Genomic DNA, 288,358 nt, shown 5'->3' with positions numbered 1-288,358 from the left:
AGGATACTGGAGGGGGTTGCCTTTTCCTCTTCCAGGGGATCTTCCTGATCTGGGGATTGAATCTGAGTCTCCTTCATTGGCAGGCAAATTTTTTACCACTGCGTCACCTTGTGAAAAACCCAAACAAACTTTCTGGCCAACCCTTTAAAACCTGCTGTGACATCTTAAATTGCTAGTGGGAGTCTGGCCCACTTGTGAGTTGAAGGGGCATCAATGCAGAGCAGGCAACATGGATCCATAACCTCATGGAAGGACTTCCCTGGTGGTCCAGTGGTTAAGACTTAGCCTTTTGACGCAGGGGGTGTGGGTCCCATCCCTGGGTGGGGAGCTGAGATCCCACATACCTCAGGGCCAAAAAACCAAAACAGGAGACAGAAGCAATAGTGTAACAAATTTCATAAAGAGTTTAGAAGCTCTCCACCTGAAAAACATCTGAAAACAAAACAAACAAGCGAAAACCTCACGCAGAGTCTGGAAGCCTTCAGCAGATCCCAGAGAGGCAAGCTAGGTGAGGTATAGGTATCTCACAGAACCAGACTCAAACCATAAATCCTCGAGTAGCTGCAGAGGTTTCCACAAAGTGGTGTTCCATGCAGCCGGCAGCGGATATGATGCAAAGAGCCATCAGACGTTCGGAGACCCCTCCCCTGCAGGACATAAACAAAGTGAGGTGGGAAACAAAACAGAAAGCCTGCTTGATAATCCTTAGCCACACACTGCGTCGTGAAGGGCATCTTAGTTCAAGTGCGGGAAGGGTTGCCAAAAATGCTGAAGGCAGGCTGGCTGAGCCAAATTAGAGCAGAGTAGAAAATTTGTCATACCTTTGTAATTCACACGGCAGCCAATGCAGCCCAACCACAAGCTGGCCAGATGTTGGCCATCTGAGTATTTATGGCTGTGGTCTGTTTTTCCTTTAAAGCCCCCTTTCCTCTCTGTGTTCCCAGACACTTGGCATTTCTCTTGAAGTGCAACCCAAGTTGAATAAAGAAGAATTAGCCCTCCCTTTTCTCCATTTTCAGGACAACAACTCTTTAAGAGAAATGGTTTGAAAGCTACAATGTCCTTGATTGAATGTACATCACAGCAAGGTAATTCAGTCAAGTGATTGCTAGTCTTGGAGTCAAACAGGCCTGGAGCAGAACCTTGGATCTGTCACTTCTGGGCAGTGTGAGCTCAGGCTCGAGATTTAATCTGTCTATGCCGTAGTTTCTTCCACACTTAAAACGGAGGTAATACTAGTAATGCTAGTAATGCCTATCGCATAGGGTTAAACTGCACATTGCAAACACTGGCCATCACACTCGGTGCACTGTCAGCGCTCAATCAATATTCGCTGTTGTTGTTGTTCGGTCGCTAAGTCATGACTGACTCTTTCCCACCCCATGGACTGAAGCACACACACCAGGCTACCCTGTCCTCACCATCTCCTGGAGTTTGCTTAAATTCATGTCCATCGAGTCGGTGATGCCATCCAGCCATCTCATTCTCTGTCGTCCCCTTCTCCTCCTGCCCCCAATCCCTCCCAGCATCAGAGTCTTTTCCAGGGAGTCAGCTCTTCACATGATGTGGCCAAAGTATTGGAGTTTCAGCTTTAGCATCAGTCTTTCCAATGAACACCCAGGACTGTTCTTTAGAATGGACTGGTTGGATCTCCTTGCAGTCCAAGGGACTCTCAAGAGTCTTCTCCAGCACCACAGTTCAAAAGCATCAATTCTTTGGCGATCAGCCTTCTTTATGGTCCAACTCTCACATCTGCACATGACTACCGGAAAAATCACAGCTTTGACTACATGGACCTTCATCAGAAAAGTGATGTCTCTGTCTTTTAATATGCTGTCTAGCTTTGTCACAGCTTTCCCTCCAAGGAGCAAGTGTCTTTTAATTTCATGTCTGCTGTCACTGTCCACAGTGATTTTGGAGCCCAAGAAAAGAAAATCTGTCACTGTTTCCATTTTTCCTCTTCTGTTTGCCATGAAGGGACTGGATGCCATGAACAGCATGGCCCAGGAATAATCTATTCTGTTCTCTGTGAAGACAATGATGACTTGGAAAATGGACGAAGGAAGACCCTGTACTCTTCCTGTTGGTGAGAGAGCTGAAGTGAAGACCGAAAGCTGGGCTGACACTGAGAGTCGTGGGTTAGAATCAGTTTATGGGTCATTTTATAATTTTGAATTTATTCTCATGTGTTAAAAAGTGACGAATGTAAATCAGAAAAGGCAGGTGCTGTTTAGAGCAAGCTTTCACCACAGAAAGTAAAGCTCCCCTTAAGCCTGATGCACCAGTGTAATCAGTTTAGAGAGAGTTCAGGAGGAAGCTGGACATGTTTTCAGGGCAGGAAGGGGGTCTCCCACTTTGGTGATGTTGAATGTTGACACGTCTCCATGGGTAGCCCAAGGTCTGATGGTGCAAAGAATGATCCTACCCAGGGACACACGCAGCAAGTAGCAGCCGTGATTGTTTCAGGGAGCAGGAAAACAGTGCATGTATAATGTGCTGTGCTGAGAAACATTTGCAGCTAATCACAAAAAATATAACATTCTTCCATACATTTTAAAATCTGTGGGCAGGGAAAAACCAAGTGGTTCCCAAATCTCCCTAATCATCAGCATTACATAAGGGATCTTCTAGAAAATTCTGACTTCCTGACGCTGTCCCTGAAGGTTGGGCTCAAGAGAAGCTCAGCACGACCAAGTTAGGGTCCACCCCTGGGCTGCCTCGTGCTGTCTGCTTCATAGCTTCCCTGTCTTTATTTGAACTTCTTCAGGGGGTCTTCTAAAAATATAGCTATGCTTATTTATTTAGCTGTGCCGAGTCTTAGTTGTGCACACGGGATCTTCAATCTTTTTGCAGCAGGCGGGATCTGTAGTTGCAGCATGCAAACTCAGTTGCTGCGTGTGGGATTTAGTTCCCTGATCAGGGATTGAACCCAAACTCCCTGCACAGGGAGCATGGAATCTGAGCCACTGGACCACCAGGAAGGTCTCTTTCATGGAGTCTTAAACCAAGCTTAGCTCAGATGGTGAAGAATCTGCCTGCAATGCAGGAGACCCCAGTTTGATTCCTGGGTCGGGAAGATTTGCTGGAGAAGGGATAGGTTACCCACTCCAGTCTTCTTGGGCTTCTCTTGTGGCTCAGCTGGTAAAGAATCTGCCTGCAATGCAGGAGACCTGGGTTTGACCCCTGGGTTGGGAAGATCCCCTGGAGAAGGGAAAGGCTACCCACTCCAGCATTCTGGTCTGGAGAATTCCATGGGCTGTATAGTCCATGGGGGGTCACAAAGAGTCAGATACGACTTTCACTTTTAAGCCAAGCTATCTGTGAGTCCATATTTGCACATGTCATTAGAACAAGTGATGATTGAGGTCTCGGAGTCAGAACGTGATTTTGAGGACCATGAGAGACCTGTTTTTCTCCTCAGTTGGTGTGAAATAAAGTTCCTCGGGTTCACTCAATAAATATTTGTCAAGCACTTCCTCTGTGTCAGACACTGTTCTATGCGCTCATGATACACAGAGAATACAATAGAAAAACATCCTTGTTCTCCCAGTGCTGACATTTTGGGGACAGGAAGACAGGATAAAAATAAATACATAGAATGTATGAACGTTTGTTGTTTAGTCACTTAGTCGTGCTCTTTGTGACCCCATGGACTGCAGCACACCAGGCTTCCTTGTCCTTCGCTATCTCTCAGAGTTCACTCAAACTCATGTCCATTGAGTCACTGATGCCATCCAACCATCTCATCCTCTGTCGTCCCCTTCTCCTCCTGCCCTCAATCCTTCCCAGCATCAGGGTCTTTTCCAATGAAAAAAATATATGAAAAAGGTTCAGGGAGATGGTGAGTCCAGAATGTGTGTGAGTGTGCGATATGGATTTTGAATAGGGTGGAGGTTGCCTCCCTGAGATTATGAACATTTGAGTGAAGACAGAGGAGGTGGGGCACGAGCAGAGCCAACACTTGGTGGAAGGTCATCCTGGGCAGAGGATGCATCCAGTGGGAAGGTCTAGAGATCAGCCTACTGGTTTCCATGGCTGTGATAACAAAGGGCCACAGTCTTGCTGGTTTAAGACAACAGATACATGTTCTAATTATTCTGGAGGCCTGGCATCAAACATCAGTATCGATGGGCTGAAATCCAAGAGTGGGCAGGGCTGTGCTTCCTCCAGAGGCTGCAGGGAAGAAGCTTTCTTGCTTCTTCCAGCTTCGGGGTCGGGGGGCGGGGTGGCGGTTGGCCTTCTCTGCTTCAGCTGCGTCACTCTCATCCTAAGTCCAGCATCTTCAAATCTCCCCCTGCTCCTTCTTCAATTGCCTTCTTTTTGTGTGTGTCGATGCAATCTCCCACTTAAAAGACTCCATGTGATGGCACGTCATTGCCTTTGAGGCTCACCTGGCTTTCCCAGCGTCATCTTTTCATCTCCAAATCCTTAATCACATGGGTCATGACTTTGCCATATAAGATCACATCCGTAGGTTCCAAAGACCCAAATTTCTCTGAGGCGATTTTTCACTCTGTCAGAACGTGGATGTGCTCATTGTATTTGGGGGACAGTAAGAAGGTTGGTGTAGACAGCACAGAATCAGCAAAAGGAGAGGGTGAAGGAAGGGGACCCAAGAGGCAGTAGGTCTTATGAGGGCTGTAGGCCATTGTAAGGACCTGCCCTTTCGCTGCAAGTGAGGCAGAGAGACATTAGACGTTTTGAGCCAAGCAGTGACATGAAATGACTTATGTTACAGGAGGATCATTTTGGCTGCTGGATTGAGAGTGGTCTGTAATTGGGGCAAAGACAGAAGCAGGAAGGTCAGTTGCAAGTTTTTAAAGAAATAATCCAGGCAGAAGATGATAGTGGCTGGGATCAGGCTGATGAGAAAAGTTGGAATTGGAGTATATTTTGAAGGTAGACCCTGGAGGATTTGCTGATGGATCACATGTGGGGTCTGAGTGAAAGAGGGGAGTCTAAGATGATTTCCAGATTTTTGGCTGGAGAAACTTCAAGGACGGAATTGCCATTAACTGAGGTGGGAAGTGCTGTGGGAGGACTGGTTTGGAGGTGACCAGGAGCTGGTTCCGGACGTGTTAAATTTGAAAGGCCTCTTATAGTTCTGAGAGGAAGTCTAAGGGAGAAATGCAGGCTACAGATATCAAACTGGGGTCATAGTTATTTCCTTTCTTTGGGCATCCTGGTTGCCAAGTCCACAGAATTTTCATCGAGTTCGTATTGACTCACTGGAAAAGACTCTGATGCTGGGGAAGGTTGGGGGCGGGAGGAGAAGGGGACGACAGAGAATGAGATGGCTGGATGGCATCACCGACTCTGTGGACATGAGTTTGAGTGAACTCTGGGAGTTGGTGATGGACAGGGAGGCCTGGCGTCCTGTGATTCATGGGGTCGCGGAGAGTCGGACACGACTGAGCGAGTGAACTGAACTGAACTGAACACAGTAGCAGAGACGGTCCTTGTGACACCACTGGACAAGAATATTATTTATACCCAGGAAATGTGCTCATGTAGCCATCAGAATGATTCATGATCATGTGTTTTCTCCAGACTGGAAGAAAGGTGTTTGTCATCATGCAAAGAAAAATCAAGCACTCTAGACAGTGCACCTGGTCTATACGGTTAAACTACTGATAAAATACATTTCTGGTCAAGCCGAAGAAAGATGAATTTGGCGCTTATGAGCATGTACATGGTGCTGACAGGTAGGAGACCAATGAGTTTCCCAAGCCAGTGAGTGAAAAACTGTGATGCAAAAACTGAGCCCTGGGGCATCCTGGGAGGTTGAAAGGTTGCGGAGGAACTGGCACGTAAGACTGAGAAGGAGCCCTGGGTGTGATGGGAAGGAAGAGTGGTGTTCAGACAGACAAGCAAGCAGAAGCTCTCAAGGAGGAAGTGCTGACTGCGCCCAAAGCTTCTCAGACGTGAAGGGAGATGGAGTGACTGGAGTAGAGGAGGACAGCCTGCGGAGATGGGGACGCCCAGTCAACATTTGAGAATTTGCTACAGACAGGAGAGGAGACACAGTGGGGTCACTGGAGAGAGAAGTGGGATTCTTTGAAGTTTTTCTTTTCCAAAGACCTTTACTGATGATGAGAATGACCTAATACAGAAGGACACATGTATGACATGGGAGAGGAGAGAGAAGGAATGGAGTCCAGGGTGGAAGCAGACAGCATGGCTCAGGAGGGGTAAGGAAATTCTCACTGCTTCCGCTGTTACTTCTCTGAAACAGCAAGTCACCAGCTGAGAGTGAGCATACGGAGCTGGTGTTGGAGGTCTGAGGAGAGAAGGTATGAGACGATTATCTGGGAGAGCAAAGCGAATGCATTAGGGGTGTGTGAGTGACGCCAGCAGCATATGGACCTTCATGAGCTTCATGGTCTTCAGAGACGTAAAAGTCAGAGTCCTTGCGTGGTTGGTCTCCCGTCACTTCATCAACAGAGCCATAGGTGTGGGGTTCACAGGGATGTGGATATTACCTTCCATCACTAGAACCATGATTTGGACAAGCCATCATCTAACTGAAGAAACCAGCATGGCGTTGAGGGTGAATGCAAAGCAGATGACGCTGATGATTGACCGCTGGGTGAAGGCTAGATGGGAGGGGAGCGTGGACACACGAGGGTGAAGTTACACTGGAGAGGTGGGCTCGATGGCGTGTAGCTGGTGCTGTGGAAGGCTGCAAGATCGGAGTTGTAGAGGGAGACAGTAGGCTGATTGCAAAAAGTGGCCCTGATTTTCTATTCCTCCTTAGATCCAGGCTTCCCCTCCCACCAAGAGGAGTATTCCAGCCTCTTCTTTTTTTTGGCCGGGCGAGGGGGTGGGGTGGTCAGCTTTATTGTAGAATAACTGACCAATAAAATTGTAAGATATTTAAAGTCTACTTGTGGGGATTTGATATACACACACACTGTAAAAGACTCCTATCATCTAGTTAATGAACACATCCATCACCTCACATGTTTATCTTTTGAGGTGTGTAATACTTAAATTCTCAGCAAATTTCGATGATGTAATATCATGTTATTAAATATAGTCACCATGTTTTACATCAGATCTTCATTTCTGGTAGCTCATCTGGTAAAGAATCCCCTTGCAAAGCAGGAGACCCCAGTTCAATTCCTAGGTTGGGAAGATCCACTGGAGAAGGGATAAGCTACCCACTCTAGTATTCTTGGGCTTCCCTGGTGGCCCAGCTGGTAAAGAATCCACCTGCAATGCAGGAGACCTGGGTTTGATTCCCCAGGTTGGGAAGATCCCCTGGAGAAAGGAAAGGCTACCCACTCCAGTATTTTGGCCTGGAGAATTCCATGTATATTCTATGGGGTCACAAAGAGTGGATGTAACTTTCACTTTCACTCAGACCTTACTCACTTATAGTGGAAAGTTTATACCTTTTAACCAACCTCTCCCTATTGTCCCCCCAACCCCTCCAAGCCCCTGGAAGCCACTTTCCTACTCTGTCTCTGTGAGTTTGACTTTTAGATTTTACATACAAGTGGTACTTTAGTGCTTGTCCTTCTCTGACTTATTTCACTCAGCATCGTATCTTCAAGGTCCCTCCATGTTGCTGCAGATGACAGGAGTTCCTTCTTTCTCATGGCTGAACAATATTCCACGTATACACAGTCCTCGTCTTCTTCATCTGTTCATCTGCGGATGGGCGTTTAGCTGGTTTCCACATCGAGGCTGTGGTGAACAATGCTGCAGTGAGCATAGGAGTGCAAGTATCTTGTACACATCCAGCTTCATCCCTTCAGATATGAGCCCAGAATTGGGATTGTTGGATCATATGACAGTTCAGCATTGCATCATTGGTCACAACGGAGGTGGCGTGGAGCATGAGATGGTGGAAGGAGAAAAGTTCAAGAAGCTGATCTTCTGTGTGGATTTAAATCTCCAACAATGAAGGCATGAGTTGTATGAGAATGTAGCAATGAGCCAGGAGCTAAATCAAGAAATGAGAGTGATCATACAGTCAGGGAGCCTGACACAAGGAAAGAAGGGGATTGGGGAGTCTGGTGACGTGAGATTCAAAGCTGGGAAATTCTTTATGGGAGAAAAGGAGTAAGTTCTGGGAGGAATCATGAGAAACAGGGAGGAAACCAACTCTTGGCCCAGTGGTAGAAGGACTGTGGGAGAAAACCCAGCACCTCTTGAGAAGGCTGCAGGCTAAGCTGTGTCCTCAGGAGGGAACAAGAAAATGAAGGAAACATTTGGAGAAGAGGGGACCACATAGGGATTTTTCCCATGGTGGGCTGTTAGAGCCAGAGGCACAGTGAGAGAATTTTAGGAGCTGGAAGTGGGTGGGAGGTCATCACACATCACACTGAGGATCCGCAGAACCTGGGGAGGACGGTAGTTTCGGAGATGAGAGGCGGCCTGAAACTTTGGTGACAACTGGCCTGAAACTTTGGTGACAACTGACCTCAACCAGGTAACGAGGGAGGCCATACGTCCCCATGCTCCGCGGGTGGTCCTGGCTGGTGCCTATCATCCCAAAGTCCTTTCCAGTTTAGATCTGACCTGGATAAGTTATCTGATTAGGATAATTCATGTGAGTCTTTTAATAGATTAAGGGCATTATAACATCAGCCCCCCTGAGGCAGATGATGATGTGAGTGCTGGTGGGAAAAAAAAGTGAATTACAGATCCTTTAGATGGAGCCAAGGATAACTGGAGTGGTCTCACGCCAAGTAGAAGGGAGTTCCCTCTTAATCCAAACCAGGGGAGGAGTCAAGGGTTAAAAGTGAAGTTGAACGTGACTACATTTATGACTATTTATGTTTGTATATAGAGAAGGAAATGGCAATCCACTCCAGCATTCTTGCCTAGAGAATCCTGTGGACAGAAGAGTCTGGTGAACTGCTGTCCATAGGGTCGCACAGAGTCAGACACGACTCAGGCAACTTAGCATGCATTGGAAAAGGAAATGGCAACCCACTCCAGTGTTCTTGCCTGGAGAATCCCAGGGACAGAGGAGCCTGGTGGGCTGCCGTCTATGGGGTCGCACAGAGTCGGACACGACTGAAGCGGCTTAGCAGCAGCGGCAGCAGCTGACACTGCCTGCCTGTTTTCCCTAACTGAGAGCTGGCTGACTCACAGTAAGCTGTGCATATTTAATACCTGCAGTTTGACCCACTTTGTCACAGTGCTGTGGACTGAGTCGTGTCCCTTTCTAAACCATATATTGACATCTTTTTTTCCTCTTCCATTATAGTTTATCACAGGATATTGAATATAGTCCCCTTGCTTGTACAGTGGGGCTTTGTTTATCCATCCTAAATATAATAGTTTACATCTGCTAATCCCAAACTCTCTCTCCTTCCCCAAATGCCCTCTCCCTTGGCAACTACAAGTCTAAGTCTGCGCATCTGTTTTTTGTTTTGTGAAAAGTGAAAGTAACACTGAAAGTCGCTCAGTTGTGTCTGACTCTCTGCGACTCTGTTAAGAGAGCGAAGAAATAAGGTACAGACTGTGATAAAACCCTCAGTGTTAAACCTCTATTTGTCCAGATAGAGTAGATGGTTCTAGGGCTTGCCCGTGTCTCAATGGGACCCACAAATGCATGAGGCCTTATCCACCCATTAGAGGTTTTGTGCTTCTAATTGAAAGTGCGCACTGAATGTCAGGATGAGCAGAGGGAATGAGAATAAACAGTGTTTCTGAAGGGTCAAAAAATTAGCAAAACTCAATGAATATTTTAAAAGCATGCATGTTTCTCTCCTGAGATCAGAAAGTATAGGGTACAAATAGATACATGTAAATATTTTAAATAAAATAATAATTAATATGTTGATACAGTTCCATTAAAACATAAGGGGGTTATATACAACAGAATATTACAAGTTATTTAGGAAAAGGGACCAATTATTATAAATTAGTGGCTGTTCTTTCTAATGTAGCCATGAAACGCTCACAGGCAGCAGGACTGGGAGTCCACGCTCCTTTTCTGATCATAAGGACAGTTTCTCCTTAGCCATCTGTGTCCTCCTACCTGATTCTTTTATAATCAGCGGTATTTGTTTACAGATGGCTGGGTGGGATTTGGGTGGAATTTGTGGTCACAGAGGAATCTCTTTATACCTCTGTCTTGTTTAATAAGTCTCATATTATGACTTTGTTGTCTTTAATAATGGGCTCTGGGTAGATAATTAAAAAACTCACATACATGCTATCGAAATACCAATGGTGTTTTTCACAGAACTAGAAGAAATAACCCTAAGATTGTATGGAATCACAAAAGATCTCGAAAAGCGAAAGAAATAGTAATGAAGAACAAAGCTGGAGGTTTCATGCTCCCTGATTTCAAGCGATGCTACAAAGCTACAGCAATCTAAGTAGTATGGTCCTGGTACATAGATAGAGCATAGATCAACAGACCAGAATAGAGCCCAAAAATGAATCCGTATCTATACAATCAATTGATCTACAACAAAAGAGCCAAGAATATACAGTAGGGGAGAAGATAGTCTCTTTGATAAGTGGTGCTGGGAAAACTGGATAGCTTACATGGAAAAGAGCAAAAAGAAACTGAACTTCTTTCTCATACCATATACAAAGATGAATTCAAAATGGATTAAAGACTTAACTGTAAAACCTATAACCATAAAACATCTGTAAGAAAACATAGGCAGTGGTTTCTTTGACATTGATCTTAGCAATAGTTTTTTTATCTGTTCCTCAGACAAGGACAACAGAAGGAAAATTAAACAGATGTACCTAACCAAATTAAAAAACTTTTGTGCAGTGAATAAAACTATCAACAAAATGAAAAGGCAACCTATTGAATGGAGAAGATATTTGCAGATCACGTAGCTAACAAGTTAATGTCCAAAGTGCATAAAGAGCTCAACATTTAAAAAGGCAAAGGATCTGAAGAGACATTTTCCCAAAGAAGACATACAGATGGCCAACAGGCATATGAAAAGGTGCTCAACATCACTAATCATCAGGAAAACGCAAATCAAACCCGCAGTGAGATATCACCTCACACCTGTCAGGATGGCTATTATCAGAGAGGCAAGAAAAAACAAGAGTCGGTGAGAATGTGGAGAGGCGGGAACCCGCATGCACTGTCAGTGGGATGGTAAGTTGGAACAACCACTATGGAAAAAAGGGTTGACATTTCCTCGAAAAAAAATTAAAAATAGAATGATCGTACAGTCTAGCAGTTCCAATTATGGATAGTTCCCAAAGAAAATGAAGGCATGAATTCAGAAATATTGTCCTCACTATGTTCATAGCAGCATTATTTACACTAGCCGAGATACGGAAGCAAACTAAGGGTCCATCAACAGATGAATAGATAAAGAAATAAAGAAGATATATATATATATAAAACCTAATCTCTGCATTGAATTCGAATGTCTCTTATCAGCTTTTTAAAAATGGACATAGGGATCGGCGTGCGCCTGCGCACGGGAGGCCGGAGGAGTCTTACCCTAATGTAAGATGGTGGCCCGTCTGGCTGTGGAACCCACCGAAAGCTGAGAGTCTCTCTCTCAGCCCTAAAGGTCGGACTCGCTGAAGCAATCAGACCTGGTTCTGAAGAGTTTTTTTTCCCCGACACTCATTCAGTGGTCTCTTGTGAGGACGCGGCAGCGCGTGGAGTCGGCTAAGGGAAAAGCGAGGCAGGGCAGGCGGGTCTTTGAAGTTCTACAGTTTAGTTCTCAGTGCTGAACTTCCTTCTCCCTTAAATTATTATAAACTTTTGCTGCTGTTTAATAAAAGTGAAGATGTCTCGCAGTCCTGACGCAAAGGAAGACCCTGTGGAATGTCCTCTTTGCATGGAGCCCTTGGAGATAGATGATATCAACTTTTTCCCTTGCACCTGTGGCTACCAGATTTGCCGCTTTTGTTGGCATCGAATTCGCACTGATGAAAATGGGCTTTGTCCTGCATGTAGAAAGCCATATCCAGAAGACCCAGCAGTTTATAAACCACTCTCCCAGGAAGAACTCCAGAGGATAAAGAATGAGAAAAAAACAGAAACAAAATGAGCGAAAACAGAAAATATCAGAAAATCGCAAACATTTGGCTAGTGTACGTGTTGTACAAAAAAACCTCGTCTTTGTTGTAGGTCTGTCTCAGCGCCTAGCAGACCCAGAGGTTTTTAAAACGACCAGAATATTTTGGGAAGTTTGGTAAAATACATAAAGTTGTCATCAATAATAGCACATCATATGCAGGCTCACAGGGTCCAGGTGCCAGTGCTTATGTAACCTATATCCGGTCGGAAGATGCTCTCAGAGCCATACAGTGTGTTAACAATGTGGTGGTTGATGGCAGAACACTTAAGGCGTCTCTAGGTACAACAAAATACTGCAGTTACTTCTTAAAGAATATGCAGTGTCCAAAGCCTGACTGCATGTACCTACATGAATTGGGGGACGAGGCGGCCAGCTTCACAAAAGAGGAAATGCAGGCGGGTAAACACCAAGAATATGAACAGAAGCTCCTTCAGGAATTATATAAATTAAACCCCAGTTTCCTTCAACTGTCTACGGGTTCAGTTGATAAGAATAAGAACAAAGTGACACCACTGCAGAGCCCTATTGACAAACCTTCTGATTCTCTCAGCATAGGGAATGGTGATAATTCTCAGCAGATATCTAATAGTGATACACCTTCACCACCTCCTGGTTTATCCAAATCTAATCCAGTCATCCCCATCAGTTCATCCAATCACAGTGCACGGTCTCCTTTTGAAGGAGCAGTAACTGAGTCACAGTCGTTATTCTCAGATAATTTTCGCCATCCCAACCCTATCCCAAGTGGGCTTCCTCCTTTCCTCAGCTCCCCACAGACTTCCAGTGACTGGCCTACAGCACCAGAGCCACAGAGCCTCTTCACATCAGAAACAATCCCGGTATCATCCTCTACAGACTGGCAAGCAGCGTTTGGCTTTGGCTCTTCTAAACAACCAGAGGATTACTTGGGTTTTGATCCCTTTGATGTCACTCGAAAAGCCTTAGCAGACTTGATTGAAAAGGAACTGTCAGTCCAAGACCAGCCTTCCCTTTCGCCCACATCTCTTCAGAACTCCTCGTCACACACTACAACCGCCAAAGGTCCAGGCTCTGGATTCCTGCATCCTGCTGCACCTACAAATGCCAACTCTCTGAATAGTACCTTTTCCGTCTTGCCACAGAGGTTCCCTCAATTTCAGCAGCACCGAGCGGTTTATAATTTGTTCAGTTTTCCAGGCCAGGCAGCCCGCTATCCTTGGATGGCCTTTCCACGCAATAGCATCATGCACTTGAACCACACAGCAAACCCCACCTCAAATAGTAATTTATTGGACTTGAATCTCCCGCCACAGCACAACACAGGTCTGGGAGGGATCCCTATAGCAGGGGAAGAAGAGGTGAAGGTTTCGACCATACCACTGTCAGCCTCTTCCCATTCATTACAACAAGGACAGTGGCCTACAAGTCTCCACACTACTGTGGCCTGACAACAGAACTGAGAGGAGAGGATTAGACTCTGGGGTGCTTGCATGGGCAACCTGATTTTTGCATGATTCCTTTCTGATTTTGCATTTAATGTATACACCCAAAAGAGCCAACATAAACGTTCCTCATGCCTACAACTAGTGTGTTACCTCATATAGCTGCTAAAGTATTTCTTCATTAGGCCTTTAACACAATTTATTAGCATAATAATTTTGGCATTGTTTCTCATGAGTGATACTATTTTTTAACTCACACAAATAAACTTGTAGTACTAATTAAGATCCCAGATGAGATTAGCTAGAATTGTTACTTTGGCTCTGTTATTGAAAATATTCAAAGATAATGGTAGTTCCTTGTTTTCTGACTTGTTAAAAAATGGTAATATCCTAATATATTCATGAGAAATTTGGAAATTTAAAAAAAAATGGACATAATTCATGTATGGGCTTATGTGATGTTCAAAGTCAGTTAACTCTGTGACGTGGAGTGTGCATGCTCAGTCGTATCTGACCCTTTGCGACCCCCATGGACTGTAGCTCACCAGGCTCTTCTGCCCGTGGAATTTTCCAGGCAAGAAATGCTGGAGTGGGTTGCCATTTCCTCCTCCAGGGGATCTTCCTGACCCAGGGATCAAACCTGCATCCCCTTCATTGCAGGCAGATTGTTTACTGCTGAGCCACCAGGGAAGCCGAAAAAGAAAACAATGCATAATAAACAAATTGGTGTTTAGAGATAGAAATGATTGGGCACACGCACACTGCAGTGTTGTAACTCCCCAGGAAGACGTAGGAAGAAGCAGGATCCTAGCACTCGTGCGTAGCATCACCGCAAGTGGTAGACCTGTGTCCTGACGAGCTGGGTGTCCTGGTCACATTTGTCTACCAGAAACAGCAGGTGTGCCCACAGGTGGTGCATGATGTACCAAAGCGGAAATCACGTCTTTATAAAGTTGGAAATAAGACTATAACACAATTTTTCTTCAGTATATATTACGATAAAAACATATCCAGAAAATTCAGTTTATATGAAAGCTCTGAAAAGAAAATAAAAAAGCTTACACAAAATATATACGATATCAAGACCAGTAACATTTCACTGGAAAGTGGGGTCTTTGCTGGATCCACCATTTCTTTGGAAGGAAAAATTCCTCCCTCCCATCCACCAGAATTCTTTTGCATTTGCCTGTGGGCTATGCAAGACCTTGAGAAAGGAGTTAAGTTCAAGGTGATTATAAAATCAAAAGGTTAAAGATTTTTTATTTTATTTTTTTAACGAACACAGGGTGATTTTTGAGTATGTGGATCATTTAAATGTTAAGTTTGTTTCTTTGAAATGGATCATACTCTGTGGTTCCACTGAAAGGCATAATACAGTTTTGTGTTTTTTTGGAAATAAGCTTTAATGGAAATATATAATTTTCCTTCGAAAACCAACTTCCTATTTATGGTTTTGTATTTTAATTGCTATAGGTTAATGTCTGAAGTTTTTCTTAACATAAAATAGAGGGAAAAGGTAACATTAACCCCAGAGCACAGCTAAGATAGGTTTTTCTTTTTTCATTCTTTTGCGCCACAAATAAAGGAGAATGATTTACTACCCAAGGGGGGGAAATCTGAAAATAAAAGTAAACGAAGCACTTTAGTGCTTTTTCTTTAAGCATTACTTTTTAGCACTTCCGTGGATGTGGCTCTTGCTTTCCCAGTTAGACTGGCCGCCTCTCGTCTCCCTGGGTGTCACGGAGCTTCCTTTGGAGGAACACGTCTCCCAGGGCGGCTTGTGGGTAGCCCTGGCCCGCAGTCGCTGCTTTGTAGGTGCTTAATTGGCTCAGCGAGAATAGCTCATGGTGAACTCTCCCAGAGCCAAGACTCCTGGTACAGTAGCCTCAGTGACACCTTCTAACGCTTATGGCATTTTTCTCCTCCTATTTCAAAAGTGCTCAGGGATTTGCAGGATTGTGCGTGGAACTCACCTCCGACTATGCTCATAAACTTTTTTATAGGATAGTATAAAACATTTAGGGCTTCTCAGGTAAGGCTAGTGATAAAGACCCCACTTGTAACTGCAGGAGATGTAAGATAGAGACCTGGGTTCCATCTCTGGGTCGGGAAGATCCCCTGAAGGAGGACATGGCAGCCCACTCCAGCATTCTTGCCTGGAGAAGCTCATGGACAGAGGAGCCCGGCGGGCTACAGTCCATGGGGTTGCAAAGAGTCAGACATGACTGAAGTGACTTAGTATGCAGGCAGGCATAGGACATTTAAAGCTCTGCTCTTCTCCTTACATAATTTATTTTTAAGTTTATTTCCTTTCCTGCAATATAGCCATCTACTATATATGTTTTCTTCTGAAATATATCCATCTAATATATATAAACTACGATCAGTGGAGAAATAACTCCAGAAAGAATGAAGGGATGGAGCCAAAGCAAAACCAATACCCAGTTGTGGATGTGACTGGTGATAGAAGCAAGGTACGATGCTGTGAAGAGCAGTATTGCATAGGAACCTGGAATGTTAGGTCCATGAATCAAGGCAAATTGGAAGTGGTCAAACAGGAGATGGCAAACTGTGAAGAAAGCTGATCGCCGAAGATTTGATGCTTTTGAACTGTGGTGATAGAGAAGACTCTTGAGAGTCCCTTGGACTGCAAGGAGATCCAGCCAGTCCATTCTAAAGGAGATCGATCCTGGGTGTTCATTGGAAGGACTAATAATACTAAAGCTGAAACTGCAATACTTTGGCCACCTCATGCAATGAGTTGACTCACTGGAAAAGACTCTGATTCTGGGAAGGATTTGGGGCGGGAGGAGAAGGGGACGACAGAGAATGAGGTGGCTGGATGGCATCACCGACTCTGTGGACATGAGTTTGAGTGAACTCTGGGAGTTGGTGATGGACAGGGAGACCTGGCGTGCTGTGATTCATGGGGTCGCGGAGAGTCGTACACGACTGAGCGACTGAACTGAACTGAACTGAACTGATGTATATATATTTGTGTGTACCCATCCCTAATTATGCAAATTCTGTTATTATTTAGAATGAGATATTTTTTGAGCATTTCAAGGCACTTAAAACATTTGACCTACAGTTAAGCAAGTGTTAAAAGAAACACAAAAGATCTTCCCTCCTCGTTCCAGGAAGCAGCACCTGCTGCCTTTCTAAACGCCAAGCATCTGAGTATCGCTACTGACAAAAGCTTATCACTTGCCAGCTTCCCATTATTTATTACTGGCTCGTTTAGAGTCGGTCTCCCCAGTGTGCTCGTGGGCTCCAAGAATGAGACTTCATTTCTCCTTCTTTTTTGTCTGCACCAGGCGGCATGTGGGACCTCAGTTTCCCAACCAGGGCTGAACTTGCGCCTCTCGCAGTGAAAGCACAGTCTCAACTGCCGGACTACCAGGGAAACCCCCGTCTCTCTTTTTATTACTGTATCCGAGGAACCCAGAATGGTTCCTGGCCCATCTGTGGAATGACTAAATAAAAGAGTAAATTTTTTAGATGTCCTTTATGTAGTACCTTACTTTTTCTCACGTTATAAATATGTAAAGTAATATTTTCCTCACAAGATATTATACAGATAAGATGATGAAAGATAGGCATACTCTTAATCTTATTCTTGGAAAATATTGGTTCCCTTTCTTCTCCTCTAAGGAGTGATTCTCCAGGTTGGTGATATCAACCCTGTGGACAACATTTTGGAAATTTGGGAGCAGAGGGGGAATTTTTGGTTATCACAGGGAGACATGAACAGCATCCATTGGGCATTTCCAGGGAAGCCAGACGTCCTGCCTGGGAGAACCTCTTACCCTAAAAATGACCCCACATCATGCATGACTTTTAATTGTCCCGCTGGATATACAGATAGGTAATAGTTCTGTTTCTAGTTACCAAAGCTAGACTCCAATCCTATTTTACAAATAGAAACAAAGTTTTTATACCTAATACAGTATTTTCACAAGTGCAACAATTACTAAAGTCAAGGGAAGACTGAACTTTTAAAATATAATGATTTTCATAGAGAGCTCAGTAGTTACCATCATGGTATTTTTGCTGGCAAATGGCTGAAAACAATTCTAAACAATAAGATCTAAAATGCAAAATCTAAAATCCCCCTTCTTCTACACCTACCGTTAGCCCCACACCTAAAGGAACTTCTTTTGAACAATTTCTGCTTTTTAGGTCTTTTATAATTATAATTGCCATTTAACACAAAGTAAACTTTACTAAACTGAAATCTGATATTTCTTGGTACATCAACTTTCAGACAGGATTTATGATTTAATACTACATTCTTTTCCTCTTCCCCATCTTCTATTTTGCTATCAATAGTTATTACTTTTACATTAACAAAATTTGTAATAGTTATTCTGTATTGTACATCTTCCACATTTGTTTTTCTGTGGGCTTCCTCTTAATATCATTTGAAGTATATTTACATTGCAACCTAAATATTATACACTGGAGAAATAACTGATGTGAGTGGACACGTAAAGAAAAAGAATACAGTTTTATATTGTCAACCCTCTACTATTTCAGGCGGATAGAAATGTTATTTTTATCACCTTCTCTTGCTGCTCTCTTTCCTATACCTCACTCATGGTGAGTGGGTGTTCTGTTTTCCTAGAGTCTCTACATGCACTTTTTCATATGGGTGCATGGAATACGGTTTTCTTTTAGTTTGCCTTACAAATCACCAACTATCTTCATATCTTTTTCTACTTCTTCTCTTAGGGTTGATAGTTCCTAATAATATCATCTCAAAATGGGGAGAGGAAATTACTTCGTAGTGTTCTACCACTCACGCTGCTAAAGAGAAGTCTGGTATCCATCTCTCTGTAAGATACCAGATCTCCCACTCTGGAAGCTCTCTTGATCTGCATCTTTTTTATTAGACATTTTCTTCATTCGCCAAGATTATATGTGACTGCTGTTGTCATTGTTGTTCAGTCCCCAGTCGTGTCCGGCTCTTTGTGACCCCATGGACGGTAGCCCTCCAGGTGCCTCTGTCCATGGGATTCTCCAGGCAAGAGTACTGGAGAGGGTTGTCATTTCCTCCTCCAGATGATCTTCCTGGCTTCGGGATCAAGCCCACGTCTCTTACATCTCCTGCATTGGTAGTCGGGTTCTTTACCACTAGTGTCACCTGGGCAGGTCATAAGGCTTCATTCAATCCAGTCACTCAGTCATGTCTGACTCTTTGTGACTCCATGGACTGCAGCACGCCAGGCTTCCCTGTCCATAGCCAACTCCCAGAGTTTACTCAAACTTAAGACCATTGAGTCGGTGATGCCATCCAACCATCTCATCTTTTGTCGTCCCCTTCTCCTCCCACCCTCAATCTTTCCCAGCAACAGGGTCTTTTCAAATCAGTCAGTTCTTTGCATCAGGTGCTGAAGTATTGGAGTTTCAGCTTCAGCATCAGTCTTTCCAATGAATATTCAGGACTGATTTCCTTTAGGATGGACTGGTTGGATCTCCTTATAGCCCAAGGGATTCTCAAGAGTCTTCTCCAACACCACAGTTCAAAAGCATCAATTTTTCGGTGCTCAGCTTTCTTTATAGTCCAATTCTCACATCCATATGTGACTACTGGAAAAACCATAGCTTTGACTAAATGGATCTTTGTTGGTAAAGTAATGTCTCTACTCTTTACTATGCTGTCTAGGTTGGTCATAGCTTTTCTTCCAAGGAGCAAGTGTCTTTTAATTTCATGGCTGCAGTCACTATCTGCAGTGATTTTGGAGCCCCCAAAATAAAGTCTGTCACTGTTTCCCCATCTATTTGTATGAAGTGATAGGACCAGATGCCATGATCTTGAGTTTTAAGCCAACTTTTTCACTCTCCTCTTTCACTTTCATCAAGAGGCTCTTTATTTCTTCTTTGCTTTCTGCCATAAGGGTGGTGTCATCTGCATATCTGAGGTTATTGATATTTATCCTGGCAATCTTGATTCCAGATTGTGCGTCATCCAGCCCAGTGTTTTTCATGACGTACTCTGGATATAAGTTAAATAAGCAGGGTGACAATTTACAGCCTTGATGTACTCCTTTTCCTATTTGGAAACAGTCTGTTGTTCCATGTCCGATTCTAACTGTTGATTCCTGACCTGCATACAGATTTCTCAAGAGGTGGTCTGGTATTCCTATCTCTTTAAGAATTTTCCAGAGTTTGTTGTGGTCCATGCAGTCAAAAGCTTTGGCATAGTCAATAAAGCAGAAGGAGATATTTTTCTGGAACTCTCTTGCTTTTTTGATGATCCACCAGATGTTGGTAATTTGATCTCTGGTTCCTCTGCCTTTTCTAAATCCAGCTTGAGTATTTAGAAGTTCATGGTTCACATACTGTTGAATTGAACTCCCCAGGTCGGTAAGTGCCCAGTATGCTACTGGAGATCAGTGGAGAAATAACTCCAGAAAGAATGAAGAGATAGAGCCAGAGCAAAAGCAACACCCAGTTGTGGATGTGACTGGTGATGGAAGTAAAGTCCGATGCTGTGAAGAGCAATACTGCATAGGAACCTGGAATGTTAGGTCCATGAATCAAGGCAAATTGGAGGTAGTCAAACAGGAGATGGCAAGAGTGAACACCAACATTTTAGGAATCAGCAAACTAAAATGGACTGGAATGGGTGACTTTAACTCAGATGACCATTATGTCTCCTACTGTGGGCAAGAATCCCTTAGAAGGAATGGAGCAGCCATCATAATCAACAAAAGAGTCTGAAATGCAGTACTTGGATGCAATCTCAAAAATGACAGAATGATCTCTGTTCATTCCCAAGGCAAACCATTCAATATCACGGTAATCCAAGTCTATGCCTTGACCAGTAATGCTGAAGAAGCTGAAGTTGAACAGTTCTGTGAAGACCTACAAGACCTTCTAGGACTAACACCCCAAAAAATGTCCTTTTCATTAAAGGGGACTGGAATGCAAAAGTAGGAAGTCACAAGCAAATTTGGCCTTGGAGTACAGAATGAAGCAGGAAAAAGGCTAATAGAGTTTTGCCAAGAGACCACATTGGTCATAGCAAACATCCTCTTCCAACAACACGAGGGAAGACTCTACACATGGACATCACCAGATGGTCAACACTGAAATCAGATTGATTATATTCTATGCAGCCAAAGATGGAGAGGCTTCATTAAGGAGATGTGAATTGAGAGTTACACTTCAGCAGTTACATCTGTACATGTTTATAGGTATACGTTTGGCCGATTACGCATTGAGCAAAGATGTGACTGGACAAGAGAATGATCCAGACACAAGGACGGGTGTGAGCGTCCCAGGTGTGAGAAGCGATGCCCAAACCTGACCTGACTCACTGGACTTGACCTCATCAACATCTGGAGGTTGATGGATCAGTTGATGGAGCCCTTGATCTGAGTCCTTGTTCTTGAACACAAATGATACTACAGGGAAGTTTTCAGGATATAATTTTATTTCAAAATCTGGTGAGCTTCAAGACAGACTTAAAGGAAAAAGGAAAAAATGATGAGGAAAGAGAAACAGGCCCTCTTAGCTGGCTCTGTTCTAACAAACACACATTAACTTGAAATGTGGACTATGCTGATCCAGATGTTCTCAGAATGTGAGAGGTGGGAAGGAGAATTGTGATGGGTTTGGGGTTGACAATCTGCAGGAAACGCTGTGCTGAAGGCAAAGGCAGCCCCTGATAGGAGGAGCCTGGGAGCTCAGTGAGGCGGGAAGAAAAAGGTATACAGAACCCATCCCCAATCACAGTTTTGACTAGAACCTTCCCTAATGTGTTCAACAATGTAAACCGTGGTTCCTTTTTATTTTCTCAGCATGTTATTATTCCCCTACATCAGTGCCTATTTTAAAGTCTTTGCTAAAAACTCTGCTAAAGTTATAAAATAATAAAGTTCAAAGCAAAACAAAGAGTGAACCGTTTTACTGTATTTACATGTACAGTCACACGTGGTGTTTATAATTCCACGTGGACTTGTGAGAGGCTTAGCCTTCGCTGTATACAGGAGTCCATGATTTCTCTAGTGTTACTTCTCTCTGCTGCTAACATAAAAAGGATCCAACCATATTTGTAAAACAAACAAATAAATGTTACTCTTATAGAAATAAAGGGAACACAATGTAATGACAAAAAATACAACTTCTACAAAGAAAACTGAAAAGGACCCAAACACACATGAGGTGTTATTTATACTCTACAGAATGTAGCATACATTTCTTAATGGCTTTTATTCAAAATCTCGTGAGACCCTTTCTTTCATCCACATGCTTTCTTCCCGCCTTCTTTTTCTTCCTTCCTTCCAAGAGGAAAGACCTGATAGTTTTCATCAATGTGATCTGATTTATCTTTTCTTAGAAGACTAAAGAAGAAACCTTAAAACAGCCTTAAAATTACTCACAGGACTCAAGGCGCATTGAACAGAATTGTTCGGAGAACATTATTCATCCCTAAGTCTTGATAATGTGATGCTTTGTGTGTGTGTGATTTGTGTGCAAGTTGTGTTAATTATACATCATGTTTAGAAAAATACTCTTTTTGTTGAACAGTGTAAATGTCAGTCTCATTAGCTATCATTATTACCTGTCAGACAGAAGATGCTTTCCATGAATGATAATTTCCCTCTAGAGTGCTGAGAAGATGTACACATGTAAAAATTGTTTTGTATGTTTTCTTATTTTCAGTGTCAGTAACTTTGCCACAATCTTTCAAAGTGTTTTCAAACCAAACTCTGAATTTGAAAAAGAAATAAAGTGGTCTGATTATAAGCTACTTGGAGCAGGAAATGGCAACCCACTCCAGTATTTTTGCCTGGAGAATCCCATGGACAGAGGAGCCTGATGGGCTACAGTCCCTGGGGTTGCGAAGAGTCAGACATGACTGAGCAACTAGCTTGAACTAGTTCAGATTGATTCATGGCCTTATAAGGGAGAGTCTTATTATGGAAGGTCCTCCTCTCTTGGGCAACTTCATACCAATAATGGTAACAAAATAGAGTCAGCCTTCCTTATCCTCAGATTTCTCATCTGAAGATTCAACCAATGGAAATTTTAACATTTTATTCCGTGGTTGGTTGAATCCATGGATGTGAAACTTGTAGATACTGAAGGCCAAGTATATTCATTGTTCTAAGCCACTTAAAAAAGTAACTAATCAATTTCATTAATTTTTATTGACTTACAGTTGCTTTACAATCTTGTATAAATTTCTGCCGTACAGCAGATGAATCAGCAAGCTGTCTGTATACAGAATTTTGTGGATTTCCTTCCCATTTAGGCCCCCACCGAGCACGGAGGGGCGATCCCTTCTGCGCTGTGCTGTAGCACAGGTTCTCAGTAGTTGTCTGTTTTATACAGAGGGATGTATACTTGTCAGTTCCAATCTCCCAATTCATCCCAGCCCCCAGACCTTTGGTGCCTTTAAGTTTGTTCTCTACATCTGTGACTCTATTTCTGCTTTGCAAATAAGGGACTTGGATGTCCGTAAACTATGGTGTCTGTTTGAGCTCCTAGAACAAATACCCTGCAGACATCAAGGGAGGTGTGTAGTCTGAAAGGTGAAGGCAGAGGGGAGTACAATCTCCAGTTTAATCCTGATTATCTCAAAGCTCTGATTTTAGCTTGACTGATCTTTCTTTGGACCACTTCCAACTGGGCAGTCCCTATTTGGTCTAAATGTCAATGGGCTCTTGATAAGATATACTTATTAAAAGGGCTTCCCTAGTGGATCAGACAGTAAAGAATCTGCCTGAAATACGAGAGACTGGGTTTGATCCCTGGGTTGGGAAGAAACGAACAGCCCAAAATGATGGTATATAAGCTCCTCCAGTGTTCCGGTATCACCCCTGAAGCAGAGTTGTGAAGGACTTTCTGCTTTTCAAATAATTTACACATCCATTGTCTGTTTCTTTTGACCCCTAAAATACTATGCTTTGTAAGGATCAGCGAGTCCTAGATATTATCTACTTAAAGTCCACATTTATGGTTCCACTGAGACCAAAGAAGAATATAATTTGCCCAAGCTTATTATTCCAGTTATTAGCAGAGAAAGTGTGTTTTGAATGTTGCATATTTGATACAGGGCAGTTTAGAAATGTTTGCTGAGTCATACTACTAGTCTTTTTGAAAACTTGGATAAACCCCAAAGGTACAGAAAAGGTGGTGTCATAAATGAGATTTCATAAGTTAATGGTAAAGCCGGGACTGAAAGCTTCATCGTAGTTCATTTTCTTTTCCTCCTCTATCTCTGAACATGCTATATAATTAAAAATCTAGATTCAGAAGAATATTTTCAAGGATTGAACTTCTATCAGCTGTTGAATGGGAGCTGGGGACAGAACAGCAACAGAACATGGAACACTAGTTCTCCCTGAGGAATACGGAACACCCAGGAAAGAAGGAACGTTATTTAGGAACTGTTCTGTAAGAGCTCTGACTACCTTGCTGCTGCTGCTCAGTCGCTTCAGTCGTGTCTGACTCTTGTGACCCCATAGACGGCAGCCCACCAGGCTCCCCCATCCCCAGGATTCTCCAGGCAAGAACACTGGAGTGGGTCGCTATTTCCTTCTCCAACGCATGAAAGTGAAAAGGGAAAGTGAAGTCGCTCAGTCGTGTCCGACTCTTTGTGACCCCATGGACTGAAGCCTACCAGGTTCCTCCGTCCATGGGATTTTCCAGGCAAGAGTACTGGAGTGGGGTGCCATTGCCTTGTTAGGACACCATAATCTGACTGTAATGCTGGGTGGAATCGGCTAAGTTCAGGTGTATCTACTTAAAAAGTGAAACAGTTTCTAGGACTTTATCAATATGACAAAGAATTTTCATTAAAAATGACTGAAACCACATATAAGATAGGTGATAAAATGTTCACTAATTATTTAAGTGGTATGCTACAAATTTTAAACAATATGCAGGCAGAAGACAATGGGATTCTAGGGAAATTTTTCAGTCTTTTTAAGTGAATCTGGCAAAGCAATTAGCTTGATATATTGAATTGGCCAAAAAGTTTATTTGGGTTTTCCATTAACATCTTATGGAAAAACCTGAATGAACTTGTTGGCCAACCAACAGTTGTGAGAATTGTTCTTTCTCTGATTAATTGGAGACTTTTCTGCATTTATGATTTCATTCTGCGTTCTTCCCTGCCTCATGTTGATCTGTACCACATTGGTCATTTCTCCGGAGGAGGGCTGACAAAGTGTTTATTGCTGGCTGTTCTCAGCCCGTGTTAGCAATTTTTCAGGCCAGACTTCAATCACAAAATGGTAAGCAGTGGTGGCAGATGAGGGTGGTTGAGATTTAGCTGGCTGAATGATTTTCCTTCTCCCTCTCGAGGTCAGCACCTTCAGCTCCTGCTGCCCCAGCACTGTAGCTTGACTAGGCCTGTCACTCTTTCACTGGGATCCCCCGCCCCAATCCTGCCCTGAGACTGGACTTGTGGGTTGGATCTGGGGAAGCAAATATCTCTCCCCACTGGCCAGTGGTTCAGGGAGGAGCATGTGAGCCGGGTTGGAAGAAGGAGAGCTCTTCTGGGTCTTTCACTAAAATACAGGGAGGACTGTCCTGCTTGCCGTTGGGGATCATGTAACGAGAAGATGTGACCTTGAACCTACATGTACCTACCTTCCCAACTCCAGGGCGGCCACAGATTCTTAAGGTGATTTTGTATAAATTTGAATGAAATACACTTTCTCTTGGGCTTCCCCAGTGACTCAGCCTGCAATGCAGGAGTTGCAGGAGACACAGCTTCTATCCCTGGGACAGGAAAACCCCCTGGAGGAGGGGATGGCAACCCACTCCAGTATTCTTGCCCGGAGAATCCCATGGACAGAGGTGCCTAGTGGGCTACATCCAAGGGTCACAAAGACCCCTTGAGTCCTTCAGACAGGACTGAAGTGGCTTAGCACGCACACACACTTTCTCTTAGAAAAGCTTTTTATGGTGGGTACGTTATTTCTCAATAATAGGAACTAGAACAGATGTACTAATCTGTTCAAGTAAATGAAATGAAATTATTGAACATAAAATAAAAATTTAGAATATTTAATCACAACAAATAGGAAACCAAAGTTACTATAATATGAAAATCTTAGAACCTTTATACATTTTGCTCTTTTGGAAATAAAATTCTTATGCTGTTTGCTCCAATATCTGTTTTTTCTTGAGATGTTGTAGGCATTGAGATAGTTTTTAATATTTCTTAACCTTAAAAAGCAATATTCTCCAGTGGTATCTGAAGTGGGAAAACAATTTAAGGTGTCCTTTATTCAATGGCAAGGCTGTACTGAGCCATTAATTGATTTTAAGGGAAAATGTTTAAGTAGTTACAATGGTTCAAACGATTATTTTCTTCAGTATGACATATCGTTCTTATGATGGTGATATTTCTATATCCAACGTAGAAAAAAATTGATTTTGAGACTTAATTTTGAAATATAGACCCACTTGATCAAGGAGTTCACAGTCAGAAATGGTCTTTCTACTCTCTTCCTCTCATATTCAGATTGGATAAGTTGGTATCAGTGTCAAGAGGCTGCAATTTGTTTATCATCAATTTTTTATAAGCACCATTGTTTGATTTTTCTTCACAAACGTATTAATCCCTTGATGCCTTCAAGAAAATCAGATGCATTGAATTTGATGCTTGCATGATGCCTGGTTAATTCTGAGCAATAAACTTCGAAAGGAAATTCTTGAAAGTGCAACTTTGATTGGTTTTCTAGAGCAGATACCTTCGTTGATAACATCGTAGTTTCTAAGAGTAGAGAGTCCCACCTCCAGCTGTGTTCTTGGTGTCATGGTAGTGTCAGCTGGGTTATCTCGTAGCTTTGTCAATAAACATGTCAAGTTGTGTTTACCCTTTAATGTTTCACTGAAGCTGAAAAATAGTTGGATAGCTCTTGGATAATGTAAAATGTGGTGGTGTCAACAAAGAAGTTACCTGAGGGTTTCATTTCCAGACTTGCATGATGTACACTCACAAGTAACAAAGAGTGCCTAAATGTCCTTTCCTGAGGACCTGCGTTTACACTCCATTATGTTGTCTATGCATAGGGGTGACACTAGTGTGCACGCTTGGCTTTTCAAAATAATTTTATCTAGGTGAAATTTTCAAAAATATTCTTCTGAAAATGTGTATAATTATTTTGGATCCATATATATATATGGGACTAAATATTTTATTTTAAACATCTGCAAAAATCTAACAATGACTTTTTAAAAGTCTACATGGCTTCCATGAACATTGAATCTGTAAGAATTGAGAAATAATTCAAATCACTTTGTGTCACACAAAATAATTGTGATCATTGCAACTACTGTAATTTTAATCATCTGGTTTTTTACTTCCCAGGAGGTATATTACTCAATGTTGATATTTGTATTCCGTGTACATATTCTACTACATTATTGTCAGTCACTGCTATTCTTGTTTAGTCGCTCAGTCATGTCTGACTCTTTGCAACCCCATGGACTGTAGCACACCAGGCTCCTTTGTCCATGGGATTCTCCAGGCAAGAATACTGGAGTGGGTTGCCATTTCCTTTTCCAGGGGATCTTCCTGACCCAGGGATCCAACCTGTGTCTCTTGTACTGGCAGGAGGATTTTCTTTTTTTACCACCAAGCCACCTGGGAAGCCCTCAGTCGTTGCTTTGGTTTCTGCCAGATATAGACCATTCTCATTATTAACCTTATATAGTCTCCTGGGTGGCTCTCTGAACACCATGATTGTCTTCCCCAAAATGGAATTGTGTGTATTATGAGTTGGACAGTGTGAAGTTCCCCTCATTAACTGCATGAAGCACAAATAATCACCTATTATTTAGATCAGACACCATTTCAGAACCCTCCACCATCACACCCATTCTTGTTCTTCAAATTATTTTTTTGTAGTCCCAAAGAATTTTTTTAAACATAAATGTAATACAGAATCTTTTGAGATAAAGTAATTAGGTGCAGATGGTGACTGCAGCCATGAAATTAAAAGACGCTTACTCCTTGGAAGAAAAGTTATGACCAACCTAGACGGCATATTAAAAAACAGAGACATTACTTTGCCAACAAAGGTCTGTTTAGTCAAGGCTATGGTTTTTCCAGGAATCATGTGTGTATGTGAGAGTTGGACTATAAAGAAAGCTGAGCGCTGAAGAATTGATGCTTTGGAACTATGGTGCTGGAGAAGACTCTTGAGAGTCCCTTGGACTGCAAGGAGATCCAGCCAGTCGTTCCTAAAGGAGATCAGTCCTGGGTGTTCATTGGAAGGACTGATGCTAAAACTGAAACTCCAATCCTTTGGCCATCTGATGCAAAGAACTGACTCATTTGAAAAGACCCTGTTGCTGGGAAAGATTGAGGGCAGGAGGAGAAGGGAACAACAGAGGATGAGATGGTTGGATGGCATCACCAACTTGATGTATATAAGTTTGAGTAAACACCGGGAGTTGGTGATGGACAGGGAAGCCTGGCGTGCAGCAGTCCATGGAGTTGCAAAGAGTCTGACATGATTAAGCGACTGAACTGAACTGAACTGAAAGTAATTAGAAGATAGGGTTATTTATATAACCACTTCGATATTTTTTGTGTGTAGTAGCTCTCCCAAATATTCTACTTGTAGCATCATTTTATAAAGGCTCAGTTTCTCATTTGAAGATGATAGTTTTAGTATTGTATAATAGCCAAATTGTACGGCCTGTGTGTGGCTGGCAGAACATGCATTCTGTTTAGTGAGGTTTTGCTTCCAGTGCTGGTTCTGCTTTAAATCGTTGGTCCAGCCGACACGGGCACAGTATGGACACTCCAGTCTTCTTCCTGTGGGCAGCGCGTGTCTGTGCTGCATTTTGCCCCAAGCAGTGATTGCGGAGACTTTTCCTTTTACTGTAGATTTGCACCTAGTATTTTTGTCATACGTATTCAATATTCCAAATATTTCAAAATTTTACTTCTCTGATGGCTTTTCGTGTTCTGTTTTCTGATCTTAAATTAAAAAAACATAGTTTTTCTGGTACCTGGAGAAAAATAAGGTAATGGTTATTATTTTATTTAAAAATTTGTAATATTTTAAGATAATTACATGTAAGCAGTTAAATTTTGTATGAGTGGCTTTCCTGTAATAACAAATAGCAACTTCTATAATTATTAGATTATTATGTAATATGATCAATTTATATCCAAATGATACTTTGTGAGTTATTGGTGACTATTATTATTATATGGTTTGGAGTATAATGACAGATTGAAAAGGATATGTAAACTGAGAATTCATAAATGCTATTCTAACATTGTAAACAACAAATGGATGATAAAACTGCAATTTGAAAAATTCAATTCACCCAGTGTATTCATACTTCAACAAGAGATTTTTTTTTTTTAAATTGAGATGTTTGCCAACCAATAGATCAGCCTAAAAATCAAAGAGGTGCACTTTGTTTAGAAGCACAGGGAATTTTAGATGTTGTTAGATCAACTAGTTTTTTGATTATTAATTCCAGTTTTATAAGTCAAAGTAAAATGGCATGCATTTACCCATCTTGGAACAAGATACTTCACTGCCATCTGCCAAAGAATTGTCATCATAAATATAGAAACTGTCCACTGTCCACCTTAGAGTCAACAAAACTATAATCATAGAAATAAGGAGTTTGTGACGTAACTAGTGTCACATTAGATAAGTGCCCTTGTGCAGTGTGAAACCTGAACAATCATACATTACAGCCTTGTCCCAACCCCTTGGAGAAATAAGTCTGTTAGCACCTGAGCTTTTCCAGCATTCATGACAGGTGAGCTACATTTGACATCTTCACTGTGGCATGATTTTGCAGGACTAAGAAAAGAATTCTTGGCAGTGTTCAGCTCTGGAAGTTGTGTCTATGCAGTTCTGCTTTGGAAACAATGTCCATAAGCTGGCAAGCTTTTCTGTAATCGCTGTAACCTGAAAACATTTGAATTTTCAAACTTTGTTTTGAGGGGACTCTTTTCCTTCCCTTTTTCTATCTGTGAACAAATTAGAGGTGGTTTGGAGTAGAGGAAAAGTCAGTTCTTTGCTTGGGTGTGTCCTAGGGTCCAGGGTTCAAGCACTGGCCCTTCTGCACCTATTAGGTGCCATTCATTTGTCTTTCCCTTCATTTCAGGTCTGGGTGTGAGCGGGCAGAACCTTCAAGGAGACCCCTCCTAGCGAGGGTCCTACTTTGGAGAAAGCAAATCTGGTCTGCGGAGAGCTGCCAGGTCAGTTTCCTATGAATGGAACAATTTGTTGAATAAAATCTGTTCATATATTTTGCTCAGATGAGATATTAGTGTAAAAAATACACATGCATATAGAACGAGATGGTTGGATGGCACCTCCGAGTCAATGGACATGAGTTTGAACAAACTCTGGGAGACAGTGACGGACAGGGAAGCCTGCTGCTAACGCAGTCCATGGGGTCACAGAGTCAGACGTGACTGAGTCACTGAACAGCAGCAGTATATGTTAACACACATATAATATACGTAGAAATGATAGGCATACACTTCAAGCAATGAGGTGCTCTTTACCGCACCAACGTGCAGCCCTCCAGGCTAGGTAAAGAGAGATGAGCTGCCGAGCGATGGGTCTCGCTCTCTTCTGCAATGGAAACCGTCTGGGATCCACACTGAAGGCAGGGGGCCTTTCTCCAGAGAGGTGTGGGCAGCCGGTCTGCTGCTGTGCTCAAGAAGCTGCATGTTTTTAGAACTACAGAGAGGGCACTGATATTCATCCTGGAAACCGGATTGCTTTTCTCCAAGGTTCTTCCAGCTCACTTTTGTTCTGTATCACAGACCAGTCTGCCTCTAAAAGCAATCATTCAGTTTCCAAATGTTTACCGTGTACATATTGTCAGCAGAATTACAGGAAATACAAATATAGATAAGATCCAGTTTTGAAGGAGATTAGAGGGATAAAGAATCCACGTGCAATGCAGGAGACCTGGATTCTACCCCTGGGTCGGGAAGATGCTCTGGAGGAGGGCATGACAACCCACTCCAGAATTCTTGCCTGGAGAATCCCCATGGACAGAGGAGCCTGGTGGGCTACAGTCCACAGGGTTGAAAAGAGTCAGACACGACTGAGCGACTAAGCACCCAGAATCTAGGAGGAGAGATAAAAACCTGAAAACGGCAAGACTACAGGCAAAAGCGTCACCCAGCCTGTTCAGTTCCCTCCCAAGAAATCCGAGGTGCTTCTCCAAGCCCTGGATGTTTTTATTCTCCATACAGTGTCATTGGCAGTGCTCCCGAGCTGACATTCAGAGATGAAGGAGCAAGCGAGTTATCATGTACAGGGAAAGGGAACTGAACGCAAGGGTTCTTTGTCGTTAGGAACAGGTAGGAATAATTTCTACCTTGAATTAATGTAAATAGAGCTCTGTTTTAGGATTTAAGATTTCATTGAAGCTTACTATGGACCCTTTCCATTATTGTTGTAACCTGAAAAAAACCTGTGGGTCTACTGTCCACATTTATTTTAAAATATAAAGGTGCTGTTTTTCTGAATTGATCTATAATTTATAAGGAACATCATTATAATTACAAAGACGGTATTGTTATTCTGCATTCATCGCGTGAGACTAGTCGCTTAATGCTTATGATAATGCCTTCCCTATTTCTCCACCACTGATTTATCACTTGTCTGACCCAACTTCCCCACACACCATTGTTCCGCATTCTCTACACCCCTCACTTCACAGAGGAATGTTAATAATAGGATGTGTTATTCAGCTTTTCATTTACATGCTCTGCGATGCCACGCTGTATAATTAATCACCATCACAAATGTTCTCTTGTCTATGCTTTATCCATATATACTCTTTCTGGGTCACTGAACTAATAAAGCCATGTATTCTAAGCATCTTTGCAAATCGCAGCCTATGGCTATGAGGTCGTTAGTAAAAGGCATAAGGTAAGCTTTGATTTGCAAGGTCTTTTCCGTCAGTTAAATACAGGGACTCTTCCAATGATGCATGTGCTAATACTAATAGAATCCACAGTGACCACCTGTGTTACGTTTAATAGCTGCTAGTGTTTTCACAGCTTTTAAATATTTATAAAATTGTTTTAAAATAAAGTTGGAGGAAAGATGAGACTCACCTTGTGCTCTTTTCCTCCAAATAAGGAAACAAGTTGCTTATTACTTCTTAGTAGAAAATTTTATCTGGCTGAAGGTCAAGTAACCCACCAGGTGTTAAGAAAGCCACACTTAAGAGGATTTCTCTGGTGGTCCAGTGGTTAAGACTCTGCACTTCCAATGCAGGAGATACAGGTTTGATCCCTGGCTGGGAAACTAAGATCCTACATATTGCAAGGGTGGCCAAAATTTCTTAAAAAAAGAAAGAGAGAGAGAGCCACGCTTGAAAGATTTCAGGTGAGCTCTCTTCCTTCCAGTTGCATTTCTCTGGATCTGTGGAACAGATGGATTTCTCAGGAGGTGAGTTACAAAGTAAATGCATTTCCTTACATTTCTTTGGGAGAGTTGAATCTAGGGAGCACCCCCAGAGACTTGGGCCCCTCGAATCCTTTTTCCTCCATTAATGGCACTGACTATAATCTGGGCAAGAGTTTGTTATCTTCCAGCCAAGAGGGAAGAGCTACAGGTATGATTGCCAGGATACAACCCAGGTCCAAGAATGTTTATGCTCGAGCAAGGATGTCGTCAGAAATCAGCGTCAGAGCCATCAGATCAGAGTTGGCAGCAAGGGTCAGAGTTTCAGGCTAGACAGAGGCAACGGAAAGTCGCCGTTGGAAACATAGCTTGTCTGCGTGAGGCTTTCTGATCTGTTCACCCACTCACTCTTTCATTCAGCAAACATCTACCATCACCTGTTCTGTGCACGGTCCCTCTCTGTACGGAACTTAAGTGGAGGGGTGTGGGAGGCGGGCGACATCCAGCAAGGTGCCCTTTGACTTCATTAGAAGCAGGATGGGGGCTCTCTGGTAGTCTGGTGCCCTAGAGAAGAGCCTAAGGGCTGAGGGAACGCGGGCTCCAAGAAGCAGAGAAGGAGATGCACTTAAAGGATGAACAGGAATTATTAGAATAGGAAAACGCACAGAGACACGAAACCTGGGTCTGGCTTCGGAGCTGGAGCCGGGACCGTTACTCCGGGAGGCCAGGGAGCAGGGAGGGGGAATGCCAGGTTAGCACACTGCAGGGTGGGGCCCCGAGACTGGGCAATGAGGCAGAACCCAAACTCTAGACTTGCCTTTTCCTGGGGCTGCCCTGGTGGCCAAGTGGTAAAGGATCCACCTGCAGTGCAGGAGACCTGGGTTCAATCCCAGGGTGGGGAAGATCCCCTGGAGAAGGGAATGGCAACCCACTCCAGTACTCTTTCCTGGGAAATCCCATGGACAGAGGAGCCTGGTGGGCTACAGTCCACGGTGTCGCAAAGAGCTGGACACTAAACACAGCTACGCTGTCTCGAACACATCAACCTTTGTGAGCCTCAGTTTCTTAAACTGTCACAGGTAAATGATGCAAAGAAAAAAATTTGATAGGAGCAATAATACTGCAGCAGGGTTGAGAGAACTAGTTTTAGAGTTTTGCTATTATGGAATTTATGACTTCATCCACATAACTGCCTGCCAGTAATTCGGAGATCCTTTCAGTTATGTTTTTGGTTTGTTATGACTTATGCCCCATAGTTAAAATTGTGATATCAACTTTCTGTGTAATCAGGATTCGCATTAATACTGTCCATATGCATTCCATAACCCTTTTGTAATGAATTCAGGTTTCCCACCCCAGAAGATATTTTCCTCTGGCAATTTATGGAATAAGTAAATTTGAAAGCGAAAAGAATATGTCTCAGAAGAAATGGATTGACTTTGTCACTAGGGGGAGACCTAGCAAGGTTTTGAAACTTGCCCCAACTTTCAGAATTCTTTGCTTTCCTTGGTGATCTTGAGGAGAAGCGATGAGGTGGGAAAAGGCTTTGACAAAACTTGACAGTCCCTACAGGAGGATCGGGGGTTTTCTTTCTCTCTTTCCTTTTCTTCTTTTTTCCCCCTGTAATGTCCCTTAACTGTTATGGCAACCCACTCCAGGATCCTTGCCTGAAAAATATCCCATGGACAGAGGAGCCTGGTGGGCTACAGTCCATGGGGTCGCAAAGAGTTAGACACGACTGGGCACACGCAAGCCCAGAGCAACTGTTTTCTGCATGGTAGACAGTAAACCTTAGGGGATACAGATGCTCAGACGGTCTAGAAACAGCAGGTTAAGCCAAGACTTGTGGTGGGGGAAGGTGGGGCAAAGGGGAATTGCGTCCTTTCACAGGAGCCTCTGGGAAGGGAGGGATGTTTAGTAAGCAGCAAGATTTCTCACTGGTATTTTCAGTGACCATAGCTAGTCTGTGTTTATGCAACCTTGTACACTTTTTCTATTATATATATTTTCTGTTAACTACATTTCTTGCTTCATCTTGAGCCATAAGCACTTCCGAAGAAGAGGGGTGGGGAGAGCTGGACCCTTTTGCAGAAGGAAGAAGCCAAGGAGTGCTGGGAGGAGAAAGGCGTCTCACAGGTAACCTACACGGACTAATTACCTGAGGAGCCAGCTCACAAGAGGGTGATAGTTTTTTAAAGAAAAGAGAGCAGGCTTAGAACTGAGTGGCACAACTGTTTACCTTTTGAGTTCTCTTCAGTCTGTCAGTGTGTCTAATGTATAGAGGCTACTTGGAATAAAGCAGCAGACTTTTATTTAAGAAAATTCAGAGTATAAATGTGAAATATAATTAGTTATGCTGCTGCTGTTGCTCCAGTCGTATCCGACTCTGTGTGACCCCATAGACGGCAGCTCACCAGGCTCCCCCGTGCCTGGGATTCTCCAGGCAAGAGTACTGGAGTGGGGTGCCATTGCCTTCTCCGAATTAATTATGAGGCTGCTTTAAAAAATAATTTTGAATACATAGTCACTATTAGATGCTTCTAATTGTACAGTTTATAAATACCAGGTTATAGACCTCTTACCCAAGTGATAATTTATATTCAGCAACTTGGCATTTGCCTTACTGAGCACCTTTTCTGAAGCCCACGAGTCCCACTAGCAATAAAGTTCAGGAGATTCAAATTATTTTATGTATGGTTGAGTTAGGGGTCACTAGGAAACCAATGAAAATATTTTAAAAGATTATTTTTTCTGATTATAAGAACAAGTGTATGGTAAAGAAATTTAAAATCATCTGTCATTTTTTTTTCAGGAAGTGATAACCACTAGTGGCGTGTTGGGTTATTTCTTTTTATCTCTTAATCCATAACTTTTTTTTTTTTACAAAGTTGAGTCTTGTATGTACAATTTTGTTTTCTGATCATTTCTTTTCCCCAGAGAACAAGGTTTGTGGTTTCTACACTCATCACTGTCTACAAATAGAGCATATTTATAGTTCTTTTAAATACTAAATCATTACAGATTGTTTTTTAAACTACATAGTAGTTCAGCCTTTTCCCTTATCATTAAAAATGATCGCAACTATCCCTGAAATAGTGACAAGATATTTCATGACATGGATATATCACAATTTATTTACCAATTTCCTTATTGTTAGATATTTAGTTATTTCCAATAAATAATCCTGTAATAAAGGCTCATGAAATATTAGCAACATTTGACTGCACTTAATAAGGATGATTTACATTGAAAGCACAAAGCTGTTTTTAACTATAGTGAGATTAAATGGTTATATTTTAAAATAAAAGCTATAAGCCACTAACAGTAGAACCTACTAGAAGCTGAAGGGTTTCTGTGACATATGACAATTTCTTAGGATATCTTAAAAACCCTTTTCATCTCAAGAGTTGAATATGGGTACCACGTCAGTGATGATAAGTGCCTTCATATTAAAAGTATGTAATGTAGAATAGGGGCATCCCTGGTGCATAATCACCCCTCACACGTAAGAAGTGATTGCACTGTGGCAAGCACACTGCTGAGTGTGCTCACTCATGTGAATTCTTCATCATTGAAATAATCCCATGACGATCCACGTCTTTTCAAATGACCCAATTGTGTTCCTTTTAACGGCCGACTAATAGTCCATTGTGTATATGTAACTCATCTTTATCTGCTCATCTGTTGATGGGTATGTAGGTGCTTCCGTGGCCTGGCTACTGTAAGGAGTGCTGCAGTGAAAGTTGGGGTGCCTGTACCTTTTTGAATTATGATTTTCTCAGGGTATATGTTCAGTAGTGGAATTCCTGCGTCAGATGGTATAATCTAGAAAAATGTTGCAGATTCCAGGGCAGGAATTGAGGGGAGACGCGGAGAAGGGCCGTGTGAACGTGAGGTGGGGGGTTTGCGAGTGGACTGGGAGATGGGAATTGCCGTATGTATACTACCATGTGTAAAACAGCCAGGGGCAGGCTGCTGCAGAGAAAGGAGCTCAGCTCGGTGCTCTGTGACGACCCCAAGGGGTGCGAGGCTCAGAAGGGAGGGGATAGATATATTTATGGATGATTCACTTTGTCATATAGCAGAAACTAACACAGTATTGGAAAGCAACCGTACTCCAATAAAAATACGTTAATTTTTAAAATAACCCTATAAGGTATAGAATATTTTATTATTATTTAATAAATAATGCCTCGGGTATGGCTTCTGTAAGGATTAAATGAGTTAATACACTTATGAACCAGTATGCATAAGTAAATGTTATTTAACTATATATGCAAGCAGCTCACAGGAAGAGCTCTAGATGAATCTACACTAAGCTGCCAATGATGTTCATTGCCTGGGTCAGAGAAAGGTGACTGATCCTGGAGGTAAAAGTCAAAGCCCACTTTGGGCTTATCATTAATCTTTAGTTTTTTCCTGAAAGAATGGAATCATATTCTATTGATTTAATTGAAATTAATTTTAAAATATAGCCGTTTATATGACAAGAGAATTATTTCTATTCTTGAGCTTTACAATCATATTTGAAGGCTTTGGAGTTTACTCATTAGTCCTCATTAGTTGTAGGAAAAGGATAATTGTAGAAAAATTTAACCCCCCAATTTTAGGTCTCTGACAGGTAAAGTCAGTAAAACAAATGAAGAAAACACCTCCAAATGAGTGTGCTGTTCTACGTCAAGAGCAAAAAAGGATTGTCTACAGCAGTCTTTTACATTCAGGTTTTATAGCAGTTTGTGTCAGATGTCATTGACCCTGTAGTATAAGAGAATTTTAGTTTTAGGGACTTGCTTATGCCTTCCACAGATACTACATATTGAGTTCTTACTCTGTCCCAGGGACTGTTTCAGTGAATCAAATAGCAAAGTCCTGCTTTCATGAAAGCTGTGGAGAGGAGTAATCAGTCAATCAGTCAAAGTACTCATGTCAGCTTGTGATCTGTTCTGAAGAAAGAAACAGGTAAAGAGAATGATGCTGAGGCTGAAACTCCAATACTTTGCCCACCTGATGCGAAGAGCTGACTCATTTGAAAAGACCCTGGTGCTGGGAAAGGTTGAGGGCTGGAGGAGAAGGAAACGACAGAGGTTGAGATGGTTGGATGGCATTACCGACTCAATGTACGTGGGTTTGGGTGGACTCCGGGAGTTGGTGATGGACAGGGAGGCCTGGTGTGCTGCGGTCCATGGGGTCGCAGAGAGTCGGACACGACTGAGCGCCTGAACTGAACCGAAAGAGAATGAATGATGAGCCGGGTTGAGGTGGGAGGGGTGACATCCAGCGGTCGGAAGATGGGGAGGCAGCTGAGCCGTGGCCTGAATGAGCTGAATGCTGGAGTCCAGGAGCGGCTGGATGAGGAGGGGTCCAGACAGAGGGGACCAGGAGTGCAAGGTCTCCGGGTGGGAACCTGCAGGACACGACGTGGTGTAGGAGAGCGGGAAGCGGTGTGTGGGGCTGAGCACAGTGTGCAGAAGAGCAGAGAGGAATCCAGAGGCAGTGGCGTGGACTGCAGGTGGGGCAGTGACTTCAGAGGCAGCCCTTCAGTAACTCCCTGCGATGAGCAGGCTGGGGCCTCTGGCTGCCTGTGCAGAGATGGGGCTTGGGGATGTAAGATATTTGTTAGGGATCAACATCCCCAATGAACGCAGGAAGAAGGCTGGGGGTGGGGCTTATAAATCTCAAGGAGCTGATGCCTTGCCCTGTTCAGTCACCTGATCTGTGTTCACCCGGGGAAGGGGTGGTCATGGAGAGGCTGCTGCCTACAGCCAGACCCGAAGATGTGGGGGTTGGTCTCCAGGGCGACCACATGAGGGCATTTATTCATGTGTTCTGCATGCGCGGGTGCATGAGTGCTCAGTCGCTTCAGTCATGTGTGACTCTGCAATCCCATGGACTGCAGCCTACAAGGCTCCTTTGTCCATGGGGTTGCCCAAGCAAGAATACTGGAGTGGGTTGCCATGCCCTTCTCCAGGGGATCTTCCCAATCCAGGAATGGAACCCAGGTCTCTGGTATTGCAAGCAGATTCCCTGTCTGAACCACCAGGGAAGCCCCAGTGTGCTATAGGAATGGGTTGAGATTTTTAAGATCATAAGTAATGAAAGTTTCCTTGATAAAGGTGAGTGGCCAAACCCGACTGGTATAGAAACTTCTTAAAATAAGAATGGGTTGATATTTCCTTGCCATGGTAAAAATCTTTACCTATCTCAAGCTAAAATCCAGAGTCACAATTTTCAATGAAGTATTAGAAGAAATCTCTTTTAAAGCCAGGATGCCTGTTACCTCCAGAATTATTTGGCAGTTCTCTGGAAATTCAATCCAATGCAGTGAGAACAGAGAAAGAATAAAAATGTGAAAATGAAGGAAAAAAGAGGCAATAGGATCATTGCTTGCATGTGATGTGATTTTTTAACCTAGAAAACCCAAGGAAAGGGAAAAATCATTTTTAAAAGTTGAGAAAATTCAGTAAGGAAGTTATTCATCAATTAATATATAAAATTGAGTAGCTTTCCTGTATATGAGGAGTTAGCAGTTTTTTCTCTGTAAAGAGCCAAGCTAGTGAGTATTTTACGGAGAAGGCAATGGCAAGCCACTCCAGTACTCTTGCCTGGAAAATCCCATGGATGGATGAGCCTGGTAGGCTGCAGTCCATGGGGTCGCTAGGGGTCGGACACGACTGAGCGACTTCACTTTCACTTTTCACTTTCACACATTGGAGAAGGAAATGGCAACCCACTCCAGTGTTCTTGCCTGGAGAATCCCAGGGATGGGGGAGCCCGGTGGGCTTCCGTCTATGGGGTCACACAGAGTCGGATATGACTGAAGTGACTTAGCAGCAGCAGTGAGTATTTTAAGTTTGCTGCCATACAGTTTGTGTTGCAACTAGTCACCTCTGCATTCACAGTGCAAAAACAGTCATGCACGTGTGACTGCTAGGCTGCTTCAGTGGTGTCCAACTTTTTGTGACCCTCATGGAGGGATTCTCCAGGCAAGAATCCTGGAGTGGTAACCATGCCCTTCTCCAGGGGATAATCCCGACCCAGTGATTGAGCCTGTGTCTCCTGTATTGCAGGAGGATTCTTTAGTGTCTAAGTCAACAGGGAAGCCTGTGTTCTAGTGAAACTTAATTTAAAAAACAGGCAGAAGTCCAGATTTACACTGGGCTGGTCATTTGCTGACCTGAGCGACTTCACTTTCACTTTTCACTTTCACACATTGGAGAAGGAAATGGCAACCCACTCCAGTGTTCTTGCCTGGAGAATCCCAGGGACGGGGGAGCCTGGTGGGCTTCCGTCTGTGGGGTTGCACAGAGTCGGACACGACTGAGGTGACTCAGCAGCAGCAGCAGCTCTAGACATGAGAGCTTCCCAGGTGGCTCGGGGATAAAGAATCCTCCTGCATTGAAGGAGATGCAGGAGATATGGGTTCCAACCCTGCGTTGGGACGAGCCTCTGGAGGAGGAAATGACAACCTGTTTCAGGATTCTTGCCTGAAAAATCTCATGGACAGAGGAGCCTGGTGGTCTACAGACCAGGGATTTGCAAAGAGTTGTGTACAACTGAGCAACTGAGCACACACGTCTAGAACTGGACAGCACTTGTTTGTTATGTTTTTAAATTTCTGAAAAGTGAAAAATCATATCTCCTAGAATTTTAGTTGCTAATATTTGATATTAAGAGAGAAGTTGGACATTTTTCCCTTCTGCTCACTGACCACAGTTATTTTTTCCTAAATGGCTTTTTTATACCCCATTTCAAATACATTTGATTTCTCTCTTTCTTATGGTTTATGTGAGCTCTGAATTAAAGAATTTATCTCTGGGTCTGTTATTTTCCTTGCAAAACAGGTTATGGTTTCCCAGCATGTATAAAGAAATTATGTTTTTTTCCTTTATGAGCTTGAGGTTTTGTGTACCTCTTAGAAATGCCAACTCTTTATATCACGCAGGTCTCGGCAAAAAATATTATCTCCTATGAGGCTTTTCCTAGTTGTCAACCTAAAATAGGTAGTATTTCCCTCATTGTATCAATAAGGAGACTAAAAGAAAGTAACTGGCCCAAGATCACAAAGCAAATAGGTAGCTGCACCTTGAGCCAGAATTTCAGCTCAACATCGTCTAACTCCCAAGCCTGTATTACTGTGTTATCTCATCCCATCCTTGCCACACCCACCTACAAGGGGTAGGAATGCATTTTAGGGTTGGAAGAGCCATTTAACTCATCTGACTTTCTATGCAGAGTCATTTAAGATAGATCATGAAGGATACACAGATTCCTAGCTGTAAACGTTTCATGCTTATGTAATGTTCACTGACCAACAGTTACTTCTCGGAGAAATTCTCAGAATTATTTTCTTACGACATATAGAATCTCCTTTACAATTCTGACGTTCTTTAACACATTGCCAACTTTGGCACCCATCACAGATGTTACACGTTGTTATGTGTAATGATTATTATTATTTGCCTTAGGAAGGCTATGATTCCTAGCTGGATTTAATAATTAACCCCCCTAAGCATAGTATTTATTATTCTGAACCTTATGTAGCAGCAGAACCATGATTTTCAGTCATTAAGAGTTTCCATGAAACTCTTTTGGAATGAATTTTCAGATTTGGGGAAAACAAAAGGCTGATTAATGGCATGTTCCTGCTAAATGTCACGAAAACAAAACATATGCTCTCTGCCAGTAAATCAAAATTACTGGTAGTCCTAGAAGAATGCATAATCAGAAGAGCAGGTGATATGTTAACTAATTTTTTATATTTGAGGCATATAAGATGAATTATTCATCTTCATTGACCATAGAAATCAGATTATGTGGGTTTAAAGGTTGAGGCTTAAGAGTTCTACCAAGCAGGTCTAATTTGTAACTGAACAGTTCATTGTTGATATGGACAAGCAGCTAATAATACCCTATTAGCTCTTATTTTGAATAAAAGGATAGGAGAATGAGGGTTTGATAAGTTAGGATAAGGACAAGTATATTTATTGCTATTAGTCATCACATGGCATTTCTAAATGATTTCCCTTCAGATTATTGTGTGTGTTATTTGCTCAGTCACGTCTGACTCTTTGTGACCCCATGGACTGTAGCCAGCTAGGCTCCTCTGTGGAATTTTCCAGGCCAGAATACTGGAGTGGGCTACCATGCCCTTCTCCAGGGGATCTTCCCAACCCGGGGATCTACCCATGTCTGTTATGTCTCCTGCATTGGCAGGTGGGTTCTTTACTACTAGCGCCACCTGGGAGGCTTCCCTGATAGCTCAGTTGGTAAAGAATCTGCCTGCAATGCAGGACCCCCTGGTTCAATTCCTGGGTCGGGCAGATCCTCTGGAGAAGGAATAGGCTACCCACTCCAGTATTCTTGGGCTTCCCTGATGGCTCAGCTGGTAAAGAATCTGCCTTTAGTGTAGGAGAACTGGGTTCGATCCCTGGGTTGGGAAGATCCCCTGGAGACGGGAAAGGCTACACACTCCAGTATTCTGACCTGGAGAATTTGCAGAGTCAGACATGACTGAGTGACTTTCACTTCACTTCACTTCCACCTGGGAAGCCCCCACCTGTGCCTTGATTTTACCTAAATTGACCTATATCCTGCCTTCAGAAAAAAATCGTTCGGTCATGAAGTTGTGTCCAACTCTTTGCAACCCTATGGACTGCAGCACTCCAGGCCTCCCTGTAACAACAGAAAAAAACTACTCAAGAATTTTCTTCTACTGATTTATTTAAAAATTAATAAAACAAAGAAAATAAAGTGGAGACACATGTAGAATATATTTTAATTGTGTATTAAATCTGCTGAGCAACTCTAATTGGACTCAGACTGTTTCTGTCCTGATTATTTTGGACAAAAGCTTTTGGGGCCTATATTTAGATCACAAGCTATTCAAGGAAGGAATGGATTGTGGTGTTTTTGTATTTTCTTCTGTTTTCTGACTGCAAAATTGACAGTGACCCTTCATGGCATGAAATGTTTAACTATAACCCCATGGCAACTTGATAGGGACCAATGGAGGCTGAAGATTGGTTGTAATTAAGTGCAACCTTAGAGATTGAGCCAGGGCTGCTGAAATGAGTTCAGGATCTGATAAAACAAAAGTTTCAATTCCCCCCCAATGTTTGGTTGAGGTTCAGATCCTCTTCCAGCCCAGGTTATTTGTACTGAATTCCCTCAACCTGTTCAGCCCTAAACATGCCAGGAAAGCTAAGCATAGTTCAAATAAAGATATGATTTAATGATTTCAAGACCACTCACCAACTTTTTGTTGTATTCGTCCTTTTTTTAAAAAAATTATTTATTGATTGATTGATTTGGCAATGCTGTGTCTCCGTTGTTATTTGGGATCCTCTCTAGGTACGGTCCGTGGGTTTCTCATTGCAGGGCTTCTCTTGTGGCGGAGCATGGCTTCAGTAGTTGAAGCACATGGGCCCAGTAGTTGCTGCTCCCAGACTACAGCACAGGCTCAGGAGTTGTGGCTCACGGGCTTAGCTCTCCCTCGGCATGGGGGATCTTCCCAGATCAGGGTTTGAACCCCTGTCTCTGCACTGGCAGGCTGATACCACTGAGCCACCAGGGAAGTGCTTTGTTGTATTCTTTCTTTTTTTAAAGTTCTGTAAAGGGCTTTAAAAGATGGACTTAAAAAAAAAAAATAAACAGGTACTAGGTATAACTTCTGTTCCAATCAGTTTGGTTCAGTCACTCAGTCGTGTCTGACTCTTTGTGACCCCATGGACCGCAGCAAGCCAGGCTTCCCTGTCCATCACCAATTCCCGAAGTTTACTCAAACTCATGTCCATCGAGTTGGTGACGCCATCCAACCATCTCATCCTCTGTCATCCCCTTCTTTTCCCACCTTCCATCTTTCCCAGCATCAGGGTCTTTCCCAATGAGTCAGTTCTTTGCATCAGATGGCCAAAGTATTGGAGCTTCAGCTTCAGCATCAGTCCTTCCAATGAATATTCAGGACTGATTTCCTTTAGGATTGACTGGTTGAATCTCCTTGCTGTCCAAGGGGCTCTTAAGAGTCTTCTCCAACACCACAGTTCAAAAGCATCAATTCTTCAGCCCTCAGCTTTCTTTATAGTCCAACTCTCACATCCACACATGACCACGGGAAAACCACAGCTTCAACTAGATGACCTTTGTCGGCATAATGTCTCTGCTTTTTAATATGCCGTCTAGGTTGGTCATAGCTTTTCTTCCAAGGAGCAAGTGTCTTTTAATTTCATGGCTGCAGTCACCACCTGCAGTGGTTTTGGAGCCCAGGAAAATAAAGTCTTTCACTGTTTCCATTGTTTCCCCACCAATTTTCCATGAAGTGATAGACAAAGTGATGGATTTCTTTTTTAAATGTTGTATTTTGAGCCAGATTTTTCACTCTCCTCTTTCGCGTTCATCAAGAGGCTCTTTAGTTCCTACTCATTTTCTGTCATTAGGGTAGTGTCAGCTGCATATCTGAGGTCATTGGTATTTCTCTGGGCAATCTTGATTCCAGCTTGTGCTTCATCCAGCCCAGCATTTTGCATGATGTACTCTGCATAAGTTTAATAAGTAAGGTGTTCCAATGGTCCCCACAAAACTTAAGAAACAAAAGGATTCTGAAAATGCCCATTTGGAAATCACATTAACTACTAATTGTAGCTCTTGTCATTATAACCAAGGATATGGTGTCACTGTACAATTTCTGTTTTCTATCCTCTGTCCTTTCTGGTTGAAGACACTCTCTGGCATCTTTTCTAAGGTAACCACCTGGATGTCTTAGGATGACACAGGCAAATGACAATCCTCTCTTTTCTCTCTGAGATGTGGGGGACCATCCAAAGAGTGGTCCCCAAATTACAAAGGGAGCTGGGGTCTCCTGTATCCTCGGGTGGGTAAGGGGAAAGCTTGGTCCTGATTCTTCATCTTCAAAGGAGGTACTGAGAATCAGAACTGCAGAAAAGCCTTGAGTTTCCTGACCACATTGAAGTAATCCTGAACGCATCATCTGCTGGTTGCCCTAGGACTTTAGAGTCTAGGAACAATGGCACTAGTCCATGAGAGATGAACTAAGAAATTTTACAGTATAAAAACTATAAACTAAACTAGCAGCACAAATGTGGAGCCTGTTTAAGACTTTTCCACTTGAATCCAGGGATCCACACTGGCAGGCACTGGTGGAGACCAGTGACTCAGTCACTGTTTGTTTAAATAAAAACTTAAATAAAAAATTATGAATGTATTCTTTGGGTAATTATATTTAGCACATGCCTAAATCTTGAGACTTAGGTCATAAGCCACTAGTTCAACCATCTGTCTGACCCTGTTCCACATTATGGTCTTAAAGCTGCCTGCCAGACCTGTTAGTAAAGATAATAAAATTAAAAAAATCTGAGCTGGAGGGGCCTTACAGTTTGATGCTAAAACTGAACATTGCTTGACTCATCAAGATATTATAAATATCTGTGAATTCAGTGTGAGATCTCAGCGGAGCTTAGAAATATGTACAAAGAAAAGTTTTAACAGCCTCCTAAGCTCTGAAAAATTATTCATGTTGGTGAAATTCTGCTTTGGGCAAATGATCTGTCTTCTCCTTTCTGATTCACTGAAAATTTTAGCACTTTGGCTCAAAGCAGTCACACAGCACTGCTTAACCACATTTCCAAACTGTTTTAACTTTTGCTATAACTTTCAGTCTAGCTTTAAGCTCAGTGATGCCAGGAAGTAGGGGGCAGTCCAAAGCAATGAAAATGGCAAGGAAATAGGAACTGAAAGAAAGATAATAAAACATCAGTAATGCATTTAGGCTAAGTCAAGCATACAAACACCACCTCTGGAAAGATCAGAAAAAAATATGTTCAGTGCTTCAAAACCTTGAACTCTACTCATCAGCAATCAAATCTGTAAAACTGTCTGAAGTCCCAGATGCTGCTGCTGAGGGCATGGCGTTGTCTAAGAGGGGTGTTGAATCAAGTTGAGTCTGGGCCTTCTGCCTTGCACTTTCCATGGCACTGGGCACGCCGAGGAGGTGGATGGGCTTGTTACGTGCAGACAGAGCAACACTGACCTTTTAATCAGAGAGACAGCTCCCCTGATGGGAAGAATCCTAGAGAACATCTGAAATCGACCCCGGTCCCCACTGCAGTTAACCAGCTCCCACTCCATGAGGGGTAGCTTTTCTATTAAAATTACACTTTTGTCCATTTCTCCCATAGTTGAAGAGTTTTTGCTTTAGGCATTTTGGTGCAATGCCATTTGTCAGCCGTCTATGGCGTTGATATGTGAGTGGAAAATTTTATCTTTTTGATGATAACCACCTCCACAGTGTAAAGATTACAAAAAGGGAGGCAGGGAAGTTAAATAGCCCAGCATCAGAGAGAGATGGAGAAACAGATGCAAAATTAGATATGACCTTGCTTTCCTCACTGTGGCCTGGAACTTTTTGCTTCTTGAGCCACATGACTTTGGGTCCTATATGGTCTCTACATGGAAATATCTGCTCTGTGTGTCATTCATTGCAAAGTGTCTTACTCTGTAAATAATGGGAGTTGAAAAGGGAGAATTTCTAAGTGGTCTTGGGTTCTGGCACACACACACAAAAATGGAATTACATTTTTTTCAGAAGAGAGAAGGCAAGCCTAACCTTGGTTTCCAAAGAATGGCATAAATGCTGGGTGAATGGAAAAACAAAATGCAATTGTGGAAGAGGCAACGCAGAGCATGGAGGTCGAGGACCTGAGTTCCTGTCTGGCTCTGTTATTTCTCATGAGGCCAGCTGGCGTGGCCTGGGTGGACTGAGTCTGATCAGTGACATTGGAGAACCTCTCAGTGGGCACCCCCTGACCAATGATGATGTGTCTCATTGTCAGCCACAGTCCGTGGCTGGCGCTAAGGTGTAGAGGGTCAAATACAATATGTTCTGGCTAAGTTACCTTAGAAAACCAGGGTCTCGGGCATTCGGAGTGGGCCTCAAGCAGGAATAGGCAGAGTTCTTTGTTTACTTTTTCATTTTAAAGATTTATTTGAAGTGAAATGAACACACATCACATACCCTTTACAGCTCAGATATATTCACCACCTTGTGGAGCCATCACCACCATCCCCAGAAATTTTCATCTTGTAAAACCAAAATGCCACAACCGTGAACTTCTCCCTTCTCACCCCCACCCACTGCCTCTGGCACTGACGTCCACTTTGGTCTGTGAGTTGTCGCCTCCAGGGCCCCCACTGGAGTGAAATCCTGCAGTGTTTGCCAATGGGTCATTTGGAAGAGCTGGATTTCAGTCTGAAGCTCTAGACAGAGTTCTTTAAAACAATATGGTCCTTGTTTCTGACCATGAGGTTCCAGGAGACTCTTTTTAAAAAATATTTTTATTGAAATATGGCTGATTTACAATTTTGCAGTGTTGTGTTAGTTCCAGGATTATATAGCAAAGATTTTTCAGAATTTTAGATTCTTTTCCATTATAGGTTACTACAAGTTTCTGAGCTTATTTCCCAAAAAGCTAGTCCTTCTGGACTGCTGTTCTAACCCCAACTGATGAGCATTCTCCAGACATTTTGCTGCGTGCTTCCACGTATGCATACAATGTACACATAAATGTAAAAGATGTGTGTATAGAAATAGCCAAGAGACTTGGATATCAGGACTCTGATAAAAGAATAGGGTTAATTACAAGTGAAATGTAAAATTCTTATCTGAAGGTCAGTTTTCAGCTCACCTTGCCCCTCCCCACCAGTTCCGAATAACTTGAGAGCCAGTGCAAAACGTCAGTGCGAAACCCTGCTACTGCTCCCTGCAGCCGATGATGAGACATGGTCTTGTTTGGAGCACACACACGAGTTAGCTCTTGGTGTGATCCTAGACTCGGGAAGGCAGCTGGGGTAAAGTCTTGGCAGGATCTGGTCTGGACTGATTAGCCTCCTGGTGGCAGGGCCTGAGAGATGGAGCAGCCGATTAAAGAGGCTCATTCTATGGAGGGCTGCCCCTGGGGGCTCAGACGGTAAAGAATCCACCTGCAAGGCACGAGACCCAGGTTCGATCTCTGGTTCAGGAAGACCTCCTGGAAGAGGAAATGGCAACCCACTCCAGTCTTCTTGCCTGGGAAACCCCTTGGACAGAGGAGCCTGGTGGACTATACTCCGTGGGGTCGCAAGGGGTCACACACAACTTAGCAATGGAGCCCGCCCACATTCCATTGATCCAGCCCTCATCCAGGAACCCCGTATTCACACCACGCCACTTAGATGTTCTGTCTCCTCGATAAACGTCTTTAAGTGGGAAAAAATGTACTCAACACCTATTGGCAGTCCAATCAAGATTTACTGTTTTAAAATATGAAATACATTTTCCGGTTCATATCCTTCTCGCTTGAGTTCTGCTGGCATCAGCCAGTTCTCCCAGAAGATGATTGATCCTGAAGAAATCATCGCTGAGATCTAAGATGGAGTGGAGGATCCCGTCTTGACTGGCAGACACGTGTCAAGCAGCCCTTGTTCTCGCCCAAATGTCATTTCTGCGGGATTATACAGTCTGCTCCATTTTCCAGTGCAATACAGCACAGTTCGGGGAAGATACTGTGGTAGGGGCCAGGGATTCCAGGTGACCCCGGGAGCAGGTGAGAGAGAGCCTACCTGTGTGTCATGAGAGAAAGGTTTGGAGGGAGTTTGAGAAGGGCCTCGCCTGGCTGGGCAGCCGTGTAGTTCCTCCAGCATCAGGGATTAATCATCAAGAACCCTTCTCCAGGGACTCAGCTGCAGTGGCGTCGTAAGAAAGGGAACTGTGATTTCCTGGCTCAGGCGTGAGCTGTGTGAACCTTTCATTCATGGAAGGAGAAAGTAGACAACGAAAGCATAAGGTGTAACTTCCCCTGGGACCTCAAGACTGGCATCCCAGACCAGTCTGCTGAGCTGGTGTCACCAGAACCAGCCCACGGTGGCTAGGAAAAATTTAATCTCTTTTGATTCGTTCCAAGATGGAAATCTTATGTATATACTTTAAAAGCACCTATAAAATGGTGTCCTTATTTTGGCCTCATAATTAAGTCATAATAGAAGGCTGCACTGCTTTACAAGGCAATATTCTAGTTCCTAAGTGGGTAATAGACACAGATGCTTGCCAAAAATTGTAATTTATTCTGACAAGGACCCGCCACCCCTGCTCCCACCCTGTTCTTGATGAGAGAAACAGGTCTGAACTTGCTCGGAAAGAGTTAAAATGAAACCCACGTGGGATTAAAAAAACAGTGCAGCAGAGGCTGTTGAGGAGAGCAGAGTTAAACTGGAGTTGCCATTGGAACAGGCGTTTTGATCATTTCGAAGAGGAATTCTGGGTTAGAAAACAAAGGTTGTCTGACTGTTGGCACTTGGTGTGTGACCAGTCCATTCCTGGCCTCTGGCAAACCACAGGAGCCATGTGAAGGTACCCCATCTCACAGAAAGAAAAGTGAAATGTGTTTTCATTTTTCCCCCATAAAAATAATTTTTCAAGTACAGTTTGGTTTCCAGACAGTTTTAAGAGCTAAAAGGCTCATGAGGTGGGGGTTGGGGAAAGTTAGGAATGGTTGTAACATTTAAATGTGCAAAAAATTACCTTAATTTGGGAGACTTGCAGGAATTGTATATTTGATATCAGTTTATTTCCAGATCAATGGCTTAATTCTTAAAATATTCACATTCTGCAGAGCCCGGATACAACTAAATTATAAAATGAGATGTTTGAAAAGCATTTGTTTCCAGAAAATATGGTCCCAAAGGCCCATATTTTAGTAAACTTAACTTTAGAAGACCTGCTCCAGGCAATTAAACCTATGAAACTTAACAAAACCCAGGAATAAGGCTGCCTTCAGCTATACACCTAGAAAAAAAAAAGATTTCCCTAAAAACTTGCTTTATCTTATTCTGTTCTTGAAAATTATTCTTTAAATGTTCTTCTGCATTAAAGACATGCAAAGTAAAATGATTCTAAAATGAGCTCAAATGTATCGAAAGGAAAATGAATCCATCATTATTTGCACCCTTTCTCCTGGAAGAAGAGACGAGGCAAAAAACAGAAAAGATACTGGGATGAATTCATTCCAAGGCCTTCAGAAATTGTGTGCGTTTCCCTGACAGGTTTTCATTACCAACAAGCACAATTCTAAGTCATCTATACTTTTTTCTCATTTGGAAAAAGAATCCATACGTGAACTGTTGCCAAAAACAAAATATTTGCACCTCTGAAAGTGGCTCTCAGAAAAGGTTACTAAATCTAAGAACCCAAGGAGAGGTAGAAAGAATCTAAAAATGTCATTGACTTATTTATGTCTTCCAAGTGTATGACTGAGAGAATAATTGGCAGCTCTGCACATACCCAGGCATCTCCCTAGAGTTCTCGGTTATCTACTGCTGTGTAACAAACACCCACCCCCACCCCCCCACACACACATAGCGACTTAGAGCAGTGACAGTGCTTTCTCACAGCTCTGTGGGTTAGCTGGCCTCACCTGGGCTCCTTCGCTTGGTTCCATCTGTTTTCCGTTCTCAGCTGGCACAGTTGGGACCTTTCTTGCAAGTCATTCCCTGTCCTGGAATTCTCCATGCTGTGGTGGCCTAGGGGAGCACCCCAAGAGACTCAGGATGGACATGATGAGGCCTTTGAAGACCTGGGCTCCGGAATTTGGCAGCACCGCATGGATCACATTCTATTGGTCTTAGCAAGTCACAAGTAGAGCCCAGATTCAAGAGTGTAGGGAAGTAGACTCACCTCTGGGTAAGAGAGCCACTCCCCAGGTGGCACTCCTGGTAAAGAATCCATCTACCAATGTAGGAGGTTTGATCCCTGGGTCAGGAAGATCCCCTGGAGGAGGAAATAGCAACCCCCTCAAGTCTTCTTGCCTGGAGAATTCCCTGGACAGAGGAGCCTGGAGGGCTACAGTCCATGGGGTGGCAGAGAGTCGTACACGACTGAGCTAAGCACACTGGATAAGAGAAGCGACAGAGATGTGCGAGGGTCTGATACGCTGGCCCGGAGGAGTCTGTGTTCACTGATTTCAGGGGCTAACAAATCACCACAGACTGGGAGCTTGTGGTCAACAGAAACGTGCTTCTCACAGTTGTGGAGGCTGAGAAGCCCGAAATCAAGACGCTGGCAGATTCAGTGTCTGGTGAGGGCCTGTTTCCTGGCTGTTCATCTTTTGTCTGTAGCCTCACGTGGAGGAAGAGACAGAGGACCTTCCTTAGACTTCTTTGATAAAGGCTCTGCCCTCGTGGCCTAATCATTGTCCAAAGACTCCATCCCCTACCACTCTCTCCCAAAGGCCGTTTTCCTACCATCTCACTGGACATCCAGTTTTCAGCATGTGGAGTTTGGAAGGACATGGACGTGCGTTGTATGGGCACCATCTGCCGCGTGTGGCTTGTCAGGTTTAGTGTCGGGTCAGGCATGATAAGTGAGCCTCTTTTGTGACGAAATAGATGCTAATGGACTTGGAAACAAATTCATTGGTATTTTTCCCACCAGTGCCCACTGATTCTTTGTCACCACTGAGATTTGAAGTGTATTGGCCCAGAAAGTGACTGGCAACTGTACAGCTAACTGGCTAAATAAATAGGCAAGGCATTCAATGAAGAAAAGACATATGGATAAAGTTCAAGTCCTCTCCTGGTAAATGCATTTATCGGAAAAAAAGCCCATGGTTTTCTTGAAGAGGCAGTGTGGTTAATTGGACGCTTCTACACTCAGTCAGACTCTAATCCCCTTTCACGTTTTCCTGTCAAAGTGCAGTGCGTGTGTATGCGACTCAATCACTCAGTTGTGTCCGGCTCTGTAGCCCACCAGGCTCCTCTGTCCATGGGACTCTCCAGGCAAGAATGCTGAAGTGGGCTGCCATTTCTTTCTCTGGGGATCTTCCTGATTTAGGGATTGAACTTTTGTCTCCTGTGACTCCTGCATTGGCAGGTGGATTAAAAAAATTTTTTTTTTTTTACCACTGAGCCACCTGGGAAGCCCTCAAAGCAGAGTAACAAATGTTAATCTTTGGTACATAGCAGCAGCTGTTCCCTGTTTGTGTGTGTGTGTGTTTGTGTGTAAAATGAAGAGCTGAGTTGTAGTATTTCCTGATGCCTGAAGGCTGCGGGAATCCAGATTTCTCAGCACGCTCCTATTTGCAGAATACCTGGGTTGAGAAATTCTGAATGACTGAATGTGGCCCTGGTCATGTCACCTGCCCTGTCTCTGAAACAATAAAGCCAACACCCTTCCCTGCTTCCTCACAGGCTGTTAGGAGGATGAAATTACACTACAGCGAATTTGCATGACAATATCCTAGACCTTCCGGAGTCCAAAGCTGGAAATGGCACCAGTGGGCCAGCATTATTTTTCTCAAATGCATGCAGTTGTTCATGGAATGATGATCGCAACTCTCCCCCTCTTATACCAATATATTTACTATTTTGTCACATGTAGCCCCAAAGCGACACACATCTGAAAGCAATGTCTGGTACAGTAGATGAATGTTCAACGATTGCAACCAATATTCTCTTGTTGGACAGCATACAGCCAGTCCCTGAAAGAAAGAGCCACATAGGTTTGAATGAAAAAACACAGAGCTGAACATTATGGAGACATTGTGCCAATAGAGTCGAGTCCCAATAATAATTTCTATGAGCGAAATGGTTATGTGCCATGGTAAATGAAATCTGGTTTACATTTTATTTCACCCATATGACTTCTCTTTTCTGCTATTACTTTAATAAATGTAAGAGGATGACCAGAAAAGTACATGTGTTTGCCGGTGAATGTGCCCTCCGAGAGAAGTTCACGTGAGCCTGCAGAGCAGTCCCAGAACCTTCCAGCCCTGAGCGGCTCTGGGATCCTTGGTTCACAGCCTGGCTCGATTCAGCGTGCATCAACCCAGCTTGGAAATGCAGCCCTTCATGAACATACCTGAAAACAAAACAAAACCTGCTTGAACGAACCATTTAAAAAGTTTAGAAATTTCACACAAAAAAGAATGCAGTCTTTCCTTAGCTTGCTGTCTTCTTTGCACTTTTTCTCCCCTCATTTTCCTCCTCCCTTTACAAGAAACAAAGGAATGCTCCTGTCCTTGTATGAAGTAGAGCAGTTCCACCCACGTGGAAGACGCGCCAGGTCTCCAGATCCCAAGGGAATTTTAAAAAGCAATTTTCCCAGCAAAGATTTCTCCCTAAAATAACCCCTGTGCTAGTTGATAAGTGAATAAAAATACCGCCACACTGTAGCATAATTTTATCCCAAGTTTCCACTGCCTGAGCTCATGTCTATGTTCTGTTTTATTCACTGACAGTCCTAATGACATTAATAGTAGAGAAAATTAAATTGGGGATGACGCTCTTTTAAAATGTAAGGCTGTCATCCAGCAACTTGTCTGCATGTCCAAACTCTCCCGTTGTCCTGCAGAAACGGTCCCATTCCCCCCCTCCCCCACAGCTCTTCTCTCTCAATCCCTGAATGCGGGCATCCTTCCTAAATCACAGATAAGACCGAGGTCGGGGTGCATCAGTGCCTGAATTGGGTGCTCCTCCATTGAAAAACTTCCGTGCATTGAGTTCCACCTACCCGCTGGTCTTAGAAGAAGAAGCTTCCCTCCTCCAACTCACAGCTGATTCCTCCAGCTGCTCTCTTAATTCCACCGGGTCCTTTGTTCATCTGGATTATAGCGTCCATTTCCCTTCTGACAGTCAGCCTCTCTGTTTCAACTGTTTCTTTCTCCTAAAACTCTCATTCAACTCCACGCACTATAGTTCTCTCTCTCTTTTAAACAAATTTTTTTTAACTGAAGTATAGCTGATGTACAATGTTGTGTTAATTTCTTCTATACAGCAAAATGATTGAGTTATATGTTTATGTGCATGCATACTAAGTCGCTTCAGTCCTGTCCAACTCTTTGCAACCCTATGGACTGTAGCCCACTAGGCTCCTCTGTCTGTGGGATTCTCTAGGTAAGAATACTGGAGTGGGTTGCCATTCCCTTCTCCGAGGGATCTTCCCCACCCAGGGATCAACCCCGGGTTTCTTGCATTGCAGGCAGATTCTTTACCATCTGAGCCACCAGGGAAGCCCATATTCTACTCTTCAACCAAAACCAGTTTCTCCCCAGTACGTGACTTTCCCAGCAGCCTTCTTCAATGGCAGCCTTTGATTCTGTTACGTTAGAAATATTCCCTTATGCGTTCCCTTAGTGACTAACTTGCTTTTGAAGGCTGACACCAGACCCTGGCTTTCTCACCTTCTTGAAACTTTCCTGCTCCTGTAAGACTCAGACCATCAGGTTAACCCCTGCCCTCACCCCAGTTCCTCTCTGGCCCCAGGAACCCTTTGCTCCCCACTCTTCACCACCTCCCCCGCCATCCAGCGATGACTCTGCCCTTGGGCTCACCAACCTGTCTCCACCCGGTCTGGTCTCCATCCTGAGTGAGGTCAGCAACCATCTGAATGGGTCAGCTCACATCCTTGGTCTTCTCATCTCTAATCACCTGCTCTTCTGCTGCAGGTCAACTGGCCAGAGGCGTGGTCTAGTCCAGACTTCTCAAAGGGTGGTCTGGGGACTGGCTGCACCAGGATGGTCTAGGAGGCTTGATGAAAATAGATTCCAAGACCAACTGCCTAGTTCTGCGGAATAATATTTTTGGAGAAAAGGTCCTGGGATCATGCATTTTAACAGTCTTCCCACGTGATTCTTAGGCAAAGTGACTTTGAGGTCCGTTGCGTGAAACTTGGTTCTCATCAGAAACCACCCCACAATTTAAGGTAATGACTCAGAGATCACATTCTTTCACTAGAATCTCCTGTCTGACCAGATAATTTTCTCAGTTGTTCTCTCTGCAACTGCTCTTTGTTGAATGAGGCTTCTCCTTTTGCTTTCTTTCTCTTTACGTGCTGCCTTCAGATTTCTCTTTTCTCTCTCTTTAGCTTAGATTTTTGTTAGTAATAATGATAGCAAGGACTTCCATGGTTCCCCAGTGGTTAAGCCTTGCAGTGCAGGGGACGCAGTTTTGATCCTTGGTCAGGAAATTAAGATTCCATGTGCCATGGAGCAACTAAGCACTCGAGCCACCACAGGGAAAGACCGTGTGCTTCAAAGACCTGATGCAGCCAAACAAATAAGTAAATATTCAATTTGGCTTTTGTGTCCCTGGCCTAAGGAGACAGATCCTAGACTTGAACGTCTGTTTCCTTCACCCAGTTAAGGAAGTTTTTAGTGGGCTCCAAAATCACTGCAGACGCTGATTGCAGCCATGAAATTAAAAGACGCTCCTTGGAAGGAAAGTTATGACCAACCTTGATAGTATATTAAAAAGCAGAGACATTACTTTGCCAACCAAGGTCCGTCTAGTCAAGGCAATGGTTTTTCCCGTGGTCATGTATGGATGTGAGAGTTGGACTGTGAAGAAAGCTGATCGCCGAAGAATCGATGCTTTTGAACTGTGGTGTTGGAGAAGACTCTTGAGAGTCCCTTATACTGCAAGGAGATCCAACCAGTCCATTCTAAAGGAGATCAATCCTGGATGTTCATTGGAGGGACTGATGCTAAAGCTGAAACTGCAATACTTTGGCCACCTCATGCGACGAGTGGACTCACTGGAAAAGACTCTGATGCTGGGAAAGGTTGGGGGCGGGAGGAGAAGGGGACGACGGAGAATGAGATGGCTGGATGGCATCACCGACTCTGTGGACATGAGTTTGAGTGTACTCCGGGAGTTGGTGATGGACAGGGAGGCCTGGCGTGCTATGATTCATGGGGTCGCGGAGAGTCGGACACAACTGAGCGACTGAACTGAACTGGTATTGTATTCCTGTTGATTTCTCTCTTCATGTCTGTTAATATTCACTTTATCTCTATAGATGCTCCTATGTTGGGTGCAAAATTAAACAAACAAGACTACTCTAAACTAAAATCTGTTGCATAGAGAAGAAAATCATCAACAAAACTGAAAGCCTGCCTACTGAGTAAGAGAAGATATTTGCAAACAATATATTTGATAAGGGCTTAATATTGAAAATATACAAGAACTCACACTACTCAGTATAAGAAAGCAGTCTGATTAAGAAATGGTCAGAGGATGTGTTTTCAAGTTATACAGAAGTCCAGCAGACACAAGAAAAGATGGTCAACATCCCTAACCATCAGGGAAATGCAAATCAAAAGCACAATATCACCTCACACCTGTCAGAATGGCTATTATCAGAAAGACAGCAAAAAATGTTGGTGAGGATGTGGAGCAAAGAGAACCCTCATCCGTATTGGTGGGAATGTAAATTGTGTGCAGCCAGTACGGAAAATTGTATGGAGACTCCTCAGAAAATTAAAAATAGAGCTACCATATGGTCCAGCAATTCCACTTGTGGGTATTTATGTCAGAGAAAACAAAAGCACTAATTTGAGTAGATACAGGCAGCCCATTGCTCATAGCAGCATGGTTTACAACCGCTAAAATATGGAAGCAACTTAAGTGTCCATCAACAGATGAGTGGATGAAGAAAGGGCTATGTACAAACTGAAAGCCAAAAAAAAAAAAAAAAAATCTAAAGAGGCGTTCAAGCAACTGTCAAAATTTCCTAAGGGTCTGCCATATACTAGGCATGGTTCCAGCCACCAGGGGCAGAGATAAACATCACAGACAAGATTTCTGTGACCTATAAACTGGACTAAGGTTTCGTTTTAGAGGATTCATCCCATTTCAAACTTAGGTACATAAACTTACATATTTAAATAATACAAACAGCAAGGGCACCCATGACGAGAAGATGCTGCTACTAAATATCAGTTTTATTACAGTTGAACCCCTTTCAATGAAATGTGAGATTCTCAATGATATTCATACTGAGCAGCTCACTGCAATGATCCATGCAGATCTTTGAGAATTTCCTTGGGTTATTTTTATTTGCTCAGAATTATGCTGGCTAGCTTCTTGACACAAATCTGTCTTACAGAAAAAAATAAATGTTTAGATAGAAAACATAGAAGGCTGATTTTTTAAACTGAAGCTTTCTTTCTAAATGATTTATATGGCTAAACAAATGTGTAGCCTCGTAAACTCTTGGGAGTTGAGGAATTGAGCATGAATATTAGTGCTTTCACTATAAACTAGCTGCAAAAAAAGGGAAACACGATTCTAAAAAAATATGTTAGATATAAGATAAGAAGACCTGTTCCTTTCAATTCAGGATAACCACATGAGTGTGCTTTAGCCATCTTTCCCTCAACCATAGGGTTTTCTCCTTAGAAGATTTGCTACTCTGTATCATTTTTTTCTAATTTGACTTCCTAGTCTACTCTTTTTTCAGTTCTTAGAACATATTCCCCAACAAAATAAATAATTAAACTATAGATGAACTGTCAAAAGGGAACATTATTTTAATGCAACATTAACATTTTGGCAATTAACATGGAAGTTAATGCATTTAGCAGATGTAACAACATTAGACTTGTAAATTTTAATTAAAGCTAATGGCTCATGATAGCTGTAGGGAGCAGGCCTCCTCTCTAGATACTGAAAACATGTCTAATGTGATTAGAAATACTAATTGTAGAAAAAAGGATAGTACCGGCAGTGACTATTCTTCATTTCTAAGCATCTGCTTGAAAGTCCTTTCAAATGAGGAAACTGGCAAGCAAAGAGAAGTTAATGCAAGAGGTGATAATATTTAAGGCAGTGAGTCACAACACACAGGCCGTTTTTGTGTATTTCCCTTTCTCTGTGAACCCACCTGAGGTTATCCACGCCCCCTCCCCCACCGCAAAAAACAATGAAGATATGTACTTATTTTAAACTAGGGACAAATATGTCATCTTCAATTCAGAGAGCTGAAGTTTCTAGTGGAAGTTTGTCATCCAAAACTATATTCAGGTGGCTCAGTCAAGACAAACCTTTTTAATTTACTGGACTGTAAGTGTGTCTTGCTAAAACAGTACTTGACAAAAGCAGGAACTCCATAAATATTAGGTGAATGAACAGAAACATTTAATTCTCTGAAATTTAAATAAATTTACAATTACTGTCTATGTTTAATACAGGTTATTAATTATATTATATACATTAAGATATTATATATACAATGATTACAGCTTTCTTGTTTGGTCCCCAAAAGCTGTCTTAAAATCTAGTGTCTTACAGTGGGTGGTAAAGGATAGGAAGTATCCGATAGAAAGGTAAGCGTTTCCATAACTAAATATTCTTTTGAGAATGAACTGAACTCTTCAAATAATAAACTGGGCCCTGTACACAAGCAGCTCTGAATGAAACACTTTTACACGTCTTCACTGAGGGTGAAACACTCAACTCAAAATACGGAGGACTCAACAGGATGAGCTGTAAATACCAAAGCTGGATGCTGGAGTTGCACCAAGCCATCCCCGTCTCTGAGACATCAGAGCTCACTCTGTGTGTGTGTGTGTGTGTGTGTGTGTGTGTGTGTGTACATGTACACTCAGTCATGTCCGACTCTTCGCGACCCCATGGACTGTAGCTCACCAGGCTCCTCTGTCCATGGAATTCTCCACGAAAGAATACTGGAGTGGGTTGCCATTTCCTGCTCCAGGGGATCTTCCTGACCCAGGGATCAAACCCATGTCTCTGGCGTCTCCTGCATTGCAGGCAGATTCTTTAGGGCTGAGCCACCTGGGAAGCCCTCAGGGCTCACTCTTCACTGTCAAATTCCTCGTGGTCCTAAGTGTTGAACTGCCCAGCGTGAAAACGTCTTCCATTCCTTAGTCGTGACGGTGGTGTGGTCCGGATTGCAGAAATTACAGATTAAACAGAGACCGTTTCAACTTCTTTTCACACTCCATTTTTGGCTTGGTTTCCAACCTAGCTGTAGACAGGCTAATTTGCAGAGCTATTGAGAAGTGGTAGCCCCGAGGTTTATTGTATATTATAAAACTAATGGAATGTTGGGAATGAAACCTTGCTTTCCAATCGGTTTCTCCAGGAGTCTTTAAACTACTTTTTAAAAATGACGAGAACTTGGAGCACCACAGAATCTGCTGGCAAGTGACCAGAGAACGTCTCACATTTCCACACATAAAACATGGATTATGTAATATATTCGTTATGGATTTTAAGCCACTTTCAATAATAACAGTGACCCCCTAGGTCAGGTATTTTCTGGGTAATTACTAACTAGCTGGGTTAGCCATCCAAATCTCATAAAATATTGTTAGGATGATTTTATGTTTTTATAATCCAGAAAGGTCAACCAGTGAAATTAGGTCGTTCCCTGTTTTTTTCCTAATGGTGAATATGAGCTTACACCTCACTTTAATCTCACTTATTTTATAAACCATGGACTCTTACCATCATTAGTGGCAGAAAAATATGAAAATTTAAATATTTGAAAACACAGAGAAGGTAAACGACAAATTTACCAGTGGGAAGGAATTTTAATTTAAAACATGATCCATTGACCAATTCAGTACAGACATTGTGATTTTTCCAAGCCACCAATGTTTAAGTCTCCCCGAACTTCCGAAGCTTCAGAGTGCTAATAACATATCAGCCTGGGAAATAATTTTACACCAGAGTTGCCAGATATAAGGAATATAAACACGGATGCCCTACTAAATTTGAATTTCCAATAAATAAAGAACAATTTCCTTTTTAATCTAAGTATTGCATAAGACATGGGCTTCCCTGTTAGCTCAGACGGGAAAGAATCTGCCTGCAATGTGGGAGACCCAGATTCGATCCCTGGGTCGAGAAGATCCCCTAGAGAGGGGAATGGCAATCCATTCCAGTATTCTTGCCTAGAGAATTCCGTGGATAGAGGAGCCTGAAGGGCTACAGTCCATGGGGTCACACAGAGTCGGACATGACTGAGTGACTATCACCGACATAAGACATACTAAAATATTATGTGTTGTTTATCTGAAATTTACATCTAAGAGGACGTCCTGGGTTTCTTCTGGCCACATGCCTCCTCATCCAGATTCCTGTGTCTCATCACTGGCCTCTTGGCACTGGCTCATCCCCCAGGGGCCGGAGTCTGGGGGGGTGCTTGCGGCTGGGGCATGAGGTGCTCCGGATGGTGATCTTATCATCTTTTCTCCTCCCAGACCAGCCAGACCACTGTTCGCACTTTCCTGGCTCTGCCCCATGTCTGCTTGGGCCTTTTTTTTTTTGCACGGACTTTGATGTCCTCTCTTCCCAGAGATTCAGGGAGCAAGTAAGAATAAACCCCTGTGCTCAGGACACCAAATCTGTCTCTAATGACACCCCTTTCAGCCTTGCCAACCACAGGGCAAAAGATGCTTCAGAATTCCTGAGCCCCGAGACCACTCTACCTCCAATTCATTTCCCTCTCCTTTATCTCCAGGCTCCCGCCTCCAGTTATGGGCTAACCAGCGCGCCTCCCCACCCCCACAACACACATATTTTTGTGAGGCAATAAATCACTCCCTCATCAAGCTTCATCTCCCTGATGGCTTGATCGCCTTCCTTTTGAGCTGGAAAATCTGGCTTGGCTGGGTTTTCTGACACAGACTCAGACCTATTGTACTTTTCAAATTGAAAACCTGACTACTCCCTGCGTGGGAAAACCATCTTAAGTATTGGAAGCTGCGATATATGCTCGCGTTTACCGATCCTGGACTTCATTACTGACTCCCTCAGCCTTGTGTTAAGTCAGGTTCTTCTGTCAGCAACTGAAGACTTCTGTTTAGTCAGTGGTGGGTTTTACTTCCAATTCCAGGGTTTTTGTCTATGTAATCTGCCGTGTTCAACATGTTGCTGCATTAAAAGCTCTGCTTATTTTCAACAACAAAAAAAAGAAAACCTGACTACTGAATTTTTGTTTGCTTTCCCCTGTCATCTACTTTGTGGCCCAGGTTGCCTATGGTTGAATTGGAGGGAAACAAAAAGGAACAAAAAATGACTATTGTACGATTTCACTTTAGTGTGCAGCTACTCTAAGCGTGTGACTTTTGGCTCAAGGTTTTTTCTCAAACCCTTCCATATCTTCAGATTGAATGCATGGGCTTCTCTATCAACCTACCAGCCGTCCAGTTATCTGAGTGACCTTGCAAAAGTGCTTAGCTTTCAGTGTTCCTCCTTATTTGTAAAATGGAACATGTTGGGGAAGAGTTATTTAATATTCTGTCAAGTAACTCACATGTGTTATGTAATATGCAGTATTTCATTACACACAATATCAAATACAACAATGCCTAGCCTACAAAGAATGAGATACAGTGCAAGGCAGGCCTTTGAAATACAGAAAATGCTCACAGGCTCCCTAATCCTTTATAATACAGCGTGTGAGTCTGTGTGGTGATGAGATGACATTACGTTGTGAGCAGTCACAGATTCTTGACATTACAAGGATTCTGATTGTGTATTTGGTCAAATTTCCTCCTTTCAAAACAATGCAGCTGTATTTTTAAAAACTGTTAAATTGGGGTCTAATTGCTTTGCAGTGTTGTGTTGCTTTCTGTTGTATAGCAACGTGAGTCAGCTGTAAGCGTGGACGTGTCTCCCTCTTGAGCCTTCCTTCCACCTCCACGCCGTCCATCCCCAGGTCACTGCAGAGTGCCGGGCTGAGCGCCCTGTGCTGGAGCAGCTTCCCACCCGCTCTGCTTTCCACACGGCCGTGCACATATGTTCATCCTGCTCTCCCAGGTGCTCCTCCCACTCTTTTGTTGCTGTGCAGTCGCTAAGCTGTGTTGGGCTCTCTGCGACACCATGGACGGCAGCATGCCAAGCTTCCCTGTCCTTCATTGTCTCCTGGAGCTTGCTCAAACTCACGTCCATTGAGTCAGTAAAGCCATCCAACCATCTCATCCTCTGCCTCCTCCTTCTCTCTTGCCCTCAATCTTTCCCAGCATCAGGGTCTTTTCCAGTGAGTCAGCTCTTCGCATCAGGCGGCCAAAGCATTGGAACTTCAGCTTCAGCATCAGTCCTTCCAATGAAAATTCAGGGTTGATTTTCCTCTCTTTCCCCCCTCCCTTAATCAGTATGGTCAGATATATATTGTGCACTATGTATAAAATAGATAACTAATGAGAACCCACTGTATACCACAGGGAACTCTACTCAATGCTCTGTGGTGACCTAGATGGGAAGGACATCCAAAAAAGAGGGGACATATGTATATGGATGGCTGATTCACTTTACCACTCAGCAGAAACTAACACAACATTGTAAGGCAACTATACGCCCATAAAATTAATTTTTAAAAAAGAGAGATACATTCAGGAAGTTTCAGAAATACTGCCCCTTCCTTTAAAAATGTGTACTTTTAATTTTCATTAAGCTCATCAATTGCCGATGGAATCTGTCAACTTTTAGATCAGTAAATCTAAATAAAAATATTAATGTTTCTAAGATTGAATATATGTTTGCAGAAAGTACACATCTATTTCCCTCTTAGCTTATAAAAATCTTATCTCACAATTTAAAGCCAGGGCAGGAACAAATGATTCTATGATTAAAATGTGTGTCAATGATTAATAACGATGGAAAATTCACATATAATTTTATAAATAATCAAAGAACTATTAGTTAAAACAGTGAAATGACCCTTTAGTTTTTCCCTTCCAAACTGGCAAGTATTAGAACAATTATAGTCAACATTGTAGGTGGGAAATATTGAAGTGAATCGAACACAAAATCCTTGCTCCAAAATTTGAGCATAAATCATTGGCATTATCCCAATCCTCCATTTCTTTTTCCTCAGCAGTGATATCCACCCTCCTGGCTTCATTTACCATTTTACACCCTGTTTCAAAACTAGTTATCACCTACATATTCAGACCCATAAAATCAACTGCCTATTTGATGTCCACTTGAATGACTCACTGCAAATTCAGTACCACAGTGGGGTCAGCCCATGTACTTGTTGTTGCTATTGTTGTTGTTTAGTCCCCAAGGTGTGTCCGACTGTTTGTGACCCCATGGACTGTAGCCCGCCAGGGTCCCCTGTCCATGGAATTTCCCAGGGAAGAATGCTGGCGTGGGTTGCCATTTCCTTCTCCAGGCAACGTATGTATATTGTTCTACAATTTTTTTTTCTTTACTTAACCTTTCATTGTGGGTGTTTTATTTTTCATGATGCTACATTTAGATCATTAAAAGTAAGTATATCTCGGGATTTCCCTGGCAGTCCAGTGGTTAAGACTTTGCCCTCCCATTCCAGGCTTTGGGTTCAGCACCTGGTCAGGGAGCTAAGATCCCACATGCCCCAGGGCCAAAAAACCAAACAAAAAGCAAGCAATATTGTAAACAAATTCAATGAAGACTTTAGAAACGGTCCATATAGAAACACTTTAAAACAATAATAAAATTAAAATATCTCAGTCCATTTGTGTCCCTTTTTGCTCTCTAGCTCTTCTCTGATCAGGCCATCATCACAGGTAGCCTGAATTTTTGCAAGATCTTCCCTTACTGATGTCCTTGCCCTTCTCTTGGACACTTTCAATCTTTTTTTCCCCTAGTTAACCAAAGCTGTCTTATTAAAAAAAACACTAAATTTAGCTCTCCCGAGTATTAGCCCTGTGACATGAAAGACCTGGTGGTCCCAGGGGAAAAGTTTGAATTTTATTCCAAATAAGAAGGGAAGCCATTGAAGAGATTCAGGTGGGAAAGACACATAAATGACTCTCCCTTTTCAAGGTTGCTTTGACAGCTGTGTGGAAATGGATGAGAGGGCTTTAGCCATGGTTCAGATACAGTGTGATGGAGGCTGGGCTATGGTAAAGCAGTGATGAGAGGGGGACAGGTTCTTGAAAAAGCTCAAAGGTTTGTTTGTTTTTAATGTGGACCACTTTTAAAGTCTTTATTGAATTTGTTAAAATATAGCTTGTTTTTTTGTGTGTGTTTCGATTTTTTGGGCACAAGGCATGTGGGATCTTAGCTTCCGAGCTAGGGATCAAACCCGCACCCCCAACATTGGAAGATGATGTTCTCACCAGTACACCACCAGGGAGTAGCTCTCATAGGTTTAATTGACGAGCAGTTCTGAACGATTGGCTGTGGGAAGTTAGGGAGAGACTGTAGTGGAGAACTATGGGGGGTGGGAAAGGAATTAGTTTAAGAAAGCAGAAACTTCATTTGGGATATATTGATTGGGTCATGCCTCTAATACAGCAACCCCCACCCTTTTGGCACCAGGAACCACTTTTACGAAAGAGTTTTTTCATGGAAGTTGGGTAGCGGGGATGGTGTCAGGGTGGTTCGGGTCCCTTACATTTATCGTGCACTTTATTTCTATTATCACTGCGTCAGCTCCACCTCAGATCATCAGGCCTCAGTTCCTGGAGCTTGGGGGCCCCTCCTCTAGCACATTCAACTAGAGATTCATGCAGATGCTCGTCCACATAAATGTGGCGCACAGTGGAGGAGTCTGGGCCAATCAAAGAAATCTGGGACTCAACATACTCAGAGCCCTAAAGATGGAAGATGGGGAATATAGTTATAGCAGCAGGTGCAGAAATGAGTCTGAGGAGCTGCCACATGTAGAGACTGAATGACAAAGGCCTGTTATCGCTCAGTCGCGTCCGACTCTTTGGGACCCCAAGGACGGTAGCCCACCAGGCTCCTCTGTCCTTGGAATTCTCCAGAAAAGAATACTGGAGTGAGTTGTCATTCCTTTCTCCAGGAGATCTTCCCGATCCGGGGATCGAACTTGCATCTCCTGCATGGCTGGCGGATTCTTTACCAGCTGAGCCACCAGGGACGCTGCATAATGAAGGAGGAGGCAGCAGAGGAGACCAGGAAGGGACTGTCAGAGGTCGGAAAAACAGGACTGCAGAAGCCGGAGCAGACCGTGTTTGGAAAGAAGAAAAGTGCTGCTGGAGGGTCAGTAAACTGAGGAGAGAAGAGCACCAGGGGACTGGCAGCGCGGAGGTCAGGGAGGGTTTCCGTGTGAGGCGTTATTACTGTTAATGCTCTGTAAGCATCGTAAGGACTGAGTCTCCAGCCTGCATGCCTTCCGCTCTTCTCATCAGTTCCATGGCGCAGTTCAAACGCTTCCCATGTCTCTTAAATCCCTCCCCTCCGGCCGGAGTCCTGTCTCCTGAGGGGTCTCTGCAGCCACCCTGGCGGCTCTGAGAGGCAGCCCAGGAAACGGGCCGTGTCTCCCGTCAAGGCCCTCACACGGCTTTGAACAGCACCCGTTTCTCGACTCTGATCAGATGAGAAGCAGCACTCCGTGGGGGCTAAGAAGGCAGACTTCTGTTACCCCCAAACTCCTCATGGGTCCCTTCCCCCGTGCCCCTTCGCGTGTGTCTGCTCAGATGCACACTGCTTTACATAAAGTAAGTAAAAACAGGGACCCGCCGTGGAGCACAGGGAACCTCTGTCAATACCTTGTAATAACCCACAATGGAAACGAATCCGGACAAGAATACATGTGTGTCTGTGCATCCCTGAATCACATTGCTGCACACCTGAATCACTGTAAATCAGCGGGACTTCAAAAAGAAAAAAAGAATGGAGGCTTGAGAGTCAGCCCAGATCTGAATCCCAGCTTGTTTTTGTGCGTGTGTGTGATCTTAGAAAGTGCCTTTTCTCAAGTTTCCTCAATTCTTTTTGTCCCTTCAGGAAAATGGGGACAATAAGAAAGTGTGAGTGAGTGATAAGCTGGGAGGTTGGGATTGACACATACACACTACCTTGTATGAAACAGGTAACTAATAAGATCCTACCGTGTAGCATGAGAACCCTACTCAGTGCTCTGTGGTGACCTAAATGGGAAAAGAATCTAAAACAGGGTGGATGTAGGTGCACGTTTAACTGATTCACTTTGCTGTAGAGCAGAAATGAACACAATATTGTAAATCAACTATACACCAACAAAAATCTGAAAAATTGACTTCCTTTCTACCTCTTTGCCTACCCCACCCCTGGTCCCAGACAACCATTCATTTGCTTTCTGATACTCTACATTCGCTTTGCCTCTCCTAGAGTTTCATGTAAATGGAATCACACAGTACTTTTCTGTATCTGACAACATTTATTTCTCATGTTGGTTTTAAGATTCATCCATGTTGTTTAAGGTGTATGCAGTTTGGTCCTTTTTATTGAAGGTTAGTATTCCATTACTGATAAACCATATCTATTCACTGGTTGAGGGAGATTTGGGGTTGTTTCTAATGTTTAGCTTTTACAAGTAAAGCTGCTATGAGCATTTATCAAGTATCACGAGAAAGATCAAAGTATCACAGAACCACAAATGATGTGGGAGAGAGAGTCCAGTTGGATTCGGAGGGTTAAGGAGCTGTGCAGTGCTCACCAGATGTGCATCTTACTAGCAAGTAACTGTGATTATTTAAGAATAAAATAAAAATGTTACTTGTACTTTCAAAGTACACATATAATTTTTTTCAAGTGGCTACTAAGCTGAACTAGACATAAATACTAAACGGTTAAGATTTAATTACTTAGTGAAGTGAATCAGCAGGTGGTATTTGTTTGATTTTTGTTGGTTTTTTGAGGTTTTGGGGGGAGTTTGGGGGTTTGGTTTGTTTCTCATTTGCCAAGGTGCTTGTAAAGAAAAAATTGCTGATACCCTTAAGGGCTATTTATGGCATGCCTAGCTGAAAGCACCCGGATGCTGGGAAAGGCAGGGGATGAGATGGTTGGATGGCATCACCGACTCAATGGACATGAGTCTGAGTAAACGCCAGAAAATGATGAAGGAGAGGGAAGCCTTGAGTGCTGCCGTCCATGGGGTCCCAGAGTCAGACATGAGTTGGCGACTGAACAGCAATCTGAAACCAGCATCAGAACTGAGGACCAGTGCTCTTGACAGTCTGGATTTGGACAAGCCTGAATCTTCTTCATCTCCAGGTCAATTCATCTGTTTGTTCAGCTGATATCGGAAACTCACTGTAAAGTGTAAAGTACCCAGAGGCACACGCTGATGAATGATTCAAGACTTCCTTCCAGTAGCCTTTGTATCTTCCTGCACAGACATATTTCTTACAAATAAACTCTTAACTTAAAAGATCTTCCTTCTGTGCAACGCGTAAAAATGCTCTATCCCCGAAGAGAGCATGAGAACTACTATTAATTCTACCACATTACCATTTTCTCCTTCCCCAAATTATACAGATTTATCAATAATTCAAGAAAGCGTCCTGTGGGATGTACTAGACAATCGGAAGCTGTCAGAGCAACAGCGTTAGATGGCAGCTGGCTGACTTTCGGGCTAAGAAGGCAGGCTCGCCCTTCGCTAGTATGAGCCCTCTCCTTCACCTTTAAGAAAGGCCCCACTGGACACAATGGGAAACCAGGAAGGAGAATTTTAACTTCAGAAACAATCTTATCCCACAGGATAAACACTCTTGGGAAAGTTCTACTGTCCTATTTTTCCTTTTCCTTTTTTTAAAACTGAATCATATGCTAGCATTTTTAAACAGGGAGACTCCAAGGACCAGAGCAAAGTGATGAAAATTTAATACCAGAAAATTCTAAAGTGATGATCTAAAGAATTATTATGAATTTACATCATCGCCAGAAATGTGACACCACTGCCAAAGCATGCCAAGGAGGCATTGAAACAATTCAGACCCTCAGAGGGTTCAAAGTTCCTTGCTGGAAGTTCTGTATGATTCCCAAGTTTATTATGATTTCCTTATTTTTATCTGGCGGATAATTGCTTTACAGTGTTGTGAGGTTTCTGCCATACGTATACATACATCCCCTCCCACTGGACCATCCCTCCCCTGCCCCATTTCACCCTTCTGGGTGTCACAGAGCCCAGGCTAAGCTCCTTGGGTCAGCTGAACCGAGATGTGTGAACCTAGGGTCTGTCATATGAGCGAAGTCAGAAAGAGAAAAATAAATATCGTATATCAATGCATATATATGGAATCTAGAAAAATGGTACAGAAGAACCTCTTTGCAGGACAGGAATAGAGAAGCAGGCGCAGGGAACAGACTTGTGGACCCAACACAGGGAGGAGAGGGTAGATGCGTTGAGAGAGTAGCGTTGAAATGCATTATTTCTTTAGTGAAACAGATTTGAACTTAGAGAAAAATGCAGGAAAAAAACACGATTTTGACATTCTCCCCTATTTTCTCCATTCTTCCCTAAGTAGGCATTGAATTATTGGATTGTCGGGAAGATAGCAAAAGGAGGAGAGGGGAGAGGAAACAGAGAAGGCGGTGGGGAGGGAGAGACATGTTGGCAATGGCGATGGGGCCTTGAAGGAGGCAATGAATGGAGAGGAGACCTGTGACACAGAAAGCAAACTCGCACTGGCCCACAAAGGGAGGGCAGGGACACACTGGGAGTTAACATGTGGACACCACCATATGGAAAGTAAATAATCAGCAAGGACCTATTATATAGCACAGGGAACTGAGGATTTTGTGATGACATATAAGGGAAAAGAAACTGTATATATACATATATACATACACGTATATATATACATACATGAATGTATATAGTTAGAGCTTCTCAGGTGGCACTAGTGGTAAAGAATCCTCCTGCCAATGCAGGAGATGCCAGAGACGTGGGTTTGATCCCCAGGCTGGGAAGATCCCCTGGAGGAGGAAATGGCAATCCACTGCAGTATTCTTGCCTGGAAAATCCCCTGGTGGGCTACAGTCACAAAGAGTCAGACACGACTAAAGCAACTTAGCAGAGCAGAGCACACACACATGTATGTATGTGTACATCTGACTCACTTTGCTGGACACCTGAAACTAACACATGATAAATCAACTATACTTCAGTCGAAAAAGAAAAGGCTGTGAGGATGGGCGTTCATCCAATCTGGCTTTAGTTCAGTTCAGTCTCTCAATCATGTCCAGCTCTTTGTGCCCCATGGGCGGCAGCACGCCAGGCTCTTCTGTCCTCCTCTGTCTGCCAGAGTTTGCTCAGATTTGCATCCATTGAGTCGGTGATGCCATCCAACCATCTCATCCTCTGTTGTCCCCTTCTCCTGCCTTCCGTCTTGCCCAGCATTAGGGTCTTTTCCAATGGGTTCTTCACATCAGCTGGCCAAAGTATTGATGGCCAATCTGACTTGTGTCCCTATAAAAAGAAGAAAATACCCACAAGAGGAGACAGCTAGAGCATCTGTGCACAGAGAGGAATGGCCATGAGAAGATGGCCATCCGCAAGCCAGGGAGAGGCCTCCCCGGGAACCAGCACCAGCACCCTGCTGCCGTCTTGACCTTGGCCTTCCCGCCCCCAGAGCTCTGAGAAAATAAACTTCTGTTGTTTAATCCATCAAGTCTGTGGTATTTTATATGGCAGCCCTTGCCAATGAATTTGGCATCTTAGAATATAACGGTGGGTGGGGTACATTTGAAGTCTTACAATACTGTTGAACCATTTTTCAGTCTGTTATAGAAGCCTTAAACAAACAGAGGAGGCTCAGTTTCCTTCTTAAGGAATCAAAATGAGGCTTGGTTTTTTAAGAGTTATTATAAAAGTCGTCAGTGGTGTTCACTGGTGAGAATGCTGAATAGAATTTTGGAAGAGAAATGATAATTTTTCTGTTTGCTTTTGTTTTAAATCTCTATGAAAAAACAGTGCTCTGAAAATTCCAGTGGTATGTGATTTTTCTCAAATCATTTAACAAGTACAGTGTTTTTTGAGATATGCCCAATTTTCAGCGAAGGTTATTCATTAAATTTGAGTTTGGCCTTTTAGCTATGTAGAGTTAAATTTTATAGTAATCTCTGATAACTCTTTTCAATTTCATGATTTTCTCTGGTTTTGTATTTGTGCAACATGTCCTAGTTCATATAAATCTTATTGGTTTATGGTGGTATTCTCCCAAAAAATGATAACCTTAGACAAAAAAAAAAAACATATTTAGAGCCCTTTGTGGAGTCCTTATATCTGTCTCAATAATTAAGAGAATTAAAATAAATTCGTATTTTGTAATTGACAAAAACGTAAATGAAGTCCTTGAAAATGTTAAGGTTACGTGAAGATATTATGAAGTATTAAGTGTTCCAAAAGGAAAAAATAAATGCTTTCTCACATCTCTAACCACATATTTGGTTCATAATGTAAGCTTTGTAAAATCTTGAATCAAATATCGTAATTACTATGGATTTTATGTCAATGTTTTTCTACTGAGAATTCACTGGAGACCACTATGCTTAGTAATACCTTTCTCTGTTCATGTAAATTTTATATTTGACAAGTGGCCTGAAACTAGGCTGTCCCCCTGAGTCGTTCATCAGGGAGTACTGTAAACAAGAAGAAGAGTTAACTCAGTGAGATTTTTCTGTAAATATTTTCGAGAATTACAGTAGGTCCAAGTGGTTAAGACTGCTAATACCAATTTTTTCTCTTACTAAAATCAGCTCTGCTCTTTTTCTTTTTTAACTACACTAGATTTCTTTCTCCAAAACCTCTCTTCCAGCCATTCATCATCATGACAGCATGATCAGAAGTAGGAGAACTGATCACACGCACTCCCCTGAGGCAGGTGGTAACACAGCTCATTAATTGGGCAAGTGGGACAGATTGGAGGGTAATGCGGCTTCCTTGTCCCCCAAGTCAGTCAGCTGATGCTCACTGAGCACCAGATGATAACCAGGTAAGAGACAGGCTTTGCCAAGAGCAATGTGAAGTCATACTGGATAGCAGGGATGGCATCCTTAAACATTTCTTATCAAAATGTCATCCTACCTAACAGATAATAGATAGAGCTCCCAAGTTAATGCAAACAACTGAGATTAACTGCTGCTATTGTTTAAAGCATGAACTTGAAGCCCAACAGTTACCCTTCTAGGATCAATATTGAGTTTCAGTTATGCACAAGGGTATATACCATCTTCACAGCATACTTTTCAGATCCTGCACTTCCATTTACAGACACATCTTATAATTCCATGTATATGTTTGAGTTGCCAGGAAATTTAAAAAAAATGTCTTTAGGTTTTCTAAAAAACTTAGAAATGCAATTCTTAGCCCCCGTTTTGCCTTGTCAAATTCAGCTGCATTACTCTACCTGTAATTTACAAAACCCCCTTTAGAGTGCTGCCTGTGCTGCTTTACCTTTTCAGAATTGGTAAGAGCCATCTGTCATTATTTCAAAGGCAACACCCCCCGCCCCCGCTCATGAACCATCATTATATATTTGGGACTCACACAAGGCAAATCAAAGAGTAGGAATGTAAAAATAAGTGTAATGTTAAAATGTGATGAAGCTAAGAGAATTGGCTTATATTCATAAGAGATGGGTATATTCATTGTGTGCTTGAAATTTGTCATAATAAAAATAAAAATTTAGGAAGATATTTTGACCAAAAGAATATAGAAGTTACTTCACTATTTTTAGTGTCTATGGTTTTTCACTTCTGTTTTAGTCAGTCTGGGCTGCTCTAACAAAGTCCCATGGCCTATGTATGTGTGTGCTCGGTCATTCAGTCGTGTCTGACTCTTTGGACTTTTTGTGACCCCGTGGACTGTAGCCCATCAGACTCCTTGTCCATGGGATTCTCCAGGCAAGAATACTGGAGTGGGTTGTCATTTCCTGCCCCAGGGGATCTTCCCGACCCAGGAATCAAACCCGCATCTCTGGCGTGTCCTGCATTGGCAGGCGGGCTCTTTACTGCTGAGCCACCTAGGAAGCCACTGTGGGCTGAGTGGCGTATCAACCACAGAAGCTGAATGTCTGAAGTTCTAGAGGATAGAATACTGAGATCAGGGTGCCAGCATCATCAGGTTCTGGTGAGAACCCTCTTCCAGGCAGTAGACAGACAACTTTATGTAACAACCTCACACTGATTAGAAAGAGAAACTCCAGGTTCTCCACCAGCTTAGAGGGCAGCAGTCCCATCATGGCTCCTCCCCCAGGACCTTATCCAAACCTAGTTACCTTCCAAAGACCCCGCCTCCAAACCATCACACTGGGGATCTGACTTCAACATATGAGCGCTGGAGGAACACACAAACATTCAGCCCATGTTAACTTCTTATTGTCTATTCTATCTCCTACTAGAAGGAAATGGCAACCCACTCCAGTATTCTTGCCTGGAGAATCCCACGGACAAAAGAGCCTGGTGGGCTACAGTCCATGGGGTTGCAAAGAGTCAGACAGGACTGAGCAACTAACACACACAATAGCAGAAATACAATGGATTTTTCATTATTTAAATTTTTAATGCACCATTATATTTTCCTTTTAACTGGTTGTACTAAAAACATAAGTTTTTGTCAAAGTGTTACATGCACATGACTGTTTAAAAATCAAGGAATTCAGAAAGGTTTAAAAGCCACAGAGCTCTGCCCTACTTTTTCTCCTCCCAGTCCCGTCATGCAGACATGACCACTTTGAAATGTTTCTACTTTATGTCTTGGACTTCAAAGATGGCTCAGTAGGTGAAGAATCCGCCTGCATTTCAGGAGCTGCAGGAGGCATGGGTTCGGTCCCTGGGTAGGGAAGATCCCTGGGGCAGGTCATGGCAACCCACTCCAATATTCTCGCCTGGGAAATCCCAAGGACAGAGGAGCCTGACAGGCTCCAGTCCAAAGGGTCAAAGAGTGGTGCTCAAAACTGAGCACGCATGCATTCACTCATTATCTCTTCTTGCAGTTATGGCTGTAATTCTAAATAATATACGTGGATATTTCTTGATCGATCCATTTTAGGGTCTATCAGTTTTCTGCTCTGATAAACAAGAATTTGGGTAAATTAACATCCTCCAAACATTCCCTACAATTTTAGAGCGATTATTCATTCCTCCATCTATTCATTTACTCAGAATGGCTTATTATTTCCCTATTCCAGTAAGCTTTTTTAGGGGCCTGGAAACATGAGCTAATAAAAGAGAGACAATAACTGCCTTTCTTGAGTCAGAAAATAAACAGCATCATTAAGTAAATTATACATAGTATGTTAGAAGGTGATCAGAGCTACAAAGAAAAGATAATTGGGTAAAGCAGGGTGAGACTAGGAGGTCTGAGGGGAGGGTGGTCTTGAAGGTAAGAGAGACACCGGGGGCTGCAGACACCTGAGGGATGAGTGTTCGGGGCCGAGGCTGCTGCTCATGCTGGCTGAAGGACAAGAGAGGATGATGTCACGGCCGGGTGGGGAGAGCAGCAGATACGAAGGGCCTTAGACTTTCTCTCTGGGTCTCCTGCGAAGTCTCTGCGTGGCTTTGAGCAGAGACATAACAGCATCTTTCTTCCACCTTGAAAGGAATTCTCTGGCTGTGGGCCTGAATATTCTCTAAAGGGACAAAGAATGAAGCAGGGGGACCAGCTGGGAAGCTATTTTAGTCATTTAGGGCAGAGGCTGGCTAGTGGTGGAGGAGGTGAGCGGGGAAGGTGTTTAGGAGGAGTCATTTTCTGCACAGAATTTGAGGGACGACCAACAGAATTCCCTAACGAATTGGATTCAGATTGTGGGAACAAGGGAGGAATAGATAATGCAGTGAGTTTAGTCTCTCTTGAAGTTATTCTTGCAACTTGAAAGAATAGACTTTTATGTCATGTTTTGTCAGTGTAGTAGACATCGGTCATCACCTCCAGTGAAGTAGACATCGGTCATCACCTCCAGTGAAGTAGACATCGGTCATCACCTCCAGTGTAGTAGACATCGGTCATCACCTCCAGTGAAGTAGACATCGGTCATCACCTCCAGTGACCGTTGAAATATCATATTTGGGGAGAGAGCAACGTGGTGATTCCCTCCTCTTCATGCTAAGTGATGTTCCCTGCTGGCTGTGGCAGCATGTGACCTAGTTTCAGCCAATCAGAGACTCCTGCTCGGTCTCGGTTACAGGTGAACAAAGTAAGGGAGAAGAAACAGCCTGTTCCTAGCTCACGCACGTGCAGTGTGTGGAAGGCAGAGGATGCCTGCTGACGGCAGTGGTAGTGGGGGTTTCCTGGGTCTGCATGATCGAGTTCCTGGCACAGACCGGTAGTCAGTTGGGAGGCAGAGGCAGGTCCTTCCAGTGTTGAATGGAGGCACTGAAGGTTTTATCATCCATCAGACCTGCTCTGCAACATGTTTTTTGGATATTACTTTTAGAAACAGCTCTGAGCCTGTTTTTTTTTTTTTTCCAGCTTTTCCAGAGCTAAACTCTTATTTTTAGCTTTCCAATATGATTTCAGTGATCTCCTTTCTTCTTAGTAAAGTCAGAGTCACCTTCCTTGGCTTGCATCTGACACCCTTGATGAATGCCGGCAACTAGACATGTTATTTTTTCACTCCAGATTTTCTAAGATGAGGATACTGGTACCCATGTCCTTCCTACCAGATGAATTCTCCACCTTCCCACTGCAGTCATCTGAACTTGAACTTGTAGAGAATCAAGGTGGATAACATTTACGAATTGGCACTTGAACCATAACTAAACATTTTGTCTGTATGTTAATTCTAGAAGTTATGTCAATGAAACTTAAACTTTATGGTTTCATCATATAAATCTTATTTATTTCAAATCCAATTAGTGCAGCATAACTACCCTCTGTCCATCCCAAAGGAGATCAGCCCTGGGTGTTCCTTGGAAGGACTGATGTTGAAGCGGAAACTCCAATACTTTGGCTACTTGATGCAAAGAGCTGACTCATTTGAAAAAACCCTGATGCTGGGAAAGATTGAGGGCAGGAGGAGAAGGGGACAACAGAAGATGATATGGTTGGATGGCATCACTGACTCAATGGACATGAGTTTGGGTAAACTTCAGGAGTTGGTGTTGGACAGGGAGGCCTGGTGAGGAACGGTTCATGGGGTTGCAGAGAGTCGGACACGACTGAGTGACTGAACTGGACTGAACTGAACTACACTCTGTATCTTTTAGATTAATCCTTGAGTGTCTTGTTGTCACTGTTTGCTTCTTATACTGTCAGCATTTATTTCTTTCTTCAGATCATTCAATACATTAAATCTAGGAGTATGAGCAAATCTCTGGATGCTGTATTTTCTCCTTTATTGTTCAGTTGCTAAGATGTGTCTGACTCTTTGCAACCCCATGGACTGTAGCACGCCAGGCTGCCCTGTCCTTTATTATCTCCCAGAGTTTGCTCAAATTCACATCCACTGAGTCAGTGATGCTATCTAACTATCTCATCCTCTGCTGCCACTTCTTCTTTTGTCTTCTCTTTCCCAGCATCAGGGTCTTCTCCAGTGAGTCAGCTCTTCCCATCAGGTGACCAAAGTATTGGAGCTTCAGCTTCAGCATCACTCCTTTCAATGAATATTCAGGGTTGATTTTCTTTAGGACTGACTGTTTTGATCTCCTTGCTGACCAGAGGACTCTCAAGAGTCTTCTCCAGCATCACAGCTCAAAAGCATCAGTTCTTTGGCACTCAGCCTTCTTTATGGTCCAGCTCTCCTCTCCAAGCTTTGGTTCCCATCAGGATTAATTGTCACCTGAGCCTGCTGTAAAGCTGTTTCCCAGACTTTCTTTCACCACTTTCCTTTGTTATATCCACTAAGTCTTGCATTCTCTGTTCTTGACTCAACTTGTTGTGTAATTTCCTTATTTTTAGGAGTATACACTCAAATAATTCCCTAAGAAAGGCCATGTGGGAGATAATTTTCTAAATTCCTACATGTCTGAATAGAAATTTTAATTTTGCCCTTCTAATTGGTTGACTTTTCTGGATGTAAGAGTACAGATTATAAGTAATTTTTCTTTGAGATTTTGAAAGCATGATTCCATTAACTTTTTAGCATCTACAATCTGAGGCCCTAGAATTCTCATTCTTTTGACTGTGACTTTTTGGGTGTGTGTTTCTGTGGGATTTCCCTGAGATGATACAATAACAAGTAAATAAAGGAGCATCTTTCTCTTGGATGTTTAAGGCAAACCTTCTCCAATACAGCTATTCATAATGAGATTTCTGGTCTAAAAACCATGACTTAGTTTACAGCTTCAGAGGGTCCTTCCTGAGACTATTTACACTGAGTATATTATTTAAATGAAGTAGTTACCATTGAATTTAGAACTTGAAAAGCTAAGATTAGAAGTGATTATTTTGATAACTCTGATATAATAATTGGAAGGGGTGAGTTTAATGATAAAACATGATGACTTGAGGAATAAAAAGAAATATTAAGTTAGAAATGCAATGAAATATCACTACACACCTGTGAAAGGGGCCCCAAATAAAAAAGACTAGAATACGAAATGCTGGTTTGGTTGTGGAGCATCTGGAACTCTTATTCACTGCTGTTGGGAAGCACCAAAGTGTACAAACTGTGAGATTCCATTTAATGAGAAAATCCAGAACAGGTAACACTAATATAGGATGATATGAATCACCCAGAATGAGAGGAATTGCCTGGAAGGGGCAGGAAGGAACTTTCTGAGGGGTGAAGGGCATACTTTGGTTGCACACTTCGGTTATATTTGTCAAAAATTGTCAGTGTGTACGATGGGCATGAGTCTGAGCAAGCTCTGGGAGCTGGTGGTGGCCAGGGAGGCCTGGCGTGCTGCAGTCCATGGGGTCGCAAAGAGTCAGACACAACTGAGCGAGTGGACTGAACTGAACAATTAATATTTGTATCTTTCACTCTATATAATCATGCCTCAGTACTGACTGTTAAAAAGGAAATATGACATAAATAAGTTCACAACTATTTAATAAAGTAGAAAGTGATAATATCCATTATTTTATTCATTTAATTGACATGCAGTTAATTTACAATATGTTAGTTTCACTATCAAAGCACAGTGATTTAGTTATATATATATAGTCTTTTAAAGATTCTTTCCTTGGACTTCCTTGGTGGTCCAGTGGCTAAGACTGTGCTACCAGTGCAGGGGGCAGCGGGGTGGGGTTCCCTTCCTGGTCAGGGAACTAGATCCCACATGCTGCAACAAAGAGCTCGCATGCCACAGTGAAGTCTGAAGATCCTGTATGCCACAACAAGACCTGGTGCAGCCAAATAAATACATATGAAAAACAGAATAAAAATTCTTTCATTTTCAGGAAATTACAAAGCATTGGTATAGTTCTCTGTTCAATACATGTAGGTCCTGGGAATCTCCATGACTTTAAAATAGGAGAAAACCAGGCATGTATATTTTCTCTATTAGTGTAACAATAATATAAACCAGGCTTTAACTCATTCAGTACACCTAACAGCCAGGAGCTTCCCTGGTAGCTCAGTCGTTAAAGAATTTGCTTGCAGTGCAGGAGACCCAGGTTCAATCCCTGGGGTCAAGAAGATCCCTTGCAGAAGGGCATGGCAACCCACTCCAGTATTCTTGCCTGGAGAAACCCATGGACAGGAGACTGGCAGGCTATGGTCCATAGGGTCTCAAAGAGTCAGACACAACTGAAGCAACTGAAGACACACACACACACACACACACACACACACACACACACACACCATGAATAGTGATGAGGGGGCTAAGACCTGGAGCGTGTTGCATGTGGCCATGAATTGTCTACAGAGAGTGAGACGCAGAACCCCTGGTTCCCTGGTCTTGGTATTCAGCAGTGGAGGGAGGCAGTAAACGCAACCCCTGAGGGAGAATCTGAATGTGTGCAAACATCCAGGCTAACTTTCTGCCTGGGTCTGCTGCCCAGGCCGGGTGTGAGGTCTCTCTGTAGGGCTGTAGATTTCTCTATGGCTTCTGGATTTCAGGAGGGCTTCACCATGGTCTTGGACTCCCCAGGTCTTATTACCAAGGGCTTAAGTCTTAGAGCTGATTCCAGCTCATTCGGAGTGCCTGGAGAAGGAGCAGCAGCTCCATTCCTCCTGAACCCACCCGTCCCCATCGGCATGGACCCCCATGCTCTGAAAGCAGAGGTGGACATGAGGGCTGCAAACAGGCGCACGTGGCACGGACCGCTGCCTGCGGCTCCTCTCTTTCCTCTCTTTCAAGCAAGGGGGTTTTCATGACCTAGCGTCAGTCTCCAGGGATGGATTGATGACACGATACGTCAATCCAATCATTGATGGTTCGCTAGTGTTTCAGTGGTAAAGAGTTTGCCTGCCAATACAGGAGACCTGGGTTTGATCTCTGGGTCGGGAAGATCCCCTGGAGAAGGGAATGGCAACTCCCCTCCAGTATTCTTGCCCAGAGAATGCCATGGACAGAGGAGCCTGCAAAGAGTTGGACATACTGAGCATGAATAGAATGCAATGCAATACAACCCTGATTAGGGCTCCTTAGATTACAGGGATAGGAACTTTACTCAAACCGGCAAAGCTGAAAACCAGTGTACTGACCTGTGGAATGGAGAGACACACTGGAGCTGATGTTGGGCATGGCTGAGTCAAGGTCAGGGACCTGACTTCCTCTGCTTCCCAGCTCCACTTTCCCACCTATTACCTTCATGTTCAGGCAGGTTCCCCTGGACCCAGGGCCGAGAGGCATCTGTGAGAGCTCTGGGAGTCGGTTTTATTCTTAAGGGTTTGAGCCAAAGTCTGGGGGTCCACATTCATTGAACTTTCTGGAGTCACAAGTATTTTGTACCCTCATCTGTTCTGGGCATTTATTTTTCTTTCTCAGCTCCTCTTTTGGAAATGTGGAGTTATAATCAGTATTGATATGTAAGTCTATTTACTATCATCTAGAAGAATCTCTTTCTTTTTAAACTCCTTCCTGCAATTAAGTTACAAAGCCACTTGGTGGTGATAGATACTTTTCATTACAGCCAATTACCAAATGAGATTTTTGAGGTCTAGTCAAAAGGGCTTTCCCATGATTTTCAGACTGCTAAAATAAAAAATGAAAATAGCAAACGTGAAGTTTTTAGTAAAGTAAATAATTCTAAATAGAACTTGCAAAGGAATAAGTAGAAAATTTTGGTTTGGTAATTTCTCCCCTAATTCTTGTATATGATTTGATTTTAATTTGCATTCTGAACTCAGATTTCGATGAAACTATTTTGTGTTTTTAAAAACAGATTTACCATTTGGCGCCTTTGTATCATAGCTCATTGATCCTTTGTCGGCTCCTGTTCAGTCGCCATGTTTGAATCTTTGCGACTGCATGGACTGCAGCGTGCCAGGCTTCCCTCCTCTTGACTCTCTGCATTCAGCGGGGTGTATCTTCCCTTTCTTCTTTGCCTTTCACTTCTCTTTTCTCAGCTATTTGTAAGGCCCCCTCAGACAATCACTTTGCCTTCTTGCATTTCCTTGTCTTCGGGATGGTTTTGGTCACCACCTTCTATGCAACGTTGTGAACCTCCATCCACAGTTCTTCAGGTACTCTGTCTACCAGATCTAATCCCTTGAATCTATTCATCACCTCCACTGTATAATCATAAGGGATTTTATTTCGGTCACGTCTAAATGGTCTAGTGGTTAGACATGACGAAATATGAGCAACATTCCAACTTCACAGACGTTAAGTGTTAAAAAAGAAAAGAAAAGTGTCTTAGGAGCAATGAAATGCTGTATTTGCTGATTCCAAAAGAGTCTTAGTTTATGGGAGGCACACAGTAAATATATCTGTGGAAGAAAAGAAGGAAGGAATAAGAAGGGAAGGAGGAAATAAGATTGTGAAGGGGAAGGGAGAAAACGAGAGGAAGAAAAGCAAGAAAAAGGGCAGAAAAGAAAATGACATAGTTTTCCCAAAGGATGGACATAATTCTGAGACTTATGTGATGAGAAATATTTACAATTTTCCTTTTCATGGATGGAAATTTGATGCATTACATCCACAGTAATCTGACATTTCTGAGTTAATAAAAATGAAGCCACTGAGTTGTAATCCCAGGCCCATGAGCTTCTGCATTCCTTCCTTCCACGTGGAAAGAAGAAAACAGATGTGGCTGCCTCTGGACCTTGGTGCAGGGACTGCGCCTTCTGCCTTCTTCTGTCCGGATCTCACTTTACGTCACTTCCTCTGAAAAGCACTCCTGGACTGACCACCTGCAGTAAAGTGATTCCCTCTCAGAGTTTCTTATTTTTGGTTCCCTCCAGACTGTCTTCTCGTCCCCACAGGGGACTCATTAACTAAACTTCATGTGTAACTCATTTCCAGAAGCATGGATACTTTGACAGTGATATCAAAGATCAAAAACCATCTAGAAATCAAAGGCATGCAAGCCTACATATTAATTACAAGTTTCAGATTGAAAAAAAAAAACCCACAGTGGTATGCACTAACATGGAATAATCTTAAACCTAGGAAACTTAACAATTTATGATTAATCCATGAAGATAAGGGCTTCCCAGGTGGCTCAGTGGGTAAAGCATCCACCTGCAATGCAGGAGACTCAGGAGATGGAGACGCAGGTTCAACCCCTGGTTTGGGAAGATCCCTGGAGGAGGGAATGGCAACCCACTCCAGTGTTCTTGCCTGGAGAATCCCATGGACAGAGGAGCCTGGCGGGCTACAGTCCATGGGGCTGCAAAGAATCGGACACGACTGAAGCCAATGAAGCGCACACACACGATGATAAACAGGACCAAGCTCTGTCCCAAGGCCCGTGAGGATGAAGGAAGGATGAACTTGACTTACTCCCACATTTTCCTGCAGCTGGCCTGCTAATGGGCTTGTGTGCAAGCTTCCTGTGGCTTCTGTGAGCTAATAGGTCAGCTTTTGTGATCCTGGCCCTCTTTCTGCTTTTGGACAGGCCAGAAAGGATAGCTAAGCCCCATTTTTAAATTTCACTAGAGAAGGGTATTTGAGAGCCGACTTTGTAGGTTAACGAACTCTTTTCCTGCAGTTTTAGGCCATATCTTTCCTAAGTTTCTCATGTTTCACTTTAAGACACCGGTATGACTCAACTTCACTGGTGAAGGAGAACAGTGAGCCTGTTAGTGCATGAGGGTCAGCCTCCTTTTGTGACCCTGGGAGATGATGACTGGGAAACCTCCACATGCTTTGCTATAGGCGGCACCTCTGTTCCCCGCCCCAGCCCCACCATCTACTCCTTCACCTCACATCACACTCCATCAACCCAGGTAGAAACATCTCAGGGACAAAACAGGGGTGAAGTTCTATCCCTAAGCTGCAATGGTCTCAGGACTGGCCCAGGAGCTGAGGCTCCATCACAGGTGTGACAGTCTCTTAGTACTGCAGCCGCTTACTCCCAGTATAGTCGAGAAACAGGAGGGCATTGGTTTTGATTTTTGTATAGTTTTGTACACACAGCTTCAAAGGATCATGAAATAGGAAAATACATAGGTTATTCATAAAAGGAATTAAAATATGAGATTCTGAAAGTAATAAAAGTAGATTCTAGCCTTCAAGGGCTAGAAAGTCAGAAGGAAAGACTTGGATAATATGATTGTACTGACTTAATATAATCTCTCTGCCCATTTAATTTTAAGATAGTATAATTGTCCATAGTCTCACTAGCTAGGTATTAGTAATAAAAGTTTGGTAATGTAGTAACCACAGGAATGTCTATTTAAAATTTTATATAGGGAATTAACACCAGTCATTGACATGACATGATTAATTTTCATATTTTGTCCCAGTCGTCTGGTTTATATTCTGACAGCTCTACAAACTTCCTATTGTAAAACAGTAAAATATACCTAACTATTTAGATTGGAGTTACATGACGCAGGCTTGATGGAAGTATTAATTTCACATATTTTAGAACATGAATAAATAACATTTTTATTATTTCTTTATCTTGAGAAAAAAGTGATTGCTTTTACCTTTCAACCTGATTGAGGGAAAGACAAAAACAAAACAAAATTTTAAAAACTTTGGGCATATTTTGGTTGCCCAAACTATAAATTGTGTGTATATTTATATATTCTTAAATAACTTTTAAGTTACTAATATGTAAGTAACTTGAAAAGTAATTTATATTTTAAAAATAATAATATAAAATAAGTAAATATTTATACAAACAATTTAAAAGTTCTGCCAATTAAAGAAACCTATCAGTTATATACGATAAATAACACTCATGGGCAAATGTAACAAAACTGTCCAATTAGGACTGTTTGAGGTTTCCATGGGTGATAGTCTACTGTTTGTCTTCTACTCTTTCAAAGATCGAATTATCCCATAAGCCTATGGTTAAATAATGGCTTGTCCCCCCCAGTCCCTGAATGCTTATGCATTTAAAGTTTCTAGCCTTGAATTTTCAGAGAAGGCAATGGAACCCCACTCCAGTACTCTTGCCTGGAGAATCCCAGGGATGGGGCAGCCTGGTGGGCTGCTGTCTATGGGGTCGTACAGAGTCAGACACGACTGAAGTGACTTTGCAGCAGCAGCAGCCTTGAATTTTAAGGACCAGAACTTCATCAAGTTTTTAAACGTTACTTTTTATTTTTGCACCCAATACTCAAGCTTTGGAAATGACTATTTTGTTCTGGGAAGTAGTGTCCCAGGCGCCTCTTACCCAACAAAATGTTAACTTTTACACAGAAAACCTGATTTGACAGCGTGGTTAAAGAAATGAATTGCATAATTTGAATTTTTCACGACAGGTGATTTTAATGGGAGAATTATGGAGGGTGTTGAGGGTGTTTGTGATTAACGGATCTCACTGGCATGAAGACAAGGAGAGCCTGCTTTCGCTGTATCTTTGAGTTGGATGTGGCACGATTCCAAATCTGGCTTTGACTCACATCCTGTATTTCCAAATAGATGGAACATTAACCGTGCAGTTGAACTGCTGAAGAAGTCATCACCAAGGTATTTTTAAATGCACTTCCGCCCTTAAGCAGAACAGCTGAAAAGAGATGTATATTTTAAGCAATAAAGGCTTGAGTGTAAGCAGAGATTAGAAAGAGGAGAACAACACTGGATATGACTTTTCACCTTTTCTATTGACTTTGTTAGGAATGCACTTGAAGATTCCTAGTCTGACGGCAGCCACTCCATTTATCTACGTGAAATACTAAAAGTAAGAAGAAGAAAGATGTTATTTCCCATTTCTTTCCTGCATAGGCAATAGAGAGCCGCCTCGACTGCTCAGACCTGAAAGAATCTGGTGCATCGTAAGGCAGAAGCGAGAGCACAGGCAGGTTGAAGGCGACAGAAATTAGAAAGGACTCTTCGAGATCTTCCCGTCCAGCTTTGTGAGATCACAGGATACTTGTAGCATCCCCCTTGCAGGGTAGATACACACACAAAAAATATTCCAGAGAAACCAGCACTCTTCAAATTCATCTTTGGGATTTGATTACTGTATCACCAGGGCTCCTGGTTAGCATAGGTCCACGGAACTGCCACCAATGTGGAGGAAAGCGTATCCTGGGAAGTGGCCTTAGCTTGGCCCCACACCAAGAGTGGAGTGTACACGTGTGAAAAGAGAAATCATTCCTGAGTGTATTTCCTTCACTGCTTTGACTCACTGCCCACTGCATATTGGCCGTCTGGCTTTTGTGCTGTGCTATGCTTAGCTGCTCAGTTGTTTCAGACTTCGCGACCCCATGGACTGTAGCCCAAGAGGCTCCTCTGTCCATGGGTGTATTTTGGCAAGAATACTGGAGTGGTTTGCTAATTCCTTCTCCAGGGGATCTTCCTGACCCAGGGATCGAACCCATGTCTCCTGTGTCTCCTGCACTGTAGGCAGATTGTTTACCTGCTGAGCCAACCGCGAAAGAGTCAAAAAAGCAGAGATTCAGTTAAATTCTGTTGACCAGAGTAAATCATGATATAAACTGCTAGTTGTGCTGTTCCTTTCCTGTTTTGCAACCAATATAAAATATTACATTTCCCTACATTCAGTTCAGTTCAGTCCCTCAGTCGTGTCCGACTCTTTGAGACCCCCACGAAGCGCAACACGCCCACCAGCCCTCCCTGTCCATCACCAATTCCCGGAGCCCACCCAAATTCATGTCCATTGAGTCAGTGATGCCATCTAACCATTTCATCCTCTGTCGTCCCCTCTCTTCCTGCCCTCAATCTTTCTCAGCATCAGGGTCTTTTCCAATGAGTCAGCTCTTCACATCAGGTGGCCAAATGATTGGAGTTTCAGCTTCAACATCAGTCCTTCCAGGACTGATCTCCTCTAGGATGGACTGGTTGGTTCTCCTTGCAGTCCAAGGGACTCTCAAGAATCTTCTCCAACACCAGAGTTCAAAGCATCAATTCTTTGGCGCTCAGCTTTCTTTATAGTCCAACTCTCACATCCATACATGACCACTGAAAAAACCATAGCCTTGACTAGATGGAGCTGTGTTGATAAAGTGATGTCTCTGCTTTGTAATATGCTGTCTAGGTTGGTCATAACTTTCCTTCCAAGGAGTAAGCGTCTTTTAATTTCATGGCTGCAGTCACCATCTGCAGTGATTTTTGGAGCCCCCCAAAATAAAGTCAGCCAGTGTTTCCACTGTTTCCCCATCTATTTGCCATGAAGTGATGGGACCGGATGCCATGATCTTAGTTTTCTGAGTGTTGAGCTTTAAGCCAACTTTTTCTCTCTCCTCTTTCACTTTCATCAAGAGGCTCTTTAGTTCTTCACTTTCTGCCATAAGGGTGGTGTTATCTGGATATCTGAGGTTATTGATATTTCTCCTGGCAATCTTGATTCCAGCTTGTGCTTCATCTCTACATTAAATACATGTATATATTTAAATGGGGTTTCCCCTCTGGCTCAGATGGTAAAGAATCTGCCTGCAATGAGAGAGACCCAGGTTCAGTTCCTGGGTCAGGAAGCTCCCCTGGAGAAGGGAATGGCAACCCACTCCAGTATTCTTGCCTGGGGAATTCTATGGGACAGAGAAGCCTGGTGTGAAACCCAGTCCGTGGAAATGCAAAGAGTAAGATACAACTGAGCCACTTTCAGTTCACTTCATATACATGTATATATGTGTACCCCCCTCCCAACACACACGATGTTGAAATGCTTCCTTAGTCTTAAAACTACTACAAAAATAGCTGGGAAAAAGCTGCCGTCAGTATGCTGCTATTTTTAACCAGGAACTGTATTCTCCAAATACAGAACTAGATAACTGGGACAGGCAGAGTTGTCTTTCCCTGACTTTGAATTCCAGGGGTTTGATGAGAGGACGAAATGAAGGCAGACTTTATTGTTTGAAAGGGCAGTTCATCTGCATGATCTGTTAATAATTCAATGCAAGAGGTCCTGAGAGTGAAAAAGCAGCTTTCAGATGCTTTTCCTGAGCATTCTCAGTTTGGGAGAGACAGGTTTTCCGCCAGCGTACCGTGACCACGGCCAGGCTCAGGGGAAAGGGATCTCCCTGGGGTTGTCTGCGGGCTGCACTCTGACCTCGTCCTCTTGGCCCTGGTTAGTCCAGACATTTCAACAGCTTGACTCACCCTTGTCGCTATTCAGCGGCCAGATCCAGCGGCTGCCAGGACCACTAGCAGCTTTGTGCGCACACCTGCTGCCAGCGCTATGTATGAGTCAGGAAGGCTGGACCTTTCTGGCCTATCCCACCAGCTAGGATCTCTTTCAGAGGAGAATTCTTTTTAATATGACTTCATCATTCTTCATCAGGAAAACGTTCTTTTCTAAAAAGCTTCTCTCCTTACAGAGATGTTACAGGGACTCTGAACCCGATTTGGGGCTGCAGGTCTGAGTTAACCTATCAGTTCAGCTGCTCAGTCGTGTCCGACTCTCCGTGACCCCATGAACCACAGCATGCCAGGCCTCCCTGTCCATCACCAGCTACCGGAGTTCACTCAAACTCATGTCCATCCAGTCGGTGACGCCATCCAGCCATCTCATTCTCTGTCGTCCCCATCTCCTCCCGCCCCCAATCCCTCCCAGCATCAGAGTCTTTTCCAGTGAGTCAACTCATCGCATGAGGTGGCCAAAGTATTGGAGCTTCAGCTTTAGCATCAGTCCTTCCAATGAACACCCAGGATTGATCTCCTTCAGAATGGACTGGTTGGACCTCCTTGCAGTCCAAGGGACTCTCAAGGGTCTTCTCCAGCACCACAGTTCAAAAGCATCAATTCTTTGGCGATCAGCTTTCTTCACAGTCCAACTCTCACATCCATACATGACCACGGGAAAAACCATAGCCTTGACTAGACGGACCCTGGTAGGCAAAGTAATGTCTCTGCTTTTTAATATGCTATCTAGGTTGGTCATAACTTTCCTTCCAAGGAGTAAGCGTCTTTTAATTTCATGGCTGCAATCAGCATCCTATAGGGTTAACCTATAGGTTAAAAAGAAAATGGTTCTGATAATCAATACGGTCTCTACTTTTTTATTTTTAATTGTGTTGGGCCAGCAGAGCTATGGGTTTCCCAGCTGACTCAGTGGTGAAAAATCTACCTGCCAATGCAGGAGACACAGGAGACACTTGTGGTTCTATTCCTGGGTCAGGAAGATCTCCTAGAGGAGGAAATGGCAACCCACTGCAGTATTTCTTGCTTAGAAAATCCCACGGACAAAGGAACCTGGTGGTCTACAGTCCATGGGGTCGCAAAGAGTCAGACATGACTGAGCATGCATGAGCGGCAGAGCTGTATTAACAACAAAACATACAGACTGGGTGTCAACTGAAAGGCTTTAAGCGTCATAATCAAATATCACTTACAGGAAAGTTAATCTGGTAGTTAATGGTACGCATTGTTGGTAATCAGGTATAAACACTAAGTAGCACATATAAATGGCAACCCACTCCAGTGTTCTTGCCTGGAGAATCCCAGGGACGGGGGAGCCTGGTTGGGCTTCCGTCTATGGGGTCACACAGAGTCGGACACGACTGAAGTGACTTAGCAGCAGCAGCAGCAGCACATATATAAAGGACTGTAATTAGTGCATTTCATGGAGTCAGGCAAGCATTTTTGAAGCAAGCTTGGTGGGAGCTTGGTGGGAAGGGACAAGCAGTTAAAGCTGGACTCTGCTCTGATGATTCCTGGGACCAGAGGAGCCTCTTTGGCCAGACCTCTGCCTGCAATGCAGGAGACCCCAGTTCAATTCCTGGGTCAGGAAGATCCCCTGGAGAAGGGAAAGTCTGCCCACTCCAGTATCCTGGCCTGAAGAATTCCATTGATGGTACAGTCCATGGCGTCGCAAAGAGTCAGATACGACTGAGCGACCTGCACTTTTACTTTTTTTCTCGCTTTTCCATGAGCATCTGCTGCAGGCCAGGGACCCAGGGGAGGGGCACAGCCCTCTCTATCAGCAAAGAGGTGATGAAAAGTCATAAAGAGAAAGTGCATTGTATCCAGACAGTCTTCACAACTTCTGAAGCACTGTCCACTATTTAGCTGTAGCTCTGTATTCTTTTAAGGTGAAGATGATGATAACATTCTGGGCACCATAGAGCCATGATAGGAATCTTCCAGGGCTTCATGGGCTCATTTTGATCCATTTCCCTTTTAGTCAGTGTTCATAAGAAATATGTGTTTTCCTTATACCAATGAAGTATCTAGTCTGTACACCAGAATGTGTACTTTAATTAGGGCTGTTTTATTATCTATCTATTGATGCTTTTGAACTGTGGTGCTGGAGAAGACTCTTGAGAGTCCCTTGGACTGCAAGGAGATCCAACCAGTCCATTCTGAAGGAGATCGATCCTGGGTGTTCATTGGAAAGACTGATGCTAAAGCTGAAACTCCAATACTCTGGCCACCTCATGCGAAGAGTTGACTCACTGGAAAAGACTCTGATGCTGGGAGGGATTGGGGGCGGGAGGGGATGGGGACGACAGAGAATGAGATGGCTGGATGGCGTCACAGACTCGATGGACATGAGTTTGAGTGAACTCCGGGAGTTGGTGTTGGACAGGGAGGCCTGGCATGCTGTTATTCATGGGGTCGCAAAGAGTCGGACACAACTGAGCGACTGAACTGAACTGAATGGACATTTCTAAAAGGTGTTACAAGACAGTTTCTGAAAACCTTAATCAGGTTGAAATATCTTCACCCTGGGAATACACTGTTATTTATCCTGCCAGGTGTGCCTGTGTATAACTCAAGTGACACTGTTCTTGTTTGACTGAGTTCGGTTTGGTGTGGCTTGACAGAGCCATCTGGTTCACAGTGCTGACTTCATTGGCTTCATTCTTGCATACTTACTTTAAAAAAATATTTATTTATTTGGCTACCCCAGGTCTCAGTTGTGGCACATGGGACCGTCTATCTCTGTTGTGGCGCGTGGATTCTTTTAGTCGAAGCAAGCGGGATTTAGTTCCCTGTCCAGGGATAGAAGCCGGGCCTTTTGCATTGGAAGCATAGAGTCTTAACCGCTGGACAACCAGGGAAGTCCCCTGCCTACCCTCTTACCCCACGTTCAATTCATCCTTCTTGTCGGCTGTACCTTAACAACTTACCTGGAGCTGATCATTCTTAACGCCTGCTCTGTTAGCACAACGGTCTGAGTCATCGACATCTTCTACCTGAGCCTTGTAATACTCTTTTAGCCATTTTAGTAGTTCCAACCCTGCAGTCTGTTCTCCACAGCAGAGCTATTTTCCTCAAACCCAAATGGATTTGGTCACCCCTCCAATGACTCTTCACACCCTGCTTTATTTTTGAATGAATCACCATTTGACATAGTATGCATTTATTAGCTTATTGTATTATTACTGCCTTTTCTACAATGTAAAAGCCATGAGATCAGGGACTTTGTGTCTCGGTAACTGCTTTACTTCTTAGAACAGTGCTTAGCAGATTTACCCATACTTTATTAGCCATTGAAATAAAAGTCTTCTATTGAGATCCTGAATTATTTTCTCTCCTGTGATTCATGGGGTCGCAAAGAGTCGGACACGACTGAGCGACTGAACTGAACTGAAATGTGAATTCCATAGGTTTAACATTTCAAGCATTTGAGCTATAATCTACGCATTCTTGGCTGGAATCCGTTGGTTGGGGAGCCAAACTAGTGAACACGCCTAGGAGTAAAAGCAGCTACTCAAAGAACACTTCTTCTATGCCAGGCTCTTGTGCTTAAGCATTTTGCTGCATCTCATTGAATTCTAGTGTAGTCCTAGTGCTGTGTTTAGTGGCTCAGTCTTGTCTGACTCTTTGCGACCCCAAGGACTGTAGCCCGCCAGGCTCCTCTGTCCTGGATTTTCCAGGGAAGAATACTGGAGTGGGTTGCCATGCCCTTCTCCAGGGGATCTACCCCATCCAGTCATCAAACCGGGGTCTCCTGCATGGCATGCAGATTCTTTACCTGCTGAGTTACCAGGGAAGCCCTAGAGATAGGTATTATTATTACTGTCCTCTTAGAGATAAAGAGTGTGATTCCAGGAGAGATTAAATAACTTGTCCTGCTAGGTCAGAGTTAACCTCCCAGGTGGCGCCTGTGGTAAAGAACGCACCTTTCAATGTAAGTGACCTTAAGAGACACAGGTTCCATCCCTGGTTAGGGAAGATCTGGTGGAAGGCATGGTTGGCAACCGATTCCAGAATTCTTGCCTGGAGAATCCCATGGACAGAGGGGTCTGGCGGGATACAGTCCAGAGGGTCGCAAAGAGTCGGACACGACTGAAGAGACTAAGCACGCTCACGCACCAGCTGAGATTCAAATCAAGGTGAGGTTGACCCTTCCTAGCCGTGTCCCCCGGTTAACGAAGTAGCGAAGCGGCTGGATCCACAGCATTCCTTTTGCAGTTCCATGGTCTGGGGTTCTGGGATGTAATACATACCCCTCCACTCACCACCAAATACTCCGAGGACCAAACCAGGTAGTTCACTTCTTAAAAATGTCGTAAAGGCCACTGTCCTCTAGGCTGGGATAAAAAACTCGATGATCCAGAAGAAAGTGACGTACCAATTCCGCTGACCTCTTGCACATTGGGCATTTAAAGTTCTCAAAAGGCAGCCGACCCCCGATTTGGAGTGAAGGTGGCCGGAAAGAGGGGACTGAGGCTGGGCCTGACCACAGGAAGGCTCCCCAAGACCCGCCTGGGCGCCAGCGGGGGACGTCGGGGCTCTGACGCTGAGGTCTGAGGGTAGCAGCCGAGCCGCGCAATCCTAGCCCGGCTTAGGGCGGGGCCGGCGGCGCGGGGCGGGGCCGGGCGCCCTGGTGGGCGGGGCTAGCGCCCGCCCCGCCCACTCCTCGGGGATGCCGGGATGTTTACACTCCTGACAGCCGCGGCCGGGGGAGGAGGCGCGGGAGTCGTGGGAGGATGGGCCGCCGCTAGGCTCTCGCTCCGGACGCGCCTCGCCGTGCGCAGGGTGGGTGTCCGCGCCTGCACCGTCCGCCGGAGCGGCGCGGCGGGAGGTGGTCGGCGCTCCGGGCCTCGCAGTCACAGCCCCGGGCCCAGCGGGCCTGTCCGCGGCGCTGCCTGGCCGAGCCGCTCGCCCGCTCCGGGTCCTGCGCGGGCCGGAGGACGCAAAGCTCCTCGCTTCCTGGTGAGTCTGCCGCTGGGGTCTTGGGCGCGCGGGCCGGGGCCCGGCCGGGTGGGGCTGCCCGCGGGAGCCAGGCGGGGAGGGGATGTCGGGCCCGCGCGCGGCGGCCTGGGGACCACGCCGGGGGTGGGTCGAGGAAGGGAGGCCGGTGCGGGGTGCGCGCGGCCGGGGGGCTTCGGGCCACTCGTGGGCCGTGGGGAGAGCCTTGTGCCCCGCGCGGCTCGGGCGCCCGAGCCCGCCGCCGTAACTAAGAAACTCCGGCGGCCAAGGCGGCGGCGCAACAGGTTTGGGTTTGGGGACCCGAGGAACTTGGCGAAGTCCCGCCTCCCGGCGCACGCTCATTGGCTGCGCCTCTTATTTATTCTTCACGGATTGGCTGGGTCCAGCTGTCAGTAATCGGCCAACGCGGGACTGGGCAGAGCGAACTTCCAGCGAGAAGTGGGTGGTGGAAGGTTTGCAGACTGGCTTGGAGGAGTGCGGGGAGGATGACCGACCTTTTGGAGAAGATGCTTTACTGGGGCTCTGTCAGGACTAGGAGACGTCAGAGAGAAGGATTGCAAGGCAGATAGCAAATGGTGGTGGTGCTAGTGGCAATAGAAGAGAAATAAAGTCATTGAACATTGAGGCCAAAAATCAGAAACCAAAGGGAGCTCAAAGGAAAAAAGGAGAAAAAGTGATAAGACTACATTGTCCTCAGTGTCAGGAAGGGAACACAACCTAAAGAAGGATGCTGAGATTTAAGAACCCCTGTTACCTCTTTCCTATAAACTAGGCCTTGGGAGATGATGTTTCAAACAGATGAGTCTTGTTCTCGCCCAGCTGTAGTTAGGGATGGATACTAAAAATAGTTATTTACAGTAAGATATGTTTCCATCTTTGAGCGTTGTTGGTGATGGAATTGAAAGAAACATTGCAGAAACGAAATGATTTTTCCTCTGCTTTGAGGCTACTGATCATAAGGATGCAGTTGAAACAAATACCCATAGTTTGTAGAGCACTGCGTGCCCGCCATAATTAGAACCACTGTTGATAATTCCTCCTCCAAGGAATTTGCAGTTTCTAGAAGTATGCATATTCTCTTTAGGCTACAGCTGCGCGTCTCGACAGGTTGCGTTACAGAATAAAGTGCAGAATGTGTGCGTGATCATTCTGTAAGGGAGCTTGAGCTCTTGCGGGTGTGGTCAGAGAATGGCTTAGCACTTTCCCTGAAAAAAATTATAGTACCTTTGGGACAGTCTGACTGTGAAAAGGATGAATAGTTAAACGAGATACAGTTGACTCTGTAATGTTTGTGGTGACTCCTGGTGAATGGACGCCGAGTATTCTTGGCCGGAACACTTGATGAAGGCCCGTGCACCCAAAACAAGTTAACATAAGACGTAAGGAATTTCATTTCCAGAGATCCAGTCCACAGCTTGCTTCACTCCTAAAACCGCAGCATCCTCAACTTGGCCCTGGACTGGCTGGGAGCTTGCTGGGGAGGGTGGGTGGGCCGGGATAGAGATTCGAGCTTTGGAAAAGTTTTAAACTGCATGCGGCCGACGGGAGGAGGGCGGCGAAATTAAAAGGCGAAGGTACCCCCAGTGGAAGGTGGTCGCTCGCTTTCCGGGGGTCTGGGGCTGCCCGGGACCTTTCCCGGAGGCGCGGGCCTGGGATTCCGCCCTCGCGCGGGAGGCCCCGCCCCCTGCAGACGGACGGCCTCCGCAGCCAATGGGCGGCGAGGACGGCGCGGCTCCGTGGGGGGCGGGCACTTCCTCCGGCGCTCCCGGCCGGCGGGAGGGGGCGGGGCTTGCGGAGTAAACGGCAAGATAAGGGAGAGGTGGGGAGAGTCGTGAGATAAACCCGAAAATGAGGATGGGGGGAGCTGGTCAGTTAAACACATAAACCTGGGGGGCGGCGGCGGGTCCCTGGGATTCCCGCCCCCCCGAGGTGCTCGTCTCCTTTCAAGGTTCAGCTGCGCCTTGGGCTCCCCAGTTGGTGTGACTGATGTTTGTGGGGGTGCGGGGGGGGTTGTTCTTTGAAATCGTGTGAAAATGCAAACCGAGAACTGTTAAGACTCCAAATCCTTAAGCGTTTTTACAATTAATTTGGGACGCTTTCCATATGCAAAATGTGGTTTGCAGTCGGTGCAGACTCATTTGCTACTCCGCACCGCTGTTCTGCTGGGGTCCACTGATCCCGATCGCACCTGCCGCCCTCCACGCCTCTGCACCACTCGCAGCTTCTCCTGGCTGGACTGTCTCGGGAGCCCTTTTCCAGCCCAGTAAAGCAACACTCACTGCAAGAATGAGGACGGCACGCCTGGTATGATGGCTGCGTTCTAGTGGAGGAGGGGAGGCTGGGGGCCTCGGTGTTAACGTCCCCGAATAATCGAACTCAGTTTTGCAGTTTCACACGACCCGAATGTGGGCTTGAGTATCTCACCTCGTACTCCCCTCCCTCTATGTTTCTGGTGGTTGCAGTTGGCAGTTTGAGGCACTGATTTATTCGGAATATTCACGTATTTTCTTCTTGACCATTGTGTATTTATTGAAATGTGATTTCTTTTTTCACTTAAATAAGTGGTCTGAGATGTCAGTCGCTGCAGTGAGACTTCTACAGGCTTTTACATTTACAGTGAGATTGTTCCTAGAACCAAAAGCTGTTTTTTCTAGAAACTGTCTGATGTTTTAAAATGTATCTTTCTAGTATTACTAACGGAGCCACCTTTTAAGGGAATCTGGAGGGGACAGAAATGCTTAATGCAGTTTTGGAAAAGAAGATTCTTAATTAGATAGTAAGTCCCCAGAAATTCCGTTTAGGCTTTGTTTCATTTGATTTTTTTTTTTTCTTTTTAAATAGGCTTTGGTATTTAAAAAATGTGAAGTGTAGATGCACAAAGCGATACTCTGTCTGCATTCCTAGTTTCGCTCAAATTAAAATATTTGTCCCTTCAAATATTTGCTCAAGAGTTATGTGGGTAGGCATTCTAGTACATCATACATAAACTATGGCAACAAAGTTACTAAAATGCTAAGTGTTTTGGAAATGGCATGTATAATACTGTTTGCTCTGGATTGTCTTATCAGCAGTTATTTTTCAGCATTTTTATAAATATATCGTAAGATGTTTTAAGTGTTTTTTCATACTTTTGAAAGTTTCAACTTAATTCCTTCTCCTTCAGTTTTAAAGGGAATTTATATAATAGTAATCAAATTTATTGGCAGGATACAACAGTTGAGAATTTTTAAACTTATACATAGAACTCATATAGGACCATTCATTCTTAGAGTTATAAAACCTATAGACTGCTGGTTTTCTTTTGGTGATTAGATAGTTTGACTATCCCTGTGTATTATATATCTTTCAGTGAGCATTGGGAATGAGGAGAGCAGATAGGTGATCTTGAAGCATTTATTCATATTTTCAAGCAGGATAGCTTCTTTTTTTAACCTTTGTTAAAATACTAGCTCTGGCAAACTGTTTATATTGAATTGACACAACAAGCTGTTTGGCAATAGCTGTCCAGAGTGTGTTCATCAGAGTAGTGTGCAAATGAATGGAACACAAAATTGGCATTTAATTTGTCTGTTGAGTTTTAGAAATGTATGTGTTTTTCGTTATTTAGTGGAAACAGCCCTTTCTGTGAGTCTCGCGGTGGTCGTCTGTTGACGATCACTGTGAGTGATTGAAGGAACGTTTTCATTCCAGGTTGCTTTTGTACAGAACAGGGGCTTGCAGACTTCGTCTCAGAAGGGCGAGAGAGTAAATATTTTTGGTTTTGTGAGCCTTGTGGTCTCTGCAGCTACTGCCACTACACCTGTGGAAATAGCTGAACAGGTGGGTGTGGCTCTTCCCGTAAAACCTTATAGTCAGGCTGGAGGCCCCCCTGCCCTGGAAGGTAACACACAGATCTAAACCTGAGTCTCGGATTGGTGTTTGGGCTGGTAGGGATTTTCCAGGGTGGCATTTTAGCCTTTCCTGGTCCTTTGATCCCTGTGACAATCTCTTGATCTTCCCCAATCCTCTCAGAATAATGCTCAGTTATGCATTGCCAGATCTTGTGCGTAATCTCAGAGACCTCATAACATTTCAACCTCTGTTAGACTTTTAGGGATTTCTGCTGTTCCTTGCCTCGGGGGACCCCCTCAACCCATCCTGCGATGTGCCAACCCTAGGCTTCCTTCTTGATGCTAAGCCAAGATGGACCCTGATGTCAGACATTTATCTTTGCTTGACCGACAGATAACACTGGAAGGAATGTCTTGGTGTGTTTCTTTAGCAGTTTTTGTTTTAAGTCTACTGGAATGGCTGCCTTTGCTGCATTTAGAGAGAATTTCTGGCATGAGGAAGAGTATGCACAGATTTTTGTCTCTTTAGAAAAACTGACTTAGTATGTTTTATAAAACACTTTTTTCCAGTTTTTTTTTTTTTTGAAAACTAAAAAGGGCCTGCATTGTAAGTAGAGGCTGCCATCTGGATGTTTGTGTCCTGGGGTGTGCTTGGGGGTTGCCTAACTCTTTACTTGGCGTTCAGTAGAGTTAGCTGCAGCTGACCTGGGTGTAGATACTGGAAAGAGCTTGAATGCAATGGAAAAGGCAACAGTTGTGAGCTTACACATGCTTTCCCAGCCCAGCCCGAGTAGGTTCCGGGTGGGCAGAAATAGTGACCCCTCAGGGTGGGGCCTGGGGCTTCGGGGCTAACTGCCACCAGCTGCCACAAGCCTCTTCTCTTTGTGTGACCTCGCTGCACAAATACCATTTTCCGTGTTTACCCTGATGTGAAAAAGACTGAGGCCCAGGTTTCTCTTCTCCGCTGTGACCTTGGCTGAGCTACTCGATTTGTTCAGACCACGGTTTTCCCAGCTCAGTTCCCATCACTATTTGGAGGAGTGAGTGACAACATCTTTTTGAAGTAGGGTAGGCGGCTCCGTAGTGTTAATTTCGTTTTACCGTTTTCTCTAAGGACGTTTGGTGGTGGAAACCCGCTTCTTCACTGTTTCTTCTGCCGGGAGGCCTCGCTGCCTACCCTCTCCTGGCCCAGCTTTATCGGAACAGGTTCCTTTCGGCTCTGCTGCCATTTCTGCCTTCTCTGCCTTAATTGTGCTTCCCTTTTGCCCTGTGATGTTCATATTTATAATTTAATTGCTCCCCATAGGAGTTAATTTTTTACTATATTTTCGGGGGACGGGGCAGTAAACCTTAGTTCCTCAGGTAGGATAAAACCACAAGAGGCTTGGGGGTTATATTTTGGACCAAAAAAAAAAAAAAGATGAGAGCTGCAAAAAGATGCTTAAGTACTGATTGAAAGATGGAAAAAGTTAGAGTATTCTTTCTTATATAGTTCTACTATGCTTATGATTCTTTTTTTTTTAATTGTTGTTTTTCTCATATTCTCGTGTTTATGTGGACAGTTACTCTAGTGTCTTTCTGATCAGAACCATAACAAAGCCACATGTCATCCATTATGTTATTATTGGGAAAATGAAACATGTAGACATGTTTATGAAAAGTTGTCGTACCTCTGAAATATAAGGAGTTGCGACTCTTCCGTTGCCTTGTCTGTCTAACTGCTGGGCCCTATAATAAAATAATGTGATACGTTTGCATACTGTCATAAAGATACCCAGAACTGGACAGTAGGTAATTTATTTCAGGCAAATAACACGTCCTTATTTTACATAGTCATGTTTAGGCATGTTTTGCTACTTAACAAATACAAGTAAATTGAAAGACATACAAAGAGAGTGCTTTCCGGTGGATTGTTTTATAGAAATAAATTGATGCTTCATTCTCAATTTCACATGGTAACCATAGATTCACTTCTATTTTTCTGCAGTCTTTTATATTAAGACATGTTTAGAAGAGTATGGTAACAGGGGAAGTATTCAGTGAAAATGGCATTTTTAGAAACATTTTTTGTCTACATCTGAGAGTTTTAGTAAAGTTCCTCCAGTTGATGAGTACTTTGGTGGTCGCACGGCATACTGTTTTCAGCTTCTCTTTGTTGTCTTGTGCTCGAAGTGTTCAGGGCATCAGCCAACGATGACAAGTTGCATTTTATTAGGTGGTTCTCCCACTAGTCTTCTCGTCATTCTGATCTCTCTCTCTCATCGGAAGGCATTTATTACACCGTGCTCAGTGGTATTAGGTGGGTGGGTGGGAGGGAGTCTGAACTTCTGGCAGAGTTTCCCAGCACCCAGCCCCCAGGGAGTGGCTGCTGCCTCTTTTGTGAGCAGCAAGCCCAGGGCTGGGACTGCCCAGCCGCTGGTCATGCTGGTGCTGCTCTCCCGGGGACCCAGGACCAGACCTGGCTGCTGGGGTCCAGGCCGGGGTGCTCTGGGCTCTGGCACGCAGCACCTCCTTTGTTAGTTTCCTAGGGTAGCCCCAGCGAGTTAACCGCAAACTGGGTGGCTGCAGACAGCAGAGGTTTACATGCGCCGTTCTGAAGGTCACAAGTCGGGTTGTCCACCAGGCCGTGCTCCCTGTAAGGGCTCCCGGGAGCGCGTGGCCTCTCAGCCCGCGTGTTGGTGGCCCTTCTGGACCCTGCTTGATGGGCGGCCATCCCTGTCTCTGCCCTGCCACGTGGCCGCCTTCCTGTGTCTCCTCCTGTCCTCAAAAGGACGCCAGTCTTAGGATTAGGGTCGTCTGATGACCTCATCTTTGCTTCTGATCGCTTATGCTTCAAATTTAACAAGCATGATCTAAATACTTTTTCTTTTCCCTTCCAGTTTCTTTACCACACCAAAGATTTTTAGATTTCTGGTCTTTCTGTTCTGAACAGAGTATTTTAAGGCTGTACAGGGATTATATTGTATCGGTACCAGAGGGACGCTGGCACCCAGGTCATCCTGTACGTATGTCATCTGCAGCTTGTATCTTACTGCTACGCCAGAACAGCTGTTCCAGAATCAAGTTTCCACTCACCCTTATTTTGTGGTTTCCCTTAGGAGACCTTAAGTGCGTAATTCACTGAATCAGATACTTTCAGAGCTGGAAGGAAACCTAAAAAACCGTCTAAACTGACCTTTTCGTTTAATATGAAACTAAACTGAAGCCCAAGGATGTGGATTTGCTGATGCACGTTCCTGCACATCCCACCACATCCCCTAATAGTCCCACTGCCTCGTGTGCCTCTCTGTCAGGCTCCTGGCAGTAGGCATGGTGTATTGCTTTTTCCTTCTGTTGGGTTAGCAGTCCTGTGTTCCTCAGGCAGCGAGAAGAAATGGCACATGGTCTTTTTCGAAAAGAGTTGCTAATTTAAATAATTATTTATTTATGATGGGAGTCCGGCCCTGCTGCTCCCATCATTCCGCTCCAGGGGTGGGCAGCTCTTGGGGCAGTTTATGCTTAAGAATCAGCCCCTCCTAGCAAGCACAGCCAGCCTCTCAGCTCAACTGCCCGCCAGGTAGTATCGACATCACTGATAATCATCAGTGAAAATAAATGAGGTAAGTACATATAAGTCTAGGGATTTCCCTGTAGCTCAAACGGTAAAGAATCTGCCTGCGAGGCAGGAAGCCAGGGTTCGATCCCTGGATTGGGAAGTTCCTCTGGAGGAGGGCATGGCACCCCACTCCAGTATTCTTGCCTGGAGAATCCCAGGGACAGAGGAGCCTGGCAGGCTATAGTCCATGGGGTCGTAAAGAGTCAGACATGACTGAGCGACTAACACACACAGACACACACACAGACACACACACACAGACACAGACACACACACACACACACACACACACCCACACACCCACAGACACAGAGTCAGACATGACTGAGCGACTAACACACACAGACACACACACAGACACACACACACAGACACAGACACACACACACACCCCACCCCCACCCCCACCCCCCGCATAAGAATTGAGTAATAACCAAAGAGAATTTTGCTTCAGACCAGTGGAAGAGAATATTTCCCCCAAGTGTTAGTTTTAGTTCTGTCCTGCCTCTGATCCCTGGTGAGTGTACTGCTTTGCTGGTCTCACCATTTGGGGCATGTTCAGGGTGTTTTCCTTAGTGTGAAAGCTCACTACTGCCCCTGCCCCGTGCTGGTTTGCTCTGCTTCAGGCCACAGCCCTGGGCCCTGGCAGAGACTTGGCTCCGCCCACCCCACCTGCAGCCCGCGCTCGCCCCGGGGCTTGCCACACCAGGCTTTCCTGTCTCGTGGATCTGGCCGAGCTGGCCCGCGTTCAGGAAAAGCACAATGACTCACCTGTTCCTCTTTCCATGACCGTCCTATTTCCATTGATAACACGGGCTGACTCCCTCCTTGTCCCTCAGCGTAGCCTTTGCATGTAAGTAATATTCAGAAAACAAAGATCATGGCATCTGGTCCCATCACTTCATGGGAAATAGATGGAAAAACAGTGGAAACAGTGTCAGACTTTATTTTTTTGGGCTCCAAAATCACTGCAGATGCTGATTGCAGCCATGAAATTAAAAGACGCTTACTCCTTGGAAGGAAAGTTATGACCAACCTTGATAGTATATTAAAAAGCAGAGACATTACTTTGCCAACCAAGGTCCGTCTAGTCAAGGCTATGGTTTTTCCCGTGGTCATGTATGGATGTGAGAGTTGGACTGTGAAGAAAGCTGATCGCCGAATAATTGTTGTTTTTGAACTGTGGTGCTGGAGAAGACTCTTGAGAGTCCCTTGGACTGCAAGGAGATCCAACCAGTCCATTCTAGAGGAGATCAATCCTGGGTGTTCATTGGAAGGACTGATGCTAAAGCTGAGACTGCAATACTTTGGCCACCTCATGCGGCGAGTTGACTCACTGGAAAAGACTCTGATGCTGGGAAAGGTTGGGGGCGGGAGAAGGGGACGACAGAGAATGAGATAGCTGGATGGCATCACTGACTCTGTGGACATGAGTTTGAGTGAACTCCGGGAGTTGGTGATGGACAGGGAGGCCTGGCGTGCTGTGTGATTCATGGGGTCGCAAAGAGTCGGACACGACTGAGCGACTGAACTGAAGTGAACTGAACTGATGTTCTTAACCTGAGAGAGTCTGCGTGGTCGTTTTAAAACTACTGTATCAGTGATTTTTTTTTTTAAAAAGGTACTTATTTGGACTGCACCGTATGGCATATGGGATCCTGGTTCCCCGACTAGGGATTGAACCCACGCCCCCTGCACTTGAGGCACGGAATCCCAGCCACTGGGCCAGCAGGGAAGTCCCTCTGCCAGTGGTTTTTTGTTTATCTTTTTCTTTAATTTGGAGTTTATCAATAAATCCAGGTCCCTTTTCCCACCATTTCTACTCCCCCCACCTTAAAAATGATACATACGTACATAGGTGTGTGTGTATCATAAATAGTACCAGAAGAGGCAGCTTGACAAAGTAGGTTTTGAAGTCCTGGACCGAGTCCAGGTTCATTTTTGTGTGCTTTGAGGTGGCAAGCACAGGGTCTCAGGGTGAGCTGGGTTCAAACGCACAGGACGTGGCCTAGGAGTTGAGCATCTGGCTGCAGAGGGAGAGCTGGGTGTGTGGTTAACTGTTTGGTTAATGGGCAGGCGCCTGGGCCGCAGAGATGCACTCAGGGTGCAGGGTGCTCCAACCCCCTGGGCGTGCTGCCGGGAGGGCACGCTGCCTTCCGAGGCCTCTTCTGTTCACAAAGTGGGCTGTCAACCCCGGAATATCAGTGTTTCCAGACTCAGCCCTGGATACCAGTTTTTCTTCATTGTGAAGTCTGTGGGGGTATTTGCATATGCATATCGAGACAGTTGGAAAGAGGATCCAATTGGTTGCCCAGCCCTTGACGTCAAACTTAGTTTCGGTGGAGGTAAGCTTTCTCTGGACTTGGAAGGCACACCCGCCTGCAGGCCTCTCCGCGGACCGTCGGCCTTCAGGAGATCTGCAGCAGCTGTAGGGGTGATCCGGGGCTTCTGTCCACGCTGGGACCCTCCTTTCTCCAGCTGTTCCCCTTCACTGTTCACCCCACTTTCCCCCTGGGTCCCACCACTTCACAGGTTGAAGACAGAGATTTGAGGGTATCGGTAAGTAGCTCAAAGTGAGTAAACGGATCATCTAAACACAGGTCTATCTTTGTGCCCGAAAACTCTGGGTTTTGATGAATTGCAGAAGATGGGAGACAGGCGTGAGCAGTAGTTTGTCTTATATCGCCTGGCTCACCTGTGTCTCTAGTCAGGACCCCGACTCCCCTTTCCAGATTTGCTTCTTTACACTCCCCTGAACGTTAGTCCTGTCTGACAGCTCAGCTCTTCATCTTTTGCTAAATTCCATACCCTTTCCCTGTGTCCTTTCTGCTTGGCTGTATGGTTTTCTCACTGTTTTTAAGGCCTGTTTGTTTTTTTTAATACTTCAGTTGTTAAATCCCAGTGGTTAAAAATCATCTTTATCCTTTAAGGCTCTGCTCACACAGAAAACACAACGACCTCTTCCTTCTTCTTCTTTAGGCCTTTGGTGCTTATCCACTGGCCCCGTGGCTGTGCTAGTCTCAGCGTCCTTCCTGGAATGTGTGCTTCTGGAAGGTGTGAATCACGCCCTGTGCACATCTATGTTTCCTGCAGGGCCTGGGACCTTTCTTGTCGGGACCAGCCCTTCAGGGAAGGCAGGTGATGGTGTCCCAGCGCCTGTGTGAGGCTGAAGGCCCAGGCAGATCCCTGCAGCAGCGGAGGTCCTGCAGGGCTGAGCAGTGGACTTCAGGCCCTGAGGGGGCAGGGCAGACCCAGGGCCTCGGGTGAGGGGGGTTTACTCTGTGAGAGGGCGAAGGTCTGACCTCCAGGTGCTCACTGCCAGCTGGGGGTCTGGGCCTGGTGTCTGAACTCTGCATTGTAAGATTTGAAAGATCTCAGAGTGGGGTGAGCTGAGAGCCAGGACTGGGAGAAACTGGCGATGCTGGACAGGAAGCTGGGGGGACCGGAGGGGCGTGGAGTCAGGACACAGACCAGCTGGGTGGTTAGGTGAGACTAGAGGCTCGGCAGCCAGAGCCAAGAAGTGACTGAAGTCCTCGAATTGGGACCGGACAGTAAAGCGGGAAGGGGAGTCAGATGAAGCTGATTTCAGTCTGATTTGCTAAGATGTTCACTGGCCATCCTTATGTTGTCCTTCCTTAGAGGCCCATTCCTAGTTCAAGGGAAGCAATTTTGGCTTTTCTGTAAAGGGAAAGGAATCTCTATCCATGGAAGGTGCTTTTATGTATATATTTGCTAAATTAATTACATTATGATGTTCTAATAATCCCCTCCTGGGGAAAATGTTGAACTAATAAATCACTAGCTTAATACTTGAAGTTATTCCCTTCTTAGGAATAATTCATGTGGTGCTTATTCTGACTCTTTGCAACCTTTTGCAGCTCTTTGGACTGTAACCCGCCAGGCTGCTCTGCTCATGGGGTTTTCCAGGGGAATCTTCCTGACCCAGGGATCAAACCTGGATCTCCTGTGTCTCCTCCACTGCAGGCAGATTCTTTACCTGCTGCTGAGCCATCAGGGAATCCCCTTCAAATTGATGGAAAATTATCATTTGATTAGTGGTCATCATATGCTGACATAGTAAAAACTTGTTCCACTTCCACACAGATATATTTTATTTAGTATCGTCACATTTTTCATTGCTGGAAGTTTGAGAGGACACTCAAAATGTCAGTAAGTATTTTAAAAAAAACATTTAAGGTATTTATAAAACACCAGGCCACATGGACCAGCGGTACATTTGTATATTCATGAATATATTCAGGAAGAAGCACATAGGAAATTAACCTGGGAAAATACCCAGAGATCGTGTATCCAAGGCCTTGAACACTGCTTGGAAGGTTGACCCTTCCCTCTCCTGTGATGAGATGGTACCTTCATGTTTCACGTTCTGTTTTTAATAGCAGTGAAAGCTGTAGTGCTTTGGTACCTCTTTATTTGGTTCTTAGTTAATGGCAGGTCAGGAACTAGCATCAGAATAGAATCAAGATTGTTGTAGAGCGAACCTCAGATAGATTTGTTAAAAAAATGTCTTACGCTTAGTTTGGCTTATGAGATGTGTGAAGAAGTTTAGTTTATATTTGAAAATCCAGACTTCAGTGATACTATAGTATACTTTAAAGTTACCAAGAAAAAGTAAAATTACCAAGAAGAGGGACTGTTTTTTCTTTTTTTTTAAACAAATTCCCCTTTAGTATCCTCTAACTTTTAAAATTCAGATTGCATTAGATTTATTTATCTGTCTACCCGTTGATTCATTGGAGACCTTCTCTCCATTGTAGGTAGGTTTTTCCCCTCGTTTCAAGTCCTCCAACTACTGTCTGTCAAATACCTTCTGATCCCTTAGTCTCGTGTGTCTGTGTGTGTGTGTGTCTGTGTGTGTATGTGTGTGTGTGTCCCTGGGATTCTGCAGGCAAGAGCACTGGAGTGGTTTGCCGTTTCCTTCTCCAATGCATGAAAGTGGAAAGTGAAAGTGAAGTCGCTCAGTCGTGTCCGACTCTTCGTGACCCCATGGCCTGTAGTCCACCGGGTTCCCCCATCCGTGGGATTCCTCAGGCAAGAGTACTGGAGTGGGTGCCATTGCCTTCTCCACTTAGTCTCCTACCCACACAGTTCGGGCGTCGGTGCCTGCTCTGTCTCAGCCTGGCTCGCGTCCTCCTGCCCCGCGCCGGTGTCCCCACACCCCTCTTCTGCTCGGTCGGCTCCCACATGTTCCTCTAGACTCCCCTTGGCGTCGTCTTGGTGAGGCTGGCCCGCCGCCTGCCTGGACCCCCTGTCAGCTCTGGTCCTGGCAGTCCCTGCCCCGGCGTCTGGTGGACTCCTGGCTTCCTGATGTTGTGAAGTCTCTGTGTCCCCCCTGAGAGTCACCTGAGGGGTCACGGTTGCCCCCCTTTTTGTGCATTTTGTGCTCTCAGCAGCAGTTGTAGACACAGTGGCCGTGCTCACAGTGGCCGGACCAGAAAGTAGGAGACCCGGGTGTCCAGGGAAGCCCTCGTCTGGCGGGGCCTGGGGGCTTCGTTTACCTGCAGCTCTAGCACTTTGTTCTCAGCCTCCCTGTCCCCCGTCTCTGAGTTTGCTGTGGCTCTTCCTTGAAATGGGGTGAAATAAAGCAGTGAGAGACTTCACTTTCTTGCAGACTCCGGACGGTTTATCTGTGTAATGGTGCATGCTTCCTTGTTGAAGGCAGGGGAGTGGATGTCTTTGATTTTAAAGGGGCTCATTCGCCTCTGCGTTTATTGGAACATCTAGCTTGTTTGCGGTTGTGGCTCTGCCCTCCTTCATAAACGGGGTGATCATGAGGTTGCAAGAGGAGCAGACTTTGTCTCGCGTGGCGTCCGAGGCGTCTCACAGCTCTGTACAGTCCCCTTGCCACTGGCCTTTTTGTGCCATCGTGGTGCTGAGGTGTCCACCCAGGCCGAGCACCATCACATCAAAATGAGTTGTCAGCGTGGAGTGAATTCCTGCAGTTGGCTGGGAGAGGAGAGTTGAAATGCTCTGTTTCAAGGCAGAGGAAACAGAGGTTTCCCTTAGCTTGGGGTGAAGTTCTCATAGAGCCTGGCGGTGGAGAACCAGGGAGAAGAAATTCTACCCAGATAAGCGTCGAGTTGCAAGGCTGCTGTCTGCACAGAGCACAGGACGGCTTCCCGTGTTCTCAGGCAGTCTCCGTTCATCACGGTGACCCGAGTTCAGGATGAACCCGGCCTACGTGCGGGGCGTCCGGGGACAGCTGGTCACCTGCAGCTCAAACACTGCAGCGGGATCTGGCGAGGGGGCAGCTCTGGGGTCACTGGTGTGGAAAGGGGAGCGGGGGTGGGGGCTCTCTGGGAGGGCGTGCCCACGGTTCTTCACCTTTGCTCCTGTACAAAGGCTGCTGCTGCTGCTAAGTCAAGTCAGTCGTGTCCAACTCTGTGCAACCCCAGAGACAGCAGCCCACCAGTCTCCGCCGTCCCTGGGATTCTCCAGGCAAGAACACTGGAGTGGGTTGCCATTGCCTTCTCCGGTATACAAGGGCAGTTTCACTAAAAGGTAGGTCAGTACTCCATGAATCTTGGGAGAAACTAAAAGTTAACTTGTGTGTTGCTGTCTGTTTTGAGCTGTAAGTACAGCATGTAAGGTATTTTCTTGTGAAGACCCAAATAACGCTGTTTCCATCCTTTATATACCTGTGCTTTTTTTTTTAAATCAACTGATTTTAATTGGAGGATAATTACTTTACAATGTTGTGGTGGCTTTTGCCATGCACTGACATGAATCAGTCCTGGGTGTACATGTGTCCCCCAGCCTGAACAACCCCCGCCCACCCCCCTGCCCACCCCATTCCTCAGGGCACCGGCTTTGGGTGTCCTGCTTCATGCATTGAACTTGCACTGGTCATCTATTTTACATATGGTAATAACCTGTGCTTTTAAAGTCTCTTACTGTCTGCCAGCTTGCTAAAATTTTTATCATTTCTTCAGTCAGAGGAATGGATTTCTGCAGAGTCAGAAGGTTTCTGAAAAACAGAACTTAAGTAGCTGTCAATTATATAGTTCCATTTTGAGTGTACATCTGTCATCACTGTTAATCAGATTTTCAAACTTTTGTGAGTCCTTTATGTTTAAAGTCTCGGTAGCGAATCCCAGGGACGGGGCAGCCTGGTGGGCTGCCGTCTATGGGGTCGCGCAGAGTCGGACACGACCGAAGCGACTTAGCAGCAGCAGCTTCCTCAGCACCACGTGTTTGTTATTCCTGCTGTTAATGTAAAACAGTCATTGTACTCTTGGCTAGAATCTTCCTAAAGTCATGGTGTCACATGGCACGTGTGCCAGAGAAAGTAGATTTGTTTCTGCTGAATGTAGAAGTGTGGTGTGATTGTGGTCTGGGTGCAGAAGAGCAGGAGGGGCTGCTGAGGGCAGGGCAGGGCTGCAGGGCGGGGGGCTGCAGAGTGAGAGAGGTGGGGTGGGGGCAGGCAGGGCTGCAGGGCGGGGGGCTGCAGTGTGAGAGAGGTGGGGTGGGGGCACAGGGCAGGGCTGCAGGGCGGGGGGCTGCAGAGTGAGAGAGGTGGGGTGGGGGCAGGCAGGGCTGCAGGGCGGGGGGCTGCAGTGTGAGAGAGGTGGGGTGGGGGCAGGCAGGGCTGCAGGGCGGGGGCCTGCAGTGTGAGAGAGGTGGGGTGGGGGCACAGGGCAGGGCTGCAGGGCGGGGGGCTGCAGCGTGAGAGGCGGTGGGGTGGGGGCAGGCAGGGCTGCAGGGCGGGGCAGCAGGAGCCACGGGGTTTGGCAGAGTTTGCTGGGGCTGTCTGCCCAGCAGCTGCCTCGCGGAGCCCCTTCAGAGGCTGGTTGGGTGCTGTGGCATCGGGAAGAGTGTGGCTATGTGTTGCCCTGTGCGCACAGACACGTCTCCTTCATCCACCCTCTGCCTGTGGACGTCTGGCTGTTTCCATGCCTTGGCTGTTGTGAGTACTGCTGCCGTGAACATTGGGGTGCATGTGTCTTTTTGAATTATAGTTTTGTCTGGATATAACCAGAATATGCCCTTTGCCCATTCTACTCTTTAGGTTGTCCTTTTCTTATACATTTGTAGGAGTTTTATTTTTATGTATTCTGGGTAGTAATTGTTTGCCAACTCTATAGTAACTGTTTTCTCCTTTGCTCATGGTGCCCTTTCCAGTGATCAGATTTAGTTTCTCAGTAGGTAAACTTTAAAATATACAATTTAGCCGTGATTTACTTGGTAAGTAAGCTCATCGAGAAGCCTTAGTAGAAGCTAGGACAGCTCCGTGTAACTGTGGCGTCAGTGGCTTTTCCTGCCTGCTTTTTCTCCCTCTTTTCTTTTCTGTTCATTTTAATTTGCTGTCAAAGTCTGCATGCGGTAACAAGGAGGTCAGGTGACCCAGAGGTCTGATTATTCTGCCTCTTTTTCTGAGGGGCGAGGGTGGGCAGGGAGGGGGCAAGGCAGCAGTTCTCATGGACATTGAGGGACACGTTTGATCTGTTTTGCTGGACACTGAGTGTGTCCGTCTCACCTGACTTTCTGTTAGGTATATTCTGTTGTTATGACTGACGCAGGTCTTGGGAGAGTGGTGGGGCCTGGGTGTGGGTCAGTGGAGAAGTTTCCTGGTGGGGACGTGGGGAGACCTGGGTGGGCGACCTGGCTTCCCCACTGGGCTCCAGGGTTCCTTTCCTTGCCTGGTGTTGAGGAGCGTCAGAGGAAGGGGATGATAAGAAGTTTTTTAAAAACCACTTTGTAGTTTACGGTAAACTAGTCTGGAAAGAAAGGAGGACCTTGGAAGTTCAGGAACAGTATATAGAACTGTGTCTGTAGTAGCGGACATGTGCCAAACAAATGAATAAACAGCAGTTAATAAGCTTTTTTTTTTTAATAATAAGGATAAAATGTAAAATCATGAGTTAATTCAGGAAGATTTATTGAATTTTTCCTTTACTTAAATGAGAAGTGTTTTTCATTTTTTCGTGATGATTTTTTGGTTAGGGAGTGCTTGTTACAGACAAAAGACTGTTAGAACAGATGACCTTACAATACATAATTCATACTCATTAAAGTATTTCTGAGTCCTCGCTTGTATTCCATGGGGCCTTATCAGCTTTGTTATGATATAATTCACTACTATGAATTATTTAGTATTCTATTATGGTATACTATTAAAAAGCAGATGATCATGTGAATTTGAACTTGTTAGGTTCTGATTGTTTGACCTGTGTTCCATGTAACTTCTTGTTTTCTAAATTTGGTTATTTAACAAGTGTGTTTATAGGACTTTCCTATGTACTGGAGGTGAAAAAAAAAATGAAGTGCTCTTCAATAGGAGTTGCTAATATAGGGGACGATAGAGAATGAGATGGCTGGATGGCATCACCGACTCTGTGGACATGAGTTTGAGTGAACTCCGGGAGTTGGTGATGGACAGGGAGGCCTGGCGTGCTGTGATTGATGGGATCGCAAAGAGTTGGACACGACTGAGTGACTGAACTGAACTGAACTGAATATTGTTATTGGACCTGGAGGTATTGGACCCCAGATGCTTAGATGACTGCTTCATTAAAATGCCCAGGGAGAGGTTACTTAGAGGGGTATTTTATAAAGGGTCACCTGAGTGTGAAGCAGGGTCGCCAGGCAGGTTAGCTGGGAAGCGGGTTTCAGCCAGGATGGTCCTGTGTCAGAGGCACACCGGCGTGGAGGAGCCTGGCGTTTGGAAGAAGTGGCGATGGTTCATTAAGGCCAGAGAGGAGGATGTATATGCGAACCGGTGAGGAGCATGGCTGAGAAGAGAGCTTCATTCCTCAGAGAGTTTTCGGCGGGATTGAGACATATCTAGGTTTTTTAGATTGATTGTGACGGTGAGTGTGTAGGGTAGGAATTACGTTACCCAAGAACACTTCATAGATTGTAATAGTTCCTAGGGCTTGGGAGAAGCTGAGGCGGGTCTCGGATGTAGACTGAAGGGGCGGTGGGGACTGTGGAGGTGAGGGAGTCGAAGATCTGGTGTGGCCTGGGGACTGTATGCCTGGGCGGCAGGCAGTGCCATTCCCTGAGAAGGGGATTCAGAGTAGGCTGGATTTGAGAGGGTTGGGATTGTAGGCATTTCTGCTTTGGCTCATCAGGCAGAGAGATGGACCGGTAGAGTGGGAAATGAGATTCCAGAGCTACTAGTTCATAAATCATCAGTATGTAGGAGGCAGGTTCTGTGTCAGCTGAAAATGCATCCTTATTGATTTAAATAATCAAGGGACTTGCCATTAAAGGAAACCTGAGCGAGCAAATCAGCAGAATTGCTCATTGATCACAGAGCAAAAGGTGTGTTTTGCGTGGAAATGAGATAATTTCCTTACCATGCCTTTATGGTGGTGACTCAGCGTTGCTGGCTTGATTTACTTCAGGCAGATTCTAGATTAAGTAGTAGTAAATACAGCAGCCAATAACTGATAAGAGTAAGTCCCTGGAACTTGGGTCTTCATCCAGGAAATTGGAAGGAATCAACATGTTCTCTTTAGTATCACAAAATACTGAAAGTAATGCACCAACTGCTGCAGAGAACAAAACGCAGTGTTGTGGCTAAAACAGTGTGTACACAGCCAAATTATTATTCACATGTGAAAAGGGAGTGGTGGCTTTAGGTTTCAGTGATTAGAGAACATATGTTGCATGTGTGCCCTTTAGGGAAAAAAAATACTTAAGAGATGTACTACAGGAGTAAAATAAAAAAGACTAAGTTTGGGAAGGGGCCATCTTTGTCCAAAAGCACTGGGAATGAGCATGGAAGCAAATTACATGTAAAAGCAAGACTAAACAGGAGTTATTCAGGATTTGAAATAGTAAGAATGCCAGGGATAACTTAGATGGGCTATGGCTATAGAACCTGTAATCTAAGAGTGGGGATAGAATGAGTATTAGAGGGGGAAGCAATGGCACTGTCAGTCCTTGGCTGCCCTGGATTGGACTGTATGTCACAAGATGGATTTCATTTCTCCTTTGATGATCAGCCAAAAACTGGTTAATGGAGAACTTAGAAAACCTTGAAAGTCACCGTTAGCAGAATTTAAAATAGAGTGGGATATATGTGTGTTTCCTTGGGTTTCCCTGGTGACTAAGACTTGAAAGAATCTACCTGCAGTGCAGGAGACCTGGGTTGGATCCTTGCTTGGGAAGACCCCCTGGAGGAGGGCATGGCAACTCACTACCGTATTCTTGCTTGGAGAATCCTGTGGACAGAGAAGCCTGGAGGGCTACAGTCTGCGGGGTTGCAAATAATTGTACGTGACTGAGCAACACACACACATTTGTTTTCTGAGTAGTTGGACAGGATTAAGGCAATCAGGCACAGTCTATGGGGTTGCAAATAGTTGTATGTGACTGAGCAACACACACACACACATTTGTTTTCTGAGTAGTTGGACAGGATTAAGGCAGTCAGGCATGGTCCCACATGGCAAGAGATGAAAAAAATAAACAGAAAGGAAACAATAACTGTAAAAGACAAATATCAGTAAACCAATGTATTTAACATATTACATGTATTAGGCATGTTAAATTTCTGTTTTAAAAGATGGACTCAAACTAAAAAATAATCCTTAACTGCGTCCTATTTTCAGAAGATACCTTAGAGCAAAGAAACCCAGAAAGGTTAAAAAGGGAGGTCAAGGTTTATAAGGAAAACGCACCAGAAAAGATAGAAGGTTCACAGTAAGAATTCCAAAGTAGAACCGCGTGAAGGAGAGAAGCACTAAGTACAGCAAAGGACAGGTTTTCAGAGTTGACTCCCTGTAACCATGAGCAGGCGAGTGATTGAAGGATTGAACTTACATGACTCGCCGTCACAGCAGGCTTTTAGGCCCAGTTTTTTTTATATGTTTCATAGAATTAAATGAATGGGAATCTTTCTGTTCATGCTCTTGAGTTCATATATTTTTAATACCAAAAATTGGACCAGAGGTGAACATTTAAATAAAATATTAACCAAACTGTTCTACAGATTACCAGAGTTCTCCAAGATATTAATAGAAGTTCTGTGGAAGAAACTAGTGCCTAGACAATTCTAGAAAAATCGGTGTAGGGTACCATCTTGGAGAGTCACAGTGCACTCTTTAGCACATTAGGATCTCCAAGAAGTTGAGCCCAGTATTTAGCCCAGTATTTTGTAGCCACCTTTATGATCGATCTCCTCTATCTCTCATCTTAAGGGGATCTGGTGTTTTAAAGAACAGTTTGGAAAACACTAATGAATACTGGTGTACACTCTGTAATAAAATTAAGACTTAAGACACAGTTGAAGAGGCTTTGATTAATCACAGAAGGTTTATCTGACCAAGAAATGTTTGTCTGAGCATATGAAGATGGCCTGATAGAAAAGATCTGGTTATATGATTCATTACCTTGTTTGGTTCAGTAAGAAAACTTGATAAGCTTGCTAGAGCAGAAAAGCATTTAATGTCATTTGGTACCTAACCTCCCCCCCCATTTTTTTACATTAAAAAAAAAAGCCTCTGAGAAAACTGGGAATATTGTTTGATATGGAATATGGTCATTATCATAATTTGTTGCAATTTCATAGAAGTTCGTCCTTATTGTTTCTTATCTGCTATATTTTAAGCTCTTTGAGAGAAGGAAATTTAATTTTTACATTTTTTGTCACCCATTCTAATATAAGACCTTGTATTTTATGTATTCTGTAGCATTTTGTCAAATGAGAACATTATTTGAAAGTGTATCTTTATGTAAATTTTAGATTAAAATGGATTATAGTAAAAGTGATTTTTCTTTTTGTAAAATCTTTTAAAAGTGTGAAATACATGATTTCTCAAAACTGATATAGACACTCTACAGGATGGGCCCCCATGTTTACTTTATTCATTTGTCCAGCAAACCTTGACTATCTGAGGTGGATTTAAATCTTGTCTAACAGTCAAGTGACGGGGCATTTATAGACGTTCTTGAGCAGTAAAGGGGTATTTACCAGTACTGTTTTTAAAAAGGATTATCCTGGCCAGGATTCTTCTTGGTAAAGCAGGATGCCTGAGAGGAAGACTCCTGTAGTGGTGCAAGTGTTCATTTAGGAAATCAGGGGATTTGGGGACCCAAGGCTGGCTCAGAACTCCCCAGGATGTGGTTGGCCTTTGAGCTAATTTCTCTATGGTCTTGAGGACTGCATTCCAGCCCTTGAAACCCTAGCTCCTAACTGTGGCTTTACAGAGCTAGAGAAAATGTTCATATGCAGATTTCTACAGTCTTTAGGAAGAAGCTGTAGTTACTCAGGCTGTGTGTGTGAGTGTGTGTGTGCGTGAGAGTGTGTGCATGTGCGTGTGTGTGCGTGTGTGTGTGTGTGTGAGAGTGTGTGTGTGTGAGAGAGAGAGAGAGAGCAGGCGCAGACAGGATGAACGTTATACTGATCTCTGCTGCAGCTGCTGCTGCTAAGTCACTCAGTCGTGTCTGACTCTGTGTGACCCCACAGACGGAAGCCCACCAGGCTCCCCCATCCCTGGGAGTCAGGAAACCTGAGTTCCATTCTTTTCTCCTGTGGCAATCTTGGATAAGTCTTGTAACTTCTGTCTTTGGAGTTTTCTCACCTGTAACCTGGAAGTTATTCCTCCCTGCACTGTGATGTTTTGAGAAGTTGCCTGTGATAACATTTTAAAATTCCAAAACTCTAGGTGTAGGAGGTCACTGAAGCATATTGGTATTTACTTTACTGGAAGAGGATGTATGAACATAGAATTTGGAAACCCTAAAAATCACGGGATTAAGGAAACATGAAGATCTTTTTCATTTTTCTTTTGGGTTTTCAAGTAAGAATTAAGCATGTAGTTTTAACTACAGTATTTACTAGTATGTAAAAGACTTTGTACTACAGAGAAAATTAATAGTAAAGTTGTGTCATGATTCAGAATCAGTATTCACATTGCTAACATTTTGTTAGTTATTCTATTCAGTATTTACACAAAAATCTGTTTTTTTTTCCTGTTTATTTATTTATTTTTCTTTACAATATTGTATTGGTTTTGCCATACATTGACTTGAATCCACCATGGGTGTACTAACACATATAAAAGGAATTTAGAAAGATGGTGACGATAACCCTGTATGTGAGACAGCAAAAGAGACACAGATGTATAGAACAGTCTTTTGGACTCTGTGGGAGATGGCGAGGGTGGGATGATTTGGGAGAATGGCATTGAAACATGTAAATTATCTTATGTGAAACAAATTGCCAGTCCAGGTTTGATGCATGATACAGGGCTGGTGCACTGGGATGACCCAGAGGGATGGGATGGGGAGGGAGGGGGGAGGGGGATTCAAGATGGGGAACACATGTACATCCGGGGCGGATTCATATCAATGTATGGCAAAACCAATACAATATTGTAAAGTAAAATGAATAAATAAATAAACAGAAAAAATAACCTGCTGTTTTAACTGTGTAGTAAAAAGTAAAGTGTCCATGAGATCCTCCAGGCAAGAATACTGGAGTGGGTTGCCATTCTCTTCTCTAGGGGATTTCCCCAATCCAGGGCTCAAACCCAGGTCTCCTGCACTGCAGGCAGATTGTATCCATCTGAGGCACCAGGGACTGTATAGCTAGGTGAAAACATGACAGAAGAGGTTTGAACCAGGTTTCTTCTCTCTGTAACAATTTGCTTGAAGAATGGGGAGGTTTTCTTCACCTGACAGATGGTAAAGGAAAGACATTGAGAAGGCAAGTGGACTGCTAGGCCTGTTTTTGCTGGATGGTGACAGAGTCATTCCTGGAATTCATGATTTCTGTTGTTACCACATTTTCCACTTGAGTACAGCATCTTTTGCTGATCATTATGACTTTGTAATAATAATCCATAATTATAATAGTCTTTTAGGAAGATAGTCGAATGGTGTTTGGCTTTTTTTTTTTTTATTGATTTGAAGAATCACAATACGAAGCTCCAAGGATTATTTTCTGTAAGAGGACATACGTTTTTTTCCTTTGAGAAAACAAATTCTCAGGCTTATTAAATAAATTATGTTCATATAGTCATTTACTAAAAATGAAAGTGTGAATAAGTAATGGGCTTATAGCTCACACATTTTTCCATGTTGATTTATAATAGGAAAAACTGTATATAAAGTGTTTCATGAAATGATGCTCTAAATACGCATTCATAAAGTGCTTGACCTCTCTTTTAATGTAGGAGAAATGTCTATATGGAAAAGGTGAAAAGGGAATGTGTTATGAAGCTGAGGCTGTCACCCATTTTATATGGTTTACCCCGTTAACTTTATACATGTAATAGTTCCCATGATGCCCCGATGGGATAGATGATTATAAATCAGAATCGCAGAGCGTCACATCATCTTCAGATAGTTCAGTAGACAATGGCAAACCCAGTAGTATTAACTGGATTTTTTTTTTTGGGGGGGTGAAGTCAAGCCTGTAGTTGAAATGTCTTAAGAGCAAAGCAAAACTATTCCTTCTTGGTATTTCAGATTAATCGGTCACTGTTTGTTTTTCAGTGGGGTTTGCTTCCGTGAAGACTCTGATGGAGGGCCCTTAGGAATGGCTTCCTTGGGCTTCCTCTCGAGGCTGGAACTGAACTCCAGCAGCCCAGGCTCCCGGCTTGGAGCTGCTCTGCTTGAATCAGAATGTCAGGAAGCTCTGCGTTTGTGCAGCGTGGCTTACTTATTTCAGAGGAAATTAGAATTAGGCAGACGTTTGAGACTGGAAATGACTTTGGAAATCAGGCCATCCAATACCTTCATTTGATACTTGAGGTGACTGAGGCTCAGAGCCTTCAGTCAGACATTACAAGAAGGTTCCTGGTAAAAATGGGTTGAGTTGGATTCTCTGTGTTGTATTCAAATGTTATTCTCCCATGGTTGTTACTTACGTTTGTGAGCATCTCCTTAATAACATCACCCAAAAAGTAAACAGAAGCCGTAAAGCTCTGAAGAGGTAGGTTGTCGGACTCTTAGATTTCATTCAGGGCTGTAACAGAGGAAACGATTATTTGAGAAATTTCTCCTCGGTGGTAGGCCAATCCACAAATTATATTTAAAATATGATTTGGTAACACTTAATAAAATGCTGTAAAGCAAATCAATTTCTGCATGAAGGGGCTGTGCTTGAAGACCTCGTTGGGCTTTGACAATTAATGACATAACTACATTTGTTAGTACACGGGGCTTTATGTTAATACACTTACCTTTGACATATTAAACAGAAGCGTTGAGTTCCACATAGTCGACTGTAATGGACATGTTTGACATCAAAACTAAAAGTCTGGGGCATCCCTGGTGGTCCAGTGGCTAAGTCTCTGTGCTCCCAGGGCAGGGGCCTGGGTTCGATCCCTGGTCAGGGGACTAGATCCCACGTGCCGCAGCTGGGCGTTCACAGGTCACAACCAGAGATCCAGCATGTCACAACAGAGCTCGCGTGCTGCAGGTAGGACCTGGCACAGCCAAAGAGGAAAATAGTCTTTAAAAGGACTGTAACTTCCCTAAGACGTAGCGATGTGCGTAATCTGACAGCCAGGTTTCAGTTCGGAGGGTGTTCTTGGACATGATAGTGGTTTTGCCACTCTTGAGTTTTCTCTTTTGTTTAAGTCGTGTATTAAATAATAAGTAGGTCTGTTTGGCCTCTGTTTCCAAGTGGGCAAGGCTGCTTTAATCTCTCAGGCTTTGAACTGGAGAGAGGACAGTGGTGAGCAAGCAGGTGTGGGGGAGAGAGAAGGCTGCCTGGTGTCGGCGTGCCTTCTCCTCACAGCCCGGGGTTCTGGTCCTGGCTTATGACTCGCTCGGTTTCTGGTTGGTGTGGCCTGCGATTTTGGTTTCTGTTGGTGTTACACGTACAGTTAAGTTATATGAAAAAGTCCTGCAGGGATTTTAAGTTTATAGTTTTGGAAATATTACTTCTGGTTTTAGATTTTAGAAACTGTTACTTTTCAACCCTCTGTCCTTTGTTCCATGATATCTACTCAGGGGCTTAACCAGACTTGAGTGTTTCAGGAAAGCGTAATCCAGCTAATCAGCAGCCGTCAGGCCCTGCAGCTCGTGAAGGCACCTCGTGCAGGGAGACTGAGCCGTCTGTGATCACGGATTTGGTAGCCCTGAGCGATGCTGTCACTGAGAGCAGGATGAGGCCCTCGGCGCCCAGGAGGGACTGTAGAGGGGCGCGTCCTTCTGGCTCCAGGGGCTGCGGTGGGGCCGGGGGCTCTGCCTGCCGGGCTTTGCCTGGAAGCCCTGGTGGTAGGTGAAGTTAGGACTTATGCAGCTCAAAAATGGGCCAGTTTGGCAAAAAGCATGGGGCTGGAGGCTCTGATTCATTCTCTCTGTGGCTGCCAAAGTGGAATTTGTGAAATGGAAAACCAGCTCTGACGCCCCGTCTGAGAACCAGCCAGTCTTCCGAGGCTGCGTCCAGTAGCAGGAAACCTGAGCCTGCCCTTGACTTTCCACGGGCTGTGTCTCCTCTGAAGCCTCTTCTGGGCTCAGAGCCCTTCCAGGGAAGGCTCCCTTTGTTGTTCGTCTCATTATCCTTGGTACCCGCGAGCTCCACAGAAGGGAGTTGCTACCTTTCTGTAGGATAAACGGGACTGTAATCCCAGCCTAAGGAATTTGTACTTAATTTTAAAAATGGTGGAGAACAATTAGACATTTTTAAGCACAAGAATGATATGGTGAAGGTATTCTAGAATTTTTATCAACAATAGATTATTATGATGCTAGCCTTCTAAACATTTTATACTCTGAAACACCTCAGACTTAGAGGAAACACACATTTGTAGGCCCAGACATTTGGGTAAGAAAACTGATGGAGCCGCTCCTTGCTGCTCTTGTTCAGTCACTAAGTCTCGTCCTCCGTCATCCCCTTCTCCTCCTGCCCTCAGTCTTTCCCAGCATCAGGGTCTTTTCCAGTGATTTAGCTCTTCACATCAGGTGGCCAAAGTATTGGAGTTCAGCTTCAGCATCAGTCCTTCCAGTGGATATTCAGGGTTGATTGACTGGATCTCCTTGCCATCCAAGGGACTCTCAAGAGTCTTCTCTAGCTGCTTTTCTTAATTTTACTCTGAAGTAGCACCTAGAGTCAGTTTTAACCCCTGTTTTTTAAGTTCACCGAGACGAAGCAGGATTAGGTAGGCTTTATTTTTTCATTCGTTTGGCAGATATTTGAATGTCTCCTCTGTGCTTGCCATGCCCGCAGCTTTGGTGGGCACGGCAGTAATGGGACACAGAGCGTGTGACTGCAGGAAGCATTTTTAATGCTTGAATGACTGAGAACCCTAGAGGGGCTCAAAAACCATGTCAGGAGACCGTGTCGATAAAGAGAAACATTTCCCTTTGCTCTCTGCATATGTCTCTGAAGGATATCACTAGTGGAAGTCTGGGACTGTAGGGGCCTCCTCTGGCCGTCCTCAGACACTGTGAGCTTGGTGGTACCCGGGCCCTTTAACAGTTTGGTATTTAATTAGCAATAACTTCCAAGTGATTTAGTAACAAGATATGCCCTCGCCAAATTTCAGTTCTTAGGAACGCGCGTCAGTGTTATGGGTGCTTCGTGCTCCCTGGCTGTTCACAATATACTGGGCATCCCAGCAGAGCGCAAGGCTGTGACTTCGTTCATGGGGCCGTTTTCACAAATGGTAAATGCATTATAAATAAGCGTGCGTAGTACTTCACTTCCTTAGACACTAGAGTTCTTCATAGTAATAAATCTATGACTTTGCCTTAGCGCCATTTTCTGAAGGAGCCTATTAATAAGCACTCTGGAGCTCGAAACTTCATTTCTTCAGTTGCCAGGCTTGACTGACTTCTTGTCAATCTATTTGAGAGTTTTTAAATGGCTTTGTTGGAAAATTCAGAATATATTTTCAATTTTAAATAGTCAAACTGCTTATCTATTCAGAGAACTTTCATTATCTCTCTAGATCATTCAAAAATCTGGAATATTTGTGACTGATGGTTGACCCGAGGATTCTTAAATAAGATTGGTTTGTGTTCACAGCGGCTTTACCAGTTCTGGAACACACCCACACACAGCAGACACCATGGCGGCCGTGCCGACAAGATTGTCCTTCGGTCCAGTGACGTCACGACACGACGCTCTAAGCCAGTGACGTCACGACACGACGCTCTAAGCCAGAGGAGAGCGTTGCTGGTGGTCCCGGGAAAGCCTGGTGACGGTGCCCTTTGGAAAGCTACTCGGAAAATCCGTATTAGAGACAGTGTCTTCACTCTGCTCCTTTCAAGCGCAGACAGGCCCGCCTGTGAAGAGTGGGGCGGGAGCGGCCGCCCGCCCGCCTCTCCCCAGCGTGTGCTCTCCACATTCTGTGCTCTTGCTGTTCTCAGAAGAGAAGCGTGATGCTTGGTGACTCTGTTTTTGACTTAACCCTGTGTTTCCCGGTGGCTCAATGGTAAAGCATTCTCCTTCCAGTGTAGGAGACCTGGGCTCCATCCCTGGTCGGGAAGATCCCCTGGAGGAGAGCATGGAACCCACTCCAGTGCTCTTGTCTGGAGAATCCCACGGACAGAGGAGCCTGGCGGGCTGCAGTCCATGGGGTCGCAAAGACTGGGACACGACTGAGCACTGCGCTGGACTCATCTGTATTTGCACTTGGTTCTGGCATGAACGGGAATTGTGTCCTCGGTTGAGATAAGCGAGGTTTTCTGGTGGGTGTTTTGCTTTAAAGCAGTGTTTTCAGTGGCTGCCCCCTGTCATGTATGGGTCAGCCTCAGGAAACTGCCTGAGATGTAAAAGTCACTTTGCACTCCTCTGGGAGGGAGGAAATGAACTCTCCCAATTTAGAATGTTCCCCAGCAAAGCTTTCTTGATGGCTCTTTTAAAATCTTGTTCTGACTTGCAGAACTCAGAATCTCATTTCTTGAGCTATAGTGCTCTGACGTAAGAACAGTTGAAGTTTCAGAAATACGGTGTCTCGACATAGAATGACACAGCCTCCCCTGGCCATCCATTAGGTGGAACCTCTCTGTGTGTGAGGACAGACCGAACACCCCGTCGGGGGAGCGCTGCTGGGAGGGGTCCCGCCTGCCCTGCTTCTTCCTCTTCTCTGCCTCCCCACCCCCCACTGACTCCCACCCCCTCACTGACCCTTGAGGCTTCAGTGTGAGAATTCCTGGACACCCCCACCCACTTCCCCTAGACTGTTACACGCCCCTTATCACTTGGCCTTTTTCACTTGTCAAGCGGACCGCGTTTATTACTGGCCCTCATGGTGGACAAGATTGCAGACGCCCCGAGGGCGGCAGCCCTGTCACTTTTGTGCAGGCTGGATGCCCTGTGCCTAGGATGTGTTTGCTTATCACAGGCCCTGCTGACCAGGGAGACAGGAAAGCCATCAGAAATACTTAATCTGTGTCCGTGAGCATCAGTGTTCGTGCAATTGGGTGAAACAAGTCAATCTGAGAATGAAGAAGAAAAAGTCGGTATGATGTGGGAATTACCGAAAATCCTAAGTCACATTATGCCAGAAGATTAGATTTATAATCATGCTGACCGGCTGCCCATTGTGGATGTGAACGAACCTGAAAATAAATTCCCCAGGGCCTTCCTCCCAATCAGCTGCTTGGTTTTTATTTCTGTCCTGACTGTGCAGCTGTCCGCACATCAGGTGTGCTCACTGACAGCTCCGCCGTCTCCCCAGCAGCCTGCCGTGGGTCTGTAGCCCGTGGGATTCTGCCCGACCTTACTGATCAGGCTCTCCTCAAAAGTTCACCGTGGTATCTGATTTCGGTGTTTCCTTTCTTGGAAAACGTGGCTCTCCTTCTCCCCCCCAGGGTCTCATGGCTTTGGAAACTATTTTTGTGATGGTTTACTGCCTGGTGCGCTGACCTTCTGATAGCTGCTGAGTTGGGGAAATAGGTTTGATGGTGGAGGTGTAAGAGGACAGGCTCTCAGAGAGGCTCTTCTTCTCCGTTTTTAAAATGTTCTTGTTCTTAATCATGCCCAGACTGATTGAAACGTTCACAACAGTTATTCTGAACTTTTCTCACGGTAATGAGAGTTCTGGACGGAGCACTGAACAGACGCGTGAGCAACACACACTGAGAGTAAAAGTCGCTTAGTCGTCTCCGACTCTTTGCGACCCCACGGACTACAGTCCATGGGATTCTCCAGGCCAGAACACTGGAACGGGTATCCTGTCCCTTCTCCAGGGGAGCTTCCCAACCCAGGTCTCCCGCATTGCAGGCGGATTCTTTACCAGCTGAGCCACAAGGGAAGCCCAAGAAGACTGGAGCGGGTGGCCTATCCCTTCTCCAGCGGATCTTCCCAACCCAGGAATCAAACTGGGGTCTCCTGCATTGCAGGCGGTTCTTTACCAAATGACCTATCAGTAGAAGTTAATTTTCATGTACATTTGCTCTTGTAATCTTAGGCTTTCTTGTTAGCTGTGAGGTGTCACCCAGGGAACTGGCTTCAGAAAGCTGCAAATTATTGAATTTGCTAAAGAAACAGATGTCTTTTTCACGTCGTCTGCATGTGGCGGTGGTCTGGGCATTGCATTAATAGGATGGTTGCTTAAGGCTTACCTACAGATTGGTACGGGAACAGCAGCTGATGAAAGGAACCAGGTGGGGAGGGAGGTAGTCTTGTTACTTGTTTCACTGGAAACAATGTTGATATAAAAAGTTATGTATAAATATATAGAGCTGGGTTTTATTAAAAGAAAGGATTTGTTCAGTTTGATTGGTGATTGGTTGCTGGTAGTCTTCCAGGTAACCTGTCATTTTTATTTCAATTTTCTGAGGCCATACTGTTGGGTGCATGCAGAAATACTGAATGTGAAAATGAAAATCTGTAAATCATTTTCTCTGTTAAAACATGAACCCAGAATCTTGGCCCTCGAAGATACCTTATCTCAAAGGAGTTACACCTTGCAGAGGAGAGAGAACTTAGGCTGCGCTTCTTCAATGAGCCAGAAGATTTATGTCACCAGATCACCTTTCTAATGGGCATTTTATTTAAACTTACGGTCAGGAAGTTTAGAACAGTAAACTGACTCATGGAAATTATTTTTACCTGTGAAAGGATGTATTTGAAATTATTTCCGTAGCTATTGAAATACTATCTTCCTTCTTAGTTTTCGGTTTAGTAATGAACTCAGCTATAAAGGAGGCTCGGTTGTTTGTTTGATGAAATAGAACACTGAATCCAGTGAAGTAAGTGTTCTGATTTGTTGAACTTCCTCTTGCCTTTACAGTTTCCTTTAAAGGTTTGAAATGCCAGGGTACTGTGTGAAGAACAGGTGGTTGTCGTTTTATTTTGTTTTGCAGTTCAGTTCAGTCGCACAGTCGTGTCAGACTCTTTGCAGCCCCATGGACTGCAGCATGTCAGGCCTCCCTGTCCATAACCAACTCCCAGAGTTTATTCAGACTCATGCCCATTGAGTTGGTGATACCATCCAACATCTCATCCTCTGTCGTCCCCTTCTCCTCCCACCTTCAGTCTTTCCCAGCATTAGGGTCTTTTCCAATGACTCAGTTCTTCGCATCAGGTGGCCAAAGGATTGGAGTTTCAGCTTCAGCATCAGTCCTTCCAGTGAACATTCAGGACTGATCTCCTTTAGGATGGACTGGTTGGATCTCCTTGCAGTCCAAGGGACTCTCAAGAGTCTTCTCCAAAACCACAGTTCAAAAGCATCAATTCTTCAGCGATCAGCTTTCTTTAGAGTCCAGCTCTCATATCCATACATGATTACTGGAAAAACCTTGACTAGACAGACCTTTGTTGGCAAAGTAATGACTGCTTTTTAATATGCTATCTAGGTTAGTCATAACTTTCCTTCCAAGGAGTAAGCGTGTTTTAATTTCATGGCTGCAATCAGCATCTACAGTGATTTTGGAGCCCCCAAAAATAAAGTCTGACACTGTTTCCACTGTTTCCCCATCTATTTGCCATAAAGTGATGGGACCGGCTGCCATGATCTTAGTTTTCTGAATGTTGAGCTTTAAGCCAACTTTTTGACTTTTCACTTTCACCAAGAGGCTCTTTAGTTCTTTTTCACTTTCTGCCATAAGGGTGGTGTCATCTGCCTATCTGAGGTTACTGATATTTCTCCTGGAAGTCTTGATTCCAGCTTGTGCTTCATCCAGCCCAGCATTTCTCATGATGTACTCTGCATGTAAGTTAAATAAGCGGGGTGACAATATACAGCCTTGATGTACTCCTTTTCCTATTTGGAACGAGTCTGTTGTTCCATATCTAGTTCTAACTGTTGCTTCCTGACCTGCATACAGATTTCTCAGAAAGCAGGTCAGGTGGTCTGGTATTCCCATCTGTTTCAGAATGTTCCACAGTTTATTGTGATCCACACAGTCAAAGGCTTTGGCATAGTCAGTAAAGCAGAAATAGATATTTTTCTGGAACTCTTGCTTTTTCCATGATCCAGCGGATGTTGGCAATTTGATCTCTGGATCCTCTGCCTTTCCTAAAACCAGCTTGAACGTCTGGAAGTTCACAGTTCACATATTGTTGAAGCCTGGCTTAGAGAATTTTGAGCATTACTTGACTAGCGTGTGAGATGAGTGCGATTGTGCGGTAGTTTGAGCATTCTTTGGCATTGCCTTTCTTTGGTATTGGAATGAAAACTGACCTTTTCCAGTTCTGTGGCCACTGCTGAGTTTTCCAAATTTGCTGACATATTGAGTGCAGCACTTTCACAGCATCATCCTTTAGGATTTGAAATAGCTCAACTGGAATTCCGTCACCTTCACTAACTTTGTTTGTAGTGATGCTTCCTCCCAAGGCCGACTTGACTTCACATTCCAGGATGTCTGGCTCTAGGTGAGTGATCACACCATGATGGTTATCTGGGTCATGAAGATCTTTTTTGTACAGTTCTTCTGTGTATTCTTGCCACCTCTTCTTAATATCTTCTGCTTCTGTTAGGTCCATACCATTTCTGTCCTTTATTGAGCCCATCTTTGCATGAAATGTTCCCTTGATGTCTCTAATTTTCTTGAAGAGATCTCTAGTCTTCCCCATTGTATTGTTTTCCTCTATTTCTTTGCACTAATCACTGAGGAAGGCTTTCTTATCTCTTCTTGCTATTCTTTGGAACTCTGCATTCAGATGCTTATATCTTTCCTTTTCTCCTTTGCCTTTTCGCTTCTCTTCTTTTCTCAGCTCTTTGTGAGGCCGCCTCAGACAGCCGTTTTGCTTTTTTGCCTTTCTTTTTCTAGGGGATGGTCTTGCTCCCTGTCTCCTGTACAGTGTCATGTGCCTCGGTCCAGAGTTCATCAGGCACTCTATCAGATCTAGTCCCTTAAATCTGTTTGTCACTTCCAGTGTATAATCATGAGGGATTTGATTTAGGTCATACCTGGATGGTGTAGTGGTTTTCCCTACTTTCTTCAATTTAAGTCTGAATTTGGCCGTAAGGAGTTCATGATCTGAGCCACAGTCCGGTCCCGGTCTTGTTTTTGCTGACTGTGTAGAGCTTCTCCATCTTTGGCTGCAAAGAACACAGTCAGTCTGACTGATTGATATACTGACCTGATACCTGATAGAATCAGTCGCCGCCCCAGCGCCGTGCAGCCGCTGCTCTGCCTTGTTTTTAGTGTTGTTTGGTGGCTGTCTTGCAGGCTGGAAAGGAGTCAATACTGAGACTCGAAAGTTAAGCAGCAGAGCTACCCCCTGGACTATGCAGTCCATGGAAAGTGATCAGGTTGGCCTGCGCTGCGCCAAGGGTGCTGAAGGTGGGCAGAGAGACTCAGAGATGGAGACAGCTCTGAGGAGGCCCCAGCCCAGCAGCGTCGGTCCTCCTGCCGTGGTCCCACCCTGGAGCGGAGTGGGGGCCTGGATGGGCCCCTGTGCTCGCTTCGAGTTGGGTCAGAGCTCCCGAACCCAGGGCTGTCGTTAGAAACAGGCATCTGAGAATCTTGGTGCCTTTGGTTAATGACAACGCAGTTGATTGTTGATTGTATAAACCAGGGTCAGTTATGTTGAAAGCACAATTGAGGGAAAAGAAGGCACTTGCATATTTGCAGTGAGATGGACTAGGGGTCCCTCTGAGCCCGGAGTGAGCAGGCCCAGGACACTGCGGCTAGAGCGTCACAGGGCCAGCCGACGTTGGGTCGGACTTTCCACTGTTAATCCTGCTTTTGGTTTTCATAACCTCTGGTTAAGCATTCTTTCCAGGGAACAATTTGTATACAGATCTTCAGTGTGGGAACACATATCCTATGACCCGCTTACAGTCCTCTTTAAGCAGTCAGATGAACGTTAAGGGCTTTTAAGATGAAGTCAGATTTTATGTTTTAAGATATTTCAAAATATTTATTCTCTGGGGATCAACAACTGAAAATTATTTTATTCATTCCTGGAGAGGCTGCATCATTTTTAGTACTACGCTCAGAATAGCTGCTAAGCTCCGATGATACACTTTAAAAAAATAGAAAATGTAATGACTCGGTTAAACGGCTTTGAATGTGTTTGAAGAAGTTGTTAGAATGACTAAAGAATTTGTATCATTTAAAAGTTAAACTTTAGATTCCACTGATTTAAGAAAAAGAAGGGGTGGGTGTCATCGTTTTGTGTTTATTTAAATTACTTGATCCCTATTGCCATTGCAGTACAAACAGACCTATTAATTTGTTAATTTAAGAGCACAGTGCTGTATTAGTCCGGGTTCTCCAGGGAAACCCAGCCAAGAGGATATGTATATAAGCACGCACTCAAGTTATACGTCTCTCTGTACACGTGATTACCTTAATATGTAGCCTGCCATATATCTAGCTCTATACACACTCACACACACACACACACAGATACACACGTATAGAGAGATCCGTCGTGAGGAATCGGCTCACGTGGTCACGGAGGCTGGGGTGACCCAGGGCTGCCAGCTGCAAGCTGCAGACCCAGAGGAGCTGGTGGTGGTGGTGTAGTATCCGAGTCCGGAGGCTCCTGAACCGGGAGCGCGGGTGCAGAGAGTGGGCCGGCAAGTCTGCGGGCCTGAGGATCCGGCGTGCGGCGGGGCTCCCGGCTGGGCAGGACGCAGGCTCCGCAGCTCGGGGACGCCCTCCTCTCCCCGCCCGTCTGACCTCGGAGGGCCTCGAGGGGTGGGGCGGTGCTCCCCCGCCCTGGGGGCCGGCGTCCGAGGGCGGGGGGCACGTGGCTTCACTCCGTGCTCAGACTCCAGCCTCCGCCGGAAACTCTCTCCCAGATGCTCAGAAATCACGTCCGACCCCGGGCAGCCGTGGCCCCGTCAACCTGACACGTAAAATGCGCCCCTCCCGGCACCGCCAGTAATTCTTTCCTGCGTGCTCAGTCATGCTGTTTCCGAAAGCGCTTGTCCCCAGCGTGACTCATGAATCCAGAAGACAGTGTTCTGATGAGAATTACTGTAGCACCAACTTTTCTTCTCCTGGGGATAAATACGAGATAGCCAGCGACGCCCTCGCCCACCCCCAGTGCTGAGGACGGCCGTCCAAATCCACCGTGCGCCCCCGCGGTGGAGGCGGGCTCCGCGCGGTCTCGGGGGTTTCTGTCCACTGCCGCAGCCGTGGCAGACTCACAGCGTGCCTCCGTCTTCCTAAGTCCGCTCACTGCTACTTTCTCACAAGACAAGCAGGCCCACTCGAACTAATGACTTCAGTTCAGTTGCTCCGTCGTGTCCGACTCTCCGAGACCCCATGAATCACAGCACCGCAGGCCTCCCTGTCCATCACCAACTCCTGGAGTCTACCCAAACCCATGTCCATTGAGTCGGTGATGCCATCCAGCCATCTCATCCTCTGTCGTCCCCTTCTCCTCCTGCCCCCAATCCCTCCCAGCATCAGGGTCTTTTCCAATCAGTCAACTCTTCTCATGAGGTGGCCAAAGGATTGGAGTTTCAGCTTCAGCATCAGTCCTTCCAGTGAACACCCAGGACTGATCTCCTTTACGATGGACTGGTTGGATCTCCTTGCAGTCCAAGGGACTCTCAAGAGTCTTCTCCAGCACCACAGTTCAAAAGCATCAATTCTTCTTCGCTCAGCTTTCTTCACAGTCCAACTCTCACATCCATACATGACTACTTGAAAAACCATAGCCTTGACTAGATGGACCTTTGCTAGCAAAGTAATATCTCTGCTTTTTAATATGCTATCTAGGTTGGTCATAACTTTCCTTCCAACTGTGGGCAGGAATCACTTAGAAGAAATGGAGTAGCCATCGTGGTCAACAAGAGTCTGCAATGCAGTACTTGAATGACTTCAGTTGAGTTCAGTTCAGTCGCTCAGTCGTGTCCGACTCTCCGCGACCCCATGAATCACAGCACGCCAGGCCTCCCTGTCCATCACCAACTCCCGGAGTACACTCAAACTCATGTCCACAGAGTCGGTGATGCCATCCAGCCATCTCATTCTCGGTCGTCCCCTTCTCCTCCCGCCCCCAACCTTTCCCAGCATCAGAGTCTTTTCCAGTGAGTCAACTCGTCGCATGAGGTGGCCAAAGTATTGCAGTTTCAGCTTTAGCATCAGTCCCTCCAATGAACATCCAGGATTGATCTCCTTTAGAATGGACTGGTTGGATCTCCTTGCAGTATAAGGGACTCTCAAGAGTCTTCTCCAACACCACAGTTCAAAAGCATCGATTCTTCGGCGATCAGCTTTCTTCACAGTCCAACTCTCACATCCATACATGACCACGGGAAAAACCATTGCCTTGACTAGACGGACCTTGGTTGGCAAAGTAATGTCTCTGCTTTTTAATATACTATCAAGGTTGGTCATAACTTTCCTTCCAAGGAGCAAGCGTCTTTTAATTTCATGGCTGCAATCAGCACCTGCAGTGATTTTGGAGCCCCAAAAAACAAAGTCTGACACTGTTTCCACTGTTTTTCCATCTATTTCCCATGAAGTGATGGGACCAGATGCCATGATCTTTGTTTTCTGAATGTTGAGCTTCAAGCCAACCTTTTCACTCTCCTCTTTCACTTTCATCAAGAGGCTTTTGAGTTCCTCTTCACTTTCTGCCATAAGGGTAGTGCCATCTGCATATCTGAGGTTATTGATATTTCTCCCAGCAATCTTGATTCCAGCTTGTGCTTCTTCCAGCCCAGCATTCCTCATGATGTACTCTGCATAGAAGTTAAATAAGCAAGGTGACAATATACAACCTTGACGTACACCTTTTCCTATTTGGAACCAGTCTGTTGTTCCATGTCCAGTTCTAACAGTTGCTTCCTGACCTGCATACAGGTTTCTCAAGAGGCAGGTCAGGTGGTCTGGGATTCCCATCTCTTTCAGAATGTTCCACAGTTTATTGTGATCCACACAGTCAAAGTCTTGAATGACTTAGCTTTAATAAAACCCGTGTTTATTGAGTATGCTGTTTTCTGGAATGCTAGAATTAAACTAACAATTTTTCTAAATGGATAATTATCACTATAATTATACTTTTAGAGATTCAGCATTTTTTTTTCCCTGTAAGTGTTTTGTTTTCTTTCTTTCTACCATTTATTAGAAGATTGGCCCAAGAAGAGAAGAATGATTTTTTTTTTTAAATTTTGTTTTCTTTCCAGCAAGTGGGAGTTGTCAGAATATTGACTTTTCTAAATCAGTAGGAAGTTTTGGCTGTGTTTTCTATTAGGTAAACAGTAAAGGGACTGTCATAAATTTTTTTTTTTTTTTTAAACTCTATTTACTTGGCTGCACTGGCTCAGTTTCGGCAGGCAGGGTCTTCACTCTTCAGTGTGGCATGGGGAATCTTTAGTTGTGACCTGTGAGGTCTTAGCTGCGGCATGTGGGATCTTGTTCCCCAACCAGGGGTCGAACCTGGGCCCCTCTATTCGGAGCGGGAAGTCTTAGCCAGTGGATCACCCGGGAAGTCCCAGTCATAAATTTTATGTAGTGTTTTGTTTTGGGCTTCCCTGGTGGCTCAGACGGGAAAGAATCTGCCTGCAATGCAGGAGACTCAGGTTCAATCCCTGGGTTAGGAAGATCCCCTGGAGGAGGACATTGCTACCCACGCCAGTATTCTTGGCCTGGAGAATCCCATGGACAGAGGAGCCTGGCGGGCCACAGTCCCTGGGGTCACAGAGAGTCAGATGTGAATGAGGGACTAACATGCACGCATACAGTGCTTTTAGACTTGGGGGCGTGGTGCCTTTGGTATTGTTTTATTTGGTGTGTCCCTTAGTATCTTTCATATTTTTAATGTGTTTAGAAACAAGTCGTAACAAACATCAAGTTTAACAGAGATCACTTCTGTATTAACTCTGGATTAGGATCCCTCAAACTGGGAAACTGGCGCATGGAGAGGGCCAAGGCTGTCATTCCCCTCTTGGGGGGGGGCATTTGGCAGAAGTGGAATTCTCTCTGCAGCGTGCCCTGAGAGAGAGACACACATTCTCGTGTGTGTCTTTTGTCTTGTATTCTTGCATATAGGGAGGTGCACTGGGAGGTCTTACGGGCATTGGCCTCCCAATATTCCACCTACTGTGTGTGAGAATTCCAGTTGCTCCATATCTAGGTTTTATTTTGCCAGAATTCAAAAATTTTAGCCTGTCCGATGCATATGAAACTGCCCTTTTGTTAGTTTAATTTGCCCATCCCTGATTTTCAAGAGCTGATACTGAATACTTTTTCAGATACTTTTCTGGAAATTACTTGTTCATGTCTTTTGCCGGTAACACAAACTGGCTTGCCCTGTTTCCTGAGCTCTCCACAAGCCCCGGACGTCCGTTCTGCGTCGGTGTTTGTGTTACGAGTATGTTTTTCACGGTCTGTGACTTTTCTGCATTTTTCACTTGTGCCCCTTGATGAACAGAGATCCCTGAACTTTCTCAGTGTTTCCTGGTTCTTCTTTTTATCCTGAAGTACAGTTCCTTCTACTGAGATCATAAAGATACAGGTCTGTTTCTCCCATTCAGCACTCTGGCCCACTGTGTGTCGTGGAAGATGATGGTGCCATCCTCACGTATATGCACGTGTAAGCATGTCTGATGTTACAATACCTAGCACCTGGTCACCTCGGTACCGCTTAGCCACATGCCTGTACGCCTTCCACTCGCTCCTCGTGCCTGGTCCATTGCGTGTAGTTTTCATGCAGGAGCAGTTCCATTTCTGGGCTCTATTTCTGCTCCACTGGTCTTTGCTTTTTCCTGCTGCAGTTACATTTTCAGTACATCTTCAACTCTGTCTGCCCTTTGCCTTGTTGGTGTTTTTCAAAACGTTCTTGGCTATTTTTGGCTCCTTTTTCTTGGATATTTTAGAATTAGTTTCATAGACATACAAACACACTTATTTTTTCAGAAATTTGTCCATCTCATCTAAGGTTTTAGATTTACTGATGTTCATTTTTGCGTTCTCTCACTTCTCTTCCTCCCCCCATTTCTTGTTCTGCTGCACTTGTAGTTATCCTCATTATTTTTCTCTGCAGTCTGCTTTTTTCCTCAGTCTTGCCATAGGTTTGATGGGGTTTTTTCATTTTTTTTTAAAGGAGCCAGCTTTTGGTTTTGTGAAGTTTTACTGTCTTTATTTTCCATGTCATTTATTTTCACTCCTTTCTTTTTAATGTATTGGTATGACTTGGAAATTGATTGGATGTGGGGAAACAGGGCTGAATTTCTACGCCAAGGTTTCCATTGCGAGGGTCTTGTGGATGGTGGTGTTTAACAGCTGAAGTGCAAATAGTTGGAAGCAGTTTTGGGGAAGTTGTCGAGTTCACTTTTGGATAGCAAGCTGGACCTGAGGTCCTGGTTTTGGTATTTGCTGTTGATAGGGATAGTAGAGGGTGGTGGGGAGAGGTAAAGACAGAACGCCTGTAGGTCAGGGGGAGCCGTCCTGGCCCAGCAATGCCACCACCATCCCTGTTTCCATTTAATTAAAAAAACCTCTGTACTTCCCCGCCAGCCCAAATGATAAAGAACCTGCCTACCAGTGCGGTGCAGGATATGCAAGAAATACAGGTTTGATCCCTGGGTCAGGAAGATCCCCTGGAGGAGGAAATGGCAACCCACTCCAGTATTCTTGCCTGAAAGGTCCCACGGACCGAGGAGCCTGGGGGGCTGCAGTCCATGTGGTTGCCGAGAGTTGGACACGACTGAGCCCACAAGCACCTCCACACGGTACTCCCAGGAGCGGCTGCACATCCGTTTGCGGTAACTGACCCGTTTGTGTTCCAGTCTAGAAACAGGACAAGGAATGGCTCCTCCTCTGAGGCCCCAGGCAGTCAAGGCCTTCGATACCTGTTAGTGGACTCAGTCCCACTGCCTGCCTCTGAGTGTGTGAGACACACGTGACGAAAGGGAAGAGCTCATCCGAGTCCGATTCTAGGAGATTACCTGTTTCAGCCACTGAAAATGGTCCCCTGCTGTCTTGTACTGAATTTGCTATTTCAGTGTAAAGAGAGGGCAAAGATTGACTGTTTAAACCCAGTTTTAGTTTGTGTTTAACGTTTAAGCTGAGGGTGAGCTGGTGTTTTTCACTTGAAGACGTTTATTGATCTATCATATTTAAGGAAGAAAAGTAATTGTCTTAAAATTATCTGAGGTGCTTGCTTTAATGTCACCCCTGCTATAGCGTCTGTTTACAGAGGCATTTATCTTCAGATTTTTCTTACTGTGAAGATTAAAAGTTAATAATTTGCCAATTAAAAATAATTCAGACCTTTAGGGACCCCTGTATTCTAGGAAAATGGTAAAGTGTTTAATGTTACTAGTTCTAAAGCTGAATTCTTCTGAGCCACTCAAAGGACATTATTGTTTACAGATTAGTGTGTAAAAAGCCATATTTAAGGTAAGGAAAGGGTCAGAAAGGGTCACTGCAGGCTTGATTGGTGTAGCAATCAAGTGAAAAATGGCAAGAGAACAGAATTCTTGAACGACTTCTTGATTTTGTCCAAATTTTAGCTGCCTAGCTTTGAAATAATAAGCGTATGTGGGAAATGATAAATTTACAGTTTGGAGTAAACGTCCCAAGGAAAGCCATACAGTTTGATTCCGGAGGTGGACCTTACCGACGACCCTGGGTTCCCTCACTCACTGGCCATGACAGATCTGTTAGGGATGCAATTAGTGTCAAAGAACAGCGGTGGCACAAACATACAGGGGTTTGTTGTTCTCCGGCGATGCCGAACCTAGACGCAGAAAGCTGCTGGCTCTGGTGTCCTGTCCAGTGGCATCGGGGCGGGGGTCTATGCTTCTTTGGCGTTTTTCTCAAGGAGAAACATGGCCACTCCCGTTGGCGATGTGGCATCCCCTTTGTGGGTGGGAGGCACGCGGAGGGGAGGAAACGGCGTTCCCTGGGGCAAGAGATTCTTGTTGGCTTTTGCGCACGCAGGTCCCGTGGTCGGTCGTCCTCATGGCAGGGCGGGCTGGGAAATGAGTCACTGGTGGAAATCTGGTCCGGTCAGTCCCATCGTACAGTTGGAACTGACAGTTCACTGGTTTACTCTCAGGGCCGTTACTGAACTGAAAGCTCTGGACTGAAGCCTGCCGTCTCCGTGTTTCTCTCCTCTGTCCCTGCTGCTCTGTGCTGCTGGTTGCCTCCTCTCTTGTGCCTTTGTCAGTCATTCCATTGTTGGTGTTGCTGTCTCACCCCTGCCCCCGTCACCTTGCTAATTATACGCTCTTTCCGTGTTCTGTTAAGAGAGTGCCCACTTGCCTGGGAGATTTCCGTGCTTCCCTGACCTGTTAGAGCCAGCGTCAAGTTAGGACTCCTGTCACTTCATGGGCAGTGCATTGTCTCTTTTTGTAGATCTCAGTTTTCTGTTGAATTTCTCTGTGTTCTCAACTAATCTATAGAAATAGTAATCATTATTTTAAGGTTTTGTTTTTTGATGATTCTAAGATCCGGTTAACTTTTGAGACTCTCTGTTGTCCACTCCCCCATCCCCAGTGACTCCCCCCCAGCTCTTGAGCTTGCCTGTCTGGTCTCTTGGCCAGCCTGGTGACTGTTACTGCACAGCAGACACTGTGTATGAACACTCGCAGAGGCCCTGAATGATGTCACCTTCTCCAGGGAGGGTCAGTTTTTGGGAAGACACGTCCCCTTTCGCCTTGACCAGTGGAAGCTGGTCATCCTGGGTCTCGACCGCTGCCCAGACCTCCGCCCGCAGGTGCTCTCTGAACTCCTGCTGTCCTCCCAGCACTGGGATTCTGCCGGGATCTCTGTGTTGCTTCTTGTCCGGTCAGCAGTGACTTCCTCTCTGGTTTTAGGTTGTCATCTGGACTCTTACCGGCTGCCTTCCCTCGGTTTTGTGCTTGTTCATGTTGAGTTGTTGCGATTCCTAGTTTTTAGATAGTAACTCCTGTGGTCTGTGATGTACAGACTATGGTTTATTGTATATAATTTTATTAATCTGTGGGTTTTTAGTGGAAGAAGGTTGTATTTGCATGCATTGTGGTAAGGAGGGAGTAGCAGAAGTGAGTCCTACCAGAATTAACCCTGTAGGGTAGCCACAAAATAGTTCAGTCTTTGGTGGTGCTGTTTAGTTGCTTACTTGTATCCGACTCTTTGTGACCCCATGGACTGTAGCCTGCCAGGCTCCTCTGTCCGTGGGATTCTCCAGGCAAGAATACTGGAGTGAGTTACCATTTCCTTCTCCAGGGGATCTTCCCACCCCAGAGATTGAACCTGTGCCTCCTGCATTGGCAGGTGGGTTCTTTATCACTGAGCCACCAGGGAGTTCAGTTTTAACCTTACTGTCATTGTAACAGGTCTGTATCCTGTTTCATCTCCTTGATCCCCTTTATTCCTCTGATACACCCAGAGTATGTAGTGCAGTGCTGAGTGGAGTGGGCAGGCTCCAAGGTTCGCGGAGAGGGTTTCAGATTTAAAGGGTCAGTGTAGTGTTTCCCAGGCACTGGATATTCGCTGGGCCAAAGTGTGACAGACATGTGCTTTAGCTCAGGGGTGGGCAGAGTATGGCCTGTGGCCAAATGTGGCCCCAGCTGGCTGTCCTGAATGAGGTTACATGAGAACACAGCCCCTTCTTCCTTGGTGAATGGTCCACGGCGGCTTTGCCATCAGGGCAGTGACTGTAGCTGATACTGGCTTGTGAAGCTGGAAATGTTTGCTCTCTGGCCCTTTGCTGAACAAGGGTGCCAGTCCCTGCTTTAGATTGTCAGACTTAAGTGACTGAATTCCTTCACAGCATCCTTCATTAATATGCTATGAAATTGGCCACCACTGGGAAAAAAAAAAGCCTCTATCTCTTCTTTTTTGTTCAGTTCAATTGCTCAGTCATGTTCAACTTTGTGACCCCATGGACTGCAGCACGCCAGGCCTCCCTGTCCATCACCAACTCCAGGAGTTTAATCAAACTCATGTCCGTCACGTAGGTGGTGCCATCCAACCATCTCATCCTCTGTCGTCCCCTCCTTCTGCCTTCGGTTTTTGGGCACTGCTTTTTTGTGCTTCCGTCTCTCCTATGTCTGAATCTCACCCTGTTGATACTCCGCTGGGGGAGGGCGAGTGGCCCTGGCTGGCAGGGTGTCGGCCCAGGGCTGTGTGAGCCTCGAGGAAGTAGCAGGATTGGGCGGTGCACCCAGTCAGGGCCACAGACAGGCAGCGTGGGAGGGTCACCCTGAAGCTTTGTTTCAGAGCGCAGCAGAGGCTAGACTGGTGTGAGGCCTGCCGGTTGGGAGTCATCAGCCTGGGGGAGCCCTTTGTTCAGCAGGGCTTTTAATAACCCGCGTGGCAGTGCAGAGAGCAGCGTGGTTTAGATTCAGCCCCGAGCTGAAATGTCACATCTGAGGACACCTCATTACAGTCATCCATCTCAGGCCTCCGGGCTGCTGACTCTCCCTGGCTGTGTGTGAAAAGTCAGGGGTACTTGCGCCAGGTCTCTTTCCAGACCAGAAATAGTTCAGGCGTGGCCTCAGCGGTGCTGAGGTCCGCGCTGGCTGCCCGGTGCACGCAGGAGCCGGGTGTTCACGCACATCAATTGTCCTGTTGAGGTTCAGGTGTCCTCAGGAGCACGAACCAACACGGCCTCCACCTCTGTTCACTCGGAGGGCTGCCTGGGCGCCCCGGGAGCCTGGCGTTCCGCTGCCAATCTTGGGGCAGGTGCCGAAATCCGTGTGGAGGCTCCGTGCTCGGGAAGGTGTGATCTTGGGCTGGAAGCCGATGACGGTCGCGCCTCTGGAGTGTGGTGCGTGCTCCTCCCCGCCTTCCCTGGCACCCAGTCACCAGGGGTCTCACCGGAACAGCCTCCCAGACGGTCTCCACTGGGATGGTCTCGCTGGAATGGCCCCACTGGGCTGGTCTGGCCGGGAGTCTTGGGGGCCTGGGTGGTGGAGGGGAGCGGTGTCCTCCCCAGTCTCCCTCTTAGCTAATGTCACTCGCCCGTCAGGAAGGAAGAGGGTGAAGGAAAAACCATAAACAAAAATTTGTTGTGAAAAAATCTTAATGGCTGCTTCTGGTTTTGAGCTAGATTCAGCACATTTGAACCACAAGTGCTTTTAGAATAAAATAATATGAAGTTTGCGTGCATTCACACATTGCATTTATAATCATTTCTCTCCCCGCTGTTGATGTCCAAAGTCCATTTAGGCTCTCAGAGATGGTAATCCCTGCGTGAAATTGAAGGGGGCTGACTCCTTGGAAGGAAAGTTATGACCAACCTTGATAATATATTGAAAAACAGAGACATTACTTTGCCAACAAAGGTCCGTCTAGTCAAGGCTATGGTTTTTCCTGTGGTCATGTATGGATGTGAGCGTTGGACTGTAAAGAAAGCTGATCGCTGAAGAATTGATGCTTTTGAACTGTGGTGCTGGAGAAGACTCTTGAGAGTCCCTTGTACCGCCAGGAGATCCAACCAGTCCATTCTAAGGGAGATCAATCCTGGGTGTTCATTGGAAGGACTGATGCTAAAGCTGAAACTCCAATACTTTGGCCACCTCATGCGACGAGTTGACTCACTGGAAAAGACTCTGATGCTGGGAAAGGTTGGGGGCAGGAAGAGAAGAGGACGACAGAGAATGAGATGGCTGGATGGCATCACCGACTCTGTGGACATGGGTTTGAGTGAACTCTGGGAGTTGGTGAGGGACAGGGAGGCCTGGCGTGCTGTGATTCATGGGGTCGCGGAGTGTCGGACACGACTGAGCGACTGAACTGAACTGAAACAGACGGCGCGCTGCGCGCTGGCGTCCAGCCACAGCGCCCGCGCGGCCGGGGCGTCAGGTTATTGCGCTCACGATCGTCCCGGGCCGCGCCTCAAGAGCCTGGTTTCTGGAGCCGTCTTCCTGGGGCGTCAGTTGCTCTCATGGATTATTTGGGCCGGGGGGCATGTGTTGCGCGATGCAAAAGAGTAAAATCTTGGCACCTTCTAACAGAATCTGTTGACTGGGAGCGAAGGTCTCCCCGACATGACCCGAGTCCAGCTCCTCCTGCGCTGGAAGAGGTTGGAGAAGCCGCACAGTACACCCCAGCGCTCGGGGGCCTCGCTGCCCGGGGGCAGCAGCAGTGTGTGCCGTGGCGCCTTCCGTCTCCACTGAGAACGGGGTTCCTGTTCGCTCGGCCACTCTTGCTGCCCTTCTGAGCCTGAGAGCCCTGTCCGGGGAGTGGCCCGCAGTGAGGGGCGACGAGGACCGCAGCCCCCGTTCGGGGAACACGTCCCCATCGGGACCGGCCTGCGGCTGCAAGGATGGGAGGCCCGCCCGCGTGTCCGGAGCAGGCTGCCAGTGATGAGAGCTCGAGAAGAGCAGCATTGGCGCCACCCTGACGGGCCGCGCCGCCTCGCTGGGCTCCCGGCGGCCTCCCTTCTCCCCGCGCCTCCCTCCTCCGTGCTCTCCCCTCCCTCCTGGTTTCCTTCCGCGAGCCTTCCTTGCTCAGAGGGCCTCTGGAGGAGCGCAGAGGTGGGTGCACCCTGGCGACCCATGGAGGGCTCGGAGAGGAGCGCACGTCTTAGCCCTGACCGGTTGCTGTGCTGAACCGGCAGAAAGGGAGATGCTTGATTGCTCTTAGGCTCAACAGCTTAGACGTACCTACTTGTTATTTTAAAGATCAAACTCAGATACTTCATTTGTAAGTATGGTCTGAAATGACTCTTCCAAACATTGTAATTTAGGGAATTAGATCATACATGTTTTTGAAACCAATGGATGATCCGTTTAGATCTGTTTTAAACAAGGAGGGGGGAGACATTCAGAAGAGACTTATGTGTGTGCTGAGAGGTGTTTATGTTCCTTCCAATTTTACTTAAAAAAAAAAAATAACATACAATAATAACATGTTAACAACAGAAATCCACCGAGAGACTCTGGAGCTCCTACTGGGGTCGCTCCCGCCCCGCCCCTCCAGATCACTGGTCCGTGTCCTGGAATAACCATACCCCCCCACCCTCCTTTCTTTCCGTTTGGGTCCAATTTAGACTCACACAGAGGAGAGTGAGCCGCCTGTCTGCCTTGTATGAAGCAGCCCGGTTGGTGGGCCTGGCCTGTGGAGCAGGTTTGGTGGCCAGAGTGCTGGTCACCCCAGCTGCAGTGATGCCCTGGACACCAGGGCAAGTGGGACATAGCCTGTTAAGTTCTAATGCCGTGTAGTTCGCAAACCAAGTCGTGCAGCGTCCTCCTCTGTGTACCTTTTATGTATATATTTATTCTTCAGTGGAGACATGCAGGTCCCACTCCACACTGATCAGCTGGAATCAAGGGCCGGGAATCAGGGCCGTGGGCCAGACAGCGAAAGGGAGCAACAGCACAGGGGACCTGGTAGCCAACCATGGCTGAGAACTGCTAATTCACAGGCTACATTCAGGACTGATTTTGTTCAGAATGTTCTATTAGAAAGTAAGTCTCATTTAGGTTTAAGCAACTCTTTGCTGCATGAGAATCAATGCATAATTAAGAAGGGAAGGAAATGTGTTTACTCACAACCTACACTGCACATTTTCTGACTTCCTTTTATGTATCCTTGAGCACCCATCTTGGGTTTGAATCAGCCGCTACTGAATGGTGATGTGTGGAGCCTGTTGCTTATTAGATTTGCTGAACTAGGGAAAAAGCAAGTAAAAAGATGACTTACTGGAGTATTTCTTTTTCTTTAGAAACATTACTTTTTTTTTTTTAATGTTAGCAGTATGAAATAGCAAAGTTCCTAGGAAGAAGAAACTTTTTTTCAGGTTTGATATATTTATTCAGAGGGTGAGTCAACTGCAGAATGAAGCGCTTTTTAGCATTATGAAATGCAGTGTTAGAAAATCTTTTTCCTTGCAGTTCTTTTACAGTTTTATAATCCTGAAGAGTTTCTTTCATCTGGAGGTTTTCATGCACTCAGGTGTTTTGCATGATCTCTGATGCGATCAGTAGTAAAGACGGCGGTGCAGTGGTGGCTGTGATCATAAACCTCTGACGTATTTTATAGTGGGTGTGGGGGAGAGGAGGAGGGAGGGAAGGGGTGAACATTTGAGGACTTACTTAGAAAGGGGTGTTTGCTATCTTATTTTACAAAGACACAATTTTGGATTTGCTGAAAACAAACCAGAAAATTATCCTAGATAATATATTTGAAGACATCCACTTTTTGAATTCTAATAGCATGCTCAACTGTCCTTTGCAGTTGAAGGTTAAAAATGTAACTTTGGTATCAGAATTAAATAATAAGATAGCCTCAAAGTATTAGGTCACAGACAGCTTCTATTCATTAAATTCATTGGGAAGTGACTTCTAGTAAACCCAACAACACTGATTTCAGTAACTCAGTAGCTGTGAGAAGTGATTAGTTGGCCGACGTGTGCTCATTAAGTTTTTGGTTCATTGGTCCCTTGATTAATCTCAGGATTCTGTTTCATGTGCTCCAGAGTTTTGTATATAAAATGCTTCTGTCTCACACATGGATGTTTATTAGGGACGAAGATAAGATCAAACCAGCAGGTGTCACAAGAACCATAATGAAAACATTGGCCCTGATTATCTCAACCTTTGTTTTGTTACTTTTCAGTGATTCTTTCACGTAAAACAATGTTAAAATGATTTTTCAGTGGACACTTCTCTGCCTTCTAGTGTCAAATCCTTCTTTTCAGATGTTTTCGGGAGCATGTTTGAAGTGTAGCAGTGGCTCTAAAAAGATTTAGTTCAGAGAAGGGCATGTTTATCAAGTGTACCAAACTTTTCTTTTCACTTTCTTGAAAAAAAGTTTACTGAAAATTACTCCATATCCAGAAAGTTTATATTTAACTACTTAAACATATCTCTGGCTGTCTGTGTTCTACTTTTTTCCGTATTTCACTCCTATTGACTAGTCAGCAAGCATATGCATTTTGTAGGAGTAGGATTAGGAATTCATAAACAGACTGCCCTCATACTGGGCTTAATTGTTCAGTGTGAAAACACAGCACTTACCATCTTTCACACCCTATTATCTATTTTATTTTAGGCCAATTCTGAGTCATTGAGTAATCACGGGACAGTAACGTCTACCTTTCCAGGGAAGTGAAAGGTTCAACAGATTTCTCAATTTGCCATAATTTTTATTAGAAATTCTATCTCTTATTTCCTTGTTTCTCACATGATGACTTGACAGAAATACAAATCCTGTAGGCAAATACGATACCGGCTTTTACGATGACCTTACTAGAGTAAACAGAATGAGTGAGGGAGGAGCAGCTCACTGAGGCCACAGGGAGTTGTGCGGAAAGCAGGCTGACGGCAGGTGCTGTTCGTTTCCTTTCTTGTCAGCAGACCAAATAAAGGCCTTCTGCTTTGCAAGCAGCTTTATTACAATCTTAACGTTACCCAGGCAATCCCTTTGCTAGATATTTACCTGAGTGAAGTGAAAACTTAAATGGGAACCAGTACGCAAATGTTTACAATGGCTTTATTTGTAACTGCCCAGAACTGGAAAACAAGACAAATGTCCTTTCCTTAGAGAGTGGATAAGCAGACAGCAAGAATGAGCAGCCTGTGTGCAGCAGCATAGATGCACCTTAGGTACACTGGGCTGAGCAAACGGGGCCCAGCTCAGAGGACTGTGTTCTGTGCGGCTCCACCTACACGCTCTCCTGGTAAAGGGAAAAGGAAGGGACAGAATACAGATGAGCGGTTGCCAGGAATTGGGGGCGCATTTGACTGTAAAGGGACGCAGAGAATTGTATTGGCCCAACAGACCTTCTACGTTTGATTCTGGTGGCAGTTACAAGGCTCAATTTGTCAAAAACATATGAAAATCGCATATGAAATTTTCCTGTATATAAATTACACCATAATAAAAAAGTGCTAAAATAAGTTTTAGACAAGATATATAGACTAGCAAGGTAAAGATAATGTTAATTTAATTTGTACCTTTCTCTTTCCCAGACATTCTAAGAGGAACCTCAAAGCGCTTTATCTCCACATAGCCTTCTGTTGATGCGGTTTTGGCGTGTTCAGCCCTGCTGTCACTTCTATCTGTTGGTTCATGCCGATAACACTTACTTAAATGTCTGCCGTTGCATTTATGATTCCTTCCTGCATCTTCTGCCTTCTCTCCAAGAGGGATTTCATTGTCTGTTCTGTGCTGGTGTTTGTTCGTGTGGTCTTGTTTGCTGGAGTGCCTGATTATTTTTTGTTCCCTGTCTGAAATTATATGTTTAGGATTGATAGTAGAAGTGATTTGAAGGCTGAGATAGTCTCTTTCTCCAGGGTATGTTTCCATGTGTTTCTGCCAGGGGCCTGGGGGTTTAGCTCTGTGTGTGTGCCTGCATGCTTAGTCGCTCAGTCGTGCCCGGCTCTTTGTGACCCCATGGACTACAGCCCACCAGGCTCCTCTGTCCGTGGGATTTTCCATGGACAAGAATACTGGAGTGGGTGGCCATTCCCTCCTCTCGGGGATCTTCCCGACCCAGGGATCGAACCCCTGTCTCACAAATTACAGGTGGATTCTTTACCCCTGAGCCACCCGGGAAGCCCAGTAGCTCTCAGAGGTGACCTCAGTCCAATTTCGGGGGATGTAATGCCCTGAAGGTCGTCCCAGCCCGAATGGCAGGGGTGTTCACCGAGGCCCGGTGGTAAGCTGTGGACTGCACTGTTTTTCTAGTCCGCAGGGGTGGGGATGCTCTGCAGCCTCTCGGCATCCCGACCCTCCCTCCCAGCCAGTCTGTGCTCACTGGGGAGTGCCCAGATCATAGACCCGGGTCTCAGGTTTTCCTCCACCCCTCAGGTACTGGTCCTTTAACTCTTCCCTGTTTCCAAACTGTGATGCATTAAAGCAGATTAAACAACACTTGTATAGCTAACTGTCCTCCTGGGGGTGGGGGGTTGTCTGAATTGTCCTTTTGCCATTCTGGAGGTGGAGTTTGCCTGTATTATTTTTTATACCCATACGTGTAGTTCAGATGTGCTTTGAAAAAAAGAACAACTGTTAAGATACTTCTGTAACTTGCTATTTTTTATTTAATATATTATGAATTAATATTAGAATTATAGATGACTATATACTTACTGTATGTTTAATTCCGTGCCAGGTATCGAGGGGGGTGCAGTGATGTATAGAGTAGACAATTTCCTACCCTTATCTGGCTGGTATTTTGGCAAGATAGTTCGCTTAAACAAGTGCGTGATTATCTAATTGTTAGTGATAAAAACAGTATATTTTGGGTACATCTAACATGGAAATTGTCTCTGAATCTTGCTTTTTTATTTCACATTGTACTGAGTACATCTTTAACTATCATTGCAATTTTTATAAACGTTTGGTCAGTCTAGGGTTGCATTTTCTGTATTTACTATAATTTATTGAGACATTTTCATATTGTTGGACCATTATGTTGTTCATAGTTTTCCTTTTTGATAAATGTCTTTTAATATACATTCTTGTATCTAATCCAGAATTCAGTCACTGATTTATTTCTTCAGGATTGAGTTGTGGGATTAAGAGTACTGAGTATGAATGATTATTAATGTTTATTTCTGTATTGCTTTCCAGAAAGGTTAGTACATATATATAAGCATTGCATATAAGTTTAAAATATGTGTCATTTTGAAAGGTTATCAACTGAATACTTTGTCATTATTTAAATTTGTATTTCTTTATCAGTGATATTCAGCATGTTTTATATTTATTTCTAATGTACATTTCTTTGTGCCTATAAACTATACACAATGTTAAGACAGGATATTCTGCTTTATGAATGAAACTGTAGTGTTAGATTTAAAACTAGAATTAGATGATCTACTTTTTTTCCCCAGTGCTATAATTTTATTATTTATACTTGGATTGCCATTTTTAACTTGCCTTTGTTGAGAATACTTTTTTAAAAGTTCTGTAATGAGTAGCAGGAAATAACTTCTGAAGTCTTCAATAAGATGAAAAGTATATGTTAGTTGGAGAAGGAACCATATAATTGATCATTGTTGATCTTAAATCTCTCTTCAGATTGCTGCTACATAGTTTAATATGATTTCGCACATTGGTTGCAGAGACCTGGGTAGTATGGTGAAACTGTCAAAATATATGTGTGGAAACAGAAGGAGAAAGATTTTTAATAAACAGAACCTATACATATCCATTATTAGGATTTAGATTTACTACCGCTTTAAGTTAGAAATTGAACTTGAAAGAGTGCAAGATTGAGTGGACTTTATGTCTTCATTGTTAGGTAATTTTTGTCGCAGAATGAAGGAAATATTTTTCTTTAGCTCAGCATTCTTTAATGTTAACTATAATTACCTTTTTAAAATTTAATGGCTAGTTATGTTTTTTAACCAACATCATGATCACAAATAAAATTCACTAAGTAATTTTCTTACAAATATATATTTAAGTCTCATCTTTTTATATTCTATTACATACGTTTCAGTACCATATTTTACAGTTGACAAAAAGTCAGGTTTGTGTTTTGAAATGTATGATTTTTAAGTCAGTTTCTGTAAAAATTAAAATTTTTTAAAGGTGAAATTCAATGAGGATGTCTGCTGACACAGTAAAGATTCTCATTTTGTTGAAGATTTTGTCTAAGGTGAATATATTAAGTGGCATTATTTATTTCAAGTATTATGCAGAAGAAAGTATATAGTTAGCATGATTTAATTTCCTTTTAACTGTCTCAGGGCTTTGTATTCTATACATTTATTAAAATATGGGAACTAGGAAAGGTATTGTTTTCACTTAGGGAATGGTGCCGTGTTTCAGTGTTTAAATTAAGATGGCCGTATCATACCATGTCCCTGAGGGCTGTATTATTTATTATATATATAGTATTTTAATTTTTAATAATTTTCTTACCAGGTCATGTGAATTATGAAATTCAGCTCACTGGCAGATACAACTGTGTAAAAATAGTTTGTCACTCAGCTTGTATACCTTGAGATTCAGACTCCTAATTTTGTAGTTTTCTTTTCTGCAAAATATGTGACTATAAAAAAGAATATGGGAAGATTGTTTTACTTTAATGTCTACTGAGGTTGTGGATCCACATGAAAATATTTGTAGTGTTTAAACATCTATTTATGATAGAAACTCTCAACAAAGTTGGTATAGAGGAAATACACCTCAACGTAATAAAAGCCATAATGACAACCTGAAGCTTACTTCATACTCAGTGATGAAAAGCTGAAAGCTTTTCCTCTAAGATCAGGGATAAGATAATGCCCACTCTTCCCACTTCTATTTAGGATAATACCGGAAATCCTCGGCACTGCCATCAGACCAGGAAAAGAAATACAGGCTCCCAGACTGGAAGGGAAGAAGCAGTACTGCCGCTGTTTACAGGTTACATGGTATTGTATATAAAAAACCCTGAAGTTCTCCACCCCAAAATTATTAGAACTAATAAATGAATTCAGTAAAGTTGCAGGATACAAGATTAATATACAAAAGTCTATTGCATTTCTATACACCAATAATGAAACTAGAAAGAGAAATCACAAAAATCCATGTCCAGCTGCATCAAAAAGAATAAAATACTTAGGAATAAATTTAAGCAGGTGAGAGACCTATACTTTGAAAAATATAAAATATTGATGTAAAGAATGGAAGATGATACAAATAGATGGAAAGATATACCATATTCATGAGCTGGAAGAATTAATATTGTTAAAATGTCCATACTGCCCAAATCAGTATACAGATCTAATTCAATTCCTATTCAAAATATCCATGACACTTTTCACAGAATTAGAACAAATAATTTTAAAATTAGTGTGGAACCACAAAAGAATGGGATAAATAAAACAGACATTAATGCTGTTAAAACAAGATTTGGTGTTACTACACTACCTAAAGTTGGCTTCCCTGGCTGATCGTATTGCAAAGAATCTGCCTGCCAATGCAGGAGACCCAGGTTTGATCCTTGGGTCTGGAAGATCCTCCTGGAGAAGAGAATGGCAACGCATTGCAGTATACTTGCCTAGAGAATCCCATGGACAGAGAAGCCTGGCAGGCTACAGTCCATGGGGTCAGAAAGAGTTGGACATGACTGAGTGACTAGCACTTTCACACAGAAGACCGCAAATAGCCAAAGCATTCTTGAGAAAAAAGCACAAAGCCGGAAGTATCATGCTGGCTGATTTCAGACTATGCTGCAAAGTTACAGTAATCAAAACAGTATGAGACTGGGACAGAAATATACACATCAATCAGTGAACTAGAATAGGAAGCCCAGAAATAGACCCGTGCTTATATGGTCAGTTAATCTATAACAAAGGAGACGAGAATGTACAATGAGGGAGGGACAGTCTCTCTTAATATATGGTGTTGCAAACAACTGGTCAGCTATATGTAAATGAATGAAATTAGAAAACTTTCTCATACAATATACAAAAATAAAATAGATTAAAGACCTAAATGTAAGGCCTGAAACCGTAAAACTCTTAGAACGAAACAGAGGCAGTGTGTTCTTTGACATTGATCTTAGCAATATAGTTTTTGATCTATCTCCTCCAGCAAGAGAAACAAAAGCAAAAATAAATAAATGAACCCTAATCAGATTTAAAAGCTTTTTCCCAGAGAATGAAATAAAAATGAAGACAGCCTACTGAACGGGAGAAGATATTTGCAAATGACATGTCTTTTGAACTGTGGTGTTGGAGAAGACTCTTGAGAGTCCCTTGGACTACTACAAGGAGATCCAACCAGTCCATCCTAGAGGAGCTCAGTCCTGAATATTCATTGGAAAGACTTATGCTGAAGTTGAAACTCCAGTACTTTGGCCACTGATGTGAAGAACTCATTGGAAGAGACCCTGAGGCTGGGAAGGATTGAAGGCAGAAGGAGAAGGCGACGACAGAGGATGACACGGTTGGATGGCATCACCGACTCAATGGACATGAGTTTGAGTAAACTTTGGGAGTTGGTGATGGACAGGGAGGCCTGGCGTGCTGTAGTCCAGGAGGTCGCAAAGAGTTGGACATGACTGAGCAATTGAACTGAACTGTTGATAAGGGGTTAATCTACAAAAATATATAAAGAACTCATACAACTCAGTATCAATTTTAAAAATGAGCAAAAGACCTGAGTAGAGTGATGATGTGAAAGATAAATGGGCTGGGGGAGGTCTGGGTCCTACTTTGGAGAGGATTTTTAGCATGGAGGCAGATGGGGACAAAGGCCCTGAAGCCAGGCAGGACATCACCGTTTCAGGAACATGGAGGGTAGTCAGAGAGAGAGACTGGGAGGAACTGCTGTGAGAGAGGTAGCTTGAGATGATTTACAGGGAGGGTCCTGCAGTATTTGGCACGGAGTTGGGATTTTAACCCAAGAGCAATGGGAGCACCTTGGGTTGATTTGTGTTTTTCAAATATCACTGTGAAGAGAATAGTGGAGAAAGAGAGGCCACTTCATAGGATATGAGTGTAATCCCTGGCAGAGATACAGAGATACCCTGCAGGGTTGTATTAGTGGCGCTAGAGGAGCATGAAAAAGTTTCAGATTTCTTTTAGAAATAGAACAAATGGTGCTTCCTGATGTGTTGGAATGGGGAGCAGAGAGATGATGGAAAGGGAACAGTCAGGATGAATTCTAGGTTTTTGACTAGACTAGAGCTTCTGAAAGTGTGGGCTGTCCACTTTGGTGGACCGTGGGGGTTGGGAGTTGGGTGGGGTCCTTGAGGTTCATTCTTGTGGTCTGCACAAAGGATTTTTGTAATACTAAGACATTATTTGATACAAAGAGCCGACTCATTGGAAAAGACCCTGATGCTGGGAAAAGTTGAGGGCAGGTGGAGAAGGGGATGACAGAGGATGGGATGGTTGGATGGCATCAGTAAAATCAATGGACATGAGTTCAGGAAACTCTGGGAGATAGTGAAGGACAGGGAAGCCTGGCATGCTACAGTCCATGGGGTCGCAAAGAGTCGGACACGACTTAGCTACTAAACAAGTTTGTAAAAGCACTGATGCCTTAGCTTAAATTGGTGTAGCGGTACCAAACTATTGTCTTATCTACCTGTATAAAATTGTAATAAAAAAGATGAGTTTCCTTTTAACCTGTCTTTGATGAAACAGTTGAAGAGTATTATTTTTGATCACATTTCGACCTTTGAGTACAAGTCCTTTAATCTGCATGATGCGGCGGGAGGTCGACATGAAGCACGAGCAGCAGATGGAGTTGTATCAGGAAGAGCATGTCTGCAGTTGTTGGAGGAGCCGCCTGGCCAGCTCATGTTTTCACCGGACACTGTTTTCACTTGAAACAACAACCAACACTCAAACTTGGGGCTTTTGTAGACGTTTGCTTGTCATTTAAGGGAAAACAAGTGACATTATTTATTCCTTATGATGAAATTTGAACTTCTAAGTGAACGTTGGAATTTTGGAAAAATTATATTCATCACTCTGACCTTGACATCTTCCTAGTACTTGAAGATTTCTGATGAGATGAGTGATGACACTATTGAGTGTGTTTATGAATGTTGTATAATGAAATGGTCATCATTCAGTGGATCTTTGTAACTCAAGGAGCTAAAGTTTTCCAGGTGACATGCACGGATGTTATACGATCATGCATGAATAGACGATCTATTTAGAGGGCAAGAGAGCCCATTAGACTTTCACATCAGAGTACAAAAGTTCATTGATAAGTTTTGAGAGTCCATATTGTAGTTAACCTTTACAAATCTGCCGCTTGTCAAGTTTGCTGTAGTGTTAAGAATATCCACAGAGGGTATGAAAAAACACCTCTATTTTCCAGCTGTATATCTGTGTAAGACCAGATTTTTAAAAATACTCCTCAGCCAAAACAACATATCTCAACAACTTGAATGTAGAAGCTGCTTCTTTTCTGAAGATAGACATTAAAGAAATTAACAAAATGCAAAACAGTGCTTCTCCTCTAACTAATATTTGCAGAGATAGCTATTTTTCATAAAAATATGTTATAGGCATATAATGATTTATTGCTGTTATTTGTAAATGAATTAGTATGTATTTTAAACATTTCTCCATTTTAATTTCTAATATGAGAAATGCAGGTACTTATGACCCATGTGCGCCAAAAGGGGTCTTTGGGGTTCTCAGAGAAAGAGGTCCTGAGATGCAGAAATTTGAGAGGTTTTGGACTGGATCAGCTGAGTAGGTGGTGATAATGTAAGGAGAGAAAGTTGATTAGAGAACTTAGCTACTCTTTTTTTTTTAAAGAAATGGCAGATGGAATCTTCCTTCTGTTCAAAAACTGAAGATACTAGGTGGTCATTTGGCTATTGGTGTTTGTGGTTCAGAGCTCAGAACAGATGAGATAAGTTTCAGAGTAATCATAGATGGATAGTAATCAAGTCATGGGACTGGAAAGGATGACCTGAAAGAATGTAGGTTTAAAAAAAAATGAAGATTCACATCATAGAGCACTTGGACATAAATGTTAGATTGGAAAAGGAACTTAGAAAAATGAATTATTATATGAGAGTACACGGGGCACAGAACATTTCCAGAAAGTGAGATAGTTGTGTTGAATGCTGGTGGAGGTCAAATCAGAGGACCTTGGTGAGGGCCCTTATCATCTCTTGTCTGGATTGTTACAGTCGCTTCTTGACAGGTCTGTCTTGTGGTTGTGAGCCCCTCTCCTCTGTCATATGGCAGGAAAGATTGTATTTCAGAAAGGGCACTTCCCTCTCTTAGCTGCTTGAAAGCAGCATTAGCTCTCTGATAGCAGTTGAATAAAGGGGATATCATAAAAGTTAGCCTCACTCCCCTAGCTGTCTCTCACCACTTGCCAATTTTAATTTTACTTACATGATGCTGTGCTCTGCTTTGGGGTATTTTGATATGTTCTTTCCTTTCCCCAGATTTCCTGTCTTCCTTGCCTCATCTAACCTGTGTGAGTGTCTCCTCCTTATTTAAAACCCAGTTCAGGTAGCATCTTCTTTGGGCAGCCTTTTTTGATGGAAGACTGGTTGCCAAATTTGTTGAATTTGATCATAATTTTACTCACCATTGATTTTAGACTTATTAAACTGTAGCAGTTATTGCTTGATGTTTTGATAGAGATACATCCATTCATTTGTTCAGTAAATGTTCGCTCAGCACTCATTTCGTGTCAGGCATTGGCCTAAGTACTGGGAACAGAGCTGTGGACAACGAACACAGGTCCCTGCAACATGGAACTTACAGTCTAGAGACTGAATGTGTGTTTAAACTTACACGTTAAACGTCTTTGTTTATGAGGGGGTTACCTGAAAGTTAATATATAGCATATATGGCCTTTGAAAATATGATAACATTAAATCAGCATGTAAACACTGATATTTTCTTTTTCAACAGAAGCAGTTAGAATCTAGTGACACCTGGAGCCATGTTAGATATTATGCGAAGAAAATTTTTTTGCTCCTTGTTCATTGTATTACCAAGTTTATGTGCAGTATGAGAATGTCACACAGGCTTTCCTTTACTAAGCAGGGGCTGTTTGTGTGGGATGCTGTAGAAGTGATTTCACATTGATGTAGACTGTTAGTCACTGCTAAGATTTCTTTGAATTTTATGTTCCTTTTTTTGTTTTTTCTTTCTTTATTTTTTTGACTTTGCCTTCTTTTCTTCATAATCTTATTTGCTTAGTCTTTGCACACATCAGGAGGTATGATGTAACCCATTTTGTTATAATCTAGCTCATTTCTCATAGCGTCTTCTTGCAGTTAGGCAAGCTGTGGGCTATTAAAATGTGCTGCACAAAGAAAGCGTTTTGTGATTAAGTAAGTTAAATCTAAGTGAAGTTTTCTGTTTGTTTTCTTTTTTAGCTGCAGGCCTGCTTGGATCTTTTAGCGTGCTAGTATTCACTTTGACCCTCTAAGAGAGCTTCATATAGCAAGTAGTATTTCACAGAGGTTTCGGACCAGGAAGCCTTTTTTTTTTTTTCATGGATTGTCTCATGTAAACTGTATGGGGCATTGGATGTGAAATACTGGTTTTAATGATATAGATTTTTTTTTAAAAGTCTTTATTCTGGTGTTGCTGCTGCTGCTGCTAAGTCACTCCAGTCGTGTCCGACGCTGTGTGACCCCATAGACAGAAGCCCACCAGGCTCCCCTGTCCCTGGGATTCTCCAGGCAAGAACACTGGAGTGGGTTGCCATTTCCTTCTCCAATATGTGAAAGTGAAAAGTGAAAGTGAAGTCGGTCAGTCATGTCCGACCCTTAGCGACCCCACCGACTGCAGCCCACCAGGCTCCTCCATCCATGGGATTTTCTAGGCAAGAGTACTGGAGTGGCTTGCCATTGCCTTCTCCGATCTTACATGATACTTGATGGTAAAAGACTGAATGCCTTTGTCCTCAGATAGGAACAAGAAAAGGACGTCTTTGATTCTGTTCATTGTACTGGCGGTTAAAGCCATTGCAATAAGACAAGAATTTACAAAATACATATATATACTTGAACCATTAAGTGAGCTTAGCAGGTTTGTAAGATAAAGGTCAATATACAGAAATCAGTTCTATTTCTGTACACTATCAGAATATTGAAATAAAACACTTATAGTATCAAGATATATTTAGGAAATAACCTGAAAAAAAGATGTGAAAGACCAGTTTGGAAAGTGAAAACCATTCTTGAAAGAAATTAAACCTATTAATAAGATATCCTATGTTTATGGGTTTGAAGACCCAATATTATTAAAACGAAAGGTCTCTCCAGATTGATCTATAGAGTTCTTGTAATCCTAATAAAAATCCCAGTAGTTTTTTTTTTTTTTTAAAGTAGAAACAAATAGTCTGGTTCTAAACTTCATATTGAAATAAGAAATATGATTAGGAATATATCTAGACTTTATACAACACCAGACATTAGTATAGTATATATACATGCAGTCATTTGATGTATGTTGAGGCTGGTATAGTGTAGTGAAATGTGGGAGGATAAAGGATAATCTTTGCAGTAAATGATTTGAAGTCAGTTGGATAGCCCTGTGGAAAAACAAGCTGAATATTGACTTCACCTTACACTGTACAAAACTTTAATTCCAGACCAATTGCAGATAGAAATATGAAAAGCAGAGCAATAAAGCTTATGTTGGAAGATAGCATATGAGAATTTAGAATAGGAAAATAATTCTTCAATATTTAAGCATTTTGTATACACAAGCGTTAACCGTAAAGGAAAAGATTGATTAATTAGAACATGTTAAATTTCAAAAGTTAACAAGTTAATTAAAAGATGCCATTGGGAGGGATTTTAAAAGACAAGTAACAGGATGGGAAAAATATTTACAATACAAATGACCCATGTCTAGAACCTCTTTATAGGTTTTTACAGTGTATGATGAAGTGAAAATGTGTTTTAGTTTCTCTGTCTGTTGATCCTAACGGACCCTAGTTTTTTAACCCACAGATTTTAGTTATAAAATTATACTTATGAAGAGCCTAGAGATACTTGGTGTTGTGTAGAATCAGAAGTGGCTTCTGGACACAGGTGTTTGCTATGTTTCCTGTATAGCTCAGCTTTTAAGCCGTGTGCGGGACTTGGCGTATGGTATTCAGCTTGTGTTTACTGAATTAATGGATGGACGCCTTATAATCACAAGGAAGGTCTGCATAAGTCCTCATATGAGGACTGGCCTTCTAAACTTAGGCCTGGAAATGACAGGAAGCAGTTTAGTTGGACCTGGAGAGCACAAGTGCTAATGTGTGGAATATGAGATGAGGTGCGTTTTGGGCACGTGGAGCATTGTTCATGACCACAGGAGGCTTTCCGTGGAGGTGGTCTTCTCATGTTGGGGGTGGTGGGGGGCTCTGTGACCTGTCAAAAGCAATGGAGAGGAGAGGATTTCACCGCACAGAACAGGGTTCTCTAACCTGGCAATGCTGCTTTTGAGAAAGTGAGTTGAGGCAGTGACTATTCGTGTTAGCCAAACAGAGAGCTTGGATTGAGCAAATGGCAGGGGAGAGTAGGGAAAGTCTTAATGGCCATTTGTGAAGCATTGGGCTCGTCTCAAGTGTGGATTGCGTTGTGGTAATGACTGCATTATATAAATTTTGACTTAACATTTTTTGCAGAGTTCAGAAGTTCCTGTTGCTTCAGACAATGGATGAGCAATCACAGGGAATGCAAGGACCACCTGTTCCTCAGTTCCAGCCACAGGTAACTTGTTCTAATAAACGCTGCCTTGAGAGAGAGAGTGTGTGTGTGTGCGTGCGTGTGTGTGTGTGCACATGTGTGCGTGTGCGTGCTCACAAGCGGATACAGGTACAGTGAGGAAGGAAGAAGAACCTGTACAGTTCCTTTAGGAAATAAGGTGCTGAACATGCTGATTATGAGTTTCCAAGCTTAAATCAGAATTGTTTCTAATATAAAATACTGTTTTAGAATATTTAGTTCTCATGGACATATATTCATATATTCAAAAAAAAAAAAAGGAAGCAGCTTTAGCTTTGGACTTGAATGACCTGCGGGCTTTGGGAGTTCCTGCTGGGCTCAGGGAGGAGCAGTGGCAAGGTGGTGCCCGTGTCCAGTGTGTCTCTGCTTCAGCCTGGGGTCTCACATTGCCCACAGTGCCGTCCGTCCGCGTGGCTCTTCTCGTCCTCTGGCCGGCTGTGTGTTTCTCCTGTTATGTAGTTGTTTGTTCTTTCGTACCATAAGGTGAAGCTAAAGGAAGGTTTCAGCAGAAGGTGTACACACACTATTGAAATGAATTACTTGGCATGCTGATTCCCTGTGGACGCGTGCCCTGAAGCCCCAGTGTATGATGACGTGTCTGAAATCACAGTCACCCCGGCACAGCTGTCATTCATAAACTCCGTGTTTCTCAGTTCGGTGTGGGAGGCGTTGTGCAACGTCCCAGGTTTACTCTGCTAGCTTTGTTCCAGTTCTGCCTGACAGTCTGGAAATGAACCCATCGGTGTTCTTTCGTGGTGTCTTTGGTATTGGTGTGAGGGGGAAGGTGGCCTCATGGAGTGAGTTTTGAAGTGTTCCTCCCTCTGCAGATTTTTGGAATAGTTTCAGGTGTTAACTCATCTCCAAATATTTGGTAGAATTTGCCTGCGAGGTCACCTGGTCCTGGACTTTTGTTTGTTGGGAGTTTTAAAATCACAGATTCAGTTTCAGTACTTGTAATTGGTCTTTTACAGATGTGCTTTGCAGTGAGTGAGATGAGTTTGGGAGGCTTGGGTTTGCACAGCTGCTTCCTTAGAGAGGTGCGCACTGTGAATTTCCAGGCAGGGTTAGTGTTTTCCAAACTTACTTGACTGTGGACTGTTTTGTAAGGACATCTATCGGCTTCTCTCAGAATCCGTGTCTGTTAGGCACAGCCCAGGAAATTCTGCCATCTTTTCTGCGAAGAATTGATGCTTTTGGACTGTGGTGCTGGAGAAGACTCTTTGAGAGTCCCTTGGACTGCACGGAGATCCAACCAGTCCATCCTAAAGGAGATCAGTCCTGGGTGTTCACTGGAAGGATTGATGCTGAAACTCCAGTCCTTTGGCCACCTGATGCGAAGAACTGACTCACTGGAAGAGACCCTGATGCTGGGAAAGATTGAAAGCAAAGGAGAAGGGGATGACAGAGGATGAGATGGCTGGATGGCATCACAGACTCAATGGACATGGGTTTGGGTGAGCTCCGGGAGTTGGTGATGGACAGGAAGGCCTGGCGTGCTGCGATTCGTGGGGTCACCAAGAGTCGGACACGACTGAGCGCCTCAGCTGAACTTTCTGGCTGTGTGACTCTGCTCATCTTGCGTGCTCCTCCCTCTCTCTCCCCAGAGTTTGAAATCTGCCCACCTTTCAAGGACCGTCTAAAACGCTGTCTTCACTGTGAAGCTTTTTCTGATTTTGTGGATGTCGTCCTTTTTCCTGGAGCCCTGACGGTGCACCCTTGGTAATGTCTCTTCTGGTGTTTCTGAGTCCTGCGTCACTTCACACGGACATAAAACCTCATCTTTCCTGTCAGGTTAGGATAGGAAACGTCTCTCCGAACCTTGAGGGTTTGCCCTTTGTCTGCTTTCTCTGGATACACTGTGACGCTGCAGGTCCCTCATTGCCGCAGTGGCTCAGGAAGGACCCCTGACCAAGCCCACCGGGGCCTGCAGGTGAGCGTGTGTCAGCTGGCCCTTGACCTGATTGAATTTTACGTTGTTTCCTCTGTTACACTTGTCTGAATGCTCTGTACTGTATTCACAAAAGAGACCCTTAAGAGCTTAAGTCAGGCCAGTATTTTAATTTCAAGAGGATTGTTTTTTCAAATCTACCATCTGTATTTTATATTATGGTCATAAAATATCCAAGATTATGGTATGCAGTTTCTACTAGATGCAGACGTATCGTCGTGCCAGTTTTACACACACACACACGGATATTGCTGTTTTGTATGTTGTTTCTGGGAGAGACGCCGGCCCCGGCGGCGCAGACGTGACGCGAGAGACGCCGGCCCCTGCGGCGCAGAGTTCCAAAGAATAGCAAGGAGAGATAAGAAAGACTTGCTCAGTGATCAGTGCAAAGAAATAGAGAAAAACAACAGAATGGGAAAAAAAAGAGACCTCTTCAAGAAAATTAGAGATTCCAAGGGAACATTTCATGCAAAGATGGGCTCCATAAAGGACAGGAATGGTATGGACCTAACAAGCAGAAGATATTAAGAAGAGGTGGCAGGAATACACAGAAGAACTGTACAAAAAAGATCTTCACGACCAAGATAGTCACGATAACATGATCACTGACCTAGAGCCAGACATCTTGGAATGTGAAGTCAAGTGGGCCTTAGAAAGCATCACTACGAACAAAGCTAGTGGAGGTGATGGAATTCCAGTTGAGCTATTTCAAGTCTTGAAAGATGATGCTGTGAAAGTGCTGCACTCAATATGCCAGCAGATTTGGAAAACTCAGCAGTGGCCACAGGACTGGAAAAGGTCAGTCTTCATTCCAATCCCAAAGAAAGGCAATGCCAAAGAATGCTCAAACTACCGCACAATTGCACTCAATCTCACACGCTAGTAAAGTCATGCTCAAAATTCTCCAAGCCAGGCTTCCGCAATATGTGAAGCGTGAACTTCCAGATGCTCAAGCAGGTTTTAGAAAAGGCAGAGGCACCAGAGATCAAATTGCCAACATCCTCTGGATCATGGAGAAAGCAAGAGAGTTCCAGAAAAACATCTATTTCTGCTTCATTGACTATGCCAAAACCTTTGACTGTGCGGATCACAATAAACTGTGGAACATTCTGAAAGAGATGGGAATCCCAGACCACCTGACCTGCCTCTTGAGAAACCTGTATGCAGGTCAGGAAGCAACAGTTAGAACTGGACATGGAACAACAGACTGGTTCCAAATAGGAAAAGGTGTACGTCAAGGTTGTATATTGTCACCCTGCTTATTTAACTTATATGCAGAGTACATCATGAGGAACACTGGGCTGGAAGAAGCACACGCTGGAATCAAGATTTCTGGGAGAAATATCAATAACCTTAGATATGCAGATGACACTACCCTTATGGCAGAAAGTGAAGAGGAACTCAAAAGCCTCTTGATGAAAGTGAAAGAGGAGAGTGAAAAGATTGGCTTGAAGCTCAACATTCAGAAAACAAAGATCATGGCATCTGGTCCCATCACTTCATGGGAAATAGATGGAAAAACAGTGGAAACAGTGTCAGACTTTATTTTTTTGGGCTCCAAAATCACTGCAGATGCTGATTGCAGCCATGAAATTAAAAGACGCTTGCTCCTTGGAAGGAAAGTTATGACCAACCTTGATAGTATATTAAAAAGCAGAGACATTACTTTGCCAACCAAGGTCCGTCTAGTCAAGGCAATGGTTTTTCCCGTGGTCATGTATGGATGTGAGAGTTGGACTGTGAAGAAGGCTGATCGCCGAAGAATCGATGCTTTTGAACTGTGGTGTTGGAGAAGACTCTTGAGAGTCCCTGATACTGCAAGGAGATCCAACCAGTCCATTCTAAAGGAGATCAATCCTGGATGTTCATTGGAGGGACTGATGCTGAAGCTGAAACTGCGATACTTTGGCCACCTCATGCAACGGGTTGACTCACTGGAAAAGACTCTGATGCTGGGAAAGGTTGGGGGCGGGAGGAGAAGGGGACGATGGAGAATGAGATGGCTGGATGGCATCACCGACTCTGTGGACATGAGTTTGAGTGTACTTCGGGAGTTGGTGATGGACAGGGAGGCCTGGCGTGCTGTGATTCATGGGGTCGCGGAGAGTCGGACACGACTGAGCGACTGAACTGAACTGAACTGATGTTGTTTCTGTGCAGACGGTAAAAGCAGCGCTACTAAGATTAGGTAGTTATGTCATAATTTTGAAATTCTGTTTTGAACAATTCCAGATTTCAAAGGAAAGGCAATGGAGCACTTTCATTTTTGCTGCTGCTGACTCACCAGCCCGGAGGCAAGGTTTCCTGGGACCCACGGCCGCCACGCAGCACGCGTCTAAAGCTGCGTCTGTGGCTCTGCGTCTGTTTGACAAGGTTCCCATCATCCTGCCTCTGCCCTGGGCAGAGGTACCCCCACTCTCCTGGGAAATAGGCCGGTGTCACCCACGCAGGCGGGGGGCGGCTGGGGGACCCCTGTCTCTGCATCCAGACTGATGGTGGGAGATTACCTGACAAGAGTTCACAAGCGTTTCTGCTGATTAAGTCTTTGAAAAATGTTACTGCTCTCAGGAGCAGGATTTTAAAAAGCTGGCAAAGGACAGCTTCTGCTCCAGGTTGACAACCTTGTTTTGTTTTGTTCCACACCATTGGCCCGAACAACGGGGTGATGAGGCAACAGACGGTTAGCTGAGCGACTCCTTCCGCTGTTGTGATGCTAATACGTGTCTGCACATAAACAGGAAACCGAGGGAGTCAGGTTTCTAGGTGTCAGATACCCATCCCTGTATGGCGCCCTGTGTATTCTCATTGTGTCTTTCTTTCCCTTGTTCAGGGATGAACTCTAACCCTGCAGTGCGCGCTGTGTGCTCTCATGTTTAGGGCCGTGTGAGTTCCTCTGTTTTTCATGCTTTAGGATGTGAGATTTATGGATCTCTATTAATTTTTTTTGTTGTTATTATTGTCATTCACTGAACTTAGGAAATTTTTTTTTTTTGTTTCTAGCAGCTTCCGTTTCCTTCCTGTTTTCCTTCTTTGACTCCTTCCAATAAACTCTCGAAAGTACCGACAGGATATTTTGACTAGATTTGCACGCTGTTATGTTCACGTTGCTTTTGGACTCTTGTTTTTGGAGCAACGAATTTATTATAGCTTAATTTTTAAAAATTGCAGACTGTATCATTGATGGTGACACAGAAATAGTAAGATATTTACATTTTAGTATGAGGCTGATTATAAACAATGGAAGTCTGCACCTAACATTTTGTGACTGTTTTGATTTCTGGTCATTGAAGAGCGCTCTGCTGCCTTCACTTTTTATCGTAAAGTTAAATATGAAACAGTTATAATCAGAGCACAATTTTAAGAATTCCTGGGTGTGTCTAGAGGGTGGATTTATTTTAATTATGATCATCACCAGGACTTAGGTCATGCCTACTATCTGTAAACTTGAAGATGTCTCTTGTAACCCTTTGGCTCCCTGTGAAGGTGGGAAAGCATCCCAGCGGTACAGGTAGGAAGAGGGGCCTTCCTCATTCTGGTTTCTGGGAAGGTCCGAGTGTCTTGTCTGGGAATAGTCAGTAAGCGGTGAGGTTGGCTGGCCGTCCCTTTAAGCTTCCCGGCTGGAACAGACCTCTTTGCCCCAAGGCCGCTGTTTCCCGGCATCCTTTCCCATGGAGGCTGCTGGTTCTCTGATGATAGTAATAATAAGCTGTGCACCATGAGAGTTGGGGGTCAGGGGGCCGCCTTTCCATCCACAGAGCCTCTTCCAGCCCGTGGCTCCTCCTTGATTTTGGGGTGACGGGGGTAAGCCCGCTTCCTCGAGGCTCTGCCTCCCGAAGGAAGGGCGCTCACCTTCCTTGTCGCTGTTGTCTCCCGACCTCCTTGTGAGCTCTCACACTAGCTGGATGCTTGATGCCGGCCCCGCCTTCTTCTCAGCATCATCTGGTTTTTGTCCAGGGCAGAAGCCCTGCTGCTGAGGGAGTTCTTCCAAGAGCACCCACCCTGCGCTGAACACCGTGAATGTGTGTTTCAGCTACAGTAAGTCCTGACACACAAACGAGTTCTGTTCCAAGGGTGCGTTCCTAAATCCAACAAAGTTAGCCTGGGTACCCAACTGACAGTCACCCGTATAGTACTGCACTGTAATGGGTTTATAATACTTTTCAGGCAGATAATGCATACCAACCAAACACAGAAAGTAAAGAAGTGTTTTTAAGCTTACAGTACAGGACCCTGAAAAGTACAGTGGTGCAGCGCAACAGCTGGCACACAGGGGCTGCATCCAGTGAGAAGGCAGGAGGAGTTACTGATGGAGGAGGGAGAGGGCGGGAGGTGGGAGAGCTGAAGGGTCAGCGACTGGAGACGGCGGGCAGGCTGCGATGCCGCTCATGCCTGACGTCCAAGGCACAGGTTCTGGTTCCTCGCTGGAACTGGAGGCTGGTTCTCATCTTGGAAAGTTTGCAACTTGAGGTTCGTGTGTGGGGGCTTTGCTGTATTCCTGACCCAAGCCGCAGGCCGCGTTATCGGTGGCACTTCACAAGCAAAGAGACCGAGGCTGAGACCGGTGATCTAACTCACCCTTGGTCATTTAGCCAGTAAGCAGTGGGGCTGGGATTGAAGCCGGGTCTGCCTTGCCCTTTGGTTTCACAGGAGAAGCGTCTCATCCATCTCTTGGCCAGTCTGATCATCTCGGTCCCCGTGAGTCTGATGTTTTCATAGTTCCCACAGCTCCTACTTTCAGGATGGCTTGCATTGTATTCTGCCCAAGACTGTCCTTTTGCCTGTGACTGTTAGCACCCTCCCTCTAGCTCTGCAGACAGGTGAATCACATATTTTATATGCAGACCGTTTTCACATTGTCTTGACTTTACTCCTAAAGTAGCTCTGGAATCTGCTAGTTTCCCACATCCCGACTGTGCCTGCTGTTAAGATTCCTGCCACCTTTTGCCTGAATTATTGTGGAACCTTCTGAACCAGTCTCTTTTCCTCTCATTTTGCCATTTCTAGTTCAGTCTTCACGCTGTACCAAGAGTCATCTTTCCAAAGTGTGCATTTTATCATTATTATTTATTGTTGCTTAGTCACCGAGTCGTGTCTGACTCTGCAACCTCATGGACTGTAGCCTGCCAGGCTCCTCTATTTCCCAGGCGGGAATCCTGGCGTGGGTTGCCATCCCTTCTCCAGGGGATCTTCTCGACCCAGGATTGAACCCTCATCTCCTGTGTGGCAGGTGGATTCTTCACCGCTGAGCCGCACTTCCTAGAAACGATGTCTGGACTTGAGGATGGATTCTGCATTTTCTTGTGCGATGTAGAGGGTCTTCCATCATAGGTCTCCTTTTCCTTCTCCAGCTGCATGTTGTGTCTTTCCCTATTTTGGACACAGATTCGGTAATAGCTTGCTTATATTGAGCTCCCTTTCAACTCCATATTTCAGGTACATTGATCACAGTCTCAGGAGCTGTTCAAGGAGATTTAGTCCCTAATGGACCATAATCATCATAAAGGCTCATTGTAATGTATGTGAGCTACATAGCAGAGGTCATAAGTGTTATCCGAGAGGAAGCATGTAATTTGGAAGACAGCAGAAAGATTACGCTCAGAAAAATAATGACTGCTGGGTAGTTTCCTACACTGATATGCTTCTAATAAATAAGAATATACTATACCAGCAGTGCAGTGTTCACTTCTGTGGCCCATACTTTATATTAATGAGTAATAGGTCATGGGTATCCAGGTATTTGTTGGGTGAATGAATTAATCTCTAAATGAAAGCTTAATTTTGATCAGTCTAATTATCTTAATATTATATGGATTTTAGTTATTGAAAGTTACTTTAGGAAAAGACTGTAGTAATGTAGATTAAAAAGAACTCTGTCAAATGAGAAGTGACATCAGAATATTTAAAGCTTGATTGAGTTTTGAATTTAGATTGGTTGTTCATACTTAACGTATTTAGGGCTAGATGTTTCTCAGCTTTTAAAGGAAATCCTTGAGAAATTTAGATGATTTTTAAAAGAGTGGGACTACAGTAAGGGTTCTCTCATCTGCTGTCTTGGAAATTTCTGTTTGAATAGTCTGATGTGTTCAAAGATGATGTTGTTGTGGTTGCTCAGTCGTGTCTGACTCTTTGTGACTCCCTGGACTGCAGCACACCAGGCTCCTCTGTCCTCCACTGTCTCCCAGAGTTTGCTTAAATTCATGGCCATTGAATCAGTGGTGCCATCCAACCATCTCATCCTCTGCTGCCCTCTTCTCCTCCTGCCCTCAATCTTTCCCAGCATCAGGGTCTTTTCCAGTGAGTCTGCTCTTCACATCAGGTGGCCAAAGTACTAGAGCTTCACAATCAGTCCTTCTAATGAATGTTCGGGGTTGGTTTCCTTTAGGATTGACTGGTTCAAAGATGGGGTATACATTAATCAAAATAGTTTCCCAGTTCTATTTGGAACTGCATTCAGAGCCTGAAATGTAGTTTTAATAAATACAGTGATGAAAATTATTCCATTTTTGAGGATGAATTTGATACTTGGAATATTTAGAAATCCTTTGGAGCCAAGTTTGTACTTGGTGAAAAAAGTAAATTGTCTTGGTATTCTTCTTTCAATCAAAAGAAGATCTCTTCTTAAGCAAGACCAGTAGTTTTCATGGTTCACAAACTGATTACAACCCAAGGAGGGATTTCAAATGGATTTTCAGTATCAGAAGCCTTTCTGGAAATAAGTCCACATGCTCCCATGGTGCCTGTTTGAAGGGCAGCATTGAATGTATAGAATCTAGTATGTTTGTTAGAAATCAGTTGTATCATTTCCCCTTTAGGATTCCTTTACATTTTGTCTCCCTTTATACGGTTATGTGAATATTGTGACTTTTTCACGTAACTGTGGGTATGCGTTACACACCTCTCTGACAAAGTGTTCATAAAACAAATGTTGTCCTGATTTTGAAGTTTGGATGAGTACTTCTTTTTCCAGGAATGCTGGTATGCGCTGCATTTAGTTATGCCTTCTTTTTCTCCCTTGAGCGGATCTCGTTCAGTGCAGCGGAACAGGGAGGTGGAATAGGAGGACTTCCTAGGAGAGTTCTGACGGGGTACCCAGTTGAGGGTCAGGGAGCACACAGGATCAGCGAAAGCCCGCCCCAGCTCCCAGCGCCGGCGGAGGGGGAGGCGGGACGGGGGGCTGAGTGGCCCCGTGACGAGCAGAGCGGGCTGTGCTCGGCGCCGCGCGGACCCCGGCGTTTACGGGGGCCCCGTCTCGGGGAGCAGGAGGACACAGAAGGGCTGGGCGTTTAGCGGGGTGGCTTAGGGCCTGAGCCCTGGCGTTGGACTGCCCGTGTAAGTGCTTGGGTTCCCCGCCTTCCTGGCTGCGTGCTGGAGGGCAGGTTACTGAACACCTGCGCCTCGCTCTTCCGCCCTGTGGGCCAGGGGAGCACCGGTTTTTCCGGAGTCCGGGTCGTGGAGCCTGCGGGCGCTGAGCCCGGCACGTGGCCAGCGCTCGGAGGCCGGGGCGAGATGCTGGCTCTCAGTGGGCGAGGACGCGTGCGGCACGGACGCCGCAGCGCTGCAGGCGCGCAGGTCTCTCCGTGTGCCCGCCTCTGTGTTGTGTTCCATCCTCTGTCACACCTCTGTTACCAGCACACCCCAGTCTGCGGCTTCCCTCTCCCGTCCATGTGCTCAAGCCCCGAGCCCGGGATCCGGCCTTGGCGGCCCTCTCCCCCCGCCCTCGTGTTCAGTTCTCGCAGTCCGAGCCCTCGGGGTACACCTGGGGTCGCATCCTGGCCCGCCCGCTGCGTGGGCCTTGCTGTCACCGGCCCATAGGGCCAGGCCCTCCGTGCTCTACCCGCCCTGCCCCTGTCTGGCTCTCCTCTCTCCCTGCCTCTCCCCGCTGGGTCAGGGTCCTGAGTTCCCAGCCTCTCTGCTGGAGACCCACACCCCACACCCATGCTGTCAGCGTGCTCACCTCAGACCCTGGTCCTTACCCGCGACCCCAGTGTTCTCCACCCTCCAGCCAGTGTTCTTCCGACACCCCCAGCTCCTTCCTCCCTGAAGACGTTTCCCCCAGGGCTGCTTTCGGCACTTTCTTTTCTTTCTGGTCTTTTAATCTCAACTACAATGTCACCTCCTCTGCAAGGTCATCCCAGTATCACCCAATCCAAAATAACCATTGTTCATTTTCCATTGTATCACTGTATTTTATTTCTCTGCATAGTACTAAAATATTAGATACTAATCTTGCTGCTGCTGCTAAGTCACTTCAGTTGTGTCCGACCCTGACAACCCCATAGACAGCAGCCCACCAGGCTCCTCTGTCCCTGGGATTCTCCAGGCAAGAGTACTGGAGTGAGTTGCCATTTCCTTCTCCCAGATACTGATATTGCTTATTGCCTTTTTACTGTTTTTGTATTACATGTTTGTTTAAGCCCGTCCTCTATTAATAACTGTGGAATAAAGGAATAAATTGAAGAAAACGTCTTCCATTTGTCTCTGTCGCAGTGAAAGGCTTCTGCTCGCAGTGTTGGATTTCACCAGCTGCAGCTGCTGGTGCTCACAGGGCCAGTGGGAGCGTCTCTGTCATTACCCGGGTCCTGAAATGCCAGGAGAGGTAGCCGGTATTTTTGGTTACATAGTTTGGATATAGTAATTATCATGCCAGGTAGTATAACTAGTGATGGTTAAATGATTCAGATACCAAGATCTTATAAATGTTTCAATCATTGGTTGCATTTGATCACTCATTTTTCCTATGCTGTAGTGGATTCTGTCCTTTGTTTGATGAAAAGCCAGTTATAGTGATTAATGGCATATCATTCCAGCTGACTTAAATCTCAGACTTTCAGTGTCTTTAGGAATAGGTTACTTTTGAAATAGCTTAAGAAATTTTAGGGAGATGATTTTTCAAATGGGAAGAAGAATGACTAATTAGATTGCTGGCAGACGTGATTTTTTGTTTTAACATGTTTTTTAAATTTCTGGTGAGGTTTATATAGAAAGTAGTGTGTAAGAGCTCTGTGTGAGATATTGTCAAAAGGGTGTTCCAGTTTGTGTAGTTGGGAGCTGAGTAATGTCTCTTTAAAGATCATCCATAGAATGAGCTTCATTGCCAAATAAAATTGAAGGGCATTTTTAAGTTTCGTTACTTTCAAATTTTGGAGAAATTTAATAATATTAACATAAGTATAGTATCTGTTAGATTACACAGTTGGCAAGATGAAAATCGCCAGTAAGAGATGAGTTTGCAGTAACAGTGAAAACCTTATTAATGGTGTTAAGTATTGTTAATCTTGGCATGTACATTAGATCGTTGATAACAATACCTCCAGGAATTGTCAGGACAGGATTTTCTCCCCGGGGAGTCTGTCGAGTCCATGGCGGGGCTCCTCTAATTTCCCCAGGGAAAACTATTATCATCATGTTACCCTGAATTATCTTACTGCTCATTAAACGTTCTTGCCTTCAAATTTAAAAGAAATTAGAGAAATTAATTTAGTCCTGGGAAATCATTGTTTAACGAGTTCGCACCTGTGAGAGTATGAGCCAGTGGCACAACAGACTGCGTTTTATTTTAAAATGAAAAGTATTTATGTGCAGGAGGGGACTGACACGTAGAAGTTAATCCCAATTAGTTAGCATGATCTGATGGTAGGTAATTAAAGTGCATTCAGATCAACAAGAGTTTCCTTAATGAGAATGCTGGACATTTTAAGGTGTTATATAAAGCCTCCTTCACTCTCAGGTTTGATTTTTTTAGTCGTCATATGTGATTTTGAGTATTTATTTTACGTTTCTGAGATTTTTGGGTTCTTTTAACTTGTGGATTCACACATCTCCGGAGACCAAACACAATTTACCACAAAAATGTAATGCACATGCTTGCAGCGTCAGTCCTAACCGTGCCCTCTATTCAAGGAGTCACGGGTGTTTTCCCGTTAGTAATTAAGAAATGAAATGACACCAGTAAAAACAATCAAACAGTAACAAAAGCTGTATGAGCTTACAGTGATGTTATCCATGTTGAATAGTTACACTTTAAGACTTAATCCAAAAAGGAATTCGTTTGAGAAATATTTTATGGAGTATGTGGTCTTTATTTTGCAATTTTGGAAGCTCCTCTGTGCTGAAATAGGCACAGGCCTCAGTCTCTGTCACCAGGAGCTTGCAGTTTCAAGCCTGGAGTGTTTACAGGCTTTCAAGCAGTTGCTCACTTCAGTTTGCCTGGGACTTTAAACTTGAGTGTGACCGTGTTCAACAGGAAGCCGGCTTACCTCCATAGGTGGTTTTAGGTGTTACCTGCTCCCTCACAGTAATGAGGCCTTCAGGCAGGAAAATTTTACTTAGATATGGTGTATGTCTCCAAGGAGCCTTATACGCACAGGGTCTGGCTGTGTTCATCTGCAGATCAGGGCGAGAGTCCACGTGCTAACTGGAGTGTCTGCTGGAGGGCAAGCCCAGGGCTGGGCAGTGCTTGGAGACCCTAGTGGAGGGGCTGCTGGCACGTGGAAGTCTGGCTGTAGATTCAAGCTTGTCTGGGCCCAGAGAAGGAGGGCCAAAGAAGAAAATCGAGGTCAGGACTAGGGAGTTTCAGTCTTGACGCCTCGACTTGAAGGAGGCTGTGGGGAGAGAGGGTCGGTGGCGGGCTGTGACCGTGGGTGCCCCGGGGGAGGGCAGAGGTGACCGTGAGCCACGTGCGTGTGCGAGGCTCTGTCCCTGGTGACACTCACACGCCGCCCTCGGGTGGGCGCCCGCCTGCCCTGGCGACGTGGGTACTAGGTTTGGGCAGCTGCCCAGCTGAGAGAGACACTGAGAATCAGACCTGAGGCCCCAGCCCAGCCTTGGGGAGTGACTCCAGACCCTGTGCCGTTTCTCTGGGGCATTGTGAGAGCCTGGGCTTCCTTGCTGGCTCAGCGGTAAAGAACTCTCCTGCCACTGCAGGAGGCTCAGATGCAGTCCCTGGATAGGAAGATCCACTGGAGAAGGGAATGGCAACCCACTCCAGTATTCTTGTCTGGAGAATCCCATGGACAGAGGAGCCTGGTGGGCTGCAGTGTGTGGGGTCGCAAAAGGGTCTTACATGACTTAATGACTAAAGTGCCATCAGCGTCAGGTCAGGCCTTAGACGGCAGTGTCCAGGGCTTCGCATATGACCCCCGCAGCGACAGTGCACTAACATTCAAGTCTCCTGACCTGGCGGGGGTGCAAGGCAAGTCTCTGTCTCACCCTTTGGAAGCTGTTAAGGGCAGAGGGAGTTCTTTCAGCTGTGTTCACCTATTTAGTAAATACTGTCTGTTTCATGTCACGCCACCTTCGTGGCATCTGGACACAAAGATAAAGCTTGGTTTCTGCCTTGAGAAGCTGTGCTTGGAGGGAGAAATAGACACATGTAAACAAATAATTAAAGTCCAGTGAGATCCAGAACCCAGCCCAGTGCCTGAGCTTGCACGGCTGTCTGCAGAGTTGACTGCTGCTGGAGACTGTGGGCCCAGGGCAGGGGCCCCTGAGAAGGGCCTTCAGATGGGTCTCCACGGTGAGCAGAGGTGGGCCATGTGTGCAGAGTGCAGGTCCCCAGAAGGCCGGGTCACGTGGATGCTGTGTGTGGAGGGGTGAGCTGCTGCTGGACTTGGGGGCAGACGGGGAGGATGGTGGGGAGGCCAGGGCAGGTGTGGGGTGTCTGTGAGACGCTCCGCCTCCGGTGTAGGTGGGCTCAGTGTGTGATGGAAGAGACAGAGTTGTGTTTTACTTTCATAAAAGCTGAAAATCCTTTAAATGACTCACATTATTCCAGAAGTTATTTCGTGCGGCTCAGACACACAGCCTGGTGATGAAGGGGTTGTGGGGCCTGAGACCCCTTTTATGCACTGCATGGAGAGCAGGGTAAGGCGGTTGCAGTGATCTTACTTGCTTTATTTTGTATCTGATTTGCATCTCAGAATTTTGCTGAGTTATTTTATTCCCCAGCATAATTCAGGTGCTAAGTTAAAAAATATGGGGAATTGGACCACATCCAAAAAATAAAAATGAAAATACAGCTCTTCCCTAAAAATAGTTCACTTGCATGGGCAGTGGCTTGATGATGTCATCTCTTTTATTTTAAGCACCTCACACAGTGCTGTTTACCCGGGACATCACTCATCCACACACAGCAGGGCCCCGGCCACAGCGTCGGAGAATCACTGCCCAGGTGTGTGTGTCACCTGCCCGGCCACGTCTTAAAGGAGACCACCCCGCGCCCGGGCTGATCTTCCCGCAGATCGCCGCCGCGTGCCCGAGCCTCGGGGCGGGGGTGCCGGGACGTGCAGCCCTGCTCCGTCTCGTGTCTGCTCCGCGCGTCTAGGCCGGGCGACAGGACACGGGAGCAGATGAGACAGGCTGTCAGTCAGCCGCGCTGCCCTTTGAAGAAAGGCCACGGGGGGAAAGGGTGCCGCAAATGGGCTGTGAAGTTTACATACACTGCCCACTGTTAAACAGATTACGTCTAATGAAGTGTCTAATGCTCAGGCCGTATCAGCCTAATCCTGGGTGGCAGCTCATCCCTCCGCTGCCAAAAAAACGCCGCCCTCTGGCCCTCACTGGCCACTCCGGCGGCCATGCGCAGGGAGGCGCCCAGCCTTAATAAACGCAGACAGTGTGTGATCTGACATGCAAATGTAGGTCATTGCATATGTAAATGTGTGATTACGCGCCTGCATGCCAAAACACATTAGCCGGCCTCCGCGCTCAGCATGCGGTCGTCACAGCGCCTGAGCAGCCCCGTTACCGCGCGGACAGGGACCGGGGTCCGGGCAGGCCTGAGTGCGTGCAGGGGTTGCGTGGTCGCGTTCCCGATGAGGAAGCCGTGTGTCACCCCGGACCGACACGCTTTCATCCAGGAAGGAGCGGTCAGGTGTTTGGAAGAGAGGAAGGAGACCCACCTCTAAGATGTTGCAGTCTGTCCTACTGTGTAGATGGAAAAAAACCAAAACGTTAGTTAGAAAAGCGTGGACAATCGAAAGTCTCTCCTCCTTAAGTGAAATGAAGTTAGGAAAGCTAGAAGTTGCTAGTATCCACTGACTGTATCTGAGAAGTGAGACGTCTAAGTTTCCTTTGTTAAGTAGGTGACAGTTCCTTGATGGATCAGCTGGTAAAGAATCCGCCTGCAATGCAGGAAACGCTGGTTCAATTCCTGGGTCAGGAAGACCCCCTGGAGAAGGGATAGGCTACCCACTCCAGCATTCTTGGGCTTTCCTGGTGGCTTAGCTGGTAAAGAATCTGCCCACAATGAGGGAGACCTGGGTTTGATCACTGCGCTGGGAAGATGCCTTGGAGAAGGAAAGGCCACTCACTCGAGTACTCTGGCCTGGAGAATTCCGTGGACTATACTGTATAGTCCATGGGGTCACAGTCAGAGATGACTGAGCCACTTTCACTTCACTTTATAGTGACTGTTATAAATTCATCTCAGTGACCACAAAAAGAAATCTTATACTTGAACAGCGTGGCAAGTAGTCTCCCTTTATTTTATGGTTTCATTCCTATTTTTTTCATTTTTGGTATGTGTGTTTCTAGTCCCATTTCTGTTTCATTCATCAAAAGGCCTAAAATTGAAAATACTGTGGATCATCGCATAGGGTACCATAATATTTACTACATTGTAGGTGGCTGTTTAGTAACCCCAGAGGATGGCTAACCCTGTGCTTGGGAACTGGGGCTTGGGCATCAGCTAGCCATGGATCTGGTGTGAGAACATCTGCCTGATAGGATCATCATGAGAACTGAATTAAATGGCATAAAAAGTACTAATTCATAGGACCTGTTACATTATAGCTGCCAAAATGGGACCTTTTTTACTGTAGCAGTGTTATTCTTCTGTTCTGGCAGCTATTTATGGTTCATATTCACATAACGAATTCGTGAAATTTGTATTCTGATTATTTTTCCTGTCTTAAAGGAAGAGTGGTATTTTTCTTATTTTGGACTTTTCAGAAGAAAGAAAAGCTATGCATAGTAACAAGTTATTGCTACTTTTCCCCTCTTTTTTGAGAAACTTGCATTTGAATGGCAGTGAAACTCCAGCAGACTTTTACAGTTTTTTGCTAGCGTGATAGATGTAGTGACATGAACAAGGTCCATGTATTAGGGGTTAATGTAATGCCCATATGTCAAAACAGCCTTTTGCATATGTCATGGGGTCATCAGCCCTCACTAAGGTTTATTTGAGAACTGAGAGTTCAAGCTGCCTTAGTGGGTTAGGAACCCATGCGCCCTTTGGCTGCACCAGTAGGTGTTTAGTGTTCGGCCTTAATCAGGCCCTGTGAGAATGTCATGTTGACTTCGAGTTGGCCCAGAGTAGAGAAGGTCCATTCGGATGTGAGCAGAGTGGTGCCAGGCCAAGAAGGGTCTACTTATCAGGAATGCCGGGATCTGGAAGAGGCCCACGAGTGTTTGGCCAAAAAAAAAAAAAGATGGAAAAGCGCATGTGATGGCTGAGCTGTTTCGTTATATTTCAGTAGACAGAGATGCTGCAGGTAGAGCAGGAGCGACATGAGGCACTGCAGAGGCAGCCTTCCCGGGGCGTTCGTAGTGGCCTCCGTGCTGGACAGCGTTTGACCCCGTGGGCGCGCAGCTCAGGTCTGTCCTGTGGCCGGGTGGTGGATGGCTGAGTCTGTAAGCAAGGAACAGAACTAGGACAGTGGATAGAACACATAAGCAGGTGGGTTTCACCCCCGGAGGGGCCCACGGTAATGCCGCCTCCCAGCCCTGTGATCCCGCTCAGCGCAGCTGAGGCCCCTTCGTGTGTCCCCGTGGGCTCTTTCCAAGCAGAAACACTTCTTAGGGTACATCTGTTTCCCTAGGGGCTAGTCCAGTGCCTGCCGTCTAATGAGTACTAAAAAGTGTGAGTTTCAAAAAGAAATGACTTTTCCCATGAACAGCAAAAAAATATATTGTTTAAAAGATATTTATGTACTAAGTGACAGAAAGAAAGAAAGACAGTGAAGTTGCTCAGTTGTGTCTGACTCTTTGTGACCCTGTGGACTGTAGCCTATCAGGCTCCTTCGTCCATGGGATTTTCCAGGCAAGAATACTGGAGTGGATTGCCATTCCTTCTCCAAGTGACAGAGGCCAATCTGAAAGGCTACATACTGTATCATTTTAACTCTGTGATATTCTGGAAAAAACAGAACTGTGGGTCCAGTGAAAAGGTCGGTGGCTGCTAGGCGTTGGTGGGGAGCGAGGGGTGAACAGGCAGAGCACAGGGTGTTTTGGGGCAGGGAAAATATTCTGTGATGCCAAAATTCTGGGGAGCTTCCCAGGTGGCTCAGGGGTAAAAGAATCCACCTGCCAATGCAGGAGATGCAGGTTCAGTCCCGGGGTCGGGAAAACCCCCGGGAGAAGGGAATGACACCCCACTCCCAGCCCATGGACAGAGGAGCCTGGTAGACCCCAGTCCAGGGGGCCGCGAAGAGATGGACACAACTAAGCGACTGAGCGTGCACACAAGCACTTTGATTATGGGTGCAGGTCGTTCTCCGTTGGTCCACGCCCATAGAGCGCGCTGGGGAAGACTGAGGGTGGGAGGAGATGGGGACGACGCAGGAGGAGATGGCTGGATGGCATCACCGACTCAGTGGACATGGGTTTGAGCTCCAGGAGTTGGTGATGGACAGGGAGGCCTGGCGTGCTGCAGTCCGTGGGGTCGCAAAGAGTCGGACACGACTGAGCGACTGAGCTGACGGAGAATGTTCCGCAGTGAGGGTGAACTCCAGTGTTAACTGCAGACTTTGGGTGTTTCATGTCAGTGTAAGCTCCTCAGTGGTGCCCAGGGTCTGGCTCTGATGGGGTGTTGTAATGAGAAAAGCAGTGCCCGGGTGAGGGTGGGGTGCACCGGGAACCTCTCGACTTTCCTCCTAATATTCTGCTTTTAAAAACTTTGATCTTTTTTTTAAAAAAAATGTAATGATATAGTGGTAGACATGCTGCCCCTGGAATTGTTCTGTGCAGAAGTGTCATCAGGAAGCTTAGAGGGTTTTCCTGTGCTAGTTGGCAGGTTGACTAAGTGAGTGTGTGTGTGTTTATTTTTATATAATATGAATAGTTTGATAAATGCCTGTCAAACAAATGACTGTCTGCAGGTTTACCATAGAAATCACCTACTTATGTGAAGACAATCAACAGTTGTGTGCATATTGTGTGATTGAAAACTTTCCTGACTTTTTTAATTACAGAAGGCCTTACGACCGGATATGGGCTATAATACGTTAGCCAACTTTCGAATAGAGAAGAAAATTGGCCGCGGGCAATTTAGCGAAGTTTATAGGGCAGCCTGTCTCTTGGATGGAGTACCAGTAGCTTTAAAAAAAGTACAGGTAAGATGACTTTAATCCTATAAATCCATGTAAAATTGTATTCTGTGAATAATAAATAGAGAAAAGTATGTCCTGGGTGATTGGCTCATGATGGTCTCGAGTTGAGAATGATGGGAAAGAATAAAATTGCCCTGTAAACGCTTGCATTAAGGGCCGTGTATGGTGGAAATCACTTTTTAGCTGTAATGCTACTTTTAAAATTGAGCTGGCTCTGTTCACCCGGATTCAGTCATGACTGGAATGATCTTAGAAAAGCTTTCACAGCTCTGGGTTTTAAGAGGCAGATTGGAGTTGTCACCATGGCTCCTAGCTGGGCGTGTGGCTCCATGTCATAGCCTCAGCTGCAGGCCTCAAGCACGGAAACCCGGCTCAGGGAACGCACCGCCTGAAGCCACGACTCAGTGGGCACGCTCCAGGGCGGGTCTCTGTGCTCGTGGAGAACCAGCCTGGCAGTAAAAGAAAGAAAACCAAGGTGAAGTTTATTTACTGGAGGAGATGAGAAAGTGAGATAGGGGAATGTAGGGGATTGCTGTCCCGCTTACCACGGCCACGCTGTGTTGGCATCGGGCCTGCCCTCCTGCCCTGGCTGTGTGCAGGCCCCTCAGGCGCCCGGGTCTGCCAGCTCCCCTGGCATCGGGCCTGCCCTCCTGCCCTGGATGTATGTGGGCTTCTCAGGCGCCCAGGTCTGCCCAGCTCCCTAGGCCCGGCCCTGCCCTCCAGTCCTGGCTGTTTGTGGGCTTCTCAGGCGCCCAGGTCTGCCAGCTCCCCCAGCCCTGCCCTCCTGCCCTGGCTGTGTGCGGGCCCCTCAGGCGCCCGGGTCTGCCAGCTCCCCTGGCATCGGCCCTGCCCTCCAGTCCTGGCTGTTTGTGGGCTTCTCAGGCGCCCGGGTCTGCCAGCTCCCCTGGCATCGGCCCTGCCCTCCAGTCCTGGCTGTTTGTGGGCTTCTCAGGCACCCAGGTCTGCCAGCTCCCCCAGCCCTGCCCTCCTGCCCTGGCTGTGTGCGGGCCCCTCAGGCGCCCGGGTCTGCCGGCTCTCCTGGCATCAGCCCTGCCCCGACGAGCCCACTGCCTCCGGTTGGGGACGCTCGCACCTTTCTGCCTCAGAGTGTGTTTGGCGTCGTGCAGTCTGTCCTCTTTTCAGGGAGAAGGCCGTTCTTGTTGACACCCGCCTGCAGACTTCCTGTTTTATCCTGCTGCCTGGTGTCTTTGTCTCTGTCGAGTCCTGCAAAACCCGTGTCCCCTTCCTCTCACCATTTAATTTCGTGAAGGATCAGTGTCCTTGCAGCAGCCATCACCAGCAGAGGTGAACAGTTTTCCCTTGTATAGTAAGTGTTTATGAAAGCGTTTACAGGACACCCACGTCAGAGGTCAAGACTGGAACGGATACCCTCATGCCCATCACGCAGCTCAGACACATCCATCACTCCCTTCCCTCGCAGGTCACCACGTCCTGAATTTTCTGTGTATCATTCATTCCTTCGCTTTTCTCTAGAGTTTTCTCCACATCGGTCTAAATTCTGAATGAATCCGTTGTTTGCTTTTGCATTTTTGAATTTGCATAAATATTGTCGCGGGTTGGTGTATGGCTGCGCTTTAATCTTTATGCGTACGGTGTTCAGTGTGTGGGTATGCATGTGTGTGTAGCATCGCACGTCGTGTGTGTAGTAGCCCGTTCTTATTACTTGCCGCTAGTTTCGGTTCTATACAGTTGTTTGCTGTTGCAGCGTTTCAGTCCTGTTCATGGCACGTCCTGTATGGCTCCTGGCTCACACACGCAGGAATCCCCCTTTTGTGTGTGCCTGAGACAGAAGCAATGAGCCTTCGTCTCTGCTTTGTTGTGTTGCAGTTGGGACCTCTTCTAGTTTAAGCATAACTTTCTGTATATACAAGAGATGAATGATGCTGCCAAGATATTCTTAGCTTGTATAATTAGGGAACAGTTATCTTAAACCTTTACAAGAAGAAATATAATTGCATTTCAGACATGTTGTTCATTTTTGTGATATATTGCACTTGTGCTGAACAAGAGAGACCAGGGTTCTTCCTTTTTCATAAGCCACCTCTGCAGCTCAGTATGAAATGTTTTAAAATACCATTGACCAGACTCCTTTAATATCTGAAGAATCCTAGCCTCTCTTCAGAAACTGCACCAGGAACCAGACGTTGGATTTCCTCCTGCGGTTTGTTATTTTAAGGCTTCTTACTGTTCTGAAGGGCTGCATCACTGATTCCAGCTAATCCAGGACCTTCCTGGAGGAGCCCTGTGTTGAAACGTTGCGTCTATAATTTGTTGCTCTGCTTACAGATATTTCACGAGACTCTTCAGGAGCAGCGTCCAGGCTCCTCCGCGTAGTTCTCTGGGCGCTTCTGTGCTTTTGCCACGTGTCAGGTTTCAGTTTGCCGTGACCGGCTTGCCGGCAGCCCCAGTGACTTTCCTGGATGTCTGCCTGGCGCCTACATGTGCACGGCAGGGAGTGTGTGCCGAGTGCACCTTCCTTCTCGAGGTCGTAGAGGGATCGGGAGCCTGCGGTGGCGACAGCACTGTCGGGTCTTCTGGAGAATTCGCCCCATCCCATCACGGTTTGTTCGCCACTATCACAGTGCTCCTTAACTGGGGCGCAGGGGCTGGCCTTGCTGCCCTGTCTCCCGGCCTCCCTTCCTGCTGCTCCTCCAGTGGGAGCGGGCGTCTGGTGTTCAGTGGTTAGTGCCGAAAGCTTTGAGAACCAAGATGAACAAAATAACAGGACTCAGGGATCCCAGTGCAAGTGCAGCCAAGACACATCTGAAACAGTGAGAGAGGAACCACGAGGGAGCAGCCTCGAGGAGCCCAGAGTGAGAGGGAGGTAGAGAAAGTCTTCCCAGGGCACTTGGTCTGGGTCTCAGAACTGCAGTTGTGTCGGAAGATTAGCAGCCAGTTGTTTTGATCTGGTCCATGCTTAGCTCATTCATCATTTGGTCGTTAATTCTTGTCTGACTCTTTGCGACCCTGTGGACTGTAGCCCACCAGGTTCCTCTTGTCCATGGGATTCTCCAGGCAAGAATGCTGGAGTGACTTGCCATGCCCTTCTCCAGGGGATCTTCCCAACCCAGGCATCAACCTGGGTCTCCTGCATTGCAGGCAGATTCTTTACCATCTGAACCACCAGGGATGCCCCATATTTGCTTATATTTAATAGCTATTTTAAAGCATTCATCAAGAAAATCAGTTGCAAGTCAGATTTTCCATAATTCAAGCTTTTAAAAAACTTTTTAAAGCATATTAATGCTTTTTTACCTGTGTTAATTTTCGGTTTTACATCCTGCGTGTTTTGCATGCTGCCCTAATTGCATTAGGATCTTCATGCATTTAAACATTTATGGATAGTAGTTTCTTTCGTAACGCATGCAGTGATTTTAATGTATTTCTAACCCTTTATGGCCATGTGTGCAGTCTCTCTCTCAGAGCTCACTGTGGTTATGGAATATTCATCCCAGTTAAATACTCGGCTCCATCTATGTCCCTTGTCTTCCAGTCTGCAGGACTTTTTCTTTTTCTAAAGTGTGTTCTCAGCCCCTTGCTCTTATTTTCCTGTGCGGCTCCCAGCACCGCGCTGTCTCTGCCGAGACCAGGAATCCTGGTTTCTCCCCACGCCAGCCACCGGCACCTGGTCGTCCGCTCTCGGTGGCCACCCGGCCCTCACTGTGCCCCGGGGTTCTGTGTCAGCCGTCCACAGTGACCTTGTCTCTGACTTCATCCTGACCAGGCACGCTGGCCCACATCCCCTCGACCTCTTACTTCAGGTCTGACCTCAGTTGTCTGGTTATGTTACTTGGACCTTTGTCAGCTGTGAGAGCAGCCTGGATGTTTCCATTTCAGAATCTCCCCGTCTTGCTCAGCCCCGAGCAGGATTTCTCTTGGCCGCGTGTTTCTTCATTTCTGCTTTCACCGGGAGCCCCTGTCCCACGCCCACAGCCCCGAGGGGCACTGCTTGCCTCTCTCTGGAGCTGCACTCTCTTGCATGTCTTACTTGGATGCATTTTAGCCGCAGGATAAGCAGAACCCAAACCAGCCGGCACGTATGACTACAGTGTTGGTGGTGGAAGTGCCTCGGCTGGCCATGTGCCCTCACGCTTAGGAAAGTGCCCACCGTGCTGCGTGCTTTCCCATCGCGGCCGCCCTCACTACCCTTCCCCCTGCCTGTGCTCCAGGAGGGCCCTTTCTCCTCTGTCGCCCGGTTCCTGCCTCCCTGCAGTCTTACCCCTTGCCGTCCTCACGATGTCCCCGTGGCTGCTGCTGCTCCAGCACCCACCGCGTCTCCCTGCACGGCCTCGGGTCCCGCTCTCCCTGGGGTCCCCTTCTCCTTCCTTCCATGGCGCCTCCTCCCCACGCGCCTTTCGGGGCAGGTCTCACCCTCAGGGTTTGGCTCAGTTGCCGCCTTTCCCTGACTTCCTAATGGTGGCTTCTGAGCCCGTCGAAGCCCTGACTAAACTTGGCTGAGCGTCAAGCTCTCGGGAGGTCCAAACAAAGCATGGACTTCCGGTGGAATCTCTCCCAGACCTTCTGGTTTTAAGGACGTGGGGCTTCTGGTGCTCCAGGAGGCAATCACTGTAGGCTGAGCAAGTTAGAAGGCGTCCCCTTGGAAGCGGGTTTCTGTTTTTTAATAAAGGACACAGACAGGTATCCGGTTCCTTGCCATCCTTTGCCAGGGCCTTAGGAGCCCACGAGGAAGCTTTGAGGCCTGCCTCTGATGTGCCCTCCGGACGTGCAGGCGTCTGCCGAGAGGGGCCGAGGGCCCGGGGAGCCCCTGCGCCCGTCGCCGCAGCCCTGGGGCCTGTGTGTGGAGCGCGGATGCTCCTTTCTGTCTGAGCGGCCGCACCCTTCTCCCGGGTTTCCTCCTCCCTGCCCTCGCGAGCGCGGGCCCGCAGTTGGCGGCCGCCGGCCGAGGGTTAGGCCGCGCCCACTGTCAGCCAGGCCGGGCGGGCGGAGGAGCGGGGCCTGGACCCGGAACCGGGCGGAAGGGGCACCGCGCGGGCGAGGGCGGCCCGCGGGTGCGGGAGCCCAGCGCAGGCCTCGACCGGGCCGTTCGTCCAGGCTCCCGTGGGCTGGGCCTCCCGGCTAGGATTCCTTTTATGCGAGATTCACTCAGAGTAAGATAGGACACTTGGTCAGACTCTCTTAGTGTTATTTTTAGGTACTTTACTACATTCTCAGTGTTTTTTCCTCTGATAGATGCCCTTTCAAGGACATTTGTGTTAAGTCACTTGAAGGCCTTTTTCTTCCTGAAGATGTAGGTGTTACCATTTTCATCAGTTGTGAATAATTCTGGCAAAATTTAAAGATGACAAAAGAAAACTTGTAAAATGATCCAGAGAACACCAAGAGCTTATCAGCCAGTCACTTACCCTAAACACGGCTTTACTCTTCTCAAACATAAATTTAAAAACCCACAGAAGCTTGGATAGAGCCACGAAGATGCTTTCTAGAGACAACCCTGTAAACAGTTTATGAAAATCTGGATTTTTTTTTTCTCCCCCGTATCTGTTGTCTCTTCTTGCTCATGGAATCAGGTTTGAATCTATGTCTGGAAATGATTTAAGCTAAAGATACAGTTTTTATTTTTGTCTTGAAATTCTGCCTAAGAGAAAAAGGAAGATAAAATTCTTTTAAATTTCCAGTGAAGTGTATCTATGGCTCAGAGTTTAGTTTTGCCTTAAATGTGCCAGCAGTACTTCATTCCTCACTGTTTGGAAGTCACTTTTGGTATTGAGAATTCAGTTAAATGTAGTTTAATTTGTAGTTCTAAATTAATTTAATTATAAGTATTTTTAAAAATATGTAACCATGTAAAAATTTTTTTATTGGAGTATAGTTGTTTTATATGGTCGTATTAGTTTTTGCTGTACAGCAAAGTGAGTCAGCCATATGTACACATGTAGCCCTTCTCTTGGATTTCCTGCCCATCTGGGTCACTCAGAGCCCCAAGTCGAGGTCCCTGTGTATACAGTAGGTCCTCATTAGTTGTCTGTGTTACACACAGTCGTGTGTGTGTGTCAACCCCAACCTCCCAGCTCACCCCACCCCTCCCGTCCCGCTTGGTGTCCGCAGATTTGTCCTCTGCGTCTCTGTCTCTGCTTCTGTTTCTGGTATGAGGTCGTCTAGACCAGCTTTTCCAGGTTCCACATATGTGTTAACATACGATGCTTGTTTTTACTGTTAATTTTCCACATGCTTGGAACTTTGAGAGATTTCTTTGATTGTATATTTTAAAGCACTTTGTATTATTTATGAAATATGTAGCTGTTCTCTTTTCCCATTTTTAATACTGACTGCCTCTGGAGGGAAAAACGTATACCCTCTGGTAGTTACGTGAGATAAATTACCTGTTGATCTCCATCGCTCCTAAATGCTAATTGGAAAGTACACTTCTAAATGTGTAATTATGTATAGAGTATTACAGTGGACTTACATGGTAGTTTGAACCATGGATTACCGTTTTATTGAGTAATACTGAATTTTATTTTTAGATATTTGATTTAATGGATGCCAAAGCACGTGCTGATTGTATCAAAGAAATAGATCTCCTTAAGGTAAGTAACAAACGAACTGTTGACTGTTTTGAACATAACTGAGTGGGTTGATAAAAGTGATTTATTAAGATTTTACACTTATAAGGAAAACAGTTTTTGAGATGTAGCCCATGCCACTGATTGCAAATAATGTATAAATTTGAAATCAGTATATTGAAGAATGCAGTTACCTTTTGGATTCATTGTACACTAATTTAATTGGAATGTTTGGTAGAATTAACTCCCTCCCCCATTTCAAACTAGAAATAGGCATAAACATGAAACGTGGAAGAAATTTTTTTCTTGACCATCCCGATTAGACGTATTCTGAATGTTGGATGATGCAAATGCGTATTTGGTGTGACATATCGAGAATGTGAGCTGATCCCAGTGGTTCACATGTTTAAAATGATATTTCCATGTCTTTTTTCCAGATTTAGAAAGGGTGGTGTAAAGAGTATGTCAGTTTCTCGCCCACTCAGAGAATAGGTCTGAGGTTTGAGTTACCTTCACACGGCATTTGTTATAGTGGAATTTCTTTTGAGGAACGCTGTGGCTTATGTTGTATTTTTAACTTTCGGATAAAGCTTGGATGATATTTATGCTGTCCATTTTTGTTTGTGCCCAAAATGAATCAGATTTATTAAAAGTAAAAAGTACACTCTAAGCCATTCTTCCCACTGTTCTACTTATTGTAGTTATTTCCTGGGACAAGAAGTGACTAAAGCTTTAACAAACCTTTGTTAGAGAAATAATGTATCATCACAGAGAATGTGGGAGGAAAACCTATCTTCTATAAGTAGGAAGAAAAGAAGAAAAGCCTGTGTATACTCTGGGATAATTCTTGAATAATTTTCTTTGAGAAATGATTTGTCTTATATTACCTTGGTTAAAGATTGAATGAAAAGACTGTTAGAAAAGATTGTAAATATGTGTAAACTAATGCATATATTTCTACGAGGTAAATTTTTTTTAAGATAATAATCAACCCCACCGATAGGCTCAAGTATTTGTAGTATTTGATATAAAAGCAATATGTTACATATAGTAGATGTCAGATTTTTATCACTGGCTGAAGTTTTACTAGGATCAGCCTTCAAAATAGTAAAAAGGGAAAGTGCACTTAGCATTGAGTGCCTTTAAATGACAGTTATCATTTAGAAGGATATAATTTTTAACAATTGGCTATGTAATTTGGTCATTCATTTATATGCATAGTTTATATATTTGTTGGGCACAGCAATACTTTTAAAAATTTTAGGTATATAATGTACTCTATGATTTCTAAGAATATTAAAAAAAATAATTGTATAGTTTTACTTTCAATAATTATAATACTTATTTCAAAATTCACTAGATGAAAGAAAAATACAGTCATGTTAAGATTTCTGTAATTTGAAATGCAGTCACTAATTTTATTCTTAAGTTACAAAACTGTGAGTGACTAGGGAATTTACAGTAAGAAAACTTCTTGATGCCTTTTTTTTCCTCAGCAACTCAACCATCCAAATGTAATTAAATATTATGCATCATTCATTGAAGATAATGAACTGAACATAGTTTTGGAATTAGCCGATGCTGGTGATCTATCCAGAATGATAAAGGTAAGGTTTTTTGTTGTTTTTTTTTTAAAAAAACTAAAGATTTACCTTTTTTTGAGAGTTGTATGTTGCACGAATAGGCACATCGGATGCTCTAAAGACCTCACCACAAGGCGTGACATTTGGTAGCCATGTAATCAATGGTAGGCCATGGTGATGGTTGTGATTATGAAGCTAGGTACCTGGTGAAGTGGTCCTTTTGGATGTATGAACACTCTAGAACCAACTTGAACATAGACCGAGGGTGTGTTGTGTATCAGGTGAAGGAACAGCTCTGCAGCTTGGCTTCTCCACGCAGGTCACCCTCTGTCCACGTTGTCTGGGCGTCAGGCCGAGGGGCTGGCAGGAACTGTGGAGCAGCCTGGCTGGGCCGCCCCCTGCTCGTGGGAGGGACGCGCCGAGAGGAGAGCGGGCCTCGCGCTCAGTCTTGCATGTCACACCCTGATTTGACCCCTTAGAAGTCATTTAACTTTCTTTTCTGGAAGCGCAAGTGTCGGTCGCTCAGTTGTGTCTGACTTTTGCGACCCTGTGGACTGCAGCCCTCCAGGCTCCTCTGTCCATAGGATTCTCCTGGCAAACATATTGGAGTGGGTTGCCATTTCCTTCTCCAGGGGATCTTCCCGACCCAGGGATCGAACCTGGGTTTCCTGCATTGTAGGCAGATTCTTTACCATTTGAGCCACTGGGCTGAAGTTCACCTGCAAGTTACAGAAACTGCCTGATGACAGTAGCCTAAGAACTGGTTATCCTTGGCCTTGGCCTAACTTAACTTCTTTCTATGCGCCACATTTCCCCCAAGACAGACTAATGATAGAACCTACTTCATGGGGTCATTTTAAATGATCAATTAATTTATACACACACACACATATTTATATAATGTATGTTTGTATGTGTACACTCACAGAAGAACGCCGAAGAGGGCCCCCCGCATAGGAACACTGTGTCAAAGGAGGCCATTGCTGTATCATGTGTTGTTATGTGTATTTCTCTGTTGTATAAAATTCTGGGGCTGACGTGGCAGTTGTGACGTCAGGGTCTCAGGCCTGAGACGTGAGGGGAGACAGGCGCTCGGTGGCTGTGTTTGTGGGCACGGCACTGGATGCTCGCTGCCACCCCGTGTCTTCCGCTTCACGCCGTTGGCCAGAATGTCATCTTAGGAACACGTGTGGGTGCGGGAGGCTGGCCTGCGTGCTCTTCATTTGGCTGTCCATGTGCGAGCTAACCTCCTCTTACTCTGCAAGCCAAGCCGAACAGTGCAGAAATCAGCCAAGACCAACGGCCTGAGAAAAGTCAGGGCTGTGAGCTCTGAGCCTGCTCCAGCAGAGGACCCACTCCAGCACCAGAGTGTGGGCAAGGTTCCTGGCCAAGGGGAGGAGAAGGGGGTCTCCACGGTGGATAGGCAGGGGGGCTCGGATGTGCTCCGATGGGCGGCCGTGGCATGCTGAAGCCGCCACTGAGCCCACTGCAGTCGGGCATCTGAGGTGACTGGCTCGTGTGTGTATTTGGCTTCCTCTGGTTGGTCCTAAATTGGAAGCAGGGACAGAAATTGGGGGAGCTGTCAGTTACTGAGTCCCGGCCGTCTGGGGCTGATTGTTAACAGAAGTTACTGTTTAGCTTCCTGGATTGTCACTAGAGAGAGCAGTGTGACCTCCTGCGAGTCGGACGGAGCAGGCTGGCTTCTTGGGCTGCTTGCTGCTGGAGTGAAAAGGTTGGTTTCCTGCCCAGGTTGCTGCGGACTGTGGTTCGAAGGTCTGTTTTCACATGTGCTCTGGCCATTGTCTGTCTGTGTATCCCGTCTCTCAGCAGATACTTGAGCACAGCTGGTAGTCTGCCATGCGGAGTTCTCCTAAGGGGGTTTTAGAAACAGTGTTAGGTGCTTTGCATGCATTATCTTTACTCTTTACAATGATTTTTGGAGGTAATTTTGACAACTAGAGAAGTATCATTACTAGTAAATAGAAGCACTCTGTTTGAAATTAGGTTTGTCTGATGCAAAAATCCATGTGTTTTCCTTGAGAGGCCCTTAAGAATTTTTGAATCACAAAACTCCTTTGAAAAAATCAGATGAAAACCTTTGACCGCCTCTACCTGGAACATGCTGATGCATCCACGGTTTGCATTCCATTCCAGGCCTTCACAGATGTTCTGGTACAGGTGTCTGTGGATTTGCTAGCAGCGATCCTGTTTCCAGTGTGAGTTTAGTGTCAGCCACTTAAACACTGTCGTATCAGTAAACTTTTAGGCCCAGTTTCCCCATCTGTAAGATGGAGAGAGTTTTACAATTTCTAAATATAAAAAGTCTGCATAAAAGGAAGGTGATGTTCTCATTATCACAGAACGCTATCAAGCTGACTGTCCCATGGCAGGATGACTCACTGCTCGTCAGGTTTCTGTTTTAGGGACTTCCCACCACTGCCACAGTGAGCTAACCACCAACAAAAGTGTGTCTTTGCAATTTAATTAACAAAGAAAGAAATGCAAATACACAAAAGAAAAATCTTAGAAAAACAGCTATCTATCGAGATGAGACACATAAAAGCAGCTGTAAACGATCCCTCCCAGAGGACAGGGACCACAGGGCCCTGATGTGGATGTGGGGCGTTGCAGGCCCCCAGGACTCAGACGGAGACCCACACTGAAGATAAGAAACTGGACCAACAGAGTCCAGAGATAACTGATCCACAGGCACGAACCAGATCAACCGGGAACGGAGGGCAAAATTCTTTGCTTGATCCTTTAGGTATAAGAGTGATTTAATTACAGGGGGATGGAAAGTGGGCAAGTCCCTATTGGGCAAATGCCTACTGAAGCAGATAAAAGAGACCATTTCAGTTGTAGAGTCTCACCCTAGACAGCGCTTGATGACTGAGGGGTTTGATTTTAGAGTTTGTGCTCTCGTTTAGTCTGCTTTTCTTCCTTCATACATAAAGGCTGCCGTGCTTGGCCTGGGGCCAAGGTGTGCCTGCGCCTATAGCATTTACGTTGGGAGAATACTCCTGTCCGCCGACCATTGGAGAAAAGCAACTCTAGACCGAGCACCTTACAGAAGCCCTGTTAACCTTTGTCGTCAGCAGACTCTGGTTTCTCTGGCCAGATGAAGAAGGAAAAATTTGTCTGTGAACTTACATTTATTGTGGTGATGAATTCAGTTCCGTGTTTAAACAGACGTGTCATAAGTTGACATTATCAAGAAAATTTTTAAGCAACTGACTCAGCGGATCTAGTGAGATAGATTGAGAACAGAATTCTGTTTGGTAATGAGTAGTAACTTAACCATTTATAGAATTGACAGCTATGCCCTTAAAGCAGCCATCATGTAGAAGATGATTTGGGAAACTTTTTTCAAAGAAAAAAAAAACAACTTAAGAACTTTTTAGAAAGTATCAGCTGATTCCTGGGAAGACGCTTACAGAGCCAGAGGTTGGCACTGTCATCCCTGGTTCCTCCCCATGGGCTCTTCTGTGTCAGCCTGCCCTGGTCTTGTCCTTCATCAGAGCTGCCATCAGTTTGCCTGTCAAGATAGAAGACGCTCTGGCTCTGGTTTTCCAGGTCCTCTTGGAGCACTTCTAAAGGCTGAAAGTCTCATTATCGAATCTGTAGATCTGATGGTACTCTCAGCATAGCGCCTGTAACAGAAAGTTTGCCGGGTGTGCAGAATGGAAAGTTTGACTGTGCAGTTCCACATGAGTGGAATGTCTTCACATCCTGATTACAGTCCTGGGAGTCTTTTGCGGGATGATGCTTCAGACCTGATCAAATGCCTAGTTATATTGGGAAGGAGTAATTTATTAACTGGGGAGAATCTGACCTGTAGGATCTCCCCAGGTCTTTCAGCAAATAAAATCACTCTGATCATGGATTGTTGCATTTCAGTTGAACACCAAGTTGTGACTTTTCTTTTCATTTGACTTAGTAAGCTTCAGTTCAGTTCAGTCGCTCAGTCGTGTCCGACTCTTTGCAACCCCATGAATCACAGCACCCCAGGCCTCCCTGTCCATCACCAACTCCCGGAGTTCACTCAAACTCATCTCCATCGAGTTGGTGATGCCATCCAGCCATCTCATTCTCTGTCGTCCCCGTCTCCTCCCACCGCCAATTGCTCCCAGCATCAGAGTCTTTTCCAGTGAGTCAATTTGTTGCATGAGGTGGCCAAAGTATTGGAGTTTTAGCTTTAGCATCAGTCCTTCCAATGAACACCCAGGATTGATCTCCTTTAGAATGGACTGGTTGGATCTCCTTGCAGTCCAAGGGACTCTCAAGAGACTTCTCCAGCGCCACAGTTCAAAAGCATCAATTCTTTGGCGATCAGCTTTCTTCACAGTCCAACTCTCACATCCATACATGACCGTGGGAAAAACCATAGCCTTGACTAGACGGACCTTTGTTGGCAAAGTAATGTCTCTGCTTTTTAATATACTATCTAGGTTGGTCATAACTTTCCTTCCAAGGAGTAAGCGTCTTTTAATTTCCTGGCTGCAATCAGCATCCGCAGTGACTTTGGAGCCCCCAAAATAAAGTCTGACACTGTTTCCACTGTTTTCCTATCTGTTTTCCAGCTTAGGGCTTATTTATTATTTTTAATATATAACGTCTCTCGTTAGTTTTCTTAAGTGGTGAAGAGCCATTACTTTCCTTCCATGCTCTCATCTCCCAGATTAACCACTGACGTTTATGTGCATAAAGCCTTTCAACTTCATATTCCATCTTTACAGTTCAGTTCAGTCTCGCAGTTGTGTCCGACTCTCCGACCCCGTGGACTGCAGCAGTCCAGGCTTCCCTGTCCATCTCCAACTCCCGGAGTTTACTCAAACTCACGGCCATAGAGTCGGTGATGCCATCCAACCATCTCATCCTCCGTCGTCTCCTTCTCCTCCTGCCCTCAATCTTTCCCAGCATCAGAGTCTTTTCCAATGAGTTGTTCTTTGCATCAGGTGGCCAAAGTATTGGAGTTTCAGCTTCAATATCAGTCCTTCCAATGAATATTTAGGGCTGATTTCTTTTAGGATAGACTGGTTGGATCTCCTTGCAGTCCAAGGGACTCTCAAGAGTCTTCTCCAACACCACAGTTCAAAAACATCAATTCTTTAGCACTCAGCTTTCTTTATACTCCAACTCTCACATCCATACATGACTACTGGAAAAACTATAGCTTTGACTAGACAACCTTTGTTGGCAAAGTAATGTCTCTGATTTTTAATATGCTGTTTAGGTTGGTCATAACTTTTCTTCCAAGGAGCAAGCATCTTTTAATTTCATGGCTGCGGCCACAGTCTGCAGTGATCTTGGACCCCACCCCAAAAATAAAGTCTCTCACTGTTTCCACTGTTTCCCCATCTATTTGCCATGAAGTGATGGGACTGGATGCCATAATCTTCGTTTTCTGAATGTTGAGTTTTAAGCCAACTTTTTCTCTCTCTTGTTTCACTTTCATCAAGAGGCTCTTTAGTTCTTCTTTGCTTTCGGCCATAAGGGTGGTGTCATCTGCATATCTGAAGTTCTTGACATTTCTCCCAGCAATCTTGATTTCAGCTTGTGCTTCATCCAGCCCGGCATTTCGCATGATATACTCTGCATGTAAGTTAAATAAGCAGGGTGACAATATACAGCCTTGACGTACTCCTTTCCTGATTTGGAACCAGTCTGTTGTTCCATGTCCAGTTCTACCTGTTGCTTCCTGACCTGAATACAGATTTCTCAGAAGGCAGGTCAGGTCGTCTTGTATTCCCCTCTCTTTCAGAATTTTCCAGTTTGTTGTGATCCACCCAGTCAGAGGCTTTGGTGTAGTCACTGAAGCAGAAGTAGATGTTTTTCTGGAACTCTCTTGCTTTTTTGATATCTTTACAGACATACACACAAATGGAAAAATATATACTGACACATGTATTCTTTCTCAGAAACCTCACAGTGCATTTTATTATTGCTTCAGTGATAAACAGCTGGACTATTTCCATTGTTTAAGGAAAGCTCTACTACAAAACCTTGTGTATTTTAATACAATAGTCTCATACACACTATTTAACAGACAATTACAGATGCTTCTATAAAATAGCTGGGTAATAACATATACGTATTTTAAATCATAACAAATACTGCCAAATTGTTTTCTCAAATAATTATACCAATTTGTAACCTTTAAAAATATGCTCTTCAATTTCTGTATTTACTGGACATTGACTGTGGGCTGTATTCCTGTTATATGCCTTCTTGGAACTCATTGTCTCGGAGAGAGAGGCATTTGACTGATGTTCAGAGAACTGGGCAACCAAAGCTGTAAGTTTTATAAGGGTGCTAGGAAGTTTATAACAGAGAGCCTAATCTAGACAGGGAGCTTCTGAGGGCAAGAGGAGAACTTGAAGTACTGGTGTTGTATGACTGTGATGTAGATACTTAATCTTAGTGATTGAGCTCCAGTCTCCTTATCTGTGAAATTGGGTTAATAATTGCCTGCTTTACAGTGTCATCATAAGGGCTTAATTATATATATATATGTATGGTGTTGGAGGAGCCTCTTGAGAGTCCTTTGGACTGCTAGGAGATCAAACCAGTCCATCCTAAAGGAAATCAACCCTAATATTCATTGGAAGGACAGATGCTGAAGCTGAAACTCCAATACTTTGGCCACCTGATGCGAAGAACTAACTCATTGGAAAAGACCCTGATGCTGGGAAAGACTGAGGGCAGGAGGAGACGCGGGTGGCAGGAGATGAGGTGATTTGATAGCATCACTGACTCAATGGACATGAATTTGAGGGAACTCTTGGGCCATAGTGGAGGATGGAAGAGCCTGGTGTGCCACAGGCCGTGGGGTCACAGAGCGTGCACGCGACTTAGAGACTGAACAGCAACAGTGTGTGCGTGTGTTTGTTTTTGTAGGTATATGTACAAGTCTGTGCACATACATACAATTACCTGTGCCGTCTGAATGTGCGGCAGCTGTTCCATAGGTGCTCCTGGAATGCCCGCCGCTCGGTGTAAACAGTCCGGGCGTCACTCTTCACGGGTGAGAGCCTGCCTCCTCTTCACAGGGAAAGGGCGTCATCAGCAGGGCTGCCGTCCCCTTCCCAGGGCCTCAGCTGCTGGACCACCCTGGCCCTGTCGCTGCTTTCCCTGCCGGACAGGCCGAGCTCCTGTGTGTCCCCCTACGTGGGTTCTTTGTCCTGTCTCTGCTGCGGGTATCAGAAACCTCAATCATGTATTCTCCGACCTGAGTGCATCTTCCTGTGCTGGCATTGAACATGCTCAGGTCACTGGCACCTGAACATGTCCACATGCACACGTGTCCCTCCTTCACGCGATCACTGGTGCATCTGAGAACCCCGTCTCTAGCGGGAAGACAGAAGGACAGGCCAGCGGACGTGCAGGATGTCCGACGGTGGTCAGCACCGTGAGGAGGACGAGGTCAGGTTCAGAGAGGGCGCTGCTGTCCGGACAGGTGACGAGGGCGGCCCTGCGCCTTCAGTCCTGGCATTCCCGCTGCCGCCTGGCTTCTGCTTCCCGCCACCCGCGTTCTGTCTCCACCGTCCGCCGCTGCGGACCGGTCTCAGATGCCCCCGGGGCCTGTGTTAGGCTCTGCTCCGGCCTCGGCTGCACGAGCCTCTGCCTCCCCCTCCTTCCGAGAGGGCCCACTGCCCAGAGTCCCGCAGCGCCTCGGTTTCCTCCCCGCCTCTCTGGACACTCCTGACTCTTCTTGACTGAGTGTTCTCTTCCTCCTGGTCTTTGCTGACCGAGCTTTCAGAGCTGCAGTCCGGGGTTTTTTCGCTGCTCGCGTTCCCCTCCTTTCTGGGCTGGCCTTGCTCGTTTCTGTGCATCACTGACTCCCTAGGCTCCCGGGGATCGGCTCTTGTCTCGAGGGTGGAGCTGGGCCAGCACCCTGAGCGCATCCGAACCCCCGCGTGCGCCCTGAGGAGCTGGCCCGCGCTCAGAGCCCTGTTTCCCCTCCTTCCGAGTGCTGCCCCGCTTTCTCGTAAGCTCCATGCCCACCCGCTCCCCGGAGGGAGGGACCAGCACCTGTCCCCCGGACCAGCACCTGTCCCCCGGAGCACGACATCCACTTCTTCTGCAGTCAAAGGAGAGGTGCAGAGGGACCGAAGAAAGGCCCCCGCGCCCAGCCCGCCCGCCTGCCTGCTGCCCTCCCGCGCACCGTGGTCGCTCCGCGGCCGCTTCCTGCGGTCGGCCCGCCTCCCTGGCGCCCGGCCGGGCGTGTGTCCGTCCGTCCTGCCGCTCCCGCCCATCTGCCACGTCCCCGGGACGGTCTCTTAGACCCGGACCAGGGAAGGTGTCTCAGGACGCCTTACCCCGTCCTGCACCTGCTCACCCGTGCGGCCTTGTTGAGTGTGGGCACCGCCTGCTTTGTTCCCTGGGCTGCTTTCATTTTCTAGGCAGCGCCTGGCTGATGGCAGCAACTCAGGAAATGTCCGGAGACGGTGTGTGTGAGACCCGATGCCCTCTCCTCTGTCCGCCCCTCTGTTCAGAGGCCCGTCGGGAAACGTGGCTGGTGGTCCAGCAGGCACACTGTGTCCTGCCATTTGACACTTCAGCCCCACGAGGAGTTGCTCACATCCGCGTGGACTGTGGCAGGGGAGGAGACCGCGTTCTGATACAGGAAGGGGCTTTTCGGCCCTGAGAAATGCTAATGTTGTTTTCTCAACCCTCTAATTTATGCTATATGCCATTCTTTATACAAGAGGCTACATTACCAAAAAAATAAAAAATGATAGGAACTTCTTTTATGAAGGAATGTGGCAGTGACTTGATGCTTTGCAAAGCAATAGATCCGAGGGTTGCAAGGAGCGTGGTTCATTTCCTGATGGTACGTGATACTGTAAATCATCGCGCATCACAACGTACCCCACTGTCTCAACGCTCCCGCTTAATTGGGGTGGAAGCGGAAAGATCGCTCCTGGTCTGTATCCCAGGAAGGAACCTCTGGATAGCATTGCATCAAAGATTTTTACAAGTAAATAATTAATTGGTTTAGAGCAGGCTGACAAATATAATTAAGCAATTTATAGTTGAAATATTCAGTATTTCTCTAATTAGTGACAGAGGAATACCTGAGGCTGTGGTCAGATGAAATACTTCCCAGATGAGTTTTAAGATGAAAGGAAATCCAGAATTTTTCATCATGTATTTCTTTATCATCAGTAATCAGAATTTTAAAGGAAAAGATTCTTACAGAGTGGCGATTGGGTTACAGTTTATCCAATTGTGATATATATGCTGTACATTTTCTTTATTGTATCCTAAATTGAGCCAGTACATGTTCCACTTTGTAGTATGCCTTATTAATACTATATATTTCACTTTTCTGTTGCTAAGAAACATACTTGGTGATGCAGACTTAGTGTAGAGCAGATGAGAGACTAATCTCAGAACTGTATGAACACTAGCTTTGTTCATTTCACTTTGTCAGTAGAAATATTCTTAAAATGTATTTAAAATTTTTGTAGCTATTTTTCCGAAATATAGTTTATTCTTGGAACTATTTATAAGTTCCTGTGTTTATAATTGCCTTTTATAAAGTCAGATTGAGTCAGAGAGAAGAGAATATAAGTTTATATATTTAACATATTTTTTAAAGCTATATTTTACTAAAATATCGGTAAAACAAAATATAACTCAGTATAATAAATCTCTTGAAGGGAAACTCAGAAGTTTTTTTTCTGTCTGCCGAAAATTTGTCATACCGCACCTCACTGGCTAAGAGGAAAGTAAATATTATTGTTACAGATGTTTTTTAGTGACATATGCAATACAGATAATTTAAATTGAACTCTGTTTTGTGCCAAGAGTTTGGCACAATTTCAGATAATTGCTTAAGGTTATCTCTCCCCCCCCCCCCCCAGTTTTGTTGAGCTGTAATTGAAATACGTGCCTGTGTAGGTTTAAGGTGTGCAGCATAATGGTTTGACTTACCTGTGTGACACTGTGAAATGAATATCACAGTAAGTTTAGTTAACATCCATCATCTCATCGAGGTACACTGAAAAGCTAGAATGTTTCCCTCTGAAACCCACCTGAGAAAACACTTTGGGTGCTGATTCTCTATTCGTCACAGTCAGTTTGTGGTGCAAGCAAGTGACTTTTGTGAAGGAAACACTGTGCCTGGATCTCCTTACTAGCTGCTTATCTGATAGAACGCCGAGGTTCATAATGTGCTGCATGGATATGCCTCTCATGACACACAGAACGACCAGTTCACACAGCTACCTTTTGTGGAAGGTGCAGTTACCCGTGTGCATTTTCAGCGCTGGGACTGCAGGGAAATGTGCTGGGTGTGAGCCAGCCGGTTGTGTCTGCCTGCAAAAGCACTTCTCACCCAGGAAGAGCTGGAATGTGTCCCTCTCAAACCCTCCTAAGAACACACTTTGGGTGCTGATTCTCTGTTCACTACTCAGTTCTTGGTGCAAGCAAGTCACTTTTCTAAAGGACACACTGTGCTTGGATCTCCTTGCTGTGAGCTCATCTAGTAAAGTCCCTGGGTTTATAATGCATTGATTGTATGGGTATGCCACTCTCAACCCAGAGAACCACCAGTGCACGCAGCTTCCTCTATGGAAAGGCGCAGTCTTTCTCCTGTGCGTATATTCAGTGCTTGACAATGCTGGGCGTGAACCTGCCGATTTGGGTCCGCTGGCAAAAACAGTATGCTCACCCTATAAATGCCAAACTGTTTCACTCTCGAAATCACCCAAGAAAACACTATGGGTGCTGATTCTCTCTTTACTGGAGTTAGTTCTTGGGAAAGCAAGTGACTTCTCTGCAGGAAAATATTCGCTTTGATCTCCTCCCTAGGGACTCATCTAATAGAACGCCTAGGCTCATGATGAGTTGTAGTTGTGCCACTCACCCCCCAGAAAACAACCAGTTCCTACAGCTTCTTTTTTGGAAAGGTTTAGTTTGTTCCGATTGTGTATTTTCAGTCTGGGACATTGCAGGGTAATATGCCGGGTGGGAATCTGTCAGTTGGGGGCTGTTGGCACATACAGTGTGCTCACCCTGGGAAGGCTAGAATGTTGACCCTCAGATCCACTAAGGAAATCCCTTTGGGTGCTGATTCTTCAGTGCAGTCAATTCTTGATGCAAACTAACGACTTTTCTGAAGGAAACACTTTTCTTGGATCTCCTTCCTAGGAGCTCATCGAATAGAACACCTAGGTTCCTCAGTTGAGTTCAGTCGCTCAGTCGTGTCCGACTCTCCGCGACCCCATGAATCACAGCGCACCAGGCCTCCCTGTCCATCACCAACTCCCGGAGTTCACTCAAACTCATGTCCATCGAGTTGGTGATGTCATCCAGCCATCTCATTCTCTGTCGTCCCCGTCTCCTCCTGCCCCCAATCCCTCCCAGCATCAGAGTCTTTTCCAGTGAGTCAACTCGTCGCATGAGGTGGCCAAGGAATTGGAGTTTCAGCTTTAGCATCAGTCCTTCCAATGAACACCCAGGACTGATCTCCCTTAGAATGGACTGGTTGGATCTCCTTGCAGTCCAAGGGACTCTCAAGAGTCTTCTCCAACACCACAGTTCAAAAGCATCAATTCTTCAGCGATCAGCTTTCTTCACAGTCCAACTCTCACATCCATACATGACCACAGGAAAAACCATAGCCTTGACTAGACGGACCTTTGTTGGCAAAGTAATGACTCTGCTTTTTAATATACTATCAAGGTTGGTCATAACTTTCCTTCCAAGGAGTAAGCATCTTTTAATTTCCTGGCTGCAGTCAGCATCTGCAGTGATTTTGGAGCCCAAAAAAATAAAGTCTGACACTGTTTCCACTGTTTCCCCATCTATTTCCCATGAAGTGATGGGACCAGATGCCTTGATCTTCGTTTTCTGAATGTTGAGCTTCAAGCCAAACTTTTCACTCTCCTCTTTCACTTTCATCAAGAGGCCTTTGAGTTCCTCTTCACTTTCTGCCATAAGGGTGGTGTCATCTGCATATCTGTCAAATATTAGTTACCTATAAATGCTTAGGCTTATTTTTGGGCTCTCGGTTCTTTTCCATTGATCTGTGTGTCTGTTTTTATGCCAGTACCATACTGTGTTGATTTCTGTAACTTCATAATATGGTTCTAATCAGGAATCATGATGCCTCCCACTTTGCTCATCTTTCTCTGTATTGCTTTTGGCTTTTGGGGGGTCTTTTGTGACTCCACATAAATTTTCAAATTGTTTTGTCTACTTCTGTGATCAACTCCATTGGAATCTTAATATGGATTGCATTGAATCTATAGATAGCTTTTGGTAGTATTGACATTTTAATAATATTAATTATTCTGATTATGAACATAGGACTCCTTTCCATTTATTTGTGTCTTTGTTTCTTCATCTTGTAGTTTTATGAGTAGAGGCTGTTTACCTCCTTAGTTAAGCTTACTCCTAAATATCTTATTGTAAATGGAATACATTTTATTTTTTCAGATAATTCACTACTACTGATTTTTGTATGTTAATTTTTTTATCCTGTGATGTCACTGAATTTGTTGATTAGAACTGTTTTTTTGATAGAGTCTTTAGAATATTTTTACTTATAAAATGATGTCATTTTCAAACAGAGACAGTTTTACTTCTTCCTACTCAGTTCTGATGCACGTTGTTTGTTTGTTTTCTTGTCTGATTGCTCTGACAGGTTCTTCCAGGGCTGTGCTGAATAGACGTGGAGAGAGTGCGATCCTGCATGCTGTTCTTGAGTTAGGCCCTCTCTTCTTGTTCATAACATATTTAGATATAGGTTTATTCTTGAATCGTCAACTTTGTATTTTCTACATTGTTACCACTTGTGTGGCATTTCCTTTAAATTTGGTGGGAGCCTTAGGACTTTTTTCCTTTATAAAACATAAACTTAATTTTTTGTATTGATTTTTTTTCTGTCTGTAGAAATGTACTTTTTATTAGTTTTTAATTGCCAATTATTACAGACTAACCACTTAAAACAACACACATATGTTATCTCACAATTTGGGGGGTTAGTGAGTTCACATCCTGCTTTGTGTGTTCTCTGCCCAGGATGCTAGAAACTGAAATCGAGGCGCCAGCTGGGGCCATGATATCATCTGAGGTTTAGGGTTCTCCTCATTGACTGGGTTGTTGGGAGAATTCAGTTCCTTGTGGCTATATGACTGACGTCCCTGCTTGCCTCCTGATTGTCAGCTGGGAGCCATCCTCGAGGCTGCGTGTCCGTCTCTGCAGCTAGCAGTTTACTCCCTTATGGCCAGCAGGAGAGTCTCTGGCTTTGAATTTCTCTGAGTTCTTTGAAGGGCTTACCCGATCAGATCAAGTCCACCCAGGATAATCTCCCCAGTGATTAACTCAAACCTGCCTATTAGAGCCTTCGTTACATCTGCGGAATCCTTTCTGTCATGTAAGATGACCTAGTACAGAGGGGACAGTTCATCACGTTCATAACCAGCTCACACTCCAGGGGAGCAGTGGGTGCACCACAGACTTTGATGAATTAGCAAAAACGTCAACAAATCTGGGAGATAATTATTACCTTCAAATATTAACAACTTTGTAAATCTTGTTCACCGTGTTAGTGTGGTGGTTTTTTTTTTTTTTCACATCTGCAGACGTATTCTTATCTGTTCTTATCCAAGTTTAGATGCTGTACTGGAAAGAAAAGCACTTAGAAATGTCTTCTACACTCTTGACCTTTGGATCCTTAAAGCAGTAAAGTCTCCCCAGCAGTACCATCTATCTTTGTTGATGCTGATTTATGGCTTAGAGGGTACAGACACTGTCCGTTTCAGCATCTGGCATAAAGTGTGCTGCCCAAGCCAGACCACAGGGAGAATTGCCAGTTGTCCCAAGCACAGTCTGTTTCCTGCTGGGTCTCTTGCATAAGATTGCCACCTATCTTATGTTGTCTGTGACTTCAAAATTATTCAGAAGTCTTAAGGTGACAAATTAGTGGCGCTGTCTGGAAAAAGCTGTGCAGCACTGAATATTCGATACATAGGTTCCTAGACATTATGCATGTACACCTGTGTGTGTGTAACCAAAAAGGTTTATGTCTGTGTGGTATGCATGTGTAGGTATGCTATACAGCAGTATTTTTATAGAAGCAGTATTGCTGATAAAATATCCCTTGGGTTTTCTTTGAAACCTAAGACATTTGGTAATGAAACAGTATTGAACTTAGGGGTTTTAATAAATTGAAAATTATGTGCCATAATGTAAGCATAGTGAAAAAGGGGATCAGTGTTTGAACTGTGTGTAAGTTTTGAACTGTGTTTACTTAGGGAAAAATTAGAAGGGAACTTTTTGCTCCTGTTTGAAGGTAATATTGATGGAAAGTTGCCTTTGTGAACTTGATGCACAGACAGCAGTGCTGGCAGCTGTAGACAAGTGAGACAGCAGGGCTTCAGACTTCTGTTCGTTTTTTTCGTTCATATTTCTACTGAGAGACTTACTGTTCCACTGTTTTCCTTGCCCTTTAAGAGTGTATTTCCGTATTCTCTCTTAACTGTTGTCTGGTTTAAGATAACCAGAAAGACTTCATCAGAGAGACAAAGTGTCCTCGTTTGCCTTTGCAGCCTCCACGTCACCCTAAGGATGGACTTGCCGCTTTTTCGTCTCTCCATCTGTCTCTAGTCCTCTAATGCAGTAGAGGCAATGTCTTGAGTATTTTCAGGTATTTATTTTCCCATCAGCTTTAGGCACTTAGAAGCTTCAAGGTTATCCACATGGCAGCAATGCAATATCATTCCTTCTAGTAATTCTGATATATTCCTATCTTTTTTCATTGATTTAAAAAAAATATTCCAAGTTTCCTTGATTCTGATATACCAGTATTTAGAAGGTAGCTTTTAGGGGTTAGGGGAAGAACATTGTGACTTTATAAGAGCTCATTTTTCTTGTTTTGTAAATAAGGTTTTCTCTTTTTTTCCCCCCAAGCCTCAATTACTCAGGAAATAAAAATCTATATGTTTCACATTTTCTACCATAAGATAAAATATGTTTTCCACTTCTATTATTAACCTGTACGATTTTGACTTTGGGGAATGGATGGATTACATTGATAGTCTATTAAATTATAATTAGAAGCAACTGAGTACACTTAGCTTTTCTGACATTTATAGGAAAGGAAAAAGAGGAGTAGAGCTTGGGTGGGAAGTATTTTATCAAAGAGGATAAAATTAGATGCAGGTGGTTTTTTTTTTTCTTTTCTTTTTAGTGCTCCGCTGGTTGCTAGGCCCATTCTACTAACATCTTCTAAAGCAACTTAGAATACCTGAATTTTATTCAGAGTGCCGATGGAGAAAATGTTCACACATTGCAAATTAGTATCACATACCAAAATTCTACATAACTCTTTTACCCATTTATATAATACCCAGAGTTGTGTATGGCAAGTACATGCACACTTTAGTCTGTTGAGAGCTTCTTATACCCTTGGAAGAAAAATGTTCCCATAGAAAGATTGATATATAATAGAAATCACACTTAGAACTGCCAGTTAATACTTTCAGAAGCATCCTGTCTTTTCCATCATCCAGTCTCTCTGCATTTAAATCTTTGAAAGAAGCACTGTGAAATATGTAGTCTTATAAAAATTCATTATAATTACAGAGATGTTTGGGAACATAATATTGCTTCTGTTGGTAGAGGTTTGATCTAATTACCTTGTAATTACCTTATTACAAAAATCTGACCTGTCATCTCATGTGAAGACCATTCATAGGATTAACTGAACCTCTGGGGATCTCAGAGGTATTATGATTGTTGTTATAAGCTGAAGATTTAAAGGACCGGACATACTAAAATTTGTTATTTTTCAGTGTGAAAATGTGCCAATCAGGCATTTGTTTTTTGTGTTTTATTCATAACCGAGATATTTTAGAGTTAGCAGGCGCCATGTATGTACTCTGTTCATCTCCAAAACTGTTTAATAATATGGTGAGGAAACCAAGGCCCAGCAGGGTTAAGTGGCTTCTTCAAGGTCACACAGCCATTACTGCCAAGCCTCATCATCAGGTCTGTTATGAAAAGTGCATATGGATTATGTGAGTGGCACATTAAACATTTGATGACACTCCCGAGCAGGAATAGTTCCTAATATTAAACATAAATCACCTACTTCCTTGTGTTAGATACTTGGAAGAGATGGAAACCAGCTGGTGCCTGCGATGCCAGTTCTCATATAACTTCATTATTTCTTACTATTTAATTACCCTTTCTCCTAATCTTCTTCAAGAATGACTTGCCTACCAGGATTGTGTTTTTTGTTCTTTGGTTTTGTTTTTTAACTACAGCAGTACGTTGTTTCCCAAGCTTGTTGGTTATGTGCTTCCTGGGACCAGCTTACACCGTCTTGGGTCCCAGTGGAACAAGTGACTAGGAATTTCTTGCTGGTGAAATAGCATTACACTCAGCGCAGGGCCGTGTGACCATGCGGGCCGCACACTCACGAAGCAGACCCTATGGATCTGGGTGTTTTGTCTGAAACGTCCTTCTTTAAACATGAACATACTAAACTGTAGGGTTAGATATTTTGATACACTACAGAAATTAGCTTGTTTTTTTGATCCAACAAGATAATTTTCTGTTTTTTCTCTGTTAATGAGTTTATGCTGTGTAATAGTGATACAATTTTTTCCCAAGATTTCTCAAGGAGGAATGCTGGAATTGCAGCACGTAGAAATAAGGAGTGTATGTTCTGCTTGGAGTGGGAGTGTCCAGACTGAGGGATCAAGTGACCCCTCCCCAGAACTGTACTTGACAGGCAGTGTCTGCTGTACACCTTGGTTTGGGGCATTTAGTTTGTAAGAGAGTGTTTGACAACGAAAAGAAAAAAGCTGTGCCCATTTTCCAAAACACCTTTGCGTGGAGGCAGCCTGCATCAGTTAGCCTCACCTTAGTGACGCTGCGTGTTTTACCAAGGACGCTGAATTCCACCTGGGTGAGATGCTGGTCATCTTGTTACACATAAGTGAGAGAACAGTGTAATCTGATGTTTGCATATGCATTTTACAATTACACTGGTTAGCTTTCTCTTACATCTGGTTTTCTTTTTCTGATAGGAGTAATGTTCAATGTTTGTTTATTGAAGGAGGTAGAAAATATGCTTTTAAAATAAACAGTATTTGAAGCTTTGCATAAAAAATGATGAACCCACCTTACAAAAAAAGGACAATAAAAATTCTGTCCAAATGATCAGGTATATCTGAGTGCTCATTTCTGTCTTTCATGACTTTTTAGATATTTTATTTTCAGATATAAGAGGTTAAAATTCTGTTTTATAACAGAGTAAAAGTGACTTACCTTTTAAAATTTTTTCATAGAAATCTTTATTAATAGTAATCCTTTAAAATGATTTAGCTTTATTAAAAATGTACCACATGACAAATGTATATTTTTTTATTCCTATATATTGGTATTACATTTTCTTCCCCCAAATCTGGAGCTGAATTGCCTTATTTTCAGAGAAAGATGGGATTTTTGAACAGTAATGCTATTTGACTGGATAATTAACTTTAAAAAGATATGTATATTTTAGAATAAGTAAAGAAAAGGTTTGTTTTTTAAAATATATTGGCATTATATTAGTTCTTTTATAGTGCTAATATAAATTTTACCATTGGTAAAAAGAGATCAGATTTTTATTGCCTTTTTTTCTATTCATCCTCTTAAGAGATAGCCAACAGTGCCACCATCAGAACAGACAGGCTCTTCTCATCATAGGTATTGGTTTTTCTCCCAAAAAAAAAAAAAAAATTTTTTTTTTGTCAAGGATGGTTGAAAAACTGTACGTTTAGACATGGAAAAAATATTGGGAGATAACCAATGACATGTGAAAACTGCTTTTGATTTATTTTATGATTGATTGAATCAAATTCATAAAATTACCCTTCAGAAACATTTTACTAATTTGGATGCTTACATTTTGCCGAGTCATTCTGTCCAGCTGGCATTATGTTGGTGCCAGTTCGTTGTTAAAATCTTTAACTTGTTGGAAGAAGCAGTCCTTGGCCCGATCACAGTTTCCATTTTGAGGGCAGTTTTCTCATTGTGCCCTTTTTTAATATATAATTTATTTTTTAATAATGGAACTTTAAAGGTAAACTGTCAGGTTAATTATAATTATGATGATTTCAGAATCTATATTGAGGCATAAAATTCTTCTTTCATGGTCTGATACTTACATGATATGGTATGTTTATTTTTGAATGAAAAGAAGCCTGTTCCCCATCTTCCTGTTGACATCAAACGGTCTTCTGATATGCTAATCCAGCGTCAGGGAGAGCACAGACAGGATTTATTTGGACTCATTCCAAGTCTGAAAGAAAATTATGTGTCTAAAACTGATTTTGCAGTGTTGCCCCCATAGACTGAAAACTGATGCTGACGCAGGCTGCAGTTAATAAGACTTAACGTTGAAACATGATCTGGGGAGGTTTTTACCATTTTAGTAATAACCCTGATCTGCTTTTTACCTGGTCATCTGATTGTTACTTGTTTTTTGTTTTTTTGCTACTGAGGTAATAGGCATTGAAGTTGCTAATAAGTTCACTTCTATAGTACGTGTTACGGTAAAGATTACCCTGCGGTGACTTGCTTTTCCTTGGAGTTATCCTTGGTGCCCTGAGTGCGTGTGAGTCAGTGGACCTGACCCTGTGCTAAGCATGAAGTCGGCGAGCTGGCAGGTGTCTCTCCCTGTACTGCTCTTCCTTTCCGCCCGCCCTCGCCTGGTCAGAGGCGTCGGGACTGACGGAGTGTGTTGTGGTGGAATCATCTGAAAAACCATTTCTCCATATTCAGTTACCAAAAAAATCAGAATAGTTGAACTTTCTAAAATGTCACATCATCAGATAAAGTGCATTAAAGCACGTTTAAATGTTGATGTCTGTGTAAATATAAAAAAGTTAAAATTGTCTGAAAATTTGTTTAAATGCAATACTTTTTCATGTTGGTCATTTACAAAATTTGCTAAGAAACCAGTTACATTTTTGGTTTTGAAAAATAATTTTTATGTACAAATCCTATGAAATGAAACTAAGGACTTTGTTCTTGAATGAGCGTATTATTAGTATATTCTTCCAGCAAACATAATGCAGAAAAATGGGCACACATATGTCCCTTGGGTTTTGCAGTGACTCTGTTACGGCCCCTCTTATGCATGATGGTAAAGTCTTTCCAAACGAGGGTGTTCACGCTCAGCTTTCTACCCTGGTCTTCCTGCCCTGTTTGGCTCCCATGTTTAGTTTTATTCGTTCAAAGCAAAGTGCAGGTTTGACTTGGAATATGCAGTGGAAATATTCATGAAAACTTTTCATGCAATTCCCTCTTATTTATTTAATTTTTAATAAATCAAGTGATATTTCAAATCACCAAGGGTGGTTCAGTATTTAAAAGGAATTCTGCTTCACTACCTTCTGTCAAGAGAAGCCCTGTCTTGTAATGAACATAATTACCTCCAGGTCTCTAGACTTTCTTATTCTGGCTATTCTTAAATTTGACACCCTCCTTTTAGATAAGAAGTCACCTTACGTGGATGTTAAACTTTTGAAACAGGTGGACATCACAGAGACGTAGCCTGATACGGCTGACTTTAGATACAGGAGGGAGGAATTTAAGGTATGATATCAGGTACAGATCCTGGTATCATTTCACTATGAGAAATCGTATGTTTTTTAGCTTCTAATAGGTAGATGAGAATAGGTGTTTTTCTGACTTAAGTCAGAATCTAGTTTGAAAATTTATTTTAATCTTCTTTTTAATTTTTTAAACAGCATTTTAAGAAACAAAAGAGGCTAATTCCTGAAAGGACCGTCTGGAAATACTTCGTGCAGCTGTGCAGCGCACTGGAGCACATGCACTCTCGACGAGTCATGCACCGGGGTGAGTCCAGGCTTGCGAAGCTTTTCATGTTGCTGTGAAGGTCACAGGGCATTAGGCAGTTTACGAATAAGTTCCTTCCAGCCATTGTGTAATATCATGCTTTTCTAGGTGATTTATTTCCAAATTATAATCTTATTAATACCAGAATGATAAGCCTTTAAGTAAAGCTGTACTTGGTTTTAAATAAGAATGACAATTAGTTATTTTTCTATTTAACTTTTTTTTACTGATTATGTTGGTAAAAATAAAAAAAACAGATTCAGGAAAGCAGTTGAATATACATAAGTAGGAGTTGTTGTTTTAATGAACAGTATACCTTACAGCCACTTAGATTTTTAATGTTCAGCATTCACTCGTAATAGATTCATGATTCTTAGTCAAATGGTCGGACCAAATGTGTGAAGGTTACATCACTGAGGCATTGAACCCTTCATTTTGGGATGTAAAAAATTTCAGTACAGTTGACCTAAGCAATTAAAATAATGTCATCTAAGTAATTATCTGCATCTGTTTTGATTTTATATTTTATGTAAACATGTCAATAAATTAGTAGGATGTTTAACGGAGAAGCCAATGGCACCCCACTCCAGTACTCTTGCCTGGAAAATCCCATGGACGGAGGAGCCTGGTAGACTGCAGTCCATGGGATCGCTAAGAGTCGGACACGACTGAGCGGCTTCACTTTCCCTTTTCACTTTCATGCATTGGAGAAGGAAATGGCAACCCACTCCAGTGTTCTTGCCTGGAGAATCCCAGGGACGGGGGAGCCTGGTGGGCTTCCATCTACGGGGTCACACAGTGTCGGACACGACTGAAGTGAATTAGCAGCAGCAGCAATAGGATGTTTAAAATTGATAGAAGGGCACACATTTATTTTGTGCTTTGAATTTCACAGAAGTTCATTTGAAAATGGAAAAAAATGCATTTTAAATGAAAATTAATAGTGCTCATCATCTTGTATTGATGACTGTTTCTCAAAGGACTGAGAACTCAGAAATACTAGGATATGTGAAAATTACTCAAAATTAACAACTGGTTCAGAATTTAAACTGACTTTCATTTTTAACATATATTTTAAGTTCTACAATGAAAAGTATTTTTAATCCCTTGAATATACCTACACTGACATCATTTTTCACCCAATGCCTTCTTTTATTCACAGATATAAAACCAGCTAATGTGTTCATTACGGCCACTGGGGTGGTCAAGCTTGGAGACCTTGGGCTTGGCCGTTTTTTCAGCTCCAAAACCACAGCTGCACATTCTTTAGGTAAGAGACACAGTATAATTTCAGTTATCTATCAGCTTCCCTCCACCCCCACCCACGTGATTAAAATATAAGGGACCTACGAATTATATGCCAGCTCTTATCGTCTAAATACTATCAACATTTAAAAAATCCTCAGGTCCTGCGCTGAAACCTACCAGGTATAACGTATCCATTCATGTGACACTTGGACACTTCTCTTTGACCATCAGGCAGTCACTTAGTAAAGAAAATGCCAGTGAACAAATCTAGTTTTAACAGTTGCCATGGACCCTCCCTTTTATTTTATGTTTGATAATATTAAGGTGGTATGAAAAATAAACTGTATCTTGAAAGAGGACCTCACCTGACCGTTTAAAAATGTTAGAGTGGTTTGCAAGTTTATTAAAGTTGCATACATGGTTGTGATTACTCGGCAGGGGCGGGGGGGTACCTACAGATATCTCGTGGCTCAGGAGGAAATATTCCCCTAAAGTCTAAAAGTACAAGTAGAAGACACTTGTAGTTTACTGACTCTGGAGCCGATAACATACCAGTGTCCTTCGCACCTAAAACAGAACTGAATGTAGCTAGTCCAACATTACCTTAATGTAAAGTGGTTTTCCATTAACATAGCAATTAATGGGAAGAAATAATTTTTAGATTGAATAACTTAGAAGGAATGATAGAGTTTCTCCTGAAAGTTTTCAAATCATAGTTTCCTTGTAACATAGGACTTTGACAAAATGGTAACCATCAAAATAAGAAGATAAAAATAATTTGGCTTTAATTTAATGATGCCTCATCTTTGATGTCATAATTTCATTGAAAACAATTGATTTTTTAAAATAAAGTTATTGTTTTTAAGTGAGAAATAAAAATTAAACGGTCTGATGAGGAATGAGTTTCACTAAAAGACAAAATAATAAAACGAGCATCCAAATTAGGTGTCTAGACATTTTTAGTTTTCTGACTTTTGTTGCTGAGGCTCTGTGAGACCTTGAACCTGTCGCTTGATTCTTCTGCATCCAGTATGGTGTATGGCACGTAGTCAATATTTGGTGGCTGACAGAGCATTGGACCCTAGATTAAGGTCTGGTAGGAAGATAATACTTTTCCCTCCATACAGAGTTTCAGTTTTGTCTAGTACTTTAAGAAAATAAAATTTTAACTGATGCTGAGTAATACTACTTTAGTTATTTCTTTCATTTCATATTTATTCTCATAGAACATTGCAGTTTTAAGGGGGGTAGGGAAATTTGATATGAAGCTCCATGAGAACTGCATGAATTTGCACAGCACTTGAATAAAGTTTTGTTTGGAAGTTCCAGTTCTTGCAGTGCAAATAGTAGAGGACTTCTGTGAAGGAAAACTGAGACTGTCCCAAGCCCGTGCCACTGGCCCTTAGGAAAGATGAGCCATGTTGACTCTGTTACCCCCCGAATGGACTGTCCTAATAGCACTCCGTCAGTAATTGATGGCCCTTAAAAATGCTGGGTCATCCTACACACACACACGCACGCACGCACGCACAACTGCATGTGCCCTTAGCTCCTGCACACACACACGTGTGTACTGTGTACATGCCTCTCTGCACATGCATGCGTGTGCTCTTGCACACGCGTGTGTACTGTGTACATGCTGTTTTGGGGCTGTCACTCTGCACACTCTGTAGTTGCCTGACCCTGAAGATCTAGCATTATTATGTGAAACCAGTTTTGGTTTCACAGATCTTACCAGTCTTGGAAGTGTACTCCTTTAGCTTGCCTGCCACTGCTTCTTACAGATTTTCTCAATGGGGTTTACAAATGTATGTGCATATCTTGGTTTAGGTGATGTATTATTCCAAATTATGTGATTATAGAGAGCAAACTTTTAATAGATTTAATAATTAAGAATTGCTAATGTCCGTTTTTCTCTAAACCAATTCACTTAGGGTCATGTAGCTGTATGTAGTTTATATGTGTGTGTACACACACACACACACACTGGGGGTGCTAATGTCCGTTTTTCTCTAAACCAGTTCACTTAGGGTTATGTAGCTGTATGTAGTTTATATGTACACACACACACACACACACACACAGGGGGTGCCCATAATCACACACACACACACGTGCACGCGCCCACACACACACACACGTGCCCATAATCACACACACACACACGAACTGGGGGTGCCCATAATCACACACACACACACACACACAGGGGGTGCCCGTAATCACACACACACACACAGGGGGTGCCCATAATCACACACACACACACACACGAACTGGGGGTGCCCATAATCACACACACACACACACACACACACACACACTGGGGGTGCCCATAATCACACACACACACATGAACTGGGGGTGCCCATAATCACACACACACACACACACACAGCGGGTGCCCATAATCACACACACAGGGGATGCCCATAATCACACACACGCACACACACACACACACACTGGGGGTGCCCATAATCACATGCACGCACACACACTGGGGGTGCCCATAATCACACACACACACACACACCATAATCATAAAACACTCTGAGGCACACCTGAGACACAGCCAGCGAGGAAGCAGAATGGGACTGACTGATGAATGAATCAATAGGAAAATAATTTCTTTCCCAAGTATTTTTGTTTCCATGTTATTTTGAGAAAAGTATTCTTAACATAAGGAAACATCTTGTATTTTTGCCTGTCTTTTCTGTGAAGTAGAAATTTTGATGGTTTGAAACTGAAGTTCACTAAGCAAAGTACGTTGACTGTCAAGAATTAGAGTTTGAACTCTAGCCCAACAAGGTGTTTGGACCCAATAAAAATCTTATGTAGAAGGATCAGGAATAATTCTTTGCTAACAAAGAATATGTATAAAATAACAAGGAGGGAAATTGTGACACAGACTTACGTTTGTTGACAAGTTGACCTTAATTTTTGCTTTTAAAAAATGATTGCCCTCCTGTGTTATTGACTTATACTTTTGTTTTTAAGAGCATATTTGAAAGATTGTTTTAAAAATAAATACTAAGGATATATGATACAGCACAGGAAAATTTAGCCATTATTTTGTAATAACTTTAGGTGGAGTATAATCTATAAAAATACTGAATCACTACGTTGTACACCTGTTATAAATCAACTGTACTTCCGTTTAAAAAACTAAAAATAAAAGACCGCTTTTAAGAATTGGTTCCAAAAAGTACTTGAAAATGTAGTCACCTATATAAATTTATTTTGCTCACAGAAAATTTGATAAACTCTATACTTGATTGTATGTTGGGTTTTTTTTTCTGCGTTTCCTGAGGATTAAATCTGTAGGGCATGATTTATTCACAGTTCAGTTCTAAATATTATGAAACTACAAATAAAAGAGATCTGTATGTTCATAAAAGAAAATTCAAACTAGTTTGAATGCTATTCTGGAGCTAAATTTCATTTAATTTTGTAAAGGACTTTTTTTCAGGAATTTAAGTCAATAGTACAGAAATACCTAGGATTTCTAGAAACATCTTATAATTGTGCATTTATATTTTGTTTATTCCAAAATGTCTTTTTTCCAAAAATAAATTTTTTTCACTTATTTTGACTTAATCATTATAAGGAGCACACTTCCAAAGTTTTTTGTATTTAACAATCCTTAAGAGATTATCAAGTCTTTCAATTTTTTAGTTGTCTCTCCTGTTTCTATCTCTAATATGTACCATTTAATTCCATGATAGCATGTCAGCCTGCAGTAAAATCTCTGGTTCTGTTACATTTTCTGTAGCAGATAAGGTTGTATAGACAGTCATGTTTCCAGCCAGTTTTCAGAACCAAGTTTTTAACTTAAAAGTATGTCAACATGGAGCAATAATAACTCCTTAAATTCGGGGTTAAAAGTTACATACCAAAGATGATGTTGCTGGATGTTCAGATCATGTCCAGATCTTCAAAACTGGAGGGAAAAAACAAAATCTCAGAAGCCTTTATTTTGATTTCTGCCCCCACCACACACACTGTCTCCCAGCGTCTCCACTTTCTTTTCTGTCCCCCTCAAACTGAGCACTTCCTGTTTGGACTAGGAAAGGATCCTTCTGTGTTTGTAGTACTCCTTTTTAATCCATTCTGGTTACCGTTTTCCCAGCAGAGAAAATCTCCTTCTTACATTGTCTGATTATCTTACTTCCTCCAAATCTTCACCTGTTCTCTGTGGCCTGAGGACTCTCATGAAAAGTCCTTGGCTCAGCGTTTGGGGTCCTCTGGGGGTGGTGTCCTCTGGCCTGCTCCCATCCTTGGCTACACGCCTTCCTCCATGATGTCCGCCATGCTTTTCTTCTTGCCTCGTTCTGAATGTGGGACAGAAGGACGTTTGTAGAGGATGGTGCATTTCTGGACTGACCTGCCCGCCGTGCTGTAGGACCTTGATCAAGCCATTTATTCACCTCTCTCAGGTCCAGTTTCCAGGCTTCTGCAACTGGAAATGTGGGTAGTAACCGTGCTGTGTTACCCAGCCCCTAACCTAATCATAAATGAAGGTAAACGTGTTTTCTGCGCACTGTGGTGTGCTGTATGAACGCTAAGCTGCCTTTGTGAACGTGCCAGTGGTGTGCAGGAGACAGGAAAAGAAAGCGGAGCACAGAGGGACGTTGTGAGCAATTTACTTCTCCTCTGGAAACAGCGGAACCGATTCATCCAGAAAGAAAGGGTGCCGCTCCGGGGTCTGGCTGTGCAGCCTGAACAAGGCAGGTCCTCCTCTTGAGGGCTCTCACCTTGTGGTGAGTAACAGACGGACTAACAGGGTTTGTTAGCCTGCACACAGGGTGGCCAGCAGGGGCAGTATCTGAGAACTGGCACAGCCCCTGCCAGGAGGTGGCATCTGAGCGGGGTGAGAGGGTACAGAGAGGCCCAGGGAGTGACATCCCAGGCTGACCCGGGGCAGTGCAGACAAGGGGCTGCAGCAGGGTGGGCGCTTCTGCAGGAGGCTTGCGGGGCGGGGGCCTCAGCCACACCTGGGGGTGGCTCAGGGGCCAGCTCTGCAGCGTTCGCATGAGGACCCCGCTGTGACCTCCGCCTGTCCTCGGGGTCAGCACGCCCAGTGTGGTGTGCTCTCCCCGGGGGCTCCCCTGTGCTGGCCGCTTCTCCTGTGGCTTCTCAACAGCCGTTCGCATGTGCTTCACAGAGCCGAGCACAGTCTAAACGTCTGTGTGCTCGCCAGCCCGGCTCGCGCCAAGTTCGGGGCTGAGCTCTTGGGGCTCTTTGGTTTGTCTCCGGTTCCCCTTTCCTTTTCTCCATGGACTTAGTGAACTCAGACCTTCATTTAGTGCTTCTGTATCCAATTGGACAGAGGGTGTGGCTGGGAGACTTCTTGTTGGAATGTACATGTCCCTGTATCCAAACTTTACTCTGTTCTTTCCTGTTGTTTACCAACCTTACAGATGTAAGACTTGTTAGAAAATGAGTTGTGTGTGTGTGTACATCTCTAATTTCCTGAGGAGGGCACGACTCCCCCTTGAGTCAAGCTCTCAATCCGGGGCTCCCAGATTTCCCGATAGTGCGCCCCTGCCCCCCACGCCCCAGCTGCACCGTGACCCCACAGGAACCTAACTGCACAGAACTGAGGTGGAAATTCCGCTACAGCCGCGGTTCCTCCTGGTACTGTCTCTTCTATTTTGTGTTACTAAAAATAATGCTGTTTGCAATCCAGTAAACTGGCTTCACAACTCATTAATGGGTCAGCACCTGCAATTTGGAAAACATTAGTCTGTTTACTGTACTTCCGTGCTGTTCCATTTTCTTAAGGACCGAGCCCTGTTTTTCTGCCTCCGGTTAGGCGGTCTGCTGGCGGGGCCAGTTCGGGTGGTCAGACATTCACGGAGCTGCTGGTGCTTGGGAGGGCGGGATCACGTGTGTGACCTGAGGCCCGGGGGTGGGTGTGAGCCGTGGGTGCAGACTCTTCGCCTTCCAGAGTCCAGGAGCCTGAGGCCCGGGGGTGGGCGGGCTGTGCACGCAGGCGGCAGTGCGGCGCCCCCCTGCCCGGCCCGCGGGCGCGCTGCGTCCGGCCTGGTGGCATGGTGCTGACTGCGCCAGGTCCCCGACCTGCCCTCAGTTCCACCTGGGCTCACCTGACCCCACTGCGCACGCAGCTGAGGAGCCTCAGGGGGGCGCTGTTTGTGCCTGCCCTGCACTTGCCTGTTCTCTGTGCCCAAGCCTCAGAAGCGAGCAGGGTCTGGAGGTCTTTCTTCACAACCCTCCTGTCGACCCACAGCTGGGGCTGACATTTCCCGGAAACTAAAACCTGTGAAGTAGGAACAAGGCAGTCAAGGTGTGCCTTTTCTCTCGTCACCTTGGATTATTTTAAAATAATCCAAATGTATGATTTTTAAAAAATATACGATTGTATTCAAGCCATATTGAACTCCGCGTCTTCCCTGTGATACTGACCCAGAGGAACCTCTCGCTCCTCGTTCCTGCAGCCGTTGTGGCAGTGAAGATGAGCACAGCAGTTTGGTGTCTGCAAGCAGTTTGAAGGCGCCTTTTCTCCTCTGGACCATCACGTTGTGTGGGGGTCGGGTGGCGATCCCTGAGCTTACTCTGTTTAATAATGGATCTGCGGCCCCTGACACACTACCCCTAGAATTCCTGATCCTTCTCGTGTTTTTGCTTTTTCCTCTTTTTCTTAGACTTCTTATCTTGGAACACGCTGTGTGACTCACTCACTTCCCCTAGTCCTTTCCTTCTCCCTCCCTCACGTGTATCTTCATGAGGACCGGGGTCTCTGTGGTTTTGGTTCATACCTCCTATGTCCCAATTGCACAGTAGAGGACATCGACAGAGCAGATGCTCAGTACCTCCTGAGTGAATGATTTAGAGGCAGGCTGGGTATCAGAGGGTGGATTTAACTCAATCCGTCATGAAGCACAGGTTAGAGCACGCTGCAGGAAGCAACAGCAGTCAGCACTGAAGCATATTATTTCTGTGGTTATCCAGAGTCCGCTGTGGGCCCAGGAGGCCGCCCTGCATCCACGTGGTCACTTGGCATTTCAGGGGCTTCCATCTTGTGTGATCTTCACAAGGGGAAGAGATCACGGGCAATTCACTTACTGGCTCTCAGTTAAATCTTTCTGCTTGAATGTAACACGGGTTGATTCCCATTCATGTTTTATTGGCTAAAACAAGCCTCATGTGCACGCCCACCTTAAAAGAGTGGACATGGCAACTCCCCTGTGTGTACAGGCAGAGGAGAGCCGCGAGCAGTGAGGGCCGTGCGCTGCACGGAAAACACCTCGCGCTTCTCGCTTTTTTGGATGATTTGTCCTCTTTCTCTCCTTGTTTATCTTTGTGACATATTTGTAGCTGTTGCACCTGAGGAGTACTTAGCTCTCTTGATGGGATCGCATGGTGGTAGGGAAGGAGGAGGGAACCACACATGGCTTCGGGGCATGTCCATCATGCCGAATTAGGTGATTCTGAGCAGAGGGATTATTTTTAAATCCAGAATAATTCATGAGGAGACCCAACCAGTCCATTCTAAAGGAGGTCAGTCCTGGGTGTTCATTGGAAGGACTGATGCCAAAGCTGAAACTCCAATACTTTGGCCACCTCATGCGGAGAGTTGACTCACTGGAAAACACTCTGATGCTGGGAGGGATTGGGGGTGGGAGGAGAAGGGGACGACAGAGAGTGAGAAGGCTGGATGGCATCACCGACTCTGTGGACATGAGTTTGAGTGAACTCCGGGAATTGGTGATGGACAGGGAGGCCTGGCGTGCTGTGATTCATGGGGTCACAGAGAGTTGGACACGACTGAGCGACTGAACTGAACGCTAAAGTCTTGATCCCTGGTGAGTTTTCTCTTGATCAATAAATCTGTGATTTTCCCTCCTAGACATGACATGATCAGTTCAGTCACTCAGTCGTGTCTGACTCTTTGCAACCCCATGGACTTCAGGCCTCCCTGTCCATCACCAACTCCTGGAGTTTACTCAAACTCATGTTCATTGAGTCGGTGATGCCATCCAACCATCTCATTCTCTGTTGTCCCCTTCTCCTCCCACCTTCAGTCTTTCCCAGCATCAGGGTCTTTTCCAGTGAGTCAGTTCTTTGCATCAGGTGGCCAAAGTATTGGAGTTTCAGCTTCAGCATCAGTCCTTCCAATGAGTATTCAGAACTGATTTCCTTTAGGATGGACTGGTTGGATCTCCTTGCTATCCAAAGGACTCTTCAAGAGTCTTCTCCAACACCACAGTTCAAAAGCATCAATTCTTTGGTACTCAACTTTCTTTACAGTCCAATTCTCACATCCTTACATGACTCCTGGAAAAACCACAGCTTTGACTAGACGGACCTTTGTTGGCAAAGTAATATGCTGTCTAGGTTTCTAATGTGCTGTCTAGGTTAGTCATAAGTTTTCTTCCAAAGAACAAGCGTCTTTTCATTTCATGGCTGCAGTCACCATCTGTAGTGATTTTGGAGCCCAAAGAAATAAAGTCTGTCACTGTTTCCACTGTTTCCCCATCTATTTGCCATGAAGTGATGGGACCAGATGCCATGATCTTAGTTTTCTGAATGTTGAGTTTTAATCCAGCGTTTTCACTCTCCTCTTTGATCAAGAGGCTCTTTAGTCCCTCTTCACTTTCTGCCATAAGGGTGGTGTCATCTGCATATTTGAGGCTATATATATTTCTCCCAGCAATCTTGATTCCAGATTGTGCTTCATACACATGATGGGAACCTTATTTTGGCAAATTTAAAACATTTGTAATAAAAATTATTTTTACCAAGCTTCAAACATCAACTGTGAACTGAGTGCCATGTAGCATGTGCCCTGCTTTCTCTTCTGTGTCTCTAATTCGAGTCTTTTAAGTGGTTGTGATTACCTGGTTTAGGGTCCTTAGCAGTCAGTGAACAGCCAGTGTGCTTTTAAATTATACAGGATCATCATTTTATCCTGTCACTTGTCTTATGGTAAATATACTGGCTTCTCCCTCCACCCCCCAAAAAAAACCCCTCAAAGACCGAACTGATCCTATCCCCAGACTGTCCAGTGAGCTTGCAGAGGTCATGGATACTTTGGGTCACAAGCTTTTCCGTCTCCCCCAGCGCCTGGCGGGTTCTTGGCCTGCAGCTGACTCAGCACGTGGACTTGGCCCAGGCGGTGTGTGAATCGTTAGCGCATTCGTGTCAGATTCCTATTGCTGCCCTAACAAATTCCCACAAATGTAGTGGCTTAACACAACAGAGATGTACGGCTTTTACAGTTCTGTGGGTCGGGATTCCAGCACTGCTCTCCCTAGGCTGCCATCAAGGCGTCTGTAGAACTGCTCTCTTTTCTGGAGTTTCAAGAGGAGACTTCTCCAGGTTGTGGGGAGAAGCCAGGTCTTCGGTCTTGTAGGCCCCTGTCCCTTTCCCGTGTCACCTGAGTATGCGTGTCGGCTCCTGGAAGCAGCCCTTGTGTGGGCGTGACCTCCACCTCCTTGCTCAATCTTCTCGGCCAGCGTGGGCGGTGTAGACCCTTGCACATGGTCTAGACAGTCCCAGGTGGTCTCCCTGTTTGCAGGTCCGTCACCTTCCACCTGCAAAGTCCTTTTTCCAGGTAACGTGATGCACATGGGTGTAACCCCAGGGACGAAGAGCTGCCTGCTCCCTGGTTTAGTCCACTTGACAGTCTTCCCCCTAAAACCCAATGAGGTGACGTGGTTTTGGTCAGAGGCTTCAATCGATGTTTGTATTACTGAAATTAAGTGCTTTCTTTTTTAGGCAGATGTTTAGTGTTAAAATTTCACCTTTTTTTAATTATAGACCTTTATTGGTGATACATGTTTACTTTTCAAGGGAGAAAATACCACACTTGTCATAATAAGTTTCTAGCAAGAGAGTAGTTTTCTAACATTACTATTAATTTATTAGCAGTTCTGCTTTTCTAAATTATTTACAAATGCTTATTTAATTCTCAGGGGGTGTCTCCCCTTTGTACTTTTGAGTACATCATGGACAGGAATATAAGAGATAGTAATTTTAACAAAACTTAAAGAAATTAAACTGCCATGAAATAGAACCACATTATGTACTCCGAAGGTGTATTTAAGTAATTAAGAGTAGTTATCTGTTATTCAGGCAAATCCATGTGCACCGAAGTTGCATTTATTATATACAGTGCAGTGTTTCCTGTCTCACTGCTTGTTCTACTGAAAAGAGGCGGGGGGGAAGGCTTCATCATGTTCTAATGTGGCATTTTACTTGCTTTCTTAATGTCTCCCAGAAGAGCAAAGATGGAGAAATTTCTTTTTGCGTGTACATGTGTGATTTAGTTATTATATATGCTTGCTGCACCTCCTGAGGATGGAAGGGGCTTTTACAAAGCGCTGGCTACAATGCTCTGAGACTGGTCCTCATGCTGGACAAATATTTGAAACCCCTTGGGGGCAATTGTGATGTCGTTGTTGTTTGTGTTACAGGATTGTTTGAACTCCTCTTTGCTATTCAGAATGAGACAATGGTTCTCTGATTTTGTGATGTTGCCAGCAGGGTAAACGCATGGCCGCCGTTCAGCCAGCCTCAGAGTTTTCACACTGGGGTCTCTTGAGTGTACAATTCATGTTCCCCACACTATTTCCGAGTGTGATACTTCCTTCGATTACAACTTAGAAAATCAGTGTTCTTGAACCAGGCAAGAAAGCAGTTTCATTTCTGGTGCCAAGTGCCACCTGTGGTCACTTGCCTGTTGTTCCCACGCCTTCCCTAGCACCTCTCTGCGGGCTTTCCTTGGCTGGTCTCCCTTCAGTTCAGTGTGGATGGAGCCGTAAAGACAACATGTGCTTGGTCAGGATTGAAGGCTACTTGCACTGGTTTATTTTTAACTTTCAGTCCTTTCTTGACTTAAATCATCACACTGGGAGGAAGCTGTTACCTCATTGTAAACTGTGCATGATTAACCTCTCAACTACCATCACAAGTATTTATTTGAAGCAGAGGAGCTGCAGAGAAGCCCTGACCCGTGAGCCTCACCCATGGCCTTTCGTGGGTACATGCTGAAACCTGTAGAGAGTTCTCTGCTTCTTAATTTGGAAAGATTCAGATTTTTTCTTTTTCTCAGTCATGTTTCACAGTGGTCACTTTTAACAAAATAACTGTTAAAATGCAATGGACAGGATGACCTGGCTGGATTCTAGGTCCATACCTTACTGGCTTTGTCACCTTTGGCAGATTACCTGACTTATGCATCTTCTCTCCAACAAGATAATAGTGGGAATATCTCATGAAACGGCCCCCATTTCTCTAGCCAGTGAGCCCCATGAGGGGCTTGGCCTGTTTACTTCTGTCTCGCCAGCACCTTGAACAGTGCAGGGGGGCCTGATAAACATTGTTTAAAGCTCAGCAAGATAATACATGTGACCCATTTAACACAGTGCCTGGAGCAGAGAAACAGTAACTCTCAAATTATCTAGGTTTTAAATGTTATCAGTTACACTGCAAAGAAGAAAAATTTATTTAATAAATGTCTTTCATAGAAGAAATATTGATCTACTACTGAGACATTCTGTACTGACCTGAGATAATACTCCTTACAATTAAGTAAATTTGGCCTCTCTCCATGAAGTCTGCCAACATAATTTCTGGGTTGACGTATGAGGATGAAGGAAAAAATGAAAGTTAATTCCTATTCCCTGAACTTGTGTGTGTGTGGGGTGGGGGGGTGCGCATGCATGTTTAAATCAAATTGATGTTTAAGATGAGTTGTGTCCTTTCAGTTTTCCCAACAAGGAATGTTCAAAGCTTTCTTTTCTGCAGTTTATTCTGAGAAGCAACATTTCTAAACCGACTTTGCTTGTTCGTACCTGACTTAGTCAGCTGTCCTAGGTGATAGTTTAAAATAGGAATATGTTCCTTTTCTCCACTTCACTCTTTGTATGGGCATCTGTAGGGTTTTAAGAGTGCTACAGAATTTAGAGCAAAGGGATCTCAGAAATGAGCTTATCTTCCTCGTCACTGCCTCTTACAGATGAGGTGAGTGAGTACAGAGAACTTTAGAGGTCCTGGCTAGCTCGTGGCAAAGGTAAGATGTGAAACATATTTCCTGACCTCTGACTGGTTTTTCCTTCTCTCCCTTAAACAAAACAGAAAAATAGCAGCCCAGATCTAACTGTATCAAAAGACGTTTCAGTGGTTCCATCATTTTTTCTCATTCAAGTCTTTGCAGCAGTGGCAGTGCTAAATGTTTAGCTAAACTATTGGGAAAATTCTGTATGTAACTTATTCTGATGGAATGTAAGTTATTAACTATTTTAGTCATATATTCTGTAATAGCAGTTTAACAATTCTTTGGCTCTCTTAACATATTGTAGAACTTGTGAACATCAGTCTTCATTTGTGCAGGGATACATTTTCGAACGTATTTATTGTTAACAGAGTGCTTTCCCTGTAAAACTTCTCTCGTAGCTGCTGCTGCTGCTAAGTCACTTCAGTCTTGTCCGACTGTGTGCGACCCCAGAGACAGCAGCCCACCAGGCTCCCCCGTCCCTGGGATTCTCCAGGCAAGAACACTGGAGTGGGTTGCCATTTCCTTCTCCAGTGCATGAAAGGGAAAAGGGAAAGTGAAGTCACTCTGTCGTGTCCCACTGTTAGCAACCCCAGGGACTACAGCCTACCAGACTCCTCCGTCCACGGGATTTTCCAGGCAAGAGGACTGGAGTGGGCTGCCATTGCCTTCTCCTCTCATATAGCTAGAATAAGTAATGAAATAAGTAATTACAATTAACGTAATGAAAACTTTTTTTGAAAACATATTCGAAAGACTGTCTTACTATGTTTTAAAGAAAGGTCAGGTAGCATTTTCATTTCTTAACAATTTTTGTCTGGTATTGGCCTTTCTGGTTTTTGTGGTGGTATCGTCCGTTGCTCGCTTGTACTCGTGTCGGGAGGTTGAAATGACACGAGTGCTTGCTGCGGTGACTTCGTTCCCGTCCTGCGGGCCTCCGCGGTGGAAGGCCGCGCGCCGGCCGCGGCTCCTCGGCGCTCAGGGAGCCGCGTGGTCGTGTGACGGCTCCCCCGCGCCCCCGCTGCTGCCCTGTGTACAGCTGTTAGGGAGTCTCCACGTGCTGGCGGCAGCACAGCTGTCAGGGTCGTTTTTTCTAAGAAGGGTTTTTAGGACATAATCGTATATTCGTTCACTTTGAAACGTGGAGATTGCACGCATCTCACCGTCTCCTGGTGCCTGAGCTCTGCGGGCTCCCTGTCGGGTGGGGCGCGGTGGGTGCTTGCGGGGCGGGACGCCGCTGCGGTGCGCAGCTCGGTTCGGGGTAGCGCCGCCCTCCGGGCGCGGGGCGCGCCCCGGGGCAGCGGCCTCCTGTCTGCCGGCGCCGCGCGGGACCGGAGGGGCCGCTCAGCGGGGCGAGTGTGCGCTCAGATCCCGCCGAGCCGGGCCGCTCGCGGCACGGAGAGAGCAGGCGTGCCGGCAGAGCCGCGTGTGGGCGGCGTCGGCTCCAGCCGCCGCGCGGGAGCAGCGTCGAGTGGGCGCCGCGGCGGGCTGCGGGGTGGCGTCGCGCCTCGGGCGCCGTGTCCCGGAGCCCTTGCCGCCACCCGGCCTCCCGGCCCCGGGCGCGTGGGCCCGTGCGGCGGTCCAGCGGTGATGCCGGGCACACGCGCGCGCAAAAGTCTGCGTCCTTCGTGCATGCTCGCCTCACACCCCCAGGCGTCGGCAGGCGCCCCTGCGCGCATCGCCGTCGCTTCTGGTAACCCTGGACCCGCGCGCCTGTGTTTGCGGGGCGCCGGTCCCTGCGGGGCGCGGCCCTGCACCGGCGCCGCCGCGCGTGACCCGAGCGCCTCTGCCGCGCGCGGTCGGCCGCCGTCGGTGTCGCCGCGGAGGGCGCCGGGCCAGGGCGCGCGCGTGCCGACTCCGGGGTGGCGCGCGGTCTCCACGCGGTCTCTACCCGAGCCCTTCCCGCGGGCCGTGTGGCTGTTCCCCTCCCGACGGGAATCGCAAGTTTGCTTCGCAGGACAGGCTGCAGTTGAGTCACCGACGTCTCGTCGCCTCTGGCAGCGTCCGAACGTGCCGTGCGTGTTTCAGCGCCTCTCAGCCTCCTGTTTGCACACTCCTTCCTTCATTTCCTCGCTTTCGTGAACACCTCCCCTTCCGTCCATTCCGGTTAGGGCCATCCACGAGTAGGAAGAAGAGGTCCCAGTGCTGCCAGGGTTCCGGGCGTCTCCCCTTTCAGCCCGGGGTCGCTTCCGCGCACGGCCGTGTGACGCCGGCCTCGTGGAGCAGGATGCGCGGGAGCACGGCACCCTGAGTTTGTCGGGGCCCCCTTGTTGCCGCTGCCGACACCCCTGTTGAGCATCCCGAGTTACACTCTCAGGAGATTTACTGTGAACTCCTAGGGAGTTCTTAAACATTGGTGGAAGAGGGAGAAAGAGCTTTTCTCTGTGCATAGCAGCACAGTTTGGTAGCTGTGCCTCAAGCAAGTAAGATTTCTAAATATTGTTCTCAAACTTCGGTTTTCTATTTGGCAAAAAGCCTTAGGCAAAATGATGGTGAAATAATAGCCATCTAAGTTTGAGATTTAAGTTTCTCCCTTAAAAAGTCACTTAAATGTTTCTGCCCTTGAAAATATAATGTGGATGTCTTATTTAACACATTTAATAAATATTAAATATATTAAAAAGAAAGTGTATTCAAAACAAGCTAACATCGAAACACACCCCACATTATCCAGGGCACCTTGTGTCTATAAAGGTCTTAGTAGTAACAGTCTGAGAATTCTAGAGATGTCAGTGATCTTTCACATATGTCATTATATATAACTCTTTGATATACAAAATTCTGTTTTATTCTTTCTAAAGTAGGAGTTAAGTAAGCTACTGACAGTTGGTGACTATATCATTTGTAATTTTAAGAGTCACAACAGTATTCTAAGGGATGTTTCTGTAAAAGTTGATAGGTATGCTTTATACACACTCCACCAATTATGTATTACTATGTATTTTAAAATCACTATAGTGTCATGATTATTTGGGACATACAAGCCATGTTTATAAAAATTAAGAAATGAAACCAATGTGAGCCACTTAGTAGATTTTGTTAGAATTCCTTCTGTACTCCTTAGACTCTACCTGAATTAAAGAAAGAAAATAAAGTGGCACTCGCCGCCCCGTTTTTAATGTGGGACAGATGTAAATGTGCTGTTCAGGATCAGGGAGAAAAAAGGAAATTTAAAGGTTCTGGAGTATGCCCCAGAACAGTTTTCTGATCTTAATCAATTATTTTGATGACATTTTAATCTAAAATTTTGGATGTAATTTCTTATCACAGCTGCATCTTCATTTGTATCCTCCTCTTGTTCTGTCTGGTTTCTTTCTACAGTGGGTACACCTTATTACATGTCTCCAGAGAGAATACATGAAAATGGGTACAACTTCAAATCTGACATCTGGTCCCTTGGCTGTCTACTGTATGAGGTAGGTAATGCTGACACATTCCGTACACTGAAGTGCTTTTACTTACAGGAATGTGTTTCCCCTGTCCTTTTAGTGTATAGCTATTTTTTTTCTGGGTGATGTTTAAGAATTAGCTTTTTAATTATGAGGAAGTTAATCCATTGACTTAGTAACTGGTTTTATAATGTAGTTTAGTAACTACACACATTTATTTTCTCTAATATAATTTTAAATTGTTTCCTTTAGTTTGGAGTTTAATTTCTTAAATGTTTTTTATGTTAATATAATGTTGCTGCATAATGTTACCTATAAAAATATACATTAGAACATCTCTTAAAAAAAAACAAACTTGCCCATACATAGCTGGCGAGAGAACAATGGAATGGATTTAAAATATGAAAGCATGGTAAATATGTTTATCAATTTTTTTTAACTTTTATGTAGAGTAATTCAGCTTTCAGGATAGTTTATAAAGAGATAATTCTTCTAGGTTATCACTGAGTTTAGTTTCTGTGAGTGACACTTTGTACTGGTAAAGCTCGGTGAAATTCTCTCCACTGTTCTGCTGGTGATAATTTATCAAAGAAGGATGGAATTATGTATACAGGGCCTCTAGCAGGCATTGCAGTGCGACAGTTTGGGTGAACAGAAGAAAGCACGCCATGAGCACGTTTTATACTCGTTATAGAGTCACGGTGTCAGAGAAGGCTCAAGGTATGGACTTCCTTAATTGAATGGTAATTTTCTTCCGAATGTGGGCTTCTAGTCAGTGCTATTCACTAAACATTAGCCTACTTCTCAGTAACTCTTTTAATAAAATAAAATGAAGGAAAATAATACATGGAATCCTTTTCATATTTTAAGACATAGAAAGGAAGTCTAAAGTGGATAGATAGAAACCAGTGTTCTGGTTACTATTTTCTGTCTCCTGTCTTTCTGGCTTAAATAAAATATGACGAGATCGTGTATTTTAATTGTTCCACCTTTACTTGGAAGTAGAGCATCAGAAGGTTTTTTAAAATGTGTGTCATAGTCTTTAATTACTGTTTACAGATTGAAGGTCAGACTCCCTTAATGTAAGGAACCTGAGATTATTGTGCTCTTCCTACTAAAGTAACAACCACTTAGGAGTCTTTAAATGTTCTTAAATAACATCCCTGGGATAGTTTTTTTTTAAGAAAAGTTATGAATTAGTGATACAGACAAACATGTGTTTTATTCTGTTTGCTGTTCACATGAGATTGAAAGAGGTTTATGCTCAGTAATATTATATTCTGTTAATAATTTGGTACAGGTGCTGCACTGATTTGATTATGCTGTTATTGTAAAGTTTAAAAGGCACTTTGTACAGTTTAAAATATTTTATACCTATTTGGGCAACCTTAGATTCTTTCAGGCTGCAGTCTAATAAATTTCTAAAGCAACATTTTCCCTTTATATACCTCAAAGTAAACTGCAGATTGGTCTCCACTAAGGAAAGTAAATTTAGGAATGGAAAGAAAAAGTTCAGTTGTTATTTGAGAAGTCTGCGTAATTCTTTTAGGACCAGCAGATTCCCATGTTAAAATTGAAATAATCCTTCACATTATGAATTTGCCTTTGAGAGGCAGCGTCCCATTTTTATGTATACTTGAAGTGATCACCAAAATAAAAATTATTTCTTTGGGTGCTCCTACATTCGTGCGTATTATGTGTTGGGAATGATTTTGAGTGGAAGTATTTAATGTGTTGACATTAGTTTTCAGCTCAGAGCATTTTCCCAGTTGTTCCATGCAAGTCATTGAGAAAAACTAGAATTTTTTTAAGGATTTAATTTACTTTGATGTTGTATCTCTTTCTAATATAATGTCAATAAAAATGCCCAGAAGTTTATCTTTAAGAAAACTGGCCAAAGCATCTCCTAGACATTTTCTATTGTATCCCACTAAGAATTTACCATTCACAACGAAGGAGTGCGAACCCTTTTTTAAAAATGTAATTTAAACTCAGCAAATTAGACTTTCAAATATTCCTGAAACCTCACACACACACACACACACACACACACAAAACTGGCAGTACAGTTTTAATTGATATGCAACAAAGTAGACTTTACTAATTAAAATCAAGATGCTGTGCTTTTGCTACACGGACCTTTACATGGAAAAGTAGGTTTTACACATTTCCTTTATTGTTCAGTGCAGCAATCGCATCCTTCCAGGGTTGTAGGTTGGTGGCTTACAGTTGAAAAAAAAGAGAGAGCTGCCACCAGCCCTGAAGACAGACAGTGGGCTCTCGTCTCTCAGACACCCCCAGAATACTAATCAGGAAAGTCGGGCCCTGGAGGTCAGGGAGCAAGTCAGTCATTCTAGCGATCGTCTCAGTGTGGAGGATCAAATTAGCCTGAAAAATTCAGCTGCTGGGAGGAGAGGACGAGCAGCTGTCAGGGGCAGCATCGAGATGCACTAATGAACCAGATGAATAGTGCAAAAGCTTGAAAAGGAAAACAGGACCGTTGACATTTTTCATCTGTCAAAGCAGGAGATGCATGAAAATATACTATTCCTGTTTAACTCCTTAGGGGACGTTCAGATTTTTTTTTTTAACACTGCAGTATTGAGACAAAAGTACCGTAATGAGCTCCTGGCACGTGATAACGAACACACGCACATTTACTTAGGCTTTTTGCAAACACAAGGAGACAATAGTTTACACACGGTTTATTTTTATAAGGGGGCATCTTAAAAGATTCTGTTTTATCACAGAGTGTCCTCGTATCTTAATAGAAGGTGTAATTATTATTGTAACCACTCTTCTGGAAATGTGCTCTCGGATGGAGCATTTTACACATTTAGGGGGACACACCTGTTTTGGGGATTTCTCCTCGTCGTGGGGAACACCTCTTCCAAAGGTGGTTTGGCAGGGGCTGCAGTGAAGAGCTGGCGGGCGGCTCTGCGGGCCCACATCCCTCAGCCCCACAGTCCAGGCCCGGAAGGAGTTAAGCTCTGCCGCAGCCCCGACAGATGAGAGCCATTTTCAGCTCATCCCATCCCCGCTGACGCCCACCGAGGAGCCCTGCTCGGCCCAGCGTGTTGCACGCACGCCCGGCCTGTCTGGGGAATGTACACATTGTCCTTCCAAAATCAAACTTATTAGCACATGTAGAAAAGGGTGACTGACTTGGGGGCAGCCTCACACTCCGTGTTGTAGTCGCGCTGCCGCGGTTCAGAGATTTAGGACGTTTGAACAGGAGATGAACATCCTCGATTGAATCTTGAGTTTGTAACCCCGTTTACCGCAGTCCTTGCTCGCGCTTGAAATGTCAGGTTAGAACCTGGTCTTAAAGTTAAATTTGATAGTGTCTTTTTTAAAGTCATTCATTCTTTGAGTGTTCCCCCCTTCCCCCCCCCGCCCCGCATGAAAGTCCCATTTGGATGCCCTGAATTAGTGGCCACGACTCCTAGGGCTTTTGAGCACGTTTAGTGTTTCTGAGACATCGTCACAAAAGGAAAAGGAGTTCTGAGTCACTGTGAACTAGTTTGAGTATCATTCATTCAGGAACATTCAGATTGAGAAGACATTTTTATATTTTAGAATAGCCTTTTCCTGCAGAGACTGTCATGAGAGAGAAAATGCTGTGTGTACTGGTCCCTAAGCCATTCCTGGATTATATTGCAGTTTTAGCTCGTTTCATTTTTGTTGTATTTTAACCACTGAATGGTTGATATTATACCATTCATGTCTGTCTGGTCATGAGATATACTAGTTGTTCCTATTGCAGTGTATTTACAAAGAGTCCTAAGTTATGTTATTTTTGTGATACTGTTTAATGCTACGTAAGTGTGTGTGGGTGTGTATATATAATTCTATGCTAACCGTTTCTCCCTTCTAGGAAAGCTTAAATGTTAAAAATAATAACCAAAAATTGAAGTAAGACATTTTAGGACTTATGAAGTAATTCTCTGAAAAGGGTGTTCCGTGAAACGCCAGGTGCCTGGAGAACTTCATTTAAAATGTCTGTAATTACCCCCTCCCTCCAGTGTCATATGCTCGATGAAACCGCCTTTAAAGTTAACGTGTAAGTGTATCAGTTTCATTGGGAACGTTTTGCAGATGGCAGCGTTACAGAGTCCTTTCTATGGCGACAAGATGAACCTGTACTCGCTGTGTAAGAAGATAGAGCAGTGTGACTACCCGCCTCTCCCGTCAGACCACTATTCAGAGGAAGTAAGTCATCTTTCAGTTCGTGTGTCCACGTGGTTCGTTTTGGTGATGCTTGCATCTTATTTTGGGCCCTTCTCTATCCCGTGGTGCACATGCTGAGTGCAGGTGGCAGAGAGAACGCCCTCATTCCTCTCGTTCTCTCGGAGGCTTGGCTGTTAGAGAGCTGCCCACAGTTCATCCACCACATGGAGGGAACCCCACAGCACATGCGGCGTCACAGTGGGTGTAATGGGAACGGTGGCTGATCACCGCCTCCTGGACCCGGCTCCAGGCTCTGGGTGACGAGCACGTCCAGTGTCCCTGCCCATGCCCACCGTCTCAGAGCAGCTATGACTCCCTCTTCTGGCAGAACCTCCCTCCTGCCCACGTTTTCCCAGAATGGAAGCAAGCATCTCTCAGCGGCATCTCTCTCAGCCCTGTTCCTTCAGCTTTGTCCGTCCTTTTTATTCTCACCAGGCCCGTCCCATAACCACCTCCCCACTGCAGTCAGATTCCTCTGGGAAACGTTTGAGGTCATCACTGTAGACGTGGTAACAAAGTATCTTGGAAGGAACTGAAAATGTTAGAAGACGTTACCTAGTGAAGATCTGAGCGTGGGTCCTTGCTTGCTTTGGGAACCCATTGAAATGAGTTGTTTGGCCTCCACCTGACATCCAGTGTTCCCCTGAACAAAACATCTCCCATTTTTGCCTAATGCATCATGATTTTACCAGTATTTGAGGAGATACTGCAGAATAGCAGTGTCTCAGGTTAACTAATATGTTCACAGAACTCTTTGGACAGCTCACTGGGGACCCACCCAGAGAAACCACGGTGTCAGGGACCTGCTCATGGGCAGCAGGGGTTCTGCCCAAGGAAAATGGAAAGGGGCAAAGGGAAAAAAATGAAGGAATTACAGTGTTCACCTTTCAGTTGGTCTTGTCACTGTATTTCAAAATGAATGCAGTTGGTTCTAGTTTTATATAAGGAAGATTGAGTCCATGTAACTTGAATAATAAAATCTCTGTAAAGAATTTTTACCATATGGAAAAAGCACTCATAGTCCTAGGATGTTGAAAGTACTTTTTTTCCCTAATCATTCTGATACTGATAATCGGTGACGCTTGGATTTTTTTTTTGTTTCACAGCACTTGTATTCAGGTGCTTAGAATAAACTCTTGCAAGACAGCGCCGGTAATTTTCGAAGCATTATCTTTATTTGATGTTAATGCTATTATTATGTTAGCCATTTTTAATTACTGTTTTGGGTGTGGAGTATAAATAGGGCAGTTCACAAAACCGGCTCCAGCACTCTCGGCCCACAGACGCGGGCGGGTGTGAGCAGTCGTGCAGAATGACGGCGAGGGTGTCAGGGGCCGCTCTTTGTTGTGTCATTCACGCTGTCTCCTCTCCTCCACGAAGCGCATGAATATTTCACGTATCTGCATCCTCATCCGCTATTCCTCTTGACTAATTTTCAGACCGTCTGCATTTGCATTTCACATGGTACTGATGAGGAGATGCCCGCGCAGCAGCGGAGCCTCAGCAGGCGGTTACCATGGCGACCTCCAGCCGGATTTTAATGATGATGCCACTGGTGGTTCGTTGAAGCCGGCCTGCCTGCAGGGCTACTTCACTGCAGCTAAGTGTGAAGTTGGATTCGCGGGTTCTCAGCCAAGGGGCACGTATCAAAGTCTGGCCCAGACAGAAGAAGGTCTCACAGTTGGGAAAGGAAAAGATTCCACTTTTTACTTCCCTCCACATAGTTTACCAGTCTTGAAACGAGGTATAAAGTAAAACGCGTTGTATGATGTACTTACCAAAGAAGCTAGTATGGTCCCTCAGATTGGTAAATTCCTCGGCTGCACAGCAATAAAATAGAAAGCTGAAGGGAAACTAATTCTTATGGAAGAAATGAGCTACAAAAAATACAGACTAATGATCTTACTTTAATCTGTTCTGTTATGTAGAGAAGTTCCCAGAACAAGAGCTTTGAAATGCAGATGTGCTGATAAATATTTTCTCTCCATAAGCAGGAACTCGGTTTGTTTGGAAGATAATTATTCAGAGTTTATGGTAGCAAAAAACCTGAACAGATGCCATACTGCCGTACTTCAAGCGTATCTTCAATACTCCTTTATATTATATGCCTTTTAGATCTTTTAAAAGTCCATTTTTTTTTTTTAGTATGGCAAAAATTTAGGAAACAGTGAAAAGTGAAATATAAAGTTTTTAAACAGTAACCTTTTAATTAACAGACCAGTCCATTAGGTGCCAATGTTATAGCTCAGATGGCAACAGACTCTGTTTGAAAACTGAAAGTTTTAAGCAAAATTAATTTCCTCCCAGATACCTGTTTGAAAGCTTACCAGTTTGATTTAGCTACTGCTAAATTTTTAAGGCTCCTGCCCGAAGAGGAGACACACAGGGAACATTTTTGTTCATAAGAATAAAAGCTGTGCCTCCAACCAGCCTTGACTGAGGAGCTCTACGAGGTCTATTTCCAGATACAGGCATTCCATGGGGAAGAGCTCAGAGCTTAAGAGCTTGGGATTTTTACATTTCTCATAATCTAAGACATAGATTCACTTAAGCATTAGAAACCCAAACCGAGAAGTATTGCTAGAATTCTTTGGAAAAATGAAGTTGTCTGGCAGACCTTCCCTGTTGAACCGTGCTGTTGTAATTACGTGCAAATGATTAGGGTTCTCGATTGAAACATCTCAGCTGCACATGACTGATATTTAGAATGTGTATTTTAGAGCTCCCTCAAATAATAGCTTTGTGACTTTTGGTGATCGGTATTTTTTTCTAGTAGTGATGTCATCCATGTATAATAGGGAATTACTGTGTTAACAATAGAAATATTGGGTTGAAAAGGTAGGTAGTTTCCCTGAACTCTCTCTTAGTTTTAATTAAATTTAGCATTGTTGGTAATTCAGGAAGATCCCCTGGAGAAGGAAATGGCAACCCACTCCAGTATTCTTGCCTGGAGAATCCCATGGACAGAAGAACCTGGCGGGTTAGTCAGTCCACAGGGTCTCAGAGTCAGGCATGACTTAGCAACTAAACAACAGCAACAAAAATTGTTGGTGATGAAATTAACATCAGTGGAGCAAAAAATTTTTAAATATTTACTGTGTCCAAGGAGTGCTGATTCCCCTGGCCTCATAGTCTGAACTAGGTTGAGCGCCCAGATGTTCCGGTCACAGCTCCCTGTCTTCTTTTCTGAACGCCACCATGCAGGGTCTACCAGAAGGCCCAGGAATCCCCATCTTTCTGTGGGTGCTGTTTCCTGTTGTTGACATGCCCTGCCCCCTGTGCCTTGTCAGGCGAACTCATTCTCTTTAGAACAGAGCCTGGCTGTTGCCTCCCCCTTAAAGTCACCGTGCTCCCCTTTCTCCACTTCTCAGGCCCTCTTCCCTTAGCAATCACACTGCTTTATAATTCTTTTTTTTTTTGAGGAATAGTTGATTTACAGTATTACGTAAGTTTCAGGTGTACAGCATAGTCACTATTTTTAGAGGTTATTTGTCTTTCTCTTCCTGATGTATGCACGTACCATATACCCTCCAAGTCTGTCTGTCTTGTTGCACATGGCAAGGTCTTTTTTGCGGCTGAGTCGTATTCCCTCGCGTCTTCTGTGTCTGGTCTCCATTGCCCGGTGGCTCCACCTCCAGACCTGCCTGGCTCCGATGCCTGAACAGCAGTGACTGCTTTTCATCTGTGTGTCTCTAGGGCTCAGCACACTAAAAACGTTCAGTGACTGATCAGTCGACGGAGAAAGTGAGTTAAAGGAATACATGGGAAAAAGAGGGAATGAGCCAGTTAATGTCAATGGAATGAGTGAGTGAGTGTTCTTACAGGACCCTCTAGGTAGTGAGGAAGAAATTGCTCAAAAGACAGGCCAGGGGTGTTATGTTTCTTTTACTGATACTACCTGCAAGTGATTTTCTCCAATCTTGTAAACAAGCTGTATCATATCTAGAATGTCCATGTCCATTTACTAGGAAATAAGATTTTTTCCCCTTCAGCTTCAATGTTTAGATTCTTGGGAGACACTGGAGTAATCATCAGAATTATGCGCTTTTCACTTGTGTGTACTAAATTATCTCAGGAAAATCTAAGATTAAAAAATAGTGAATAGTTATATTGAAAATCACTTAGAAAGTGCACACTGTGGTTCTCTATTGAGCTGGTTCTTTTTCATCAATATCTGAAAGTCTGAGTATTAACACCATGCAAAATATGCATTTGTCTTTGCTTTTTTTTAAAAAAAAAAAAAAAATTTAAAAATCCTAGCTAGCCTAAATAGAAAAGGCACGGGAAAAGTTGGAAAGAATTGTGCCTCAGAGGTTTGGAAGGAAGTTCTGAAAAGTTGGGTAAAGAGTTTGCTGATGAAAGTTAAAAATGGAAATGAGTAGAGAGAATAAGAGTGATCTTGGTCTGAGAAAATAGAGTAGGGAGAAACTGAAGATTTGAAAACAGTACTTGAGTGAAAAAGAAATTCAAGCCTGGTGAGACGGTTGAACCTTTTTGATGAAGTGGATGGTGTCATGATAACACTGCCTGCTGACCTGACCTGAAGGCAGATGCTTATCTGTTTCCTAGTAACTTTAAATTTATTAATGTAAGTGACAGAGACCTTTGCAGAACACAGTATTTATGGTTATCTTGTAATTATATTTTTGAAAGCTTGCTAATTGAGTAGCTCTTACTACTTTTATTTATAGGTAAAAAAAACGTATATATATGTAAGTTTGGAATCAGAATTATTAGACCAGTAGTCATTTTTCACAGTATTTAATGCCTCTCTTGTTGTACATTAAGTGTGTTTGTTTTGTGGCTTTATATCTCCAGCCCACAGATAGAAAAATATCTGTTTCTATTAAAACTCAGTTAATGAGACTACTTCTCAAATAATGCAGTTAATCCTTTAAAATACCAACCTAAAGGTCTAGTAGAGACTGGATGGAGTCTCGTAAATGTTCCCCTCCAAAAGCATCTTTTTTGTTCTTTCCTTTTTATTACTTCTTCCATTATGTTTTCTTCCTTTTTAGACTCTGTCCCTTTCTCTTTTGTTTTTTCCGCTCCTTTAATCAGAGAAATGGAAGGCAGGAGAAGAGGGTTTTTTCTCAGGAACAGCTCAGCAGTACACACTGGACATGTTCTTCCCCACCACTTCACTCAGATGAGTAAGAATTTCCAGCATCATTTTCATGATTCCTTTTTTTTAAAGAAAACTGAAGCAGCATTGTGATTGACGCGTTGTGTTCCAGCTGTACAGCAGAGTGATTCAGTTATACGCATCTGTATTTTTCAGCTTGTTTTCCCTTATAACCTGTGACAAGATACTAGTAGTTCCCTGTGCTATACAGTAAATCCTTTTTGCTTATCTGCTTTATGTACAATGGTTTATATTTGTTAACCCCAAACGCCTAACTGAGCCCTCCTCCCCTCCCTTTTCCCTTTGATACCTGGAAGTTTTTTGCTTTTTGAGGAACCTCCATAGTGTTTTGCATAGTGGCTGCCCCAGTTTGCATCCCCACCCACAGTGCAGGAGGGTTCCCTTCTCGCCACACTGTCCAGCATTTCTTATCTGTAGACTTTTTGATGATGGCCATTCTAACCAGTGTAACGTGATACTTCATCATGCATTTTCCATTATTCTTGAGATTAGATAAGTATTGTTTTTTTTTCCCAGAGTACTTACAATATAAGGATTAAAAAGCTTGGTCCTTGCTCTGCTTTATTATATATGAATAACAAAATAATAATATATTTTGAGTTGAACTAAACTGACTTCAGATAGTTATAGGTTATTGCAGAGTATAGATATATTTACATGGCTTTAAATAAAATTGGAATACTGAGGGTTTTTCTTCAGCGTGTGAAATCACCATTTTCTTTCACCCACATAAGAACTTTGTTGCTAAAGAAAGAAAGTCTGCGGCATTATTCCCGTTTCACACATGAGCAGACAGGGACCCAGCAGTATCAGAGGGAACCTTAGACTCCAGGGCGCCCTCCCAGCATCCACTGCTTGTGCCAGGGCAAAGGAAGTGCCCGAGGGGAGCTCTCAGAGGTCGCGTGTGCTCCCGGCCCCCAGGCCTCTGCGTTCCCTGTTCCTGCCCTCTCTGGCCACCTCCCCCAGGCTCTGCTTCCCTGGGGGCGCTGCAGTTCCCTCAGAACACGATTCTGCCTGGCAGTGGCTCTGCCGCATCACACTGACGGGAAAGAGGGAGGGAAGTTTGCAGAAGGGCAGGAATGGTTTTTACATATCGGAATATGTGGAAATGACCACGTGTTTCAAATAAGCTATCAGAAATATTGATCCACAGCTGTGCTGAACAAAAAACAAAATACAGTGTGTTGTAATTTTACTGATGCTTCATTTCCCAAATGGTTACCCTTAAGGAAAGTACTGAACAAAAGCTTTAAAAACCATACCTGGTTTTTTGTTTCAAATAATTTATTTTCCGTTGCGCTGGGTCATCATTGCTGCGCAGGCTGCTCTCTAGCTGTGATGGAGGCGACTTTGCAGGTGTAGTGCATGGGCTTCTCCTTGCTGCCGCGTCTCCTGTTGCAGAGCGCGGGGGCTCTGGAGGGCAGGCTTGGTAGCTGTGGTGCACGGGCCTAGTTGCTCCGCGACACGTGGGATCTTCCCGGGCCGGGGATCAAACCCCCGTGTCCTGCATTGGCAGGCGGATTCTCTACCACTGAACCACCAGGGAAGCCCCATAACTGACCCTTACAAGTAAGTGCATTTTATATGTAAAATTTCTGAATTTTACATATGCCTAAAGAGTCTTTTTAAGAAAGTTGCCTCATTAACAAAAAACATGACCTTTGTTTTAGCTCGGAAAAGAACTACGTTACGTAAGTTTTATAAAACAGTGTCAGGTACAGATTATTTTTGCATACTTTGAAATTTAAATATTTTTATTCATTTGATCAGTTTAAATCATTCTATAAGAATATTTAAATGAGACACTATATGGCACAAATAATATTTGGAAGTACATCTGTTTTCACAGATCTCTCTCTAGTTCTTATAATTATGTCGTCCAGGCTGATTGTATGAGAATATTTCACTTTATTTCTTAAAAAAGTTTGACTACGCCGGGTCTTAGTTGTGGCATGCAGGGTCCAGCTCCCTGACCAGGGGTCAGACCTGGGCTTCCCGCCGGGGATTGAGGGGCACTGGACCACCAGGGGAGTCCCAAGAGTATTTCACTTTAAAATGGAGGAGGATATCTAATAATGTTAAATATAATCTCTAACCGTGCCGTTATTTATTGGAGTTAATATTAATTACCTCAGACACGATTAGGAACATTCGATTTTCCTTCCTGAAAATGGTTTTAGGAAGTTTGGTACTCCCGTCATTTATAATAACAGTTGGCCACCTTCCTTCACTCAAAGTAGCCATGTAAGAGTAGATCTTTAAACTTTGAATGTTCCATTTTTGTTTAAAAAATATATATAAGCAGGTCCTTTGTTCACTTATGCTTCTGAAGTGACACTGGGGACTCACTCCTCTAAGACGAATCCAAAGCGGTGCCCTATATTTCACGCATCCTCTGGGATCCTGTGAAACCATTAACTTTCTGTAAGGTGCTTCTGTAAGTTTTCAGAAGATGCTGAGTAATCTTCAGTTGCGGGCTGAAGCCATTGCGTCACCTCGTAAGGATTCTGTGTGGGAGGGCTTTCTCCCCTCCCGCCGCCCCCCAAGTCAGTCACTGGTGACACTTTGGCCTACGCATTGAACCGGCCTCCTCGTTTTGTATAAACATCTAAAGCTTCGACAGCCAGTGTGTGTTGATGCATTAGACCCACTTTGGGGGGCTGCAGTGTGTCCTTGGCCTGATGGAAACGGGGTGTGTCCGGGAGGCCGATGCATTGTAATTGGTCTCAGAGGAACGGGGTGGGGTCAGAGAGCAGCAGTGCCGGGAGCCCGGGTCTGCGTTCCCGTCGAGAGTCCTGTCCCGACCCAAGGCCAGGCTGCACACAGCGCGCTCGTCTTCACCTGGACGCGGCTGAGCTCGACGCTTCATCACCCGACAGTGGGGACCGTCAGCACTGTCCTTTTCATATCTCCGGTACCAACCTGTGTGCGTTGGTATTTCTTTAGAAACATACTGATCAGACTCTATTAGCATTTTCTCTTTTTTATTGAAAATATTCATTTATTTCCATGTGACTTATGACTTCATAATCCTTTAGAAATATCAGAGAATTCATTTTATTATTACTTTATTTGACTTTTCTCATTTAAATGTTTGTGTTGCTTTTTAAATTTCCCTTAATCATCTGAATTAAAGTTTTTTCTTCTGATTTCGTAAAGACTCGTACAAATTCAGACCTTTATTTTTTTACCTTATTTTTAGCTTGTTCTCTAAAACAATTTAAAAACAACACAAAGTACATGTTTTTATAAATGTGTATAGTAATGCAAATTCCAGTTTTCTTGAGATAATGTAAACTATGACATGTCTTTACTTACATGAAATGTTTTAGTTATTCCTGTTTATTTTTATTAATCTAATATCCACTGATTTGGGAATTACTTCTACAAAGTAATAGATGGGAAGCTAATTCCCTCCATTCAAACACAAAATTTCTTTTAGCAACTGATTGCCTGACAATATTATGAGAAATTAAAGCCTGACATGTAGGAATATATATAAAAATTTTAAAAGTGATTATATGAACAGATGTCTTCGTTAACCATACTTAATAATGTAGTACTTAGAATCATCTCAAAAGGTTGTTTAGTAGTTCAGGATTTTTAAAATAATTTTTTACAGAGGTTTGCAGGAAGAGAAGGTTTTTTTTTTTTTTTAATGTACGACTAACACTGAGAGAGTTCGCTAAGATTATTCCTTTTTTTTTTTTTGAACAGAGGAAAATTTATGCGTCGAACCTGGACTGGTCACTTATGATAATATACATGCTACAATTCCATTCTCTCCAATCATTCCACCTTCACCCTCTCCCACAGAGTCCCAAAGACTGTTCTCAATGCCTATGTCTCTTTTGCAGTCTCTTATACAGGGTTCAGGTTACCATTTTTCTAAATTCCATATATATGCGTAAATAAAGATTATTCCTTTTTGATTTTGTATTATTCCTTTTTGATTTTGTAATGTCTGTCTGATAGAAAACTTAGAGGCTTTTTTTTTTTTTTGATGCATCATGTCACCGTGTAAATTCCTAACCTGGTATAAAAAGATGGTTCCATGTGAAAACTCAAGTACATTTTCTCTGGAGGTCGTCACTATCACTTTAATGAATGAGGTCACTCTAGTCAGAGTACGAATCTGAACAGTTTTGTGTAATTTAAGGCCCTTTGTTTTGATGTTGGGCAGAGCCCTAGAGACAGAGAAGGCAATGGCAAGCCACTCCAGAACTCTTGCCTAGAAAATCCCATGGATGGAGGAGCCTGGTAGGCTGCAGTCCCTGGGATCGCTAAGGGTCGGACACGACTGAGCGACTTCACTTTCACTTTTCACTTTCACGCATTGGAGAAGGAAATGGCAACCCACTCCAGTGTTCTTGCCTGGAGAATCCCAGGGACGGGGAAGCCTGGTGGGCTTCCGTCTATGGAGTCACACAGAGTCAGACACGACTGAAGTGCCTTAGCAGCAGTAGCAGAGCCCTAGAGACTTTTTGGTCTGTTTTTAGATCGGAGCTGGCTGTGGACTGTGAGGGCGACCCATTCATTTTAGGAACCAGATGAACCAGCGTCAGAGCTGGCATCTTTTGAGTCAGACCACCTGCTGCTGTTGCTCAGTCTCTCAGTCACGTCCGACTGTTTGCGACCCCATGAACTGCAGCATGCCAGGCTTCCTGCTCCTTCACCATTTCCCAGAGCTTGCTCAAGCTCATGTCCATTGAGTCAGTGACACCATCCTACCTACCTGCCTTTGCCTGCTAGAAGGTCACCCACCTTTGTGCACAGGTGGCTGTGCGGGAACCTGCAGACCAGGTTAGGGTTTCCCTGGGGTAGGAGAGCAGTAGTTTTAAAAGCCAGGTGTCTGAAGCCAGGATGCTTCAGTTCCCCTGCTGGCTGGGCCCCTTACCGCCTCTGTGACCTTGGGATGTCGCCCCCTGCACCACACCACCCTGCAGAGAGCTTCTGAGCTGGATCCAGTTGTGAGAAAGGGCAGAACTAAATCAGTAACAGCTTTCAGGAAATGGTCCTCTCTGCTCTGGCACCAGAAGCAACTTCAAAGCCCCAGAGTTACCTCGTGGCACATGGAGATGCCTTTTATCTTAACAACATGTTCAGGAGATGGGGTTCCAGTTGTCCCCTGGAAACTTAGAAATAACGGCCGATTCCTGGGAGCACCTCCATCTTGGCAGTGTGGCCTGCAGACTGGCCACCGGCTGCAGAAAGTGCGCCCAGAGTACTGAGTAAGTCAGCCTGTCACGGCTAGCTGTTGAACAATTAAAGGCTGGAGGCCGCCGAGCAAAGGGAGGGGTTTTTCCTCATTCTCTAATTATTGACGGCTTAACCCCGACTGCTGTCTCTTAATGTCATTCCTGTATTCTGCTGTGTGGGCGACTGTTTTATCCTTGTCGCCATCATGTCAGAAGCACACGTAACTCTACCATGTCACAGAGATACTGTCCTTTCCTATGCATTAAAAGAAGGGTGAGACGTGACCTTACTTGCAGAACTTAAAATTCTTACTTGGTGCGACAAGAGACTACTCATGGATCCATGTGAATTTTGCATTTTTAAAAATCAGTTTATTAAAGGCATAAAACTCGGCCCATGGCCTTTTGAAATATAAAAGTAGTCAGTTATTTGTTGTGGGTTTTTTTCCCCCATTTCCTTTGCCAAAAGACTGTTGAAACTGGCTTCCCCCGCCCCCAGCCCCTGATGGGTTAGTATGTCTACTGAAATGTATCTTTAGATCAACCAATAGTTATCAAATATCAGAGAAACATCCCTCAAACTAAAAATCCGGGCCTGGGTAAATCTCCCATAACATACTTACAGTCCACCTTCTTTCAGAAAGGGTTTGAGCTGACTTACAATAGAAGACGCAGGTTAGCAGTTATTAATACAGAAACAGAAGTCAAGTTCAGAACCAGGGGGAGACGGGCACGTAAACACACCTTCCCTCTCGGCCAGCAGAGCGGCTGCGGCACGTCTGCCTGGTTTCGGAGGAAACAGAAGCAGATCATGTTTTTAAGGACGAAAGTGTACCTTCTCTGTCCCTCAGAGAAGATGGAGTTTTCTCCTGCTGAATTATGATGGGAATATCACCTGTAAGGGTCTGTGGGTAATATATCTGGCACTGGCTTATCCCAAGTTACTAGGATGAATGGGGCTTCCCTGGTGGCTCAGCAGTTAAGAACCTGCTTGCCAGTGCAAGAGATGCAGGTTCGATGCCTGGGTCGGGAAGATCCCCTGGAGGAGGAAATGGCAACCCGCTCCAGGATTCTTGCCTGGGAAACCCCACGGACAGAGGAGCCTGGCGGCTACAGTCCATGGGGGTCGCAGAGTCAGACACAGCTGAGTTGACTGAACTGTACTTCTTCCTCAGTCTTCCCTGAATTCCCGTGCTCTGACGGGAGCTACGTGCCGTACCTCTCGGTACTCTTCGGAGTCGCACCTTTGAATATTCAGTCCGCCGTTGTGTGCCCCTTGACAAGGACCGTGGGGGAAGGTTCTGTCCAAGCAGCAGGCAGGCTGGCGCCTTCCATCTCACCACCCTGCTCACCTGCGTGAAGTCCCTGAGCGGTTAGTGTGCCTCTGCCAGCTAACCTCCTCTCATCCGCCAGTATCTACCGTTCTCTCTCAGAACCCAGGACTCAGATACACCTTAACCCAGTGGCATCCCTTTCTAGGGATCACGATGTGAAATTAAACAGTGACTGTCTGTAATCTTGGCTACTTTCTCCTCGTGGCAGAAACAGATGAGGGCCAAGCATCCACTACAGTCGATTGGAAAGTAAACCTTACTCCAAATTATTAGGAAAAGTACGGTTTCTTGACCAGCCTGAAGGGTGTGGCACTTTTATTCAGTCAAAAAACGGCTATTGCATCTGCTTGGATCTTGGTTAAATAGAATGACTGTGGGTACCACAGTTATCCTTTCTGCTCCTTTTATCATTTTTATCTCTGAACACAATTTCTGACCGCTAGGTAACCTGTTGGAAGACATTGTCTTTTTATATATAAGTATCAGTATAAATACTTTTTCTCCTGTCTTCTATTGTGTGTACAACTGACTGTATTTGTTTTTATTTTAATGGGTAAAATGCCAACAACCTCTTTTTGATTCAGATCACTGTAACACAAAGACTTGTGTATGGCCATACCCCTTCAGAATGTTGGATGCTGTCCCCTGCGCCACTGCAGAGAACAGACCGTGAAATCCTTGGACCCTCCCAGTAGGTCTGCAGTTATCATTGGCATCTTTGAACTAAGTCCCAGAAGTGAAGCTGACTCATGAAGCTTCATTCTGATAGAATCACATCACCTGAGGGTTAGCGCTGGAAGAATCCTTACAGGTCATCTACTCCAGCCTCTGTCCTGAACTGATGAAGAAACAAACCTCTCCAGACAGTGCCTTGAGCCAGCGGGTGTCCACGGGCTCCTCCCTTTCCATCCCCTGGGGGCCTCCTTACACACACCTTCTTTCCAGCTAACTCTTCTCACTGGCGGTGTGTTTCTCTGCTGTTAACACACTCAGCCCACAGATTTTAGCGTTAGTTTCTTTTTTCTCCAGATGAAAAAATCTTCTGGGTGGAAGTTGAAAACTCTGTAATTTGATCATTTAAATGATCAAACAGTAATTTGATCATTTAACTATGTGCCACTATGGCAAGAAACAGTAATGCCAGTTTTCAGAGTTCTGAGCAATTTATAAAGACATACTTAAATGCTAGGGCTTCCCTGGTGGCTTAGATGGTAGAGAACCCACCTGCCAATGCAGGAGACCAGGGTTCAATCCCTGGGTCGGGAAGATCGCCTGGAGGAGGGCATGGCAGCCCACCCAGTATTCTTGCCTGGAGAATCCCCATGGACAGAGGAGCCTGGGAGGCTCCAGTCCATGGGGTGGCAAAGATTTGGACAGGACTGAGCGACTGAGCACAGCGCAGCACTTAAAGGCTAAGGAGTCCCATCCTTCCTCTTGATTTGGCTTGTCCTGTGAAAGACCAGATTATGAAGACATGTGGTTCCATGAATCACAGCAATTAGAATTAAGAATGAAGTGCCCTGTTCTTCAGTCATTGGCTGTAGGGTCAGATGGAAGGATATTTTCTTAATTTATCAAAAGATACTTTTTTCCGTGACATAAATAAGTAAACCTCAGTCCTCTCATCTATAACATGAGGACATAAGTGCAACTTCATACAGTTGAGAATTAGAGCACTATTTGTTACTTACCTTGCTTATAATTTATTATTCTTAGTTTGAAGGAGTGCTTTTACTATAATAAAAAACATTTGTATAAATTCAGATATATAATAAGCTGGTTATTAAAATTTAAACTTACAATGAACGTTGTTGTAGTAAAGTCTAGATCAAACAAAGTGTAGAGCTCTGTAGTCATTAATAACTGGGAGACTTGGAGTTTAAAATTTCCTGTCTCCAGTGACTACCATGCTCCGATCAGACTTTTCTGAAAGATAATCAGGTCACCAGAAAGCCACTAGATTGTGGAGAACACTCTTCACTTGACCTGAACAGTCACCAGTGAATATGCTTCTTAGAGCCTTCAACTAACTAAAGTCACTGACAGCGGCCACACGTATTTCCAGCCAAATATTTAGCAGCACACGTGTATTCCTGGTAAACCCGGAACTGTGCAAAGCATGTTCCTGCTCCTCACCGCCCGGAGTGGTTCCTGAAGCAGGTTGTGTTTTCTTCTCCGCAGCTGCGACAGCTGGTGAACATGTGCATCAACCCAGACCCGGAGAAGCGGCCGGACATCACCTACGTGTACGACGTGGCGAAGCGGATGCACGCCTGCACCGCCAGCGCCTGAGTGCGGCCGGCGGAGGCGCCAGTGTTGTTGAGCAGAGCGCACCTCCCACTCCTGGGTGTTAAGAGAGTCCTACTTCAGAGCTAACGTGCTTTGAATCCTTAACCAGTTTTCATCTAAGCTTCATTGTGTACCAATTTAAGTCACCTTCTCGCAAACCCCAATGACTTTGGAATAGTCAGATTGCGTGTTAGGAGAGCAGACAGAACACAGTGGTTCTTAGTGGCTAAATAATGTTTAGAATGATTTCGAGTTCTTGTGCTAATGAGTTGTGTTCAGATAGACTCTCAGTGCCAAACACGGGCGACCTGGCTTGGCCGCATCAGGACAGACACTCAAGCCCAAGGACGGTATCTGAACATGTGACTTGTATGCTCTCCGGTCATGTATGGACAGCTGAGATGAACACAGTTGTGAACTTTTGTGACTATTTTATTTTTAGAAGTTTGAAGTATGTGTTTTAGTTCTTAACATTGTAACTTTCAAATAGAATTCTTAAAGCTAAATATATACATGAACGATATTTTTGTTCATGAACTATTTGAGAAATTTTAAATCCTTAGCTTATACATTCAAAATGCGACTATTAAATGTGAAAAGATTTGGGGACAAAAATGTGAGTCAAACACTGAAGAGTTTTTTTTTTTTTTTAGTATCTTTGATATTCTCCTGGCATTAAAATGGTATAAATGAATCAATTTAAAAAGTGGTTAAGGATTTGTTTGGCTGGTGTGATAGTAATTTTCAAAGTTGCACATTGCCCAAGGCTTTTTTGTGTGTTCTTGCTATTGTTTGTACATTTGAAGACTATTATTTGAATAATCCTGCAGTACTATACTTCAGTTCGTTTATGAATTTAAATGCTCTACTCATGATCGTGCACTATAGCATATAAGCATATGTTTTTATTCATAGAGTTTATTGAAATTCTGATTGGTCCCCTTCTGAAAGTTTTTTTTATATTCAATTTACTTTCCTATTTATATTGTACATGAGTTTTATCCACTAATGTTTCAGATGTTCTGACAACATTATAGCTTTAAAAGAATATTTGCTATGCCAACACTTTTCCTGGAAGGAAGACATTTTTTTTAACTTTTTAAAATTTGGGCTACCCTGTGTGTGTGTGTGTGTGCCTTGTCTTGTTAGAAAGGAAGAGGGGTGTGTGTTGTCCTGTTCCTGTGAACCTTGACGCCGTTTCAGTTCATCCAACAAGGTTGCAGTTTTAGGATATGTTTAAAGAAGTGAAAACTAGCCACTCCCGCAGCTGGAAGTTTTATGAGCTAAACATTTCTGTTGAGAAGCTTCTAGCCAAGTACTGTATCCATGCTCGAAGCTGCCCTAGGCGGTGTAATTTACAGGAGCGGGCAGAGTTCAGTACCTGCTGTCGTGGAGACCTTTGCCCTGGACACCTGCATGTTAGCAGTGACGCGCTCCCACACGGCCACGTGGCCGTCACCACCTAAGGACCCCGTGCCACCACGGAACCTGCCCAGTAACCCTGCCAACGGGAGCCCCTTGTGCTCAGAGAGCACCTGCCCTCAGCCCATATAGCTGCTGGTTTTGTTTTTTCCATAGACGTATTTTTCTTACAATCATTTGAATTCTTTCATTTGTAAACGTTTAAAATGTACAAAGCAAAGTGTAGACGTCTTGTTTTTCTAAATTTAATCAGCTACTGGTATCAGTTGTGAATTAGGGTGATTTATCCCAGTGCAGGCGGGGGAGAGCTGGTGGCTCTGCATCCTAGGCTGCAGGGACGCCCCGGGCGCCTGGCGCCCCCACGCGCGTCTCCAGAGTAGAATTGTCTCTGTTGACCTTAGTGTCATGTTCAGAAGATGAGATGTCCTCTACTTGGAACAAATATGCTCCTTTTTCTTGCAATCTTTAAAAATACATCCATCTAAAAGCCATTAGCTGGACCCCCTCACAGGACTTCCAGAGATTTAAACTTTTAAGTGAACCTATCTGCTAGAAGGAAATTGGGAAGAATTTAATGATCAGGGGAATCCATTATTGTTTTCTACATGTGGAAACTGTCTTGGATATATATATTTTTTTAATCTCAATGTTCATACTTTTCTGGAAGAAACCATTGTGCACAAAACAAACTTTAATTCTGAATAAACGGGCTCATTTCAAAGAATTATGAAGATGATCAGAAGTTTTAGTGTTTTATACTCACCTATAAAATGTTCTCTTTGTATTTCTGTTTATAAGTAAATTTTGTACTGATTAAATAAAACACTTGACTTGAAATGAGGGACAGTAAAATGAAAGGTACACCTGATTTCTAACTCTTATTTGGACTTTGGTACCAGTTCCCCAGGGCACACGGTGACCTTGGTTCGTGTGCCGAGGCCTGGGAATGGTGGACGAAGGGTGTCCCTGTACACATGGAGCGCTCGGCAGTGTGCACCGATTGTGAGTTCAGTGAGAGATGACAGCCACTTCATGACTGCGTACCATCCCGCACAGTATCCATTACAAAACGCCATCCTTGTATCCATAGACACTTCAGGTGTTGCTGTTAACATGTGCATATTTATTTTAACCCAAATGTTATTCATATTAAATGTTTTTTCTTTAAAATGAATGTATTATGTTTATATCCCACCAATGAATAATTATCTTATGCCTCATATTTCAATAGTACTGTAATATGAACTTTTGTGAAATACTTTTATTTTGTTATGCTTCAAATACACATACTAAAAAGACTCTGTTGTTAGCTTTGAAAATTGTATAATACCCTAATATAAATAAAAATATAAAACTAAAAATAAGCATAATAAGTTTTTCACCTATCTGTGACTTCCCCCCCACCCCTACTAAATTCTACCCGTTTGTTTCACTCAACAGTCAGCCTACAGAAACAGGTCTTAATTCGTTTCCATGAATTCTTTCTTTATCATTTTGGAGATGGCTAAATATTGAAACAGTCGGGGGGTGACCATGGAGGGCTGACAGCCCCTAGGAGGGAAGTCTTTACATATGCATTCAACCAAGGCACAACTTCACAGCTCCATTTTTGATACATCATTTGCCATCTTTGAATAAGAAAAATTTCTTAAAACTCTAAAGTGTCTAAAACTCAGGCAACAGATTCTATTCCTGTCGCTATAATATACCCTACTGATAGTACAGATGGTTTGAATGTTCTTTTCACATAAGTGACAGTTGCTGCCATGCCTGGAAACTCTGAGGCTGAAAGATCTTAACGGGATACAGTCGGCTGGGCTGGTGATCCTTACATGTCAGGATCACATTCCAAACGGGTGAAGAAGAGCTTGCTTTATAACCTAGGACCTTTAGTGAGGAACTTGCAGTCCCACTGTGTGTATATACATGATCATAAGTCACAGGAAATTTTAGGTTCAAGATAGCTTGGGACTAGTTGAGGTTTTATTTCAAAGTATGTTAACTAGAAAAGCCAATACCAGCCATAGATGTTTAAATGTGTCATTAGTTGGTATAGCTATCTTTACCAAGCTGATACAGTAACTTTCAAGTCAAAATGATGACATAGGGACAAAGATTACCATCACAAAACCTTATCAGAAAATACCCCCGGGGTGGACTTTCCTAATGGTCCAGTGATTAGGGGACACAGGTTCTTTACGTGGGCTGAGAAGACTCCACACCTCAGGACAGTTGAGCCCCTGTGCCACCGCTAAGGAACCCAAGCGCTGCAACTGCTGAAGTCTGTGTGCCCAGAGCCTGCGCTCCCCAGCAAGAGAGGTGCCACGGAGCAGCTCACGGGCGACCCCCTCGCCGCAATGAGAGAGAGCCCGTGCAGCAGCAGTGACCCAGCAGAACCAAAAACAAATAAATGCAGTTATGTAAGGAAAAGTCCACGGGGCCTTCCCTGGTGGTCCAGTGGTTAAGACTCCGTGCTCCTGGTGCAGGGAGCCCAGGGTCGATCCCTGGTCAGAGAATCCAATTCTGCATAACACGGCTGAAGACCCCACATGTGTCAACGAAGATCGGGCGCAGTGAGACTTTCAAAAATATCCACAGAGTTGTTGCATTATCTGTTTCTAATTACATGTGAATTCCTGGTACAATTAATGGTGAATTAAACTCCTGAGATTATTTTTCAGACAAAGATGTGAACATCTGTGAAGTTTATTTTTAATTGAGCGGTTTATCTGAGCTTCTTTTCAGTCTTCTTACACACCCATTTCACTCTTCACCTGAGTCTCTAAATCTACTTTTAATCCTTAAGAGAAAAATGAAAAAGAACGTGAAAGTTCACATTTGTAACCAGGGGTTTTTAAGTAAATTATTTTCACTGCGAGTATTACAGTGTCTAGAAAGCAATTTCTTTTTATTCTTTCCAGAAACATAATCCTGTTCATACATTATTTCTGTAATCTTCACTTTCTCAAGTATAAAGTAGGGACATAAATTCCTAGTTCTACAAGAGAGTTAAGTTGCAGTGTGTTTAATGAGGGGCTGGACGCAGTGCCTGGTACCTAGTGATTGCTGCTAAAAGGAGCTGTTGTTATGCCATATACATCTTTTCTGGCTCCAGTCTTCACCTACTTTTGCCAATTGTCTCTCTCCTAGGCTTATGGGACTGGTTTTTCAAGGGTCTCAAGTTCTCTCTCACCTTCAGGGCAGTGCAGCTGAAAAGCTCTTCCCTCTTACCGGAGAGAGACTCCGTCATCAGCCATGGCAGTCACTCGGTCGTGTCTGGTGTCTGACTCTAGGACCCCACAGACTGTAGCCCACCAGGCTCCTCTGTCCATGGAACTATCCAGACAAGAATACTGGAACGGGTTGTCATTCCCTTCTCCAGGGAATCTTCGTGACCCAGAGATCAAACCCAAGTCTCCTGCATTATAGGCGGATTCTATCATTTGGCCCCCAGGGAAGCCCAGACTTGCTGTTTCCACCTGGAGATGCTCATGGGGCATCCCACCCTCTCCTTTGGCACTGACCCCACTGCAGCCAGATGGTTATTCGTGTGACTCTTGTTTACTCGCAGTCTCCTGCTGGATCCTGAGCTCCAGTTGGACAGATATTCCTGTGTTGTTCAGGGTGGTGCTGTGCCCCCAGGAGAGCCCCCCTGCCATGGTGTATAGTGAAGTGAAAGTCGCTCAGTCCTGTCCAACACTTTGCAACCCATGGACTTGTATAGTCCATGGAATTCTCCAGGTCAGAACACTGGAGTGGGTAGCCTTTCCCTTCTCCAGGGGACCTTCCCAACCCAGGGATTGAAACCAGGTCTCCCGCACTGCAGGTGGATTCTTTACTGTCCAAGTCACCAGGGAAGCCCAAGAATACTGAGGTGGGTAGCCTACCCCTTCTGCAGGGGAATCTTCCTGACCCAGGAATCAAACCAGGGTCTCCTGCATTGGTGGATTCTTTACCAGCTGAGGTACCAAAGAAGTCCTATGAATTAACAGTCCATGGCAAAAGAGATGAGTCAATACACATGAAAAATGATGACATCAGGTGCTGGAGAAGATGCAGAAAATGCACCCTTCTGCTTGTTGTTGGCAGTGTGAATTGTGATCATTTTTTAAAAGTTGGGGCTGCAAGGAGATCCAACCAGTCCATCCTAAAGGAGATCAGTCCTGGCTGTTCATTGGAAAGACTGATGTTGAAGCTGAAACTCCAATACTTTGGCCACCTGATGCAAAGAGCTAACGCATTCGAAAAGACACTGATGCTGGGAAAGATTGAGGGCAGGAGAAGAAGGGGATGACAGAGGATGAGATGGTTGGATGGCATCACCGACTCAATGGACATGAGTTTGGGTGAACTCCAGGAGTTGGGAGGCCTGGCATGCTGTGGTTCATGGGGTCGCAAAGAGTCGGACACGACTGAGTGACTGAACTGAACTGAATCTGGATAGATGGCAGAGTACTTGAGCTCACCTCATTCCAAGATCACACCTAACTGCTGAGCAAACGTGGATTAAAAAGATTGAAACCTACCAAAAAAGATACTCTATAACCAAAGACATAATGAAGGAACCACAGGTCATCCTACTGGCTTGATTCCAGGAGCTTCACAGGACAGGGGAAACAGACTCCACTCTTAAAGCGGGTACTGGGACCCAGGGCAAAGCAGCGACTTCATAGGTGTCTGCTCCAGACACACCTGCTGGTGTCGGAAGGTCTCCTAGGGAAGAAGGGGGAAGCTGTGGCTTTCCCTGGGGTCCCAAAAGCTGGGCAGACATATAAGGGAGCATTTATGTACTCAAACTCATACTGGAGGCAGATATTTTGCCTAAGTCCAGAGCAACAAGATCTGGTCCCACCCAACAGCTAGGGACCAGGCTCTGAAACAGCCTCACCCATGAGGGTCAGACATCAAAAACAAGAAATCCTGTCGAGTTTGGGGTTAGTAGATGCAAACTCTAAGAGAATGGGAAGAAGGCCAAGCTGTAAAGCGCAGGGAAATGTATTCAATGCTATGGGACAGACCATAATGGAAAAGAAAATGAGGAGAATGACAGACACACAGATGTGTAACTAAGTCACTTTGCTACACAGCAAAAGTAACACGACATTGTAAGTGAGCTATATGTCAACTAAATCAATAAAACATAAATCCCTAGAGACAAATGAAAACAAAAACACAGTGACCCAAAACCTGTGGGATGCAGCAAAAGCTGTTCTAAGAGAGAAGTTTTTCAGTGATACAAGCTAAGGAGAAAAATCTCAAACAACATGACCTTACACCTAGTGTAACTAGAGAAAAATTTACAAACAAAACCCAAAGTTAGTAGAAGGAAAGAAATCATCATGATCAGATCAGAAATAGAGTCTTAGAACGACAAAAAGATCAATGAAACTAAAACCAGGTTCTTTGAAAAGATAAACAGTATTTGTAATCTTTGGCCAGACTTACGGGGAAAAAAGGGAGAGGGCCCAAATCAAATGTTCAAATTAAACACAGCTGACACCATGGAAGTACAAAGGAGCCTCAGAGGCGACTATGAGGAACCATTTGCCAATAAAATGGACGATCTAGAGAAAACCAATGAATTTTTACAATGGTACCATCTCCTAAAACTGAACCAGGAAGAACTGGAATATACGAACTGGCCAACTACAGTTTCTGAAATTGAATCAGTTAATTTTAAAAGTTTCAACAAACGAAAATCCAGGACTAGATGGCTTCACAGGGAATTTCTACCATACGTTTAGAGAACAGCTAACACCTATCCTTCTGCAAATCTTTCAAAAAATTGCAGAGGAAAGCGCACTTCCATTCTGTGAGGCCCCCAGTAAGTACCCTGATACCAAAACCCAAAAGGATCACATAAAAAGAAGAAAACTACAGACCCATATCACTGATGAATATAGATGCCAAAATCATTAACCCAGTATTAGCAACAGACTCCAACGACACATTAGAAGGATCTTACACCATGATCGAGTGGGATTCGTTAAGTAGGATTTATCTCAGGGGTGCAACTTTTCAATATGCACAGATCAGTGTGAGACACACATTAACAAACTGAAGAACAAAAACCATATGATCCGCTCAACAGATGAAAGTTTTCGACAAAATTCAACACCGATTTATAATGAAACTTTTTTCACTCTCCTCTTTCACCCTCATCAAGAGGTTCTTAAACTCGACATTGGCTTAAAACTCAGCGTTCATAAAATGAAGATCGTGGCATCCAGTCCCATCACTTCATGGAAAATAGATGGAGAAAAAAGTGGAAACGGTGACAGATTTTACTTTATTGGGCCTCCAAATCACTTCAGATGGTGACTGCAGCCGTGAAGTTAAAAGATGCCTGCTCCTTGGAAGAAAAGCTGCGACAAACCTAGACAGCCTCAGTTCAGTTCAGTTCAGTTCAGTTCAGTTCAGTCGCTCAGTCGTGTCCGACTCTCCGCGACCCCATGAATCACAGCACGCCAGGCCTCCCTGTCCATCACCAACTCCCGGAGTTCACTCAAACTCATGTCCACAGAGTCGGTGATGCCATCCAGCCATCTCATTCTCCGTCGTCCCCTTCTCCTCCCGCCCCCAACCCTTCCCAGCATCAGAGACTTTTCCAGTGAATCAACTCGTCGCATGAGGTGGCCAAAGTATTGGAGTTTCAGCTTTAGCATCAGTCCCTCCAATGAACATCCAGGATTGATCTCCTTTAGAATGGACTGGTTGGATCTCCTTGCAGTATAAGGGACTCTCAAGAGTCTTCTCCAACACCACAGTTCAAAAGCATCGATTCTTCGGCGATCAGCTTTCTTCACAGTCCAACTCTCACATCCATACATGACCACGGGAAAAACCATTGCCTTGACTAGACGGACCTTGGTTGGCAAAGTAATGTCTCTGCTTTTTAATATACTATCAAGGTTGGTCATAACTTTCCTTCCAAGGAGCAAGCGTCTTTTAATTTCATGGCTGCAATCAGCATCTGCAGTGATTTTGGAGCCCAAAAAAACAAAGTCTGACACTGTTTCCACTGTTTTTCCATCTATTTCCCATGAAGTGATGGGACCAGATGGCACCAGAGATCAAATTGCCAACATCCGCTGGATCATGGAGAAAGCAAGAGAGTTTCAGAAAAACATCTATTTCTGCTTCATTGACTATGCCAAAGCCTTTGACTGTGTGGATCACAATAAACTGTGGAACATTCTGAAAGAGATGGGAATCCCAGACCACCTGACCTGCCTCTTGAGAAACCTGTATGCAGGTCAGGAAGCAACAGTTAGAACTGGACATGGAACAACAGACTGGTTCCAAATAGGAAAAGGTGTACGTCAAGGTTGTATATTGTCACCTTGCTTATTTAACTTATATGCAGAGTACATCATGAGGAACGCTGGGCTGGAAGAAGCACAAGCTGGAATCAAGATTGCTGGGAGAAATATCAATAACCTCAGATATGCAGATGACACTACCCTTATGGCAGAAAGTGAAGAGGAACTCAAAAGCCTCTTGATGAAAGTGAAAGAGGAGAGTGAAAAGGTTGGCTTGAAGCTCAACATTCAGAAAACAAAGATCAACCTAGACAAACCTAAAAAGCAGACGTCACTTTGCCAACAAAGGCCATCTAATCAAAGCGATGGTTTTTCCATTAGCCATGTAGGGATGTGAGAGTTGGACCATAAGGAAGGCTCAGCACCTTTCAAATTGTGTTGCTAGAGAAGACTCTTGAGAGTCCCTTGGACAGCAAGAAGATCAAACAAGTTAATCCTACAGGAAATCAATCCTGCATGTCCACTGGGAGGATTGATGCTGAAGCTGAAGCGCCAATACTTTGGCCACCTGATCGGAGAGCTGAGTCATTGGAAAAGACCCTGATACTGGGAAAGATTGAGGGCAGGAGGAGAAGGGGACGACAGAGGATGAGATGGCTGGACGGATCGCCAGCTCAATGGACATGAGTTTGAGCAAACTCAGGGAGATGGTGAAAGACAGGGAAGCCTGGCCTGTTGCAGCCCGTGGGGTCACAAAGAGTCAGAAACGACTTAGGGATGAAAAACAACAATATAATAAAAACTCCCCAGAAACATGAAAAACCTATCACTACCTGATATTTAATGGTGAAAAGCTGAAAGCATTTCCTCTAGGATCAGGAACAAGACAAGGATGTCAACTCTCGTCACTTTTATTTAACACTGTCCTAGCCATGGAAATCAGAGAAAAAAAAACCACAATGAATCGAAATTGGAAAAGGAGTAAAACTCTCCAGGTTTGCAGAGGATGTGATAGTAAACATAAAAGCCCCGAGGATGCTGCCAGGAAACTGCACGGGCTCGCCAACGAGTCTGTCTAATTTGCAGGACACAAACCAACACACAGAAATCGTGCACTTTTGTACACAAACAATGCAAGAGGAAAAAGAAACAATCCTATTCACCATCACAACTAAAAGAAAAAAAAAAAAAACATATACAAATCTGCAGTTACCATCATACTCTGGTGAAAAGCTGAAGGAATTTTCTCCAGGATGCTGAACAACAGGATCACGAATGTGCCCCTTCTCACCCTTTTAAATAATGTAGGTTTGGAAGTCCTCGCCACAGTAACAGAAAAGAAAAAATATCCACACTGGAAAGGAAGAAGCAAACCTGTCATCGCTTGCAGATGCCCTGAATGCCTAAGAGGTGAGCAATAAACCACTAGAACTCATCTATGAATTCAGTAAGGGCTTCCCTGGTGCCTCGGGGTAAAGAAGCCGTCTGTCAACACCGGAGATGTGGGTTCGACTCCTGGGTCAGAAGATCCCCTGGAGAAGGAGATGACTACCCACCCCAGTATTCTTACCTGGAGAACCCCATGGACAGAGGAGCCTGGCGGGCTACAGTCCACGGGGTCGCAAAGAGTTGGACACTAGTTAGTGACTGAGCAACAATATGAATTCAGTAAACTAGGAAGACACAAAATTATACTGAGAAATCTGCTGCATTTCCGTATACTAATGATGAGAGAGCCGAAGGAGAAACTCAGGAAATGATCGCATCAAATAGAAGAAAATAAAACAGAAAATCGCATCAAATAGAAGAAAATATTTTAGGAATAAATCTACTTGAAGAGGCAGAAGTCCTCTACTCTGAAAACTATAAGATGCTGATGAAAGAAATCAAAGCCCACACATAGATGGAAAGAATTACTTGTTCTTGGATGTAAAGAATCAACATTAAAAAAAAAAAATCAACATTGTTGAAATGCCCACAATACTCAGAGCACTCTACAGATTCAAAGCAATCCCTATCAAATGACTAGTGGCATTTTTCATAGAACTAGAATATAAAAGATTTAAATTTGTATGGAAACATAAAAGACCCTGAGTAACCAAAATAATCTTTGGAAAGAAGAATAGAGCTGGAGAAATCACAGTGCCTGTCTTCAGACTAGACTACCAGCATACAGTATTCAAAACCATGATGGTGTGATCACTCCCCTTTAGCCAGAAAGCCTGGAGTGTGAAGTCAAGTGGGCCTTAGGAAGCATCATTATGAACAAAGCTAGTGGAGGTGATGGAATTCCAGCTGAACTATTTCAAATCCTAAAAGATGATGCTGTTAAAGTGCTGGATTCAATATGCCAGCAAATTTGGAAAACTCAGCAGTAGCCACAGAACTGGAAAAGATTAGTTTTCATTCCAATCCCAAAGAAAGGCAATGCCGAAGAATGCTCAAACTACCACACAACTGTGCTCATTTCACTTGGTAGAAGCGCGGTGCTCAAAATCCTTCAAGCCAGGCTTCAACAGTACGTGATCCGAGAACTTCCAGATGTTCAAGCTGGATTTAGGAAAGGTAGAGGAACCAGAGATCAAATTGCCAACATCCGCTGGATCACAGAAAAAGCAGGGGAATTCCAGAAAAACTTCTGCTTCATTGACTACATGAAAGCGTTTGTGTGGATCACAACAAACTGTGGAATATTCTTAAAGAGACGGGAATACCAGACCACCTGACCTGCCTCCTGAGAAACCTGTATTTAGGCCAAGAAGCAACAGTTAGAACTGGACATGGAACCATGGACTGGTTCAAAATTGGAAAAGGAGTATGTCAATCCTCTATATTGTCACCCTGCTTATTTAACTTGTATGCAGAGTGAATCATGAGGAATGCTGGGCTGTGAAGCGCAAGCTGGAATCAGGATTGCCGGGAGAAATAGCAATCACCTCAGATATGGAGATGACACCACCCTAATGGCAGAAAGTGAAGAGGAACCAAAGAGCCTCTTGATGAGGGTGAGAGAGGGAGAAATAAAGTCAAAGTCGCTGAGTTGTCTCTGACTCTTTCCGACCTCATGGTAAAATAGTCCATGGAGTTCTCCAGACCAGAATGCTGGAGTGGGTAGACACTGGCTTCTCCAGGGGATCGTCCCAACCCAGGGGTCAAATCTCGGTCTCCCGCATTGCAGGCCGATTCTTCACCAGCTGAGCCACCACGAAAGCATCTAGAGAAGAGATTGGTGGTTGGCAGGGAGAGGGGAAGCAGAGGAGAGTTAGATTGGGAGTTTGGGGTTGGCAGATTCAAACTATTAATATACAGTGTGGATTAAAACACCAGGTCCTAGAGAAAAGGGAACCCTCCCACACTGTTGCTGGAAATGTAAATTGGTACAGCTACTGTGAAATGTTAGTTGCTCAGTCATAGCCCCCCACGTTCCTCTGTCCATGGAATTCTCCAGGCAAGAATACTGGAGTGGGTTGCCAGTCCCTTCTCCAGGGGATCTTCCTGGCCCAGGGGTCGTACTTGTGTCTCCCACATTGTGGGCAGATTCTTCACCATCTGAGCCACAGGGAAGGCCTAGCATATGATTCATCTAGTGTGTGATTCAGCAATTCCACTTACAGGCCTATATCCAGAGAAATTCACGGTTTGAAACGATACATGCGCCCCAGTGTTCACCGCAGAATTCAACAGCCAGGACACGGAAGCAATCTAAATGTCCACCAAGAGAAACGGATAAAAATATGGTACATATATACAGTGGAATATTCAGTTCAGTTCAGTTCAGTCGCTCAGTCGTATCCGATTCTGCGACCCCATGAATCACAGCACGCCAGGCCTCCCTGTCCATCACCAACTCCCGGAGTTCACTCAAACTCATGTCCATCAAGTCTGTGCTGCCATCCAGCCACCTCACTCTCTGTCGTCCCCGTCTCCTCCCACCCCCAACCAGAGTCTTTTCCAGTGAGTCAACTCATCGCATGAGGTGGCCAAAGTATTGGAATTTCAGCTTTAGCCTCAGTCTTTTCAATGAATACCCAGGACTGATCTCCTTTAGAATGGACTGGTTGGATCTCCTTGCAGTCCAGGGGACTCTCAAGAGTCTTCTCCAGCACCACAATGGAATATTACTCGGCCATAAAAAAGAATGAAGTGATGCCATTTGCAGCAGCATGGACAGACCTAGAGATTGTCATACTGAGTGAAATAATTCAGGCAGAGAAAAATATCATATGAGATTGCTTATTTGTGGAATCTAAAACAGGGGTGAACTCATTTACAAAAATTTATTTAAATGAACTTATTTATAAAATAGCATAGTCTCAAACGTGGTTTGAGTAGTCTCGGGGGTTTGGGACAGACACGATGTTTACAGTAAAGAAGGACCTACTGTATCGCACAGGGATCTCTGCTCAATATTTGGTAATAACCTAAATGGGAAAGAATTTGAAAGAAATAGATACATGTGTATGTATAATTGAATCACTCTGCTGTATACCTGCACTAACACATTGTTACTCAACTATACTCAAAAATTAAAGATTTTAAAATTTAAATTAAAAATTGATTTTTTTTAGAAAGGAACAAGGTCTTATTGTGTACCAGATGGAACTATATTCAATATTCTGTAATTAACCATGATAAAAAAAATAAAAATGAATGCACAGATAATAGATCATAATGGTAAGAACTGAAATAAATTGAGCCTTTAAAAAACACACAAAGAATATATCAGTGAAACTGAAAGCTCGTTCTTTGGAAAGATAAAAATTGATAAACCTTAGCCAGATTCATCGCAGAACAAAAAGGAGAGGCCCCAAATCAATAAAGGTAGAAATGTAAAGGAAGAACTTACAACTGACATTGCAGAAATGCAAAGGACACTAAGAGAATACTAAGAGCAATTATTTGCCAATAAAATGGACAGTCTAGGGGAAACGGACAGATTTTCACAAAGCACAACCTCCCAGGAGGACTGAATAAGGAAGAACCAGAAAATACAAGCTGACCAACTGCTGGTCCTGAAACGGAGTCGGGGTTTAAAGGCGCCCCATGCACACAAGGACCAGGTGGCCTCCCAGGGGAACTCTACCAAATATTTAGAGAAGAGCTAGCACCTAACCTGCAACTTTCCCAAAAAACTGCAGAGGAGGGAACACTTCTGAACTCATTCTATGAGGCCACCGTGACTCTGGTACCAAAAATCAGTCAGGCCACACACGAAAAACAAAATTTTAGGCCCATATCACTGGTGAACACAGATGCCAAAACCCTAAACACATTAGCAAACCATATCAACAATGCATTAAAAGGATTATACACCACAATCAAGTAGGCTTTATTCCAGGGATGCAAGGATTTTTCAATATTGGTAAATCAATGTGATACCCCATATTAACCAACTGAACAAAACCACATAACCCTTTCAACAGAGGCAGGAAAAGCTTTACATAAAATTTGACATCCATGTATAATAATAATAAAAAGCGTCTCCAGAAAGTTCTGGGACTTCCCTTGCTGGTCCAGTGGTTGAATGGTTTCCCAGGTAGGCGGTAAAGAACCCACCTGACAGTGCAGAAGATGCAAGAGACATTTTGGAAAGATTTCACTGGAGGAGGGCGTGGCAACACAATCCAGTGTTCTTGCCGGGACACACACCAGGGAATTCCCTGAAAATGCATTTGGTTGAGAATGTGCCAGCCAATGCAGGGGACACAGGTTTCCAGATCCCTGGTCTGGAAAGATCCCGTATACAGCAGAGCAACTAAGCCAAAGCATCACAGCTGCTGAGCCTGCACTCTAGAGCCTGTGAGCCCAAACCGCTGAGCCTGCGTGCAGCAAGAACTGAAGCCCATACACCACACTACTGAGCCCACAGGCCTAGAGCTGGAGCCCTGACAGGAGAGAAGCCCCTGAAATGAGAAGAAGCCTGCACACTGCAAGCAGGAGTGGCCCCCGCTCGAGAGAAGCCTGCATAGCAACGAATAGCCAGCGCAGCCAAAAATACAGCGTTTTTAAAAAATCTCCAGAGAGTGGGGGCATAGAAGGAACATATAGAGTAATCACGGCCGTGTATGACAAACCCACAGCTAACATCATACTCAGCAGTGAAAAACCGTGGGCGTTTCCTGCGAGATTGTGAACACGACGAGGATACTCACATTTGCCACTGTGAGTCAACGTGCTTTGGAAGTCTTAGCGATAGCAATCAGAGTAGCAATCAGGAAAGAAAGTCAAATCTGGAAAGGAAGTAAAACTGTCGCTCTTGGCAGATAACGTGGTACTGCACATAGGAATTTCTAACGATGCTACCAGAAAGCTGCGGGGACTCCTCCGTGAATTTGGTGATGGTGCGGGATACTAAATTCATGCAGAGCCATCTGTTGTATCTCTATATACTAACAGCAAAAGAGCTGAAAGAAAAACTTAGGAAGAAATCCCATTTAGCACTGCGTTAAAAAGATGAAAACTCGCTAGGACTAAACCTACCTAAGGAAGCTGTGGGGGAGGCTCCACCCATGCAGCCTGGTGGTAGGCCAGGGGGTTGAGACGCTGGCCAGGGTGCAAGGATGTAAAACCATGAATGGACCGGGCTTGGGTCCTCGCCCACGGGCACAAGTGTCCTGCCTTGTCTCCTTCGGCATGACCTGTCACCCCCGCAGCAAATCTCTGGGCGGTGAGGAAGACTTGAAACTGTTTGGGAAGTGCAACCACAACTATACTTTCAAGTAAGTGAGGTGAAGTGAAAGTTGCTCAGTGTCCGACTCTGTGTGACCCCATGGAAGAGTCCGCGGAATTCTCTGGCCCAGAATACTGGAGTGAATAGCCGTTCCCTTCTCCAGGGGATCTTCCCAACCCAGGTCTCCCACATTCGTGTATTCCTGCAAAGGTGTATTCTTTACCAGCTGGGCCACCAGGAAGACTTTTCAGGAAAAGGTGGAACAATCAAAACAATGATCTCATCATATATCTCCTTTAAGCCAGAAAGACAGGAGACAGAAAATAGTAACAAATACACTGGTTTCTATGTATCCACTTTAGATTTCCTTTGTATGTCTTAAAATATGAAACTGATTCCGTGTATTGTTTTCCCTCATTTTATTTTATTAAAAGAGTTACCGAGATGTAGGCTAATGTTTAGTGAATAGCACTGACTAGAAGCCCACATTCCGAAGAAAATTGCCATTCAATTAAAGAAGTCCCTGGCTTGAGCCTTCTCTGACACCGTTACTCTATAACGAGTATAAAACGTGCTCATAGCGTGCTTTCTTCTGTTCACCCAAACTGTCGCACTGCAACGCCTGCTAGAGGCCCTGTCTACATAATTTCATCCTTCTTTGATAAGTTATCACCAGCAGAACAGTGGAGAGAATTTCACCGAGCTTTACCAGTACAAAGTGTTACTCACAGAAACTAAACTCAGTGATAACCTTCTGCTTAATTACCTATAAAGTTGTGGTGACAGTACATGGAGAAATTGGTCCTGTTACAGGAATGGTCATGAATTTGACTGACCTCCAAGAGTATATGGAAGAGGCAATTATGAAGCCCCTTGGCCACTAAGTATCTGGGTCTGGACATGCCATATTTTGCAGACATTGTAAGCACAAAAGAAAATGTAGACATTTATACCCGGGAAAACCTCCAGAAATTTCTTCCTGTGGGAGTTCTTTATCAAGTAAAAGTGTACCAACAATAACATTGTAGTCTACAAAGGAAAATAGCTCTTAGAGATTAATACTATAGAAGGATTTAATTTCTATCCATATTTGAAGAAGATCTCTATCCCCTTGAATAATTAAGAAGTCCTAACATAATTGTTGCACCTCCACACTGTGTTCTGAAATCATTGTGAGACCTGTTCTAAACTCAAATCTATTTTAAAACCAAATCTGAAATGTATTCTGAGTGCCATTTAAAGAGTCTTTCATCTATAGATTAAAATCATTTAAGCAAAATGTTTTGGTGCAGAATCATTTGAAAGCAAAATCTGTTTTTGTTTTTCCATCATGTCATTTTTAGTATTCATTTTTTTCTTGGTATAATGTAAATAGCAAAAATGTTTATAAGACTTACAGTAGGTGAATCTTATAAAAAATAAAATACTGGTGACAACAAAGTCTGGGAATATAGACAATGTAGTATCTCTTAGTAGAATGGGCTCCCTTGGTCACTTCTCAGATATGCTAAAGGTGCAAGCTTACTCAGGGAAAATCAGACACACAAGTCATACGAGGCAATGCACCGTGGCTGGAGGCACAGGGGCCAATGGGAGTGCTGTTTTCGTGCTCATTGCAAATTTGCTGATTGAATTATGAACTGCTAGTGAGGAATGCTGAACATATCATGGAAGATCAGTAAACCACTTATGTATATTTGTCTATATTGTCATACTCTATGGCTACCTGAAAAATTTAACCTCAGAAGACTGAAGAATAATCACCTGTATTAAACCCAGTCAAAATAATCAACATAAAAGGATATATGATTCTGTAAAGCATCTCTTGTGTTCAGTTTTTTCCTAGTTAATCCCATTTTGTTCTGATCACTAATTTTACCCGCTTTAAGTTGACAAAACAACAAAAAAAGAAAGCTACCAAGGAGACAAAAGACCTCTACTCTGAAAACTAGAAGATGCTAATGATGGAAACTGAAGCTGACACACAATTGAAAAGACAGACCATGTGCTTGGATGGGAAGAAGCACTAATGCTAAAGTGCCTGCACTGCTCAGAGCAATCAAAGCAATCCACATCTAATGACCAGTGGCGTTCTTTATTCCACAAAGCCAGAACGCGAAACATTTACATTTGTGTGGAAACGCAGAGGACACCAAATAGCCAAGACAGTCTTGTGAAAGAAAAATGGAGCTGGAAGGATTGCACTCCCTGACTTCAGACTATTCCACAAAGCTGCAGTAACAAAAACATCACGGTAATAGCACAAAAACAGTAATACACATCAATGGAACAGGATAAAAGTCGAGAAACAAACCCATATACCTAAGGTCAATTAACCTCCAACAAAGGAAGCAAGTGTGTATACAGCAGAGAAAAGATAGTCTTTTCCATGAGTGGCGCTGGGGAAAGTAGAAAGCTACATGTAAAAGAATGAATCTGGAACAGTCTCTAGCACCACATCCAAATTGAGACCAGGTCGTAAAAAAATCTTACAGGAAACCCCAGGCAGAATACTCTTTGATATAAATCACAGCAATATCTTTCTAGATCCTGCTCCTAGTGTAATGGAAATAAAAACAAAAATAAACCAGTGGGGCCTAAACAAACTTAAATGTGTTGGCACAGCAAAGGAAACTATAAACAGAAAGGAAAAGTAATCTACAGGCTGGAAAAAAAAATTTTTAAATGAGGCAACAGACAAAACCATAATTTCCAAAATATACAAATGGCCCATACAACTCAATGACAGAAAGACAAAATGACCCAATCAAAAAATGGGCAGAAGACCTACGTAGGTATTTCTCTAAAGAAGATATATAGATGGCCAACAGGTTCATAAAGAAATGCTCAACATTACTAATATTCAGTTCAGTTCAATTCAGTCGCTCAGTCGTGTCCGACTCTTCGTGACCCCATGAATCACAGCACACCAGGCCTCCCTGTCCATCACCAACTCCCGGAGTTCACTCAAACTCATGTCCATCGAGTCGGTGATGCCATCCAGCCATCTCATTCTCTGTCATCCCCGTCTCCTCCTGCCCCCAATCCCTCCCAGCATCAGGAGTCTTTTCCAGTGAGTCAACTCTTCGCATAAGGTGGCCAAAGTATTGGAGCTTCAGCTTTAGCATCAGTCCTTCCAATGAACACCCAGGACTGATCTCCTTTAGGATGGACTGGTTGGATCTCCTTGCAGTCCAAGGGACTCTCAAGAGTCTTCTCCAAAACCACAGTTCAAAAGCATCAATTCTTCAGTGATCAGCTTTCTTCACAGTCCAACTCTCACATCCATACATGACCACTGGAAAAGCCATACTAATATTAGAGAAATGCAAATAAAACTACAGTGAGGTACTACTAAACCTCATACCAGTCAGAATGGCCATCATTAAAAAGTCTACAAACAAATGCTGGTAAGGGTGTGGAGAAAAGGAAACCCTCCTACACTGTCAGTGGGGATGCAAATTGGTTCAAGCACTGTGGAAAACAGTATGGAGGTTTCTCAAAACCTACAAATAGAACTACCTTATCATCCAGCAATCACACTCCTGGGCATATATCCAGACAAAACTATAATTCAAAGAGATACAAGGACACCCATGTTCATTGCAGCACTATTTACAGTAGCCAAGACATGGGAAAAACCTATGTTTTCATCCATCAACTAATGAATCAATAAAGCAGATGTGGTACATATATACTATGGGCTACTACTCAGCCATGACAAAGGATGAAATAATGCCATTCATAGCAGCATGGATCAACCTAGAAATTACGATACATAGTGAAGTAAGCCAGACAGAGAAAGACAAATACCATACAATTTTACTTATATGTAAAATCTAAAAAATACTGTACAAATAAGCTCATTCCTAAAACAGAAATCAACTCACAGAGTAGAAATAAACTTAAGGTTTCCAAAGAGGAAGTGGATACGACAGATAAATTAGGAGTTTAGAATTAATGTATACACTTTACCATATATAAAATAGTTAACCAAAAAGGACCCACTACTGTACAGTATGGGAAACTATAGTCAGAATTTTGCAATAACCTGTAAGGGGATAGAATCTGATATATACAGAGAGAGATTGCTGAATCCTAACCACTAGACCACCAGGGGTTGGAATCTGATTAAGAATTTATATGCTTAAAAATATATGTATAACTGTCTCACTGTGCTGTACACCTGAAACATGCATTGAAAATCAACTATACTTCAATTAAAGCATAAACTCATACAACGGACCATGTGTAGTGTAAACTCTTAAGAAAGAAGAAAAGAAAAAATTATAAAGCAAACCTTTAGATTCAAATGTAACAAATTATTAACTGATAATCAATCCATATATATTCATATAGGATCAGGCAAACAGGATGATTCATTTAAATTGAAAAAATTTCCCACAATAGTTTCTGCAAATGTGTTCTCTCCATAGTATTTCTAATATGTATGCAGATGTCCTGCCATCAAATATTTCCCCTCAACAATCTATTCATGTAGTGCAACAAATATTCCAAGAAAGTTGCTCCCACTTCTTAGAATATTAGTGACTCTCGTTTGTTAGTGTTCTGTTATTTTCTGTAAAGTTAACATTTCACCTCTGTGCTAATATTTATTCATCTAAGATTGTGCATCAGCCAGATCATGAAACTCCTGTTGTTATTTTCTCGAGCAAACGTCCTTCTTTCTTTCTCCCACAGATCAGGATATGGATCTTTCCTCTTCTGCTGTCTGCAAAATTCCGTCCCCGTAGGCACTTCACACCAGCACTGTAGCAAGATTGGCACATGATGCAAATCAACTTTTCTGAAGTTATTCTGATATATATATATATATATATATATATATATAAACAATACACTGCGTATAGGAATACAATATTTCATGAGCAATATATCCTAAATTAAGAAGCCGTAGTCTTTTAGGGACTTCCCTGGTGGGCCAATGGTTAAGACTCCACGCTTCCAATGCAGGGGGCCTCTGTCTGATCCCTGGTCAGGGAGCTAAGATTCTGCATGCATGCAGCACAATTTGAAGAGAAACAAAACAAAGAAGCCACGGTCTTTTAAAAGTGAAATTCCTATAGTGTAGGGAACCCCAGAGCAGGGAGGCCTTTGACCCTCACTAGCCAGAAACATACATACCAACATATCCAACCAGCAGGGCATCAAATTAAAGTTGTTTAAACTCAAATATTGCCTGGAAGGGGAAGCCTAGACTTTCTCTCCCGCCTCTGCCACTATCCAAGTCTGGACCACATCACCCATCACCCAAGCCTCCCTACTCATCCACCTGGCCCGCGTTTTCCACGCAACAGTCAGCATGAACTATTTATCACAGAACTCACAGCACTTCACTTTCTCCGCTCAAAATCCTTCAGTATTGTCCTGTTGCCCACAAAGTAAAATTCGAATTCCACCGCGGCCTGGGAAGGCCTCTGAGTCTCTCTCCCACCCACTTTGCTGTGGCTGCACTGAGCTTCTTCTCTGTTTCTAGAAGGCACCTGTCCGGGCCCCCTCAGGAGCTCACATTCTGTTTTGACGGAAGGTAACTTCTTCCCTTCCAGGCTTTTCTACAGTCAGTTCCTTCCCACTATTTAGGCATCAGTTCAAAATCTCTCTTGAGGGCCAAAGAACTAAACAGACATTTCTCCAAAGAAGACATACAGATGGCTAACAAACACATGAAAAGATGCTCAATATCACTCATAATCAAGAAATGCAAATCAAGACCACAATGAGGTACCATTTCACGCCAGCCAGAATGGCTGCTATCCAAAAGTCTACAAGCAATAAATGCTGAAGAGGGTGTGGAGAAAAGGGACCCCTCTTACACTGTTGGTGGCAATGCAAACTAGTACAGCCACTATGGAGAACAGTGTGGAGATTCCTCAAAAAACTGGAAATAGAATTGCCATACGACCCAGCAATCGCACTCCTGGAAACCAGAATTGAAAGAGACACATGTGCTCCAATGTTCATCGCAGCACTGTTTATAATAGCCGGGACATGGAGGCAACCTAGATGTCCATCTGCAGACGAATGGATAAGAAAGCTTTGGTACATATACACAATGGAGTATTACTCAGCCATCAAAAAGAATACATTTGAATCAGTTCTAATGAGGTGGATGAAACTGGAGCCTATTATACAGAGTGAAATAAGCCAGAAAGAAAAACAGCAATACAGTATACTAATGCATATATATGGAATTTAGAAAGATGGTAACGATAACCCTGTATACGAGACAACTAATCTTTGAATGTACAGGCATAAAGTTGTTTCTATTATTTATATTCTTAATGCTTCTATGAGTAATTCTCATTTTGAGTATTGTTTATTTGTAAGGTTTTTCTTGTTGATTATTGTTACCTGATGTTTCCCTTTTTAGAGAAGATTTTAAGGCAGCTGTGACTGTTGAGCCTCTCAATTTTGTCTTTATTTTTATTGCATTAATACCTGGTATGTGTTGGTTGCTTTCTTTTCTTTAGGATGATTCTGCTCATCTTGCTGACTTCTTAAACTGGCTGTATGCTTGTAGACTCACTGCTTTTCCTTTTTATGTAAAGTCTACTACATTCAAGGCCTCAGTGGATGGTGTTTTCCATATCCCGTAGGTTTTAAGACTTTGTATTTTTGTTATCTTTCTGTAATGATGTTTTTAAATGCCATGTGCTCAGTGAGTGGTGTGAACACATTGTGGATTTCCATTTTCTAATAAAAAATTTTGAAAATTAAAAAAAACAAAACCAAAATCTCTCTTGAAGACGCTGTCACGGACCACCCTAGAGGATGTCACACACCCTCACACGGGCATCCCAGCCTTAATAACAGTCACTTCCATTTCACCCTCTTTACTTCTTTAAAGCTTGTATCACATTCTAGGGACTTCTCTGGTGGTCCTGTGGTTAAGAATCTGCCTTGCAATGCAGGGGACAAGGGTTTGATCCCTGGCTGGGGAACGAAGATCCCAAGTGTCTCGGAGCAACTAGAACGCACGTGAGCACAACTAGAAAGTCCATCTGCTGCAGCTGAAATATCCCGCAGAGCACAGCGAAGACCCCGTGTGCCGCGACTAAGGCCTGGCACAACCGACTTTAACAGGAAAAAGGAACACATTCTGGGGTCATCTCACGGTCTTCCTTGCTTGTCGTGATGCAAGTGAGTACACGCCTTAGCCTGGGCATGCCCCAGGAGCTGTTAGAGATAACTCCTCAGACACAGGTGACTTATTCTGGGAGGTGATCAGATGGAACGAAACCGAGAGACTGGAAAGGCTGCAGGAGGAAAGGAGGAATGGACTACACACAGTGTTCCCTCCAGCTCATCCCCACCGAGACGTTCTGGGCCAGAGAACGCATCCCTGGGATCGCCCTCCTGGGGAGCAGAAGAGGGTTTGGGCCTGGCCTGCAACGTCAGCTCCCTCACTTTCCAACCATGCACGCTTGGGGACCAGGCAGATTCTCCCAGGCCTCCTTCACTCGCACGGGACAGGAGCGCAGGACAGGCAGTGAGAATCAAGCACGGATGCTGAGATCGCACACTGGAAAGGCTGGCCAGCCAGCGGTGGCTGAAGGGCAGGCAGCCGGGACGTAAGAGTGTCCAGTGCAGGGGGCCTACCAGAGGACTTTTCTCCCCGCTACAGCTTCACAGTCCAGACAGAATCTGATCACTGCATCACTCCACTGATCCATGGGATGAGTGGTTTTCATTTTACTAATGAAAAGGATTTGGCTAAATGGACTTCTTCACTGAAAAGCAGTGTGAGGACTGAGGACGGATGGTGACCCATCCACAAAAGACACAGTGGAACAGAAGGGGTCAGGGGAAAGTACAGGGAAAAATGCCTCTTTGCAGGTTTGCCTAAAGCTGGGATTGTTGTTGTGCAGTCACTGAGTCGTGTCTGACTCTGCAGTCCCACAGATTGTAGCCCACCAGGCTCCTCTGTCCATGGGATGTCCCAACAGGAATACTGGAGTGGGTTGCCCTTCCCTTCTCCAGGGGATCTTCCCAACCCAGGGATCGAACCTGGGTCTCCCATATCGCAGGCGGATTCCTTACCGACTGAGCCACCAGGGAAGCCCAAGCGTAAGTTTTTTGTTGTATCTCTGTTCCCTGTGGTTTGCTGACGGGGATACTCAGCAGAAACAACTTGAGGGAAGTCTGTTAGCGTGCATGCTGGATGCAGCCCTTGATGAATGAATGACCTGAAATGGAGAAGGGGTGGCCTTAGCAGCACCACAAGGGCGACGGAGAGGCTGACAAGGAAGCCCGCAGAGCCCTCCTTTGGCACCCAGGAAGGTGTCTGTTCATTGTGGTCAAGGAGATAGAAGACAGAGGTACTTACATTTAATTTGTATTCAGTTGGGAGCATTCTAAGTTCCAGACACGATGCTTCGATGTATCCCCTATATCTGTTTCTTTCCTTTTGCAAGTTGCCATCATTACTTCATTAAGTGGCTGTTAATATTATCTCCTGCTAGCTCAGATGGTAAAGAATCCACCTGCAATGTAGGAGACCCAGGTTTGATCCCTGGGTTGGGAAGATCCCCTGAAGGAGTAAATGGAGGAGTAAACCCACTCTAGTATTCTTGCCTGGGACATTCCATGGGCAGAGGAGTCCGGCGGGCTACAGTCCATGAAGTTGCAAACAGTCGGACATGACTTAGTGATTAACACACTTTCACTTTTCAATATATCTCCATTTTAAACAAGATTAGGCAAATTAATCTCAAATGTTGACTTGTTCAAGGTTACACAGCCCAGAAGTAGTGGAAGAGAATAAACTTCTGTCCACAATATACTCAAATATTTGTGTGAAAAATCAGTAAATGAGAAAAATGCTGGACAAGAGAAAAATGGGATTTGGGAAAGAATATTGAGATGTTGACAAAACTCAAGGGAAGTGGTTCATTTAAAAGAATCATGGCTGGAAGTATTGATTCTGCCTGAAAGCTGGCTTACAAATTGGATGATCATCAGTTTCAATTCACATCCTCTTCCAGGAAGACTGTGAAAACATGTACAATTCTCTACTGCCCTACCTATTACAGCAGTGTCGTTCAAAGTTTGTTGGGTTTGTTTTGTGAGTTGTCAAGTATCTAGGGAAGGACTGATTTATCCTAATGCTTAAAAACAAGCATGATGTATTTTAAAAAATCAAATACAAATGGGCAATAGTGTAGAAATCTAGAAGTATGTATGAATGCTATTTGACATAATCACCTGAATTCCATAATTTCAGGCTGCACTGTGTTAACATGGTAACCCACTCCAGTATTCTTGCCTGGAGAATCCCATGGATGGAGGAGCCTGGCAGGCTACAATCCATGATGGGGTCGCAGAGAGTCAGACACGACTGAGCATGCACTCACGTGTTCACGTTTCAGAGTAACTGCACCTTAATCTTAACCTTAGCAGCATTTAGAAACACACCTTTAAAAGGACACAACCGGCTCATAATTTCACTTGCCACCACAAAGGCAGTTCAAGGAAATTCGGGGCAGTGGGAGGTGTGACAGGAATATTCTGGGTTCGGGCCGTCACATTCATTTCCCCCCAACCCTCAGTCGTGCACCAGGTACCGCGTTTGGGACGGGCATCCTGCTGCGCACGCCCCGTGGTAACGAGGCAGTAACGAGACAAATTGGTGCAAATCTCATCAGTGGGGTTTTCCCTGCGTCTCTTGATTTGTCGGAACACTTTATCCTGGAAAGGCACCAACGGAAACAACCATTTCCCCCTCTGTGACCGAGACAGCGCGCTTTGGGCTGGGTGCTGGCCCGCAGAGCCCGAGTCCCTAGACTATAAAGCCCTTGGCAATTCTCCTGTAGTTCTGAGAGCCAATCTCTTTCTAGCCCGCCTCACTCTGTGCTCCGCGCCAGGCTCTCTTCCAGCTAAAGATTGAAAGCGCGCTCTTATGTACACAAAAATCAGGTTTGTATCTTTGTACCACAAAATGAAGCAATTATTTCGCCTTCCAAGAGATCCCGCGTCCTCGGCGTTGGTACTGGCGCTACCCACTGTTGTCAGCAAGGCAGGGACGCCGGTGGAAGGTTCGTTAAACAGAGCCCTGCTGACACCGACCATTGATCCAGCGGCCAGCACAGGTGCTTCCGGCCTCTGCTTCCCCCCTGCCCCTCACCCCGCTCCAGGGACAACCAATCAGAGGGAACGGCCCTCATGCCAGCGCTTTGAGAGGCAGAGAGCAGTTTGATTTCAATTGCCAACCTGTCCACCAGCTTGGGAAATCAGGTTTCAATCTCCCGAGGGCAAAAAGGACGTGTCACCTGCTTGCATGCGTGTGTGTATCGTGCCTTCTCATAGGCTGAACCACAGGAATTCACCTGGTAACTTACAAATGAGGAATTCAGAAAATACTCACTCTGAAGAGGCTTTAGTCTTCTTTAGACATACCTTTATACCCTGAGACCTAGGATTACACATCAATGCCAGGGTTGTAACGTGAGCGTGCTTAAATTTGATCCGAGTCCTTACGGAACACTGTGTTCCCCTTTTGTGTGTGCCTTTGAGGACAAAGTTTGTTTTTTAAAAACCTCTGCTAAATCATCGACCTAGGCTGCGTATTGCTTTCCATAAGATTTTTGATGAATGCCATTTTCTCCAACTTGATGCTGTGAGACTCCGGAAGTGATTAGAAATCTAGAAACTAACCTTACTATGGTATATCCAGGACACCCGTGCACTCACTCTGCCTTCTACACTGTATGGTTTTCTCTTAAATTTGTCTTCTGCCAGTTAGCTAACGATGGGCCTTTTGGTTCCACAGGTGTGGCCACTTTAACAGCAGCGGCCTGCCAGCTCCCCAGCTTCAGCAGGTGGACCCTCTGCTCTGTGTCTTTAGAGAACTGAACTGATCATATGATGAGACTTTCCATTTTCAGGGTATATTATTCCACATTTAAAGGACAGATTCTTTCAATTCACCCCACCCTCTCCTTCCCCGCTGTGTCCACGATACATTCTCTATGTCTCCCTCTCTGTTCCTGCCTGCAAATAGGCTCATCTGTACCATTTATTTTTCCTTTGTCCATGGAATTCTCCAGGCAAGAATGCTGGAGTGGGTGGCTATTCCTTTCTCCAGGGGATCTTCCCAACACAGGGATCGTCAAATCTAGGTCTCCCGCATTGCAGGCAGATCCTTTACTGTGAGTTACCAGGGAAGCCTAGATTCCATGTATATGAGTTAGTATATGATGCTCGTTTTTCTCTTTCTGACTTACGTCATTCTGTATGATAGACTCTAGGTTCGTCCACATCATTACAAATGACCCAATTTCATTCCTTTTCATGGTGGGATGAACTGAGAGAGAGAAGCACATACATACTCTACTGTGTGTAAAATAGACGGCTAGTGGGCAGCTGCTGTGCAGCACAGGGAGCTCAGCTTGGTGCTCTGATGCCCTGGGGGGTGGACTGAGGGGGTGGGAGGGAGGTTGAAGGGGAAGGGGATATGTGTGTGAGTGTGTGTGTGTGTATAGCTGATTCACATTGGTTTACAGAAGAAACTAATGCAACATTGTAAAGCAATTATATTAAACAAGAAAACAAAGAATCTAGCAGTTCTTTAGCACTATTCATTTTATGCATTACTGTTCAAAACCCTTGTCTCTGTGTGTTGTAAATAAGCCCAGAGTCACCCTAATTATAGAAGGAATAACAAGGATATATAGCACAGGGAACTATACTCAATATTTTGTAAAAACCTATAAAGGAAAAGACCTGAAGAATATACATGTGTAACTGAGTCACTTTGCTGTACACTTGAAACACACTACCGCAGATTAACTATACTTCAATTTATAAAAGAAATGATACATAATTCAGCAGTTCTTTGAAGAATTCTTTTCCTTCCCCACCACCACCCTACCTCCGCCGCCACATACTGGTCCCTCCATGGGCACTAAGCATTTTTTAAATCCAAACTAATGAAAAAATGGAATTTTATGTAGCTAACATTTTATGTGATGTTGTACATCCTATCTCCCACGTAATTTGATTCATTCACCTGTTTCATGAGAGATTAAACCTTGTCATTTCTCTAACTCCGCACCTACTTTTCAGTGATTTTTAAAGTCCTCACTCTTGATAATATACACACTATTTAATTCTTGGGCTTCTATTGTTATATTTTAAGTCATAAATGACTGTCCTTTGATTAAACTAGAACAGGGTCTATAAAATGACTTGGGAGAGTGGCCAACAGAATATTGTGGTTTTTCTAGAAGTTCCCAGTATCTGTAAAGTTTTATTTTAGTGCTGGCTATTGGTCTTCCCTGATGGCTCAGAGGTTAAAGCGTCTGCCTCCAATGCAGGAGACCCGGGTTCGATCCCTGGGTCTGGAAGATCCCCTGGAGAAGGAAATGGTAACCCACTCCAGTATTCTTGCCTGGAGAATCCCACGGACGGAGAAGCCTGTAGGCTACAGTCCACGGGGTCACAAAGAGTCGGACACGACTGAGCGACGGAACGGAACGATAAGGATGAAAGACCTTGATCTCTGCAGTGAAAGAGGGGTCGTTGCTGTATCAACAGTCAGTGCATTACAAGGTTCGCCCCGAGGAGACTCCCCTGTGTCCTGCTGACAGACCAAGTTAATAACGGGGAGCACAACCAAGAATTACAGGGTGACTTCATGCCTCCAAAGTTATTCTTTACTGTGACTTTAGTTTACGTTAATCACTCAGGCTGGTGACTCTCAAGCAGGATTTTGTCCCCCTACCCACAGGACACTGTCAATATCTGGACTCATTGCCCAGGAGTAATGATGAGCGGGAAGAAGATGCTGCAGACATCCATGGATGACATCCAGAGACGCTGCTAATGTTGCAAGGCACAGGTCAGTCCCAGATGTCAGTAACCTAGAGGTCGAGCTATCTCAGGAACACGGGAGAGATGCCACGAAACAGGGGAAACTGGGAACTAAGCTGACTTCCTACATGAAGACCGTGGCCATGAAAATTATCAGACTGAGAGCTGTTAGTTATATGATAGAGAATAATTGTCCTTAAAAGTGTTCTTTTACTAAAGTCAAATAGAAGGCTCTTCCTCTAAGTCTACATGGTTAATAACCCCTGCTCCCTTCCTAAGTCATCATGATGTACATTAGGACGCATTTCTGCAAGGAGACATGGTGTGGTTGAGAATGCAAAAGGAAAAATAATATATAGTTGAGAACGCAAAAAAATTGTTGCTTTTTTTTGTCTTCGAAGCTAAGTCAATAGCATAAGCAATAATAGCTTTGCCCCCTTGTAACTTGCCTTTCATTCCTGTGAGATATTGGTGACAATCATAAACAAGCGTATCTCATTTCTTCGCAAATGGCATCCCTTTAATATTTTATACATGTTAAGTTCAAATACAAAATATAATTTTGAAGTCAATTAATGAAAAACGTGCTTCATTTCTTGAGATGTTTGTGACATGCAAATCCATTCGTCAACGTATTATAGGTTTATATGTAGTTACATTTCTGTGTCGTAGTGAAGCTGAGCAGGACTCTGTGGCCCTTGCCCCTCACACCCTTTGTCCCTGGGAAAACTGTGTGTGCTTGTGCTCAGCTGCATCTGACTCTTGTCGACCCCACGGACTGTAGCCCACCAGGCTCCTCTGCCCATGGGACTTCTGAGCATGAATACTGGAGTGGGTTGCCATTTCCTCCTCCAGGGAACCTTCCTGACCCAGGGATTGAATCCACGTCTCCTGCATCTCCTGCATTGGCAGGAGGATTCTTTATTTCTGAGCCACCTGGGAAGCCCCAGAAAAACTTTAGCCAAAGGATAAGCTTAATCCGAGAAGTGAGAACATGCCGAAACAAAGGTAAAGAGTCAAGGGAGACCGAGTAATGCTATAGTCATTAAGCAAAGTCAGGGACCTTGAGTTCCTTCTCCAGGGCTGCAGATAATCTCCTGAGCCACTGTGTGAGCTGTCTTATAAATACTAAAGCTCCACCAGGTGGAAGAAGTTAACTACATAATGACCAGACTGTAGCCATGACGTTAGCTGCCACAATTCTGAGAAATGGCCTCAAGAAATGGAAAAAACCCCCAAAAACCCTGGAACTGAAGACTAACTGTACCTGAAACAATCAAAATGACTCTGGTCAGACCTTTTATGACCAGTCTGAAGACGACTGTCAGAGCTGACTGTGCTGTTTCTGCATGTAACCTCCTCCTCCTCCTGTCTGTAAAAGCTGTTGCCCACGGGGGCAGGTGGGTGGGAGGAGGGGGTCATCAGCCTTTGGCATCTGCCCTCCCCCACCCCCTGCCAGCTGCCGGCATCCTAAGTAAAGCAAACGTTCCTTTCCACCAACCTGGCCCCTTTAATGGCTTCTGAGCAGACGGCAGCCAGACCCCACTTTCGGGTACAGTAGTTGATGAATAACAGATTTTATGAAACTGGACAAAAGTTGTCACCCTTCTGTGTTCAGTCCCACAGTCACTTGTTCTTACCACCTTCTCCAGGCTACCTGTTGGATGCTCATCCCCTCAGGCGGTTTTGGCTAATACTGTAGGGCTGCTGGCCCCTTTGAAACAGGAGGTTTTGAGCGCTGCTCCTTCTCAGTAGTCAGGAGTCACTTACACACGTATGTTATATTTCTGTCGAGCTCGTGTTTTCATTAGAAAAACTGATTTAGAAACTCCCTCTTCTGACTCAGAGTATGGCTTGCAGAGTTGATATAGTAGAAGGTGAATGGCTATAACAAGACCTCTTGTTATCCTACACTTGTTCTATAGATTTCAGCTGGTTGACGACTCTCAATCCTAGTTTGTAAGTAAGCCTCATTAGGGTAGAAATTAAGTTTACTTTGTATACTGTTGTAGCTTTAATATTTAGCTCAGTGCTGGCCCAGGATGGGACTCTATTTATATTCATGTATCGTTCCTCCTGGGTTTCCCAGGTGGCTCAGCGGTAAAAAGTCTGCCTGCCCAGCAGGAGATGCAGGTTCGATCCCTGGGTCAGGAAGATCCCCTGGAGGAGAAAATGGCAATCCACTGCTGTGTCCTTGCCTGGAGAATCCCATGGACAGAGGGGCCTGGGGGGCCACGGTCCGTGGGGTCTCGAAGGAGAGACACAACTGAGCAACTGAGCACGCATGAGGGCACTGGTGCTGCTAGAACAAATTATCTCAAATTTGATGACTTAAATACAAATGCATTACCTCACAGTCTTGAAGGTTGGAAGCCAGTCCTGCATGAGTGTGGTTGGTCAAATATCAAGTCTGGGCAGGGCTGTTTTCCTTCTGGAGGCTCCGGGGGAAACCCTTCTGGACTTCTCTGCTTCCAGGTCTCCCACAAGCCCCCTTTCCTCCAGCGTCAATCCAGCCGGGCGCGTGACGTCTGTCTCACTCCACCCTCTCTCTGCAACCCAGAAAGGCTCTCTGCTTTAACAGCCTCACGTGATTAGATTGTGTCTACCTGGATAAGCCAGGCAGCTCCCTCATCCCAAGATTTGTATCTTAATCGCACCCGCAGTCTCTTTTGTGGACTCTTTACCACTGAGCCACCTGGGAAGTCCCCTCTTTTGCCAAATAAAGTAACATATTCACAGGCTCCTAGGATGAGGGTATGAACATCGTTGGAAACCTACCACAATATCTGTTAAATAAGAAGGACTTCTGGGACCACCTCATTACTTTTCAGTTCCAAATCCTCTCATCTGCTTCTAACCCTCCGTCGAGCCCCGCCGGCACCTCACTAGGCACGGCCCCTTCCAGCGGGCACTCAGACCATTCCCCCAAGAGCCCCTCGCCTTGGCTGGCCTGGCTCCCTCTCCCCCTAGGTCCCCCTACTCTCTGTTCTTATCTCGTCACCGGGTCTCAGGGCTGCCAGCCGTCATCATCCTCCTCAGCGGACGGGAACAAAGGAGCATCTTCCCAGGTGACCCGTGGAGAAGTGGGGGAAAAGACAGCAAGGGAAAGCAAAGCCTCTCTGCCCTGAGCTGTGCCCGGCGCGGGCACGCCACGGCCGGCTCGCTGGTGCCCACCGCACGCTGCTGCCAAGGTTCGTTCACGGCCCAGTGGAGCCCTGGCAAGACCCAGCGCTGCATCAGGGTCAGAAGCAGGTTACAAACACAAAACGGCGCTTCAAGCTTAATAAAGAGGTCCTCTTGGGTTTGATTCATCCTTTCCTGCAGTATATTTGGTTCTCCTGAACCGAACAGATCACAAGCAACAGATTTTGCTGTTTGGTGCTGGAAGAGAGTACAATGGCAAAAGCAAGGAATGACAGTTTATCTGGCCTTTCAAAAACGTTGAATGGACACAGGTATGTTTTAAGTTCTGCTTCAGGTGCTGAGGATAGGAAAGTAAGAAAAAACTCAGAGACACATTCTAAGATTTCTTTTTAATATGGAGCATTTTAAAAGTCTTTATGGAATCTGTTACAATATTGCTTCTGTTTTATGTTTGGGTTTTTTTGGCCACTGCACATATGGGATCTTAACTCCCCTACCAGAGATCAAACCCACAGCCCCTTCACTGGAAGGCAAAGTCCTAACCACTGGACTACTAGGGAAGTCCCCCCAAAGACACGGGGACTAACGGTCTGGCTTATTCGAAAGAAGGAAAGTCTACAGAAAGCAGATAGCAAAATGCCAAGAGCATAGCCACGAGGCAAGGTTGGCAAGCTGGCAGCTGCAGGCGTCTTCCGTGTCCATTACCTCACTGTGTATTGTCGTCAAGGAAAATTAATCATTATTCTACGTACTGTTTCTCAGTAATAAAAAGCACATATTATAGAGCAGTGCATTAGCTACCTGGAACTGTCCTAGGCACTTTCATTTCTCACAACACCGCAAGGTCATTACTATTATTATCATTTTACACATGGGAAAATTGAGAAGGGTTTACAGAAAGGTTAATCGTCACACCTCCCAGGAACAGATGGGGCGTGGCGGAGACAGGATTTAGAACCCAGACGTTCTGGGGCTACAGTCTACACCCTACGCTTCAGGCAACACTGTGAGGAAATGTGTACTATGTTTCCAAAAAGGTCGCATAATGTGGTTAGAATAAAAAAGGAACATCATTACTTTCTGATAATTCATAGACCCATATATCCCTAGGCTGAGTGTGCTTCTCTGTAGATATTAACAGTGTGCTTCAATTTTTAAAAGATGAATATCATGGTGTCTCAAAGACCACCTCTAAATTCTCTGTAAATTTTATAGAAAAATGTGCTTTCCTGTTGGTGCTATTGGACTGTATTTGTAGATAAATGGGGCAGAGACAGGGGAAAGTACAGAAAGAGGGTGTTGGTGTCTGTAGGGAAGAGGTGGGAGCTTCCAGGAGGAAAGAGACCCCATAGGAATTCTGCTCTTTTATTTATTTTCCATGTTTCTGATGCTTTGACATCTGGGGTCTTGCTGACCCTGGAGAGACTGCCCCTCCCAGGTTCAGACAGTTCCTAGAGATACCACATGACTTCCCTGCTGGAAACACTTTCATATGCAAAGCAACCAACACAGCGCCCACCCCCAGCTGCTTCTTTATCAGGCTCTTCCAGAATGTGTGCTCAATCCTGTCTGACTCTTTATGACCCCATGGACCATAGCCGGACAGGCTCCTCTGTCTGTGGGCTTTCCCAGGCAAGAACACTGGAGTGGGTTGCCATTCCCTTCTCCAGGGGATCTTCCCGACCCAGGGAATGAACTTGTGTTTATTGCATCTTCTGCATTGGCAGGCAGATTCTTTACCACTGAGCCACCAGGAGTTGATGGAGCCCTGCACCCCAGAGTTCACTGACATTATTCTGATTTAATCCTGCTTAGGGCTTCCCACGGAGAAGGCAATGGCAAGCCACTCCAGTACTCTTGCCTAGAAAATCCCATGGATGGAGGAGCCTGGTAGGCTGCAGTCCGTGGGGTCGCTAAGGGTCGGACACGACTGAGCAACTTCACTTTCACACATTGGAGAAGGAAATGGCAACCCACTCCAGTGTTCTTGCCTGGAGAATCCCAGGGACGGGGGAGCCTGGTGGGCTTCCGTCTATGGGGTCACACAGAGTCAGACACGACTGAAGTGACTTAGCAGCAGCAGCAGCAGCAGGGCTTCCCAGGTGGCACTAGTGGTAAAGAATCTGCCTGCCAATGCAAGAGACGCAGGTTCAATCCCTGGGTCCAAATCCGCTGCAGTAGGAAACGGCAACCCAGTCCAGTTTTCTAGTCTGGAAAATCCCATGGACGAGGAGTCTGGCGGGCTACAGTCCATGGAGTCGCAAAGAGGGCGGACACGACTGAGTGAGTGTCCACGCGCACACACGCACACACACACGTGCGCACACACACTCACACACACGCGCACACACACGTGCGCACACGCACACGCACACACACTCACACACACGCACGCACACTCACGCACACACACACGCACACACACACACACACACACACTCACAATCCTGCTCAACTGCTCACCATACCTCTTCTGTTCTTTCCCGAAGGTGAAAGTGAAAGCAGCTCGGTTGTGTCAGACTCTTTGCGGCCCCGTGGACTATAAAGTCCATGGAATTCTTTAGGCCAAAATACTGAAGTGGGTAGCCTTTCCCTTCTCCAGGGGATCTTCGCAACCCAGGGATCGAATCCAGGTCTTCCACATTGCAGGCGGATTCTTTACCAGGTGAGCCACCAGGGAAGCCCAAGAATACTGGAGTGGGTAGCCTATCCCTTCTACAGGGATCTTCCCAACCCAGGGATTGAACTGGGGTCTCCTGCATTGCAGGCAGATTCTTTACCAACTCAGTTCCTGAAAGAGCTGCAAGAAAGGTTCTCGCCCAGGAGCCCCCCTGGTTGACTCCAGGGGTCTCCCTGTGGTTCCTGTGTGGTGTGGTGTGACCCCTTCCCATGGGGACTGTGAGCAGCAAACCATCCTTTCAACGACAGCTGTGTCCTGGTCTGTCTGTCTCACCCTGCTTGCATAAGGGCAGAAGCCACATTCCCTCTTCTGAAGGGAAACAGGGCTGGGAGGAAACGCACCCTGTATTCACTACGTCCACCACACGTTTTGCCAACTGTGATACCCTTGGGTGAGTAAGTTTCTATAAAACTACATTTAACATCTTTTCAAGACCCGTTATGGACAAGTCAGTTCTAGACACTATGGACATTCCAAAAATGGAATGACTTTGGTTGGTAAAGACTCTTTTTCAACCATGGGTGATAACATCATACACTGATACTATACACTGGGCTTCCCTGATGGCTCAGCTGGTGAAGTGGCTCCGAAGAGTTGATGCTTTTGCACTGTGGTGTTGGAGAAGACTCTTGAGAGTCCTTTGGACTGCAGGGAGATCCAACCAGTCCATCCTAAAGGAAATCCGTCCTGAATATTCATTGGCAGGACTAATGCTGAAGCTGAAACTCCAATCTTGATGAATCTCCAAACCTGATGCGAAGAGCTGACTCATTTGAAAAGGCCCTGATGCTGGGAAAGATTGAAGGTGGGAGGAGAAGGGGTCGACAGAGGGTGAGATGGTTGGATGGCATCACTGACTCAATGAAGATGAGTTTGAGTAAACTCCGGGAGCTGGTGACGGATAGGGAGGCCTGGCATGCTACAGTCCATGGGATCGCAAAAAGTCAGACACAACTGAGTGACTGAACTGAACAGAACTGAAAATATATTTATTTATTTTCAAAGAAAAGACCTTCAGAAGATCAGATTTGATGTTTTGTTTTAAATAATCGGGAGGGGGATTTTGACTTAAAAGCAGAATCCTACAGAAGAGAAAGCTTAGTTTTTTTAAGCAGTAGCCATTTGCCTGGCTCTATTCAGAAGCTCCCAATAGCCGCAGGCCGGCAGAGGACACAGCAGCCATCAGAAATGATTGCTTATGTGGTCAAAGAGCCTGGCAACACAGAGAAATAGAAATTCCTGCTAGAAAACACTATCTTCCCAAACCCAGAAGAGCCACAGATTTGCTGGCGAGCAAGGGCTGCTGTTGTGGGCTCTCTCCTGCTATCAGCCATCACAGACTCCCGGCTCGCCTTCCTCCCAGGTTGGAGTGTCACAGCCCATCACAACACCTCCCTCGCCACGCGGCAAGCCGAGCCATTGTGTCGTCAGCCACAGGGAACAGGGGCAGAGATCATGAAGCAGGGGAAGAAAGACACGCTTTCCTACCCACCCGCCTCCCCTCTGCCGTTACAGCCAGCACAGAAAGCGGCTTTTGAAGTGACGGTAGACCAAATTGCAATCAACAAACAGAAGAAAACTTTATTGATTTCCTTATTCTTTGAAGAGCTAAGAAGCAGGTACAGGAAACTGTGCACAGCATTATCACAGGGCTGAGTAAGGCAGCTCTTGGAGCAGAACCCAGCGGACAAGGGAATTTACAGATCACCCGCTGCCCGGAGGCCACAGGGCTTTGTGTACGTATCTCTGAATACGGAGAAGTCGAGCAAAGAGGCATTCACCCTCTGCTTTGCGGGGTAGGGGCCCAGGAGGAACCTGAGTTCTTTGATTCTCTCACCCATGTGTGTCTGAGTTGCCATGCTGGCCACTGGCATTCTCCCCTGCCCCTTTAACATGTAGGTACTTTATTATTTGTTTATTTTGTCTCATTTTGGCCGCGCTGGGCCTTCACTGTGGCCTGGACTTTCTCCAGGTGCAGCGCAGGGTGGGGTCTCTAGTCACGGCTGGGCACTTAGATGCCCTGCAGCACGTGGGCTCTTCGTTCCCTGACCAGGGATCGAACACATGTTCTTTGCATGGGAAGGCATATTCCCTATCCACATTCCCTGGACCCCCAGGGAAGTCCTGGGACTGGCATTCTGAACAACAGCCCTAGAGCCAAAGTCAACCTCCCCTGATTACTAATCGCACTGTTTGGCAAATCCTCCACTACAGATTATATATGTTTTTCTAAAGCATGGAGAGTTTTGTGATGATGAATCTCACTAACGTAAATCCTTCAGATTCACAAATGTAGTCCATAAATAGGTTAATTCGTATCGTTTTTAAGATTCTGCCTGTAATATGAGACTTGTCCTCCTTGCAGATGTCACGATTGCATGGGAAGGCATCATTAGGGGACAGGATCCAAGCAGAGTCCGCCCTAGGAGGTCAGTCATGCATTTTATTCAGCTAAGAATGGCTGACCTCTGGAATTCCAGCTTCATAAATTGCACTTTACAGCACTCTCAACAATTGTCTTCAAACCTACTCCAAAAGGCCTCTAAAGTTGAAATGCTATATTTCATTTCTGACACATAATCTCTGAGGATGTCCATGGAGAGCTATTATGCCTTTAAAATAATTTACGTACATTCTTTAACGATGGGGTCCATACTGAGGGTGATATCAGAAAGCTTTGGGCTTTACAAATAGGTTCAATGGGTAGGTTAGACTCAAACCTTGTTAGGAGTTACTGGAGAACTAGAGTTTATCAGGAAAAGTAAGCAGTTTGTTCCAGGAGTTAATAATACGCTCCGAGGGTCACTCATACATGAATGCCACACTTTTTATCATCAGCTAAACATTTCTAATGGGTTCTCCAGGGGCACTAGTGGTAAAGAACCTGCCTTCTAGTGCAGGAGTCGTAAGAGACACGGGTTCGATCCCTGGGTCGGGAAGTTCCCAGCAGAAGGAAATGGCAACTCCATCCAGTATTCGTGCCTGGAAAATCCCATGGACAGAGGAGCCTGGAGTCGCGAAGAGTCAAGCATGACTGAGCTTACACACATACACAAGCCTGGCTTTTTTTTCCTTTCTGTGCCACCTAGAACTCTGTGACTTCCTGAGTCTCAAGTTTCTTCATTGTAAAAGTAGAGATTTAAAAAATAAAACTATTTCAGGTTTGACTGCAAGGGGAAAATAAGCCCTTTCACGTAGTACCTTTTGTACCAATGGCAAAGCTAGAAACTTACTTGCTTTCCAGATAAGTCGGGCAGGAACAGAGATGCAGACGTTAAGGAACGGACACAGGTGGGGAGGGAGGGCAGGACAGGTTGGGCGGTTGGGACTGACGAGCGCGCGCTGTCGGGTGTGAAATGCATAGCTCGTGGGGAGCTGCTGTAACACAGGGAGGCCAGCCAGCTCGGTGCTCCAGAATGACCTGGAGGGCGGGGTGGGGGAGGAGATAGAGGGAGGCGCCCAAGGGAGGGGATATAGGAACGCAGAGAGCTCATTCGCTTTGTCCAACAGCAGAAAGTAATGTAGCATTGTAAAGCGACTCTATTCTAGTTTAAAATAATAACTGACAAGGAGCTACTGTATAGCACAGAGAGCTCTGCTTAATATTCTGTAACAACCCAAATAGGAAAAGAACTTGTAAAAGAAGAGACAAACGTATATGTGTAACCAAATCACTTGGCTGTATCACAGCCTTGTTAATCAACTGTGCACGCGTGCTCAGTCACCTGAGTCGTGGCCGACTCTTTGTCACCCCACGGGCTGTAGCCCGCCAGGCTCCTCTGTCCTTGGGATTCTCTAGACAAGAGTACTGGCGTGGGTTGCCATTTCCTTCTCCAGGGGATCTCCCTGACCCAGGGATCGAACCTGTGTCTCCTGCATTGCAGGCGGATTCTTGACCTCTGAGCCACTGCTGAAGCCCTAATATAAAATAATAAGTTAGGGAAAGACATGTAACAAGTGCTCTGAGTGTACAAAAGAAGCAGCTCCCTAGGACTTGGCAGGTGGCTCACGACACTGGGAGCATCAACAGGGCCGCTCCCAGCTCGCTCCACCCGCTTGTTTCCTAGCCGTCTCCACGCTCTGCTACCCGACCTGGAGTCAGGACGAGGAGGAGTGTTGTCTCCTTGTGAGCACACACGTCTCAGCCGAAAGCCTCTCATAGACTCTTAGGTACCTGGTTTCCTCCAGCATGTGTGCCCCCAACCCTAATATGGTGCTGATAACTTTCTGATCACACCTCCAAGAGTTGGAATGTTATTTGTCCACGCCTTTGGACAATCTAGTTTTTAGTGCTATCAAGTGCGGTAGTTTGAGCATTCTTTGGCATTGCCTTTCTTTGGGATTGGAATGAAGACTGACCTTTTCCAGTCCTGTGGCCACTGCTGAGTTTTCCAAATTTGCTGGCATATTGAGTGCAGCACTTTCACAGCATCATCTTTCAAGACTTGAAATAGCTCAAGTGGAATTCCATCACCTCCACTAGCTTTGTTCGTAGTGATGCTTTCTAAGGCCCACTTGACTTCACATTCCAAGATGTCTGGCTCTAGGTCAGTGATCACATTATCGTGACTATCTTGGTCGTGAAGATCTTTTTTGTACAGTTCTTCTGTGTATTCTTGCCACCTCTTCTTAATATCTTCTGCTTCTGTTAGGTCCATACCATTTCTGTCCTTTATCGAGCCCATCTTTGCATGAAATGTTCCCTTGGAATCTCTAATTTTCTTGAAGAGATCTCTTGTTTTTCCTATTCTGTTGTTTTCCTCTATTTCTTTGCATTGATCACCAAGGAAGGCTTTCTTATCTCTCCTTGCTGTTCTATGGAACTCTGCATTCAGATGCTTATATCTTTCCTTTCCTCCTTTGCTTTTCGCTTCTCTTCTTTTCACAGCTATTTGTAAGTCCTCCTCAGACAGTCATTTTGCTTTTTTGCATTTCTTTTCCATGGGGATGGTCTTGGTCCCTGTCTCCTGTACAATGTCACGAACCTCCGTCCAGAGTTCATCAGGCACTCTATCAATCAGATCTAGACCCTTAAATCTATTTCTCACTTCCACTGTATAATCATAAGGGATTAGATTTAGGTCATATCTGAATGGTCTAGTGGTTTTCCATACTTTCTTCAATTTCAGTCTGAATTTGGCAATAAGGTGTTCATGATCTGAGCCACAGTCAGCTCCTGGTCTTGTTTTTGCTGACCATATAGAGCTTCTCCATCTTTGGCTGCAAAGAATATAATCAATCTGATTTTGGTGTTGACCATCTGGTGATGTCCATGTGTAGAGTCTTCTCTTGTGTTTTTGGAAGAGGGTGTTTGCTATGACCAGTGCGTTCTCTTGGCAAAACTCTATTAGCCTTTGCCCTGCTTCATTCCGTGCACAGTTGCACTCATCTCACACGCTAGTAAAGTCATGCTCAAAATTCTCCAAGCCAGGCTTCAGCAATATGTGAACCATGAACTCCCAGATGTTCAAGCAGGTTTTAGAAAAGGCAGAGGCACCAGAGATTAAATTGCCAACATCTGCTGGATCATGGAGAAAGCAAGAGAGTTCCAGAAAAATATCTATTTCTGCTTCTTTGACTATGCCAAAGCCTTTGACTGTGTGGATCACAATAAACTGTGGAAAATTCTGAAAGAGATGGGAATACCAGACCACCTGACCTGCCTCTTGAGAAACCTGTATGCAGGTCAGAAAGCAACAGTCAGAACTGGACATGGAACAACAGACTGGTTCCAAATAGGAAAAGGAGTACGTCAAGGCTGTATATTGTCACCTTGCTTATTTAACTTATATGCAGAGTACATCATGAGGAACACTGGGCTGGAAGAAGCACAAGCTGGAATCAAGATTGCTGGGAGAAATAACAATAACCTCAGATATGCAGATGACACCACCCTTATGGCAGAAAGTGAAGAGGAACTCAAAAGCCTCTTGATGAAAGTGAAAGAGGAGAGTGAAAAGGTTGGCTTGAAGCTCAACATTCAGAAAACAAAGATCATGGCATCTGGTCCCATCACTTCATGGGAAATAGATGGAAAAACAGTGGAAACAGTGTCAGACTTTATTTTTTTGGGCTCCAAAATCACTTCGGATGCTGATTGCAGCCATGAAATTAAAAGACGCTTACTCCTTGGAAGGAAAGTTATGACCAACCTTGATAGTATATTAAAAAGCAGAGACATTAATTTGCCAACCAAGGTCCGTCTAGTCAAGGCTATGGTTTTTCCCGTGGTCATGTATGGATGTGAGAGTTGGACTGTGAAGAAAGCTGATCACTGAAGAATTGATGCTTTTGAACTGTGGAGGTGGAGAAGACTCTTGAGAGTTCCTTGTACTGCAAGGAGATCCAACCAGTCCATTCTAAAGGAGATGAATCCTGGGTGTTCATTGGAAGGACTGATGCTAAAGCTGAAACTGCAATACTTTGGCCACCTCATGCGATGAGTTGACTCACTGGAAAAGACTCTGATGCTGGGAAAGGTTGGGGGCGGGAGGAGAAGGGGACGACAGTGAATGGGATGGCTGGATGGCATCACCGACTCTGTGGACATGAGTTTGAGTGAGCTCCAGGAGTTGGTGATGGACAGGGAGGCCTGGCGTGCTGTGATTCATGGGGTCGCGGAGAGTCGGACACGACTGAGCGACTGAACTGAACTGAACTGATATCAAGTACATTTGAGGGTAGTTATCTAATTATTTTTTTCTAATTATGAGCTACACTATTTGGTTGGAGAAGGAAATGGCAACCCACTCCAGTATTCTTGCCTGGAGAATCCCATGGATAGAGGAGCCTGGTGGGCTACTATTGGGTAGAAATATTCTGCATGTAGTTTCTGGTTGGGCTTCCCTGGTGAGCCCCAGGGAAGCTGACCGCAGCTCAGCTGGTAAAGAATCCACCTACAATGCGGGAGACTCCTGTTCCGTCCTTGAGTTGGGAAGCTTCCCTGGAGGAGGGCATGGCAACACACTCCAGTATTTGTGCCCAAAGAATCCACATAGAAAGAGGAGCCTGGCAGGCTCTAGTCCACAGGGTCACAAAGAGTCGGACATGACTGAGTGACTAACCATAGCACAAGCTTCTAGTTAAAATCAGAGTGAAGATTTTGTTTCTCTTTCGCTACTTACATACTTTCTGTGAGGGGCATTTAGGATATATTCGAATCACAAGACAACCTGTGGCTCTGTGTTTTCACAGCATAACCACGGATGGGTTGGCACACGAGTCTGGGAGTATTTCTGGGCGTCGTTTCTGTGTGAGCAAGGCCCGTGGTACCCTGCCTGTGAATGGGAGTGACTGAGACGCACGTGAACACAGCCCACTGGCCCCAAACCAAGTGTTCGCAGCTCCACTTCCTCTCAGCTGCATCCCAGCACCACCCCACCTGAGGGGAAGTGTGACCAAAGGGACGCTGGCCTGGAGAGAGACGGAGGTCTCAAGACACCTCAGTTATGGTGTTCTACTTTGTGAGTTAGAAAAGACCCAAACCCAGGGATGATGTCACAAGATTAGTTAACCCCCTTCTCAGGCTTTGGAGACTTCAGCCTTGTGAGTTTCATGAAAAACGTGCCCCTGGTGCTAATCATCCAGTCCCGACTGTCAGAGAGCCCCGCAGCAGCAAGCCCACCCTTCCTGTTAGCGCTCGGAGAGCTGACTCCGGCCCACCGCCCCCCTCCCCGCTTCCCAGCCCCCTCCCTGCCTGGTGCCTGCCTCCTCCCTGTATAGTTGGACTGTAAAGAAAGCTGAGCACTGAAGAATTGATGCTTTTGAACTGTGGTGTTGGAGAAGACTCTTGAGAGTCCCTTGGACTGCAAGGAGATCCAACCAGTCCATCCTAAAGGAAATCAGTCCTGAATATTGATTGGAAAGACTGATGTTGAAGCTGAAACTCCAATCCTTTGGCCACCTAATGGGAAGAACTGACTCATTGGAAAAGACTGAAGGTGGGAGGAAAGATTGGAAAGATTGGAGGTGGGAGGAGAAGGGGACAACAGAGGATGAGATGGTTGGATGGCATCACTGACTTGAATGACATGAGTTTGAGCAAGCTTCAGGAGTTGGTGATGGACAGGGAGGTCTGGCGTGCTGCAGTCCATGGGGTTGCAAAGAGTTGGACACAACTGAACGACTGAGCTGAACTTCCCAGTCCACTGGCACACAAGATTGCATTTGTATTTCTAACTTCACTGCGTCTTAGGTTGCTGAACATTCAGGAATGAAGCGTTCCTAAGGTACTGTTATGTTGGGTAACTTTATATTTGTTGGGAAAGATGAGACCACTCTTTAATAGGCAGCAGTCTTTGGAGGGAGAAGATGTTTGTTTGCAACCACAAAGGAAGTCTGATTTAGCAAACCCTTAAATGTGGCTAGGGTACTTGCTTCAAATCAAAAAACCCCAAAACAAATAAAATAACTCTCCCTCAAACCCCTGTGCTCACACATGCACCAAACACAAAAAACAACAATGAAGATTCACACTATGTGTATATAATGAGACTGTAGGAATGGGAAGGGTGGATTATTCAGGAAGAATATATATTTTTTGATGTTTAAGAATTCTGTGCAGTGTAGAATCACAAAAGAGCAGGGAGAGAAGAGAGAATTCCCAAAAGAAAGTCTATCTTATTGACTGACAGACAAATCAATGGTGAATAGATTCTTTAAACTTTTTGAGTTTTTCCGTCAAAGATGAAAATTAAGTACAAACAGCCTAATTTGTACCATTCTTAGATTTTGAAGACACCAGTAAAAGGACTTAACAAGGAGGTGCTCACCTGTCAAATGTCTTTAATGTGATTATATTAATAATGCCTTTTAGTTTGAAATGAGACTTTTTAAGTCTAATTTGTCAAGAGGCCAGCAAAAGCTATACCAAATAAGTGGGTATCTTACGCAGCTAAAATAATGGACAGTTTGTGCCAGTCTTCAATTAAAAGAATAACTAATCCAGCACATCCATATACGTCTTTTAGCTGAGGTTGATGTCTAAGCCTTTATACTATTCACAATTGTCTCATTCTTGTTTCCAGGAGGTGTTAGCCTCAACGCTCGCAGCTGCACGGTGTATCTTAAATTCAACATGTAAGAGATTCTTGCTGTTTGTCAGCTTTGGTTTTCAACTCATTTTCTTTTACTTCATTGCTTACAATAATACCATACAAACACCAATTTTTATAGGACCATCTGTTCCTTTTTAACATATGAAAATTCTGGTTTTCTAAACTATGTATCTGATAACTGCATTTCTGCATGAGAACAAATAATCATATACATATATAATAAGGAATATATATATATAATAAGGAATACCAGAGTTACGTGTGTGTGTGTGTGTGTGTAAACAAGGAAGACTATTATAAAATAAGGAAGATGCAAGCTTTAAATAAAATGAAAAGCAGGTCCAAATTGGTATCACAAGTCACAATATCTAGAATATTTTTTCATCTTATTCAAGGAATGGTTTTGCTGACAGTCACCAACCATTAACATTGAACAGGTTAGAGTTCTTTTCCAAGAGCTGTAGTAACTTGATCCAGAGAAATATCTCCTCGTTAGGGATGCAACAAGGTCCTCCCTGAAGAAACAATGTGATGCTACCAATATCTGCCCTCTCTCCTCCAAGGCACGCTAATCCCCAACTCTGGGTAGCTCTGTGGACATCAGGCTCACAGAAGTGAATGTGCCTCTGATTCAGGTTAGAATTCCCAAATAACTGAAACAGTTCAGCAGGGACACTAGCCCATGTAGCACCTTTGTCTAAATCAGAAAAGCAGAATCCCTGCCCTCGGAACAGTTTATTTTCATCTGGTCAGAAATTGTAATAGCCTAATTACTTGAAAAGACTGATGCTGGGAGGGATTGGGGGCGGGAGGAGACAGGGACGACAGAGAATGAGATGGCTGGATGGCATCACCAACTCGATGGACATGAGTTTGAGTGAACTCCGGGAGCTGGTGATGGACGGGGAGGCCTGGCGTGCTGTGGGGTCGCGAACAGTGGGACACGACTGAGCGACTGAACTGAACTGAACTGATTTAGAACTAGACTCTTTACTGCCACCTGCTGGGAAAATATTATAATAAATATGAGAATCTAAACGGCACATAGGCTTGTGGGGACTTGAAGTGAGGCTGAGAAAACAATTTTTTTTTTTTTTAGTTTTGATTTTAATAAAGTTTATTTTTAAGAACTGTAGCACCATAATGTGAGGGACTTAACAAAAGCCAAGACCTTGGTTTTTGTGTTAGTCTTAGGGCAGATGGTAGTCTGCTGATGGAGCTCAATATTTCCATAATAATTAGAAAGAAGTCTTAGATTTGCTTTTACTATTTTAGGATTAAAAAAAGCAAAAGCCTCGTTTGAGTATCTAAATAATGCTTAATTTTAAACGTGTAAGGACTAAATCATCAGATTTGATTTGCCATTACAAGACCCATCTCTGTATGACTCATATACACAGGGGTAGATCCAAGTTTGGATGAACCTGAAGCTTGTATGCTTTTGGAAAATTTAAAAAGAAATGTAAAAAATTATCACTGCAGAGTTCAATACGAAAGCATATAGGTATCCAGAATGAGGGAAGAAAATACAAGAAATAAAAACTTTTAAAATCCTGATGAATACCATGCAGGCGCGTGTTCATGCTCAGTCACTTTAGATGACTCTTTTTCGACCCCAGGGACTGTAGCCCACCAGGCTCCTCTGTCCAAGGGATTCACCAGGGAAGGATACCTCCTCCTCCAGGGGAGCTTCCCGACCCAGGGAATCAAACTCTCCTACGTCTCCTGCATTGGCAGGTGGATTCTTTACCACTGTGTCACCTGAGAAGCCCAGACGGGTCAGTTAGCTGCTCGCCTCTCTTGATCTTGCCAGCCAAGTCAGCCTCTCTATTAAGGAAGCGCCCCCCTCCCTGCCCGCCCCACACTGATCTCAGCCCTGGGGCGGTGACTGTCCTTGATTTCTGTCATTCCTATGTTTTTTTTTTAGAATTTTCTTTCTTGCCAGCCCGTCCCTCTTTATTCCCATCTACTTTCCCAGTCAATAATTCTGTGCATTAAGTTTTTCCACCTAAAATGACTGTGACACTCATCTCCTGCTGTGATCCAGGCTGATATTCCAGATCAAATGTACCCCCGTCTCAACTGCCCCTCAGCTGTATGTATCCGAGCTTCTCCGCACGCTTTAACAAAAGGGAAAACGAGGATGAGCCGGAGTAGGAGATGACCAAAATCTTAAGCCTGTTGTATTTAAAATCGTCAAACTTTTCAAATTTTACAAACTTATATTCCCTTATGTGTTAAATATGAACACATTTCTGGGCCATCGCCCCAGACGTCGGAAGACCCCAGGCTATGCGGGGCCGCGTCTTGAGCTTCCCGGTGAATCCGGGGCTGTGTACCTACCTGTCGTCTCCGGTGGGTTTTGCCCCGGAAAGCGTGTGTTTCCAGTTTTCCTAGACCTTCCATCTGTGCCTCGTCCTGCTCCCCCATCCTTCTCCTCTCTGTACGGAACTGGATTGGTCGTTCTCCATGTTCTGAACTAAACTGGCAGCTGATATAAGAAGATGCCGACTGGCACCCCCATTAACTGCAGCGAGCGTGACCTGCCATCACAGAACTTGGGGACATTTTATCAAGTTCCATCAGAAAGCAAAAGTTGCCCTTTCTGCGGTTCACCCACCACCTCCACCACCGTTTATCCATTTCTCAGTTTTTTTCTGGCTCTCTTCCAGTGAAGAAAACAGGAGTTTTCATCGGAAAATTCTCTAGCCTCAGTATTTTCCCCCTAAGAAATGTATCTTACTCTCGAGGTTTGTGTGCTGTAGGGAATTTTCTTGATTGCAGAGTATTCTGTCTGCTGCTGCAAGTCAGTTGTCATAATGTCAAATCTCTCTTGGGTTTGAAACATGCCAGTTAATGATTTAAAGCTACATTGCCATTAATGGTTTACATGTTTTCTTTGTCAAAATGGTTACTATTAATTAATACATGTTTATATTTGGGCATGCATTTATGTAAAAATGGAGAAGGAAATGGCAACCCATTCCAGTACTCTTGCCTGGAAAATCCCATGGATGGAGGAGCCTGGTGGGCTACAGTCCATGGGGTTGCAAAGAGTCGGACACGACTGAGCGACTTCACTTCACTTATGTAAAATAAAATTTTGCCTTCTGAAAGACTTACTACTCCTGAGAGTAGAGGAATTTATTAAACACGGAGCATTTAGTGGGAACTGATCCCACCCCGTGTTGAAATCTGTGGCTTCTCTCCTTTCTGCCCTCTCCCACTTACTCTATTTCTTTTCATTCTTGAATGGAAGGACCCAGAGCACGCGTTCCAACCTTCCATCAGACTGTGTCTGAATTCAGCCACCTTCCCCCTCCACCTGCTTCGTCAAGTTCAAACACTCTGGACTTCACATCTTTTACTCCTTAAACTTGACATCAGCAAATGAAAAAAGAAGTTACTTTGTGTAATGTTTATTAGCTACCAAAAAATAGAGGTGTTGACAGCAGCGTTTATGAGAAGCACCTTCATAATTGTGTTCAAAGAATGTCTGAACACCGTGCAAACATCCAAATACAGTAAAATATAAAGTATTGGGATTTGGGGGGCAAATTTTAAAATCGTTTAAGAATTTACTTTGCAGGGAGTGTAGACTTTCTGCCTTCTCATTTCTTTTGTGTATTATGGAGCCATAGATACTTTGAGAACGTCTCAAAAGCAAACATTTGAAAAAGGAATTTATGTTTAGCTTGGCTGATTACATGCTGTCTCAGCCTTTACTCCCAATCAAATTTCAAGAGGCTTTGCTGTCAAAAATTTCAGAAGCTGAGAACAGATCAGTGGTGAAAAATGAGAAATGCTACCTCCTTCTACGGAGGAAGCCATGTCAGATGTGTAAACACAGGGAAAATTATCTATTTTATCACATAATGTTTAGGATCTGCTTCCTGTTACCTTGCAGTTTAGAAAAGACTGTGCTGATTTGACCAAAGTAAATCTATCAGTGAAAACTTGAGTGGGAGCTGAAGGAGACAGAGACCTTTAGGTCTTTCCGTTCAGTCGCTCAGTCGTGTCTGACTCTTTGTGACCCCATGGACTATAGCCTACCCGGCTTCTCCGTCCATGGGATTCTCCAGGCAAGAATACTGGAGTGGGTCTCCAGGGGATCTTCCCGACCCAGGGATTGAACCTGGGTCTCCCGCATTGGAGGCAGACGCTTTAACCTCTGAGCCACCAGGGAAGCCCGTTAGTCTTACACAATTTAGGACTGTGTAGAAGGTTCAGATTCTGAATAATTCCCTTCCCCATTTCCCACCTAGAAATGAAAACCACAACCTGTATGCGTGGAAATGACTGCAAGGTTTGCTTGTTCCACTAAAGAAAACAATGTGTGCGGGAGACCTGGGTTCAGTCCCTGGGTTGACAAGTTCCCCTGGAGAAGAAAACGGCAACCCATCCATTTATTTTTGCTTGGAGAATCCCATGGACAGAGGAACCTGGTGGGCTACAGTCCATGGGGTTGCAAGAGTCAAACATGATTGAGTGACTGACACTTTCACCTAAGTATGTTTTCTGTAATAACTGCAGAAATCCTGAACTGGAGTAGAAGAGATAAATATTAAATATTAAGAAAATATTTTCACAAGTAAATTTATCCTAATTTACTCAGAGGGGTTAAGAAATTCTTAATCTTTTTCAAGTTTTTTTTTCTTTTTTTTTTACTGAGGTGGACCATTTTTAAAGTCTTTATTGAATTTTTTGCAACATTGCTTCTGTTTCACGTTTTTGGTTCTTTGACCAAGTCGCATGTGGGGTCTCATCCTCTGATCAGGGATCAGACCCACACTCCCTGCTCTGGAGAGTGAAGCCTTACCCACGAGACAGCCAGGGAAGTCTCAGAAATTCTTGCTCTTCATAGTCGTAGAGAGCATTAGAAAGAATATGTACAGTATGCAGTAGCAGCTCAATAAAATCACTGCTGATAAAGTATTAAGTAAGAGGGTGAAGGTTGTAGAAAGAAGAAAACTTTGGGTGATATTAGAGTGAATGAAATAATCCTGTGACTCTTGAATATGTGATAGTCAATTTTTTAGCATGTTAGGAAAAGTCTAGATGTGCCATCGGGCTGCTTTTGTTTGTCCTAAGGAAAGAAATGCTATATGCATGGGGAGACAGGATTCTTGCAAGAAAGGTAAAAGTCTGATTCTTGAGCTCCTAAATGAACTTAGACTGCATTCTGTCCCACCTCTGCCTGCCTACCAATAGACCACAGGACCTGCATTTTTCCCGATGGATATCTGACCTACACTTGGATGTTTCTGGGTTCCTGGTAATCTTTGAAAGGGATGTTTGCACTCATGTTCCAGTGGATCAAAAATCTGTGTTTTCAAAAATCTTCGGTCTTCGTGCTAGATTTCTTAGTGATGGACTAGATGATTTCTTCTTCAGCATGAAAACTTTAAAAATATTTTCTTGCTGTTTTCTATTTGATTCTGCAGAACATATCAGTTTTAATCACTGGAGCATATTTATCATGTAATGCTTTTGAAATTATGCTCCAGAAGTCAGGCTGTTACAACCAAAAAAAAAAAAAACAATCCTCCGTGTCAGTGTGAGGTGTTAACTTTACGGGACATTCTCTACACTAGAGGGTAAGGAGGAGGAGGAAAAAATCAAATATACAGTATGGGCTCTCTCTCCTCTCATCCAGATGTCAGCTTCCTGCTGGCAGTGACCAGAAGGCTGGGAGGAGGAGACCAGGGAGTGAGCAGGGAGGCTGCCGTTTGAGGGGCCTGTCCGTTTCTTTGTAGGTGGGAAGAGCAGGTTGATCTGGGTTTGAATCCAGTTGCAACCGCTAATAACTGCAACCTCAGCCAAGCTGGTACTTCCCTCGTGGCTCAGATGGTAAAGAATCCTCCTGCAATGCAGGACACCTGGGTTCCATCCCTGGGTCGGGAAGATCCCCTGGTGAAGAGACTGGCCACCCACTCCAGTATTCCTGCCTGGAGAATTCCGTGGTCAGAGGAGCCTGGTGGGCTACAGTCCACGGGGTCTCAACAAGGTGGACACGACTGAGCGACTCACACTTGCAGCCGAGTCGCTCGGTGTCTCTAGCTTTAGTGTCAGCCTCACAGCAGAGGTGATAATATGGACCTTTGCAAACTGTCGTGTGTAAGACACAGATAATGCAAAAGTGCCAGGGGCCAGAGTGTGTCCTGGGGCTCACCTACCTCCCGGAGATAGGAATCTGTGCCCCAGCAACTGCACTCTCTGTGGTCAGATGTGGGAAACACCACTTTATGGAATCCCCTCGCCGGAGGTTCACAGTGCATGCACTGGCCGATACATGAGTCACTCTGAGCAAATCTGCAGTAAAAAGGGAAATCAGTTCACAGTTAAACATATCAATTTATTTGTTTGGGACTTTTTTCTTTTCCTTGGATCATTCATTCCTGTGGGATCATATTTCCCATAGGACATTCTTACCTGGACCTGGTTTGGAAAGCAGTGAGCTAGGGCCGCAGGTGGGAGAGGACAGATTTCAGTACTGATCGTCATCTCTTGTGGATGTCTAAGAGTGTAACTAGAGGATAATGAAGAGAAGGGCTTGTCTTTAGTCAAATGCAGACCTAATAAATAAGATGGAAAGTTCCAGTAGAGAATGAGGCTAATATACTTCAGTTCAGTTCAGTTCAGTTCAGTTCAGTTCAGTTCAGTCGCTCAGTCGTGTCCGACTCTCCGCGACCCCATGAATCACAGCACACCAGGCCACCCTGTCCATCACCAACTCCCGGAGTTCACTCAAACTCATGTCCACAGAGTCGGCGATGCCATCCAGCCATCTCATTCTCTGTCGTCCCCTTCTCCTCCCGCCCCCAACCTTTCCCAGCATCAGAGTCTTTTCCAGTGAGTCAACTCATCGCATGAGGTGGCCAAAGTATTGCAGTTTCAGCTTTAGCATCAATCCTTCCAATGAACACCCAGGATTGATCTCCTTTAGAATGGACTGGTTGGATCTCCTTGCAGTCCAAGGGACTCTCAAGAGTCTTCTCCTCTGAGGCTATTTTCTTCTTGTCTGTTTATAGTGATGTCAGTCGATATTGGAAGCATAAGAGTTTAAAGATACATGTGGAATCATATAAACGATTGCTGACAAACACGCCCATGTTCCTTTTATGTGAAAGAAAATATACAGTGCTATCTCTGTTTTAATTTTTAAAATTTAAACCTAAATATCTGTCAACTGATAAGTTAATAAAGAAGATGTGATACATATATACAATGAAATTTTACTCAGCCATAGAAAGGAATGAAATTGGGTCATTTGTAGAGATGTGGATGGACCTGTAGACTGTCATACAGAGTGAGGTAAGTCAGAAAGAGAAAAATCAAATAGTGTATGTTAATGCATACATATCGAATCTGGAAAAATTGTTATAGACGACCTTACTTACAAAGCAGAAGTAGAGACCCAGACAGAAAACAAATGTATGGACACCGAGTAGGGAATGGGGATGAGAGATTGGGATTGACACAGACACACTCCTGACGCTTTGTATAAAATGGCTAACTAAGGAGAACTTCCCCTGATAGACAGGGAACTCTTCTCAGTGCTCTGCGGTGACCTAAATGGGAAGGAAATCCAAAAAAGAGCGGATATATGTTTACATACAGCTGATTCATTCTGCTGTACGACAGAAGCTAACACAACATCGTAAAGCAACCATACTCCAATAAACTTTTTTTTAAATGCTAGCTTTGGAACTCATTTGATGCTTATCATGAACCAGTTCTCCTAGTTCTTTAATGATGAGATTTCCTTCCTGCACTTAGGAGAATAATTATCCGTTTTCTAATTAAGAGCAAGGACTTGAGCCAGATGGCCTGCATTGGCTCCTAGTTCCAAGGTTTATGAGTCATGTGACCTTGAACAAATTTCTCAAACTTCAATTTACTCATCTGAGTAGTATCACCTCCACACGTTGTTTCAAGGATTAAATAAACTCATCCAACTCAGGAATTTGTCCCAGCACTTGGGACACAGTAAGCAGTCAATATAGTTTCCAGATGTGATCTATAGGTCAAATATTTCTGTATAGATATGCACCTGAAGGCATTTATTTAACCAAAAACTAACCTACTCTGAGATGATTATGGTTGTATGTGCTTTACAAATCATTTGATCTTTATCAAAGCCCCATGAAGTAGATACCATCAATGCTGCTGCTGCTGCTGCTAAGTCACTTCAGTCGTGTCTGACTCTGTGTGACCCCATAGACGGAAGCCCACCAGGCTCCCCTGACCCTGGGATTCTCCAGGCAAGAACACTGGAGTGGGTTGCCATTTCCTTCTCCAATGTGTGAAAGTGGAAAGTGAAAAGGGAAAGTGAAGTCGCTCAGTCGTGTCCGACCCTTAGCGACCCCACGGACTGCAGCCTACCAGGCTCCTCCATCCATGGGATTTTCTAGGCAAGAGTACTGGAGTGGCTTGCCAATGCTATCCCTAGGTAAAAATGGTTTTCCCCATTTGGTGACTCATGGAACTGACACAAAAAAGGTGTAAGCCACTTGCTTAAAGTGACATATATGCCAAGAACAGATGTACCCAGCCTTGCCCACCAGGCTGTGATTCATCTAGGATGAGGTAGGTCCCTGGGGTGACAGAGGATTAGGTGGTTTGATGGCATCACCCACTCAATGGACATGAGTTTGAACAAGCTCAGGGCTAGTGAAGGACAGGGAAGCCTGGTGTGCTACAGTTCGTGGGGTTGCAGAGTCTACACGACTTAATGACTCAACAACAACAAGGTCCCTGGTAAGGAACCGCAGAGACCAGTGACTCCTCAGTTTCCAGCATCACATGAATTTTGTCATCTTCTTACCTCTGCTCGAGGCTTAACATGCAGTTTTCTGTCTTGTGTCCTGAAATCAGGGAGGGAAGTTGTACTCCAGTGTTACAGCTAAGGGGTTTATCATTACAGATCCACAGTTTTGATCAAGCGTTGGGTTCAGGCCGTTTTACTGCCTGTCATTTGATGTTCTGAAGGGCAGTTTAACCTTATCCCTCTCCTCCACCTTCGTGACATGAATTCTTGGCTACCGCCCATGCAAACTTGACTATGCATTTCCCACTTTTTCCTTCATGGATGTAACGTGTGTCTTTGGTTGTGGTCCGTAAAATTGCAGGGCTGTACAGGTAGAGTCCTCTCTTTCATGAAAATATGCCAGATACTTTTTTATTTTCTAAAAAGAGGTTTTTGGAGACACCTGAATTATTCTAATCTTACAAATTCTTTTTTAAAAAGTGTGATTTCAGGGGCACATTGTAGGGTGAGAAGCTGTCAGCTTTGTAAGCAGAGAGACTGAGGGTAAGAACTGGGTCCCTTATTTCTCTTTGTAGCTGTGAGATTTGGGACAAATTACTAATCTTTTAAAGCTTCCATTTCCTTCTAGAGTTCCTCAATAAGACAACCCATGAAAATCACTTAGCATATATCAAACACATAGTAAATATTCAAAAAATATTAGCAATTATATTACTTTAGTAACAATGAAATCGTATTCTCTGCCCTGGAGACCTGCTCGTCTGAGTTTCTTCCCCAGTCCCCTGTGAGAACTGCACAGAACTCGTGGGTGAGAGGAACGTTATTTTTTTCCTTCGCCAAGATGTTAAATAATTGTTTGGCTTTTGAAAAAGTGCTAATTCTCTTTCTGACCTCTGAGTTGATTCTATAAGACCACTGGCAGATCAGACGGAGGCAGAGCCTGGCAATCAGAGCATTTACAGGGCACGACCCTCCTTGTCCTCAGAGAAGTGATCTGTGCTTCCAAGTCCTTGCTGAATAATTTATTTGTGTACAGAGGCTTCGGAAAATTGAGCAGACAAATGTTTCACTCACATTATATTGCTGCGGTCAATCAAACTCTTCGTGTGTGAGTGTGTGTGTGCTTCTAGCTTTCTTATGATCAAAATCATAAGGAGACTGAAACTTTTTTCCTTTTTTTATTGAAGTATAGTTGATTGACAATGTTGTGTTATTTTGTGTGTACACTTGGTGTACAGCCAAGTGAATCTGTTATACATTTACATATATCCATTCTTTTCGATTCTTTTCCCTTATAGGTTATTACAGAGTTTTGAGTAGAGTTCCCTGTGTTGTGCAATAGGTCCCTGTTGATTACTTTATATCTAATAGTGTGTATCTGTTGTTTAAGGTAATTATTATTGGGACTTCCCTGGTGGTCCAACGATTAAGACTCTGAGCTTCCACTGCAGGGGACCCAGGTTTGAACCCTGGTTGGGGAACTAAGATCCTGTGCTGCCAAAAAAAAAGGAGTAAGGAAGGAATACGAAATAATGATTGTCCATTTCAGCTTCCCAAGTGCCTGTATGGGAACAGCAAGCATAACCACGACTCACAGCGAGCCCTCCCACTGCCAGGCAGCACAATCGGGACTTGAATCCTCACTTCTTATTTCCCCAGTTTCGCAGACGAGAAGACGGAAGTTCAGAGTCTGAGTGACTTGAGTGAGTCTCTAGAACCAGCAGGAGCACCGGAAGCCAGCACCCCCATCCTCAGCCCACAGCCGCTGTCTGTGGCTCAGGCTGCCCCGTGACCACTTCTTCCACTAAACATTCCCATCACTCACAGCACAGATCGCTCGCAAACACCCCGAGAAGGCTCTGCTTGATGCCCCAGTGTTTTCATGTTTCCCTATAAAAGTTTGCTGGTCATATTTTCGCCTTTGACTGGTGGTGGGGGTTTAGTCACTAAGTCATTCCCAACTCTTTGCAACCCCACGGACCGCAGCCTGCCAGGCTCCTCTGTCCACAGGATTCTCCAGGCAAGATTATTGGAGTGGTTTGCCATGCCCTCCTCCAGGGGATCTTCCCGACCTAGGGATTGAACCCTGGTCTCCTGCATTGGCAGGTGGATTCTTTACCACAGAGCCACCAGGGAAGCCTGCCTGTGACTATCCCATGGTAATTAAGGTTATTTTACAGACAAAACTGATGAATGACCAGTGTGGTCCAGTAAGGGATAGATGCAGCTGATAGAAAAAGAAGGAACAGCTGATGGCAGTGAAGGAGCAGTGTCTGAAAGGCTTTCAGTGACCCAAACGTTCGAACGTCCGTGGATTTCACTCTACACGCTAACCTACTGTAGGAGGTGAGCTGTGGCCCATTAATGGTTTGGCCGTTAATTTCTCCCTAAATTAATTCCTGGAGAAATTATAGGCAAATAGCACCCGCCCTGCAGCGCTTTTTTGTTTTTTAATGCTGTAAGATAAGGATTGAGAAACCCCGTGGCCCAGTGAGAAACCCATTTAGCAGTCTCTTTGTACTGATAAAATTTCTTCTGGCACTGAACTCCTGCTGTCAAAAATACTATAACATTTTACTAGTTTGCAAAAGATGAAAATGTTACCAGATGTTAAATTCAAGGAGCAAGTTAACAGCTTCTGTTTTCAAATGGGTAGGTTTCTATCCTAAAAAAGAAATAATAATAATAAAAAAGGACTTAATTTGCCAGCCACAGCATTAAAAAAGTCGAGTCATTTTTGACTCGATTTTGTAATGATTTAGTCTCACAGGATCGAGCTTTTAAATAATGGGTTATGTGCTAATTATTTTAATTCCCAGCAGGCCTTCTAAATGTTTCTTTTGAACCCAAAAGGCCTGGGTTTTTCAGAACAAAGTAATTAAATAACTTTTACCCAGTGGCATAATGGCCATAGAGAGAGCCTGCCTGAATGCAGGAGCTGTCACCATTGTGTGTGGGTTACACAGTTACATATTTCTTGCTCTCCATGGCGATATCCCTCCCGCCCTGGCGGTGGCTCCTTCGCGTAAAGGGTTTATGGAAATGAAAGCATTTCAGGGTCGCTTGCTCACCTGGCTCATTAATCAGGGCTGGGCTTGTTACCTAGTCCTTCCTGATGCCACGTGAGTCAGACAAGTGGAAAGGCGAGAAGAATAGGAGACGTGAACGCTCGTGTGCAGTCAGTGAGGGCCTGTGTTTTTATTAGTCTTTGGATGGTTTGCACCGGGTACTTGGGAGATGCAGGCATGTGGCATTTTTCATCTGTATCCCGGAAGGATTTTTTCAATGTTTCATCTTAGGTTCTTCAAAGAATAATTCTTCGGTTCAGTAATAGCTATAGAAACCTTCTCCTTTGATACCCAAGGGTGGTGAGGAAGTCTCCTTTTGATTAAGGAGTGCTCAAGCGATTGAAGAACACTATAATAGATGGAATGGGGCGGGTGTCAATCATGTCCCATTAAGTCAGGCTTATTAAAGGCAAACTTGAGCCTCTCGTAGAATATTTGACTCCACATTTAAAAACAGGCAGTGTTAGACGCCTACCTCCTGTAATTTTTCCTTTTCTGTTCCTGCCTGGAATGTGCTAATCATTTCAACCCTTTTTCTGAATACGGTTGGTGATGACAAAGTGGTCTTCCGATTGGCAACGTGATAGCAGTGGTTTTAACACTGTGTGGGGTCTTCGGTTGTCAGTTCTGAACATTTTGGCTTGCCCTTGTGCTAAGCCACTTTAGCTGTGTCCGACTCTTTGTGACCCCGTGGACTGTAGTCCACCAGGCTCCTCTGTCTTTGGGGTTCTCCAGGCAAGAATGGAGAAGGAAATGGTAACCCACTCCAGTATTAGTGCCTGGAGAATCCCATGGATGGAGAAGCCTGGTAGGCTACAGTCCACGGGGTCGCAAAGAGTCGAACACGACTGAGCGACTGAACAGAACAGAACAGAACAGGCAAGAATACTGGAGTGGGTTGCCATGCCCTCCTGCAGGGGATCTCCCGACCCAGGGATGGAACCCAAGTCTGGTGTGTCTCCTGCATTGCAGGCAGATTCATTACCACTAGCGTCACCTGGGAGTTCTCAGACAGTGCCTGTTAGAACGCCTATGGTTTTTTGGATGTTTCAGTTCAGTTCAGTCGCTCAGTTGTGTCCGACTCTCCGCGACCCCATGAATCACAGCACGCCAGACCTCCCTGTCCATCACCAACTCCCGGAGTACACTCAAACTCATGTCCACAGAGTCGGTGATGCCATCCAGCCATCTCATTCTCTGTTGTCCCCTTCTCCTCCCGCCCCCAACCTTTCCCAGCATCAGAGTCTTTTCCAGTGAGTCAGCTCGCCGCATGAGGTGGCCAAAGTATTGCAGTTTCAGCTTCAGCATCAGTCCCTCCAATGAACATCCAGGACTGATCTCCTTTAGAATGGACTGGTTGGATCTCCTTGCAGTATAAGGGACTCTCAAGAGTCTTCTCCTTTGGATGTTTACAACTCACCATTTGAAATGGGACAGGGAAGTGTGTTACTGGAGACACACTAGTCCTCCACACGGCCATGAAATAAAGGTCAGTAATTTCCTACCACACTTTCAGGATGCTTTGAAATTAAGAAGAATCACATTTCAGTTACAAAGACTTCCTTCAAAATTAATCATGTAGTTGCAACTTCCCTGGAAAGAGACAGAAGCATATGTGAAAAGTGCCCTTTAGCCGGGGAGCAATTTGTCGGGGTTTAAAATCTGTACAGGGGTTGAGAAGGCAAAGCTGCCTGTGCACAGCATCACTATGCAATAATGTGCGCGTCGAATCGGGTTTGATGTGAACAGTTGTATTTGCAGAGCCACGCGCTGCTCTCCTGGGCTCTAGACCCACGTGAACGAACGCCCGCTTCCGTCTCCCTCCCTGCCTCCCATCCCCTCTCTTCCCCTCCTTCCCTCCCCCTTCCTTTCTCCCCTAAATTAAACAGAACACTTACTTTGTACCAAGTATCCTTTGCTTAGTCGCTAAGTCCTGTCCAACTCTTTGTGACCCCAGGGACTGTAGCCCTCCAGGCTCCTCTGTCCATGGGATTCTCCAGGCAAGAATCCTGGGGTGGGTTGCCATTTCCTTCTCCACGGGATCTTCCCTAACCAGGGATCGAACTCCCATCTCCTGCAATTCCTGCATTGGCAGGCGGGTTCTTTACCACTAGAGCCACCTGGGAAACCATCCAGCATCATGCCGTGACCTATATGACCTCCAGGAAATGTTAAACCTAAAGGAAGACATACTAAAGATATAATCTCATGACTATTAAGCTACATCCTTACGACAGAGATGATTTTACCAGAGACCCTCGACCCTCCCGTGACCGTTCTTCTCTCATAAGAGAGACCTCCATCCTCTGAATCACACCAGCAGGGCTCTTTCCTCTCTCCTTGACATGGAGCCTCTAAACAAGCGACGTCCATCGTCCATCGCACGCCATAGTCCCTGCTGACCGCTCCCTCCTGTTCATCCTCCTCTTCCTGACCGTGGGGGCCTCGTCTCTCAGCTGCATCTCACTCACTGTGAAACCAGTCTCTTTTCCTTCAACGCACCTGCCCTCCAGGATGCTCTTGACATTCGTTTTTCGAGATCATATACGTATGGAGGGCCCGGTGTGTCACTGCGCTGGTCACTGAGTTAGGATTACCTCTCAGCCCATGCATCTGACCTTGTCTCTGCTCTTTCTCAGGCTTGGACGCCTCTGCTGACCTCTGAGGCCAGCGTCCGGCTCTTCACCGGCCTGCACAGTCTTCCGACTGAGCCGCGCCTTTTCCCGTCTCTCTCCACCCGCTTTGCTCCCTCCCTCCCCTCCCCTCCCTTCTTCCCGTTTCCTCTGTTTCTTTTTCTCTCTCCCTGTCTTCCGGCCACCTTCCCGCACTCCTCTGCAGCCTCCGCCAGCGCGTCCCCCGTGCTTCTCCTGTATGCCGACCCGGCTCTCCCCGCCGTCTGAGGCCCAGGGCCGCTCCTCCCTGCGGGAGCCTCTCCTGACTGCCCGCCCGGTGTGCGCCTCTGTTTTGCACGATTGTGCTGGCATTAGGCATCAAGCTCTTTGGGCCGAGACTCTCTCGTTTATGGCTGTGTCCTGATGCCGATCTGTGGGGAAACAGCGTAGCCAAGATGACGTCCGTCAGGCTCTCTCGCCCCACGGCCGGTGAACCGTGACCGCCTGGCTCTGTAAGAGCGGGCGTCGCACACCGTAACGTGCACGCGTGTCACGCCGTCCCTGCTTAGCCACGGCCGCTTTGTTCTGGAAAGGTGTGTAAGCCCCAGCCGAGAAACGCCTTTCGCTGCTGCGCCAGCCTGGAGAGAATAAACACGTCTGCAGTTCCCACAGCTCCCGAGATTTCTTCCGGCTTCCCCGCTCGCGCTCGCGCCTTGCTTAGCCTGGATTCGGTGAACAGTGAGACCCTCTCTCATTGCTGGCGCACAGTAGATGCCCAGTAAAAACCGAACATATGGCCCACTGACTTAGTGAAGGGACATTTGGTTTTCACTCATCGATCAGTTGCCAAGTGTTTTTCACAGCTGCACTAAGAAGATTATTTTGTGATTGATTTTTGAATATCCCAGGAGAGTGGAAATGTCGAACCAGCGTCCCACAAAGACTCTGAGACGATGGAGTTTGTCTGGGGAGGTGTTCCCCGCCCTTCCCCATCCTGCTCGGAGGGCTGAGCGGCTGGTGCGCCCCTGACGCGTCTGGGAGCTGGAGGACGAGGCACACTGAGGGGAAGAAGCTTTGGTTACAGAGATTTCCCAGCTGGCTCGTGGTCAAGAATCTGCGGGTCACTGCGGGAGACGCAGGAGATGAGGTTCGGTCCCAGAGTCCGGAAGATCCCCAGGAGGAGGAGATGGCAACCAACTCCAGTATTCTTGCCTGGGAAATCCCATGGATGGAGGAGCCTGCCGGGCCACAGTCCGTGGGGTCACAGAAGAGTCGGGCACGACTAAGTGAGCGCGCATGAGCTTTATTTGCAGGGCCAAGTGAGGACAAGATGGTGTCCGGGTGCACAACCCTCGGAACGCAAATTTCCTTCCCCGCATGAGTGCCTTCTGAAACCCACCTGGTTTCCCGTCAAAATCTGGCTCCTGAGATAGAGTGTCCCACTACAGTTTACAGACCGAGGAGCCTGCCGGGCGTTTTCTGCGCCGGCCCCCTCGCGCAGGCGCTTCATCTCACCTGGGCTGCACCTGCAGGCTACCTTCCAGAGATGTGCCGGGCGCGAGCACCTGAGCGCCGGCCTCTGCTTCTGGGTCGCGGGCAGGACGGCCCCGCGGCGTCTCCTCGAGCCGCGCGGCGGAGACTCGGCGCCTGCGGGAGAGACAAGCCCCAGCCCGCCCCCAGGCTCAGCCTCGCGCGCCGCGATGCGTTTTCATCGGTCGGTGCGAGCAGTTACGTCTTCTCTTGTCTTTTCACTGGGCAGTTGAAAATTCCAGTTAATTTGTCTTTTAGAACAAGAGGTGCAGTGAGATTCATTAATTGATAAACGTAGCAAAGGTCGGGCACTGTTATTACTGCTCAGACCCACCTGTGCCACCCCCACCCCCACTCCCCCCACCCCCCGCCCTAAACAGCCGGGTTGGTACCCCTCAGCATCTGGTTCTCCCAAAGCGAGATGACTGGTGACGATTAGGATCAAACTGGC

The 288,358-nt window shown here is 44.5% G+C and overlaps 1 protein-coding gene and 2 pseudogenes across 5 annotated transcripts; all 3 read left to right on the top strand.

Moving 5' to 3' along the window:
- The first annotated feature begins 11,472 nt into the window (after positions 1-11,472).
- LOC129551039 (CCR4-NOT transcription complex subunit 4 pseudogene) lies at positions 11,473-13,755 on the top strand (annotated as a pseudogene).
- Positions 13,756-88,617: 74,862 nt separating this feature from the next.
- Positions 88,618-232,931, top strand: NEK7 (NIMA related kinase 7). 5 transcript variants are annotated; one of them, XM_088845221.1, is made up of 11 exons: positions 88,618-88,920; positions 115,298-115,962; positions 147,637-147,721; positions 165,875-166,015; positions 172,519-172,581; positions 174,054-174,164; positions 193,898-194,006; positions 195,169-195,276; positions 210,598-210,692; positions 214,764-214,877; positions 223,759-228,748. In XM_088845221.1, exons 3-11 carry the CDS (start codon positions 147,665-147,667, stop codon positions 223,954-223,956), a joined length of 996 nt encoding a protein of 331 aa, XP_088701347.1. In that variant the 5' UTR covers positions 88,618-88,920; positions 115,298-115,962; positions 147,637-147,664; the 3' UTR covers positions 223,957-228,748. The 5 variants fall into 5 exon arrangements, with proteins under 5 accessions (XP_088701347.1, XP_088701346.1, XP_088701349.1 ...); XM_088845220.1 differs by lacking the exon at positions 115,298-115,962 and having other exon boundaries at positions 88,619-88,920; XM_088845223.1 differs by lacking the exons at positions 115,298-115,962; positions 223,759-228,748 and adding an exon at positions 215,331-217,329 and having other exon boundaries at positions 88,622-88,920.
- Positions 232,932-244,113: 11,182 nt separating this feature from the next.
- On the top strand, positions 244,114-245,261 carry LOC148775073 (6-pyruvoyl tetrahydrobiopterin synthase-like; annotated as a pseudogene).
- Positions 245,262-288,358: the final 43,097 nt, after the last annotated feature.

Source organism: Moschus berezovskii, chromosome 17, assembly GCF_049115385.1.
Source record: "Moschus berezovskii isolate FMDL1 chromosome 17, NW_MosBer_1.0, whole genome shotgun sequence".
Classification (NCBI taxonomy): domain Eukaryota; kingdom Metazoa; phylum Chordata; class Mammalia; order Artiodactyla; family Moschidae; genus Moschus; species Moschus berezovskii.
This window is presented reverse-complemented; position numbering and strand designations above follow the sequence as displayed.

What these genes read in the sequence shown, in the direction of transcription:
- NEK7 (XM_088845221.1), top strand. Translation starts at nt 147,665, where the DNA reads ATGGATGAGCAATCACAGGGAATGCAAGGACCACCTGTTCCTCAGTTC. An exon ending in TTCCTCAGTTCCAGCCACAG is followed by an intron (nt 147,722 to 165,874) that starts GTAACTTGTTCT and finishes TTTTAATTACAG; the next exon opens with AAGGCCTTACGACCGGATAT. An exon ending in AAGAAATAGATCTCCTTAAG is followed by an intron (nt 172,582 to 174,053) that starts GTAAGTAACAAA and finishes TTTTTTCCTCAG; the next exon opens with CAACTCAACCATCCAAATGT.